Source organism: Neoarius graeffei, chromosome 28 (genome assembly GCF_027579695.1).
Source record: "Neoarius graeffei isolate fNeoGra1 chromosome 28, fNeoGra1.pri, whole genome shotgun sequence".
Lineage (NCBI taxonomy): Eukaryota > Metazoa > Chordata > Actinopteri > Siluriformes > Ariidae > Neoarius > Neoarius graeffei.
The window spans coordinates 45,921,258-46,198,262 of NC_083596.1; the positions used below are offsets into that span (position 1 = coordinate 45,921,258).

Below are 277,005 nucleotides of genomic sequence, written 5' to 3' on the forward strand. Positions count from 1 at the left end.
CAGCCTGGTTAGTGCCCTGAATTTAATCCCACGTTCAAACTGCTTATGTAACGCTGTAATTGACTCCCACTTAAAGGAGTATCCATCAGCTCTCAACCTGATGTCCGTCCACCGCAGGATCCGTATGCGATTTACCACGGAGAAGAATTTCGAAACGTTTCCCTGAATTGAGAAAAGAGCACCAAAACTCAATAAGAATGGGGCACTCGTTGAATTATGTTCATGAATATGACAAAATGTGCAACTAATGTATTTGATGTATTTAAAAAAAAAAAAGCTGCCATTACACTGGTACAGTGAAGATGAGGTGAACAAGATGCAGGAAAGAGCAAACCAGAGCCAAAACTCTTTAATCTGATTTGCAAACAATATAGAAACTAGAGGGGTAATTGATAAGGTGTATACTGCCGACAAGCCCCATATCCGGATTTGCATCAAAATCCAATCAGTTGTTCCTCAGCCCATGGCTCACCTTTCCACCAAATTTCATCGAAATCCGTTCACTACTTTTTGAGTTACATTGGAAACGGGCAAAAAAGAAAAATCCTGGATCCGCATACATATCTGGATTCTGGATCCACTACATAACCGGATTTGCATCAAAATCCAATCAATTGTTCCTCAGCCCATGGCTCACCTTTCCACCAAATTTCATCGAAATCCATTCACTACTTTTTTTTTTCTTAAGATTTTTTTGGGGCTTTTTTCACCTTTATTATTGGATAGGACAGTGTAGAGACAGGAAATGAGCGGGAGAGAGAGACGGGGAGGGATCGGGAAATGACCTCGGGCCGGAATCGAACCCGGGTCCCCGGATTTATGGTATAGCGCCTTATCCACCTGAGCCACGACGCCCCGTTCACTACTTTTTGAGTTACATTGGAAACGGGCAAAAAAGAAAAATCCTGGATCCGCATACATGTCTGGATTCTGGATCCACTACATAACCGGATTTACATCAAAATCCAATCAATTGTTCCTCAGCCCATGGCTCACCTGTCCACCAAATTTCATCGAAATCCATTCACTACTTTTTGAGTTACATTGGAAACGGGCAAAAAAGAAAAATCCTGGATCCGCATACATATCTGGATTCTGGATCCACTACATAACCGGATTTGCATCAAAATCCAATCAATTGTTCCTCAGTCCATGGCTCACCTGTCCACCAAATTTCATCGAAATCCATTCACTACTTTTTGAGTTACATTGGGAACAACCAAAAAAAAAAAATCCTGGATTCTGGATCAAAAACCTAATCCCATCTCTGAAAGAATGTATTGTAAAAAAAAAAATACCTTGAATCCATTTTATTCTAGAACAGTGAAGCATCTTGAAATTCGTTGTGTTGGTACTGAGACACACTACAGATCTACAGCTAGAAGTACAGTATATCCAGATTAGATTAACACTGGACTATCCCTTTAAATGTTTGAATTTTCCTTTGGTTGCTACGTCTGAAACTATACTAAACAGTATGTCAGAAGCCGACCACACATTGGAACAAAGCATACTTTTGGACTCTCAACTCAAGAAACCACATCCTGCTGTGATAGTGTATCGTATAGATACCGGACAACCCATGCAAAGCAAACACCGTGACACTAAGCAACGTTGTTTATTTTGTCAACCTTAAAGCTCCAGACACTACATTAGATCTATGAGCCGTCATCGTGGATGGACTCTTTCAACAATTCCTGATCCTATCAGCAGTCGTTCAAAGCTTAGTCAGGGTCGCGGTGGTTTCAATTATTTTGGGAAACCAACTAAAATTCGTTAGCAAATGTCGCAGGCAGGTACAACGATAAGATGCACACACTGTACATCTCTGCTTGGGGCCAATTATGAACTCGAGTGATGTAGCTGAGGTTGAGGAAGCGTCAGTGCCACAATTGCAGGAATTGGTCACGTGTCAATTTTCCCCATAGCAATAAGCCCGTAGTGGGCAAGTTAACGTGACGTTCTTTGACAACCATAAGAGTTTGACTGGCGATTTGAAGCAATCCATTTCTATAATAGCTGTTTTTAGCTTTTCTACTGTTTTTTTTTTTTTTTTTTTTTTAAACCCGAATTTTCATGTGTACTTGGAAAAAGTTTGTGGTTTTAACTTCTGTCGTAAGTTAAAGCGAATCATTGGCCGTAAAAGAGAGGGGTTTTTTTGGACTCAAATTGGTCGCCGCCGAAAGTGCAGGATCTCATGGTCAAAAAAACCTGGACAGGGTGCAAACTACAGTAAGGTAGAAAAAGAGAAGTTATAAGTTATACCTGAGAAATCCGCCATTTCGCAAGTGAATTTCTTTCAGCGGCGACCAACTTGAGTTGGTCACGGGCTTGTTGCTATGGGGAAAATTGACACGTGACCAATTCCTGCAAATGGCCTATTCAAACACCATACTGATCCTGCTGATGTTTCTACATCTGCAGGGGTGTTCCCCCCGTTCCCCCCCCCCCCCCCCCCCTTCAAGGGCACAGATGTCTCATTTGGTTCACGTCCACTCCAGACATAAATCTTTGTTTTCCTCTGGAGCGCTAACTAGATCCAGATAAAGGTCCAGATTGTATCGTTGTTGCATTCCTTCTGAACAGTTAATACGTCAGGTTGTCGACCAACTATGAACTTCATACTGCTAATACTTGTAGGTGGTGAAGTATTTGACAGAAAACAGTATGGGTGCTGTTATACTGTTATACTAACAGTATGTTCATTCATAGACCATGTACAGAAACCCTATGCTAACATGTTAGAGTAATATTACTGTTTTGATATAGTATTTAGTACAGTAGGACACCCACGGAAACCTAGCGATACTACATCGTATGCAACTATTTCTGACATTCCATTCCTTCATTCCATTTATAAAAGTAGTTTTGGTTGAAGACTTTCTCTGCTACATTACACAATGGTTTATTTTGCATTACTGACCTTTTTTTTCCTACCTTCAATTATGCTTCGTGATTATCAGTTCATCAGTGTAGGAGTTTTGTCGGTGACTTTTAAACATATAGTTAGTGCAATACCTGTATAATCTACCTGAAAAATCACTTTTTTTTTTTAACACACTTTTATGGTGGTCTATTTTTGTATACCATGTTCTTCCTTTTTCTCCTAAATGGTAGATATTTTATCCGAACCCTATGCAGATTCTAATGTAGGGTCCTCACTCATACTTTGCACCTCACCGATACAGAATACAGATACTGACGTGATATTTCTATGTGATTTATTTTTTTGTGGCTAGCTATCTAACTATTTAACTAACTACCTGACTGACCAGCTACTACTAGCCCAGTGAAATGTTCAAAATAAAGTATCAACCTTTCCTAAAGTCTTTCTTCTGTGGTTTCTCAAACTAAGGTTTGTTTTAAAGAAGGGGTTTGTTGTTTTTAGATCCCTTTACTGATTGTAACATGAATTACTGTTCTGAAGAAGACATTGACTGATTAAACCCCTCTCTGTTGATGAACTTGTACACTTCCTGAGTGGCCTTTTCAAGAGGAAATGGTAGAGCTCAATTCTGGGCCAGAAAAATGTCAACTGAAGCCTGAAATTAAGAAACTAGTGATGATGATTACATGGTAATGCGATGAATCATACCTTTTTGAAAATATCTTCAACATTATATGATGATTATGGGTCTTGATGTTTCTGAAAAATTTCAAACTGCACCTTTAAACTTTCTGCAACTTTTTTTTTTTTTTTTTAATTTCTAATACATTCACTAATGAAATATGTTGGGAGCGTGTTATTTCTTCCCTGAATTTATCCCTGATACAACAATTGTTGGGTTTAAATTAAAAAATAGTCCTACTAGACAGGACATGGACATTAAGTGCACAAATCATATAAGTAAACAAATCATTTACAAAGTTGACCAAGCTGTAATTATGGCAGAAGTCCAAATGACTCCCTGGAGGATAAGAAGTGCACTGCAAAGTCTATTGAGTTGTTTAGGATTCGGCTCTGATCCAACAAACTGCTCAGACAGTTAATCTACATGATTACATGGGGAAAACAAACTGAGTCGACTCAGAGTTCAGTAGTTCAGCATCAAGTGAAATAGATTCGAAGAATCGATTCCTTGAAATAATGATCTAGATTCTAGGAATCGAGCCCTTTTTTTCCGATTCAAAGAGTCGGTTCCTGATTCTCAGTTCGAATCACTAAATCCCAATGCAGGGAAGTGGTTGTAGCAAAACAAACATTCTTTGATTCATCTTTAGGAAGTGATTTTATTCTGATTGATTAGGGTTGCAGGGGATATGAAGCATATCATGGGAACAATGGGCTCAAGTCAAGAATAGAACCATGAACCATGAGTACATCTATTACAGGGCATCTCACAGGTCTCACCTTGGGTCAAATGCACCGACGGTTTTATTTGAAAGACCCTTGAACCCAGTTAAGACCTGTGCGGACATGGGGATAACATGCACTGATGGAGTCTTGGGTTCAGGATCAAACTCAAGCCACTGTGCTGTGCGTAAAAAAAAAATAAGCGTTTAATTAAATGCACTTCATTATGATTAATAGTATACATGATGGTAGCTCTTAACTTGCTGCCATATGAGCATTCATAATGAACAACCACCATGACCAACTACAACATGCACTACTTCTTACATCTTTTTCCCACCTCTATGTGGGGTCAATATAGTGAGGTTGAGCTCATAGGGTCAGCTTGGTGGTGCCGAGGCTTGAACGCTCTCCTTCGCCAGTCAGTAACCCAGACTCTTAACCCGTTGAACCACCAACAATATACACTATAAGACCGAAAATGTGTGGACACCTGACCATCTGGTGTGCAAGTCAGCATTCCAGTTCATCCCAAAGATGTCCAGTGGGGTTGAGGTCAGTCAGGGCTCTATCCACTTGAGTTCTTCCACTCCAACCTTACCAAACTATGTCCGAACCTTTAGTTCCAGCAAAGACATCCATCCATTATCTGTAGCCGCTTATCCTGTACAGGGTCGCAGGCAAGCTGGAACGTATCCCAGCTGACTATGGGCGAGAGGCAGGGTACACCCTGGACAAGTCGCCAGGTCGTTGCAGGGCTGACATATGGAGACAACCAACCATTCACACCTACGGTCAATTTAGAGCCACCAATTAGCCTAACTACGTCTTTGGTCTGTGGGGGAAACCGGAGCACCCGGAGGAAACCCATGCAGACACGGGGAGAACATGCAAACTCCACACAGAAAGGCCCTCGTTGGCTGCTGGGCTAGAACCCAGGACCTTCTTGCTGTGAGGTGACAGTGCTAACCACTACACCACCATCCCACCCACAAAGACATCCTATATACGTAATTGTTATACATACCGGTACAGGACACTTTTTCGATGGAATAAAAACGTGTTCTATTCCCTTCTAGCGGGTTCCATTCATTTGGTTTGATAGCATGCAGTATTGTTAGCATATCGCGTATCCTACGTGTATTACGTCACTCTACCCAATGCTCGTTGAATATGGTTTACGATATTGCACGGTTGTCAAGACAACATGACGTCACACGTCAGAGATGTAAAACTTCCATGCTAGCGAGCAACTGTGACAATTTGTAAACAAATATGGCTGCCAGGTTTGCTTCATTAAATACAGAAGATTTTGAGAGCATTTTGAAAGAGAAAGACACGTTGAACACCCGAAAGGAATGTATTATAATGATAATAATAATAATAATAATGGCTTTTTCTCGTTATCAGCTATATTCCATTCAGCTAGCATGATATTGAACGAGTCAAAGACGAGTAGCTGAATGGAATGTATCTGATAGACCATGAAAAAAAAAGCCAGCCAGTATTATCTGTGTGCAATTATATATATATATATATATATATAAACAGTTTGAGGAACGCCTACATCTGGGTGTGATGGTCAGGTGTCCACAAACTGGAGAACGATGGCATTATTTTTGTTGTCAGTTTGACACATTACTTGGTAAAGCTTCGGAGTTGTGATTTTGATATTATTATGGGAAAAGATGTAATATTTGGGGTTTTTTTAGTTTTTTTTTTTTAAACCAAAGGAAAAAAGACATTTTCTTAAAGGTAGACTGCCTTTCAGATTTTTTAAGTTTAGGTCACAAAAAGAATTTTCCCCGACACCTAGTTATTTTGTTTAGTGGACTGAAAGCTACTGAATTCGAATCACAGACTTCCAATTTTATTAGATTTTTAAAATAGAACAATTAATTAATTTAGATCCACGTGGCCCTGAATTCTCCATTTTTTTTCCTGCTTCACCATGACCCAATTCAAGATACTGCGTCATGCATCACGTGGTGGGCTTTCCCCGTTCGCGCAAGGCATTATGGGATGCAAATTTGAAACAGGAGAGAAAAATGGAGGACGAGAATGAAATGTGAAAGAGCGACTACAGTAACAGAAAGCGAGAAGGAAAGGAAACGCAGGACCAAACTAATAAATATTGGCGGTCAGCGAGCATCTCGGTGTGATCAGCTGTTCGTTTAGCGACAGAATGATGGAACTGTCAGTGCCCGCTCAAAGCTAAGCACACGCACGGACTTCCTCTCTCTGCCTGACTGCGTGAAGCGAGTGATTTCATGCACATTATTTGCTAGGGAATCCCCTCAAATTAAAGAACTTCCCAGTCACAGAATGGCCTGGTTTTTTTTAGATATTGTAGGAATAAACATGTATCACAATGACTAAATTTAACCGATTTTATGAAATCGAAAGGCCATACAGCTTTAACAATACATTTGATCGTTATATTGGTCATTCATAAATGTAAATTTGGGGTGGTGTAGTGGTTAGTGCTGTCGCCTCACAGCAAGAAGGTTCTGGGTTTGAGCCCAGCAGCCAGCGAGGTCCTTTCTGTGTGGAATTTGCATGTTCTCCCCGTGTCTGTGTGGGTTTCCTCTGGCTAATGTGGAAATCCCGCTCTGGTCATTGGTACGCGAGTCTCGCTCCTCCACGAAATCATGGTGTGCCAATCGCTGTTGATGGAGAATGTGTGCTCTGTGTGAGGCTTACGGTGAGTTCGACGAACCTGGAACCACATGGGAATGGTGTGGATTTCATGCCAATTACGAGAAATACATGCTAATTTCGGCATTTTTAAAGAAGAAAGTCAAGACATTAGGTTTCATGCAGCAGAGTTTATTTAATCAACATTTCGGGGTTTTTTTTGTTTTTTTAACTTTTGGTAGCGGGCGGCACGGTGGTGTAGTGGTTAGCGCTGTCGCCTCACAGCAAGAAGGTCGGGGTTCGAGCCCCGTGGCCGGCGATGGCCTTTCTGTGCGGAGTTTGCGTGTTCTCCCCGTGTCCGCGTGGGTTTCCTCCGGGTGCTCCGGTTTCCCCCACAGTCCAAAGACATGCAGGTTAGGTTAACTGGTGACTCTAAATTGAGCGTAGGTGTGAATGTGAGTGTGAATGGTTGTCTGTGTCTATGTGTCAGCCCTGTGATGACCTGGCGACTTGTCCAGGGTGTACCCCACCTTTCGCCCGTAGTCAGCTGGGCAAGGCAAGTTTATTTATATAGCACATTTCATACACAATGGCAGTTCAATGTGCTTTACAGAAGTAAAAACAAAAACAGTAAACAACAGAGAAATAAAATTACATAAAATAATTTTATTTTTATTCTAAAACAATTAATTAAAAGAATTAAAAGAAAATAATAAGAATTAAACAATAGTAGAAATAAAAAATAATAAAATGAAGTAGAAATAAGAGGAGAAAAAAAAGAAACCAGCAGAATAGAATAAAGAATAAAATAGAATAAAGTTAAAATTAAAGTAAATTAAAACATGCAGAGAAAGTAAAGATTATAAAAAAAGAAGACAATATTAATTATTTAACAGAAAGCATCTGAAAACAGCTTGGTCTTTAACCTAGATTTAAAACTGCCAACAGCAGGAGCATATTTAATGTCCTCTGGCAGTTGGTTCCATAGCTGTACTGCATAGTAGCTAAAAGCTGCTTCACCACACTTTGTTTTAACAACTGGTTTTAATAGTAAATTTTGCTGCTGCGATCTGGTAGATCTGATTGGGTTAGGCCGCTGCAACATATCAGAGAGGTAATTGGGCCCTGTACCATTTAGAGATTTATACACCAGCAGCAATGCTTTAAAGTCAATTCTGTAGCTTACTGGAAGCCAGTGAAGGGACCTTAGAATTGGAGTAATGTGCTCTGTTCTTTTTGTTCGTGTGAGAACCCTCGCCGCTGCATTTTGAACCAGCTGAAGTCGTTTGATGGTCTTTTTTGGCAGGCCTGTGAAAAGGCCATTGCAGTAATCAACCCTACTAGAGATGAAGGCATGTATTAGTTTTTCCAGATCATGTTTTGACACAAGTCCTCTTAGTCAGCTGGGAGAGGCTCCAGCTTGCCTGCGACCCTGTAGAACAGGATAAAGCGGCTACAGATGATGAGATGTATTTCACCTGACGTCACAGGGTCACGTGACGCCCCGGTGTCCGCCATTTTGGACGGCAAGCTAGCTAATGTCAACAACAGTAGCTGGTATGTTACTGTAGCAATGTTTACGTTCAGTCATTTGGATGACTGTTAAAACCTTTCAGTCTCAAGTTTTTCCTTTACTGGATTTACTAGTTTACTGAGCCAGCCAGCCCTGGAGTGCTAGCTAGCCGGCCAGCGAGCCCCGGAGCGCGCTCAGTAAACTAGTAAATACAGTAAAGGAAAAACTTATAACGGGCCATGTCTCAACAGACTAAGAAGTTATTTCAATGACATTTAATAACATTTTGTTTATCCTGAGGACCGAAAGTAAATGAAAATGTGAACAAATCTTAGCTGTCGGTGAACAATCCTGGTGGAAGCAGGTAAACGTCGTTCTCTAAGCCTGCTAACCTCAATTTTTGCAAATCCCTCTCCCTCTGCTCGCCCTGTAAATGCCCTACGTCGCTGGATAGTGAAGGTGTTTTCTGCATCTCGCTCCTTTTTCTTTTATGTTTTTCGTTTGTCGCCTTCCTCACATTCAAACTGATTCGAGCTGTGACGTCCAAAATGGCAGCATCACATGACTTGGTCACGTGAGTGAAATACCTCAATACACACTGAATCTGTTATGGTGTGTGTTCGGAGTCGACTCTGAATTGTTCCAAAGCCTGGAATCAGTGAATCGACTCATTCTGAGATTGACTCCCAATCCTGGCGCGCGCCCCCCCTCCTCTCTCTCTCTCTCTCTCTGACGGAAGGAGAGAAAGTTTGTGAGTGCGGCGGCGGATTATTCCTCACACACACACCGCTGCTGCTGCTTTTCCGCGACGGTTCTGATTCGATATGTGTGTTTTTTTGGTAGTTAATCCACTTGTACGAGCTGCGGGACGACGGGAATGACCGCGACGAGCCTGTAATGAGATTAGAAAGACTGTGTTTTGCTTTTTTTCCGGTGTGTGGGAAGCTGTGGCGTGATTAGACGACGCTGATGCGGAGAGAGAGAGAGAGAGAGAGAGAGACACTGACAGACACTGACTGACTGACCTGATGTTTATTAGCTTAGCTTAGTTTAGCTTAGCTAGCCTGCGACTTAACTTCTCTCGTGGACGTTCAGTCGGCACGGCGAAAAACAAACAACAACAAGTTTTTTTTGTTTTTTTTTCCGTAACCCACCCGTGAGCAGTATGGTGAGCCGACGGGAGCCCGGTTTGGGGAATGCGCTCGGTAGTATCGGTCACCCCGGAGCTGTGAGTCGGCACGAGCGGCGTCTCGAGCTCCAGGCGCGCTGCGACGCAGTCTGAGGGATTAGCCACAGTGCTAACGGCTTCACACGGTCTGCAGCAGGCCTGTGGAGAAACAGCGCTTCATTATTATTATTATTATTATTTTCTTTCAACAATTAATTTTCTCTCTCTCTCTCTCTCTCACACACACCCCTCTGCCCTTTTCACTAGCCTCCCAGGTTAATCCCGCTCAGCTCGCCCACTCGAGTCTCTCACATTTATTAGCAGCCGCGGACTCTAATGGGACCTGCTGGGAAGTTTTTCTGAGGCGCAGGATTTTTTATTTTTTTTTCCTCACGGTTTGGACATAAACACGGTTTCTCTGGCGCGGCCTCTGACTCAACTTGGGCGAAAATGTCGGAAAACGCGCCGACACGGAGTCTGGATGAGATCGACCTGGCGGCGCTGAGGGTGAGGGACACTTGTGTGTAATCCATGTTGTTGTTGTTGTGATGAATGTCCACATTCCAGTGTAATCACGGCCCTGATCGGAGAGACGCTGCTGAGGTACTGATCCAGCTTTGCTGCCTCCATAATGAAACCTGTTTGCTGTGGTTTGTTGATCTGTATCTTTGTGCTGCTGGTGAGGTTTGTCTTGTTTTTGTTATGATCAGGCCTGTGTCCTTGTTTCGGTAGGCCTGGGCATTTGTGCACTGGTGCTTCCTGATGAGTAGCTCTGTGCTTTATGAGCTTCCATGTGCACTTGATTGGTTATGAACAGATATGAGTACTCCATGATGATCTTGTTTGGTTACAAACAGATATGGTGCTCTTCCATGAGCATTTGTTTGGTTATGAACAGATATGAGTAGTCCATGATGTTCTTGTTTTTGGTTATGAACAGATATGGTGCTCTTCCATGATGCTCTTCCATGAGCACGTTTGGTTACGAACAGATATGAGTACTCCATGATGTTCTTGTTTGGTTACGAACAGATATGATGCTCTGACATGAGCACGTTTGGTTATGAACAGATATGAGTACTCCATGATGTTCTTGTTTGGTTATGAACAGATATGAGTACTCCATGATGTTCTTGTTTGGTTACGAACAGATATGATGCTCTGACATGAGCACTTGTTTGGCTATGAACAGATACGAGTACTCCATGATGTTCTTGTTTGGTTATGAACAGATATGATGCTCTTCCATGAGCATTTGTTTGGTTATGAACAGACATGAATACTCATGATGCTCTTCCATGAGCACTTGTTTGGTTATGAACAGATATGATGCTCTTCCATGAGCACTTGTTTGGTTATGAACAGATATGATGCTCTTTCATGAGCACTTGTTTGGTTACGAACAGATATGAGTACTCCATGATGTTCTTGTTTGGTTACGAACAGATATGATGCTCTTTCATGAGCACTTGTTTGGTTACGAACAGATATGAGTACTCCATGATGTTCTTGTTTGGTTACGAACAGATATGATGCTCTTCCATGAGCATGTTTGGTTACGAACAGATATGATGCTCTTCCATGAGCACTTGTTTGGTTATGAACAGATATGAACACTCATGGTGGTCTTCCATGAGCACGTTTGGTTACGAACAGATATGAGTACTCCATGATGCTCTTCCATGATGCTCTTGTTTGGTTACGAACAGATATGATGCTCTTCCATGAGCACTTGTTTGGTTATGAACAGATGTGAACACTCATGGTGCTCTTCCATGAGCATGTTTGGTTACGAACAGATATGAGTACTCTATGATGCTCTTCCATGATGCTCTTGTTTGGTTACAAATAGATATGATGCTCTGCCATGAGCACTTGTTTGGTTACGAACAGATATGATGCTCTTTCATGAGCACTTGTTTGGTTATGAACAGATATGAACACTCATGGTGCTCTTCCATGAGCACGTTTGGTTACAGACAGATATGAGTACTCCATGATGCTCTTCCATGATGCTCTTGTTTGGTTACGAACAGACATGAACACTCGTGATGCTCTTCCCTGAGCACTTGAGCTTCAGCCATGGACAGGCGCGTGGACAGCGCTTGGGTTTTGCCATGTTCTTCCCTGTGTTATGATCATGATCATCCCAACACGCTTGTCAGTAGTGCTAGAGGCTTTGTGTGACCATGTTAAGAACCTAGGTGTTGGTCCATTGGATCAGTGTTCGGACCGTTCAGTTTAGCAGAATGGTCCACAGCAGGTCTGTTTTCACATTGTTTAAATCCTGCTGCTATTGCAGCATCAAGTGTTTCAGCTTCCAAAATGCTCCACCCGTCAGTCGAGTGTGATCTGTAAGAGCACAAACCGAAGGGCTTTTCTCCCTTGTGTTTACTGTGAGCATGCTGCGTAATGCCACACACTCGTTTTGATTTTGTGTGTGTGGGGACAAGTCATGAGTGTTCATGGAGCCTGACTGGTTGTAATTTTTTCCTGATGAGTGCACCATGGCTATAACTGAAACGCCTGACCTATTTAACTGACTGGCTGGTCGTCCATCTGCTTGTGTTTAGTGTGTGTGTGTGTGTGTGTGTGTGGTTATTGTCTATTAGAGATGCACCAGTCTGACACTGGAAATTTGTTACAGGTTCTCGACTGGTTTACTGTGAGGATGTCGGCATCAGATATTGAAAGCCTCAATATCGCTATCATATCAAAAATGGAATGCGAGCAATGCATCCCTGTAACCCTTAATTCTGTATAGTCTGTCTGTCTGTCTGTCAATTTGTATTTTCTCCCTTTCTTTTCGTTGTGTTTCTCCCAGGATAGAATGATACACACACACACGCACAGCTGTTGTCTGAACGAGGGATAGGCTTACAGCAGAAGGAGTGGTGCCACTGAATGTGTGTTTAGTGTAATCATATCACGTTAAGCTCTGTTGTTAAACACAGGGAATTCCCTTGGAAATCCGACTCGTCCACAGCAGGCCTCTTATTGTCATAACGTGGCCCAAATCCTAAAATGATGGTTTTCCAGTGGCCCAAAAGCCTCACAAGTTTAACATTTTTTTGTTGTTGTTGTTTGTTTTGTGTTGCTTTAACAGTTTTCACACCCAATATATTGACCGGACAATTTCAGGAAGTGTAATGCTTTCTGTGGACACGGGATCCAGGGATAAATAATTAATTGATTTAAGCACACTAATGTGAAGCTGGAGAAACGATTCAGACTTGTCTTGGACTTTAGTCTGCCCTGATTTGATCTTTGGTCATGACTGAAAAAACAATTTTTGAAGAGCCACCAAAATATCTAGCTTATTGGGAAAACTGGCAATTATAATTCAAGCCAAAAATCTGCCTGGTTTCAGATAACTTTCTCTGGATTTGCAAGTTTGTCATTTCCATTTTGAACATGGATGTGTTATTGACTAATTCTGTTATAAACCACAGTTTCACACAAATTTGTGGCGTAAGTGTTGGGTTATAGGTCTCATCATATCATGTGATGCTTAAAATAATTTTTACAGTTTCTAAAGCTGCTACTGCTCTGGATTGGATCATGAACCAGTCATTGACACTTTATCAACCAGAAATGCATTTCAATTTAAAGTCCATGCATCTATTGGCCTGCTTAAAACACATTTTGTGCGTTTTATTCCATGTTGTTCAAAGGGAAGTGTGATGCAGTATGCACTCAATGAATGCAAAGTAGTAAGGAAAAGTTTGTACACCTGTATGTTCTCGTTGAATTCTCTTTCCTGTTGTTATAACCTCCTGTTTTCTGGGAATGCTTTCCACTAAATTTTAGGGCGTGGCTGTATGGATTTGTGCTCATTCAGCTGCAAGAGCATTAGCGAGTTTGGGCTAGAAGGCTTGGGGTGCAGTGGCATTCTGGTTCATCCCAAAGTGGTTGAAATAGGGGCTCTGTGCAGAACACTTGAGTCTTTTCACTTTAACATTGGCAAACCGTGTCTTCATGGAGCTTGCTTTGTGCACAGGGGCATTGTCATATGGAACCAGTTTGGGCTGCTTAGTTTCAGTGAAGGGGAGTTATAACACTGTAGCGTGCAAAGGCATTCTGTACAATTGTGCTTCCACCTTTGTGGCAACAGTTTGGGGAAGAACCACATATTGGTGTGGTGGTCAGGGATGCACAAACTTGGCACTTCAGTGTAATTACAAGTTAATTTGCTATTTCAAGTTTGCAGTTTGTGCATCTTGAGAAACCGTTTAATCAGGAATAGTTCATTCTTCACTTTGAATAGACCCAGGAAAACATTTAGTTCTCCTAGTATTATGCTATGGATGATGATGCAATAATATTTTGCATCCTCATGCTTGCATGAATTAAAATATCTATCCGTCGATAGATGTTTAAGGAAAATAGTTTGAGCTAAGAGCACAAATGCAATTAATTCAAGAATTAGGACGAACAGTGTAGTAACCGCACATGGACATGTATTGATTCTAACTTATGGACATTTGAAGAAAGGACAAATCCAGGATCAGGTCAAGAACTGATAACAATCCAGTAATAACTCAGTAATCCACCGAAGTGAAGAAAGAAGTGAACCCTGATGTTTGCTCAGTTATCAGAAAAACAGTCTTACCTACAGTGACCGAAACCTCAGTGTGAGTTAGCTGTAGGTCCAGTTGATATAAAGGAACAAAAGGCCAAAACTCATACCACGCAAATTTTCAGTCTTTATTTCTCTTTTAACACTGGAGTTGGAGAAGAAGTGGTCAAGGATCTTAGCTGATTCATGAATCATCTTCAACTTCATACAAACACCTTGTTTTACTCGTATGATCACACAAAGAAGACTGAGATCATCTGAACCTTCATGAACACATGACCTGAAAACACAGTGCTACTGAGACTGACATAAAGAGCCTTCAGCAGTTTGTTTTGTTCGTCAACAATGGAAACTTTTGTTTTTCTGGGTCATGGTAGGGATTTATATAAAAACTGAAAGGACTGAAACTCTTTGGAAAACCACCTACATGTTTTGACCCAGACTCCATGGTTACTATCAGTGAGAACTGAAGTGAAACAGCAGGAATTTGGCTGTTCAACTTTGACTGGAAGGTTGTGTGTTCAAATCTCAGGATTAACTGAAAGTCACTCTTGGACCGTTGAGCTGTTTTGGACGAAAGCACCTTGAGACAAAACTAAACCTGGACGATATGACACACGGATTATGATTTTCAAAGACCTTTCTCTGATACATGATATGCATCACAAACTTCCTGCAAAATTTTGAAGTGTGATTTTTAAATCGGACCTGCTGCTTCTAGTCAATTTGTAATTTAAAACATTACAAATTAATAATAAAGATTTCAGAAAAGTATGTTGTGACAACATGTCACAATTTTTCGGTATTATATATTATCGTCATATCTCCCAGCCCTACCTGGGGAAAATAATCAATAAAATAATTATCGATAAATATTACTATTTTATTGGTTCTGAAGACTGAGAGTTTGTGCTCTGAACGTTCAGCTAAAATGAACACTCCGTATGAAATGCATATCTTGTCCTGTTCACCCAAATTCATTAATTAGTTGGTTGGTTGGTAAGCACTCACCAGTATGCCAAAGCAGCAGTCTTCTCTTTTCTCCGGCAAAAAAAAAAAGTCACGTGCTAATCGACATGTCAGTCTGGAACGTGTGATGACTGCGTACGTATTTTAAACACTGATATTTAACTGGCAACCCTAAGGCCAAGTTTACATTAGACCGTATCTGTCTCGTTTTCTTCGCGGATGCACTGTCCGTTTACGTTAAAACACCGGGAAACGGGAATCCGCCAGGGTTCACGTATTCAATCCAGATCGTGTCTGGTCCGGTGCTGTGTAAACATTGAGAATACGCGGATACGCTGTGCTGAGCTCTAGCCGGCGTCGTCATTGGACAACGTCACTGTGACATCCACCTTCCTGATTCGCTGGCGTTGGTCATGTGACGCGACTGCTGAAAAACGGCGCGGACTTCCGCCTTGTATCACCTTTCATTAAAGAGTATAAAAGTATGAAAATACTGCAAATACTGATGCAAATACTGCCCATTGTGTAGTTATGATTGTCTTTAGGCTTGCCATCCTTCCACTTGCAAGTGGTAAGTGACGCGCATGCCCGATATGCACTGGGACATATCACACACACAGCGGCTCAGTCCCGAATCACTGCTCGTGCGCTTCACTCGCGCGCTCTGTGAGCTGCGCAGGGCCAGAGTGCGCACCCTCCAGAGGGCACTCGCTGTTCAGGGCGGAGTGATTTGGAGCGCAGGATGCCTGCGGAACCGAGCGTATCCGTGTATTGGCGTTGCTGTGTGCACGCGAATCGTGTATTGGCGTTGCTATGTGCACGCTAATCGTTTTAAAAACGTTAATCTGATGATCCGCTGATACGGTCTAATGTAAACCCCACCTAAAAGTCCCACTCCTTCCTTCATCTGGCACGTTGTCCCACTTGAAAAATACACAAGGCTTGTGAGAGAGCACACCGTCATGCCCCCTAACGATCACCGATCGCTGGTATCGTCTATCGTCGGCTACAGGGACACTGAGGAAGGAAAAGAAAGGGGCGTGGCCAGACATCCAACTTGATAGCCATCACTATCTCCCATGAGTAGATAGCAGGAATCTTGACGCTGCCATCAGTCATCCAAAGCCGAAAATGCACTAATATGGCGTCCTAGCTGACAATGTTTGTTTTGAACCCATTAATGAGAAATAAAATCGATCAGTTTAGGAGCAGCGGACAAGTACGCAGTGAATGTCAGCTAACTATTTATTAGGCCACCAAACATTTTGGGCTGGAAATGGTCACAAATGTCAGATAGACGTGTTCAAGGAATTCAAAGGAGAACTGAAGTCATTTTAAAACTTGCTTTATTTCTTAATTAACGTGTTTATTCAATTATGTTTTCGGTTTTATTAACCTTGTATCGTGACTCGTATTGGCATATTATATTACACTTATCAGCCTTTTCGGTTTTTAGCTGTGTTGAATGTAGTTCGTATGGTCCACGGCAGGTGTCGCTTATCCACGCGATCTTCACGAGACTTGTGCGAGACTTCAAACATGAAGTGTCAGCGCCGCCATTTTGAAAACTGTTTACACAGCGGCCAGATTGCCATATCATTCCAATTTAGATTAATTTTGAGATTTGCCAGCTTCATCAATGATGGCGTGTTAGTCCTGCGCTCTGTGGCGCGTGCACCTGAAGTCGCACCTCGGGCTGCGCGTGAGCCGAGTGGACAAGGCGCACCTGAGCTCAATTAAGGAACTATGTTTGCGTGTTTTAAGGACCGTGCTGATGCATTTGCATCTTGGAAGTATTACGATACGCGTTACCGAGCCTTTCTACCCGTTGTCTTGATTTCCTGTTTCACGATCCTTGTGCCTGTTTCTTGTCCTTACTTAGCCTTTGATGTACTGTTTGCGCCTTGACTGACTCTTCTGCCTGTATTCTCGTTTTTGATCTAGCCTGCTGTTTTGGATTGCTTGCCTGTGTATGTGTGTGTGTATGTGTGTGTGTGTATATATATATATATATATATATATATATATATAAAAATATATATAAATATATAAATATAAAATTATTCTGCACATACATCCTCCTCCCTCACGTACGTGACCTGGAGATTATTCCATACGACTTCGAACCAACTGAGAAGAGTTGGAAAGATGACAGGATAAGGACTCGTCCGTCATGCTGGTATTTACATCATTACTGTCGCACAATTAAAACGTGCCAGATCAGGCGGCTGGTGGGTTTTCAAAATGATAAATACATGCATGCATTTTTGTGATAAATACAAATTATACTGAGCGCATTCCCCACATAATCCTCACTAAGGTTTCGGACAGCACTACAAAATGGCGTCCCCACTATGTAGTGCCCTATATAGTGAGTAGGGAGCGATTTTGGACGCGGAAAACTTCCGACTTGATTACGTCAGCATTCGAAGGAGGGCACACGTGTCTTTTGACAACGTTGGCAGATGTTGGTCACTTTGATTTCCGCTTTACGTTTTACTTCCATCCTACAAAGTCTCGCACAGGTCTCAGCGAATCTCGTTTACAGCCATTGCTTTGACATATGGACTGATGTATTACAGAGCATATTTCAAACACTTATAACTTGCTATAGCAGTGACAAAATAGCTATCAAAAATGCATTCCTGTATTTCAGGCTTTCGTCTAAACCGGGGAACAGGGGTGCTGCGCCCTCTTAAGGCCTCTGCATGCTCTTGCGACAAGGCTTTCGCAGATAGCTTTTCGCAGACAGTTGTAATTTATCGTTGAGCGGGGAGTAATAGGCGTGCGCGATGTTATTCACCGCCACAACGCAAGGGGGCGCGAAGTTGCGAAATCGCTAGGAGTAGTTGGTGGGTGTGGTTAATGGAGTGTTTATCCTCCGGTTACTTATAATGACTAGAACTGGAGTCGTATAGATGTACGTACTTCCTCACTTCCTCGATCAACCGCTCTTCGTGCTGCTCCATCTTCGCTCGTGTTTTTAAAAATGGCGGTCGTGAAAACAAACCAAACCGGGAAAGTAGGGAAGCAGAAGTGCGTGTACAGCGGATGTAGAGTGGACCAATCAGAGCCCTCTTGTCTGCGAGGCTATCTGTGGTGGTCACAATTTTTGGGAGGTGCGCGCAGAGTGTCTGCAAGGGGGGGGGCTTCGCAGACGCCATCTGCGAGGACTGGGTTGTCAGCATAAATTGGCCTTTACTCTCGGCATGCGCCCCCTTACCGAAATGCCAATTGAACCCCAAGTCACACTTAGGCCATGCACTTGTATGCTACTGCACAACATGCAATCTTTCTCAAAACGATCTTTTTTCCGTGAAAACATCCCAGCAACACCACGTGACAATGTGTCTGATCATCAAATACGTTATAATTATTCAGACTATTCCAATCATAGTAGATACACCGCCAGACGGTGCAAAAACAATCCGAATTGGCGTTTTCCAGACTGAGGCGCCATGTTGTTTAATTGTTTACTTGTCGCGGCTGCTCTCGCGAGATTTGACATGGGTTACATACAAGGTCAGCTGACTTGTAGAGCGAGATTTCTCGAGACTGAATGACCTTTCACCCACCGGCGCGGGAGCTTTTGACAGAAGTAGTTCGCGAGTTGTTTTTGTTGACACTTGGGCATTTAAAGCTGTCATCCCGCGGCACGAAACGGAAGAAAGCCAAAGACTGTCCGGGGCAGAAGAAGATTACTTCTTTCTTTTTCAATGTTGGCAAACAATTTGTTACAATTTCCCTCTCAGATAGCCTCAGAATGTCCCATTATAGCCTCAATTTTTCAAAGGCTTCGCACAGCAGAGGGGGGGACGGACCCCCCCCCCCCCCCCCCCCCCCCCCCCCCCCCGCACGCCCCCGGTCGCTTCGCTCTCTCACCATGGTGAGCGCCCTCATAGTAAATTTTTCTAGAAAAACCCCTGTATTTAATAAAATAAGAAATAGAATTTTGATGATAAATTTGCCTTCAGTTCTCCTTTAAGCAGCAGATCAACAGTGACGATGCCGGCTGTGTAGAACCATTTATTAAATTTGAACAAATGTTTAGCTAAAACAACACGGATGCAGGCCTCAGTGTTAACGTTTGACACCTTAAATGGCCTCAGATTTTTTGCCCCATTTGAATTTCCTTTTGTCCTAAAATTTTGTGGTATTTCGGCAAGTTTTCAAGTACACGGTTCAAGGCAATACTGTTATGTTTTCTGGGGTATAATTGAGTTATTTAAACAAAAGTACTTTTTTTTTTTTTTTTTTTTAAACATTTATGCAACAGAAGAACAAGACAAGCCCTGAAAACATGAAACATAAATCAATATGTATATAAGAGTTACGTATGGTACAAGTACGCAGTACGTCTTTTTATATAGAGTTTAGGACACAAAACACTTTGTTTTGCCTAACAATGACTAGCAATATTGCAAAGATGAATTATAAAACTAAAAACATTATAAAACAGGGGTCTGTACTGCAGTACTGTCTTATTCAGTTTGCCATTGCATTTAGGAGGAAATTAAACAACCTGTCCTCATCTTCACGTGCATGATGGGCTAATATCAAATGGTAAATGGGGTAAGATGGATTTATCTATGGGATAATTCACTATGTAAATGATATATATTTACTGTAGAGGGCGTGTTTACTATTTGAGACACAAAAGCATGTCTTTCCGTTCAGTGAATGTACTTGCCACTAGCTTTTATTATTACAAGAATGATTATAGTTACTGTGTGACTACAGCTACATCTGGAATGTGCTGATTTTTAGCGTTTGTAATTATTGTACCAGCAGCTATTAGATAAAATTAAATCTTACAACATGAAAGTCTAGGGCAGGGGTCTTCAATCCTATCCACAAAGGGCCAGTGTGGCTGCAGGCTTTCATTCCAACCAAGCAGGAGCTACACCTGATTTCACTTGTTTAATCATTTCACCCTCGTCTCCAGTCAACAATCAAGTGAGCCTCCAATTTGGCTGTAATGAAAGCCTGCAGCTACACCGGCCCTTTGCGGATAGGATTGAAGACCCCTGGTCTAGAGAAAGATATTCAGGGCTGTGAAAAATCCACGGAATTTGGCCGGCAAAAATATATAATTTTAGTAAATCATCTAATTTTGCAATAAAAAATTGGGGGTGGGGTGGGGTTGTTGTCTACCGACCGCTAGTAGTCTCGTACAGCAAGTGTCACTGAGCCGGCGAGTCTGGGAAAGAGCCTAGACCCCGAAGCCGTTTGTTTTCAGGATAATGGCTGTCTGATGAAATTATTGGCTGGCTAGCTGACTCAGCCAAAACCTTAATGGCTGCTGCAGCCACCAAAATGTTTATGGCTACAAATGGCTGATACTGGACGTCACTGTGTGGCATATATCCGGGCGAACGGATCAAACAAATGGGGGGAATAAATAGCAAATTACCACAGGTCCCCTGGTCTCTTACTTCATTGTAAATATAAATCTAGCAAGATTGTAGTTCAATGCTAATAATAAGCTAATCTGGATTGTTCGAGGAAGGCATCTAGCTATCTACTCTCACTAGCAATGACCAGTGAAGGACTGGCAGCTATCTTACTATGATGAAAGTAGAGTGGTGGAGTACTTTTTTCTTATCAATCTCGAAGTATGTGAAACAAACAAACAAAAAATACCTTTACACTTTCCCTCAGCAGCGGCAAAAAATGCAGCCATCTCGTCGATATCGGAGTCGATTGATGCTCTGGGTGGGTTCCCGGGTTCCCCAGTGTATCGTGGTAACGGTGTGAGGGGCGGGAAGCCAGACAGGTAGTCACAACGGCAAGCTTGTGGTGGCTCTCTGTGCTGTGATATCAGTTCTAAATCTCTACAGTGTATGCCTATACGTCTCTATTGTGTTACTACTAGTGTGTACAGTTGATCATGTTTGTGTCACTTTTCTTGTAGCTCATGATGTGGATAAACCCATTATTTGATGTACACAATTCTTAGTGGCTCAGCCAAATTTTATTAGATAGCGGCTCAAATTGGCTTACAAAATTATTGGCTGGCGGCGGCTCAAATTCTAAATGGCGGTTTTAGCGGCGCCTGGCGGCGGCTTCGGGGTCTAAAAGAGCCTACCGCAAATTGTTTTATCTGTAACGACATCGTAATTTTTTTGGTATATTTTTTCTTTTGCGACAATGACAGACCAGTTTACGGCATTTGTGCCATACTTACAAACCACAGCGCGAATCTTGTGTCCTTTTCGTTTTACCATTGTGCTCTTTCAGGGTATTCTCTAGAAAAATTTAGTATGAGGGCGCTCACCATGGCGAGGGAGCGAAGCGGGGGGGGGGATGGTGCCGGTTGTCCCCCCCCACCGTGCAAAGCCTTTTGAAAAATGCTTCAATGGGACATTCTGAGGCTATCTGAGAGGGAAATTGTAACAAATTGTCTGTCAACATTGAAAAAGAAAAGTAATCTTCTTCTGCCCCGGACAGTCTTTGGCTTTCTTCCGCTTCGTGCCGCGGGATGACATCTTTAAATGCCCAAGTGTCAACAAAAACAACTCGCGAACTACTTCTGTCAAAAGCTCCCGCGCCAGTGGGTGAAAGGTCATTCAGTCTCGAGAAATCTCACTCTACAAGTCAGCTGACCTTGTATGTAACCCATGTCAAATCTCGCGAGAGCAGCCGCGACAAGTAAACAACTAAACAACATGGCGCCTCAGTCTGGAAACCGCCAATTCGGATTGTTTTTGCACCGTCTGGCGGTGTATCTACTATGATTGGAATATTTTTGGAGCAATTATAACATATTTGATGATCAGACACATTGTCACGTAGTGTTGCTGGGATGTTTTCACGGAGTCGGTAAAGGGGCGCACGCCGAGAGTAAGAGGGCGCAGCGCCCCTGTTCCCCCGTTTAGACGAAAGCCTGTCTTTAAACACGCTTTCGATATCAACGGTTTTGAAAAGGAGAATTTCGCGGTATGTCCGCATCACGGAGGGACATCGTTCGGAGGGAGGACGGTGAGACCGACGATGTCAAAAACATTGACAAGGAAAACGGCATCAAAAATCCATGGAATTGGCGATGGCTGGAGTTTAAAGCCGGTAGTGAATATCTCCATGAGCACATACGGAAGATAATAGAACCGGGGAAAGCTTACTGCATCTCGTGCCATCAGGATGTGAAGTACGGTTCTGGTGGAAGAACACGTTTGGTTGACCGTGTTAAAGGAAAAAAACATGCGGAATTGGTGAAATTGAAGCTGTCGAACTATAGATTACCAGGTAGACCATCTTGTTCACATTTATTATTTATGTAGTTTTAACTTATGTTATTGTTCGTAATGTTCATTATCATGAATACGTAATGAAAGAGAGACCAAAAGAGCAAGGAAAAGCCGTATAGAAAGTCAGAAAGAGAAGAGTAGGCTTTCTAAGCTGAAGAAACTGCTAACAAAGAAAAGGAAATAAATATTGACTTGTAAATAGTTGTATATAGTTTTTGACTAGAATCTGTCTAACATGAACAAGACAGACATTTTGGTATTGAATCAGTTCAAAAACAAGAACATTAGTGACTATTATTTAAGCGTCAGTCTAGAATTTCCCCCCTGGTAAAGACATTATGGTACCCAATGAATTGATACGAATCGACACAAGAATATAAGTGAATTTACAATATGAGGTACGTTATTGATATATTTTCATTCTTCAAGCGAACCCTTATCAGTGAAAAAGTAAATCAGTTCATATTATATTATTTCAACATAATAACAGTTCAAATTAAATGGCATGGTTGAGAAAATATTTGCTTTCAGGAGATGCTTCAAATCTATCAATATACACAAAATCTGTTCAGCTTCTGGGGGGATGCGCCCCCCCCCCCCAGACCCCCTGCTAAAATTGTTTCCTCGGATTTTGTCATTTCTATTTCACAGTCCTGGATATTTTATTGTACAGATAACACTTCAGATATTGTTTTAACAATAATAAGCATCACTGTATAAATGATAGACTGCAGATAGCTGTGTAACTAGATGTCCTTGGGGTTGCTGAGACATGGAGGGGCAGGGATACTATCTTAACCCACCGTTTAGGTCAGAGCCCTTTGAGAGTAAATGCTTTGGCTTTCGCAACATTCTGTTCCCAAAAGCTGATATCGGGGAAAAAATATTTACACAAGGTGGTTTTCTAGCTTTTGTAGTGTTGTTGTTTTTTTAAACTGTTCTGTGTCAGGACTCTTCGGGGGAAAAAGAAGGTGGATTCCAACATGTCGCTAATACTAACGCTAGGCCACTAATCTGCACCATCACTCCAGTTGTTTTGAGGAATTTTGTGTGAATCATAACAGCTAATAAACTCTAATTTCCGTGTGTGTGTATATAGCCTGCACTTCTTTCTGACTGATTTATCCAAGTAATCTGGTAGTAGAGCTTTTTTAGCTGTAGTTTTCTTCAGACAACAGCAACAGACGCCGGACATCTTCACTTGGCTTCAGACCACTCGTAGTGATGAAAAGCACAAATGCGTACGCGTGCCTGAAGCGAGCCAATCAGAATCGCCATTACAAATCGGGAAGAAAAAAACAAAACGGCGATCACGGGAGGCAAGGATGCTTGTTAGTACGTCTTGTTTTTTGTAACGTACTTGCTCGAAAATCATTTTTGTGCTTAAAGAAGCCGACCATAGGTGTGCCTGGACGGGCCTAACTCGCTAAAATACTTCTGCCCGAACGTCTTGGTCGGGCACATTGGACATTCGGGCAATGCCTGATGTTGAGGCTTGGGATGATGTGGAGTCTCAAATTGTGGCTTTGAGGAATTTATATTACGTGCACGGATGAAATTGGATCTCACCATTTGGAGCAATTTTTTTTTTTGTTTTTTTGTTTAACCAAGCTGACAGAGCATTCAGTTTTTTCATCCGTTTCATTTTTTTTCTCCTCTCCCTCTCTGTGTGTGAGAGTAGTGAGCTGGTACAGCAAGTTACGTGCCACGACTCTGCAGGCTGCTATGTGGAATTCATCCCGAGAGAGAGAGAGAGAGAGAGAGAGAGCGCGCGCAAGAGAGACGGACGGAGTGAGAGCACTGTTAAGAGCAATGATTCACTTCAGCTCTTTGTTTAATGGGTTGTCCTGTGAGACGCCCACTCACTGAAACATGCAGAAATATTATGAGATGCATCAACACACTGTCCAAACTTTTTCAGCCTGTATTCTAACCTCTATTCCGTCCCTCTGGGGTCTTTTGCAAGTTGCGTGTTGCCTGCAGGCAGTCGGCACCTGAACCTGGTGAGCCCTGGGTCATCAGCATAATGAAAACAATCAAGGAGCTCATTACGGATGACGAGAATTCCCAAAGTGTGTAGCCTAAATGTGGAAATTTCCAGTGTCACTTAGGCCTGTTGGATGTAATCGATTCTGAATGCTGAGATGATTAAGTAACGTGTGTGTTACAGTTCTGTGGGGGTGTGAACGGTTTTTAAAATGGCATCTCTGCTGTTGTCTGTATTTAAAAAAAGAAAAAATTGAGGAAATGGCAAGCGCTTGTAGCATTATCACTCTGAACTAAGATAGAGAGAGAGTGAGTCCTAGTGCTGTGTATCAAAGGTTAGCAGGCGCTGATAATACTGATTTCAGAAAGAGGCGCGTGCACACAGCGAGAGAAAGAGATGGATAAAGATATATACAGATAGAATGCAAAAAACAGACATGCATACAAAGGAATGGAGACAAAAATAGACAAAGAGATGAGAAACATAAAAAGAGACAGATACAGAGAGACGTGGACAAAAAGAGGGAGACAGACATGGAGAGGAAGAGAGACATGGACAGATGGAGGCAAACAGATCGAGACTGACTTGGATAGATGGAGACACAGACAGACATGGACAGAAAAAGGAAGGGAGACATGGAGAGGAAGAGGGAGACAGACAGACATGGAGAGGAAGAGAGACATGGACAGATGGAGGCAACGATTGAGACACAATGGAGAGGAAGAGACATGGACAGATGGAGACAGATAGACGTGGACAGAAAGAGGGAGACAGACATGGAGAGGAAGAGATGTGGACAGAAAGAGGGAGGGAGACATGGAGAGGAAGAGATGTGGACAGAAAGAGGGAGGGAGACATGGAGAGGAAGAGATGTGGACAGAAAGAGGGAGGGAGACATGGAGAGGAAGAGATGTGGACAGAAAGAGGGAGGGAGACATGGAGAGGAAGAGATGTGGACAGAAAGAGGGAGGGAGACATGGAGAGGAAGAGATGTGGACAGAAAGAGGGAGGGAGACATGGAGAGGAAGAGATGTGGACAGAAAGAGGGAGGGAGACATGGAGAGGAAGAGATGTGGACAGAAAGAGGGAGGGAGACATGGAGAGGAAGAGATGTGGACAGAAAGAGGGAGGGAGACATGGAGAGGAAGAGATGTGGACAGAAAGAGGGAGGGAGACATGGAGAGGAAGAGATGTGGACAGAAAGAGGGAGGGAGACATGGACAGATGGAGACAGATAGATGTGGACAAAGAGGGAGACAGACATGTAGAGGAAGAGACATGCACAGATGGAGACAGATGGATGTGGACAAAGAGGGAGGGAGACATGGACAGATGGAGGCAACGATCGAGACAGACATGGAGAGGAAGAGACATGGACAGATGGAGACAGATAGACGTGGACAGAAAGAGGGAGACAGACATGGAGAGGAAGAGATGTGGACAGAAAGAGGGAGGGAGACATGGAGAGGAAGAGATGTGGACAGAAAGAGGGAGGGAGACATGGAGAGGAAGAGATGTGGACAGAAAGAGGGAGGGAGACATGGAGAGGAAGAGATGTGGACAGAAAGAGGGAGGGAGACATGGACAGATGGAGACAGATGGATGTGGACAAAGAGGGAGACAGACATGTAGAGGAAGAGACATGCACAGATGGAGACAGATGGATGTGGACAAAGAGGGAGGGAGACATGGACAGATGGAGACAAACAGATAGAAGAAGGCCCAGACAGACAGATGTGGACAAAAAAAGGCTGACATGGGGAGAGAGAGATGAACAGAGAGAGAGAAACATGCAGACACAGTTGTAGTAAAGCAGCTTTTATGTAATTTGTACAAATCTCAGCGCCATGCTTTTCCACTTGAGCTTTGATTTTCACATCTCTGAGCTGAAACCACTGAGCTGGTGAGGTTCACGTGACCGTCTGCAGGACACACAGTGGAGCAGGAGCAGTGTATGTTTGCTACTTTTTCCACTGTCATGTTGTTGATTCAGCAAAACCTCCACATCTTGGACTTTCCTAAAAAGCACATGAAGGAAGAGCAGTGACGCAGAAGCACCACACAACATTGTTCTACTCAGCAGCTGTCTCTTCTTCTGCTGGTTTAAAGGAACTTGTGGGGGATGGGATGGGTAAATGTTGCAGAACTCGTACAGCTGAACATTTGCTTTACGTTTCCAGTTTGTTCTGATCATGAGCGTGTCTGACGGTAACATGATATCTGGTGGCGTTTTGGGAAACGAAATACGCATGCTGTATATTTCTTTCGGGAAGAACGGCAGGGCCAGATTTATTTTACTGTTTTGAGTGTGACTCTTCACCGCTGTCCTCCTCTGCAGCCTGTGATTGAGGAGTTGCTTAAAGAGCTTGAGGCTTTTGATGGCACATTTTCCCCGGCCGTGCGCTCTCTCTCTCTCTCTCTCTCTCTCTCTCTCTCTCTCTCTCTCTCTGGCTCATCTTCCTATCTTCCCACTCATCGAGTCAGAAGCTGGCAAGCAATCCTCACATTCAACTAATCTCTTTCAGTCTTTTTTTTTTTTTTTACCCCCTCTGCTCCCCCCCCCCCATCCTTTTACATCGTTTGTTTGTTAGTTGCCGAATTCCATACATTCCAAACATCATCGATCAATTACAGAATCCTATTGTTGGTCCATACGACTCCAAGTCATGAACTTCTTGCTAGCTAGTTAGCTAAATTATGCTTAAAGCTAGCCGCACACTACGCCGATTTTCAGCGTACCGATCCAACTGAAGTCGCGAGTCAGGCGTAAAGACTAGTTTTCGATGGTACCGACTCATCTCACAGCCGATTCGAAAAACTAATCGGGAGCCAGACTGATCGGCGAGAGTCGCTAGCAATAGCCAATCATATCTTTCGCATATAACACGTGACATCATTAAACACAATTTCTAGCGCGAGAAATACGTGTTGGTAGCACCTAATGCAGGTGTATATATATTGTAATTCCATAGACTGAAGCTTTATCCATAGACACAGTGGGCTGGAAAGCCACTCTGCTCAAGTTGTGTGGCTGAATTCCAAATCGCTTTAACTCCCCTATATAAGTGCACTATTTAAGGTTGGGAATAATAGCTCATGCAGCCTAGATAGTGCGCTACATATTCCATGTTGTGTCATTTGTAATTCAGCCTGTAGCATCTTCAAGTGTTGGATTTAACAGTAATTATATCCAATAGCCAATCACAAAGCTATTAAGTTGTCACGTGATATTTAGCGGAATGTTTATGATGCTTAGTTCGCATAATCTCGTTTGGTGTCGCTTCAATCGCGACTGCACTCGTCAACAGTCGTGAGTTAGTCGGGGATATGTGCGTGCCCTGTCGGGAGTCGGCTCTGAAATGGGTCTGTTCGGTACCGCGTGGATCGGCGTAGTGTGCGGCTAGCTTAAAGGATACCAGTACAGCATTTAAACATGATCGATATCCATAGTACAAGCCCTAATTATTATAATGCACACAAGTGTAGCCGCCTGATTAGCTATCATAAGTAGCTTTAAGGACCTAAAAGTCCAAAAGCACGTCAAGCTTTATTTTATTGCACATGGGCAACCAATATGGCGCCCAGGATGTGACGTCGAGTCTTTGATAGCCAGGAAGTTAAGTGTAGCCAATGTGAACATGCTTGTTAGCCTGGATTTAGTTAGATGAAAGCAGTGTTGTAGTCAAGTCATTAAACCTCGAGTCTGAGTCCAGTCTCAAGTCCCCAGTGTTCAAGTCCAAGTCATTAAAAAAAAATGTTAAGTCGAGTCCGAGAACAAGACTCCAACCACACCGTTTGACGGTGGCTGTTTCAGCGCCATGATGTATGAACAGGTGAATGTGCTTCTCTTTGTCAGGGAGTGAAGTGTTCTGTCAGAGATGGTTGGGAGACGGATGCAAGTGCAGAAGATGTGTTTATTAATAGAAGTGAAGACAGGTAAACGATACAGAACGGCAGGCAAAATCGCAAGGCACAAACGGGCTATCGTAGACTCGGTAGAATCAAAGACAAGAAACAGGAACTCCGGGATCAGGAAACCAAACAAGGAAATAAGGCTCGGTAATGTGTCAGCAACGCAACTCAATACTTCGCAAAGTAAGTGTGTTTTCATAGTTTTTATACAGGCGCACAGTTTTCCTTATCACGTTTATTATTTTTGCAACCATAAGGTTTGCACTCTGCTATTTTTCCAACGATGTTTTGTACATCTGGCTACATCGCGGTGTCAGGAGCCGTGAGTCCGCATCATGCTGACCTTTGACACTGCACACAAAATGGCAATATGACTGTGCCCTGAAAGGGCATATCACAGGTAAATTCAGGAGCAAGATCAATGTAATTCTCCTATTTTATATTAAACTTGGGTCAAATATCTGTAACATTTTGCATTTTGTGCAATTTATTTACCTTGCGCAATACCAGAAAAATTCAGTTGAAATTAAGCCATTTGAGGCGAATTGGTCCGCCTCTGAAAAAACTTGGCATTTGGATTTCCCAGCAAACATTGATTTTCGTGACGTCGCGTGCGGGACACCTCCCTCTGAATCCTACGTCAGCGCTGGTTTGTTTATGAGAAAACGACCTGGTGGTTTTCTGCAAATTTCTTCAACGTTATCACGTAATTATTAAAATGGTTAACAGATGTATCGTAGGAGGGTGTAGCAACACCAATCATGATGGGATTAGTACTCAGTTTCCCAAAAGGCCGGACAATGAGAGAGAAATGGGAGCGCTTGGGCTACACAGGCTGTGCACTGAAACCGTGCAAAGCTCTCGCAGCCTGCTGGCGCTTCCGCAGGTAACGTCACGAATCTGGCTCCAGACTCCCTTGGGATTTTTCCAGACGCGTTTTATTTTATTTTTTTCTGCTGTAGACAGATGGCCTTGTGCAAAATTACCCTTCTGGACATACTTTCTTATTAAAAAAAACCCCTGAAATTGGTCCAGAATATGCACTTTAAGTGGATCTTCAGTGAGCGGGAATATACAAGAGTTTTACATACAGAAGCACTGCTTTTTGCAACACAGTGGAGTCAAAGTGTGTAATATTTCTAGCCTAGGTTTGTTTTTTGCTGCGGGTTCCCTTTTAATGAATCACTGACGCACCCTCGGCGTAACGCTAGCTGCCTTGGTTGGCAATGATCACTGTATTGAAATCATTGATATGGAATTGATCGTTCACGGAAGGAGTCTCCAGTGTCGGTGTTTCTCCTAACAGAACTGGAAAGCGCAAGCTCCTCTAAGACAGTCTCCTTTTACCACCGGTTAACAATAACTGCTTCATCACACCACCCTGTTGCTGACTTTTGCCCTGTATCAGCAATCCCCAAGTATCTTGCTTCCTTTTACTTCTCTCGCATCACTTCCTGTCGGTGAAGTGTTTGTGACTTGAGCAGCAGATTCATCAGCGACTACTGGGGCAAATTATTTTGGTATTTCAGTACTTTAGAGGGCCCCCCCCCCTTTTTTTTTGGTGGCTGTGTCTTGTAGAAACTTCAAATAACTGATCATGTACTGTATATTGCATCATTGTGTGTGATTATTTGTGTGTGTGTGTGTGTGTGTGTGTGTGTGTGTGTGTGTGTGTGTATGCACACGCACCACTCTCATATCCATTTATTGCAACAGCTAGAAATGTTTTTGTGCTGCTTGGTAGGGCTGCTCGATTATGGGAAAAAATAATAATCACGATTATTTCAGTCAATATTGAAATCACGATTATTCAAACGATTTTTTGAAACAGTGCATTTATTCAGCATTTCTCTTTAAAACAAAAAAACTCTCTTTGTTATTGATCATTTACGTTCACCTTTCTTTCAAACTGAAAATAAATATAGTCTAGAAAAACTGAAGTTTGCGATGTACAAAATAAAAATATTCTTTTGACATAAGACAGAGCAAAACAAATGTACATAGGCTGCATGTCTTTGGCTAAATAATATCCGATGGATGCTGTGAGTGCGTTGTGCCTCTCTGAACTCGTGGCATTGTAGAGAGTGGCTGAAATGGATGGCTGCATCGTCTTGCTGGTTGTGGCGGCATCGGCTTTATCTTTTTGTTTGTTTTTTTTGTTTCGTCGTGAATAACTTTTTATGGCTCAGTTTCAGGTGGTTGAAGAGGTTTGTAGTGTTGCCAAGAGGCGCAGATACTACCTTATTGCAAATCTTGCACACGATGCGCTTCTGTTCCACGTCGGATTCTTCGAATCCAAAGTGATCCCATATTACAGACGTTTTTCGTCGACCAACCGATTCTGCCCTCCTTCTGTCATCTTGCGAGTCTACCTCGCCCCAAACAATTCACAATCTCTCCTCCTTTCAGCTGCATGAGTGGAGAGCCATAGGTGGTGTTTACATTAGACCGTATCCGTATCGTTTTCGTCGCGGACGCACTGTCCGTGCACATTAAAACGCCGGGAAACGACTCCACAGGCGGAACAGTTTGAATCCGCCAGGGCCCACGTATTCAACCCAGTACGCATCTGATCCAGTGCTGTGTAAACATTGAGGAACGAGGATACGCAGTGCTGAGCTCTAGCTGACGTCGTCATTGGACAACGTCACTGTGACATCCACCTTCCTGATTCGCTGGCGTTGGTCATGTGACGCGACTGCTGAAAAACGGCGCGGACTTTCACTTCCTGCTATTTGTCCCGAATCACTGCTCGTGCGCTTCACTCGCGCGCTCTGTGAGCTGCGCAGGGCCGGAGTGCACACCCTCCAGAGGGCACTCGCTGTTCAGGGCGGAGTGATTTGGAGCGCAGGATGCCTGCGGAGCCGAGCGTATCCGTGTATTGGCGTTGCTGTGTGCACGCGAATCGTTTTAAAAACGTTAATCTGATGATCCGCTGATACGGTCTAATGTAAACACCACCATAGAGACACGCGCACTGCTTCCGCCGCGTGAGTGTTGTCGGCAAGTCTGCGCATGGGCCTGCGGGAAGGAAATATATTGCGTGTGCGCGTCCCCGAGAAATAGCAAAATAATCGTTTCAACTCGATTATATGAATTTTGAGATCGTGATCAAAATTCGATTAATTGCACAGCCCTACTGCTTGGCTTTCTTACTGACCTCAATGTTTTGTTTCTCGCTCAGAAAGAGAATACTCTGATGCATTTGTGTTTTAGTAAGATGGAGAAAAAGGAAGAGCATGAGAGGGAGAGAGTGAGTGCTTTAATTGGGGAGAAAGGTGTGTGTGTGTATGTGATGAACGGCAGCCCTGTCCGCCCACTGAGCAGCGCAGAAGCCATATTGTGTGTGTGTGTGTGTGTGTGCACGCAGTGACTCTCCCAGTGTTTGGCCAGGTTTCACATAGCCACATTACCTTTTGAGTATGTAACGACTCCTGACAGGTGACCGTGCCAGACTTGTACTGTAACGCTCGCTCTGTCTTTGAGAACTTTGGCAAGGTGAAACCCCACCCAGCTTGTTCTCGCACACTTTTCTGCTGATTGGTTTCCTGACCTTGAGCTGTCAGTCAACATAGCATTCCAAGATAAAATGTATTTTTAAACTGTGTGTGTTAACACTCCTCTCTCTCTCTCTCTCTCTCTCTCTCTCTCTCTCTCTCTCTCTCTCTCTCTCTCTCTGTGTGTGTGCCAGGATCCAGCAGGAATCTTTGAGCTGGTGGAGGTCGTGGGCAACGGTACCTACGGGCAAGTGTACAAGGTGAGAGGAGGCGAGGGGAGGGGGAGAGAGAAAGCGAGAAGGATGGATTCATGATGTTTGATGGCTGCAGTTGTGTTATTTAACATATGCGTGGGTGAGTCAGTGAAGGAGGGAGGGAGGGAGCGACAGAGTGCCAGGTCCCCAAATGCAGCACTGTATTTGTGAAGCTGTATCTATAATAAATCTCGATGAACTCGCATCTCGTCTACAGCACGATTTGGAGCACAAGTATTTAAAATCGTCTTCCCGAAACATCCCACAGTTCAGCGAGACTCTACTTTTTAAAAACGTTAACCGACTCGGTTTCTGTAACACATCTTGGTAGCCGATCACGCACGTTTATTTAATGCAAATTATTTATTTAGCTCAAGGCAGCTTGTCAGTCCAAAGACTAGCTAAAGACCTAGAGACTTTCTGAAAGGGGAGTTTTTTTGTTGTTGTTTAAAGGGAAAAAAATGTAGCCATGAAAACAATGTTTGAAGACAAAACGGATGAAGTGTGTGTGTGTTTATTTTTTCCGTTTCCAATACAAAACCGAGGTCTCATCTGTTTCGAGTCAAAATCACACCACGACGAACCAAAACCTGTTCAGCATTAAAAGGTAACTTCTGTCGGCATTTTAGCCGACTAGCAAGACCCTATGAAGAAAGAATGTTTACGTAGCTCTACCCTCGCAAACTGTACATGAATACCCTGTGAATCTCCTCATAGCTCCAGTGCAGCATTAAAGAATGAAAATCTGGACACCAAACATTTTCTTGGTGTGAAAGGAGATCAGGGACTGAGCGACTGACTGACTGACTGACAGAGAGAAGAGAGACAGACACTGGAAGAGACAGGGTGGGGGAGAGACTGACTGACTGACAGACAGAGAGACAGACACTGGAAGAGACAGAGAGAATGGGGGAGAGACTGACTGACTGACAGAGAGAGAAGAGTGACTGACAGAGAGAGTGGGGGAGAGACTGACTGACACAGAGGCAGAGACTGACACTGGGGAGAGACCGAGAGAAGAGAGACTGACACAGGGACAGAGAGAGATGGGGGGAGACTGACTGCCAGTCTCTCTCTTCTCTGCCAGAGACAGGGACAGAAACTGACATGGGGAGAGAGAGAGACTGACTGACTGATGGAGAGAGGGACTGACCGAGTGAAACGGAGAGAGAGAGCGCAAATGAGAGACAGGCACACACAGAGAGGGAGAGAGAGACCGAGACACAGAGAGCGAGAGAGAGAGGGAGAGACAGAGACCCCGAGATGGAGAAAAAGAGAGACACAGAGAGGGACAGGGACCCCGAGACACAGAGAGGGAGAGAGAGACAGACAGACACACAGCGACTGAGACATGCACACCCAGAGAGAGAGAGAGAGAGACCGATGCACACCCAGAGAGAGACCGAGACACACACACACACACACGCGCACACAGACCGAGAGAGAGACACACAGACCGAGAGACACACATACAGAGAGACCGAGACACACACATACACAGAGAGAGAGAGACACAGAGAGACTGAGATACACACACACACACACACACACACACACACAGAGACCGAGACACACAGAGAGAGACCGAGACACACACACACAGAGAGAGAGAGACACACATACACAGAGAGACTGAGATACACACAGAGACACACATACACAGAGAGACCGAGACACACACACACACACAGAGAGAGAGACACACATACACAGAGAGACTGAGATACACACACACACACACACACACACACACACACACAGAGAGAGACCGAGACACACAGAGAGAGACCGAGAGAGAGAGAGACTGAGATACACACACACACACACACACACAGAGACCAAGACACACACACAGAGACCGAGAGAGAGAGACTGAGACACACATACACACACAGAGAGAGAGAGAGAGAGAGAGAGACTGAGACATGCTGAGAGAGAGGGAATTTCATTAATGGACTTTTTTTTTTTTAACGTATGTTTTCCAGCGTTAAGTATCATCTTTTGCCCTGAGACAGAAAGCAGAGATGAAATGCGAGCTGCTGTCAGGTTTTATTATGATGGATGTGTTTATATCTCTGCTATCAGATTACTGCAATTGTGAGGATCTGCTGGAGGCATGGAGGCGCAGGATGGACAGATGCAGAAGATAAGAAGGGACGAGAAAGGCTGAAAGTTTACTCCAGTACGAGTTATGCCGGTTTTGTTTTTTATGGGGGGAGGGCGTAATTTTATTGCAGGGATTAAATGAAGTGCGTTTTGTGAATTCAGATCAGTTCCGTCATCGTTCCTGTCAAACCCCTGTCTGTGCCGTGGCTGTTGAATTTGTGTGTGAGCAGCCCAGCTGTCCTCCCGCTCTCAGATTTAACTGTGGGTTTAGTGCCGAGTGCGCAGAACGACAGGGTGAGTTAGGTGTCACAGGTGGAGTGTAAAGTGAGGTGTTCATTATTGGAGCGTGTGAGTGCAGGGTACCAAGGTGAGAAAGAGGTCGCCGTCGGCGCGCTCGAATAACAGATATGGGACTTTCTTCAGCTATTAATAGATTACACATCTGCTCTGTGTTATTTTTATTCTCTCCGTCTCTCCCAGGGGCGCCATGTGAAGACAGGACAGCTGGCTGCTATAAAGGTGATGGACGTCACCGAGGAGGAAGAGGAGGAGATTAAGGCCGAGATCAACATGCTGAAGAAGTACAGTCACCACCGTAACATCGCCACATACTACGGCGCCTTCGTCAAGAAGAGTCCGCCCGGCCACGACGACCAGCTCTGGGTGGGCATTACGACAATACTCATATACGGCAAATTCTTTATTTAGTTCCACAACTCAAACGCGTAACTCTGAATTATTCAATTACCAAATCAGACATCTCTTTTAAGTCCGACTCGGTAAAGCCAGGAAGGTCTCAACACCTGGAGTTCCGCAAGTGAGGGCAAATCAGGATTAGGGATGGCGAAAACTAAAAAAAAAAATCTTGACCGACCACCGAGCTTCATTAGTCGGTTAACCTATGAGTTTAAAATTCTAGAATTGGAATTATTAGCATCTATTCTAAATCTAACCGCGAGTATCCGCACATTCAGTCCCAGTCGCTGCCGTCCACTCGCATTACCTTTTCTACAGCGCGAAACATTTAGTCAAACGCGGCACTGACGTCGAGGGGTTTGTATCGGAGCGGAGGACAAATGGCTCCAGCTTAGAGACGGTTTCAGTTGGCCATGATGGCGCTGAAAATAAAGTCAAGTGCGAGAAGTAGTACATAACATTCAGTGATGGGAATAACGGCGTTAAAATAAAGGCTGTTATAACGCTGGGTAATCTAATTAATTAGCTACAATCGTTATAACGCCGTTACCAATATCAACACGCCATTACTGCATGGTACTGAAGTTGCTCTGAAGCCGTCACCGACTTGGCTCACAGACATAAAAGCTGCGTTTGTCACTCCCCCTCCACACACCGCTGTCATTTCATTCTCTCCCCTTCCCTCCATCTGCGCCTTTAGTTTGTGTGGAGAGATCTGATCTGCAGTAACATGCATTGTTGGCTACAGACCGAAACATACTTTCAGAATGCACTGGCCAAGGCAGGACTAAACTCCATGTGCCTTCTAATAATAATTAAAAAACAAAAAAAATAGTAATTTGTAAGCTAAAAAGCCTGTGTCTACACTTTCCTTTCGCCGAGTGGCAGCTGTGTTCAACTGGGGCGGGAGGGCGGGACATGACTGAATGGGTGTTTCTGATTTGTCAGCTGTTGTCCTTACACCGCATGGCATGCTCCAAGCGTTTACAACACAGAATTCCAGGTTCTCCGCTCCAAAATCGGCAGCTTCAAAATGATAACCAAAAAAAAATTAACATGGTAGCCGCGGGGTCTTAAAAGTCTTAAATTTAATATTCCAAAATGAAGGCCTTAAAAAGTCTTAAATTGCTTTGCCCAAGTCTTAATTTTTTAAACAAAGGTCTTAAATTTACTCGTACTATTCTACAGTGCGAAAACGTGGGTTTTGCGTAACATCAGTGAATTTCTTGGAGTATGCGCAAAGAAAGAAACAATATTGATAGATTTTCGTGCCGGCGCAATCGTCGGAGTCTGTGGTGGAGAGGAGACTCCGCGAATCGCAGCATGGGGAAGTGTCGTTTTAATCAGCAGTGGCTTTCAGATGAAAGATATCGTGATTGGGTGAGGGAGGTTCCTGGAAGCGACGTTGAAGCAAGAGGCTGTGTTTGTCGAAAGACCTTCAAGTTGTCCACTATAGGTCATTTCGCTTTAGAGTCTCACATGAAGAGCTCAAAGCACATTGCATCTGCCCTCCACCACCACCAGACCATCGTACGGTTCAATCTCCGAATGCACCTGGAGTTGGCACTCGCACCGCTGTCAAACGTCAGCGGCATCAGCCAAGCCAGACATCATCGGCAAGGCTAGCAACAACACAAGGGCCGAGCAGTGGCATGATGGGTGTCGGTGGAACCCCGGCACTTCGGGCAGAGGTGCTCTGGATTTTAAAAACAATTACGGAACACCACTCGTACGGCTCGAATGAGGGCATAAGCAAATTTCTTTAAGGCTGTGTTCCCAGACTCGGAAGTCGCTACAACATTCTCCTGTGGAAAAAACAAAATGTCTTACAGAACAAAATTCAGTCTTGCTTGTCTCGAATGTGAAGATTTGACAAGCAATGCACACAATGACTTTTAAGTATATAAAAGTATTTTTACTTGAAACTAGGGCTGGGCGATTTTACGATTACGATGTTATTCACGATATAAAATCTCTACGATTAGAAATTAGACACGTACGATATGCCTACGATAAGCCTACGCCTTCAATAAAATTACTTCATCCGAAGTTTTGACAGACACGCGAATAGCCAATCATAACTAAACAGTACCGCACGTAGCCAATCAGTTGGAAGAGAGCCACGTCAAGTTAGGTTGCGTGCACACACAAACACACACGTGTAGCAGCAATGCACAGCTTGGCTGTGGTGAAGTTTGCAGGAGCGCGGCATTTCTCCAACAAAGCGTGAAACAAAGCGATTATAAAAATGAGCGAGAAGCCGACTGACCGGAGTTCTGAACAGGAAAGTCAGAGCACTGCCCTGGAGGACATCGTTGAAAAGAAGGGCCAGAGATCTTCGGTTGTGTGGAGGTATTTTGGATATTTAAAATCGGACATACAACAAAGTGTTACACAAAACCTTAAACACACTGACGTACAGGATTGCACTTTTTTTCTCCTTGCAGCATAAGGTTTACACGTCAATATGTCTTTTATGTTTATTTGAAAGCTGCTAGAGTTTGCACAAATGATTAACAATGGTATATAGCTTTTATTTTTCAGTTTATTCATTTGAACAAAAGAATGTGCATCCAGTTTGTTTTGGTTCTGTGAAACTTGAAGGCTTATTAAGCTATTTTTGTTAATTAGGAAGGAACTACTAATTTGTAATGTTCATATTTTGAGCAGAAAATTCAAGAAAATACAAAAATGGTGATTTGATTTATATTGAGATATATATCGTTATCGTTATATCGTTTGATGGAGAAGTTCTGCCTCAAGTGGAGGAGTTTAAGTATCTCGGGATCTTGTTCACGAGTGAGGGAAGGATGGAGCGTGAGATCGACAGGCGGATCGGTGCAGCCTCCGCAGTGATGCGGTCGCTTTACCGGTCCGTCGTGGTGAAGGAGCTGAGCCAAAAGGCGAAGCTCTCAATTTACCGGTCGATCTACGTTCCGACTCTCACCTATGGTCATGAGCTTTGGGTAATGACCGAAAGAACAAGATCGCGGATACAAGCGGCTGAAATGAGTTTCCTTCGCAGGGTGGCTGGGCGCTCCCTTAGAGATAGGGTGAGAAGCACAGTCACTCGGGAGGAGCTCGGAGTAGAGCCGCTGCTCCTCCACATCGAGAGGAACCAGCTGAGGTGGCTCGGGCATCTTTTTCAGATGCCTCCTGGATGCCTCCCTGGGGAGGTGTTCCAGGCATGTCCCCCCGGGAAGAGGCCCCGGGGCAGACCCAGGACACGCTGGAGGGACTATGTCTCTCGGCTGGCCTGGGAACGCCTCGGTGTTCTTCCTGAGGAGCTGGCCGAGGTGTCTGGGGAAAGGGAAGTTTGGGCTTCCATGCTTAGACTGCTGCCTCCACGACCCGGTCCCGGATAAGCGGAAGAAGACGAGACGAGATGTATCGTTATCGAAAATTTCGAAAAAATATATCGTGATATAATTTTTTCTCATATCGCCCAGCCCTACTTGAAACATTTGTCATTATTAGAAATTTGATCTGGTGTTCTACGACCGCATAATGGGTGAGATGTAGGTCTTAATTCTCATTTAAGTGGTCTTAAAAAGGTCTTAAGTCTTAAATTTATGGTGGTCAAACCTGGGAAACCCTGATTAACCGGTTGACGTTGATTCGGTCAACCACCGGTCAAACGGTCATCGGTTAACATCCCTAATCAGAATGGCTGCTCATAGAATCAACAGTAAACCAAGTCCTACTTCGTTACTGTATATACTTGTGACTGAGTGTACGATGCAGTTTTTGTGGGTGTAAATAACAATCATTCCACGAAATTGAGTCATACGTGAGCTGATGGCGGCTATAAGCCATGTACGACGAGATTGAGCGGAATAAATTTTTTTTTTCTTTTCTGTCCACATTCACTGGATTTTGAGAAAGGGAGCATTTTTATTTTTTGCAAATTCAATAAAGAAAAACTTTATACAAAATGTCCGACAAAATCGTTTCCGCTCAGGCAGACGACTTAAAAACCTATCGACAGCCGCACGAAAATTTTTTTTTATTATTATTATTATTATTTTTTTTTTTGGGTGTCGAAAGTGCCGTCTTGCTGCCGTGCCGAGGTATAGAATACCTTTAGACATTTATTTAATTCTTTCTTGAACATTTCGGGTCTGTAATTTTCAAACTTCTTTTGAGCTTTTGAACCAGTCTAAAAATATTCAACTAATTTTAATGCTTAGAGATGAAGAATGCAAACAAACGGGTGAAATGACTGGAGCAATTTGTAAAAAATGCGATGATTGAAAAATAATGAAAAAAAAGTTCTTACTATTTATTAAATACTTTCATTCCTTTTTTTTTGCGGGGGGGGATTTTGTTTTCGAGTAGAGCTTTTATTTCGCCATTTTTTTTTTTGTTCTCTACTCACTGTATATGAGCTGATATCCTAGTAGCAGAGTAGCCAATCAGAGCGTGCGATTGCTCATATCCAGTGAATGTGGACAGAATAAATATAGTCATCTTGCAAACAGATCATGTCGTTTCCTTACGTTGTAGCTTAAAACTGTAGTACCATCCCGCTTCTGAGTTACGCGGAATTAGTTCCGACCCCTGCACCTGTTCCTACCGCGACTTTTTGATTCGTTTAATCTGCTGTTGTGTTCTCTGAAGCCTCGCAGCAGTGACGAGTCTCACATCGGATTTGCGATTTCTTATCTGGACAGCGTGACGACGTATGACGCATCGAGGTGGCTAATGCTCAGCGGTTTACAGCGACAGGATGCAGTGCGTGTTGTCTGTGCTGTGGAGCAGAGTGTAACTTGATGCAAGTGAGAAGCAAAGCGGTGGGGTGGCTACTAATGGGGGTCTTCGATGAGGTCAGATCGATCAAGCGTCACCTGGATTTTTAACAATCGGAAGTAAAAGCAGTTTATTAGACAGCGTGTGATTATTTCGCGTGTCTTTTTTTTTTTTTTTCCCCTCTGTATTCCTCTTCATATACGTTAAAGACTAGTGTTTGTACCGTATGTTTTGTTAAGATAAGTGTTTATTGTCGGTCACTTTTCAAAGGTACAACGAAATTGAAGGTGCTGTTAACCGTGTGTGTGTGTGTGTGTGTGTGTGTGTGTGTGTGTGTGTGTGTGTGTGTGTGTGTAGCTGGTGATGGAGTTCTGTGGTGCTGGGTCAGTAACGGACCTTGTGAAGAACACTAAAGGAAACTCCCTGAAGGAGGACTGGATCGCTTATATCTGCCGAGAGATTCTCCGGGTGAGACACGTGCACCTGCGCGTGCACACACACACACACACACACACAGGCCTGTTTTAGTGCTCACAAGACAAGCTAATAAAATTCTGTTTCTCCACACCACTGAGAAATCACCTTGTGTGTCTCATTCTCGCTGTTGCTGTCTGTCTCTCTCTCTCAGGGCCTGTCTCACCTCCACGCGCATAAGGTCATCCACAGAGACATCAAAGGCCAGAATGTTCTTCTGACTGAGAACGCAGAGGTCAAGCTCGGTAAGGGGGCTGTCTCTTGCCGTGTGTCCGTTCTGGTGATCGGATCGTCGTTGCGTGTCTGTCTGTCTGTCTGTCCAGGGGTGCAGATACGTTTTTTGAACTGGGGGGGGGACAAAGCTGCCAGCAAACCAACCCCAACATGTGTTGTGCGAGGAACACTAGTTCCTCGCACAACTAGTTCCTAGGAAAACTAGTTTTAAAACCGCTAAGTTCCGACTGTTAAACATAGCGAGAGGCTGGGCTACGTGTGTGTGTGTAAAGTGTAAACCAGTGCATCCTGACTTTCTAACTATGCCTGTGTGTTGCGTGAGCGGCAGTCAGTCAACAACTCTTCGCAAAGTTTCCTTATGAAACAATATGCTCGCTGAAATTATGGCGGGGAACGCCAGATTAAACATTAAAACTGCCTTCTGAGCACTGTATCTACAGGCTGCCACCGAAAGAAGGAGGCTACCAGAAAGGCATCTCTACTCCGTACGATTTTACTTTCACTACGACATTACTTTGAACAGACTATCAGAAAATTGCAAGGTGATATGATAAAGTAAGGCACAGTTTACTTACAGTCGTTGTTTTTTGAAAAAAACGATGCAATCGTTTTCTGCCTTTTCGGTTTGGCACCCTTCATCGTGCCGTGTTGGGGTCCTGAACTAGGAGGAGCTGTCCCCGATATGCCTGTCAAACTTGTTGTGGGTAACCATAGCAACCAAGCTCGAGCTCGCAACCTGTGCAGTCTGCGCAGTTGCAACTATGTATGTACTGCTGTGCACCTCAATAAACCGAATGGTAATTATTAGTCTTTTGATTTTTCCGTGAGGTTTGCCTTATGCAAAGAAAGACAGCATAGACTTTTTTCCTCCCTATAAGTGGAGGGGACCGAACAAGGTGAATTTAAATCTGGGTGGGACGAATCCCTCCCGTCCCCCCCTCTATCTGCGCCCGTGTGTCTGTCTGTGTTTGCTGTCGGTCTCAGACAGCTGTGTGACCTCTTTTATTAATGAGCGCACTGATTTAACAGTAAATCTAACAGTTGGAGCAAAAAGTATAACGGACTCCTGCAGGCATTCCGACTTTATATAGACGCACTGACACACATATCAACACGGCAGCGTGTCTGTTCTTGCTGCGGAGCGATGGCGAAGTGGCGCACGGACCATTTAGGCAAAAAGTTTCGAAAGCTGACTTAGAATGTTGTCTCTGAAAAGACACTTCACACACACGCATCGACCTCGAGGTGCAGGAGGTGTAGGCAGTCCACAGAATCTGACTCGTTTACTGTTGGGGCACTTTCAGGTTTAAGAAGTGCATAACTGTTCATTTTAGTGTATAATCTTGGGTAGTGAATATTATTAAAACTTTCTCTCTCTCTAGTGGATTTTGGCGTGAGTGCTCAGTTGGACCGGACCGTAGGCAGGAGGAACACCTTCATCGGCACTCCCTACTGGATGGCACCGGAGGTCATCGCCTGTGACGAGAACCCCGACTCCACCTACGACTACAGGGTAGGTGTGTGTGTGTGGTGCTCCAGCTCCTCCATCACTGGAAAGATGAGTGGTGTAATGCTTTCGTCTCTTCTCAACTGACTGAACTTTTCTCACCTCCGTTGTGTCCGTTTCGTTAAATAAAATCATGCTGTTTCTTCATCTTATTATTGCTTTCTATGGACAGATGCATGGGGTTTCTGATATTTTTTTTTTCTTCTTTTTCCTTTACTGCCCAAGATTACATTTTTAAAGCATGTCACAGCTATTAATTTCTATATTTATAACAGGGTGTTTTGTTTTTTTTTTTCCCCCCATTTATTTATAATACAGTGGTGCATGTTTTTCCTTTAATAGCTTTTCTCATGCTTCTTTTAGAATGGCACAGTTATTTTCTCGATACTTTCTCATCACTGCTCCAAAGCATTGACTGCCCAGGCTGCTTTCTGTCTAAACAGAGCTGCGCTTTGTCCTCGATGATTGATTGATTGATTGATTTCATGATGATTTATCGTGAAGCTGAGCATCATGCTCACGTCTAGAACACACTTCTGTAAAGGGCCTGACCGATAATGGATTTAAAAAAGTCTGTGATTTACGACAATCAATAATATTTAAGTTATTCCACGAAATCAAGTCCTACGTGAGCTGATAGCCGACGAGGTCCGTGGAGTTTGAGAAATGGAGCTTTTTTTTTTTTTTTTTGGCAAAAGATACGTTCTTACCATCAGATACTTTCTTTAGTATTTTTTGGGAGTTTTCTTCGTCTTTTAGAATTTTTTCATGGTTGGAAAAGGCGCATTACCGCTACCGACTGGGCTGGAGTCTGGAACGGGTGCCATGTATTCTTTTAGCTATTTCTGTTTCTTTTAAATACTTGATAATTTCTGGGGTTTTGTTTTCGAGTAGAGGTTTTATTTCTTCCTCAGTTGGTTCGGCAACACGCTCCGCCGTTTTGTTTTTCTCTCCTCATGGTATATAAGCTGATAGCCTAGTAGTAGAGTAGCCGATCAGAGCGCGCGATCGTTCATACCCAGTGAACGTGGGTAGAGTAATGGCCGATACCCACCCCTGAAAACACAAACCACAAAGAGAAATGTATTAAAACATTGTGAATAGCAGGGAAATACTCAACGCGGATGAAAAATCCATTTTAAACTTTGTACGACAGAATTTCTCACGTACTACAATGCTCTAACAAAGACACAACTTTATCAAGCAATGAAATAATAATAATAATAATAATAATAATTTAATAAAAAATACTGTGTGCACTTCATGAACAAACTCCGCCAGCATGACGGTGTGCTCAATAAAAGAACAACTTCTGTTTTTTTTTGTTTTTTTTTGTGTGTATTGAACAAATTCTCCCTCGTAAGCCAGTATCGCTGGGCTGCGACAAATTGCGAACGTCATTCGCGAGAGAGTTTCAAAAGAGTCTTGAAACATTCGCGGGGCTTCTCAATTTCCTCGCACGAGTCGTAAAGTGTCGCTCCTTCGTCGCTGAAATTTTGAACATGCTCAAAAAATTAGTGCAACGAAATTTCTCTCAAAACAGCCGCTGGTGTCGCAAAGCCGTCGCGAACCCTTCTCGAGTCAGTTTCCGTGAGGCTTCCTCTATGGTACTTCCCTGCCTGCTGAGGGAAAGCCGGGCTGTGACAGCCTGCGACTAGTCGGAGACACAATTGCGGTAAAATATGCGAATATCAGTTCAGTGTGATTGCAAGTGAAAATTGTCGCTAATTCGCATAGTTTATCGCAATTGTTGCGTCTCCAACTAGTCGCGGGCTGTCGCAGCCCAGTGAGATACTACTCTTACACTGGAAAGGGAAATTATGCCTCCGCCACCGTAAGGTGCAGGAGGCATTATGTTTTCGGGTTGTCTGTCTGTCCGTGCGTCCGTCCATCCCGAAACCTTGTGAACGCAATATCTCAAAGGCTAATGAAAGGAATTTCACCAAACTTTCACCATTTGTGCGCTTTGGGACAAACATGAACTGATTAGATTTTGAGATCAAAAGGTCTGTCAAGGTCACTGTCGCTACGTTCACACTGCAAGACTTAATGCTCAATTCCGATTTTTTTGTGAGGTCGTTCACATTAACAAAAATATGTGACTTGTATGTGATCCTCAGTATGAACGAAAAGCGACCTAAAAGTGTTCCGCATGCGCATTGCAGGATACGACGACGTCACACGCAGTGAGCATGGCCAGTGTTTACGGAAGTAAAACCGCCGGTTGCGGTATGACCCATCCAATCTAGCTTGAATAGCTGCATCCCCCCAAATGGAAATCAGCTCCCTAACCTCTGCGTCCTTCCATTGAGAAGATTCAGAACCTTCACAGCCCGAAGCGTCCCTCGCATTGATGTCATGCGCAGGGGCGCAGATACATTTTTTGAACTGGGGGGGACAAAAAACTGGGGGGGACAAAGCTGCCAGCAAACCAACCCCAACCCCGATATGCCTGTCAAACATGTTGTGGGTTACCATAGCAACCAAGCTCGAGCTCGCAACCTGTGCAGTCTGCGCAGCTCAACCAACCGAATATCAGTCTTTGTTTTGTTTTATGTGAGTTGTTGCAACTATGTATACACTGCTGTGCACCTCAATAAACCGAATGGTAATTAGTCTTTTGATTTTTCCGTGAGGTTTGCCTTATGCAAAGAAAGACAGCATAGATGTTTTTTCCTCCCTATAAGTGGGGGGGACCGAGCGAGGTGAATTTAAATCTGGGTGGGACGAGTCCCACCCTCTATCTGCGCCCGTGGTCATGCGCCATGTTGTTGTAACTTTTTTTGAGAGACCCGCCGCCTACTTCAGCGCAGAATAGTGACGTTTGTGGCTTGTTGATGACGTGTAAGTCGGATGAATGCGACCTGGCGGTTCAGACTGAAGTCGCATATGAAAAGAGCGGATAGGAATCGGAATTAGCACCACATATCCAAACGGCCTGGGTCGGATTTGAAAAAATCGGATCTGTGTCGTTCATATTGTCAATAAAAGATCGGATACAGGTCACATATGGGCGAAAAGATCGGATTTGAGTCACTTCAGCCTGCAATGTGAACGTAGCCTGTGAGGTCGAATGTCTGTCCGAAAACCTTGTGAACACAGTATCTCCAAGGCAAATGAAAGGAATTTCACCAAACTTTTACCATTTGTGGATTTGGGGACAAAGATAAACGGATTAGATTTTGAGATCAAAAGATCTAAGGTCAAGGTCATTGTGAGGTCAGATATCTGTCCGAAAACCTTGTGAACACAATATCTCCAAGGCTGATGCAAGTAATTTCACCAGGTCAGGGTTACTGTGAGGTCAAATGTCCATCCCCAAATCACAACTTAAGGCGTGTAGTCTACCGGGCGGAGGCATCCCCATCAACGCCGTTGGCGTCGAGTTCTATCTAGTTTTTATTGTATTTTTTTTTTTTTTTGGTAAGGTGCTGTCTTTAAATGGGAGAAGCAGAGTATTGTCTGCAGGTGATTTTATCGGTGAATGTACACTACCGTTCAGAAGTTTGGGGTCACCCAGACAATTTTGTGTTTTCCATGAAAAGTCACACTTTTATTTCCCACCATAAGTTGTAAAATGAATAGAAAATATAGTCGAGACATTTTTCTGGCCGTTTTGAGCATTTAATCGACCCCACAAATTAATGTGATGCTCCAGAAACTCAATCTGCTCAAAGGAAGGTCAGTTTTATAGCTTCTCTAAAGAGCTCAACTGTTTTCAGCTGTGCTAACATGATTGTACAAGGGTTTTCTAATCATCCATTAGCCTTCTGAGGCAATGAGCAAACACATTGTACCATTAGAACACTGGAGTGAGAGTTGCTGGAAATGGGCCTCTATACACCTATGGAGATATTGCACCAAAAACCAGACATTTGCAGCTAGAATAGTCATTTAGCACATTAGCAATGTATAGAGTGGATTTCTGATTAGTTTAAAGTGATCTGCATTGAAAAGAACAGTGCTTTTCTTTCAAAAATAAGGGCATTTCAAAGTGACCCCAAACTTTTGAACGGTAGTGTACAGCTGAACATTCGCTCAGTAACGCAGTAGCGTTGACAAACCAGATTCTTTTGAGTTTTTCAAAGTGCACTGACGAGCACAGATTGAATAAACACGACTCCAGAGCTCAGCCAAAATTCCTCCCGTCTCCCGAGTCTGCCTCCACACCCTCTCACACACTGGAGTCTGTCTACATGTATAAACACTGGAGGTGTGACCATTCGGTTTCTTCACGATTCGATTCAAATCACGATTCACTTTTTTTTTTTTGTCCTCAGTTTTATAACTGATGCAACTTGTCAATATTCTCTTAACCATGAGCCTAGAAATGTAGAGCAATTAAAAAAAAGATTGTCATGTTGCCTTTGTAGTCTTTATTCAGACTCCAGTCACTCTACTGACTTTGAATGTAACACAGTTCAGTCACTTTTGGCACATTTTAATTTTCAAAACACTACGAAACAAAAAAAAGCAATGAAAAGTTTATGACTTTTGTCTCAATCTTTTAAAAACACAAAAATGCAGTTACTTGTGTTTAAAGTGAACACCAGCTCTTGAGACACACCATTCATTGTCCAGAGAGAACATAAGGCACTGAGATTGTAAGAAATACCGGTGGCTTCAGGAATTCCGAGTCGTCCGCCGTGTTGTTCGCAAAGCAGCGCGTGATCTCGCGAGGTTGCTATAGCAACCACGAACGTGGCTGCGCCCACGTACAGCTCCGGATACCGAATCGAATTTTTAGTATCAGAATTATGCCATTTGTTGAAATTTGTCCTGCATCCGAATGAAATTAGGTACTGTTAGTGAAATCATGATTCCTTAAATTTGAATCGGGGATCAATTAATCGTCACACCTCCTAATAGATTAGCTTACGTCTTCGTTTGATTGCAGCTAGCTTAGCGTGCTACTTCAAGCGATGCTTAGCGTGCACTCTCAGTTGTTGAATTTGTGCACCAGGAGTAATATAAAATTTAATTTTTTTTTCATGAGCGTGTTTTACCGCACGCTCATGCACGCACGCATGTTTTACCTGTTTAAACTCATAGGTTAACCGACTTTAACTGGCTAATGAGGCTCGGTGGTCGGTCAAGATTTTTTTTAGTTTTCGCCATCCGTAATTTGTAAAAAAACACGCTATATGATACAAATTAGGGATGGCGAAAACTAAAAAAAATCTTGACCGACCACCGAGCCTCATTAGCCGGTTAAAGTCGGTTAACCTATGAGTTTAAACAGGGATGCAAACGGCGCACCTTTTGGCGGATGTGACTTTTTCATGGCTGAATTGTGCAGATCCGATTTTTTTTTTTTTTTTTTTTTTAGGGGGGGCGTTGGAGTGTCTGAATAATTTCATCAGAGTAAATTCTGTATTAAAATTACTAAATAAGCAAATGCCGTTACAGACCATGAAACACAGGAAGTATAAGTATGAGAGGAAAACAGTAAATCAGAAAGCTGTGCACATTTTCGCGGAAGCTGTGCAAATGCGCCCAGCTTTCTAATGCCGCTTTTCCACTACAAACGCGGCTGAGTCGGGCTGAGCCGTGCGGTGCTGAGTCGAGCTGAGTGGGGCTGTTGGAGTTGCATTTCGACTACAACCGCGCTGAACCGTGCTGGCTGGAAGTGGGTGGACACATTGGGTGGAGTTAGCGAAAGTGGGTGGACGTCACATGATGTCGTTAGGCGGCGCAAACAGTGACATCAGTGAGCTTTTAAGCGGTAGTCTCACAACCCGGATAGTAAACAATAAACATGGAGGACATGGAGTCGTTGGTGTTGCTGGTCTTGGTGCTGTGGCTTGTTGTCACCGACAACGCCAACAGATACTGGCAAGAGCGTATAGATGAGGCGAGGCGCATAAGGCTTCAGAAATTCTCGTAATTCTTCTTCTTCCGGGTTTGCGGTGTTTACAGATCCCAGCGTGCTCGCGGGGCGTGTGTGGGCGTGTGAGGACACTCCTCCTCACCAGTCAGTGCACAGGGGAGTGTCTCCTCACGCCCCTAGCCTCACTCGGCTTGGTTTGGCTCGCTTCAGCCCCACTCCAAAACCGTGCGAGTTTTAGGTGCTGAGTAGGGCTGAAGCGAGCTGAGTCGTGCTGCTCTGAGATAGTCAAAACGCGAGCCGTGTCGGGCTGAAGTGAACTGAAGCGAGCTGAAAAAGGGTAGTGGAAAAGGGCCATAATTTACTGTTTTCTTCTCATACTTCCTATGTTTCATGGACTGTAACGGCATTTGCTTATTTAGCAATTTTAATACAGAATTTACTCTGATGAAATTATTCAGACACTCCAACGCCTCCCCTAAAAAAAAAAATTGGATCTGCACGATTCAGCCGTGAAAAAGTCGGCATCTGCGCCTTTAGTTTGTGTGGAGAGATCTGATCTGCAATAACATGCATTGTTGGCTACAGACCGAAACATACTTTCAGAATGCACTGGCCAAGGCAGGACTAAACTCCATGTGCCTTCTAATAATAATTAAAAAACAAAAAACAATAGTAATTTGTAAGCTAAAAAGCCTGTGTCTACACTTTTTTCTTTCGCCGAGTGGCAGCGGTTTTCAACTGGGGCGGGAGGGCGGGACATGACTGAATGGGTGTTTCTGATTTGTCAGCTGTCGTCCTTACACCGCATGGCATGCCCCAAGCGTTTACAACACAGAATTCCAGGTTCTCCGCTCCAAAATCGGCAGCTTCAAAACGATTGATTTTTTTTTTTTAACCGACAATCAAAAAAAAATTAACCGGTTGACGTTGATTCGGTCAACCACCGGTCAAACGGTCATCAGTTAACATCCCTAATACAAATCTGACGCCATAGGCTGCGGAAAGTTTGCTGTTCAAGTAATTTATCTCATCCTATCTAATATAATCTGTGTCACCTTTATAACTAGAACAGCGCTTACCGTCACTTGAGGTTTACAGATTGAAGGCGATTTGTCAGCTCTTGATCAGGCGACACCGATAAGGTTACGAAGCACCATTATCAGCTGATCTTATCATCGTCTTGAGATACTGGTCAGGCCCTGTGTGTGGTGTTAAGGTTGGTTTTACAGAGCTGACGATGTATTCTTTCTCTTTACAGAGTGACATCTGGTCTCTGGGAATCACAGCGATAGAGATGGCAGAGGGGGCGCCTCGTAAGCAACACGCACAACACTGAGAAACTGGACATGCAGATCATCATGTAACACAATTAGCCATTTCTATTAGGTCTGGTGTGTGTCTGTCTGAAAACAGAGCCAGAGAGAGAACTGGCATTTCTGTCGTTATTATGTCCTGCATCTTTACTCCAGGCCGGTGCTCAGCGCTCGTGTTTAGGCTGTATATAAGAGCAGCATCAGGTGTGTTCGAGGAGGCAAAACACGCACGTGTTCGAGAGCCACACCTCATCTAATGTGTCACAAAATCTGTACGATTGGTTTGTAGGCTTGAACACATTTCTCGCCTTTTAAAGGTGTTACCCGTAGCTGAATGAGTCTGGGTTGGGAGTGGACGGCGTAACTTTTCTAGTTGCGATTTGATAGGAAGCCAAGTTTTACAGAGGGGTGTTGAAATGCACACCAAAAATTAGAGTAAAAGGAGAGAGAGAGAAAGGGAGAGGGGGTGTTGAAATAGAGCTGTGTTTCGGAGCAGCCTTAGGAGTGTGTGTGTGTGTGTGTGTGGGAGCGGGACGTGCTGGTCAGTGTGCCACGCTTATGCAACTCCACGATTAGTCACATTCACTCTAGCCATCACACGCTCCTTTTTCTTTCTCACGCTCTCGGGCGTACACTGCAAGCCAGAAGGTTTTGCACACCTTATAGGAAGCTCAACTTAAACCGTTGAAGACCTGTAAAGGAGCTCAATTTTTCTATTCTGTTGTTTTAACACCTTTAATCTCGGCTCTGAAATTAAAATCTGATATTTACAGGAAACGATTCACCTGTATGCGCTGTTAGACCTTGGTCATGACATTGTCAAAGTTTAAAAAAATAAAATAAAAATTCTACAGAGGTTTTTGGTGCCAGTGCTATTGATGATCTGTCTGTCTGTGTGGATATTTGCTCACAAGTGTGTGTGTGTGTGTGTGTCTGTGTCTTTCTCGCAGCATTGTGCGATATGCATCCAATGAGAGCTCTGTTCCTCATCCCGCGGAATCCTCCTCCAAAACTGAAGTCCAAGAAATGGTCAGGATGCCTGTTTTTGCCCCTGTGATGCACTTTTTCTTCATGTTGACATGAAAGACTGTTGTTCCTCTTTTCTTTTATATTAAAAAGCTCCCCACCAGACTAATACTCCTTCTTATCGATGCACTTGAATCACTTTTGTGCACTTATCTGCTTCTGTTATTCTGAAAATGGCCTTACATAATACAAGAGGAACTTCCTGCCAGTGTTCTCTTCTCTCTGTTTATTTTCTGTTCCCTTTTTCTCATTCGGTCCTTTTTTTTTTTTTTTATTTATTTAATTTGTTTGCGTCCCATGGTTTGCCCGCTTTGGTGCTTCTGCAGTAAGCTATTCTGGGGAAAGTAAAAGCCTTGAGCTGGTCAGTTAAAGTATTTCTGAACAGACAGCAGGCCTATATTAGGCCAAGCTCAACCACAGGTAACCCAGGCTGACGATTTGTATAAGATGATGTATGTACTGTGTACAAATTAATAGGAAAAAAAAAAAAGATAGTCCAAATTTTTACAAATAAAGCTTAGATTGCAGGCGGCACGGTGGTGTAGTGGTTAGCGCTGTCGCCTCACAGCAAGAAGGTCCGGGTTCGAGCCCCGTGGCTGGCGAGGGCCTTTCTGTGCGGAGTTTGCATGTTCTCCCCGTGTCCGCGTGGGTTTCCTCCGGGTGCTCCGGTTTCCCCCACAGTCCAAAGACATGCAGGTTAGGTTAACTGGTGACTCTAAATTGACCGTAGGTGTGAATGTGAGTGTGAATGGTTGTCTGTGTCTATGTGTCAGCCCTGTGATGACCTGGCGACTTGTCCAGGGTGTACCCCGCCTTTCGCCCGTAGTCAGCTGGGATAGGCTCCAGCTTGCCTGCGGCCCTGTAGAACAGGATAAAGCGGCTAGAGATGATATGAGTATAAATTTCACCGTTTAATTACGGAAACCAACAGGCCAAACTCGCGAGTACATTACGCCACAGGAAACCCAAAACCAAACGTCATCTTGAAGCTCATTGGACCAATCAATAGATGATTTAAACAGGGCAAAAGTAGTCCGACAAATCAAAGCTAAGCGGGGGAGGGTACAATATTACGGCAGCCAATCAGAAACGCACCTGACGAAGCAGGGAAAAGTGTTGGCAATTTTAAATCCCGAACCGGCTCTGTAACAACTGTAAACTAGAGTTGACAATTCCCCGGGGGAAATTGTGAGAGTGATGCAGTGCGCATAGCCACGCCTCTAGGTGAAAGCATGCCAGAGCAGCGGATGTCTGAAAATGTGTGTAGTTTTTCCAAAAAATCCCATTTTTCCTAGGTATAGCGCCCCCTAGCGGCGAATTTGCTCCAATTTTTTTTGTGGGCCTTTCTGGTGGGTTGCGGCATACTGCCACCAAGTTTCATTAAGATACGCCAAAGGGCGGCCGAGATATGAGCACACCTCCTGTTGCGCGTCCGTGAAGGCAATTTTGATTGGCTGCCATGGCCAAACGCCTATGAAATTCTAAACACCGGTTGAGGCTCTTGTGCAGCCTAGTCCAAAGTTGGCATGTACCAAGTTTGGGAGAAATTGATCAAAAATTGAGGGACGAGAAGCATTTTAATTGTTTTTCACAAAATTTAAAAATGGCGCAAAAACTTTCCGAGGTTGAAAATTTTGTTCGAGGGTGTGCTGGATTCGTCTTGGCCCAAGGATTCCAGCGATACTAAGTTTTTGAAAATCGGACCAATGGTTCAGAAGTTACAAGCAGAAATGTACCTGCGACTTTGAGCTGCTGGTGGCGCTAGAGAGTTTAAGGTGGTGACTTGAAACTTGCTGAGAAGAACCTTGAGGCAGCCAAGAATCAGTGTGCAAAATTTCACAACTTTTCACCAGACGGTTCTGGGGCCGGCAAAGTTTTTCAAATAATTCCATAGAAATGAATGGGAAATTTTGGACTATTTTTTCGCGACTACGTCGTGAAAAAATCGTATTCTGATGAACAAAGTAATAGCATAGCGAGTCCGATCGAGCCGCACATTTTGATATATTGTTTGTCTGTGTGCGATGTACGGTTATTGAGTTATTACAAATCGAAATTGTGTAGGAATAAGTTTAAGAAGAAGAAGAAACACATAGAAGAACAATAGTGATGCCGTGCTTTACACTGCATCACTAATAAACCAAAATGATAAACGAAAAGCAAGCTACGATTGTTCAAGCAGTCAACAGTGGCCACAATCTTGTTGGCGGCCCCGCTGGGACTGGAAAGTCATTCCTCATAAAAGATATAGTTCGGTCACTATGATCTCGGGGGGAAAAGTGGTCATCTTGTGCTCCACTGGTTTTGCCTGCACTGTCTATGGTGAGGAATTTCGCCATTTTGTCTGGACACTGCACAGTTTCTTTGGCATTGGAACAAGGATATTGTGGCCACTGTTGACTGCTTGAAGAATCGTAGCTTGCTTTTCGTTTAACATTTTGGTTTATTTACAGTTGTTACAGAGCCGGTTCGGGATTTAAAATTGCCAACACTTTTCCCTGCTTCGTCAGGTGTGTTTCTGATTGGCTGCCGTAATATTGTACCCTCCCCCGCTTAGCTTTGATTTGTCGGACTACTTTTGCCTTAGTAAGAGTGTTTGAATTATCTATTGTTCGTAACGGTCTCATCAGCTTCGAGATAACGTTTGGTTTCGGGTTTCCTGTGGCGTAACGTACTCGCGAGTTTGGCCTGTTGCTTTCCGTAATTAAACGGTGAAATTTATGCTATTAGTTAAAAGATATATATATATATATATATATATATATATATATATATATATATATATAAAATTTGTATTGAAATACCTCCTGGATATCCTTAGATGTTCTTTTGCCTGGTGGGTTTAAATCTGGAAGAATCCTTGTTTTTAGTAAAAAAAAAATCAGGTGGAAGCAGAGTGACTTGGCACGGTGGTTCGCTGGAGTCTCCAACCTTCTGTCTTTTTTAGGTAACAAGAGTATGGGAACCCAAAAATGGCTAAAATACGCTTAAAATGACCAAATACATAGCCTGGCAAGCCAGACTAAATGTGAATATTTAGTCTGGCCTCGCTCGTAGACATTTCCGACGGGTGGGGGTGGAACAACCCGCTGTCTTTCAAACTGTCTCTGTGTGTATAGGCCAACGCTCTGACCAATCAGTGCAACAGTGACTGTGACGTAGTCAGAGCGACAGAAAGCAGTGGGGGAGGCCTTGAAATAAATAATTTTTCAAAATGCGTATTAATTAATAAACAGGTTCTAGATATTAAGAAGTTTGGAGATAATGACCACAAGTTTGGAGTCTGTACCACATACTTAACTCTTTTTTTTTTTTTCCCAAGGGTTTGCTTAAACTGTTTTTGAGTTTTTTTTTTTTTTTTTTATTTAGTGGTGTTTGGTGAAATAATTTCCCTTAAATTTAAAATAACGGGAAAATAAGAAACAATCAAAAAGTAATGTTTCAAAGCTGTTTATTAATTCTTCGTACTGCACAAACTAGCCCCATCCTTTTGGCTACGAGCGGAGCCAGCTGGTAGATCAGACTTTTGCCATAGCCGGTCGGCAAAACAGCGAAAACGTCCTTCTTGAAAAGGAATGAGCGGAGAGCCTCTTCCTGCTCACGTTTCAACGAAAACTCCAAGTCTAATTCTTCTAAAACTGATTCCAAAGCAGAGTCAAACGCGCGCTGTTCACTAGCCGTAGCCATCTTCCCTGCTGCGCTTTCTCCAGCGTCGCGCAGCTTTGTCGTCACTCCTGCAAAAGCCCGCCCAAAGAATCCAAACAAAAACCTTGCGTTGTGATTGGCGGGCACGATTTGATGCCCAGGGTGTTTTGTTTATATGGTGCGAGGCTAGACCCACTCGTAGGCAAAAATATTTTTGGCCGCTAGGTGGGTGGGTCTAGTTTACTAGGCTACCAAATACGTGCAAAAAACGGTAAGTACGCTTGTTTTCTTGCAGTCTGAGCTTTATTTGTGAAATTTGGACAATCATTTATTTATTTATTTTATATTAATTTGTATGCAGTACATACATCATCTTATACAAATCGTCAGCCTGGGTTACCTGTGGCTCAACTCAAGAAGAGCTATAAAGATGTTTAAATATTAGACTGGGGTTCTGGTTTTCCGTGTGGCAGCCTTTTTTGAATTTGTGACTTTAATGCACAGTCAGTATAAAACCTTGGAAACTGAACTTGACTGCATTTTTGGCTTACATTCGCAACATATTTGATCAAAACTTTATCCAATAATGCATCAAGTGATAGCTATGTAGATTATCTGAGACCAGAAAACAAAAGAATGACAAGCTCTGTGCAGGAAATGAGATCATTTAAGTAAAATGATCATCATGACCAGTACCATTTAATCGTCAGGAACTCCATTTTCCTTCTTATTTCCAATCAAAAGTTCATCTCGCTCCTCTTTCAGGTCCAAAAAGTTCATCGACTTTATCGAGGGCTGTCTGGTGAAGACGTACCCGAGCCGTCCGTCCACCGAGCAGCTGCTCAAGCACTCGTTTATCCGAGACCAGCCGACCGAGCGCCAGGTCCGCATCCAGCTCAAAGACCACATCGACCGCACCCGCAAGAAGCGTGGAGAAAAAGGTGAAGCATGCGTGTGTGTTTCTGCGTGTTCGTCTGTGACTGTGTCTCATTTCCTGCCAATCTGAGGGCGTGAGGACTGCATGTGTGTGAAGATGGTCGTTCCTGTTAAGATCAGAGATTTTAATAATGTCGGTAGATGTTATGCTAATGGTGTTTGTGTTGCTATATTAGCGCCTATCAGGCATGTGGTGTACTGTAAGCAGGATTAGTGCCTCTTGGAGGATGTAATATTTTTCTGGAGATGAAAATCAGGAGATATGTTGACACATTAATGCACTAGTCTGTCTAATGACTACTTACTAAAGCACTTAACAGACCTCTGTTGGTTAAGTCTAGTTTAGTTTTTGTCCCTGAAGGTGATGATGCACGGAGCAACTTTTTGAGGAATGTTGCTGGACCCGTTGAGATTAGGCAAGATAATTATCTGAACGCTAACAGTTGTACACATTCGCTACGTTCACACTGCAAGGCTTAATGCTCAATTCCGATTTTTTTGTGAAATCCGATTTTTTTGTGAGGTCGTTCACATTAACAAATATATGCGACTTGTATGTGATCCTCAGTATGAACGAAAAGCGACCTAAAAGTGTTCCGCATGCGCACTGCAGGATACGACGACGTCACACGCAGTGAGCATGGCCAGTGTTTACGGAAGTAAAACCGCCCGGTTGCGGTATGACTCATCCAATCTAGCTTGAATAGCTGCATCCCCCCAAATGGAAATCAGCTCCCTAACCTCTGCGTCCTTCCATTGAGAAGATTCAGAACCTTCACAGCCCAAAGCGTCCCTCGCATTGATGTCATGCGCAGGGGCGCAGATACATTTTTGAACTGGGGGGGACAAAAAACTGGGGGGGGGACAAAGCTGCCAGCAAACCAACCCCAACCCCGATATGCCTGTCAAACTTGTTGTTAGTAACCATAGCAACCAAGCTCGAGCTCGCAACCTGTGCAGTCTGCGCAGCTCAACCAACCGAATATCAGTCTTTGTTTTGTTTTATGTGAGTTGTTGCAACTATGTATACACTGCTGTGCACCTCAATAAACCGAATGGTAATTAGTCTTTTGATTTTTCCGTGAGGTTTGCCTTATGCAAAGAAAGACAGCATAGACGTTTTTTCCTCCCTATAAGTGGGGGGGACCGAACGAGGTGAATTTAAATATGACTCGTCCCACCCTCTATCTGCGCCCGTGATTATGCGCCATGTTGTTGTAACTTTTTTGAGAGACCCGCCGCCTACTTCAGCGCAGAATAGTGACGTTTGTGGCTTGTTGATGACGTGTAAGTCGGATGAATGCGACCTGGCGGTTCAGACTGAAGTCACATATGAAAAGAGCGGATAGGAATCGGAATTAGCACCACATATCCAAACGGCCTGGGTCGGATTTGAAAAAAATCGGATCTGTGTTGTTCATATTGTCAATAAAAGATCGGATACAGGTCACATATGGGCGAAAAGATCGGATTTGAGTCACTTCAGCCTGCAGTGTGAACGTAGCCATTATGTCCAAAGGGGTTAAAGTGCATATCACGGGTAAATTCAGGAGCAAGATCAATGTAATTCTCCTATTTGTAGGTGCAATTGGTAATTGAGTGATCAATCTCATTAAATCTGAAGATTAATAATTAAAATGGAATCAGTCTCATTTGAATCATACCATTGAATCATTCTCATTGGATCAGTCTCATATCATTAAATCACTCATGGAATCAGTCTCATTAATTAATACCATTTTAATTTTGGTGCTTAATAATAAATTACCAAACAGCTAAATTATGGTATATTCCAAATTATTATGATCACTTACCATATTACATAACTCATATGCACCTTTTGAATTCTTTGAGATTGGGTACTTCAAAGATATTGGAACACAAATAAACACACAGTTTCAATAATAAATGAATTTATTATAACAAAGATAAAATGAATAATGGCAGTTGAAATATATACAAATATGATATATACTTGATGAGTGTGTGTGTGTGAGAGAGGCCTTGTGTGTGTGGCCTACACAAAAGAATTAGCTCTGGTAGCTAACTCCACGTGTGTTTGTGGGGGGAGGATGACGACCTCGTGGTCCCTTGAGATAATACAATTAGCCCTGGATGCTAATGAAACAAAAGAATTAGCCATGTTTTTAGCTAAGGTGTGTTTGTGAGGCCTGTGGCCATGTGTGGAGACACAGATTAGCCTTGTGTCGCTAGCTAAGACAAAGGGATGCTAGCTAAGGTGTGTTTGTGTGTGTGAGGCCTGGTGAGCTAGCTTTGGTTGCTAATTAGACAAAAGAATTAGCTGTATGTGGCTAGCTAAGGCCCAAGGATCCTACCTCGTGGAGTTAAGACAAGGTGTGTATGTGAGTGTGGGCCGCCACGTGTTCCCTTGAGACAATACACTTAGCTTTGGATGCTAATGGGACAAAAGAATTAGCCGTAGGCTAATTTCACGAGCTTATAATAGTACTAAATCCACTGAAATCTTGATGGGGTCAAGATGTGTGATAAGGAAACTGAAGATGTTAGTAAGGAATAAAGAGAAGCATGCACAGCCTATCTATTAAACAACTGAGAGATTAAAACAAAATGATACAATCATCAATTCAACACGCTGCGTGTCTACAGTGTAAACAATTAAACCGTTCCTGAGTTTAAATTCACACTACTTCAATAAAAGCTAATTCCTAAGACTAGGTTTTTGCCCAAAATGCCAGTCTCTTACTTCAGTATCTCGCCCTTTTGTAGAAAGCAGAGAATTCTTGGAGAAGCTGAGTTTCACAGGAGCTCGTGGAGCACGTCTGTGGAAAGCAGAGAATTCTTGGTTCGATGCTTCGTAGCTCGTGGGAAGAAAAACTCTGATCAAACAGTGTGCACAGTTTCTTTAGTTAGAAGGGATCCAGCCGCTTCTTAACTTTAAATTAACTGCTTGGGCTGCAGTTTGTATGTACTTGATAATAGAAATAAAAAACCGGTTGTAACTCATCTGAGTTAGATCGCGCGATTTTGGATTTTTACCGTGGCCGGGGTAAACAAAGAAATCGCGCTGAATCGTGGATCTTGCAAGAAAGACATCTGTTCTTGGGTTTCCTCGGCGGAGCGAGCGATTCCTCCTTGTGTCCAGGCGGCTGCTCCAGACGGAAAGAGAAAGTATGGCGGATTTCCGGGTTTCTTATGCCTTCATGGAGGATGTGACGTTGGTGATCCCGCCCCCGCGTGACGCAGGTCAATGCGGAAGCTGGTGATGGGAAATGTAGTTTCTTAAAGAGACGGGCTGTTGTAGTTCTTAGACGGACGGTACCTACATATTTTATATTAAACTTTGGTCAAATATCTGTAACATTCTGCATTCTCTGCAATTTTTTTACCTTGCGCAATACCAGAAAAATTAAGTTGAAATCGAGCCATTTGAGGCGAATTGGTCCGCCTCTGAAAAAAATTTGGCATTTGGATTTCCCGGCAAACATTGATTTTTGTGACGTTGCGTGCGGGACGCCTCCCTCTGAATCCTACATCAGCGCTGGTTTGTTTATGAGAAAACGACCTGGTGGTTTTCTGCAAATGTCTTCAACGTTATCGCGTAATTATTAAAATGGTTAACAGATGTATTGTAGGAGGGTGTCGCAACACCAATCATGATGGGATTAGTACTCATCGTTTCCCAAAAGACCGGACAATGAGAGAGAAATGGGAGCGCTTGGTCTACACAGGCTGTGCACTGAAACCATGCAAGCTCGCGCAGCCTGCTGGCGCTTCCGCAGGTAACGTCACGAACCTGGCTCCAGACTCCCTTGGGATTTTTCCAGACGCGTTTTATTTTATTTTTTTCTGCTGTAGACAGATGGCCTTGTGCAAAATTACCCTTCTGGATGAGTGTGTAAAGGGACAGACTTTCATATTAAAAAAAAAAAAAAACATGAAATTGGTCCAGAATATGCACTTTAAGATCATCCGATCAGGGTGCTAGCAGCGAATCACACGGCCACCTGAGAACTTCTGAAATTTTCAACAAAAATGGCAGCGTCTCAATAGCAGCGGAGTGAAGAAAAACAGGCAACTTATCTTTTTATGCCAGTCAGTTAGGTGTGACCCCAAAGTGGTGACTTTACCTCTTCGAATGCTTAGAGCACCAACAGACATCTATTTTTATACGCTCAGGTTATCGATCTGCCTGTCTGCCCGCTCTTTCCTTTCCTTTCCTTCCAGCTCAGTGTAAACTGATGTTAGCTAATCACTATTCAATAGAGACTGAATGGGATTTAGCAAACTAGCGGTGTTTTTGCTCATGTAACTAGCAATAACTTTCAGCTAACTATGTATTCAGTTTAGTTCCAGAAGTGATACTTGAGCAAAATAAAAGCTGAAGCCAAGACAAAAGTGACAGCTGTAAATGTTTGTGTCCATCTTTACAGTGTCCGTCTCCCTGGCAATAGATTTGCTCGTATCTGATTGGTTGCTGCCAATTGTCTGTTGCCCTGTCTCACCCGGTTGCCCGTTGTCAGCAACATTGCCCAAAAAGTTGCCCCGTGTATCATCACCCTTAGTTTTCCTCTGTAAAGGGTTTGTTTTTCCCCTGCAGTCTTTCATATATCAGAGCCTCCAGGATTTCGCGATGTTGCGATTTGCAACTTCAACGCAAATTCAACCAATCTCTGCGAATTCAGGGCGGTGTTGCAATTATATCCAATCACCGCAACTTTCCCGCAAATTTGACCAATCGTTGGCGTCGTCTTGAGGTGACGTCGACAAACTACCTTCCGCCTTACTTCCAGTGTATACGTTCAAGAGAAGCAGCATGTGCGCAGTGTTGCCAGATTCAGCGGTCTCAAAAGTAGCCAGTCACCGGCGGCAAATCGCCGGCTGTGGCTTGTTATGCCGCCGGCTATTGTCAGTCGAGTCACAAAATTTAATATTAAATATTTCTGACGGCAAAAAAAAGTTGTGAATGTAAATTACATCCACTATGTCATGTATGTCCATTGCCGCGTCAGCTTTGTTTACAACCTCGACATGAGTGCAGCCATTACTGCCCTGTGTTGCCAGATTGGGTGGTTTTAAGTGCATTTTGGCGGGTTTTGAACATTATTATGGGCTGTAAAACGTCAGCAGTATCTGGCAACATATTTTTTTTTTACTTAATACAAGAAGTTAATGGATGCCAACATTTTTGCCAAAATGGTATTTTATTTTCCATTGTTTAGGCAGCTTCAGCATCATACTGTGAGATTCTGTTCAAATTGTTTTTTTTTTTTTCTTCTATGAAGTCTGAGCCATTTATTTTATTAGTTTATAATTATTGTTTAATTTAGTCTTCAGGAGAGACTGCCTGCACACAGTACTAGTATTAATAGTTTTTTTTTTTCTTACATGAAAGCTGAGGCATTTATATTATATTTTAAGGTAACTTCATGTTGTGCTGTGAGGTTCTCTGCACTTTAACTTTTGAACCAACAGGTGCATTTGGATAAGTAAAGCCTATTTTTCTGCATTTTTGTAGTCCTGGTCATTTTTTATATTGGTAAAGTTGTTTATAGGACCATTTCTCAGTGTCTGTCTTTTTTAATCAATAGTTTTTCAGTAATAACTTAATATTTAACATATCACTCAATTTTAATCACAAAAAGAGAAAATCGCAACAATTTCTCGCAACTTTCACTTCCTCCCGCAATGTAATCGCAACAAAAACCTAAAAAAACACTGCAACTTTCATCGCAATTTTTTTGAAAAACCCTGCAACATCAGACATTTTAGCCCGCAACAATCACAAAAAAGGCCCGCGGAATCCTGGGGGGACTGATGTATCCCCTTTTTATATAGTATATAATTTATTCTCCGGCGCTACTGAATGCTCAGTTCTGATTGGTCAGAAGATTGATTCGTTTTCAGTAACAGTGCTCTGACATTTATTGGATTTATAATACATCATCAGCTGTAAAGTAACACCTTGCATGGGGACTTGTATGGCAGACGTGCCAGATTTACCAAAAAAAAAAAAGTCTGTAGTCGTTGATACGGTATCTTTTTCTGTAAGTAGTTTTTTCTTAAACGTTTATGGAAGGAGTCTCTGTAACTTTAAGTTTAGGATGGGGGGGGTTATGAAAACAGGAGCAAAATTCTTTCATGCGTGTTCCACACCATTAAATGTAGCTATAAAGAGATTTAAAAGGAAGAAAATGGATCTATATTTTTAGCTTCTGTGCTATTCTCGTCTTCGTCAGTTCCCAGTGCGTTATGCTTTGGCTGCGTCTGTAGTACCACCGCGCTGTGTGGGTGAAGGCTGCACATTTTCCCCCCTGAGTTTTTCTTCCACCACATGCTTTCAAGACACACACAGAGAGCCTCGGCACGTCTGCAGATGGTTGGTGCTATGGTTTACGGAAAGCAGGGTGGTTCATGGACCAAGAACGTGAATAAATGTTTGAAATTTGCATATTTTAAGAAGGTCCATTTATGTTGTGCTGGAGGTGAATTTCAGGATTCCTGATAAAACAGGAATTTGGTGTCCGAACTGCTGTGAGACGAGATGTTTGGTTGTTCACAGAGCTGAAAGTTGCCCGTACAATCTCCTGCTTTTATATTTGTTCTGTCTCTCTCTCTCTCTCGCAGAGGAGACGGAGTATGAGTACAGCGGCAGTGATGAAGAAGATGAGAACAGAGGTGATGAGAGAGAGTCCAGGTATAATACTACAGCTGATGCAGCAAAAGCAAAATTATACACAACTGTACAACTAAAACCCCTACACTCATTTTCATAATGCACTGCAGTGTGCACATTTCTCCCGGATTCTTCACTTGTTTATGCCGAGCCTTTCCCGTACCTCTAGGGCTTTGAGTCTCTCCTTCCAAGACGCCTCTTGGTGCCTGATAAATGGTTTTTATGAAATATTTGGAAGAACCCAGTAATACATGATTTGATTTGACTTGCGGCTGGTTTGATGGAAAACAGAACTTTTGCGAAATTTTGATAGTGTTGGACTGCGAGGAAAACGGGCCACGCCCTCTTCACCTGAGCTGACAGGGATATGACGCCTCTTTTACGCGGAATGAACACAAACCGGTCCTCCTTCACGGAGACGAATAAACCATGCCTCCTTTACAAAACGGATGAAGACTGAGGCTACGCTTCTTTTACTGAGAGTGACAGAGGCCCTACCAGTCTAACACGGATGACGCGCCTCCTTTGCTGGGACTGACTAGCGCAGACGCCACACCCCGTTTTTCTAGGACTGGCAAAAACAGGTTATTCCTACGAGAGATTTAAAAAAAATAATAATAATCAGAATAATAAACACCAGTAATAAAATAACCTGAGGCTTGTGGTATCGAACTTTACCGATTGAGACTTGAAAATGTATTTTTTGACAGTGTAGCCAGATCATAAATATTGAGTCCGTCGAATCGATCGTTCTTGTACACGGTCTTTCCATGCCATCTTTTTTTTTTTTCCCCCCTTTGTTCTTAGTCTCATCGCTCGCTGCTGCTTTCTGCATCACTCTCGAGTTGGATCTACTTCTCTATATATATTTTGAGTCTATCACCTGTCTCTTTCTCTCTCTCTCTCTCTCTCTCTCTCTCTCTCTCCCTCCCTGCAGCTCCATCTTGAACGTGCCGGGCGAGTCGACTCTGAGGCGGGACTTCCTGCGGCTGCAGCAGGAGAATAAGGAGCGCTCGGAGGCGCTGAAGAGGCAGCAGGCCCAGCTGGCAGCACAGCGCCGTGACCCCGAGGAGCACAAGCGCCAGCTCCTCCACGACCGCCAGAAACGCATTGAGGAGCAGAAGGAGCAGCGGCGAAGGCTCGAGGAGGTAACCGTCACACAAACGTCCGCCTGGATGTGACCGCAATGAAGGAAAGCACCATTTGTACTTTTGAGAAGGGGAGGAGAAACACGACTGCTACGTAAAATCGTCCCCTCAGGGATTCAGGCGCTCGCTTATTTTCCATCGCTTGCATTAATGCACGTCATTAGGTCGGCAGTTGATCGGATTGCCGGTTTTTAGCCGTGTTAATTGGAATTCCAGGCAAGAACAAACAAAGGATGAACGTATGATTTGTCCCCCCTTCAAAACATCAGATTTTCACACAAGTCCTAAAAGTAGATAAAGAGAACCCAGTTAAACAAATGAGACAAAAATATTATACTTGGTCATTTATTTATTGAGGAAAATGATCCAATATTACATATCTGTGAGTGGCAAAAGTATGTGAACCTTTGCTTTCAGTATCTGGTGTGACCCCCTTGTGCAGCAATAACTGCAACTAAACGTTTGCGGTAACTGTTGATCAGTCCTGCACACCGGCTTGGAGGAATTTTAGCCCATTCCTCCGTACAGAACAGCTTCAACTCTGGGATGTTGGTGGGTTTCCTCACATGAACTGCTCGCTTCAGGTCCTTCCACAACATTTCCATTGGATTAAGGTCAGGACTTTGACTTGGCCATTCCAAAACATTAACTTTATTCTTCTTTAATCATTCTTTGGTAGAATGACTTGTGTGCTTAGGGTCGTTGTCTTGCTGCATGACCCACCTTCTCTTGAGATTCAGTTCATGGACAGATGTCCTGACATTTTCCTTTAGAATTCGCTGGTATAATTCAGAATTCATTGTTCCATCAATGATGGCAAGCCGTCCTGGCCCAGATGCATCAAAAAAAGGCCCAAACGAAGATACTACCACCACCATGTTTCACAGATGGGATAAGGTTCTTATGCTGGAATGCAGTGTTTTCCTTTCTCCAAGCATAACGCTTCTCATTTAAACCAAAAAGTTCTACTTTGATCTCATCCATCCACAAAACATTTTTCCAATAGCCTTCTGGCTTGTCCACATGCAAACTGCAGACGAGCAGCAATGTTGTTTTTGGAGAGCAGTGGCTTTCTCCTTGCAACCCTGCCATGCACACCATTGTTGTTGTGTTCTCCTGATGGTGGACTCATGAACATTAGCCAATGTGAGAGAGGCCTTCAGTTGCTTAGAAGTTACCCTGGGGTCCTTTGTGACCTCGCCGACTATTACACGCCTTGCTCATGGAGTGATCTTTGTTGGTCGACCACTCCTGGGGAGGGTAATGATGGTCTTGAATTTCCTCCATTTGTACACAATCTGTCTGACTGTGGATTGGTGGAGTCCAAACTCTTTAGAGATGGTTTTGTAATGTTTTCCAGCCTGATGAGCATCAACGGCACTTTTTCTGAGGTCCTCAGAAATCTCCTTTGTTCGTGCCATGATGCACTTCCACAAACGTGCTGTGAAGCTCAGACTTTGATAGATCCCTGTTCTTTAAATAAAACAGGGTGCCCACTCACACCTGATTGTCATCCCATTGATTGAAAACACCTGACTCTAATTTCACCTTCAAATTAACTGCTAATCCTCGAGCAGCGTTTCTCAACCTTTTTTCAGTCACGGCACCCTTCAGAAGTATGCAAATTCTCAAGGCACCCCCATATAAAATATACGCAGTCACGCTGACCCCGGCAGTAACGTTGTGACATGGGAAAGGGGGGCCGTGAGACAAATTTTGATGACGCATGAGGCGGCGATGATCTGCATTAGTGTAACTATCGTTTTTTTGGAATTTTAATTCATTTTATTTATTTCAATGTTAGAACGTATAATTTTTTGACGGCACCCCAGTTGAGAAAGGCTGTCCTGTCCTAGAGGTTCACATACTTTTGCCACTCACAGATATGTAATATTGGATCATTTTCCTCAATAAATAAATGACCAAGTAGAATTTTTTTTTTTTTGTCTCATTTGTTTTTTGTCTCATTTGTTTAACTGGGTTCTCTTTATCTACTTTTAGGACTTGTGTGAAAATCCGATGATGTTTTAGGTCACATTTATGCAGAGAAATAGAACATTCTAAAGGGTTCACAAACTTTCAAGCACCACTGTAAGCCCGTTCCTCGCCAGCTTAAAATGTTCACGGCTCAACGATCTACTTAAATACATTATCTGTACGTTTTCATGTGATCCTGACTCGGGACCAGCAGTACAGCGTGAGAGATTTTTTTTTTTTTTTTTTTGGGTGGGGGAGTGTGGGAGAGACTCGCGCTTTGTGACTCAACCGTGACTAAAGAGGGCAAATCGGCGTGCAGTAGTATTCATGCATGCATGCGTGTGTATTTCCCTTCCCTCCGAGTGTGTGTTACAGAACGCGTCCACACGACAGGTAGTGTTTGTCTGGATCGCACTCGGGTTCAGAATGTTAAGTGAACACGTCTAGCGTAGCAGGCGTCTGTTTAATAGAGAAGTCAGAAACAGCAGTTCGGTGTGTAAACGTGAGCAGGGAGTTATGAGCAGAACTCGGTGTGTTCAGCAGGGGTCTGGGAAGAGCTTTTTTTAATCTTTAACCCAGTACAGAATGGCATTTGAAGAATGTCCAAATTGCAAGGCTGTTTGTGAAGTGTGTGTGTGTGTGTGTGTCTGGCCTTTGTTTTGCTGGATGGATGTCAAAGGAGATGGTCTGATGGAGCTGTGAATGTGTGGTATTTTGATGAGCTTTGTTCTCCTGAGCTGTAGATGCAAGATTCAACCTAGTCTGGCCAGGCAAGCTATCTACAGCTCTTCCAAGCTCCCGAAAAATCGGGAACCAATCAACTTTGAGCATCTCCAACGGCCCTGGGTAGAGGCGTGTTCAAGGCAGTGACGTAGTCGAACTGCGACCGGAAGCCATAGATTGTTTACAGAGTCTATGCCGGAAGCGCTTCATTCACTAGAAAACATTACGAACATGGAGCAAGTTCTCATTGGAAACGGAGCAAAGAGCAGCCCTGGAGGGATTTATTGAAAGGAAGGACGTTTTCGCCTTGCTCCCCGACCGGCTTCGGTAAGAGTTTAATCTACCAGTTAGCCCCGTCGCGTCGCATACGTCAGAATAAAGAGTGATGTGATTGGTTTAAGCTTCGTCACAGCCTTTTCTGGCTTCGACCAGTAGCAAACTGGGGCATTTCAGGGAGGCGGGTCAACCACGGGCTCTGGGAAACGGTTGGGCTTAATATCTTGGCCAGACCAAATGCTCGGAGAGCTTTGAAGTCGCGTTAGCCAGGCTAGATTCAACCGGGCAAGCTCGACAGGGGCTGCTTGGTTGGTCGGGCTTTCTTTCTTTTTTTCTTTCTTTTCTTTCTTTCTTTCTTCTTTTTCTTTCTTTCTTTCTTTCTTTCTCTTTCTTTCTTTTCTCTTTCTTTCTTTCTTTTTTCTTTCTTTCTTTTTCTTTTTCTCTTTCTTTCTTTCTTTCTTTCTTTCTTTCTTTCTTCTTTTCTTTCTTTCTTTCTTTCTTTCTTTCTTCTTTCTTCTTTTCTTTCTTTCTTTCTTTCTTTCTTTTCTTTTTCTCTTTCCTTTTCTTTCTTTTCTTTCTTTCTTTCTTCTTCTTTCTTTCTTCTTTCTTTCTTTCTTTCCTTCTTTTCTCCTTCTTTCTTTCTTTCTTTCTTTCTTCTTTCTTTCCTTTTCTTTCTTTCTTTCTCTTTCTTTCTTTCTTTCTTTCTATTGCAGCTAGAGATTGTTGAATAACACACAAAGTGGGGCTTGCTGGTAAAGAGTACTTCTTAGATCATTAGTAGAGAGAGAGATGTGAACTTTTTATAGTGCCAGAGAGGATGTTCTCGGGTGTTGAGACGGGAACAATCAGAGCAACGCTCGCGGCGAAAGGCACTCAGTGTTCTTTGCGGACACAGGAAATTGACAGGAGTCTGATAAAGCTCTGAAGAAAGCATCAGTGCAACTTATTACAGCATGGTTTAAATCCCTTTTTTTTTTAATGCACTGTTAAAACGGGGGGAAAAACCCCATAATGCATTGCTGAGGCTCCAAGTTACCCCAGGAGCGGCAAATCAGTAACCTGGAACGAAGCATTCATTAGTAAACCAGTCACTGGACTTTGAACCTGTATGGCAGGTTTACCTGGTGAGTGGTTGGTTATACGAGCTTAATTATAAAGTAACACTCTGTACCAAAATGGCTTGGATTGAGAGTGGCCTTTTTTTATAAGCAGAATTTATTCAAATTAATTTTTTGCTGCAGAAGAATAAAGGACGGGACGGAGCTGACCTCAGAGGGCTGCTCAGTAATCGACCACAACAAAAGGGAGAGCCACGGGTCTGTAATGCAATAAGCGTCATTAGTCGATATATTTATCTCCCTCTTTGTCCAGGCGAGAATGAGAGGGAGGGAGGGAGGGGATTTGAGAGAAGAAGAAAAGGGGATGATGGAAGCACATTTTTAATGGCGCGTGTGTGTACACGGCACTGGGGGATACATTCGTGTCTTTTTCCAGTTAAAAGGAACATTTTCCAACCCCATACTTTCATTGCATTTATTCCTATAATATTCGTATGGATTTTTTTGCACTCGGGAATAAAATTAACTTCTTGTGTGTAAGTTCTTGTAGTCTGTATTTTTCAGCAGACTCCGACCTGCATGTTCGTGCGTGGTCTATTTGCAGCTCTTGGTGGCCGCAAATAAATCGCCGCATATAGAGGAGGCGTGTATAAGAAGGCTGTAAGGTTCAGGCCGCGGTGTGTGGGATGCGGTCTGCGGCTCTTGCTCGTGTATAATTATAGTGATTAGGATATAGCAGGTAGAAACTGAAGCCAGATATGGAGGAGTTTATTCACACTGTTGAGCAGCTGGGAGAGATCCACCACTGCAGCAAGGTGACTCATCGGTCCCCTTTGTCACATGCCCTTCTCACATCTCTCTCTGTCTGTCTCTCTGTGTGTCAGATTCTTTAAACGTGCTATTTAAAATCATGTGATATATATATTTTTTAACACCAGGAGGCATTTATTATTTGAGAGAGATGTTTAAAAGTAATACACTCTGTATTTCTTTTCTCTCTCTCTCTCTCTCAGCAACAGAGGAAGGAGCGCGAGATGGTGAGGCAGCAGGAGAAGGCTCCTCACCGGAGACTCGACGATATGAGGCGGGAGGAGGGACCGCAGGATGGCAGAGAGAGAGCAGGTAGCCAATCACAGCTTGAGCAAGCGCCACACCTCCACCAATAGCGGCAAAGCGTAGGCACCCACTCCGATCCTGGAATGCCTGTGAATCGGTTGCCATGGGAGCAGGCTCTCAGCGCAGTTTTGAGTGTTTGTGTGTGGGCGAGCCATGTTCCATGTGCGGCCCCACATTCAGTCCGAATTCAAAGCAACAGAGACGTAAAAGACCAATCAGCAAGAATTGGTGCTTTTTTTTTTTTTTTTTTAAGTTTCTCTTCAGAGATGTACTAGATCTATTCAGTGTCTAGCGTCTTGCATGCACTCTCACACACGCAAGCATAAACAGTCCTCAAAGCAGTCTCTCTCTCTCTCCCTCTCTCACAATCTATCAGCACAGCGTTCTACACCCACTCTGGTCCACTCCTGCTACTGAACCTACAACAAAATCGCACAGCGTCTCACACTGATCCTGCTAAACACGCTACAGGGAGCTGTCCGGGCTGCCACGTCCTTTTAATAATTACATTAACAGTTACTTTACGGTTAGCATTTAAATGCATCTGAATGTTTCACGAGATTCAAATGTTATGCTACGACAACGCAGGATCACTTCGTGCATGATGAAGGAAGGGAGGCATCCTGCCAGCTGTCTTTTCACTCGGACTTGCCAGAATCCATTTAAAAGTTTCCACACACCAAAAGTAATACATGTATATTATGCTGTCCACATTCACTGGGTATGAGCAATCGCCCGCTCTAATTAGCTACTACCAGGCTATCGGCTCATATACCGTGAGTAGAGGAAAAACAAAATGGCGGAGGATGAAATAAAAACCCTACTCGAAAACAAAGCCTCCAAATTTATCAAGTATTTAAAAGGATCAGAAATGACTAAAATATTATAGCCTCCCCCAATATCTCCTGTTTCACACTCCAGCCCAGTCAGTGGCAGTAACGCACCTGTAAGTTGGTTTGCCAGCCACGAAAAAATCCTAAAGAAGAAAATCCCCCCCCCCCCCCCCCAAAAAAAAAGGATTTGATGGTAGTAACAGGTTTTTTTTATTTTTTGTTTTTCAAGAATTATTGTAGCATTTTTCACAAATCCCATAACCACCAGTATCGCCTGTTCCACACTCCAGCCCAGTCAGTGGCAGTAACGCACCTGTAAGTTGGTTTGCCAGCCACGAAAAAATCCTAAAGAAGAAAATCCCCCCCCCCCCCCCCCCCAAAAAAAAAGGATTTGATGGTAGTAACAGGTTTTTTTTTATTTTTTGTTTTTCAAGAATTATTGTAGCATTTTTCACAAATCCCATAACCACCAGTATCGCCTGTTCCACACACTAGCCCAGTCAGTGGCAGTAATGCACCATTAAGTCGGTTTGCCAACAGCCAAAAAAACCCCCTGAAGAACCCCCCCCCCAAAAAAAAGCAACAAAATATGGAATAAAAGTATTTGATGGTAAGAAAGCATCTTTTAAAGGTCCCATGGCATGGTGGTTTGTTGATGCTTTAAACGGGCTCGTGGAGGTTTCCGGATGTTATATCCGCAGCCTTTCTCGAAATGAACCCTCGGCACGTAGATATAGCCTCCTGGGAGAAAGCCCCATTTCAGCGCTTTTCCCAGTGCATCGTTTTGCTAATGAGAAGCAGGAGGCGGGGAAGGGTAGAGGGTGGGGGCGGGTCTTATCATTAATATTCATGACATGTAAACGTGTTACCTCTGATTGGCTAACAGCACTGTGCCGCTACCTCCAGTGGGTCAGAACAAGCGGATGTGGGTGTCTTACTATGGCGAGAGAGAAGGAACAAACCGCGAAGGGAAAAATACCGCGCGCTGATGTCATTAAGGTGCGACGCGAGGAAATAAAATAAATTCAACAAATGTTTGGGTTTTTACTGAACAAACAAACAAATAAAATGAACTAGTGACTTAAAAAAAAGAATGTGGGTGTCTTTGTAAAAACTGTTTTGATTGGCTATTATAACAGAGCATGCTGCATGCTTTTTGGTTTTGTAGCGCAGAGTACCTGGCTAACTGCAGGAAGCGGTTAGCTGCACAGCTAATGTAGCCAACACGGCAAAACAACTTAACAGTTATACACTTACTTGTTCGGTGTTTGTGGCTGATGCGGCAGGGATGCTTGGTACGGACCCAGGCTTCAGTGACAGTTGATGTGCAAAACCTGCCCTGTACTGTCCCAAGTTGTGGAAACATTCCTCAGGAAAATGCTTCCGACAAACATACACCGTCTTAGGTAGACTCGACGGCGTATTATTGGAGTAAATAAAATTAAGCCACTGCGTCTTCAGGGGCTCTCCCGTCGGCAGTAAAAACAGACTTCTTTCTGTGTTGTCACATCCATGTACAGCGCAGTTTCCATGTTTGGTGGCAACTTTTGAGCTGGGCGGGGCAATCCATACAGTGGGTGGGAATCCAGAGGGGGGGCGTGGGGATCATCTCCCTTGCTGACGTAGTAAAGGGAAGAGCTTCTCAACGCGCCGTTTTGACGCGCCATTCTCAAATATTGGGCATAGTTTGGTTTACACATTATGAAATTTCTAGCCACTGGGGTGACTTAAGGTGGTCAGAGGAACTCATTTTAACGTTAAAAAACCTCAAAGTGAAAATTTCATGCCATGGGACCTTTAAATTTTTTTTTCAAGAATTATTATTATAGCTTTTTTTTTTTTTCCCCATTGCTACTGTCATTTCACCGAAGGAAGAATTAAATAAACGTCTAAAGCTGTTCTATACCTCGGCACGACAGCAAGATGGCACTTTCTAAAAAAAAAACACAAAGTATGCATGCCGACGATAGGTTTTTAAGAAATCCGCCTTAGCGGATGTGATTTTTATCGGACGGTTTGTAAGGTTTTTATTTATTGAATTTTTGCAAAAAATAAAAATACTCTGTTTCTCAAAATCCAATGAATGTAGATAGAATAAAAGTTATTCCACTCAGTCGAGTCGTACGTGGCTGAAAGCTGACTCGGTGCTACGTGCCTCGTCGGCGATCAGCTCATGTACGACTCCGTTTCGTGGAATAACTGTTAAATAGACTATATTCCCTATTAGAATCCCATTTGGGATTCAGCCACAGAAAAAGAGCGAGTCCCGTGTACACATGCCAGTCGGATAGTAACGGTTTAAGTCATGTGCAAATAAGGCATGCCACAAACAACACCATTCACATCTGTATTCAAACGTTGTGTGCGCACTTTCCAGAAAGGATGCATTGCAATACATTCGCGCACGCATGCACACGTGTTCCAGTGGAAGCAGAAGGCATAAGACGAGCCTTTTTTTTCCCCCCCAAGAGAAGGTTTTTTTTCTCCATGTATTCCTATTCTTCCTCCTTTTCAGCTTGTTCTCGTCTCCGTTTCTTTTTTTCCCTTCTTTCTCTGGCTCTCTTGTTTTGCTCTATAGGAGTTTATAAGGCATAAACTGGAGGAAGAGCAGAGACAGTTAGAAATCCTTCAGCAGCAGCTTCTCCAGGAGCAGGCCTTGCTCATGGTAACGCTACCCTTTTCAAATCTTTAACTCTCTCTAACACTTCTGCTGCTGCTTCTCTCCTCTTCTGCAGCCAGGGTTGATGCGTCTCATGTCAGTTTTGCTAAGGGATTGCGCTTTAATCCTGACCACGAGGGGGTAAACTGGGTCTCATTCCTGTAGATTGCAGGAAACGTGTCTCGATTCACGTACCAAGTTGAAAATTTGGCTTTATTACGTTACGAGTTTTAAAAATAAAACAGTGATTGGTCATGAATCCACTTTGGATCAGGAAATCAGTCATAAAAGTTGTCACATGTAGATATTCCAGAAGATGATCGAGCACCTGATCTGCGTCAGCGTGATCACGAACAGTAGTCGTCTCTTACGTTGCCGAAAAGGTTTAATAGTTTAAAAGTTGCTGACGCATGAGAAACCGGAGACTCCAGCTGTGGAGGTTTCTAGAACAAGTCTTGAGGGAGTAAAGAATTTACCCCAGTTGGAAGAAAACGTGCAGCGTGTGGGTTTGGAAATGAGACGCATCAGCAGTTTTGGAAGAGGAAAGTGTGTGCCTTCCTCCGGTCCGTGTGTGTGCGTGCAGTGTAATATTATTTCTATGTGCACTGTGTAGCGTATGGTCTGTTTGCTTTGCTAGTAATTGTTTTTCAGAGCTGTACGATATGCTCTAACCCAGAACACATCAAATCTGCCCAAGCATGTGCACTCAACATTAAAGCTCATAGGCAACGGTTTTAATTTTATGCACGTTTGAAACTTTTATATGCTAAAAAACCCTCTGCAATTTTCTTCTGGTCCCAAGAAGTATTGTTAATAAGTAATAATTAAAATAAGTTAGCGCGGATCACGGCGAATTTCTGTTCGGCTATTTTCGTGACCACTCGGCGCATGACGTCATTTAAGACAAGCAAAACGCTTGAGTTGAGTCCATTTCTGTTTACTTACATTGCCGTTCGGCTTGAGTGCAGACGTGCGTTCAGGAATTTCCAAAGAAAAACCATGCCTTATTGTTGTGCAGTGAACTGCAACAACGGGACCGGTTCAGGAAGAAGTTTTTACCTTTTTCCGAGAGAGGAGAAGAGGCGGAGCAAGAGGGTTGGCTTTTTCCGAAAGAGGAGAAGAGGCGGAGAGAGTGGGTTGGCTTTTTCCGAAAGAGGAGACGAGGCGGAGCGAGACGGTTGGCTTTTTCCGAAAGAGGAGAAGAGGCGGAGCGAGAGGGTTGGCTTTTTCCGAGAGAGGAGAAGAGGCGGAGCGAGAGGGTTGGCTTTTTCCGAAAGAGGAGAAGAGGCGGAGCGAGAGGGTTGGCTTTTTCCGAGAGAGGAGAAGAGGCGGAGCGAGAGGGTTGGCTTTTTCCGAGAGAGGAGAAGAGGCGGAGCGAGAGGGTTGGCTTTTTCCGAGAGAGGAGAAGAGGCGGAGCGAGAGGGTTGGCTTTTTCCGAGAGAGGAGAAGAGGCGGAGCGAGAGGGTTGGCTTTTTCCGAGAGAGGAGAAGAGGCGGAGCGAGAGGGTTGGCTTTTTCCGAGAGAGGAGAAGAGGCGGAGCGAGAAGGTTGGCTTTTTCCGAGAGAGGAGAAGAGGCGGAGCGAGAGGGTTGGCTTTTTCCGAGAGAGGAGAAGAGGCGGAGCGAGAGGGTTGGCTTTTTCCGAGAGAGGAGAAGAGGCGGAGCGAGAGGGTTGGCTTTTTCCGAGAGAGGAGAAGAGGCGGAGCGAGAGGGTTGGCTTTTTCCGAGAGAGGAGAAGAGGCGGAGCGAGAGGGTTGGCTTTTTCCGAGAGAGGAGAAGAGGCGGAGCGAGAGGGTTGGCTTTTTCCGAGAGAGGAGAAGAGGCGGAGCGAGAGGGTTGGCTTTTTCCGAGAGAGGAGAAGACGCGGAGCGAGAGGGTTGGCTTTTTCCGAGAGAGGAGAAGAGGCGGAGCGAGTGGGTTGTCTTTTTCACGAAAGAGGAGAAGAGGCGGAGCGAGAGGGTTGTCTTTTTCCGAAAGAGGAGAAGAGGCGGAGCGAGAGGGTTGTCTTTTTCCGAGAGAGGAGAAGAGGCGGAGCGAGAGGGTTGTCTTTTTCCGAGAGAGGAGAAGAGGCGGAGCGAGAGGGTTGGCTTTTTCCGAGAGAGGAGAAGAGGCGGAGCGAGAGGGTTGGCTTTTTCCGACAGAGGAGAAGAGGCGGAGCGAGAGGGTTGGCTTTTTCCGAGAGAGGAGAAGAGGCGGAGCGAGTGGGTTGGCTTTTTCCGAGAGAGGAGAAGAGGCGGAGCGAGTGGGTTGGCTTTTTCCGAGAGAGGAGAAGAGGCGGAGCGAGTGGGTTGGCTTTTTCCGAGAGAGAAGAGGCGGAGCGAGTGGGTTGGCTTTTTTCCGAAAGAGGAGAAGAGGCGGAGCGAGAGGGTTGGCTTTTTCCGAGAGAGAAGAGGCGGAGCGAGTGGGTTGGCTTTTTTCCGAAAGAGGAGAAGAGGCGGAGCGAGTGGGTTGTCTTTTTCCGAGAGAGAAGAGGTGGAGCGAGTGGGTTGGCTTTTTTCCGAAAGAGGAGAAGAGGCGGAGCGAGAGGGTTGGCTTTTTCCGAAAGAGGAGAAGAGGCGGAGCGAGAGGGTTGGCTTTTTCCGAAAGAGGAGAAGAGGCGGAGCGAGAGGGTTGGCTTTTTCCGAAAGAGGAGAAGAGGCGGAGCGAGAGGGTTGGCTTTTTCCGAAAGAGGAGAAGAGGCGGAGCGAGAGGGTTGGCTTTTTCCGAAAGAGGAGAAGAGGCGGAGCGAGAGGGTTGGCTTTTTCCGAGAGAGGAGAAGAGGCGGAGCGAGAGGGTTGGCTTTTTCCGAGAGAGGAGAAGAGGCGGAGCGAGAGGGTTGGCTTTTTCCGAGAGAGGAGAAGAGGCGGAGCGAGAGGGTTGGCTTTTTCCGAGAGAGGAGAAGAGGCGGAGCGAGAGGGTTGGCTTTTTCCGAGAGAGGAGAAGAGGCGGAGCGAGAGGGTTGGCTTTTTCCGAGAGAGGAGAAGAGGCGGAGCGAGAGGGTTGGCTTTTTCCGAGAGAGGAGAAGAGGCGGAGCGAGAGGGTTGGCTTTTTCCGAGAGAGGAGAAGAGGCGGAGCGAGAGGGTTGGCTTTTTCCGAGAGAGGAGAAGAGGCGGAGCGAGAGGGTTGGCTTTTTCCGAGAGAGGAGAAGACGCGGAGCGAGAGGGTTGGCTTTTTCCGAGAGAGGAGAAGAGGCGGAGCGAGTGGGTTGTCTTTTTCACGAAAGAGGAGAAGAGGCGGAGCGAGAGGGTTGTCTTTTTCCGAAAGAGGAGAAGAGGCGGAGCGAGAGGGTTGTCTTTTTCCGAGAGAGGAGAAGAGGCGGAGCGAGAGGGTTGGCTTTTTCCGAGAGAGGAGAAGAGGCGGAGCGAGAGGGTTGGCTTTTTCCGACAGAGGAGAAGAGGCGGAGCGAGAGGGTTGGCTTTTTCCGAGAGAGGAGAAGAGGCGGAGCGAGTGGGTTGGCTTTTTCCGAGAGAGGAGAAGAGGCGGAGCGAGTGGGTTGGCTTTTTCCGAGAGAGGAGAAGAGGCGGAGCGAGTGGGTTGGCTTTTTCCGAGAGAGAAGAGGCGGAGCGAGTGGGTTGGCTTTTTTCCGAAAGAGGAGAAGAGGCGGAGCGAGAGGGTTGGCTTTTTCCGAGAGAGAAGAGGCGGAGCGAGTGGGTTGGCTTTTTTCCGAAAGAGGAGAAGAGGCGGAGCGAGTGGGTTGTCTTTTTCCGAGAGAGAAGAGGTGGAGCGAGTGGGTTGGCTTTTTTCCGAAAGAGGAGAAGAGGCGGAGCGAGTGGATTGTGCGCGTGAAACAAAATCAAGCAGTCAAAGAAGAAATGGAGCAGCAATGCTCAAGCAAAAAGGAGAAGATTGGAGGGAAACATTTTTACTTTTGCTTGCAATTGACAAGTGAAGAATCCTGAGGGATCCTGTACAATCATTGTGGAAGTGAGACAAAGGGATATTTCCTCTCTTAGAGTCGGCTATAAATAGTATAATGCCGCGGATGGCAGGCTAATGTGGCCTACCGGCGCACTGTCCAGTAATCGTTCCCTATATCCACTAGGGAGGGCGCTTTAATTATTCTTCAAAAGGGCTCTTATTTAGTATTACGGCAAAAGTAAGAATTTATCATAACTACCAGGATAAATCGTTTGGGCGCGAGTCTTGTTGAGGTCCGGGGTCATTGCGGTCAGAGTCAGTAGAGTCGCTGTCCGATTCCGAGGCCGCACGGTCAAACCAGTGAGCCACATTCACCGATTGCTTCGCAATAGCCAGAGGTTCATACATATACGGTTTCACCTCTCGATATTCAATTTGGAGAGTTCCTACTTCAAAATCACTATCGCTTTCAGACATTTTACACAACCTCTCACGACCAAAGTCTGTACACGTGTGCTCGGTTCGCAAGTAAACACAGAGCTGCTCCCAGTCTGTTTGGCTTCAATGACGCCATGACGACGCCCCCTGGCGGTGAAAGTGCGCATAAGTGAGATGTAAACAAACCTTTGGAAATTGGGCAAAATGGTATATTTTAACCGTTTTATTCAATTTTAGGGTGCAAATTAGACACCAGGAAGATTGAATTCGCTTTTTGGGTCGTTCTTCTAGACAAAGTTGATATTCTACGTTTCATCTCCGACCCTTGCCTGTGACCTTTAAACACATTCAAGGTTTATCATCAGTAAGTTGTAAGAATTAGTGTTTTTAAAAAAAAAAAAAAAGTTGTGACCCCTGATTTTTTTTTTTTCTTAATTTTATTATTTTTATTCATCTTTGAAATGGTGTATGTGGGTGTTTTGTAGGAGTACAAGAGGAAGCAGCTGGAGGAGCAGAGGCAGTCAGAGAGGCTACAGAGGCAGCTGCAGCAAGAGCACGCTTACCTCGTCTCCCTGCAACAGCAGCAGCAGCAGCAGGAGAAGAAACCACTTTATCATTACAGCAAGAACTTGGATAACAACAAGCCCGCCTGGGCCAGAGAGGTACACACACACACACACACACACACACACACACACTGTCTGCATATATACAGCAACGCTGTGGGATGTTGATAAGGCATTAAAATTGCAGTTTGTCAAATTACCAAGACAGCACGTAATGCAAAATTTGAAAGAAAGGGGGGAAAAAAAAGTTGCAGTTTTACCTCTGACTGGTACAAAGCGCTGAAACTGGAGACTCCTTCCAAGTATGTTTTATATAAAGTCCCCTCCCCCCCTTTTTTAATCCTTTTTTATGGAGCATCTGCAGTGCAAGGCCCTGTGTAAGGCGCTACTGTAGAAACAAACCATCACATTAGAACCAGTACATTTAATATAGATCTATGATCTGCAGTTTCACTGCTCAGAAGGTGTTGGTTGATTTGATTTTCTATAACAGCAGCACTGTGTATGAAAATGGTGCGCATTTATAAACCATGCTTTAGCCAACCCAACCCACAGACACTCTTAAGGGCTTAAAATGCACTATAGATAGTTTTCACTGACGTCATGGCATTCCGGGGAACGCCCTCCAGCCGCCATCTTGTGGGGCAAACAAAACGGACCATCGCTATTACTGGCTACGTTATCTCGGACGAATTTATGAAGTTATATAGTCAGTTTTCTAAAATAAATATCAATGTCGGCAAAATCAAGCAAACGGAAGTATATGGATACATTAGACAACATCTCACGACAACGGTATGCAGCCAAACTGGCCTTGATTGGGGGAATTGACCCCTACGAAGTGGACAAAGATGCACTTTCAAGTGACTATGCAGGGCTGCCAAAGCCTGAAACTGACTTCATCAAACTTTAAAGGCTGTCTGATATATACAACTTTATATATTCACAGCGCGCCTTTTGTCGGATGCTGCCTTTTTCACGGCTGAATCGCGCAGATCCGATTTTTTTTTTTTGGGGGGGGACGGGGCGTTGGAGTGTCTGATTATAATTTCAAAGTAAATTCTGTTTTAAAATTACTAAATAAGCAAATCCGTTACAGTCCATGAAACAGGAAGTATAAGGATGAGAAAAAAACAGTTTAAATCGGGAAGCTGCGCACATTTGTGCAGTCCTGCAGACCGCTCGGGCTGCGCAAATGTGCGCAGCTTTGCGATTTAAACTGTTTTTTTTTTTTTTTCTCATCCTTATACTTCCTGTTTCATGGACTGTAACGGATTTGCTTATTTAGTAATTTTAAAACAGAATTTACTTTGAAATTATAATCAGACACTCCAACGCCCCCCCCCCCAAAAAAAATCGGATCTGCGCGATTCAGGCGGCATCCGCCAAAAGGCACACTGTTTGCATCCCAAACACAAATCAAATCATACAGAATAGACCTAAAATGTTTTTCAAAAATGACCCTTGCGTGAGTGAAGTGACAAGTTTCAAATAGAAACGTGACAAACAAGCAATATTAAGTGTACATTACAATGTAAACGTCCACTCAGCGGTTCCAGTTAGGCATTCTCCACAGATTGTTTTGGTTTCCAAAAATAAACTTAAACACAATTGATTGTTTATTTAAACAACTTACCACTTATAAAATGATCGGAGCAGACTTTGCTGTGTTTGGAAGGCTGATAATCCTTGCGGTTGATTCTCGCAAGCCATAGATTTCTCCTTTGTATGCGGAGTTTCTTTGTTTGCTCGCCTTCGTGCTCCCATACAGTGGGAATTCCATAAAAGCTCCGCTTGACGTCATCGTCTGACCTATTACGACAGCCGTGAATACAACAGGTGTGCACCATTGCTAGCTTTAAATAGCCTGCTTGGGTTCTTTTGAAGACTTTGTACTCGCGCGTTACAATGTGTGCTCAGTGACCCGTACGGTAAGCTTGACCCGCAAGATGGCCTCCACTAGGGAATCCCCGACTCTGTGACGTCATGTGAAAACTATCTATAATCTTCTCATCATAATAAGCACATACACTATATATTTACACATCTGTGTATATTTCTCTGTCAGGTGGAGGAGCGGAGTAAACTAAACCGGCAGGGCTCCCCTAAAATCTGCACCACTGTCTCCGATACCAACATCCAGTCCCGCTCTGACTCCATCAGCCAATCAGGAGGCGTGCAGGCTGCACAGACTCCGCCCATGCAGAGACCTGTCGAACCCCAAGGTGGCCAGGGCAAGGTGTGTGGAAATGGAGCACACGTACACAGCTGTCTTCTTTTACTGATTTAATAAGGCGACTATTAATGGATTTTTGTGCATTCAGTATTAACGTCGACTTAACTTTAAAATAAGTTACTTTGCTTTTGTAATAGTGTTGACTGTTTGGAATGAATAGCATGGAAAGTGTGGTGTGTCGAGCGAGCGTAGGTGGCCGTTAGCTCTCCTGTCAAATTTTCTGCTTTCAATTCTGCTCTCTGTTTCCCTTCAGTGACTGTACCCTTCTTTCTTTCCTTTCTGTTTTTCCCTCCCATGTCTGGGCCTCCCTCGTTCCTTTCCCTCCTCCGCTCACCATGGGGAACTCTTCCTCCCTCGGTTTGGGATTGCGGGACCTTCCTGTCCTTTTCCTGACCTCCTTTCCCAAATAATAACTAACCTTGCACGCCTCTCACTTTAACCTCAAACTCCTGCTCTGCCTTTTCCGGACCTCCACGGTCCTGTGAACTTTGCACCGCTTCCTACTTTCTGGTTTCTCTCTCGCTCCCCCTGATGCCTCTGATGCTTGTGCGTAGTTCCAGATGGCACACTTGGTGCCTCTGAAGCCGTACGCCGCACCCGTGCCGCGCTCCCAGTCCCTCTGCGATCAGCCCACTAAGACCATGTCCGCCTTCCCCACCCAGGACCCCTCCCCCACCCCGACGCCCCGTCCATTGCACTCCCGCGAACTCGTACGTCAGAACTCGGACCCCACATCTGAGAGCCCTGCCCCTCAGCAACGCCCAGTGAGGGATGACCACGGCCCGTGGATCCGCCTCCCGGAGATTGAACAGCCACCAAAAGTGAGCTGAACATTGCAAGCATACTTTGACACACAAATGAAATGTCAGTTATTTATAAATATTATGTTTCGTAGATTCCTCAGCGAACTGCGTCTATAGCTGCTGCTCTTAACACTAACCTGACCTCTGGCATCAGACACCCAGTACGAGCCAGGTAACACCCCTCTCTCTCTCTCTCTCTCTCTCTCTCTCTCTCTCCGCACGCATGCATGTAATGTCCATTCACGCACTGCATATTTATGGAATCAATTTTGTGCCAAAATGTTCATACAATACTTTTGAAATATCAAACAAAAACGATAAATCAAAATTTAAAAAAAAAAGTCAATTTTTTTAGACTGGCAAACAAATTATTCGTGTAATCGTGCAAAATATCAGTCTCTTACTCTTCAGAAACCTTTTATTTTTGTTCCGCGTCTTTCTCAGTTTTGTTTGACGTAATTTATTTTGGTTGCGATTCCAGCTTTCTCGTTTGCGCTCCCTGACTTTTTGCTTGCGGTTTTGGCACAAACTTCACGTGTGGGTGGGCTGTCCAGGAATGCATTCCCATTGGCTAACTTGTGTTTGACTGACAGCTACGCTCAGCCATTCCCTACTCGGATTCTGGCGGACTGTTTGACGAGTGACCGATCCATTGACGGTACACAAGGATCGAGTGGACTTAAAGGGATAGTTTGGGATTTTTGACATGAATCTGTATGGCATCCCCATCAATAGTGTCGTGCAAACACACTGACTTACCCCTGACAGCATCCTGGGAGTCCAGTTCTTGTCCAGTTTTGGTCCAGACGAAAGTAGTCCGGCAAGTTTGTTGGGGTCACGAAAGTAAAACGTTTTTCGTCTCAAAACAGTATGTGTTCAAAAGAGTGATATATTTGCCTCACAAAACCGCTGCCAAATAAAAAGTCAGACCTCGAAATCGCTTGGCACTATTTTCTCTCCCTTCTTATCACTGCGCGCTGCCGCCAGGTGACAGCGAAACGCAGACCCACTAAGCTGGTGGGAGACCAAGGCTGCACTCTATCCATGGCTTACACACGTGATGGCACGGAGGATGTGTATAGTGGCAGCATCTGTCCCCCCAGAGAGGATCTTTTCAAAAGCAGGACAGATTATAACTGAGAGGAGAAATAGAATCAGAATTAACTAGTTAATTGCAGCAATTAAAGGAATAGGTAGGAAAAGGAAGGCGCAAAGACACCGCGCAGCGCCTGAAAACGGGTTTTCAGGCGCTGCGCACCTGTTGTCAGGCGCTGCGCGGTGTCTTTGTGCCTGCAGCGGTGCTTTGCCTGTGCTGTGGCTGAAAATAGTTCCAGATATAAATTGGTCTAGTAAATCCCTTCGTGTTGATTTGCATTGATGTGTACTCGATGTGAATGTACAGGTCATGAGAAATAATTATAAAAAATCTTCAGTTATTTAATTCACTTTTGCAACGACAATGCTAGCTGAACACGCCGGATTACAGCGACTACGCTAAGCTAACCTGGGCGTTTCTAGATCAGGACAATGGCTGGGTCGGCTACAAAACGCTTTGGCTCACTCATCCAACTCTAGGGACTGCAGGGACTGACTCAATTTCATCTGGGGGTGGCGTACTCCTTTAAATCAAAAATAAAATCTCAGGAGCCGAAAGAGCCAGCTCCTTATAGTAAGAAGAGCCAAAAGAGCCGGCTCCCGAAAAAGAGCCGAAATTCCCATCACTAGTAAACAATGAATGAAACAGCCGTGGCTGTCACCTGGCGGCAGCGCGCAGTGATAAGAAGGGAGAGAAAATAGTGCCAAGCGATTTCGAGGTCTGACTTTTTATTTGGCAACGGTTTTGTGATGCAAATATATCACTCTTTTGAACACATACTGTTTTGAGACAAAAAACGTTTTACTTTCGTGACCCCAACAAACTTGCCGGACTACTTTCGTCTGGACAAGAACTGGACTCTCAGGATGCTGTCAGGGGTAAGTCAGTGTGTTTGCACGACACTATTGATGGGGATGCCATACAGATTCATGTCAAAAATCCCCAACTATCCCTTTAAGTGGCGACTATGATATTGAATTAATTCAACAAAGTGTAAGTACAGGACAAATGTGTTGTATGTGTTGCAGTAGTCCACATTATGCAGGTGTTTCGTGGCAAGTCAGATGTTAGACTTGGCTCCAGTACCCAATATAATAGTTTTCACTGACGTCACGGCATTCCGGGGAACGCCCTCCAGCCGCCATCTTGTGGGGCTAACAAAACGGACCATCGCTATTACCGGCTACATTATCTCGGACGAATTTATGAAGTTATATAGTCAGTTTTCTAAAATAAAGATCAATGTCGGCAAAATCAAGCAAACAGAACTATATGGATACATTAGACGACATCTCACGACAACGGTATGCAGCCAAACTGGCCTTGATTGGGGGAATTGACCCCTACGAAGTGGACAAAGATGCATTTTCAAGTGACTATGCAGGGCTGCCATCCGTATCGTACCCTGATATTGTGAACTATTTCGTGAATACTAAAAGCGCCTACACACTTGACGACCTCAAAGCATACAAGTCGCTGGAGTCATACAATTATTTTGTCTGTGGCTGGGTCCGCGAAGTCCACCATATAAAAACAAGTGACGGTCATGTCCTAATTACAGCCAAGGGGTATGTAAACATTGGAATTTTAGAGCTCTCAACACTGTGTGTGTATAATATCGAGTTGATTTAAGACAAATTTTACATCCATTAGTGGTATTACAGTACTATGTCAGTTCCAGTTAGGCATCCTCCAGAGATTGTTTACACGATGTTTTGATTTCCAAAAACAAACTTAAACACAATTGATTGTTTATTTAAACAACTTACCACTTATAAAATGATCGGCGCAGACTTTGCTGTGTTTGGAAGGCTGATAATCCTTGCGGTTGATTCTCGCAAGCCATAGATTTCTCCTTTGTATGCTGAGTTTCTTTGTTTGCTCGCCTTCGTGCTCCCGTACAGTGGGAATTCCATAAAAGCTCCGCTTGACGTCATCGTCTGACCTATTACAACAGCCGTGAATACAACAGGTGTGCACCATTGCTGGCTTTAAATAGCCTGCTTGGGTTCTTTTGAAGACTTTGTACTCGCGCGTTACAATGTGTGCTCGGTGACCCGTACGGTAAGCTTGACCCGCAAGATGGCCTCCACTAGGGAATCCCCGACTCTGTGACGTCATGTGAAAACTATCTATAGCTGTTTTGCTAACGTTAAACACGCCTGCATAATGTGCACTACTGCAACACATACAACACATTTGTCCCGCACTTACACCTTGTTGAATTAATTCAATATCATAGTCGCCACTGAAGTCCACTCCATCCTTGTTTACCGTCAATGGATCGGTCACTCGTCAAACAGTCCGCCAGAATCCGAGTAGGGAATGGCTGAGCGTAGCTGTCGGTCAAACACAAGTTACCCAATGGGAATGCATTCCTGGACAGCCCACCCACACGTGAAGTTTGTGCCAAAACTGCAAGCAAAAAGTCAGGGAGCGCAAACGAGAAAGCTGGAATCGCAACCAAAATAAATTGCGTCAAACAAAACTGAGAAAGACGCGGAACAAAAATAAAAGGTTTCTGAAGAGTAACAGACTGATATTTTGCACGATTACACGAATAATAGAGTGCTCCGAGATGATGCTAAAAATAGTAACACTGCGGTCCGCTCGGCCATCTTGGAAGTCATTCGCTCCAGAGCGCGCATAGAGTACACATCATAGAGTACACATTCACCGGTTCGTTTCCGCGTTAGAGGCTTAGAAGCTTGGGTTTTTTAAGAATTTAGACATCTGAAGTGATGGAGCACTACTGTGATAGTTTAGATAAGCAGGCACGGGAGCGTTATGCTGAGAAGGTACGTTTCATTGGGAATGTAGATCCATACACTGTTAGTGAGAAGGAATGGAAAGCTGACCCCAGCTTGTTGCCGCATGTGACGTACATCGATCTTGTGAACTATCTAGTGTTTCACCCAAGTCCATTTTGTGAACTAAAGCATGTGTACTGGGCCTAGATCTTAAACGCCATTTGATGCAACAATGCACTGCAGTAGAGGTAAGCTACCTAATGTGACAAATATATCCATTAATCAGTGCTGAAAGTACATAGAAAAGATAGTTTGTATCACATTTATTTTAGTAACTATGAAATTCAAGACAATTGCACTACATTCACACTGCAATGCTCAATTCCGATTTTTTTGTGAGGTCGTTCACATTAACAAATAAATGCGACTTGTATGTGATCCTCAGTATGAACGAAAAGCGACCTAAAAGTGTTCCGCATGCGCATTGCAGGATACGACGACGTCACACGCAGTGAACATGGCCAGTGTTTACGGAAGTAACCTAAAGTTTCCTGTGTATGACAGTAGCCAGCATGGAGTACCTGGCGATGATGCAGTTGTTGTTGCGACGGAGCCAGAACATGCACAATAGCCTGATGTTAAGGAGGAGGTTGAGAAGGAAGAGGGCAAGGGTTCTGGCTCAGGCGTTCTGCGGGGTAGTGACTGCAACCTCCGTTCAAAGGAACGTGTGGGTGCGGAGTCGCATTGATGTCATGCGCCATGTTGTTGTAACTTTTTTTTGAGAGACCCGCCGCCTACTTCAGCGCAGAATAGTGACGTTTGTGGCTTGTTGATGACGTGTAAGTCGGATGAATGCGACCTGGCGGTTCAGACTGAAGTCGCATATGAAAAGATCGGATAGGAATCAGAGTTAGGACCACATATCCAAACGGCCTGGGTCGGATTTGAAAAAATCTGATCTGTGTCGTTCATATTGTCAATAAAAGATCGGATCCAGGTCACATATGGGCGAAAAGATCGGATTTGAGTCACTTCAGCCTGCAGTGTGAACGTAGTGTTTGATCTACCTGTCACAAAGTGATCAGAACAAATCCGGATACAGTCAAGTTGTCCTAAATTTGATCGGTTAATGGCAGCCAGCCACTGTCGTCTCCTCCGCTCGCTTTTCTCCTGTGCTGCAATTCCCTGGTTAGTCACGACTTTAGGGAGTCTGTGGAAGCTTTTGCCACCCTTTTCCCCCCGGCTACTACAGCCAACAATGACGCACGTATTCGGCATTGTCACCCCTTTTTGCTTCGCTGAACAACAACAATGCACTGACACTGACCTTTGACTTCCAATATGGCCGCCGCTGATTTCGCGCTGACCTCGAAGCACTGTTTGTTTTGCCAGTCTAAAAAAAAAATTGACTTTTTTTTTATTTTGAGTTATCGTTTTTGTTTGATATTTCAAAAGTATTGTCTGAACATTTTGGCACAAAATTGATTGATTCCATACATATTTAGCTGTAAAGCTTCTAGCACATTCCACAACATGTTGATAAAAATCCTGTAGATGTCACAACTGTTACATTAAAGTACACCCATGTTCAAGTTTAAAAAAAAAAAGCCTTGAAATGTTTAACTCCTATTGCATGATCAGTTCTCATTAGGTTAATTTAGATTCAGGAATGTTCCCTGTGAGCTCAATATATCAATTCGCTCAGTGTAATATCACACGTTTACGATTCGGAGCAGCTCCGTTACACTTCCTTCCTTTCTTACAGTGGTCTTAACAGTAAGACATGTTTTGGGGGAAAACTCTTCCCTGATGTGTTCCTGGTGAATAAAATTTGGTTGTTCTCGTAAGCCGAGGTTGTTGATTTTAGCTCTGTGCGTGTCAGCAATCCAGATCTGAGTCGCAATGACCGCTGGGAAAGAGGAGACAGCGTGGGCCTCATGTCCAACCTGCCTCAGACTGGCTCCCTCGAGAGACACCGAATCCTCAGTGAGTTGTGGATGTGTGTGTGCGCCTTTCACTATGGTGTAGTAGTGCATAATTTAATATATTCTGTAGTGATAACAGTGATGTCAATATACTTGATGTTTTAAATAAGGAATAAAACACGATGTGGTGTGATGCAGCCTGATGCAAAGCATTGTTACTGTTATCAACCAGGCACTGGTTATTTTCCTATAACAGTACATCCCAGAGTTGTTGTTTTTCTTATTTTTCTTGTACAGTAGCAATTTTCCACTGCTACCAGTTATTTATCAATGTTGCAGAATGTCTATGAAACAAGTTACTTCCTGGTATTTCTTGTATTATAGCAGCTATAAACAGTCTTTCCCTCACCAGCTTCTTTTTTCTCTGTGTTGAAGTTAATAAGACACACTGAAAACTCTATAAATGTTGCGAAAGACACTTGAGAATTCAATAAGTAACATTTTACAGAAAACTTTGCTATATCAACGATTACATGTGTTTTTTGGAATGTGCTTAATCGGCTTATTATTAAAGCTTAGGTTATATAGTGTTTCCCACACAGGATGCTCTGAATTTCAGCTGGAATGACTGTCGGAGCTATTGGCAGTATTATAGAAAATTAATCAACGCCACCTGACCAATCAGAATTGAGAATTTTAATAGCACCGTGGTATAAGTTTACACACATGGACATGAATCTTATGGCAATACTGGGCTTTCGGTGGTTTTCTTTTTCTGGTGCAGAATGATTGTACAAGGTACATCTTTAATAGGGGGAAAAAAACCCCAATAATTTATTGCACAAGTTTTGGGTTTTCTGAAATCAACACCGGATCATAATTATACATACCCCCACTATGATGATTAATTCGGTGATGGTGAAAGTTCCAAAATGTCTTTTAACTTGCCAGCGCTGCTTAACTTCCTGTGAGTGATTGACTGCAGCTGGTAGCTTCGCTGTGCCAAAATAAAAAGGGTTAGTTTGACACTCATTGGCTTGACCAACACACACAGTACAATGGGAAAGTCCAAGGAGCTCAGTGCAGATCTGAGAAAGAACGTAATAGATTTACACGGTCTGGAATGTCTCTTGAAGCCGTTTCTAAACAACTGCAGATTCCAAGATCATCAGTTCATGCAATCGTATGCAAGTACAAGTTATTGAGGTGGTGTTTACATTAGACCGTATCAGCGGATCATCAGATTAACGTTTTTAAAACGATTCGCGTGCACACAGCAACGCCAATACACGATTTGCGTGCACACAGCAACGCCAATACACGGATACGCTCGGCTCCGCAGGCATCCTGCGCTCCAAATCACTCCGCCCTGAACAGCGAGTGCCCTCTGGAGGGTGCGCACTCCGGCCCTGCGCAGCTCAGAGTGCGCGAGTGTAGCGCACGAGCAGTGATTCGGGACAAATAGCAGGAAGTGAAAGTCCGCGCCGTTTTTCAGCAGTTGCGTCACATGACCAACGTGGCATGACCAACGCCAGTGAATCAGGAAGGTGGATGTCACAGTGACGTTGTCCAATGACGACGTCAGCTAGAGCTCAGCACAGCGTATCCTCGTTTCTCAATGTTTACACAGCACCAGATCAGATACGTAATGGATTGAATACGTGGGCCCTGGCGGATTCAAGTTTTTCCGCCTGTGGAGTCGTTTCCCGGCGTTTTAATGTGAACGGACAGTGCATCCGCGACGAAAACGAGACGGATACGGTCTAATGTAAACACCACCTGAGTGGTGTGGCTACTTTGCTGGAAGAAGACCTCAGCTGAGAAGAAATTACTTTGGACGGTCAGGAACCACCAAAGCACAGGCCTGCCATGAACTGGAAGCTGCTGGAACACCAGTGTCCCTGTCTACAATCAGCTGAGTTTTACATCACCGTGGACTGAGAGGCTGCCATCCAAGAACGAAGCCACTGCTCCAAAATCGTCCCCTTTATGCTCGACTAAAATTTGCACCTGACCACATGGACAAAGAAAAAAGCCTTCTGGACGGAAGTGTTATGGTCAAATGAGACAAGGATTGAGTTGCTTGGCCACAATGACCAGACACACATGCCCCTTTTCCACCAAAGCAGTTCCAGGGCTGGTTCGGGGCCAGTGCTTAGTTTGGACCCGGGTTTTCTGTTTCCACTGACAAAGAACTGGCTCTGGGCCAGAAAAACCGGTTCCAGGCTAGCACCAACTCTCTGCTGGGCCAGAGGAAATAACCGCTTACATCAGCGGGGGGGGCGGAGTTGTTAAGACCAACAATAACAAGACCGTGAAAGATCGCCATTTTTAAGCGATGAGAAGCAGCAGCTGTACAAACGCGAAGTCGTCCATTATTATTGTTGTTGCCGCTGCTGCTGCTTCTTCCGTGTTGTTTTTTTGCTTTGATATTCGTGCCAAGGTTTATGCAAACGTAGCGCCGTAACTGACGTATACAGCGACGTAATGACATGGCTCCGCTTAGCACCGCGAGCTATGGAAAAGCAAACTGGTTCTCAGCTGGCTCGCAAGTTGAACGAGTTGTGAACCAGCACCAGCACTGGCTCCGAACCAGCCCTGGAACTGATTTGGTGGAAAAGGGGTAACAGAGGAGCACTATACCAAATGTTAAGCATGGTGGTGGTAGCATTATGCTCTGGGGCTGTTTTGCTGCCACTGGGAATGGTGCATTGTGCAAAGTGGATTGAATAATGAAGAACCTCAGGATTCTTCAGCATAATCTCAAACCATCATCTAGAAGGTTGAACCTTGGGCACAATGGGGCGTTTCAACAGGATGTTGACCCCAAACACACATCAAAGCTGGTTGTGGAATGGAGAAAACAGGCTTAAAAGGGAGTGGGGGGCTTAAAATAAGTCCTGACCTCAGCCGTGTTGAAAATATGTGGACTGTGCTTAAAAGTCTGGTCTGTGCCTGGAAACGCACAAATTTAACTCAACTTTTACCAATTCTGCCAAGAAGAGTGGTCAAACATCCAGCTGCCGCAAGTTTGTCGATTGTGGGGGGGGCATCTGGTTAAGGTGAAACTTGCTAAGGGACCTGAAACCAAATATGAGGTGCGCTGTATGTACATATTTGACCCTGCGTTCTGCCACAGAGAGAGAGCAGCTTGAATAAATCATCGAAAGGCCGGTGTTACTATGACAATCATGTCGGTGTATGTAAACTTCTGACCGCAACTGTATATGGCTATCAGGGGAAATGTGGTTATAGGGTGTGGTTGGTTTGTTTGTTTTCCTTCACATTAGCATTGTTTCTTGTGATTTTCAGGTTCATCTAAAATGGACTCGTCTCCCATCCTCTCTCACGATGGACGGCACAAACCTGGCGAGTCTCGCACCTCTTCCAGACCCAGCAGACCAGCGGTAATGTGCGCGCACACATGCACAAAGTGCAGCTCAACACAGGCATGCAGGCTGTAAAAACATTCCCACACAACTGCAGACTTTGCTAAAACCTTTCCGCTGCTGTGTAAACTATTAATAAACTAGCAAAAGACGTTTCTCCCTGTTTTAATACTAACCCTTAATCCCATCTGTTTCTGCCACTTTTTCTTCACTTTGTGCTTCCCATCCTCCTCGATCCTCAGAGCTATAAGAGAGCAATAGGAGAGGTCAGTACCTGTGTGTGTGTGTTGTGAAGTGTTTGTTCACATGCCAGCATCTCATTTTGCAGTTTGAGAGCCTAATGAGCCAGTGGACGCAGACGGAATAGTTCTCTGATCAGATTTAATGACTACTAACGATCCCGCGCAGTGAGCAAGACGGGATAATTCTCTCGTTGCATTACGCTCTTGTGGGATCCATTATTTTACTGGAATGAAGTCAGGAATGATGTTGAGAGTGAAAATGTTTATCCAGGTTCGGGTAACGCTTCTCTGATGAGCACTACTAGGGCTGTAACGATACACCCAACTCACGATTCGATTCGTATCGCGATTTTTGACCCACGATTCGATACGCCCATGATTTTTTTTAAAATGTTTTTTTTAAAGTAGTAAATTTGACTTATTAACATTTACTTACTTACATTAACTATTTAATAACAAATAATTCAGACCACTGCAGAGAATGAGTAATATGTATGCAAAAATGAACAAATGTATATCCAAAGATTGTTTTATTTCTCAAAATAATACTGTTGAGCCGGAAGCTCTGTTTTTTTCGGTTCTGAAAAAGTCATTTTTCCAAATCGTGTAAATCCGTTAAGATTTTTGGGGGTGGGGTGGGGGGCTCTCTCACTGTCTCACTCTCATAGGGCCAATGATTTTCTGTGATCGCGGAAAACAGATGGAAATTACGGAATTTTTATGGTGAAACGTTGCTCGCGTGTCAAAATGTAACTGCCGCAGAAGGCTTCCGCCCAAACAGACATGCCTTCAGTGTTGCCAGATATTGCTAACGTTTTCCACCCCAAAATATGTTCAAAACCAGCCAAAAAGCACCTAAACCCGCCCAATCTGGCAACACTGCATGCCTTTCCGGTCAAGTGATTGTGATTGGCTTGTGGCACACCTAGCCAGCCAATGAGCTGCTTGTTTACAGGTTCGCTCCCCGCGTCGCAACCAGAATGGCGACCGCTTAAAAGAAATGAATGCTCTGCCAGTGGCGAGTGTGGACGTTGCGTGACTCACAGAAGATTGTCGCAGGTCGGCGAAAAAACGACTTACTAATAGATATAAAAAAAAAAAGTAATTTAAGTAAGTTTAAAATGTAATTTAAATAAAAAGTAAAGTATTCATAAATTGAAGTTTGGAAGCGCCTCTGTTTTTGGGCTGAGGAGAAGTTTGAAAGGGTGTACCGCGATTCTGCCTTCTTGTATCGCGACACGGATCGTGGCTCTGCGTATCGCGATTTCGATTTCGATACGCATATTGTTACAGCCCTAAGCACTACTACTCAGAAAGCTTTGGCCCTTTGATGTTCAGGACATCCTGTATTGACGGGACAGATTTACTGCAGAGCAGTCCAGGCAGAGAGAGGACGGCATTAAAGGAATGGTGCAAAAGAAAAAAAAAAATCCATTTGCACAATTTTCCACAAATGTAGTCCAAGAATTAAGGCATGCTTGGTGTCTCGTACTTCTGGTGGAAAAAAAAAAGTCTGTCTTGCCCAACATTTCCATTACTTGTTATCCTTCATAATCCAGAAAAAGCCAGAGGCTCTTTCTGTTTTCTTATTCTGACATCCACGGTCTCGACACTGAAGTCTGCTTTGAGTGTGCCTCACTGTTTTTAGTGAATGATGTTGTTCTGTGCATGTGTCAGGACCACGGGCTGTACTCGAAGGAACGTACGGAGGAGCAGCCTCGTCCTCCAGTGAAGGCCAACGACTATTCGTCTTCCTCAGAGAGCAGTGAGAGCAGCGAGGAGAGCGAGAGTGGAGAGGGACAGGAAGAGGAGAGTCCCACTGACCGGTACGGCCGGAAGGGTGGCTATTTTAAAAAAAAAAAAATTATTTTCAGGGTTTTTTCTAGAAAAATTTAGTATGAGGGCGCTCACCATGGCGAGGGAGCGAAGCGGGGGGGGGGATGGTGCCGGTTGTCCCCCCCCCCCCCGCCATGCAAAGCCTTTGAAAAATGCTCCAATGGGACATTCTGAGGCTATCTGAGAGGGAAATTGTAACAAATTGTCTGTCAACATTGAAAAAGAAAGAAGTAATCTTCTTCTGCCCCGGACAGTCTTTGGCTTTCTTCCGTTTCGTGCCGCAGGATGACAGCTTTAAATGCCCAAGTGTCAACAAAAACAACTCGCGCACTACTTCTGTCAAAAACTCCCGCGCCGGTGGGTGAAAGGTCATTCAGTCTCGAGAAATCTCGCTCTACAAGTCAGCTGACTTCGTATGTAACCCATGTCAAATCTCGCGAGAGCAGCCGCGACAAGTAAACAACTAAACAACATGGTGCCTCAGTCTGGAAAACGCCAATTCGGATTGTTTTTGCACTGTCTGGCGGTGTATCTGCTATGATTGGAATATTTTTGGAGCAATTATAACGTATTTGATGATCAGACACATTGTCACGTAGTGTTGCTGGGATGTTTTCACGGAGTCGGTAAGGGGGCGCACACCGAGAGTAAGAGGGCGCAGCGCCCCTGTTCCCCCGTTTAGACGAAAGCCTGATTTTTAAATAGCAATTTGTGTGCGCGAACTTGGTTGTCCTTTGACCTTATTGAGGGCTGACAATGAGTGATTATGTTAACAGAGATGCCTACTAGTACGGATTGGCCGTATTTTGTACGGAAAAGTTACGTAAATACGATGTTATGGCAAACAGTGTTATTCTGTACGGAATTATTATAAAGTCTTAAATTCCAGTGAGTTGTTTTTAAATGTCCAAGTGACTTTTTCAGTCCATGCGCGATTCACGGCTATTTATTTTTACGACAACCACACATGCTGTGTGTGACATGCGCAGATTCCGCACATTTGTTCGCGTTATTTTCGATACGGTAGAATGGCCGTGCATTACACCCAGTCAAAAGGGCAATCGATACGCGCACTGCAAACTGTGTAGAACTGACATTAACATCACTCATGGTGGTCGCGATGACTGCACGCGGCATGTCAACTACAAAAAAACGTATGGAGTATGCTGAAATGGCGAGTCAGGCGGAAAGTAAATCTGGGGGTATCCAGCATTTTTTTACGAAATCTGTGCATGAAAAGACACGGAACGTGACACGTGCTGAAGCGGTGATGGTTGACCTGTGCTTGGAGTTGAACTTGCCGATTAGTGCCATGAAATGTGAGTTAAACTTATTCAGTTTCTTTTTACATGTCTGATTTTTATTCACTGAAATATCAAACACTGGCTGGACTTCTTTAATTCAAAGTCTTTTCAGTGTTGCAAGTGCAAATGTACATGTCGTATGATCAAAAACAGAATTTTATGATTAGTGTTGTTGGGATTGTGGCAAAAAATTGATCTTTCCACTGTTTTAAATACAATTATAAATGCCATTTTATTCAATGTCTCTTCTGAAGCATTATGCTGAAGTATTTATATATTGGGACATTAAGATAACAACGTCGGACTCTCCGAGAAATTTTTTTTTTTAATTTTATTCGAATCCGTTAACAGGTAGAACATTTTGCCAGGCAATATAATATAATGCTTTTGAGGAGTTACATTCAATACCAATGATTGTTATGGCCCTTTTCCACTACCCTTTTTCAGCTCGCTTCAGCCCGACACGGCTCGCGTTTCGACTACCAAAAAACAGCATGACTCGGCTCGCTTCAGCCCTGCTTAGCCCCTAAAACTCGCACCGTTTTGGAGTGGGGCTGAAGCAAGCCAAAGCGAGCCGAGTGAGGCTGGGGGCGTGAGCAGACACTCCCCTGTGCACTGATTGGTGAGGAGGCGTGTCCTCACATGCCCACACACGCCCCGCGAGCACGCTGGGATCTGTAAACACCACAAACCCGGAAGGAGAAGAATTTCGAATTACGAGAATTTCTGAAGCCTTATGCGCCTCGCCTCATCTATACGCTCTTGCCAGTATCTGTTGGCGTTGTCGGTGACAACAAGCCACAGCACCAAGACCAGCAACACTAACGACTCCATGTCCTCCATGTTTATTGTTTACTATTTGGGTCGTGAGACTACCGCTTAAAAGATCACTGATGTCACTGTTTGCGCTGCTTAACAACATCACGTGACGTCCACCCACTTTCGCTAACTCCACCCAATGTGTCCACCCACTTCCAGCCAGCACGGTTCAGCGCGGTTGTAGTCGAAATGCAACTCCAACAGCCCCACTCAGCTCGACTCAGCCCAACTCAGCACGGCACGGCTCAGCCGCGTTTGTAGTGGAAAAGCGGCATTTGTCAACCGTAATGTCTGCAAACAGGGAACACTATTGTATTTATAAAAATGTGCTATATTGTATGCTCTAGAAATTTGTTGAGTGGAAATTCAGTTGAGACGGCTGCTCGCGTTTGGTTTATTCAATTCACACAAAACAGTACTTTTTAATAATTTAAATGTTAAACATATTGGTATATACACCTCTTTATAATGGAAATGCGCATAAATTAATGTTACTGAAAGTCATTCCAAAATACTGAAAAATGTTTTCAAGAATACTGAAATTCAAAATTTGGGGTAGGCATCTCTGTGTTAAAAATCACATAATTGTCATTGTTATCCTGAGAACCTTCAGGTTCAGAAGGGTCTTCATTTGTCTTTCTTTGCTGTTAGCCCACGAGACCCAGACTCGGACTCGGTCAACACTATGGTGGTCCATGAGGAAGAGGAAGGTGATGGAGGAGATGAAGAGCGGGCTGGAGGTTACGGTGATCAGACCATGCTCGTTCAGAGGGTGAGAGGGATATTCATGTGTGTGTGTGTGTGTGTGTGTGTGTGTGTTGGAATTGATTTTATTTGACCCAATAGGAGAATTGCTCTGTCTTTTGTGTGTGTTTAGACTCCAGAGAAGCGTAATCATAATGGATACACCAACCTGCCTGACGTGGTTCAGCCGTCGCACTCCCCCACTGACTCCGCCTCCCACTCCTCTCCTGGCAAAGACTCCACGTATGACGTGAGGCCCTTTTTCTTTTCCCCCTCTTCAATTTTAATTCTATAATCCAGTGATGACTCCAGTGCAAAACTGAAGAACTTCCAACACGTGCTTTAGCTCATATCACACAATTGTATTGATTCCAGTATCAGTCCAGAGGTTTGGTTAAGGCTTCTGGGAAATCCTCCTTCACTACTTTTGTGGATCTTGGAATGTACCAGCCGTCAGGGGGAACGGGGGAGCCCATCTCAGTGGGAGGTTAGTTCCAGTGATATGAAAAATTCCTGAAAGATATATGTGTGCGTGCGCAAGCATGGTACCATTTCTCTGTCTTACAGTAGGCTGATAAAAGTAGAGAAACAACACAAAGGACGAACTCTTTTCTTTCACTCATTGTTCCCACTTCAAAATAATCTAACCTCAAAGCAGATAATTAAATAATATAGAGATCTTGCAGTCACGTGACCGGAAAGTACACAGCCGCCTTCTTGTCGGTCAAAAACACCGCTGAATACTGCTGCACTCGTGTACAGAATGGATCAATTTCAACCGACGGACTACACGTCTCATTTTTCTAATGAACAGATAACTAGATATATGTCTAAAATAAACGATCTACAGATTAGTGACCCTTATGGCTTACCGGACGGAGTTTTCACGACCGTGTCAGTGGATATTGAACTGCCAGCGGAACACCCAGACGTGTATAATTACCTCATTAACTTTCCCTCGCTGTTCAGTGGTGAAGCACTGCGTGCTTATAAATCTCTGGACAGTTATCTTTACAGAAATTCAGGATTTGTCAGCGACTCAGATGTGGCATCTTGTAAACAAGAAAATAATCCTCACTGGATGGGTAAGTCACTTAAGTATTGAGTATAGCACTGACCAGCCGATTATAGAATAGAATAAGGTAATTCCAGCTGTAATTCCAAATCGTCCGTCTTGTTTACCATGGATCTGGCGTTGGAGAGATGGAGGCTTGGCAGTGGAGGTTTGAGTGGCTGTTTTCTGAGCTTAGTCAACAGGCCGGCTCTGCCTGCAGCCTCGCTTTTGCTTCCGCTCCCGACGCCGCCTCCTTCGCTTTGCTTCCGATAACAATCCACGGAGACCCCGCTGGTCTCGCTATCTCGTCCGGAATGTTGTGCATGCGATGGAAAATCGCTACAAACCGTCATTTTCTGCTGGAAACCAATGTCCAGTAAGTCCATACGGTTGTAGTGGATATTGAAGTCCGGTACAGACGAACAACACGCAAAAATACACACAAAAAACATAAAAAACATGCACAGGTAGGGAGAGCTTGTAGCCGCAGCCGTTGTAGTAGAATTGTATATAGTAGGGTTTTCCAGAAGAAAAGGTAGAAGTAGAAGGCGGAAATATGGCGTTTGACCGACAAGATGGCGTCTGTCACAATCTGGATCGGCTGTGACGTCACATGCAAGCGCTCCATTGGCTGGCTTTGAATGGTTTATCAGATATATTCTTTTCAGCGAGCATGATACTGAATGAGTTGAAGGTGAGTAGCTGAATGGAATATATCTGATAGACCATGAAAAAAAACCCAGGTATTATTATTATTATTATTATTATACGTACACATTTGATGGAACAATTATTGATTTTACAAAAAGTTAAGAACCGGGGCGGTAACTTATCAATATTGAATACTGATTCTGAGCAAATTTCACTGTTCTGTCAATCCAGTGGACTTTACAAAGTCAAAATTCTAAATAAAAATGGTACAAGTTCAAAAAGCCTGAACAACAACCCAACTTTTATACAGGTACACAGTCCAAGATCAAAGTTAACTGTGGGTGGTAAAAGAGAGCAACTGGACTTGCTTGAAGATTCTTGAAGACGTTTCACCTCTCATCTGAAAGGCTAGATGCCTTTCGGATGAGAGGTGAAACGTCTTCAAGAATCTTCAAGCAAGTCCAGTTGCTCTCTTTTACCACCCACAGTTTACCATGACCTGGATGACTGAGAACCTTCACAGACAAGTTCCAAGTTACTTTTGGTCATAGTTAATTGTTCCATTGCAGTTGTTCAAAACAAAAGGGCTTTGCTGAGTGAAGTCCACGAGTGAAGTCCTCTTGTAAAAGTCTCCGTCACTTTTCCTCACCTCCAAGTAGAACTTTTATATTTCCACTATTGCTCTCTTTTTTTTTTTTTTTCCAGTTTTTCGATGTCTGTTGGTATGTTTTTCTCTTGTAAGTGTGCGTGAAGAATATCCAGGGACGTTTTTGGTAGCCTTTCGGGTGTTCAGCATGTCTTTCTCTTTAAATCTTTGGCTTTTAATGAAGCAAACCTGGCGGCCATTTTTGTGAATAAACTGTCAGTCAATCACCAGCGTCTCCAACGTGTCTCTTTTTTCCAGTTTTTCGATGTCCGTTGGTCTGTTTTTCTCTTGCAAATATGCGTGATGAATACCTAATGAAGTTTTGGTAGCCTTTCGCGCTGTCTTTTAGTTTCAGTTTATTTATTTAGTGCTTAATCCGAGCACTGAGTTAACCCCGTCGTCTTCTCTCTCTCTCTCCCGGCCGACAAATGATGTGCGCATGCGCAGCAGAAGTTTTGCCATTGGATCTTTGCGTGAGCTCCGAAATGTGACGTTGTGTTGTCTTGACAACGTGCAATATTATAACAATATTGCACGCTCATTCTCCATCGGGGAGAGCGGCGTAATACATGGAGGATAAGCGATACGATCTTGCATGTCATCAATAAACCCACTAGAAGGAGATAGAATCCGTTTTTATTCTGTTGAAAAGGTGTCCTGTATGTATAATAATTCTCAATATGCTACTGATTATTTTAACTTGATTGTCCTTTACTACAACCGGTTAATGAGCCCAGATGTGAAAGCAAAATGTTTAAGTTGCAAAGGTTTGCATCTTTTATTAGTACAAAGGAGTTGCTTTCAATGAAAGATAAAGGTGAAGATCTAACTGAATTGTGTGTGTGTGTAGGTCTGAGTTCTCGGTTTGACCAGCTGAAGTTGGAGGTGCGAAAAGGCTCCATGGTCAACGTGAACCCCACGAACACTCGCCCTGTCAGTGACACCCCCGAAATCCGCAAATACAAGAAGAGGTTTAACTCCGAGATCCTCTGTGCTGCACTCTGGGGTATGATTTCTGTGTGTCTGTGAGAGGGATAGAAATAACACGTGTATACACTACTGTTCAAAAGTTTGGGGTCACTTTGAAATGTCGTTATTTTTGAAAGAAAAGCACTGTTCTTTTCAATGCAGATCACTTTAAACTAATCAGAAATCCACTCTATACATTGCTAATGTGGTAAATGACTATTCTAGCTGCAAATGTGTGGTTTTTGGTGCAATATCTCCATAGGTGTATAGAGGCCCATTTCCAGCAACTCTCACTCCAGTGTTCTAATGGTACAATGTGTTTGTTCATTGCCTCAGAAGGCTAATGGATGATTAGAAAACCCTTGTACAATCATGTTAGCACAGCTGAAAACAGTTGAGCTCTTTAGAGAAGCTATAAAACTGACCTTCCTTTGAGCAGATTGAGTTTCTGGAGCATCACATTTGTGGGGTCGATTAAATGCTCAAAATGGCCAGAAAAATGTCTCGACTATATTTTCTATTCATTTTACAACTTACGGTGGTAAATAAAAGGGTGACTTTTCATGGAAAACACAAAATTGTCTGGCGACCCCAAACTTTTGAACGGTAGTGTATATGTATTTTAAGATGTCAACTTGCTAGTGGACTCTCAAAGGGGTCTGATTTGTGCCTGTATGACTTTATGTGCAGGTGTAAACTTGCTGGTTGGAACGGAGAACGGTCTAAAGCTGTTGGACCGCAGTGGGCAGGGCAAAGTGTATCCACTCATCAATTCCCGCAGGTTCCAGCAGATGGACGTACTCGAAGGACTTAACCTGCTCATCACCATATCAGGTTTTAAATCGCACAGATGAAAAATTCACAAGCTAACTAAATTAAGCTGGATGCGTTGCCTTAACACACTCACACTCTCTCTCTCTCTCAGGAAAAAAGAATAAGGTGAGGGTGTATTATCTGGCCTGGCTGAGGAATAAGATCCTCCATAATGACCCCGAGGTGGAGAAGAAGCAGGGCTGGACCACTGTAGGGGAAATGGAGGGCTGCGTGCACTACAAAGTGGGTAAGTGCACACTATGGAGCACTTGCATGTGACGTCACAGCCGATCCAGATTGTGATAGACGCCATCTTGTTGGTCAAACGCCATATTTCCGCCTTCTACTTCTGCTTTTACTTCTACCTTTTTTTCTGGAAAACCCTACTATATACAATTCTACTACAACGGCTGCGGCTACAAGCTCTCCCTACCTGTGCACGGTTTTTGTGTGTATTTTTGCGTGTTGTTCGTCTGTACCGGACTTCAATATCCACTATAACCGTATGGACTTACTGGACATTGGTTTCCAGCAGAAAATGACGGTTTGTAGCGATTTCCATCGCATGCACAACATTCCGGACGAGATAGCGAGACCAGCGGGGTCTCCGTGGATTGTTATCGGAAGCAAAGCGAAGGAGGCGGCGTCGGGAGCAGAAGCGAGGCTGCAGGCAGAGCCGGCCTGTTGACTAAGCTCAGAAAACAGCCACTCAAACCTCCACTGCCAAGCCTCTCTCTCTCCAACGCCAGATCCATGGTAAACAAGACGGACGTTTTGGAATTACAGCTGGAATTACCTTATTCTATTCTATAATCGGCTGGTCAGTGCTATACTCAATACTTAAGTGACTTACCCGTTCAATGAGGATTATTTTCTTGTTTACAAGATGCCACATCTGAGTCGCTGACAAATCCTGAATTTCTGTAAAGATAACTGTGCAGAGATTTATAAGCACGCAGTGCTTCACCACTGAACAGCGAGGGAAAGTTAATGAGGTAATTATACACGTCTGGGTGTTCCGCTGGCAGTTCAAAATCCACTGACACGGTCGTGAAAACTACGTCCGGTAAGCCATAAGGGTCACTAATCTGTAGATCGTTTATTTTAGACATATATCTAGTTATCTGTTCATTAGAAAAATGAGCCGTGTAGTCCGTCGGTTGAAATTGATCCATTCTGTACACGAGTGCAGCAGTATTCAGCGGTGTTTTTGACCGACAAGATGGCGGCTGTGTACTTTCCGGTCACGTGACTGCAAGATCTCTAGAGGGTCAGCAAGGAAGTGCTTTAAACTCGGTAGGTTTGGCCTGATGTCTGTCTTAAATGTGCAAAACTTAACTTAATTCATGCAGTGATTGTTTTTAATAAACTTGATCGTCTTGATGGCTGCTATGAATTCTTAACACCCTCCTGGTTTTTTATTATTATTTTTTTGCATCGTGTACGATTCACTCAGTGAAGTACGAGCGGATTAAATTCTTGGTAATCGCTCTGAAGAATGCGGTAGAGGTGTACGCCTGGGCACCCAAACCCTACCACAAATTCATGGCCTTCAAGGTGAGCGGCGACACGTTTCACTATCACTTACTCCAGGTTTTATTTTCGTTGGGGGTGGGGTGGGGTGTTTCGACGAGGCCGCAGTATTCCACAACTAATCTGCACCTTTTTCTCTCACGCTCTCTCTAGTCATTTACTGACCTGCCTCACAGACCTCAGCTGGTTGACCTGACTGTGGAAGAAGGTCAGAGGTTAAAGGTTATCTACGGTTCGAGCGCCGGCTTCCACGCCATTGACGTCGATTCCGGAAACAACTACGACATCTACGTTCCTGTCCACGTGAGTCACACGAGATGTGCAGGAGTCTGTTTTCAGATGGACCAGCGTTAACCTCGCTCAAGCACAGAATGAGTTGTATATTCTGGTGCCACCTGGTGGTTGAGGTTGAACAATCCGGTAGTAGTGCAGATTTGTTTTTGTTTTTTTTGCACCCCCCCCCCCCCCCCCCCCAAAAAAAAAAAAAAAAATTAAATGTAACTATAAACGGATACAAAGCACACTGTGTTGTTGATTAGTAAATAAAATTGCAATTGTTAAAAAAAATATATTAGTTAGAGGAGGAATTAGACTTTTTCAGGGTGTCCTGTTATAGGAGAATTGTTAGCATTGTGGTTGCATCGCACCATCCCATCATTGATTATTTTCCTCCAGCAGCACACACCCAAGAGTTCTGTTCCTTTTTTTTATCCTTACACATATTGTGCTTAAAATGCTGCCACTTCCCATTCAGAAGGCAGCATAAGGGCAGTTTTTCCAAATTAGATGATGATCGTGTGTGTGTGTGTGTGTGTGTGTGTGTGTAGATCCAGTCTCAGGTGACTCCACATGCGATTGTCTTCCTGCCCAGCTCTGATGGAATGGAGATGCTGCTGTGTTATGAGGATGAGGGAGTGTACGTCAACACCTACGGCCGCATCATTAAAGACGTGGTGCTGCAGTGGGGAGAGATGCCCACCTCTGTTGGTATGACGCACACACACCCGCGCGTACACACACACCTGCATGCTATATTTAGGAGGAAAGTGACGACAACTATGTGGCATTTTAATCAACTATACAGCCAACCCTAATTTTAGCACTATTTATCTGATGAATGTCAAATTAAATGGTGAGATTATAGTGCAGATAGAACACGTTTGTATGTAAACATTATTGCATTTTTCTCTCTGTGTGTGTGTGTGTGTGTGTGTGTAGCTCATATCTGTTCTAATCAGATCATGGGCTGGGGCGAGAAGGCTATTGAGATTCGCTCAGTGGAGACGGGTCACCTGGATGGGGTGTTCATGCACAAGAGAGCTCAGAGACTCAAGTTTCTGTGCGAGAGAAACGACAAGGTCTGAGCTCCATCACAACCTTTCACATGGAGTTATAGAGAGAGACTCATTTAATAGAGTCCCTGAAAGGAAAATACTCATTTTCTTTCTCTCTGTCTCGGTCTGCATGTCTCTCTCTCTCTCTCTCTCTCTCTCTCTCTCTCTCTCTGTCTCTTTGTCTGTGTGTGTCTCTCTCTCTCTGTTCCTCTCTTCTCTCTGTACTTCTTCCCTCTCTTTGTCTGCATGTCTGCTTTTGTCTGTCTGCATGTCTCTCTATCCCCCTCTTCTCTCTTTCTCTCTCTGTACCTCTCCCTCTCTTTCTGTCTGCGTGTTTGTCTGTCTTTGTCTGCATGTCTCTCTCTGTCTCTCTCTCTTTCTCTCTCTCTCTCTCTCTCTGTTCCTCTCTTCTCTCTGTACTCCCCTCTCTTTGTCTGCATGTCTGCTTTTGTCTGTCTGCATGTCTCCCTGTCCCCCTCTTCTCTCTTTCTCTCTCTGTACCTCTCCCTCTCTTTCTGTCTGCGTGTTTGTCCCTCTCTCTTTCCATCTGCGTGTCTGTCTCTCTGTCTGCGTGTCTGTCTTTGTCTGCATGTCTCTCTCTCTCTGTCCCCCTCTTCTCTCTGTCTCTGTGTGCATGTCTCTGTCCCCCTCTTCTCTCTCTCTCTCTCTCTCTCTCTCTCTCTCTCTCTCTCTCGTGCAGGTGTTCTTTGCATCGGTGAGGTCTGGTGGAAGCAGTCAAGTTTACTTCATGACTCTGAACAGAAACTGCATTATGAACTGGTGATGGAGCAGTCATGTGATCACTGTTCCCTCTACTCATTCTCACACTCTCTCTCTCTCTCTCTCTCTCTCTCTCTCTCTCTCACATACACACACTGTAAATAGATACAGTGCCCACACGCTTTTGCTCACATACGCACATCTCCCAGAAACGCGTGCTTGCGCGCGCACACACTCATGCTCCAGACTGTCATTCGCAGAAATGGTTGTTCTCTTAACAATGAGCCTGTTGTACAAACATCTTGGGGATGGTGTGTGTTATGATGCGTGTGGATGCCAAATCGCTTTACTTCCTTTCATCACCAGAACAAAATATTAATTCTCTTGATCAGCTTTGATTAGATCTCCAGATTTCAGTGAGTTCGCTTTTTGCTCAGAGCCTTATTTCATTTCATTTCCTATATTTCATTTCTACATTCCAACTTGACCACCACTGAAGAGCCGAGATGAAGAAACAGCAGCAGTGTGTAAAGCCAATCAGCCTTGGACATTTTCACGGTGGTCGTCACCGCCCCCTGCTGCCCGCGGGTGGCACTACAGCATCTGTAATTTTCCATTCTCACACTGTACTGTAATTCAGTAGCCTAGTCGTTGAATCTAAAGGGTTTAAAAACATCAGTGATTTTATTATTTATGTTGAAACTAGCAGAACATTAGTGTAACGTTTTGAGGAGCTCTCACAATATCAAGTTATCATATTTTGAGCTCGTCTGCCTCTTAGGTTTTCCCTTCGGCTCTGTAGAACGGAATCGGGCAGAATTCTTCAATCATTTATAGTCGGCGCTGTGAAGAATCTGGGTTATGCTTTTCGCACAGAAGTGCAACTGTTATTACAAGCGCACTCTAATTTAGCCTCGGAGAATGCTTTTTTTTTTCCTTTTTTTTTTTCCCTGCTTTTTTTTTTTTTTTTGTCTGAAGTTCCAGTATATCTCGGGCTGTTTGATATTCTCTGTATGTAGGTATTTGGTATTATTCCTACTTTAATAATCTCTTGCTGTTCTATTGCAATACGTGCTGTAATTGTGCTGTTCTCGTTCAAAGTTTTCACAAGAGGAGTTCTTCTTTAACCAGTCAGATTACGAGGTCAGGAAGAAGTAGTTTTTTGATTATTTATTTATTTTTGGTGGGATATTTTTTTTTTTTTGGAAGCAAAAATGTGTACTTCATTTGTGAGCGAAGTAAATAGATGGAGCTTTAAGCTTATGTTATCATGCTAATGTCAAAGATGGCAACATTTTTAAAATGCTCCAGTTCCATCTAAAAGCAACAAATGCACATATTTAAAAAAAAACAAAAAACAAACCAAAGGCAGTTCACTGAAGGGGAATGGATGTGAGACCATAGGTGAAAGACTTCGCACCAGCTTTATCTGAACTTCGACTTGTGAATTTGGAGCCGATAAAATACAGGTGAAGGTCTGTGTTTGGTAAACGACCTTCAGACGTATTTTGTTGCGCGTGTTTCCCCAACACGATCTCGATTTCTGTTTTTCAGATGCAGTCAAACCCCAGTATCGCCGTCTTTGTTTTTCAGTGTGAACAGGCTTATTATTTGATGTGCTCACAAATATAAGATACGTTTTTTGCTGCCAAAAATGGCTTTCTGATATGGCGTACAGCCTTGTATGGAAAATAAATGAATAAAAATTGTCGGTTTTGGCGTGCATGGGATGAGCAGGGATGATCAGGTTCTTTGGTGAAAAAAAAATTTGGACTTTTTTTTTTTAAACCATGGCTTTGGCTTGGATTTGCCTTTTGTCTGTGTGGGACTATACTATAGTAGACACAGTATAGTCCAAAGCAATAGCAGTGTGACTGGCGAGCTTGAGCGGGCTCTTCTCTGCATGCCGCCAGTGTGCGGTGTTACCTGCAGCTCTGCAATACTAGCAAATCACCACCACCACCACGACAGCAGCTTCTTTCCCCTTTCCGTTTTTGCTAGCATAGCCTACTGTGGATCCAAAACCTTTGTTTACAAATCTTTACGGTATATATTTGATTCGATTTTATTCGTATAGCGCTTTTAACAATAGACATCGTCATAATGTAAAGTGTCGATTCAGATTTGGATTGTTAACGAGCAAACCAGTGGCGAAAAACTCCCTGAGACGGCATGAGGGAAGGAAGTTGGAGTGAAACCGGGTAGTGGGATTAGAAGACGAGTCTTTATGGTTGCAGCAGCAGGAGATCCTGAAGCAAGCTTTGGTTTCTGTCACACAAAGTTTATCTATATTAAACATTACTACCAAAAAGATGTCTATATTAAAAGTATAATAGCTGAATAATAAGGAATCATGATTGTAACTTCGTGTGTGTGTGTGTGTGCACTTTTATCTCAGTTTTTTTTCTAACAGCTGAGAGACACCATTAGTTTAATATGTGCTCTAAAATATTAAATGATTGAAAAGAATGTTGGCGAATGAGAGTCGAATTACAGTAGAAAATAGATTTCCAAACCTCTTGGCGTGTCTTTCGGAAACCGTTCAGGGTGTAAAGCGAGTTGTCGAGAAATGTAGTTGATCAGTCAACTTGGGTTCAGCCTCTGAACAAAATTCCACGTAGCTGAACACTGGAACGCGATCAGCCATCTTGGATGAATTCGGATACAAATTTGAACGTAGATTTGGATTTTATTCCTATCAAAATGAAATGCGTGAAGGTTTTTTTTTTTTTTTTTTTCATAGGTACAGCATTTCTGGAAAGTACAGTGCTGGGCAAAAGTCTGAGGCACATGTAAAGAAATGCCGGAGACCAAAAACGGCTTAAAAATAACGAAACGAAATGTTTCAGTAAGCCATAATAAATGGAAGTCAATATTTGGTGTGAGGCAATGCTTTGCTTTTAAAAAAAAAAAAAAAGGTAGTCTCCGGTACAGTGAGTGCAGTTTTATGCGGAAATGAGCTGTAGGTTTTACTGATCATCTTCCAGAACCAGCCCCAGTTCTTCTGGACACTTTGTCGCACTCGCTTCTTCATTTTGCACCAAAAGTTTTCCAGTAGCCTTCATTGTTTTTGGTTTTTAGGGCCTGTTTACACGAGGACGCTGTCGGGTAAAAACGACTAAATATTTTATCGGAAGTGCCTTTCGTCTACACGGGGACGGCGTTTCCGAGGCTGAAAAACGGAAAAAAATTGAAAACGCCTTCCAGAGTGGATAAGTTAAAAACAGCCCCCGTTGCATATCCGTCTAAACTACCCAATACGCGAAACTCTGCTCGGATCTGCTCACGTCGGGTACGCGTTTACGTCATACATATGTCATATACTGTACATGCCAGCCCGGGAAGTAAGAAAGTAAGTAAAAAAGTAAGAGCATGTCTGATTACATCGATCCAACGGACCTTCAAGCTGCTCTGGCAGCTTTAATAAACGTCCAGGAGTCCTTCGAACATCTATCCCGAATCTGCACATATACCGTTAATGAACAGAGGCGGGTATAGCATGCTCTTACTTTTTTACTTACTTTCTTACTTACCATAGCCAGAGTAGTCAAAGTTTTCGCGGCGCAGATGTGCAGATCAGACAAGACGGAAGACGTTGCACATGCGTGCAGACATAGTGGAGGTCTTTCACAGCACCACCTAGCCGCCTGGCATGCACATCCAATTGAATTCCACACATTTATGCGTCACCGTATAGACGCAGATTTCCTCCTTGAAAACGGTCGTGTAGACGCGGAAAAAAGTGAGGACGAAACCGGACTTTTGCGTTTTTGTTTCAGACCGTCCCCGTGTAAAGTGGGCCTCAGTCTGAAAAGTGCTGTCTTATGGAATATGTTGCTCAGATACAAACTTTTTTTTTTTTTCTTTCTTTCCCTGTAACATTTAATTTTGTGCTGGAAAATGAACAAATGTTTGGAACTCTAAAATGTTTTTGTAATGTTGTGACTTGATAATGTAGACACCATTAAAATAGAAATCTATAACAAAGTTTGTATGGGGGGAAAAAAATGGGGGAGGGGGGTGGCTAAGACTTTTGCACAGGACTGTATATCCATTATTTATTGGCTATATTAGTCTCAACCGCCAAACTAAAGCAACAAAGTTTGGAAACCAAACGTGACGTGGCTGATCGATTTATATTTTGTGGGACGTTGTGCAAGTTTGAGATGTGTATATAGTTTTCTTCCATCTCTCAATCCCACTCTTTTATTTTAATTTGGAGCTTCTCACACAAACCCTTGCACATTCCTCTATATATATATATCTTACTCTTAAACTCTTCTGTTCTTCATGCGCTCATCCCCCCCCCCCCCCCCCCCCCACGCGTTCTTATTGTCTCTGTAGTAGTAAGCTTTGTTTATTAATGTTCCCCCATTTGTACTGCCATGTTTACCGTTATAGCAGTGCCTTGGAGCTGGGTTGTGTGTGTGTGTGTGTGTGTGTGTCTTTACAAAGGATGCTATAGTATTTCTTTCTGAGTAATATGCCCCCCTTTCCTTACTCCCCATCCCCCTGGTGCATAAATAAATAGTTCAGGGAAGAAAAAAAAAAAGGGAAGCCAGTGCAATCAGAAATGTATCTCATGTCAAGAAAGTGCACTTAAACTGAAAATTAGTTCAGACCTGAAAGCCATTGTATTTGGAAAGCACCTTTCCCTAGAATTAAAGTATCACACACCAGGTTGTGACGTCACTCGTGCATAAAGGAGGGCGGTGGGAACCTTCAGCTGGCAAAGACGGATTAAAGTGCCATTCCACCATTGGATGTATTCTTTGGCATAAAATACAATATATTTTATGACATGACTAGACCGAGAAATCTTTTAGCTTCAAAATGATATATCAAACAATTTTTTGACAACGACAAGTATATTAATTTTACGACCAAAGTCACCTACCCTTTTAATTTCCGCGCGGTAGTGAAATGTGATGTCATTGGCAGGTTCTCCTTCTTGTGTACCACGTGTCGGTCTATTTTTAGACCAGGAAACCCCCAAAGTGAGAGAGTCATTTCTCCTCGTGTATGGGGGCCAAAAAATTTGCGAAAAATTTTGAGTTAATCTTTCAGTTAGCTAGATTTATTGGTATTAGCTCGATTTATTGGTATTATTTTTATCGTGTTCTATCCGCCATTGCTGATAATATGTGGCACGTCACACGTCACGTGGTACACAAGAAGGGGAACCTGCCGATGACATCACGCGCGGAAATTAAAAGGGTAGGTGACTTTGGTCGCAAAATTAATATACTTGTCGTCAAAAAATGATGTTTGATATATCATTTTGAAGCTAAAAGATTTCTCTGTCTAGTCATGTTATCATAAAATGTATTGTATTTTATGCCAAAGAATACATCCAATGGTGGAATGGCACTTTAAGCAATCAGTTGAGATTCAGAGAGAGAATGAAATTTAAAAGGTGCGTTTCACAAATGCAAACCTCTTAATCCGTTCACACAGGAAACAGCGTTCCTTGTCTCCCCCCCCCCCCCCCATTCCACTTTCAGTTCATTAACTTATTCATTTCCAATAAAAACTCAGTTGTGTCCCAGAAACACAGCGTGATTGCAAACAGTGAACGCTGCTGTTGAATCTCTCTGTCTCTCTCGTTTGTGAGCTTTAAGTTCCCGACCCCTGGCTGTAGAGGTTTGGGTTGCCATGGTGAGGACTCGCTTCCATGCGTCGTGATGCAGCGAATCCCCCGTCGTCCCACACACGAGATCCACTCCAGAGTCTCGTCCCAATCGCTTTTCTTACCGAACGTTCTCAGATGTAGTCCTGTTTTTCCCGCTGTCTTAAAAGATGCTAATGAAATTTCTATAATATCCAAATTCTTTTAACGAGAAGTTATTACAAATGGTTTAAGATGCTACGAGAGTTTCTATAGAAGGGTGCCTGGGTGCCTATTTGCAACGGAATCGAAATTTAATATATCGTTCTAGCATTATTTTACTACGTAGATATATCGCCGTGTATATTCTGGTAATTTAATGAATGTAACCTCCACATGATCAGATTTCGATGTAATACCTTTACTGGCCTAATAACATTTTAAGCACAATGTATATTTCTGCTTTTGCTGTACATTCAGCTGTAATTCAGTTAAAGGATTATCTCTCTGTCGCTCTCGCTTGCTCACTCGCTGTGTGCGCGATGAGTTTTATAAAAGAGAGAGCGAGCGAGCGTGGGTGTGTGTATATGTGTGAATAGGAGAGCTATTTTTAAACCAAGTATGTACTGTTCATGATGCTCTAAGAGAAAATGAAGAGGAGGATTAGAGTCAGGATTTTTTTTTTTCTGCCAATATGCATCAAATTTGGTTAGAAAGTAACAGAATATACTGGACTTTAAAAACAAGCGTGTGAGACTCTCCAGCTTTGTGTTGACGCTTTCGGCCAGCAGCAGCAGTTGTATGGTGTTAAGACGTGTGTTATGTTGTATTGTATCGTATCGTGTACGCGTTTGATGTTTGCGGATCTAATGCAGGCAAAACGAAGTGCTACAGCATCGACATCTTTGCTGTAATTGAACGACACTATCAGCGTGGAAAGGCTACCAGATTTTTATGACGTCGACAATGTAGAGAAATGCGCCGTGTAATTTTTTTTTTTATTTTTTCCCCTCAACAGCGCGCACACGGCTTATAACCTGTACGGAAGGCTGTGCGCGTTTTTTTTTTTTTTTTTTGTACAACGTTGACGAATTACAGTCGGCTATGATACGGATGTCAAAAAGCAAAGCTGCGTGTCGTTTTACGACGTCAAGAACGTACACGGACTACGTGTAACCGTTCCATGCTGACAAGCTTGACGCAAATGTGTTTTAAAAATGCCAACAACGTATGAAGGTTTTACGATGCTGACAGCAGACTTTACGATTCCAGCTACCTGTACAAGGTCGCTCGCGGTTTCAAGATTGACACGACACGGAGAGCTTTTCAGCGACAGGCTGCTTAATTTTGCACACGGAGGTGCTTTATGGAAGTTGTAGTGTCGGTGATGTTCTTCAAGGTCTTACAGGCTGCGTGTAGTTTCCCAACATCACGCCGATGGCGGCCGTGTGCAGGTCCAGTGTTTTCCAGTGATGTCGCCGTACACGCGTGGCGGACAACTTGTAGTTTTCTAAAGCTTTCATCCGATGGTTAGGTGTAGTTTTTCTAAGTTGATTTACAAACCTTTTTCGTAAACAAACTCGAGCTGTAGAATTAATTCTCAGGCTCATTTCCAAGTTTGTACTTCAGTGTCGTCAGGTCTGGCGTTCATCTGAATAAATACTACAGTAAGGTTCACTGCATTCATTTCATTTCCTTAAGATCCCGTCTGGATAAAGACCAAATCAAGACTTTCCACCCTTCCTTCCACCCGTTCACTACTGACTCGCCTGTTCATTTCCACATTTGATGAATTGATCAGGAATCTTTAGCCGTTGGTGTGGATCATGTGATGCACACGAAGCCGGTCCTGTTTCAGGTTGTGTGTGTGTGTGTTTGTTTTATGGCTGTGTATCTCGTTTAAGGCCTTTAACTGCTGTTTTTCAGGCACATCGGGCTTCTTTACATGCTATTAGCACTACGCTAATTAGACATTTCTCTTCTCTTCTCTTCTGATTCTCTAGTAATAGTAACATATACCCTTGGTTGAGTTTTTCTTTTTGGCACGTCTTTCCTTGATTCTGATTGCATAACCAGGAGAGGTCAAAGGTCAATAGAAAGTCTTTAAAGTTAATATCCTCTGTGATGGGTTAATAATTATTCCTATCTTTACTGTTTTTACCCCCTGTTGTTACCAGCCTATCCTAAAAGTTTAAATTAAAAATATAAAGTAGATATTTGACAAACTGATTTTTTTTTTTTTTTTTGGGTGTGTGTTTACGTTTGAGAGCAGATTCGAGATTTTAATGACCTGATGGTTTTCAGTTTTACAGTGTTTGGGATGAAATCATACATCTGTAATGTCTTAAAATACAGGATTGTTTGAAAATAAAATCTTTATCAGTTTAAAAACTTGTGTGGTTTCTTTTTCTGTCTTGCGCGTTTGTGTAATGTTGCACATTTTTAAAACCAATCTTTTTTTTTTTTTTTTAATTACACTTCAACTTTTATTTATTGTCCTTACAGTGTTATCTGAGGCACGCAGGGAAAACATGAATAAACTAAGCATAGAAAATCAGAATATAAACAAAACATTCAATCAAACAACAAAAAAAACCCATCGTATTTATTTGTACTGTATATGCCACAGGTGTCTTAAAATTAAGTGCGAAATTTCAGTCGTCTAAAACAGTTTGGCGTGATGGAAAATCGTTTCGTTCTTACCGCATGCTTCTGTTCCCGCCGTTTAATACAGTGTCACAATACCTGCGTTACACCAGGCATGTGCCGATACTGAAGTCATCTCGTCACTGCTGAACCTTTTAAAATGGATTACAATAATATTGCAAATTTTGTTTAAAAAAATCTGTACCTTTTTTCCCACTGGGCAACATTTTGACAACCAGGTGGCGTTAGGGGTCCAAGCACCACGTACTTGTTAATCACATACGCACAGCACTAAAATATCAAACAGGTTCTCAGCAAGTTGGAATGATGTACGTTTTGATATAACTAAGAAGAAAACTTCCATCTACACACCATTTTATCTCAAGGTGGAAAACCATGCACTACCTTTTACCTAGTAGGTGTTCTACGTTTTCCCGCCAGTAACCTCATTCTGCTTGGACCCCTTTGATCGCCACGTGCAGATAGAGGTGGGCATGTATAAATAAAAGAATATAAACAGTTACGCCGATATAACCGCTAATGGCTAAGACGCCTGGCTGTCGGGTACCATTTGATTAGCTAGATACTGCGTACTTAATATCGTGGTGTATCGCATTACCAATTAATTGGCACACGTCTATTTCGGACACATCTAAACTGAAAACGCGCTCAAAAATGAAATGCGAAAGATTGTCCCAAGACTAGCAGTGAGCGTGTTTACAGTGGTGGGCAAAAGTTTACATACCCCAACAGAATGTTTCGTTATTTGCCTATTTCTAAGAGAAATTGAATGATAATACACAAAAAAAACCTTTATTTCACTTGTGGTTAATGGTTGGCTGAAGCTATTTATTGCATTCATTACTGCGTTTACTCTTTGAAAACCATGAAAACAACAAAAACTACCTAAATGACCCTGATCAAAAAAGTTTACATACCCCTGTGAATTGGCCTGAAAACCTGTACACAATTTGACAAACAGGACTGAATGGCAATTAAAGGCAACTACCTTCACCTGTGATCCGTTTTCTTCTAATTAGTGGGTGAAAATAAAAAAGTCAGTAAATTGCTGGACTTTCGAGAGAACCTTTTATCCCTCATCCAGTGCTGCGTGTCATCTTTGAGATTGAGCCATGGGAAAATCAAAGGAATTGTCAAAGGACCTGCGTGAAAAGGTAGTTGAACTTTATAAATCAGGGAAGGGATATAAGAAAATATCAAAGCAATTAAAAATGTCAGTCAGCACTGTTCAAACAATAATCAAGAAGTGGAAAGTCAGGGGCTCTGTAGACACCAAAGCCCGTTCAGGTAGAGCAAGAAAAATTTCACCCACCACTGCTAGAAGAATTGTGCGTGATGTAAAGAAGAAGCCCCAAATAACATCTGGTGAACTTCGAGATTCTCTGAAACAAGTTGATGTGGATGTTTCAAAGAGTACAATTAGGAGACTTGAGAAGAAATGGGCTGCATGGGAGAGTTGCCAGAAGAAAGCCCCTTCTATGCAAATGCCACAAAGAAGCCCGTCTACGATATGCCAGACTGCACAGAGACACACCCCAAACCTTCTGGCAAAAAGTTGTGTGGAGTGATGAGACCAAAATTGAACTTTTGGGGCACAACACTAAACGCTACATCTGGCGAGGAATCAACAAGGCCTATGATGAAAAGTACACCATTCGCACAATGAAACATGGTGGTGGATCTCTGATGTTTTGGGGATGTGTGAACTACAAAGGCACTGGAAATTTGGTAAGAGTTGATGGCAGGATGAATGCAGTCACTTATCAAAAAATACTGGAGGAAAATCTACACGCCTCAGCCCAGAAGCTGCGCATAGGACGAACTTGGACATTCCAGCACGACAATGATCCAAAACACAAGGCCAAATCAACTTGTCAGTGGCTACAACAGCATAAAGTGAAAGTTTTAGAGTGGCCATCTCAGTCTCCTGACCTCAACATTATTGAGCCACTCTGGGGAAACCTCAAACGTGCAGTCCATGCAAGACAGCCCCAGACTTTACAGGAACTGGAGGCTTTTTGCCAAGAAGAATGGGCAGCTTTACCATCTGAAAAGATAAAGAGACTCATTGACAACTGTCACAAAAGACTTCAAGCTGTTATTGATGTTAAAGGGGGAAATACACAGTGTTAAGTTTTGGGGTATGTAAACTTTTGATCAGGGTCATTTGTGTAGTTTTTTTGTCGTCATAATGGTTTAAAAAGAGTTAACATTTTCTTGACAATAAATAGCTTCAGCCAACCATTAACCACAAGTGAAATAAAGGTTTGTGTGTATTATCATTCAATTTCTCTTAGAAATAGGCAAGAAACAAAACATTCTGTTGGGGTATGTAAACTTTTGCCCACCACTGTATATATAAACACAAACCCAAACGATTGGACTCGCACTACAACAAATCTCTTTCCTCTTTTCTCTCGGTGTGTGTTTTTGAGTCACTTAAAGCTAGACGGCCTTTCGATTTCATAAAATCGCTGAAATTTGGTCATTGTGAGATATTTTTCTGCAATATCTCAAAAAAAAAAACAGGCCATTCTGTGGCTGGAAAGTTCTTTAATTTGAGGGGAGCAAATAATGTGCATGAAATCGCTCGCTTCGCGCAGACAGAGGAAGTCTGTGTTCACCGACGGTTCCAATATCGCTGTCCACCGATATTTATTAGTTTGGTCCTGCGTTTCCTTTCCTTCATGTATAACAATGTCTTTTCTTCTTCTCGCTTTGTTACTGTAGTTGGTCTTTCACGTTTCATTCGCGTCCTTCATTTTTCTTTCCTGTTTCAAATTTGTATCCCACAATGCCTTGCACGAACAGGGAAAGCCCACTACGTGATACGTGACGTATCTTGAATTGCGTCATGGTGAAGCAGGAAAAAATAGCGGAGAACTTAGGGCCATGTGGCCCTAAATTCATTAATTGTTCTACAGTCCCTGACAAGAGTCTCGTCACTTATCCATTTTGTAGAAACAGCAGCTTATAACCTGACTTTTAATTAATCCATTGGTTTTAGAAATGGCTCATATGAAAGCTAAAACCCTCCCAAATTGTGTTTAATATACTAAAATTTGCTTCACTGAAGAAAGATTGATCATTTAATGAACACAGAAAGGTCAGATTTTGGCAAGACAAAAGTTTTGTCGCCTACAGAAAGTAATGTGAAAATTGAACAAATTTACTTCAAATACAAAAATGTGTTGCATAACATCCGTGAATTAAGTAGTGGTGCTGCGAGATCCAGATTTAATATCTTGTATGACTTCCATGAGCTTGAAGGACTGCATCCATGCGGTTCGACAATGATTCATACAATTTATTGATGAAGTCATCAGGAATAGCAAAGAAAGCAGTCTTACATGCCTCCCAGAGTTCAAAAAGATTCTTTGGTTTCGTCTTCCATGCTTCCTCTTTCATTCTACCCCAGACATGCTCAATGATGTTCATGTCTGGTGACTGGGCTGGCCAGTCCTGGAGCACCTTGATCTTCTTTGCCTTGAGGAACTTTGATGTAGAGATGGAAGTATGCGATGGAGCACCATCCTGCTGCAAAATTTGACTCCTTTTATGGTTGGGAATGTAAGAGGTAGCGAATACTTCTGGATATTTTAGGCTATTGATATTGCCTTCCACCCTGCAAATCTCTCGCACACCCCCATACTGGATGTAACCCCAGACCATGATTTTTCCGCCACCAAACTTAACTGTTTTCTGGGTGAATCTCGGATCCATGCAGGCTCCAGGAGGTCTCCTGCAATATTTGATGTAATTAAACCGAAGACTCATCTGAGAAATCTACCTTCTGCCACTTTTCCAGCGTCCATCCTTTTAGCAGGCTGTGGGTCTTGGTAAATGCCACACATTTTCTTAATTGCCTTTTGTTTAGTGCTGGTTTCTGGGCACTGATTCGACCATGGAGGCCATTTCGAGACAGATTTCTACAAACCGTTCTGGTTGACACAGGGTGGAGCTCTGCTGCAGTGGAAAAGGGGCTGGCCTTGGATTTTCAAGCCAACAAACGGTCCTCCCGAGCAGTTGTCTTGCAGGGTCCGCAGGACCTGGGCTTGTCAAAAACATCTCCAGTCTCTTCAAATCTTTTTCTTATTCTTTGTACTTGATGCTGAGACACATTGAAGGTGTCAGCCACCTCAGCAGTGGATCTGGTCTTCAGCCTCTTGATAATCAACGCTTTGGTCTCCGGGTGAATCTTAGGCATGTTGTCAGAGGTCAAGTTGCAGTTGATGTGAAGGTCTGGTGTGCTGGGGTCCTTTTTATATACACCCACTAATTGATTGATCAATTATTGATCACAGGTGAGGCTGTAATCTAGGATTGGGTGCATCATATGACAAGGCGACAAGACTTTTGTCTTTGCAAAAACTGACTCAGTGGGCTTTACCAAGCTGTGACTCTTGGAATGCTTTTCAGCAGTTTCGTTTGGCACCAAAACATTATTTCAAAAGCTGTTGGGATTGAAATTAGCCATTTCTCATCTCATTATCTGTAGCCGCTTTATCCTGTTCTACAGAGTCGCAGGCAAGCTGGAGCCTATCCCAGCTGACTACGGGCGAAAGGCGGGGTACACCCTGGACAAGTCGCCAGGTCATCACAGGGCCGACACATAGACACAGACAACCATTCACACTCACATTCACACCTACGGTCAATTTAGAGTCACCAGTTAACCTAACCTGCATGTCTTTGGACTGTGGGGGAAACCGGAGCACCCGGAGGAAACCCACGCGGACACGGGGAGAACATGCAAACTCCACACAGAAAGGCCCTCGCCGGCCCCGGGGCTCGAACCCGGACCTTCTTGCTGTGAGGCGACAGCGCTAACCACTACACCACCGTGCCGCCCCCTGGCCATTTCTTGTAAAAAAAAAAATTTGATTACATATATTTGAGGGGCACTTAAGGTCAACTTGTACCCAAGCGACAAGACTTTTGTCAGGGACTGTATTCAAAAAAAAAAAACTAAAAATTGGAAGTCTGTGATTTGAATTCGGTAGCTTTCAGTCCACTAAACAAAAATAATTGGGTGTCAAGGACATTTTTAATGACCTAAACTTGGAAAATCTGAACGGCAGTCTACCTTTAAGCGTTTGTATATTCTACGTTGTGTAAGTTCTCTGCAAGCATATACAGAGAGAGAGAGAGAGAAAAAGAAGGAACATTCGTGTTTAGTTTCAGTGGGTCAAACCTGTGACCTGCATCCACAGTTACTGGTGTACAGATTCAGGTGTGGTTATGTATACAAAGCAATTACCATAGTAAACTCAAGATACCTAGTTGGCATAATATATTATATACAATATGCGTCAAAGTTTGTGCATGTGTGTGTGTGTGTGTGTGTGTGTGTGTATGTATATATACAGTAAAACAGGCATACAGTGTGTGTGTGTGGTAGTGTGCATGTATGTGTGTGTGAGAGAGAGATGTCAGTTCCAGATCTTGAGGAAGCTGTCCCAGGAGCCAGTACACACAGCCATGCCGTCATCGGTCACGCCAAGACAGCTCACGCGATTATCATGCCCGGCCAGGACTCCTGTTAGGAAACAAACCATCATATACTGTACAGCCAAAAATGTATGTTTATAAAGCAACTGTACCATTTTAACAATGATTCTACATACAGGACACTTTTTCGATGGAATAAAAACATGCCTTCTATTCCCTTCTAGCGGGTTTCATTCATTTGGTTCGACAGCATGCAATATTGTTAGCATATCGCTTATCCTACGTGTATTACACCACGCTACCGAATGGAGAATGAGCATGCAATATTGCTACGATATTGCACGTTGTCAAGACATGACGGAGACGTAAAACTTCTGCGCTACCGAGCGACTGTGACAATTTGTAAACGAACATGGCCTCCAGGTTTGCTTTGTTAAATACGGAAGATTTTGAAAGAGAAAGGTGCATTGAACACCTGAAAGGAATGTGTATGTAGAATAATAATGGCTTTTTTTTGGTCTATGAGATGTATTCCATTCAGCTACTCGTCTTCGACTCGTTCAATATCATGCTAGCTAATGGAATATAGCTGATATACCACTCAACGCCAGCCAATATTTATCTAACTATAAAAGCGTCATAAATGTTTAAAATGGTATCGCCATTTGTGTGCCTCCAAAAGCAGAGAATTTAAAAGCAGGAGAGTATGATAATCCCTTTAAGATTACACTGGCTTCTTTAAATTGTGCTCACTATTACCGGTCAGGCCATGAAGTAAAAGTACTGGATCGAGTGCTATTTTGTGAGCTGCTGAATAACAAGGATGGAAGCCGTGTTGTTAAATTAAACCACACTACTAGACTCCTATTAGGTTTTTCAATCCTTGTCAAGTTCTCATTCATACAGTATATTTAAGTTATTCCATGAAATCAAGTCGTACATGAGCTGATAGCTATAATCCATGTACGACAAGATTGAGTGGAATAACTTTTTTTTCCTATTCACATTCACTGGATTTTGAGAAACGTATGGAATCAATTTTGTGCCAAAATGTTCATACAATACTTTTGAAATATCAAACAAAAACAACAAATCAAAATACAAAAAAAGAGTCAATTTTTTTAGACTGGCAAACAAATTATTCGTGTAATCGTGCAAAATATCAGTCTATTATTCTTCAGAAACCTTTTATTTTTGTTCCGCGTCTTTCTCAGTTTTGTTTGACGTAATTTATTTTGGTTGCGATTCCAGCTCTCGTTTGCGCTCCCTGACTTTTTGCTTGCAGTTTTGGCACAAACTTCCCGTGTGGGTGGGCTGTCCAGGAATGCATTCCCATTGGCTAACTTGTGTTTGACTGACAGCTACGCTCAGCCATTCCCTACTCGGATTTTGGCAGACTGTTTGCCGAGTGACCGATCCATTGACGGTAAACAAGGATCGAGTGGACTTCAGTGGCGACTATGATATTAAATTAATTCAACAAAGTGTAAATTCAATATCATAGTCGCCACTGAAGTCCACTCGATCCTTGTGTACCGTCAATGGATCGGTCACTCGTCAAACAGTCCGCCAGAATCCGAGTAGGGAATGGCTGAACGTAGCTGTCAGTCAAACACAAGTTAGCCAATGGGAATGCATTCCTGGACAGCCCACCCACACGTCAAGTTTGTGCCAAAACTGCAAGCAAAAAGTCAGGGAGCGCAAACGAGAAAGCTGGAATCGCAACCAAAATAAATTACGTCAAACAAAACTGAGAAAGACGCGGAACAAAAATAAAAGGTTTCGGAAGAATAATAGACTGATATTTTGCACGATTACACGAATAATTTGTTTGCCAGTCTAAAAAAATTGACTTTCTTTTTTTGTATTTTGATTTGTCGTTTTTGTTTGATATTTCAAAAGTATTGTATGAACATTTTGGCACAAAATTGATTCCATAGAAACGGAGCATTTATATTTATTTTTTGCAAATTTGATAAACAAACTTTATACAAAACATCCGACAAAATCATTTCTGCTTAGGCGGACTGCTTAAAAACCTATCGATGGCTGTACGAATTGACTTTAGTGTTGTGGTGTTTTTGTTTTTTTTTTGTAGAAAGTGCTGTCTTGCCGAGGTATAGAATAGTTTGCGACATTTATTTAATTCTTCCTTGGACATTTCAGTTATGTAATTTTCAAACTACTTCTTTGAGCTTTTGAACCAGTCCCCAAAAAAAAAAAGTTTTAATGCTTAAAGATGAAGAATGTCAACAAACCGGCGAAATAACAGGAGCAATTTGTGAAAAATGCTATAATAATTTCTTGGGGCGGGGGGAACCCCCCCCCAAAAAAAAAACAACAACAAAAAAACCAATTCTTACCATCAAATACAACCCCGATTCCAAAAAAGTTGGGACAAAGTACAAATTGTAAATAAAAACGGAATGCAATAATTTACAAATCTCAAAAACTGATACTGTATTCACAATAGAACATAGACAACATATCAAATGTCGAAAGTGAGACATTTTGAAATTTCATGCCAAATATTGGCTCATTTGAAATTTCATGACAGCAACACATCTCAAAAAAGTTGGGACAGGGGCAATAAGAGGCTGGAAAAGTTAAAGGTACAAAAAAGGAACAGCTGGAGGACCAAATTGCAACTCATTAGGTCAATTGGCAATAGGTCATTAACATGACTGGGTATAAAAAGAGCATCTTGGAGTGGCAGCGGCTCTCAGAAGTAAAGATGGGAAGAGGATCACCAATCCCCCTAATTCTGCACCAACAAATAGTGGAGCAATATCAGAAAGGAGTTCGACAGTGTAAAATTGCAAAGAGTTTGAACATATCATCATCATCATCATCATCATCTACAGTGCATAATATCATCAAAAGATTCAGAGAATCTGGAAGAATCTCTGTGCGTAAGGGTCAAGGCCGGAAAACCATACTGGGTGCCCGTGATCTTCGGGCCCTTAGACGGCACTGCATCACATACAGGCATGCTTCTGTATTGGAAATCACAAAATGGGCTCAGGAATATTTCCAGAGAACATTATCTGTGAGCACAATTCACCGTGCCATCCGCCGTTGCCAGCTAAAACTCTATAGTTCAAAGAAGAAGCCGCATCTAAACATGATCCAGAAGCGCAGACGTCTTCTCTGGGCCAAGGCTCATTTAAAATGGACTGTGGCAAAGTGGAAAACTGTTCTGTGGTCAGACGAATCAAAATTTGAAGTTCTTTATGGAAATCAGGGACGCCGTGTCATTTGGACTAAAGAGGAGAATGACGACCCAAGTTGTTATCAGCACTCAGTTCAGAAGCCTGCATCTCTGATGGTATGGGGTTGCATTAGTGCGTGTGGCATGGGCAGCTTACACATCTGGAAAGACACCATCAATGCTGAAAGGTATATCCAGGTTCTAGAGCAACATATGCTCCCATCCAGACGACGTCTCTTTCAGGGAAGACCTTGCATTTTCCAACATGACAATGCCAAACCACATACTGCATCAATTACAGCATCATGGCTGCGTAGAAGAAGGGTCCGGGTACTGAACTGGCCAGCCTGCAGTCCAGATCTTTCACCCATAGAAAACATTTGGCGCATCATAAAACGGAAGATACGACAAAAAAGACCTAAGACAGTTGAGCAACTAGAATCCTACATTAGACAAGAATGGGTTAACATTCCTATCCCTAAACTTGAGCAACTTGTCTCCTCAGTCCCCAGACGTTTACAGACTGTTGTAAAGAGAAAAGGGGATGTCTCACAGTGGGAAACATGGCCTTGTCCCAACTTTTTTGAGATGTGTTGTTGTCATGAAATTTAAAATCACCTAATTTTTCTCTTTAAATGATACATTTTCTCAGTTTAAACATTTGATATGTCATCTATGTTCTATTCTGAATAAAATATGGAATTTTGAAACTTCCACATCATTGCATTCCGTTTTTATTTACAATTTGTACTTTGTCCCAACTTTTTTGGAATCGGGGTTGTACTTTCATTCCATATTTTGTTGCTTTTGTTTTTTGTATTTTTTGGGGTTTTGTTTTTGAGTAGTTTTAATTTCATCCTCAGTTGGTTCAGTAACATGCTCCACCATTTCGTTTGTCTCTACTCACGGTATATGAGCTGACAGCCTAGTAGTAGGGTAGCCAATATGATTGCTCATATGTAGTGAACGTGGATAGAATAAAATCGTAATAGTCTCATTATAAAACCCTGTCTCTGGTGCTTCGGTCCAAGAAATATTTGGCAACCTCTGAGGCATGCAGATGATCATTACAAGGCCCCCCAGAAGCTCCACTCCATACTCCAATTCTGAACACGCAACCTCCTTGGCAGTAATCTTGTTGGTGAGGATTCTACCTGCACGGTCCCCTTTCATGGCATCCCAGATGTTGCAGTTGAAGTCATCGTAGCCGGCGAGCAGCAAGCGGCCCGAGCGCGAGAACGCCACAGACGTGATGCCGCAGATGATGTTGTCGTGCGAGTAAAGACCGAGCTCTTGATCCGCACGCAGGTCAAACAGGCGGCACGTGGCGTCGTCTGAGCCTGTGGCAAATGCACTGCCGCTGGGGAAGAACTGAAGACGACACAAAAGCACGTGAAAAAGCTAATTCTTTTGTCCGCTACGCATGTATTATTTCAGATTTTGCTTTTTACGGCCACTTGGGCAAGAGGATGGTGTACTCACACACACAGCGTTGATGTCGGACTCGTGGCCCGTAAACGTCTGTCTACACATGCTGTCTCTGACGTCCCACAGCTTGATCGAGGCGTCGCACGCGCCTGAAATGAACGTGCGCGAATCCGGAGACAAAGACAAACTCATCACGTCTCCGCTGTGACCTGAGAACAGCGTGGTCTGCTGGCCTGTCTCGATGTCCCACAGAGCACTGACACACACACAAGAATAATTCACCTATTATTAGTGCTCACTACAAATTACCCTAATGAAGACCTGCAGCGCTTATCTAATTATCTTCTGTGAAGTCACAAACTGACCATTCCTCAAATGTGATTTATTCTGCGGTGATCACCATGCCCTACTGCCCTACTCCCTCAAAAGGGTGCTACATCCCCCATTTTCGAGGTTGGGCCAATTCCTGCAAACACATGAAGCCAACCTGGACATCATCTTAAACTGCTGCTGTACCATATTACAGAGCAGTGCAACACACTCGGAGGAAAGCGCTATCTGCCCTCTTCCACATACATGAGCTCACAAGACAGGGAAGAGCACATTTAGACAGCATGACCAGTTTTTTTTTTTTTTTTTTTTTGCTCTCAGTTTTGACTTGGATTGCTTCGGCATAGTCATTGGGATTCTACCTTGCAGTATCCTGACAACACGTCCCCACACGGTCACCAATTTTCGGAGTCTGACTTTGGAAAATTGGTCCCAAACAAACGCAAATGCGTGAGCAAGCTGTTACCTGAGGTGGTGGTGGTAGTAATAATAATAATAACAACCCTATTCAAAGCTTATTTCCTGCAGCACTTTCAATCCGTTAAGTTCCAATGTCATACATGTCAACCTATACGGATTGTCCGGAAATTATACGGATTTTAGCTCATTTCAAGGGCGTACGGGCATATAAACAAAGTCTTACGGATTTTCAGTATTTTCTGATCTAAATTTATTTTGTGCATCTTACTTGAACATCGTCAGCTGATCGTCGCAAAAACATACAAAAGCTCGATTTATAGACAAAGAACAGCGTGTATGCAGGGGCTGATAACCCAGACTATGTGAAACCGGATGTTTATTCCTCAAGCCTCGTGCAGTATCGCGACTGCGAGACTTCGCTCGTTCCGGTCATGCGCACGATCTGCATTTAAACGCGCCAAACGGTCATTGTTCGAACGATTTTCTCATTGTGCAGAGCGACATTGTTTACACCTGAGAGATTTTGAATAGCGTCTGCTGAGTGAAAGAACGGGAACACCGAGAAAGAAAACGGGATATGGCGGGCGGTATCTTCCTGAATGGAAGGAGACATTTAATGGTGTCATTGTTCAGGCGAAAAATGAGAAGTACGCGCACTGCACAGTTTGTGTGCGAGATATAAAAGTTGCGGCGTCTGGAGTTTACGACATGAGGTCCAAACTACATCAGCGAAATTTGCACCAGAAACAGAATCGGACGCAAATGACGATGTTTGCAAAGCCTAAGACCGATGATCAACCAACAAGTGTAATAAGAGCAGAAGTTACGATCTGTAATTTTATTGCTCAGCACAATTTGCTGCTAGCCGTTGCGGACCACCTGACAGAACTGTTGCCGCGAATTTGCACGGACAGTACGATTGCGAGCTGTAGGCGCACCAAAACAACACAAATAATCAAAAAGAGCTTGGCCCCTGAAGCTACACTACCGATCATCCAGCACTGCCGGACGTCGCCATTTTCCTTGATGATCGACAAATCCAATGACAAAAAGACGGACAAGCGACTGGCCGTTTTGGTGCGGCTCTTCGACATAAACAGAGGGGCGAAGTCAAGAATCATAGACATGCCCGTGTGCAATATCGGCACGGGCGAGGCGATTTTCGACATGCTGGACGAAGTTCTCAGGCAAGTTATATTTACTTATTTATTTATTAAGTTTGGTGCGATTCGAAGGCTATAAGGATTTTATGTTGATTTTATGGATTTCTTCCTCTGATACTACAGGTGGACGCCCAAAGGGGTTGACATGTATGTAATGTAATAATGCTTAATGGACCATTTTTGTACTTGTTGAGATCTCGCCTCCAGGAAAGGATTAATTAAACATACCAGGTGGTATCTCCAGAACTCGTGATGATCTGATTGTCATCGATGAAGCGACAGCAGGAAAGGTAACCTGAAGAAGAGCACAAGCAGGAAGTGTACACCGTGACGCACTGAGACTCAAATAGGTGACTGAGTAACTTCGCAAGCTCTGTTTACGTCGCTCATTTTCTAAACTGTGAATATAAAAACGCTAACAGCCAGTTGATGGCATTTAATATCCAGCTGTGCGCGCGCACACCTGTGTGTCCAGGGAGTTCTCGGCTGACTCGCACGTTGCCCTCGCGGGTCTTCAGGCTGTAAATGGAGCAGATGTTGTCCAGACCACCGCAGGCTACGAAGTTTCCAGACGGAGCATAAGCACATGTCATCACCCATGATGAACGTAGCGGGATGGCGTGGATCTGTCCAATCAGAGCACTTTTAGCTGATAAGCTGATTGTAAATATAACACTACACAAACATCCAGCATGATGTTCAAAGGTACCGTACTTCCAAAAGGTATGTACTGTATAAAGACTTTTTTTTTTTATACACAGTTAGGGTGTGGCAGCACGTGTTAACGATATGATTACTTCCGAACATTTCCACTCGCATCATTGCAATGTACCTTGTTAGTGGTGTAACTGTCCCAGATGATGAGTTTGCCATCTTGTGAAGCACTGACCAGAAGCCTGAAGGGGGGGGAGGAAAAGCAACAACTGGCTGAGGAGGTTCATCATAATACAGTGATGATTATTAATAGCATCCTCTAGTGGATGAAGGCAAAATTACAAGCCAGGCCGACTAAATGAAGATTTCAGTGATGTTCAGAAGTCTTTTTGAAACCAAGCAAGCTTAGGGAAAAAAAAAGGGTGTAATTTCTAAAGTAAGCCATTCATCATTTCAAAAGGATTTTTTTTTTGTGACTCAAGACTCAACTAAATCCACGTTAACGTTTTCAGGTTTTAAAGGTTCATTTACATGTACACAGTGGGGCAAAACATCAGCGCTGAAGGATCATGGTGCAACGTATCCAAAATACACTTTCAGTCGAATGACTAGTACAGTGGAATTTAAAAAAAAAAAAAAAAAAATTTACCTGGAGTCGGAGCCCCAGTGCATGGCGTAGATTTTAGCTAAATGACCTCTGAGAGTACGTCTTGTCCGCATCTGAATCCTACCCACTGGGTCCAGTCCCGCTGTTATCTACACACACAGATTATAAAAAGTTTAAATTTATAATTAAAGCCGTTTAATCAAGTATGTTACCGTTTCTATAGTAACAACATATGTGGGAACTTGTATACTGGATGCCACAAGTCGATTAAAAAAAAAAAAAACCTTAATATAATGACGTCTTCTGTTTGAAGATGCTTATTCGTTGTCGTCTGCAGCTGTCCATCGTTAGCGATAATGACTGCTTCATTAGGATGCACAGAAACGCAGATGGGCTGCGAAGCCCACAGCGGCGGCACGAATGGCCCGGCCGAGCCGCCATGGAAATGTTTTGCCTCGCGAGCTCTCGCATACTATTCTCTTCTCCTAATGAAGCGCCTTGCACAGTAAGGTAAGACAAACAATGTCATGCCCCCAGCATGTCTCTCTGGACCTCCAGACCTGATGCCAAGTGGTGCACAAAAGTGCCACAGACCTGACGGGTATAGAGGTTGCCCTGCAGTGACAACTGACTTGCCGAGTGATATCATCCATTGGCCATTTGAGTGGCTCTTCTGCAGGCCATCTGGTGGTGTGCCATTGACCCTGTTGGGTTCATCTGCCACATTGCACCAAAAAGCCCCGTTGCCAGCACCTTATTGGCCATGTACTATTTAACCCATAGCCGGAACCCAGGCAGATGCTACCACTCCGGGTCAGAGCAGACCTGGGAGCAATGGTGATTAAGGAGTAACTCCGCTTTCCCTAATACTCAAGTCATCCTGGTCCTGAGACTCACAACCGGTTGCAGTTTAAAGTCACGCCCAGGATGAATAGAATATGATAAGATAGTGTACACTAAGATAGAACATAGAGAATAGAATTGTCACAGAAGAGAACATGACAAAATAATATAGGATAGACAATTAGGACAATATAATAGAATGCATTACAAGAGAAAAGGATGGAATGATAGAATAGAAAGCATTTTGAAGACGTAGAAAAGAGTGACAAAATACTATACATATTCTGTTTAGTTTGTAGAATAGATTACACGGTCATGACAATACATCATAAAAGAAAAAAGATGGGAATATCATACACACACGGCTAATGTGATGCGAAGATGCTTATTAAATATTTATGGAAGGAAGGTCCAGAGTGTCCGCTGTTTTCCACCCCTTGAAAGTCTTCAGGACATTCAACTTTTACCTATTGTGCTTTCTCAGTAACATGACCAGCTGTGTATTTTGGTCTTGGAACCAAACAACGGAGGCTGATGAGGGAACGAATGTTTATAGCTGCTATAATGAAAGTGATAACAGGAACTAAACTAACTTGTCATGAATAATCCACAACGTTAAACTATAATTGTTAGAATTGGCAATTTGCTGTGATAAATGAGAAAGAAAACACGTCAGGACACGCTGTTCGAGGAAAATAATCAACGCCAGGGTGGAAACCTGTGTGTATGCATGTATGAGAGTGTTACCTGAGTAAGTGTAGAGTCTCCACATGCTTTCCTTGCATCCTGTAAAAACGGATTTAATGATTATTCTATTCAATGGCGAGGGGGAGGAAAAAAAACACTATTGTAAACTACTGACACCACCCATGACGTAACTAACCAAAATATCAACATTGTGTTAATAGTAGTCATGAGGGTTTTCTTACTCGAATCTGGTTCTTCAGCTGCTCAGCCTCCTGTCGAAGCTGCTCCAGCTCACTCATCTTGAAATGACCTTTGATCTTTAACCTCAGTCACTTCTGCAACCACCTGTGACGTCAAACCACACAGTGGAAAAAGTCAAACTAAAATCAGATTAAAGCCACCACTCGATTGTAAAAAATCCCAACAAGACCTCTGGATTTTATCCCAATAACCAGGTTGTTCAGTGCACATATACTGCACACGGAGGGGAACTTATAAGAGATGCATTCCAAATGCACGGAATCGGTAGTACTCTGGATCAAGACCGACCTCAAGCCAATTTTGCTTACAGCCAACTTTAAGAAATGTGTTGGCCTTTGTCAACGTTACATAGGCATGAGTGCAGATTTGAGCACATGGGACGAGGATACCAAATCTGTGTCCGAGTCATGAAACTGTCATAAGAAAGCAAAATTAGCTGTGATTCCGACGCAACTGATGAATCAGCTTCAGCTGCATGGAAGCAAGTTCCTGCCCACCAGTGCCTTATTTACATGTCGCATCCATGTCAGGGTTCTCCACGAGGGGTTTTAGAGGTGCGGGCCACCCCCCTTTCTGTGATTCCCGCCCCCGTTTAATTTCTGCCGCCCCTTTACAAAAGGAAGAGACGTCCCTTTGTTTTCTTTGTGACAGATAGCCTTTCTCTGTTGGAGTACCGACAACACCCGAGTGTGAAACTCATTTACCAGCAATTAGTTTAGTCAGTCTGATGATTATAGTCTAAGGCTACATCCACACGACAACGGCAATGAGATGTTATTAAAAAATATATATATATATCGCGTCCACATGGGCAACGGATCAGTAAAATATCAGGTACATATGGCAACGCAACGCTTGTTGAAAACGATGCAATACACATGCCACACCTCTAGGGGCGCTGTAAGACGGTCCCTTCGGAGACACCAGAACAATAGAAGTAGTAAGGACGCATGCGCATAAACTATTATGCGCGAGACTTCATATTAGCCACAAAGTCAGAAAAATCTGTTTGTAAAATTACGTTATAATGACCAAATACAATGAAAAGTATTTTTCCGGTCTCACCTGTGAAAGGTAATCCCATGTGATCTCGTTTGGACGGCAAACCTGTTGGTACAGTTAAACGCAGCACATGAATGAGGCATCTTTATTCTCTGCTTTGACCCATCCAATATGGCGGCGAGGATGACGTATGATTCTACGCGGAAGGCAGCATCTTTAATGGTCCGGAATAAATTGAATGCTACACGTTGATGGATTAATTTGTTCTTCTACGCCCTTTTTGAGGAATGTATTGTAGGACTTAAAACAACATCTGAAGAGGTGAGATCGCTCCTTTTTTTCCCCATTTTTGCTGGCGGGATTGACTCTGCCCTAAGGGCTATTCTCTCTCTCTCTCTCACTTTGCACCATTACACAATAAATATTCACAGTGAAAATATTTTGTAAGCGCGTTTCATGAACCAAGTTATAGGATTTGTTGACAACTCGCATCGAGTTCGTTACACTTCTACCCGGCGTGAAGCACTGACAGTCATGTGGTTGTGACGTCATCGTAAACAAATCCGTTCTACTCATCCAGACGACTTCGCAATGGCGCCGTTGCCAGATCTTTCCACTCTGGAACCCGTTCTCAAAAGATTTCGTTTTGGGCACCCAAAACGCCGGTGCCGTGTGGACGCCAGGCTGAAACGATAAACAATTTTATCGGATTCACCTGAATCCGTTGCCGTGTGGACAGGGCCCAAGAAAAGCGTTTCACACTTTGGCGTTTTTTGACACATTGTTCTTGCGCCAGGAGATAACACGCCTTTATAATAACGTGTGTGAATCGACACCAAGTTCGAGATAACTGATTGTTATTGTCGGCAGAGAAATAAAGGATAAAAACAAAAAGTTCAAAGTTGGTGCGGCAAGCGTGATATTGCCTATAAAACCGTGAGGATATAACCTGGCTGTCAGTGTTACTGTAGCTCCTGAAGTGCGTACACCCTGTCAAAATGTCTCTCGAGCGATTCGGTTTTACGCGTAAGTGTCCACTGTCGACATCGAAAACATCGATCCAAAACAGCGTAAGATCTCTGGTCAGACTTTTAAAAAAAAATTTTTTTTCCAGTGGTGCCTGCAATTACATTTCCGTTTCAAACAATGTCAGCTTTTGTGGAGCAGTGTGAATATAGTTAATACAAAAACTTTTCTGTTCTTTTTTTGTAGTTTGCTAAATAAAAAAAATATTTTTTTCCAGTTCCATTTCAAACAATGTGTCTGAATATGATGTCTAAGTGTGTAATGTTTGATGTATGATGTGTTTTGTACCAGTCCAAATGATTCCTCTATTCTAAATGATTACTATTTGAGATTATTTTATGCAAATGACATGTAAATTTATGCAAATTTGTTTCATGGTCATCGGATTGACCCCCACTCCCCTATATTTTCAATCCGTGGAGAACCCTGCATGTGACGCACCCAACTTACACTCGTACAACTTCAAACACGGCCTGTCCTGCGTAAATTAGGTGTTTTGATAGTGAACTATTAAAGAAATTGTTCACTAGGCTAAGTAGTAAGTGGAATAGGAGAAAACTTCAATTAAAAGTTGTGCTTTTTATTAGCACTAACGCGATCACACGTCGTCTGTCCGTCGTCCACAACTTACAAAAATCACTCCTCCTCCTGCAGGATTGATCGGATTTCGATCAAACTCTCATCCAATGTTCCCCAGGTGGCTGTGCATAAAAGTTGTCAAAACAGTGGTGCCACCTGTCACATTTACGATTTTATGGGCGTCTGAAATTTTTGGGTGACTCGTCACATTAAACGCTACTGTTCGTAAACTGCTGGGACGTTTTTATTGAAACTCACCCAGAAGTCTCTAAAGACATACTAACAAGAGTTGGTCACCAGGTGGCGCCACCTGCCACAGATGAGGCTACAGAGGGGTCACGTGCAATTTCATGAAAATCGCTACTCCTCCTAGAGGAGTGATCAGATTTTGATCAAACTCGTATGGAATGTTCCGTAGGTTATGTATAAAAGTTGTCAAGATGGTGGTGCTACATGTCGGGCATTTGAAAATTTTGGGTGACTCGTCAGACCAAACACGACTGTTTGTAAACTGCTCAGATGTTTTCACTGAAACTCGCCCAGAAGACTCTAAAGACATAAGAATTGTTCACCAGGTGGTGTCACCTGCCATGGGTGAGGCCACAGAGGGGTCACGTGCAATTTCACAAAAATCACTACTCCTCCTACAGGATTGATCGGATTTCAAACTCGCACACAACCACAGTGGCCAGTATGAGCTACAGCCTCACCAGTGGCGGCTGGTAGTCTTTCAAACAGGGGAGGCTGGTCAGTTATGATATTTCCAGATTTTAAAAGAAAAAAGAAAAAAAACATCAATTTTGCCCATACTCTTGCCTCTGATCTGGCTGATTGTTGGCAGGGTCACAAACTGTGAAATAACAGGTTCTTTTGGCCCATTAGCCTACTGTCCAATATACATGATGGTGGTGTTGGGGGGGTATATTAACATTTTATATTTTAAAATTGTGGCATGTTGTTTAAAAAGTGATCATTATTGAAAGCAGCTCTTTGTCAGGAACCTCAGCAGTAACAGCAGAGTGTTCTGGAATCGGCACAAGCACTGACCTTGGGGAGCCAAACATAGAACTGGGTGCCACACATTTCATTCAATGACACTTTCCCTATATTTTACTTATTTTGACTGAGAAATGTTTTATTGACAATTTTGATAACCCTTCACTTTTAATCCAGGTCTGTAGTGTGAAATGTTCTCGGCTGTGTTTTTGTTTAAAAATGTTTTCCAAATTGTAGCTGTGTTTAATTCATATCCAGAAAAATATATATTCCAATATAATATACTCAGCATAAACATTTTAAATAGATTCTATATTTTTGGTCCATCCATGACATATTACTAAAGTAGCCTATTTACTGTTGTTGATGTGGGTCACTTGCTGTTAGCCAATTCACTTTCTCGTACCAGGAGAGCTGAAAGGAACGAGTATTATTCCCTACCTTTTTCACCAAGTCAGTTTGAGGTGTTGGTCTACCCTGCTCTTTAGTTTTAATTTTTTCCTCGAAAGGAAGACTGGCAAATGGCTTCACCAAAATTAAATCAGCAATGCTTGGCATCCGTGCGCAGCTTTCTTGCTAGCTGACTAGCCCCCTCAAGTTCAAGTTCAGTCACTCAAATAAACGACATTTCTGGAACTAAGATAGCAAACTTGACAACACTATATTTACACTTTATTTACAATGAAAATATATACAAACTAAAAAAGCTGGTAGAAACCGTATGTAATGAATGAAATCGAAATGTAAGCCGATCTCCTACAATACACCACCCAGTGTTGCCAGATACTGCTGACGTTTTCCAGCCCAAAATATGTTCAAAACCCGCCAAAATGCACTTAAATCTTCCCAAACTGGCAACACTGCACAGCACTCGCGATTCCGCATGGGACTGAACTGAAATTCACTGCTGCCTGTCTACAGTTGAAACGAGCTGTCAATCAAAGAAAATATCCGGCCGCTTTCACCAATCACCAGTCTCTTCGCGGAAAGCTTTGCCATGTCCCTCCCATGTGAGGCTTGGAGTCCGTGGGCAGGCGTTTTCGCAGTATTTGTCCAATAATCGTCTTGCCTTTTGATATTGAAAGCGCAGAGCTCCCAAATGCCATTGAAGTGCACGGAGGCTGGGCTGCATCGCGCTGTCACGAGGGAGAAAAACTCACGCACACATTAGGCGAACTGGGGAAAGTTATAACGGAATGATTTTGCACTGTAGTTGGGTTGAGCACATATATTTCTATGATTCGATGTTCGTCATTTTTAGAGGAGGCTGAGCCTCCCTCGTTGTCTTAGAGCAATCGCCCGTGAGCCTCACTGAGGCCATTTTGTCTAAGGTTATTGGACGCGTCTTAAAACACAAACGCAGTATAAATAATAAAATTATATAACAGACTCAAAAAAAAGTGCAATGAGCATGTGCTTGGAGCTTCTTCAATTAGCCTGGTTTGTCTGTCCAAGACCCCACATCCAACTCGGTGCATATTGAGCCGATTAAGACTTTTGCACCATGTTAGTTCTGTAGAACAGCATGGCTCAGAAAGTAGTTCCAGCCGTAACATATTAACAGTTAGCATATTTTATGCTCAGGGCGGCACGGTGGTGTAGTGGTTAGCGCTGTCGCCTCACAGTAAGAAGGTTCTGGGTTCGAGCCCCGTGGCCGGCGAGGGCCTTTCTGTGCGGAGTTTGCATGTTCTCCCCGTGTCCGCGTGGGTTTCCTCCGGGTGCTCCGGTTTCCCCCACAGTCCAAAGACATGCAGGTTAGGCTAACTGGTGACTCTAAATTGAGCGTAGGTGTGAATGTGAGTGTGAATGGTTGTCTGTGTCTGTGTGTCAGCCCTGTGATGACCTGGCGACTTGTCCAGGGTGTACCCTGCCTTTCGCCCGTAGTCAGCTGGGATAGGCTCCAGCTTGCCTGCAACCCTGTAGAACAGGATAAAGCGGCTAGAGATAATGGATGGATGTTCTACGTTCAGATCAAACTATAAATCATGAAAATGCACAATGTGTTGTTCATTAATAAGTTAAACATTTTTGGCAACAAATAAGTGGAATAAGACACTGCAGACTGTATTGTTGTACAAAAATATAACAGCATGTGCGCCATCACATGATTATCTCATCTCATCTCTAGCCGCTTTATCCTGTCCTACAGGGTCGCAGGCAAGCTGGAGCCTATCCCAGCTGACTACGGGCGAAAGGCGGGGTACACCCTGGACAAGTCGCCAGGTCATCACAGGGCTGACACATAGACACAGACAACCATTCACACTCATTCACACCTACGCTCAATTTAGAGTCACCAGTTAACCTAACCTGCATGTCTTTGGACTGTGGGGGAAACCGGAGCACCCGGAGGAAACCCACGCGGACACGGGGAGAACATGCAAACTCCACACAGAAAGGCCCTCGCCGGCCACGGGGCTCGAACCCAGACCTCCTTGCTGTGAGGCGACAGCGCTAACCACTACACCACCGTGCCGCCCATCACGATTATAATTATGATTTGCCAACGTTGTTATAGCACTATACTTACTATGCATCCAAAGTTTATTAAAACTGAACCTGTCCTGGTGATTGTGTACGTTCTTCAATGATAGATTGATTTAAAAAAAAAAAAAAAAGTGTTACCATTTATGACACTACAACGATATACCATTATTAGCTCATCCAACCGAAAGGTGATGAGTTTATGCCATCACGTGTTGGGCATCGCCCACATTTCACTAAAATCGCTTCTTCTCTTTTGCAATTCTTCACCGATTTTTATTCTTTTTGGCAGGAAGGTGGTAGGTCTGCCTGGGCTGCATATAGCTTCTACCCAAATTTGCATAATTGCTATTAATAATGAAGATATGGGGTAATTAATCAATCCCTAACGAGCAGTTTCGACACACATTGTTTCTTCTCCCTCAATTCTTCACCGACTTTGATTCTGGCATGAAGGTAGGGGTCCTTAGGGTGCATAGAACTTCTACCCAGATTTGCTTAATTACAATTATTAATGAAGTTATGGACTAATTAATCCTTAATGAGCAGTTAAACAAAAATCGCTTCTTCTCTGTCAATTCCTCGTTGTTTTGGATTCTTTCTGGCAAATAGGTCGGTATTCCTTATAGGGTGGATATCGCTTCTATATATACAGTGGTGCTTGAAAGTTTGTGAACCCTTTAGAATTTTCTATATTTCTGCATAAATATGACCTAAAACATCATCGGATTTTCACACAAGTCCTAAAAGTAGATAAAGAGAACCCAGTTAAACAAATGAGACAAAAATATTATACTTGCTCATTTATTTATTGAGGAAAATGATCCAATATTACATATCTTTGAGTGGCAAAAGTATGTGAACCTCTAGGATTAGCAGTTAATTTGAAGGTGAAATTAGAGTCAGGTGTTTTCAATCGATGGGATGAGAATCAGGTGTGAGTGGGCACCCTGTTTTATTTAAAGAACAGGGATCTATCAAAGTCTGATCTTCACAACACACGTTTGTGGAAGTGTATCATGGCATGAACAAAGGAGATTTCTGAAGACCTCAGAAAAAGCATTGCTGATGCTCATCAGGCTGGAAAAGGTTACAAAACCATCTCTAAAGAGTTTGGACTCCACCAATCCACATTCAGATAGATTGTGTACAAATGGAGGAAATTCAAGACCATTGTTACCCTCCCCAGGAGTGGTCGACCACCAAAGATCACTCCAAGAGCAAGGCGTGGAATAGTCGGCGAGGTCACAAAGGACCCCAGGGTAACTTCTGAGCAACTGGAGGCTTCTCTCAAAATTGGCTAATGCTAATGTTCATGAGTCCACCATCAGGAGAACACTGAACAACAAGTGTGCATGGCAGGGTTGCAAGGAGAAAGCCACTGCTCTCCAAAAAGAACATTGCTGCTCATCTGCAGTTTCCTAAAGATCACGTGGACAAGCCAGAAGGCTATTGGAAAAATGTTTCGTGGACGGATGAGACCAAAATAGAACTTTTTGGTTTAAATGAGAAGCGTTATGTTTGGAGAAAGGAAAACACTGCATTCCAGCATAAGAACCTTATCCCTTCTGTGAAACATGGTGGTGGTAGTATCATGGTTTGAGCCTGTTTTGCTGCATCTGGGCCAGGACGGCTTGCCATCATTGATGAAACAATGAATTCTGAATTACACCAGCAAATTCTAAAGGAAAATGTCAGGACATCTGTCCATGAACTGAATCTCAAGAGAAGGTGGGTCATGCAGCAAGACAACGACCCTAAGCACACAAGTCGTTCTACCAAAGAATGGTTAAAAAAGAATAAATGTTTTAGAATGACCAAGTCAAAGTCCTGACCTTAATCCAATGGAAATGTTGTGGAAGGACCTGAAGTGAGCAGTTCATGTGAGGAAACCCACCAACATCCCAGAGTTGAAGCTGTTCTGTATGGAGGAACGGGCTAAAATTCCTCCAAGCCGGTGTGCAGGACTGATCAACAGTTACCGCAAACGTTTAGTTGCAGTTATTGCTGCACAAGAGGGTCACACCAGATACTGACAGCAAAGGTTCACATACTTTTGCCACTCACAGATATGTAATATTGGAACATTTTCCTCAATAAATAAATGACCAAATATAATATTTGTGTCTCGTTTGTTTAACTGGGTTCTCTTTATCTACTTTTAGGACTTGTGTGAAAATCTGATGATGTTTTAGGCCATATTTATGCAGAAATATAGAAAATTCTAAAGGGTTCACAAACTTTCAAGCACCACTGTAGATTGTATATAGCTTGCAACATTTATTGCGCAAGGAAGGTGGCCCACTTTAGATTGTTCCTTTTGGACTAGACGGGGCCGCAGTGAGCTACGCCGCCATTGACGGTCTCGTTATAGAATAGAGAAGAAGGTTCGGTTACTAATTACAGCCTGTAAAATGTCATTTTGTTGCTCAAAATGATTCCACTGACCAAAAAAAACCCTACAACAGTACTGTACAGAAAAGTGTACAAACTACATGGTTTTGTTTCTAAACCTTGTATTAACTTGTGTCAGTGACTTACAATTCTATTTTTTTTAACAAGTATTCATTTTATTTATTTTTGGTAGTGCTTTCTAAGTTTAAAACATTAACATTTTAATCATTTATTTTTAATAATATCAAAGGATAGTTGCAACTACAATACATCAGAAGGGATTTATTAATGCATCATAAATGCATATTATCACATTATTCTTGTTAATATTTAATACGTTATGCATAGACCCTGGCGCTATTGGCTTTAAAGTGCAATTTGTGTGTCTGGAGCAAGATGATGCCGCAGTGGCCACTTTAATCTTTCCTAATGGATAAAAGTGTAATCCAGCAGCTCCAGAGGCCACTTAGAAGAGCCCAAAGAGATTAACATCACTGCAAAATGGCACACAAGATTTAAAAAAAAAAAAAGCAAAAAAAAAAAAGCATGATAGGTCAATTTTGTTAATGCCAATCCAATCATTTTGCAGTGACTTACAAAAAAAAAAAACTCAGTATGAAAAAATAAAAACAAACTGGACAACAATATTACAGAAAACGTGAAAGCAATACGGCCTTTCGATTTCATAAAATCGGTGAAGTTTAGGCTACGTTTACATTAGACCGTATCTGTCTCGTTTTCTTCGCGGATGCACTGTCCGTTTACATTAAACCACCTGGAAACGCCGGGAAACGGGAATCCGCCAGCGTCCACGTATTCAATCTAGATCGTATCTGGTCCGGTGCTGTGTAAACATTGAGATACGCGAATACGCTGCGCTGAGCTCTAGCTGGCGTCCCCATTGGACAACGTCACTGTGACATCCACCTTCCTGATTCGCTGGCGCTGGTCATGTGACGCGACTGCTGAAAAACGGCGCGGACTTCCGCCTTGTATCACCTTTCATTAAAGAGTATAAAAGTATGAAAATACTGCAAATACTGATGCAAATACTGCCCATTGTGTAGTTATGATGGTCTTTAGGCTTGCCATCCTTCCACGTGCAAGCAGTAAGTGATATGCGCTGGGATCTCACACACAGCGGCTCAGTCCCGAATCGTGGCTTGTGCACTTCACTCGCGCGCTGTGTGAGCTGCACAGGGCCGGAGTGCGCACCCTCCAGAGGGCACTCGCTGTTCAGGGCGGAGTGATTTGGAGCGCAGGATGCCTGCGGAGCCGAGCGTATCCGTGTATTGGTGTTGCTGTGTGCACGGCTAACGGTTTTAGTGTAAACGCGAATCGTTTTAAGAACGTTAATCTGATGATCCGCTGATTTGACGTAATGTAAACGTAGCCTTAGTTCCCTCTGAAATTTGGCCATTGTGATGTGTTTCCTTTTGTAATATCTTAAAAACAGGCCATTCTGTGGCTGGGAAGTTCTTTAATTTGAGGGGATTCCCGAGCAAATAATGTGCATGAAATCGCTCGCTTCGCACAGTCAAGCAGACAGAGGAAGTCCGTGCGTGCGTGCGCACTCTGACCTGAGCCGCCGCCGTCGTCGTCTTCACCTTTTGGGTTTTACGGCAGCTGGCATCCAGTGTTGCATCACTGCCATCTACAGGTTTACCTTGACCGTGCACTGACTTCCATCATTCTGTCACTAAACAAACAGCTGATCACACCGAGGTGCTCGCTGAGCGCCCATATTTATTAGTTTGGTCCTGCGTTTCCTTTCCTTCGTGATACAGCGTCTTTTCTTCTCGCTTTCTTTCCGTTACTTCAGTCGGTCTTTCGCGTTTCATTCGCACACCCACGTCCTCCATTGTTCTCTCCTGTTTCAAATTTGTATCCCACAATGCATTGCGCAAATGGGGAAACCCGACCATGTCATGTACGATGTCGTATCTTGACGTGAGGCAAAGGAAAATATGGTGGAGAATTTAGGGCCAAGGGGGCTCTAAATTAATGAATTGTTCTTTTAGGGGGAAAAAAAAAAAGTAATTAAATCGGAAGTCTATGATTCGAATTCAGTCGTTTTCGGTCCGCTAAAAAAAAAATAATAATAATAATAATAATAATAATAATAATAATAATTGGGTGTCAGGGAAAATTCTTTTTATGGCCTAAATTTGAGAAATCTGAAAGGCAGTCTACCTTTTAATAAATGTTGTCTGGTTAGCATTACTGTTAAATGATGAGAAACAACGCAAAATATTTGGTGAGGAGAAACACCTTGTTCGGTTCTTATGATTTAGTACAACCCCGATTCCAAAAAAGTTGGGACAAAGTCCAAATTGGAAATAAAAACAGAATGCAGTAATTTACAAATCTCAAAAACTGATATTGTATTCACAATAGAACATAGACAACATATCAAATGTCGAAAGTGAGACATTTTGAAATTTCATGCCAAATATTGGCTCATTTTGAAATTTCATGACAGCAACACATCTCAAAAAAGTTGGGACAGGGGCAATATGAGGCTGGAAAAGTTAAAGGTACAAAAAAGGAACAGCTGGAGGACCAAATTGCAACTCATTAGGTCAATTGGCAATAGGTCATTAACATGACTGGGTATAAAAAGAGCATCTTGGAGTGGCAGCGGCTCTCAGAAGTAAAGATGGGAAGAGGATCACCAATCCCCCTAATTCTGCGCCGACAAATAGTGGCGCAATATCAGAAAGGAGTTCGACAGTGTAAAATTGCAAAGAGTTTGAACATATCATCATCTACAGTGCATAATATCATCAAAAGATTCAGAGAATCTGGAAGAATCTCTGTGCACAAGGGTCAAGGCCGGAAAACCATACTGGGTGCCCGTGATCTTCGGGCCCTTAGACGGCACTGCATCACATACAGGCATGCTTCTGTATTGGAAATCACAAAATGGGCTCAGGAATATTTCCAGAGAACATTATCTGTGAGCACAATTCACCGTGCCATCCGCCATTGCCAGCTAAAACTCTGTAGTTCAAAGAAGAAGCCGGATCTAAACATGATCCAGAAGCGCAGACGTCTTCTCTGGGCCAAGGCTCATTTAAAATGGACTGTGGCAAAGTGGAAAACTGTTCTGTGGTCAGATGAATCAAAATTTGAAGTTCTTTATGGAAATCAGGGACGCCGTGTCATTCGGACTAAAGAGGAGAAGGACGACCCGAGTTATCAGCGCTCAGTTCAGAAGCCTGCATCTCTGATGGTATGGGGTTGCATTAGTGCGTGTGGCATGGGCAGCTTACACATCTGGAAAGACACCATCAATGCTGAAAGGTATATCCAGGTTCTAGAGCAACATATGCTCCCATCCAGATGACGTCTCTTTCAGGGAAGACCTTGCATTTTCCAACATGACAATGCCAAACCACATACTGCATCAATTACAGCATCATGGCTGCGTAGAAGAAGGGTCCGGGTACTGAACTGGCCAGCCTGCAGTCCAGATCTTTCACCCATAGAAAACATTTGGTGCGTCATAAAATGGAAGATACGACAAAAAAGACCTAAGACAGTTGATCAACTAGAATCCTACATTAGACAAGAATGGGTTAACATTCCTATCCCTAAACTTGAGCAACTTGTCTCCTCAGTCCCCAGACGTTTACAGACTGTTGTAAAGAGAAAAGGGGATGTCTCACAGTGGTAAACATGGCCTTGTCCCAACTTTTTTGAGATGTGTTGTCTTCATTAAATTTAAAATCACCTAATTTTTCTCTTTAAATGATACATTTTCTCAGTTTAAACATTTGATATGTCATCTATGTTCTATTCTGAATAAAATATGGAATTTTGAAACTTCCACATCATTGCATTCCGTTTTTATTTACAATTTGTACTTTGTCCCAACTTTTTTGGAATGGGGGTTGTAGTTTATGAAAATAAATCAAGTTGAAGTACCGCCGTCTTTCATCCCACTTTAAATCATCCTGCAGCCCATGTACCCGTTTTGTAACAACCTTATTTACAGCTGTTATTCACAGCACAGTGTTAATATATAACGATGTCAGTCATGCCATTATAACACCGCACTCCTCTCTCCAGGCAATGTAAAGCCTGAGTTTTAAAAGCTTTGGAGGTTAAGTTGCTCATGTTATCCAAAAGGAAAAATCGCACATCTTTTGGAACTGGTAACTGCATTCTTCTTGCATACAAATATTAAAAGGGATCAGCTGGAGTTGGGTGTTTTTTTGCACATTAGTTCGTAGGTCCATTCAAATTCACCAAAACCATAAACCAATCAGCGGCCTCTGCATGGAGCCTGGATTTGCATATTTCCCGTTAAGAGAGTTGCACAGTCTGAGAGTTTTGCATGCGGAACAAGTGAAGGCTTGAACACTGAACTAAAAGATTAGGGACTTGACTTTTACATAAACAAAATAGTCACGCACTAGTTTATAGCATGACACCAACACTACACAACCTCCAGTCCTGGACGGCCTACAGACATGTGTGGCTTTTTTTTTTTTTGTAAAACCTTAAATTGAGCTCCTGAAGGTTTTCAGTCAGGTGTGTTAAATAATCTACAATGCTCAAGTTCAGTGCTTCTGTATCACACACACGCAGACAAGGAAGGACAACAGAGAGAGCGTCATTATTCTTGATTTCCAAAGCCATTAAAAGCACCTAACAATTACTAAACAAAGAAAGTACATCATCATTGGAGATGTTTGTTTGAAGCTAGACTGCCTTTCAGATTTTTCACCTGTAGGTCATAATTTTCCCCGACACCCAATTATTTTTGTTTAGTGGACCGACAGCTACTGAATTTGAACCAGACTTCCATTTTTTTTTTTTTAATAGAACAATTAATGAATTTAGGACAGACAACGTGGCCCTAAATTCTCCACTATTTTTTCCTCCTTCACCATGACCCAATTCAAGATACCACGTCATGCATCATATGGCAGGCTTTCCCTGTTCACACAAGGCATTGTGGGATACAAATTTGAAACAGGAGAGAAAAACAGAGGACGCGAGTGTGCGAATGAAGCGTGAAAGACCGACTACAGTACCACAAAGTGAGAAGAAAAGATGTTATATATGAAGGAAAGGAAAGAAAACGCAGGACCAAACTAATAAATATCGGCGCTCAGCGAGCACCTCGGTGTGATCAGCTGTTCGTTTAGCGACAGAATGATGGAACTGTCAGTGCACGCTCAAAGGGAAACCTGTAGATGGCAGTAATGCAACACTGTGGATGCCAGCTGCCGTAAAACCCAAAAGAAGAAGAAAGTAAACCTGCGCATGCGCACACGGACTTCCTCTGTCTGCTTGACTGCGCAAAGCGAGCGATTTCATGCACGTTATTTGCTTTAATCCCCTCAAATTAAATAACTTCCCAGCCACAGAATGGCCTGCTTTTGTTGTGTGGTTTGGGTTTTTTTTTTGAGATATTGCAGAAATAAACATATCACGATGACCAAATTTCAGAGGGAACTAAATTTCGCTGATTTTATGTCCAACTTTAACTTTCTTGGAAACATGACAAGATGCATTTTTTTGGGGGGGAGGTCCCTAACTGACTTCAAGAGGGATTAGAAAAAGAGAGGCTGGTGAAGGAATGACTATTTATAGCTGTTATACTGTCATTGATAATAGGAACTTGTTTAATGGATATTCTACAATATTAAACGTAACTATAAATGGATAAAAATCAATTACATTGTCATTCTTTCATTAATTAATTACTGGTATGTTAAACCCTGTTATTCTGAGATTAGTTTCTCATGATCTGGAGATAAGAGTCACGACAAAGCATAGTTTAAGACGAATGAAATGGGTGACAGAAAAAAAAAAAAATACCTGGCTGTTATTTTACTCCTCTGTTCTTGCGAGTTTATTATTAGATTTGCTCTTTTGGCCAATGTTGGAGCAAATCTCTCAATAAGCCCACAAAAATAAGGAGTGCTCTTGATATAATGGGTCATAAAAATAACAGTACTAGCTGTACGTCGAACAACGGCAACAAGCAATGTCTCAGAATAAGCATACACTACGTGTTTGCGCCATAGATCAGATTGATAGGAGACCCAACTAATGGTGCCCCCGTCGGTTATTAAGTAAGGACCAAGTTATTAAATCCCTCCAAAAAGCTGAGTGGAGTTATCTTCCAACCAAAAGGGAACCCTCTTTGGTAGGAACCCTATCTGTGGGATTTCAAAGTGACGTTCTGCTGGATTAAAAGAACAGTACGGCATAATTGTGGACCAAATGGACGTCGTTTGGGTGTTGTCGTGTCATGTCAAGCACATGGCATTTGGGCAAAACGTAACCTTTCATCATTGTTAGCCCATTTCCAGTTAAGAGTACGCCGTGCATGTTTTGGCTGCTGCCTCTCACCAGAGCTTTTCATTTTCTTCATTTTGTTATTCTTTTTTGTGTTTGTGTAAATTGATGATTTTTTTTTTTTTTTTTTTGATTGAATGCTTTGTCTGCCGGTTGTGGTGTAGCTCCGGACCCAGTTTTGGCGTCCTTCAGGCCTTGGTGCACTGTGCGTGATGCCTGTACTCCTCACTATGGACTGCAGTGAGCTTGCTGTTCTTTTTAACATCAGGGTTGTCCAGCGCTTTGTGCGTCGGTGCTCCAAGCGATGTTGCCCAGTGGCGTCGCGTTGGCTGTGCAGGTGGTTTGGGACATACCAGTGCTCTGTGAAACAATGCTTGCTTTGTGGATCCATGGCACGGTGTTCCGAGCGATGTTACCCGGTGGCGTTGGGGTGACTGTACGGGATTCATCTTCGTGTGCCTGGTGGGACTGTGGTAGCTACACCATTGGAATTACATCCTGACCCTCTCTTGGTGGAACCCCCCCCCCCCAAAAAAAAAACTGTAAAGTGACCTTGGGTGTGAGAAAGGTGCTATATAAATTTAACTAATTATTATTATGCAAAAGCTAATCCTTTCCAAGATGGATGACTGAGACGCGACAAACTTCAGTCATTTCCTGTAGGTGTGGCAAATTTTTAGTAGCGCCACCTGTAGTATTGGAGCACTTGTAATCCAAAACCATAGTATGCAAGCTTGAAAGTTATTGTCTTTCCAAAGACATCATGGTTTCAGTATGAGGTGTGCCGAGGCTTTATGATTTTTTTCCCTCAGTGCGTTCCAGTTACCTCATGTTTAATTAAACAAATTTTATTACTGCGTTATGGAGAATTCCATACAGCAGTAAGGCATTGATTGATTGATTAATTCTGCAAAACCTTTAAAGACTTGCCTACACAGGTCAATAATGTAACGCCCTGAGCATTATTATTATTATTAACAACAACAATATTTGATGATGAGGTGGAGGCAGTGTCCAGGCCTGTCGCATAAGGATGGAAGAGAACAACCTGTTATTGGAATGACAAAGCTGTATCCAAACCTAACTCGTGTACCATTTCACTCCACTGGATTGAGGATAGAGAAACAGAACATCTGGACTGCATCATTTGGCACATCTGTCTACTCTACATCCAGTCATGCTGATAACAAGGCCCATGTCATGACAGCCTGCATTAAAGGATACAATACCTGTTCGTGAAGCTTGTCGGCCTCAGTACAGGAACACTCCAGAGCTGAGCGTGAGGAAGGAAGGAAGGAAGGAAGTGCTTCAGTCCGGGCTCTTCGTCCTTGATAAATAGCTGTTCAGAGCCGCACGCACATGATGGCCGTGAATCAGGCCTCCAAAAAAATTATTATTATTTTTTTAAATTGGGCAGAAAATCTAAATCACTGCATTTCTCCAAATGGGACCTGAAGATCACAAACCCACACCAGGACTGTGTGCGTGTCCGCTTGTTTTGGTGTCTCTTTAATCAATAAAGCTTGGAGATGGGCTTTTGCGCAAAAATGTTCTTTTCTCAGGAGACAAGAAATCCAAAATGAAGATGAGGTTTGAAATAAAACCCTCGTCCGTCCGTCCGTCCTTTCTCTGCTGTTTGGGCTGTGCTTCTCCCTCTCTCCCTCTCCCTCTCTCTCTCGTGTTTCGTTGCGCGGAATGAATTATTCAAATCAAACCGCAAAGCACGGATGCTGCGTGCGCGCCAAGGTAAATAATATCAATAACAACAATGTTGCTTTTTTTTGTTTGTTTGTTTGGTTTTGTTGTTTTTTTAATCTTGGCTATCTCCCCGGTGGTGCGCACAAACCACCCATAAGTTCTCCAGTGTCAAACCGCAACCAACCAACCCACCAACCCCCCAGCCGGACAGATTTCAGGGAAACGATCAATGCCCTTCTGACACCCCGAATTAGCGCGCGCGCGCCTATAAATCCTCTAACTTGCACAATTTCAAACAAACAAACTCACGATTCGGTGTGTAAAATATCCTCCAACGTCTCATATGGTGAGATTCGACCACACCCATTTTATACAGACCGTACCATTACACCGCCCCCTCTTTTTAAAAGGAAGAACGAGCTCGTAGAAACACTAAAAGTCCCATGTGCATGTCCACAGATCTGAACTGCAACCAAAAAAAAAATCATGTATTTAACAGTCCATAAAGCAGGATTTACCCCGCTGTCAAAAAAGAGCGCAGCTTGCTTTAAAGCAGCTATTTGTGACTTTTCAGTTGGTCCAAACCACTTCTCGGATCCATCCATTATCTCTAGCCGCTTTATCCTGTCCTACAGGGTCGCAGGCGAGCTGGATCCTATCCCAGCTGACTATGGGTGAAAGGCGGGGTACACCCTGGACAAGTCGCCAGGTCATCACAGGGCTGACACATAGACACAGACAACCATTCACACTCACATTCACACCTACGCTCAATTTAGAGCCACTGATTAGCCTAACCAGGGCGGCACGGTGGTGTAGTGGTTAGCGCTGTTGCCTCACAGCAAGAAGTTCCAGGTTCGAGCCCCGTAGCCGGCGAGGGCCTTTCTGTGTGGAGTTTGCATGTTCTCCCCGTGTCCGCGTGGGTTTCCTCCGGGTGCTCCGGTTTCCCCCACAGTCCAAAGACATGCAGGTTAGGTTAACTGGTGACTCTAAATTGACCGTAGGTGTGAATGTGAGTGTGAATGGTTGTCTGTGTCTATGTGTCAGCCCTGTGATGACCTGGCGACTTGTCCAGGGTGTACCCCGCCTTTCGCCCGTAGTCAGCTGGGATAGGCTCCAGCTCGACTGCGACCCTGTAGAACAGGATAAAGCGGCTAGAGATGATGAGATGAGGCGCCTGTTGATGATCAGTGATCAATTGCGCTCCCACAATGCAGTGTAACAGGTTAGTGTCCACATGATGCGAGAGAGAGCTCCCTTTCAAAACCTGAAGAGTACTTTGGTTTGTTCCGCAAGGGAAACACTAGAGGGATTCAAGGTTCTATGTAACACTGTCCACCGCAGTGTTTACCTCGCACACAAGAATCCATGTAGAACCTCTTTAGAAAACCGAAAGCCATCCCTGATGAGAACTCCATCCATCCATCCATCCTGTGCAGGGTTGCGGGCAAGCTGGAGCCTATCCCATTTGACTATGGGTGAGAGACGGGGTAGACCCTGGACAAGTCGCCAAATCATCGCAGGGCTCTGATGAGAACTCATCTTATTATAGGCATAACGAATACCTACAATGCACTTTGGTTGTAGGAAGGTGCAGGGGGGTTGTATTGTTGCCTCATTGCTCCAGAGTCTCCGGTTAGATCCTGAACTTGGCTTTACTGTGTATGGATTTGTGCATGCTTTCTTTATGTCCACCTTGGTTTCCTTTCAGGTTCTCCAGTTTCCTCCCATGTCCCACAAACATGCATGCCAAGTGGTGGAATGGCTATGCTAAATTGCCCCAAGTGTGTGTGTGTGCGCGCACGCGCAAGGTCCCCTATGATAGACTGAATTGGGGTAATAAAGTAATCCATGTTATTATCTAGATATTAAATAAGGAGCAGATTTAATATGTACTTTTTCTTTTTGCAAATGCAGAGTTTATTTGAAAATAATTAGGTAGCCCCGCCCTTTAGGTAGTCTTTCCCCCTTTTGCCACCCCATGTCTACAAAAATTTGATCTGAATAATTTCACACTAGCGTTAATTAAAATTCTTTTCTGGGTGAGTGAGTGCCATTGAACTGTGTTCTCCTTCTCTCAGGAGACCTGAGGCACCACCCAAAGGACACTCGCTCCTAATTACACCTGGTCTAATTACCCTCACTCTCTCTCTCTCTTTCACTCACTCACTCACTCACTCACTCACTCACTCACACACACACACACACACACACAGAAATATAATTAGAACATTAAACAATAAATATAAAAATACAGTACATAATCTACAACTAATGTAAATTTAAAGGGTTTGATCACTACCCCACGCCCCTTCACTGACACGATGGTACGTTCCACCTGCCCTGCTCTTCTTAAAGCTCCATTAGGGACTGTAGTAGCTGAGGATGGGTTGCCTAGCAACACCATTTGCAGTGGGCCCAAGCAAGTGGCCACACACACACACACACACACACACACACACACACACACACACACTCCTCTATTACAGTATGTAAAATAATGGAATGGCACAAATTCAACTTTACACAATTCGATTTTGCCACTTACCTCAAATGTAGTCAGTCAGCCAAAGCATCTTTCATGTCAGACATTTGCTTTATAGATTTTGCATGGGAGCTACGGTGCTAACGTACAGTCTTTTTGTGTAAGAGTCTACCAACTTAGCACGTATTGATTCGGCACTTTTATTCCACTCCCTTGCAAAAAAAAAAAAAAGCTCCAGATCTATCAAATTGTGAGTGTGCACAGCCATCTTCATGTCATTCCAGCTTTTTGATAGGACTCAGATCTGGGTTCTGACTGGGCCATTCCAGAATGGTGATCTTTTTCTTCTGAAGCTATTTCTTTGTCAAGCTGGCTTTGTGCTTTGAGTCATGAACATGCTTTAAAGTGGCATTTTTGAGATATTTTTTTTTTTGTCAGCTGTCTAACGGAACCCTGCGGGTTTTGTGTGAAAATAGATTGAAGAAGAAGAAGCCTTTATTTGTCACATGCACACTCAAGCACAGTGAAATTCATCCTCTGCATTTAACCCCTCTGAAGCAGTGAACACACGCATGCACACACAAGTGCGCACACACATACCCAGAGAAGTGGGTAGCCATACTACAGTGCCCGGGGAGCAGTTAGGGGTCAGGTACCTTGCTCAAGGGCACTTCAGCCCAAGGCCACCCCCATGTTAACCTAACTGCATGTCTTTGATCTGTGGGGGAAACTGGAGCACCCGGAGGAAACCCATGCAGACACGGGGAGAACATGCAAACTCCACACAGAAAGGCCGCCTGTCGGCCACTGGGTTCGAACCTCGCATTTCACTTCTTGCTGTGAGGCGACAGTGCTAACCACTACACCACCGTGCTGCCCCTGGCATTTGGACTCATCCTTAAGTCCCTCTATCCTGAATAGAATTCCCAGGTGAAGAGAAACAGCCCCAGAGCATGATGCTTCCACCACCATGCTTCACTGTGTGTATGGGATTCTTTCTAGAATTATGCCCCCAAAAAAGTGTACCTTGGTTTCATCAGATCATCGTACATTTTGTCACATAGTTTGTGGTGGTTGATGTGGGACTGGTTTTATTTATTTATTTAAAGAAAAGAGGCATGTCCTATTCTTGATAATGTCACTGTGGTACATCTAATCTCATCTCATTATCTCTAGCCGCTTTATCCTGTTCTACAGGGTCGCAGGCAAGCTGGATCCTATCCCAGCTGACTACGGGCGAAAGGCGGGGTACACCCTGGACAAGTCGCCAGGTCATCACAGGGCTGACACATAGACACAGACAACCATTCACACTCACATTCACACCTACGGTCAATTTAGAGTCACCAGTTAACCTAACCTGCATGTCTTTGGACTGTGGGGGAAACTGGAGCACCCGGAGGAAACCCACGTGGACACGGGGAGAACATGCAAACTCCGCACAGAAAAGCCCTCGCCGGCCACGGGGCTCGAACCCGGCCCTTCTTGCTCTGAGGCGACAGTGCTAACCACTACACCACCGTGCCGCCCTGGTACATCTAATATTTTGGAAATTCATTTGTACTCCTTTCCTGATTGAGACCTTTAGATAATGAGATCCTGTGTGTGCTCTCTGTGGACCATGGCCTCAGCAGTCGGATGAAAACCAAGATGATGTCAAGAAAATCCTACAGAAACAACTGATCTTTATTTGAAGAGAAAGTTTGGGATTTTTTTGAAACATGGTTCTTATTTTCCTGTCTTTTTGGGTGCAAATTTTTTACTAGGAACAAAAACAATTGAAATCGGTCCAGTATGCTGGAAGTTAGAACGCTATAACCGGCAACCGCAAAACAGCTCTACAATGCAATCCTATGGGGATATCATCTGTGTCAAAGTAAACTGCTTGTTTTCATCACTGGCAGGCTCATAATAAACAGCCCCCATGCAATAATCCACTACAGACACTGAATGGGGTGCTGCGTAAGAAACCAGAAGAAGAGAAAAGTCAAACAATGAGTGTAGAAACAGTCTTTAGAGTTTTTGAGGTAAATATATATAGGTGTATCTCCATAGGAATCCTTTCTGTGTTGCCAGACAAGTGGTTTACTTTGATGCTGATGTTTGCTCCATAGGATTACATTGTATAGCTATTTTGTGGTTGCCAGTTATAGTGTTCTACCTCAGTACTGGATTGATTTTGATCAATTTGTCCCTAGTAAATATTTGGACCTAAAACGATGGGAAAATAGGGCCCAGGTTTAAAAAAAAAACCCAAACATTTCCCTTTAATCGTATCACTAAGGACAGGCAGGCAATAATTACTTTTGGACATGAATTTGAATGGGTCGCAGGTAAGCTGGAGCCTATCCCAGCTGACTACGGGTGAAAGGCGAGGTACACCCTGGACAAGTCGCCAGGTCATCACAGGGCTGACACATAGACACAGACAACCATTCACACTCACATTCACACCTACGCTCAATTTAGAGTCACCAGTTAACCTAACCTGCATGTCTTTGGACTGTGTGGGAAACCGGAGCACCCGGAGGAAACCCCCGCGGACACGGGGAGAACATGCAAACTCCGCACAGAAAGGCCCTCGCCGGCCACGGGGCTCGAACCCGGACCTTCTTGCTGTGAGGCGACAGCGCTAACCACTACACCACCGTGCCGCCCCCGGAAATACAATGCATATGTGAATATTTTATATAAGATATAAAATGTGCAAACAATCACAATAACCACAAACGTCCCATTCGACTCCAAATCCTCAGTGAAGAGGATGATGATGGTGATGATACTGAAAGTGATCATAAACAACTGAGGCCTGAGAAAATGGTCTGAATTGATAGCCAACAGACCTGCATTTACACTTAATGACCGCTAGAGGGAAACGTTACTACAACCTACAGTCGTATATCATTATTACTTCACAAAATTGTCTCATCTCATCTTATTATCTGTAGCCGCTTTATCCTGTTCTACAGGGTCGCAGGCAAGCTGGAGCCTATCCCAGCTGACTACGGGCGAAAGGCGGGGTACACCCTGGACAAGTCGCCAGGTCATCACAGGGCTGACACATAGACACAGACAACCATTCACACTCACATTCACACCTATGCTCAATTTAGAGTCACCAGTTAACCTAACCTGCATGTCTTTGGACTGTGGGGGAAACCGGAGCACCCGGAGGAAACCCACGCGGACACGGGGAGAACATGCAAACTCCGCACAGAAAGGCCCTCGCCGGCCACGGGGCTCGAACCCAGGACCTTCTTGCTGTGAGGCGACAGCGCTAACCACTACACCACCGTGCCGCCCTCACAAAATTGTAAACTTTGGATTTACTGAATACTAAAATATCAGACTAAAGCAAATATCATGATCACATGATATTAATATGGACGTGTTTGAATAAAAAGGTGGGGGAACATTGACATAATGAACATTTATTTGGAGAATGGTGTCCAAATGCAAACATTTTTTTTTACTACAATGTTTCATAGCAACAATACTTTAAAACATAACTCTCATGCAGCACCCAGAGTTGAAATTTTATTTTATTTTTTTAAACACATACACAGACTCAGAATTCAACTGACTTGTTTTAAAGTACACGTGATCACTAATGTTTAACTCCTCAAATGTTTATTCAGCAAACAATGTCAAAGTGTAAAGGTCAAAAACACTCAGATCTTTTTCAGAATTAAAGCTGAATAACTTTAAACTGAAGACTTTCCATTAAGCATTCCTATTTTATATTATTTACTGTGTATCGGAGTATACGAGAGGATCAGGATGTGTTGCTGATTCTCTCTAAGAGCAAACAGCAATTCTTTATTTACACATAACTTAATGAAGAGTGGATGGATGGAGCTTTGCCTTTCCAGTAGTACTCCAACTTACCCATCATCAAATGTCAGTTTTTCCTGTTACTGCTTTTATTGCACTTTCAACTGTCCATGAATACCTTAATGTCCATAAATAACCTCGAATCAGATTTTGTGCCAATGCATTTCTAATATATTTTGGTCCATGTATACACAGACTAAATTTGTATTTATCATTTTTTAAATTATTATTTTAAGAAGGGGCGGCACGATGGTGTAGTGGTTAGCGCTGTCGCCTCACAGCAAGAAGGTCCTGGGTTCGAGCCCCGTGGCCGGTGAGGGCCTTTCTGTGTGGAGTTTGCATGTTCTCCCCGTGTCCGCGTGGGTTTCCTCCGGGTGCTCCGGTTTCCCCCACAGTCCAAAGACATGCAGGTTAGGTTAACTGGTGACTCTAAATTGAGCGTAGGTGTGAATGTGAGTGTGAATGGTTGTCTGTGTCTATGTGTCAGCCCTGTGATGACCTGGCGACTTGTCCAGGGTGTACCCCGCCTTTCACCCGTAGTCAGCTGGGATAGGCTCCAGCTTGCCTGCGACCCTGTAGAACAGGATAAAGCGGCTAGAGATAATGAGATGAGATGAGATTATTTTAAGAAACCATGTCTTCATGGATGTCGCTTTGTTGCAAGGGGTATTGTCATGCTGGAATAGTTCTCAGTTTCTTAGTTTCAGTGAAAGGAAGTTCAGGCATCCCAACCTGACAAAATTCATTTCAGGGAGGTCCCCCCCCCCGGACCCCTTTGGGGAAATTTATTTTCTTTTTAGGACAAATACACTGCGGGCGGATATGGGGGTATTGACCCAGGAAATTTTGGATTTGGTTAATGTGGTTTCCTGCATTCTGGTGGATTTCGGGGTGGCCTTTTGGAGATGAACAATACCTGAATTCACTCAGTTCACTCAGATTCATAGCTGACACCCTGACTTGGGGATTTAGCTGCCCCCAACCCATAAACTATGATAACTACAATGTGCCATATATTAAGCTCCTTACTGATTGACTCTGGACACCGAGAGTATTCCTTACTCTTATCAGACAAGGGTACACTTTTGTGTAGTCTGATGTCAAATGTGTCTTATATTTTCGTTTCTTGGGGCACTCTGCCTCTGCAATGACGCTCCTGCTCCTATGCACTGACTGACTGAATCATCATTAGAGGGAGAAGCGCGCGGAAGATGGCGGCCGGTTCATCTCTTCTCCTCTCCACTGCTTTGGCCAAACAGCGCACGCAGAGGCGGGAGAAAACATGCCTCACACGCCGTCGCCGCCACATTGCAAGCACATGCACACACACATTCATGAACCACCAGAGGGCACGTGTGTACACTTGTTTTTTTTTTTCTTAAACTGGAAATATGTGTTATGAAATTGGCTGCATCCCAAACCACACTCTATCCTGCTCAGTAGTGTGCCGCCACCACACCACAGGCTGCGTGGGCCTCTTATTGTGACGTACACAAGTTTGCATCTGGTCGGTTCGGGATGAAGCTTGCTCACTTGCTCTAGGTTCTGTGAGATTGTATGTAATTTGCGGGCATCAAGGAGCCGCTATCAATATGCGGGAGACTCCTGGAACTTCCGGGAGACTTGGGATGTCTGGAAGTTGTAAAGCTACAGCATACAAACACATTCAAGATAATTGTGTACTTCTAATTTTGTGGCAACAGTTTAGGGAAGGCCTGCATAAGGGTGCCCTTTCAGAAAACAAAGTACATCATTTTGTACCTTTAATAGGACAACGGCTTGTCACCGGCGTGGTACCTTAGCCTATAAGGTATTTATTTGTATTGATTGGGAACATATGTGTATCTTTTTTGATCATAAAAAGGTACCTTGAAGCCCAGTAATGAGCCCTAGGGGGTATGTTGGTGTAGATAGGACCATGGGGGACAGAAATGGATTCCTACTGTACCCCTATTTCTGACAGTGTGTCCACAAACTTTTGGCCCTACAGTGTGTGTTTTGACAGTCACAGTAAACCTTTTTTTTTTTTTTGACAGTGGTGTAAATGGTTAGCACGGTCACCTCACAGCAAGAAGGTTCTGGGTTCGAGCCAAGCGGCCGGTGGAGGCCTTTCTGTGCGGAGTTTGGATGTTCTCTCCGTGTCTGCGTGGGTTTCCTCTGGGTGCTCCGGTTTCCCCAAGACATGCAGGTTAGGTTAATATGAGACGGCCTTGGGCTGAGGTGCCCTTGAGCAAGGCACCAAACTCCCAACTGCTCCCCGGGCGCTGTTAGCATGGCTGCCCACTGCTCTGTGTGTGTGTGTGTGTGTGTGTTCACTGTTTCAGATGGTTTAAATGCAGAGAGGAAATTTCACAAGTGTGTGATGAATAAAGCTGTGCTTTCTTTTCTTTCTTTCCTATTTCTGACAGTGTGTCCACAAACTTTTGGCCCTACAGTGTGTGTTATGACAGTCATCATTCATTCATTATCTCTAGCCGCTTTATCCTTCTACAGGGTCGCAGGCAAGCTGGAGCCTATCCCAGCTGACTACGGGCGAAAGGCGGGGTACACCCTGGACAAGTCGCCAGGTCATCACAGGGCTGACACATAGACACAGACAACCATTCACACTCACATTCACACGTACGCTCAATTTAGAGTCACCAGTTAACCTAACCTGCATGTCTTTGGACTGTGGGAGAAACCGGAGCACCCGGAGGAAACCCACGCGGACACGGGGAGAACATGCAAACTCCGCACAGAAAGGCCCTCGCCGGCCCCGGGGCTTGAACCCGGACCTTCTTGCTGTGAGGCGACAGCGCTAACCACTACACCACCGTGCCGCCTATCACAAGTGTGTAATGAATAAAGTTGTGCTTTCTTTTCTTTCTTTCCTATTTCTGACAGTGTGTCCACAAACTTTTGGCCCTACAGTGTGTGTTATGACAGTCACAGTAAAAAAAAAAATAAAATAAAATAAATTTAAAAAAAAAAATCAGGAATTATTTCAACAACAGAACTTGCGAGCTGTTTAAAATGGTGGATTGTAGGCACGTGATGAAACGACCCCTTTGCTGCTGTGGACTTCCTTTCCCATAATGCTCGCGTGTGAAATTGCGTCATCAGTGTGCGACGCATGAATCCGGGCCGATAAGCGGAAGCTTGTACGGTTTGTTTACGCTGAATAAACATTTTAAAACTCCGCGTTTTTGGGGTGTGTTTTTATTTAAACTTATTTCCTGTATCGACGAAGATTAAAAATGAAGCTTTTAAACTGATTTCCCGCCGAGTCAGGAAGGGAATATTTGAGAAACGAAGATCTAGTCAGCCGCTGGCGTTTATCTGGCTCGTCCTCTGAGGTTCCGGTTCCGGTTCCACTGAAATCTCGGCAGGAATCATGGCTTTAGATGGGATCAGCGTGTCGTTCCTGAAGTACGAGCTCGCCTCGACGATCGACCAGGCGGTGAGGTGCGCGGTGGACTCGGTGCTCAAGGAAACGGCGCGGATTGTGGGCGCGAGGCTGACCGAGGCGCGCGACGCCGCCGCAGAGTCCCAGCGCGAGAACCGGACGCTGCGCGAGAGGCTCGAGGTGTCCGAGAGCGAGCTGAAGGCGGTGCGGTATTACATGACCGCCGCTGAGAAGAACATCAAGCAGTGCTTGCTGTTAAACCGGAACCGACCACCGTGCAGCAACACCGGCGCCGAGGAGCTCCAGTTCTCCTCAGAAGGGGCTCCAGATACCAGAGAACCAGCTCATCTCAAAGGCTTCAGGAGCTCGTCTGGAAGGAGTCACGGCGCTAAAACAGTGCCGAGTGTGGGCCTGTGCTTACCCACGGTGCAGTCCGACTGGCCCCGGGGCGTCGTCAACCGAAAGAGGATGCGTGCCACCAACAGCGCGTGCTTCATCACCGACACTCCGAACCGATCCCCGTTGGAACCTGATTCGGTCCAGACCAGAACCGAAGATCCAACAGAAGATCAGTTTTACATCTCCGAAGAAGGAGTGATGGATAAGGGTGCGTAGTCGGGGCGAGTCAGTTCGCAACCACGTCATCGCGAGACAGACTGTCTGTCTGTCTGTCTGTTTTGTTTGTTTCTCCCAAGGGTGTGACCCATGGCGTGACTCATGACGGGGTGTGAAAGTACACAATGTATCCCAAATGCAGCAGATCAGCCTCAACAAGTTTTACTGGCTGAAGTTTGGCGCTGCTGCTGCGCTTTCTTTCAAAGGTTCATGAAAGAAGGCACAACTTTATTCATCACACACTTGTGAAATCCCTCTCTGCGTTTTACTCATCTGAAGCAGTGAACACACACATGCCCAGAGCGGTGGGCAGCCATGCTAACAGCGCCTGGGGAGCAGTTGGGAGTTCGGTGCCTCGCTCAAGAGCACCTCAGCCCAAGGCCGTCCCATATTAACCTAACCTGCATGTCTTTGGGGGAAACCCACGCAGACATGGGGAGAACATGCAAACTCCACACAGAAAGGCCCCTGCTGGCTGCTGGGCTCGAGCCCAGAACCTTCTTGCTGTGAGGCGACCGTGCTAACCACTACACCACCGCTCTGCTCCGCCCAATTTAGCACTGTGCACACTAAAGGACATGCTTGAAATTCTTGAAGAAGTTTCACCTCCCATCCGGAAGGCTTCTTCAGTTCTGTCTGACTAGTGAGGCGTTCCAGGTGTTTATCCTCTAGTGGATCGAAAACAACCCTAAGGAGAGTTGTCGAGGTCACATGGGTCGTTGATCCTCTCCAAGACTCAACTGATTTCAATGACTCACATGGTGGCAGAGAGAGCCAACGACCCACAGATCACCTTAACGATACTCTAGGTTGCCAACACCGTTCACACCCAGCCTCCAGTGACCCTAACATCTACAGGATGACTGAGAGGGTCAACGACTCCTTAAGGCCAATTTATGCTGACAACGCAGTCCTCGCAGATAGCGTCGCAGACAGTGTCTGCGTAGCCCCCCCACCTTCGCAGACGCTCTGCGCGCACCTCCCAAAAATTGTGACCACCGCAGAAGCCTCGCGGACAGCGTCGCAGACAAGAGGGCTCTGATTGGTCCACTCTACATCCGCTGTACACGCACTTCCGCTTCCCTACTTTCCCGGTTTGGTTTGTTTTCACGACCGGCATTTTTAAAAACATGAGCGAAGATGGAGCAGCATGAAGAGCGGTTGATTGAGGAAGTACGTACATCTATACGACTCCAGTTCTAGTCATTATAAGTAACCGGAGGATAAACACTCCACTAACCACACCCACCAACTACTCCTAGCGACTTTGCGCCCCCTTGTGTTGTGCCGGTGAATAACATCGCGCACGCCTTTACTCCCCGCTCAACGATAAATTACAACTGTCTGCGAAAAGCTATCTGCGAAAGCCTTGTCGCAAGAGCATGCAGAGGCCTTTAGGGTTGCTTTTGGTCCACTAGAGGATAAACACCTGGAACTCCTCGTTAGTCAGACAGAACTGAAGAAGCCTTTCGGATGAGAGGTGAAACATCTTCAAGAATTTCAAGCAAGTCCAGTTGTCTTCTTTAGCACCAATGGTTTACGATGACCTGGACAATTGAGAACCTTTTACAGACACACTCGCCTTAAACGTCATCCGACTCCTCCAGAGTCCAGAATTTGTTTTTGTTTAAAATCAGTTTGTAGACTGTTGGCCACATCTACATGAGTCTGATAATGGGGGGGGCAGTAATTCATGTGACTCTGTCCACAGTGAGAAACCACATGAACATGTCTGTGATGGTTGCACAATGTTTATCTGGTCGCAGTAAGCAGCAGCAGCAGCATTGCAGCTCCAGTGCAAAACATAAAAGCAACTTCAGACACCATAACCGGATTGACCAATCCATTAGATAAGATTATCCTGAAAGACGCTTGTCTTGGACATCAAAGTACCCACATGATAAACTTACAGAATTACGAACCTGAAACGCTGTAAGGCGCACAAGTTCTGTTTGTAGAAAAAGTGGGCCGTGGTGTTTATCTAACTCACACCTTTGGATTAATGTACAGAGCAGTTTGGGGGAAAATCTCATCTCATTATCTCTAGCCGCTTCATCCTGTTCTACAGGGTCGCAGGCGAGCTGGAGCCTATCCCAGCTGACTACGGGCGAAAGGCGGGGTACACCCTGGACAAGTCGCCAGGTCATCACAGGGCTGACACATAGGTGGGGTTTACATTAGACCGTATCAGCGGATGATCAGATTAGCGTTTTTAAAAACGATTAGCGTGCACACAGCAACGCCAATACACGGATACGCTAATCGCATGACTAATTCGGCACGTAAGTTGAAATGTGTCAGTGCGGCTCATCGCTTCCTCCTCAGCGGCTGCGCTCCAAATCACTCCGCCCTGAACAGCGAGTGCCCTCTGGAGGGTGCGCACTCCGGCCCTGCGCAGCTCACAGAGCGCGCGAGTGAAGCGCACGAGCAGTGATTCGGGACTGAGCCGCTGTGTGTGTGATCCCAGCGCACATCACTTACCACTTGCAAGTGGAAGGATGGCAAGCCTAAAGACAATCATAACTACACAATGGGCAGTATTTGCATCAGTATTTGCAGTATTTTCATACTTTTATACTCTTTAATGAAAGGTGATACAAGGCGGAAGTCCGCGCCGTTTTTCAGCAGTCGCGTCACATGACCAACGCCAGCGAATCAGGAAGGTGGATGTCACAGTGACGTTGTCCAATGACGACGCCAGCTAGAGCTCAGCACAGCGTATCCGCGTATTCTCAATGTTTACACAGCACCGGACCAGACACGATCTGGATTGAATACGTGGACCCTGGCGGATTCCCGTTTCCTGGCGTTTCCAGGCGTTTTAATGTAAACGGACAGTGCATCCGCGAAGAAAACGAGACAGATACGGTCTAATGTAAACTTGGCCATCGACACAAACAACCATTCACACTCACATTCACACCTACGGTCAATTTAGAGTCACCAGTTAACCTAACCTGCATGTCTTTGGACTGTGGGGGAAACCGGAGCACCCGGAGGAAACCCACGCGGACACGGGGAGAACATGCAAACTCCACACAGAAAGGCCCTCGCCGGCCACGGGGCTCGAACCCAGGACCTTCTTGCTGTGAGGCGACAGCGCTAACCACTACACCACTGTGCCGCCCCCTGGGGGAAAATCATGGGAATCTAATAAGAACTTTATAAAATGGCTGTTTGCAGATTTGTGTATGATTTTTATTTCCCTCTCTGTCTGTTGTAGATTATAAGTCCTCTGCAGGTGCAGTGCAGGATTTTGGGAGAGTACATCAGGAGGAGCAAGACGCTGCAGGTTCGTCCACGAAGGCCCCTGATGAACCCTGCGACGTTGGGAGGTTCGAGTTTGAGATGGGCGCTCCAGCAGGTAACGTCAACGAGCTGAGCCTCATTCAGGTGATGGATGCAAGCGAGGAGCTCAAGCAGAACTCAGTGAAAATCGAAGACGAATCTGAAGTCCAGCCTTTAGACCCTCCGCCTGTCGTTGCGGCCTCCGCTTCCTGTTTGAACGCTCAACCCCAGATCATCTCGCCTCCCGTGTCTGCTGGGGACGTGGAGGCACCGCCGGGGTTGATGCCACCCGTTGAGGCGACTGATAAAGTGCACCGCTGTAACATCTGCGGCCGAGGCTTCCGCCGCTTCTACTGCCTGAAGACGCACCAGCGCATCCACACGGGCGAGCGGCCGTACCCCTGCCGCTACTGCGAGAAGCGTTTCCGCCACTTGGACAGTCTGCACAAGCACCAGCGAATCCACACAGGAGAGCGGCCGTACCGCTGTGCTCAGTGTGGCTGCTGTTTCCGCGAGCTGGGTCAGCTCAAAAAGCACCGGCTCAAACACTCGCCCACCTCTGCCGCTCCGCCCGCCCACCCTGCCCTCTCCATCCTCCCGGCTGCAGCCTCCTACACCTGGCCACACATCAACTCCCAGTCTCTGGATCTGGTCTGAGTGCTCAAGCCTCCTGAACTACTATGTCCCTGAGGTCAAAAAGTTAAAATCTGCTGCAAACGAGTCATAGTAGTAGCAATGAATGTTCAGGCTCATTTAAAGCTGTCGTACATGCTGTATCGTAATGCAAAGCCGCAGAGGGAGAGAGAGACTGGAATGTTAACAAATGTTACCGAAAACGGTCCGAATTAAAATTTGCTTACCGCAGCTTTAAGCGGTGAAACTGCACAAATAATGTATATAAACAACTAAAACAAGTCTACTGTGAAGAAAGACAGAGATTAAAATGAGCTGTATGTACGGTCTATAGGAGCATTTTAGTCCCAGTGTGGAGTGAAACGGCAAATGAAAATAGTAATGCCTTCGTTTTATTGTGTCTATGGCAACCAGTGATTCATCAAATATACTGATTGTAGCTTTAATGTGCTTTGTGGCATGATATTGCTTGAAATGCTGATGATATTAAAATCTCACTTGACTGAATTTTGGTCGCATTACACCTGTTTTAAAAAGCAATCGAGAGAGAGAGTTATTTTTAACTGGCAATTTCATCATGCTTGAGAACCACGGATCCTGCAATACACTAAAGTGGAAGGAAGGAGAAAAAAATTAACGTTTTACCCCTCAGCAGGCTTACCTTACTTGCATCATATTGTATGGTGTGAGGCAAATTGTCCAGATGTAGTTTTAAAAATCCACCACGAATGAGATTTATTTCATAATGAAATTCTGAGTTGACTTGGTCTGTTGGACTATTTTGGGTAGCGGTGGCCCTAAAGGGTCTTAAGCCTCTGCTCCAGGGGCACTGTATCATGGCTGACCCTGTGCCCTGACCCTAACTTCCTAACAAGCTGTGATGTGCAGAAATGAAAAGAATTTCACTCTGCTGTCATGTATACATGACAAATAAAGGCCTCTTCTTCTACCTGCTGATACTGGTACAGTGGGAGTTAGCCTTCAGTTCATCTCTATGTAAAGAGAGCGATGCAGTCCTTTAGATCTCTTCGTCTGTGTACGCTCTGCTCAAACAGATCCGCTTCCAAAGCATCACGCTCGTCATATCCGAGATCGCTAACTTAACTCATCTCATTATCTCTAGCCGCTTTATCCTGTTCTACAGGGTCGCAGGCAAGCTGGAGCCTATCCCAGCTGACTACGGGCGAAAGGCGGGGTACACCCTGGACAAGTCGCCAGGTCATCACAGGGCTGACACATAGACACAGACAACCATTCACACTCACACTCACACCTACGGTCAATTTAGAGTCACCAGTTAACCTAACCTGCATGTCTTTGGACTGTGGGGGAAACCGGAGCACCCGGAGGAAACCCACGCGGACACGGGGAGAACATGCAAACTCCGCACAGAAAGGCCCTCACCGGCCCCGGGGCTTAACACAACTGCTTCATATATTTTTAGCAGGTGCTCTTCTCCGGAGTGACGTACAACAAGACCCTGATATACCCACAGGGAGCAGTTAGGGGTTAGGTGCTTTGTTCAAGGGCACTTCAGCCATTCCTGCTGGTCCAGGGAATCAAACCGGCGACCTTTTAGTTCCGAAGCTGTTTCTTGAACCATTAGGCCATGGCTTCCTTCATATAGCTGCTTTAAAGGCAACAGTTTTCAATTTATGCACATTTGAAACTTTATATGTCAAAAAAACTCTCTGTAATTTTCTTCTGGTCCCAAGAAGTATTGTTAATAAGTAATAATTAAAATAAGTTAGCGCAGATCGCGGCGAATTTCTGTTTGGCGATTTTCGTGACCACTCGGCGCGTGACGTCATTCAAGACCAACAAACCGCTTGAATTGAGTCCACTTCCGTGTATTTGCATTGCCGTTTGGCTTGAGTGCAGACGTGCGTTCGGGAATTTCCAAAGACAAACCCCCCATGCCTTATTGTTGTGCAGTGAACTGTAACAACGGGACCGGTTCAGGAAGAAGTTTTTACCTTTTTCCGAGAGAGGCGGAGAGAGTGGATTGTGCGCATGAAGCGAGAGGGTTGGCAGCCGGGTAAATATGCCACTCTGTGCTCCGATCACTTCGACAACGATTCATTTCTGAAGAATCCCCATCTGTTGGAGAGTTTAGGTATTGGTGTCGGACAGAGAAGGCTCAAACCTGACGTTGGTCCGACAAAATTCGAACACAAAATCAAGCAGTCAAAGAAGAAACGGAGCAGCGACGCTCAGGCAAAAAGGAGAAGATTGGAGGTAAACATTTTTACTTTTGCTTGCAATTGACAAGTCAAGAATCCTGAGGGATCCTGTACAGTCATTGTGGAAATGAGACAAACACTACGGTCAGACTGCAACCTGAAACGACCCATATCCGATTTGTTGTGAAATCCGATTTTTTTGTTAGGCCGTTCACATTACCAATTATATGAGACTCGTATGCGATCTCCAATATGAACGGAAAACGACCCAAAAGTGTCCCGCATGTGCAAATTGACACGTAATAAGCACATCTACGTAATATGTAAACAAAAAAAATGCGCACTCTTCAAGTTTGCAAGTGAAGCATGGAGATGAGACGAGACCTGGCGATGTGGTTTTTGTGGCGGCGGCGGAACTCACACAATAATCTGATTAATGTGGGCAGCAGACTAATGAGACCGAAGGTGTCAAATTACTGGCAATTTCCAGAACAATCTTATAATCTTGTAATACAGGATGGTTTAAGTTATAAATCAGTTATAGAAACTGTTTTATTTAATCAGGCTAACAGATCAACATCCAGGTCCCTACCAAATCCACCATTAGCTTGATCAATTCTATAAAAGTCTATTTAAATTCTGAAAACTGTCCAAATGTTGTTGTTTTCCACCAAAGAGGCGGGATTAGCCAACGCAGAATAGTGACGTTTGTCTCTTGTTGATGACGTGTAGGTCACATGAATGCGACCTGTCCGGTCAGACTGCAGTCGCATGTGAAAATAACGGATATGCATCGGAATTAGGACCACATATCCAAGCGGCCTGGGTCGCATGTGGAAAAAAATCGGATCTGTGTCGTTCAGATTGTCAATAACAAATCGGATACAGGTCGCATATGGGCAAAAAAATCGGATATGGGTCGTTTCAGGGTGCAGTCTGAACGTAGTCAAAGGGATATTTCCTCGCTTAGAGTCGGCTATAAATAATAAAATGCTTGTATTACTGTTAGCAATAAATTATATTAGCAATATAAACGAATCCACGTTCTATTATAAGGATTATGTGTGTGCATCAGTGGGTGGCCCCATTAAATGTCCTGGTATATGTTATTATTGAATTGTTGAAAATTAGCCCTGTACGTTTCTCTCCAGCAAAAAAAAAAAATATATATATATATCTCATCTCATCTCATCATCTCTAGCCGCTTTATCCTTCTACAGGGTCGCAGGCAAGCTGGAGCCTATCCCAGCTGACTACGGGCGAAAGGCGGGGTACACCCTGGACAAGTCGCTAGGTCATCACAGGGCTGACACATAGACACAGACAACCATTCACACTCACATTCACACCTACGGTCAATTTAGAGTCACCAGTTAACCTAACCTGCATGTCTTTGGACTGTGGGGGAAACCGGAGCACCCGGAGGAAACCCACGCGGACACGGGGAGAACATGCAAACTCCGCACAGAAAGGCCCTCGCCGGCCCCGGGGCTCGAACCCAGGACCTTCTTGCTGTGAGGCGACAGCGCTAACCACTACACCACCGTGCCGCCCCAAATATATATATATATATATATATATATATATATATATAAGTGGTTAAATAAATGAAATGAACCTCCTAATTGTAAAAATATTTGTCATTACTAAGTAAAATTTGCAAATTTTGTCAGGTTCTGGAAGAAATTACGCAACTGAGACAGCCATATCCTAGCTACACACGAGCCAAGGACCTGGTTGATCAGCCACCTGTGTCAGTTTGTGACCAGTACGAGCGGAAGGACAAAACCACAACTGTTCTCCACCATCAAAGCCGATTTCACAAGAACTGAATTATTTTCACTGACTGGTGTTCTTTATTCAAATCTTCACGTTTTACAGTAACAGTTCTCCAACATCAGGGCACATTCAACAACTCGTGAAATTTATTCACTAGAACAATGCACAATAATATAAAGCCATGTTTAAAACCTTCATGTAATAAAACCTTCATGTTTTACCTTAACCGAACTGGAAATTTTTCACTTACACAATGACACTGATCTACTTCTACTAAATGTTCATAACTTCATAAGGTATTTCACTTCAGTTGAGCCCCAACACAAACTTGTTATAAGTCGGGGTATTTGAATCCAGTGTACTCGGCACTTTGGAACCTCTCTCTTATTGCCATGACAGCACAGGCTGGTAGTGGTCGTCGAACCTTCTTGCCCAGGATTCGCCAGATCCATCGTGCGAATCTCCGGTATGCCAGATACCGATACACACTGAAATTGGAGAGTGAAAAGTTTCTTTGTAAACGATATCAAATATATGAGTGATTATGGGTGCAGTTTAGATTCAGTTCTTACCATAAACATACATGTCAACCTTTGGTCAATCAAACCTGTATAACCAACGTCCAAAATCCGTATTTCCCTTATAAAATCCGTATAAGATGCAAATTAAAATAATTTACCTAAAATTTGAATGATAATTAACAATGATATATCCCAGTTACTTTTTATTCAATATTAAGAACAATAAACCTTCAGAATGAATACAAAGCTCCAATGTTTGACAAAAACACAAAGTGTTATCAGCGTAGTTACGAAGGAAATACTTCGTTGTTTGGAGACAGGTTTCACCGAGCGGCTATTATGCGCGAGACTTCATATTAGCTACAAAGTCAGGAAAATCTGTTCGTAAAATTACGTTATAATGACCAAATACAATGAAAAGTATTTTTCCAGTCTCACCTGTGAAAGGTAATCCCATGTGATCCCGTTTGGACGGTAAACCTGTTGGTACAGTTAAACGCAGCACATGAATGAGGCATCTTTATTCTCGGCTACTGTCTAGGCGCTATACCAGAGACGGTTGAAGAATCTCCACTTTGCCACATCCAATATGGCGGCGAGGATGACGTATGATTCTACGCAGAAGGCGGTGTCTATGTTTATATGTCTATGACTTCACGGTTGGCGGGATTCTTGCAATGCGGTGTGCGCATGATCAAAAGTGGAACAAAGTCTCGCTACCACAAGATAACGCGCGATTTCATAAGACTCTTTACTGGCTGTCTGTGGTGTACAGTACGTTTGTAAATGTTATGTGCACTTTTATCATCATGGGAATTGATTATAGCTCTAAATAAATATTGAAGTTTTTTTTAAAGAATCCATATAACTTTATTTATACGCCCGTATACTACATTTATTGAATCAAATCCGTATAAAATACGGACATTCCGTATAGGTTGACATGTATGCATAAATCCCAAACTTCTGCCAAACCCATGTAAATAGTTTTTATCAGTGGTGGCTGCTGGTTTTTAAAACAGGGGAAGCCCATTTTACGCATTCATCGTAAAACCTGTAGGCTGGACATCAAAGCATAGAAAAGTGTGCCCCATTAGCACAGTGAACTAGACAACCCTACCTAGTGGCAGAAAGTATTTTTGCTTGTACATTTCATGTTATAGTCTGGCTTGCCAGGCTAGTGCCTCATATCCTTAATCAAAAATATCAAACATCCAAAAATCACTGGCTATTCAACGAAGAGCCTTGAACATCATACCCTGATATGCAACACAGAGTCTTTAACACAACACCCAGCTGTGCAACACATCCTTGAACATCTTCTGCAACACAGTCTGGAAATTCATAACCAGGTAGGCTATGCAACACACAGAACCTTGAATATTATACCCAGGTATAACCTATAACACAGAGCCCACCATTCTCTTAACATTACTGAACAATATACACACTTCAGATTCATGAACATGAACACTATTTATACACAAATTCTGCCCTCTGCTCCTTTTCCAGAAAATGGTCTGTGACCCTGTCATACCAGCTGGTTGTGCTTTCCAGAGACTTCACCAATTTCTGTTAGCAGCTAGCACTGCAGATCCCAATAAGGCTCAAGCTAGCCTACAACCAGATTGAACTACAAATGAAATAAACGAGTGAATTCATGAATGATCAAACTGATAGAATGGATGAAAGTTAACAGAGCACAACGAGTAATATTTACATTTATTTACAGTGGTGCTTGAAAGTTTGTGAACCCTTTAGAATTTTCTATATTTCTGCATAAATATGACCGAAAACATCATCAGATTTTCACACAAGTCCTAAAATTAGATAAAGAGAACCCAGTTAAACAAATGAGACAAAAATATTATACTTGGTCATTTACTTATTGAGCAAAATGATCCAATATTACATATCTGTGAGTGGCAAAAGTATGTGAACCCCTAGGATTAGCAGTTAATTTGAAGGTGAAATTAGAGTCAGGTGTTTTCAATCAGTGGGATGACAATCAGGTGTGAGTAGGCACCCTGTTTTATTTAAAAAACAGGGATCTATCAACATCTGATCTTCACAACACATGTTTGTGGAAGTGTATCATGGCACAAACAAAGGAGATTTCTGAGGACCTCAGAAAAAGCGTTGTTGATGCTCATCAGGCTGGAAAAGGTTACAAAACCATCTCTAAAGAGTTTGGACTCCACCCATCCACAGTCAGACACATTGTGAACAAATGGAGGAAATTCAAGACCATTGTTACCCTCCCCAGGAGTGGTCGACCAACAAAGATCACTCCAAGAGCAAGGTGTGTAATAGTCGGCGAGGTCACAAAGGACCTCAGGGTAACTTCTAAGCAACTGAAGGCCTCTCTCACATTGGCCTATGTTAATGTTCATGAGTCCACCATCAGGAGAACACTGAACAACAATGGTGTGCATGGCAGGGTTGCAAGGAGAAAGTCACTGCTCTCCAAAAAGAACATTGCTGCTCATCTGTAGTTTGCTAAAGATCACGTGGACAAGCCAGAAGGCTATTGAAAATGTTTTGTGGACAGATGAGACCAAAATAGAACTTTTTGGTTTAAATGAGAAGCGTTATGTTTGGAGAAAGGAAAACACTGCATTCCAGCATAAGAACCTTATCCCATCTGTGAAACATGGTGGTGGTAGTATCATGGTTTGGGCCTGTTTTGCTGCATCTGGGCCAGGACAGCTTGCCATCATTGCTGGAACAATGAATTCTGAATTATACCAGCGAATTCTAAAGGAAAATGTCAGGACATCTGTCCATCTCAAGAGAAGGTGGGTCATGCAGCAAGACAACGACCCTAGGCACACAAGTTGTTCTACCAAAGAATGGTTAAAGAAGAATAAAGTTAATGTTTTGGAATGGCCAAGTCAAAGTCCTGACCTTAATCCAATCAAAATATTGTGGAAGGACCTGAAGCGAGCAGTTCATGTGAGGAAACCCACCAACATCCCAGAGTTGAAGCTGTTCTGTACAGAGGAATGGGCTAAAATTCCTCCAAGCCGGTGTGCGGGACTGATCAACAGTTACCGCAAACGTTTAGTTGCAGTTATTGCTGCACAAGGGGGTCACACCAGATACTGAAAGCAAAGGTTCACATACTTTTGCCACTCACAGATATGTAATATTGGATCATTTTCCTCAATAAATAAATCTCATCTCATTATCTCTAGCCGCTTTATCCTTCTACAGGGTCGCAGGCAAGCTGGAGCCTATCCCAGCTGACTACGGGCGAAAGGCGGGGTACACCCTGGACAAGTCGCCAGGTCATCACAGGGCTGACACATAGACACAGACAACCATTCACACTCACATTCACACCTACGCTCAATTTAGAGTCACCAGTTAACCTAACCTGCATGTCTTTGGACTGTGGGGGAAACCGGAGCACCCGGAGGAAACCCACGCGGACACGGGGAGAACATGCAAACTCCACACAGAAAGGCCCTCGCCGGCCCCGGGGCTCGAACCCAGGACCTTCTTGCTGTGAGGCGACAGCGCTAACCACTACACCACCGTGCCGCCCTCAATAAATAAATGACCAAGTATAATATTTTTGCCTCATTTGTTTGACTGGGTTCTCTTTATCTACTTTTAGGACTTGTGTGAAAATCTGATGATGTTTTCGGTCATATTTATGCAGAAATATAGAAAATTCTAAAGGGTTCACAAACTTTCAAGCACCACTGTACATAGTAATGTACAGAGACATCAATGAGAAGAAACGTTTATATGAAAAGAAATTCGGACAGCACTTTGGCACACAACTACACTTTCTCGACATCCGCTAGGGACTGACTGATCATACTTCCGTGTTCCTCGCCGAAGTACCACCCTCCTCATGTCTTTCAAACACTACCTCCAATAATCCTTTATCAGCCCGGCTTCTTGTCCCTCCCACTGTCTCGTTTAGTCCCAGAGAAGCCCGGCTTCCCTGGAAGTGACGATTTTGTTGATTTTAACCAATAACAACTAGCCGAAATTGGCTGTTCAGAGCCGTCTCGTAGACTGCAACGGATACCCGGCTGCCAGTCAGTGTTGCCAGATACTGCTGACGTTTTCCATCCCAAAATATATTCAAAACCCGCCAAAATGCACTTAAAACCGCCCAATCTGGCAACACTGCTGCCAGTCCATAGAGCCCATTGAAATAAGAAAGGTTACAGCCTGGCAGCAAAGATGATTCTCGTAGCGAACTGCAAGTTTGTCAGACATCACTCAAATAAGTTACAGGATAGTTATGAACATAAATACAATCTTGGGCATATATTATGTTATGCAAGTTATTGTTTTAATGAGAATTCAACGTCGTAGACGCCGCAGTTTGGGGAGAGAATTTTAGGGGAGGCTTGGCTTCCCTTGTTGTCTCTGAGAAATCGCCCCTGGTTTTTATGTATTGTTTTGATGAATGTTATGTAGCTTGAATCTCTCTGAACAGCAGGTGGTGTATTGTCAAAACATTGTGATAAGCCTATTGTAACAGTGGGCGGCCAATTGTGCCTTATACAATGTGGGCTTGAAGTGCTTGAACGACTTTATATTTCCTGAAGTGAATATACCAGCTGTCGACAGGCGCTTGTCAAAATAGGCTTACCCTTTTATAGTATCTGCTGGTGTCATGTTAAGTTGATGGATTACATATTGCTAGGTCACCTATAGTTTATAGGGGTCGCCAAATTATGTTTTTTGCAGGGCATAAAAAGGGCACAAAAAACTTTATTGGGTAAAAGTTTGTTTTCACTCATGATAGAGTAGGACAGACCCTTTCTAGTGACTGATGGCATTCATGCAACAACAAAAAAGGGATTGTAATAAAATCTTATTGAATCGAAATAAATCTCGTGCTTTATTTTTTTAAATATCGTTGACATGTACCTGAATGCTTTGAAAATAGAATCAAGTGACACGGATTCTGTCACTTAATGACTTAAAATATACCTCATCTGAAACAACCCACTGATTGCGATACTCACTCGTGTCTTGGCTCATTGTCGCCAACTGGACCTTCAACCTTGTTGTACTCCAGGAAGGTCACCTCCAAAACATCAATATCGAGGCAGTTTGATTGGAATCCTTGGGCCTCCACCACACACTTACAGTATGACCTTCAGGGATTCTAAATTCAACTGATGGATAAAAATGATAACATCTGCACTCTGCTGCAGTAGGCATTACCCTACAATTTCCACAGCTACACCTGTGAAGATCAGGAAACCTTTTGAAACATTCCACGTATATATGGAAGAGAATTTCCTTCCGACAAGTGTCACGAACAACGAAAACTCATCCCTCAATGGCATAAAAGAGACTGCATATTCACACTAAAAATACCTCCTATGCACAAATCCCTAGAACAGGAAATTGCAGCAATAATAGAAAAGTATATACCGTACATTTCCAACCCTGTTTGGCAGGTTTCATACAAACTGCGACCACAAATTATTGGCTTTATGCTAGACCAAAAACATATGAACACAGGATGTTCATGACGAGTAGTTTGACACTTGATCATTCGGCACTTTGACTTCACTTTGTCCTTTGCTGTAACTGAAAAATAAACCTCATTTACGTGCAGTTTTTGATTGCAGAGTTTTTCAGTATTGGGTATAGTTTTTCCACTTTTCATTTAAATACTCGGTAGTTGAAAAAAAATCATTGATAGATGAGATGAGATGTCAGGCCAGATATACTGACACCGGGAAATGCCGCGGATGGTAGGCTAATGTGGCCTACCGGCGTGCTGTCAAGTAAACATTACCTATATCCACTAGGGTGGGCGGTTTAATTATTCTTCAAAAGGGCTCTTATTTACAGTGGTGCTTGAAAGTTTGTGAACCCTTTAGAATTTTCTATAATTCTGCATAAATATGACCTAAAACATCATCAGATTTTCACACAAGTCCTAAAAGTAGACAAAGAGAACCCAGTTAAACAAATGAGACAAAAATATTATACTTGGTCATTTATTTATTGAGGAAAATGATCCAATATTACATATCTGTGAGTGGCAAAAGTATGTGAACCTTTGCTTTCAGTATCTGGTGTGACCCCCTTGTGCAGCAATAACTGCAACTAAACATTTCCAGTAACTGTTGATCAGTCCTGCACACCGGCTTGGAGGAATTTTAGCCCGTTCCTCCGTACAGAACAGCTTCAACTCTGGGATGTTGGTGGGTTTCCTCACATGAACTGCTCACTTCAGGTCCTTCCACAACATTTTGATTGGATTAAGGTCAGGACTTTGACTTGGCCATTCCAAAACATTAACTTTATTCTTCTTTAACCATTATTTGGTAGAACGACTTGTGTGCTTAGGGTTGTTGTCTTGCTTCATGACCCACCTTCTCTTGAGATTCAGTTCATGGACAGATGTCCTGACATTTTCCTTTAGAATTCGCTGGTATAATTCAGAATTCATTGTTCCATCAATGATGGCAAGCCGTCCTGGCCCAGATGCAGCAAAACAGGCCCAAACCATGATACTACCACCACCATGCTTCACAGATGGGATAAGGTTCTTATGCTGGAATGCAGTGTTTTCCTTTCTCCAAACATAACACTTCTCATTTAAACTAAAAAGTTCTATTTTGGTCTCATCCATCCACAAAACATTTTCCAATAGCCTTCTGGCTTGTCCACATGATCTTTAGCAAACTACAAATGAGCAGCAATGTTCTTTTTGGAGAGCAGTGGCTTTCTCCTTGCAACCCTGCCATGCACACCATTGTTGTTCAGTGTTCTCCTGATGGTGGACTCATGAACATTAACATTAGCCAATGTGAGAGAGACCTTCAGTTGCTCTTGGAGCGATCTTTGTTGGTCGACCACTCCTGGGGAGGGTAACAATGGTCTTGAATTTCCTCCATTTGTACACAATCTGTCTGACTGTGGATTGGTGGAGTCTAAACTCTTTAGAAATGGTTTTGTAACAGTTTCCAGCCTGATGAGCATCAACAACACTTTTTCTGAGGTCCTCAGAAATCTCCTTTGTTCGTGCGATGATACACTTCCACAAACATGTGTTGTGAAGATCAGACTTTGATAGATCCCTGTTCCTTAAATAAAACAGGGTGCCCACTCACACCTGATTGTCATCCCACTGATTGAAAACACCTGACTCAAATTTCACCTTCAAATTAACTGCTAATCCTAGAGGTTCACATACTTTTGCCACTCACAGATATGTAATATTGGATCATTTTCCTCAATAAATAAATGACCAAGGATAATATTTTGTCTCATTTGTTTAACTGGGTTCTCTTTGTCTACTTTTAGGACTTGTGTGAAAATCTGATGTTGTTTAGGTCGTATTTATGCAGAAATATAGAAAATTCTAAAGGGTTCACAAACTTTCAAGCACCACTGTAGTATTATGACGAAAGTAAGAATTTGTCATAACTACCAGGATAAATCGTTTGGGCGCGAGTCTTGCTGAGGTCCGGGGTCACTGCGGTCAGAGTCGGCCGAGTCGCTGTCCGATTCCGAGGCCGCACGGTCAAACCAGTGAGCCACATTCACCGATTGCTTCGCAACGGCCATAGGTTCATGCATATACGGTTTCACCTCTCGATATTCAATTTGGAGAGTTCCTGCTTCAAAATCGCTCTCGCTTTCAGACATTTTACACAACCTCTCACGACCAAAGTCCGTACACGTGTGCTCGGTTCGCAGGTAAACACAGAGCTGCTCCCAGTCTGTTTGGCTTAAATGACGTCATGACGACGGTCCCCTGGCGGTGAAAGTGCGCATAAGTGAGATGTAAACAAACCTTCGGAACTTGCGCAAAACAGTATATTTTAACCGTTTTATTCAATTTTAGGGTGCAAATTAGACACCAGGAAGATTGAATTCGCTTTTTGGGTCGTTCTTCTCGACAATAAAGTTGATATTCTACGTTTCACCTCCGACCATTGCCTATGACCTTTAAATGCAACATTTGCACTACTTCTATTATTATTATTATTATTATTATTATTATTGTTATTATTATTCACGAATGACATTTCCCATTGTAACTGCGCTCGCCCCAGTGTTCCCCTGTGACATCAGCTCGACACACAACCATCAACTTCTCACAGGATATAACAAAACCATTTAGCACTTTAGCACCAGAATCACTAAACACATGATAAATTTCAGTATGTATAAACATATTTATTTAATGTGTTTTAGTGTGGAGTTTTTACTTTAATCCATAGCCATAGTGTACCAGGCTTGTAGTACTCGAGTCCAGGATTCAGACTCGAGTCCGGCTCATGTCCTAATTTTAAGGACTTGTGACTTAACTTGGACTTGTACATGAACTGCATTTGGACTCGTAAACTGGAGACGAGGACTTGGATTTTTTCTTTATCTTTTGTAACACACCATAATAATTTGGCATAAGATATTTATATCTACATTAATTTTTATACTAATTTCGTGTAAGAGAATGCACATTCACCTGTTCATACGTCATGTTCAGGAACAAACTAACATTAATGGCGCTAAAATGCCTGGAGAGAACACTCCTAGGATTGTCCACTTTGCTTAGACAGACTTCTCGTGCAGTGGGGAAAAAATGCACTGCTACAGTATGTGTTCCATATGTAGAAGAACTATCGAGGAGACGACGGGGACAACCTCGAACTTCAATTGTCATTTGGTCAGACTCCACCCAGAGAAGGAAGTGACACGCTATGTTCAGTGCTCCATTGATAGCAGGGCTTGCTTGCTGAGCGATGAACTAGCTAGTGTTAACCCTCTCTCATGTTATTTGCCCTGTTGATAGTGGGCGGGGCTTGCTGAGTGATGAACAAGCTTTTTATCTGTAGCCTGTTCACTAAAATGGCGCAGTCAAGCCGTAACGTTAGTCCAACACAGTAACAGAGACGCTTTCACATAAAGGCAGCAACAACCACCTTCAAATGGTGCGGTTGGAGTCTTGTTCTCAGACTTGACTCGGATCAATAGTGGACTCGAAATTTTCTTTAATGACTTGACTTGGGGTGGCACGGTGGTGTAGTGGTTAGCGCTGTCGCCTCACAGCAAGAAGGTCTGGGTTCGAGCCCCGTGGCTGGCGAGGGCCTTTCTGTGTGGAGTTTGCATGTTCTCCCCGTGTCCGCGTGGGTTTCCTCCGGGTGCTCCGGTTTCCCCCACAGTCCAAAGACATGCAGGTTAGGCTAATTGGTGACTCTAAATTGACCGTAGGTGTGAATGGTTGTTTGTCTCAGTGTGTCAGCCCTGCGATAACCTGGTGACTTGTCCAGGGTGTACCCCGCCTCTCACCCATAGTCAGCTGGGATAGGCTCCAGCTTGCCTGCGACCCTGTAGAGCAGGATAAGCGGCTACAGATGATGGATGGATGGACGGTGGCACGGTGGTGTATTGGTTACCACTGTTGTCTCACAGCAAGAAGGTCTGGGTTCGAGCCCCGTGGCCGGCAAGGGCCTTTCTGTGTGGAGTTTGCATGTTCTCCCCATGTCCGCGTGGGTTTCCTCCAGGTGCTCCGGTTTCCCCCACAGTCCAAAGACATGCAGGTTAGGTTAACTGGTGACTCTAAATTGACCGTAGGTGTGAATGTGAGTGTGAATGGTTGTCTGTGTCTATGTGTCAGCCCTGTGATGACCTGGCGACTTGTCCAGGGTGTACCCTGCCTTTCGCCTGTAGTCAGCTGGGATAGGCTCTAGCTTGCCTGTAGAACAGGATAAGCGGCTACAGATGATGGATGGATGGATGGATGGATGGATGGATGGCAGCACGGTGGTGTAGTGGTTAGCGCTGTCGCCTCACAGCAAGAAGGTCCTGGGTTTGAGCCCTCCCTTTCTGTGTGGGTTTCCTTCTCAGTCCAAAGACATGCAGGTTAGGCTAACTGGTGGCTCTAAATTCTAGAACAGTCCAGTTGTGTATGTTTATATAACACCCTGAACCAGAGCATTTTTTAAGGATTTTCCACTAGGAGACCAACTGGTCTGGGCAATACAATCACAGGCCCCAGAGTCCATGCGGCTGCACCGCTGCGGCATATTCTGTGATGCAAAATGGTTCACCAATCACCATACAGACAAACACCCTACAGTGACTACACAGCTATCAAGAGCAATTACCAAGCACAAATGTTGTGTCAAAGACACTCAAAGTTACACAGTAATGACATCGGATTCTGACATCAGCCGTCTGATACCCCTTTTCCACCAAATCAGTTCCAGGGCTGGTTCGGAGCCAGTGCTGGTGCTGGTTCACAACTCGTTCAACTTGCGAGCCAGCTGAGAACCAGTTTACTTTTCCATCGCTCGCGGTGCTAAGCAGAGCCACGTCATTAAGTCGCTGTATACGTCATTACGTCGCTGTATACGGAAGTTATGGCGCTACGTTTACATAAACCTTGGCGCAAATATCGAAGCAAAAACAACACGGAAGAAGCAGCAGCAGCAACAATAATAATGGATGACTTCGCGTTTGTGCAGCTGCTGCTTCTCGTCGCTTAAAAATGGCAATCTTTCGCGGTCTTGTTATTGTTGTTGGTCTCAGTGGCGGTTCTAGACCAAAATTACTGGGGGGCCGAGGTGGGGCCAGTGTTTTTTCAGGGGGGCACATATAAGGACAAAACATGGCAATATTTAAGTGTTCAAAATGTTTTGTTTAGTTTATTTAAAACCAAAGCAACATACATTGAGCATAAATACAGTGAGATAAACATTCTGTCTCAATAGCCTAAACATAAAATAAATTGTGCTCAATAAATCTTAAAACCATGTTTCTCTTTTTTGTAAAATAAGATTTCTATTTTTGCATACAATGAACCTTTTTCTTCAGATGTGGCTGCACTGGAGTGTCGTCCAAGCACTTGCTGATATCTGGAGAAAGATGAATACAGTAAATATGAGAGTGCGACTGAGAACAACATTTATTTATCATTATTCATTTATTTATCATTATTCATTTATTCATTTATTATTATATCTATTATTTTTATTTTATATTTATTAATTATTATTCAGACTTCACACTTTCAGGCTAGGCTATATGAATTGTAGGCCAACACTGCTCACACACACACATTTATTCAACATCACAAACCTGATGGTGCTGTACTTGATATGCATGGTGAATCTGGTTGTCCCAATGACTCGTTGGGTTGTCCCTCATTCTGTCCCTCAATCTGATCCTGAATGTCTTCATCCTCACTCTCAGATTGCCTTTCAGATGCCTCACTTTCCACCTCTCCAACCACCTCTGGCTCTCTCTCCTCTTTCATAATCTTCATCTTCCTTACTCTCTCTATGTTGCTTTTTGCCAACAGGGGCAAAAAAGGACATAATGTCCTTCTTGCTCCTTTTCATGATGATAGCCTACAGTAGGCCTATACTAAAAGTAAACAGAGAGGAATGTAGCCTCTACATATCACAAGGCCATTCAAGTTTTACAAGCAGGTTAAACACTGTCGGTTATTTTACCCATTTCCCAAAAATATTAAGTTAGGCTACTTATTGCTGTGCAACGCACTTTTAAGAAAGAACAATAAAACGGATTTATTATTGTAGTGAACAACAACAGTAACACACGGATATGTGCAAACACTGACGTTACAAAATTGAATAATTTTCCTTACCTTCGCCTCTTTGCAGTAGCCTAGTCCTTGAAGGGCTGCAGCTGTTATCTCTCACATCCGAAGTTTACAATTCGTGCTGCTGCTGGTCTTTCTGCTGCAGGTAACAGTGTGCGTGTAGTGCTTTAAGGAGTCCGTGTAGAACACTCCATCATGTCAGTTCCGATCTTTGAGCCAGCGCATGTCAAAATTAATAAATCTTATTATCTGTTCAGCACAGGGGCCACAACAGGGGCCAGGAGCAATTTTACAGGGGCACTGGCCCCCCCTGGCCCCCATTTAAAACCGCTTATGGTTGGTCTTAACAACTCCGCCCCCCCCGCTGACGTAAGCGGTTCTTTCCTCTGGCCCAGCAGAGAGTTGGTGCTAGCCTGGAACCGGTTTTTCTGGACCCAGAGCCAGTTCTTTGTCAGTGGAAACAGAAAACCCTGTTCCAAACTAAGCACTGGCCCCGAACCAGCCCTGGAACTGCTTTGGTGGAAAAGGGGCATCTGTAACCAAATTTTAGTTTTGCTTTTCTTAACCAACATGATCTTGTGTGTACAGTGGTGCTTGAAAGTTTGTGAACCCTTTAGAATTTTCTATATTTCTGCATAAATATGACCTAAAACATCATCAGATTTTCACACAAGTCCTAAAAGTAGATAAAGAGAACCCAGTTAAACAAATGAGACAAAAATATTATACTTGGTCATTTATTTATTGAGGAAAATGAGCCAATATTACATATCTGTGAGCGGCAAAAGTATGTGAACCTCTAGGATTAGCAGTTCATTTGAAGGTGAAATTCGAGTCAGGTGTTTTCAATCAATGGGATGACAATCAGGTGTGAGTGGGCACCCTGTTTTATTTAAAGAACAGGGATCTATCAAAGTCTGATCTTCACAACACATGTTTGTGGAAGTGTATCATGGCACGAACAAAGGAGATTTCTGAGGACCTCAGAAAAAGCGTTGTTGATGCTCATCAGGCTGGAAAAGGTTACAAAACCATCTCTAAAGAGTTTGGACTCCACCAATCCACAGTCAGGCAGATTGTGTACAAATGGAGGAGATTCAAGACCATTGTTATCCTCCCCAGGAGTGGTCAACCAACAAAGATCACTCCAAGAGCAAGGCGTGTAATAGTCGGCAAGGTCACAAAGGACCCCAGGGTAACTTCTAAGCAACTGAAGGCCTCTCTCACATTGGCTAATGTTAATGTTCATTAGTCCACCATCAGGAGAACACTGAACAACAATGGTTTGCATGGCAGGGTTGCAAGGAGAAAGCCACTGCTCTTCAAAAGAACATTGCTGCTCATCTGCAGTTTGCTAAAGATCACGTGGACAAGCCAGAAGGCTATTGGAAAAATGTCTTGTGGACGGATGAGACCAAAATAGAACTTTTTGGTTTAAATGAGAAGTGTTATGTTTGGAGAAAGGAAGACACTGCATTCCAGCATAAGAACCCCATCCCATCTGTGAAACATGGTGGTGGTAGTATCATGGTTTGGGCCTGTTTTGCTGCATCTGGGCCAGGACGGCTTGCCATCATTGATGGAACAATGAATTCTGAATTATACCAGCAAATTCTAAAGGAAAATGTCAGGACATCTGTCCATGAACTGAATCTCAAGAGAAGGTGGGTCATGCAGCAAGACAACGACCCGAAGCACACAAGTTGTTCTACCAAAGAATGGTTAAAGAAGAATAAAGTTAATGTTTTGGAATGGCCAAGTCAAAGTCCTGACCTTAATCCAATGGAAATGTTGTGGAAGGACCTGAAGCGAGCAGTTCATGTGAGGAAACCCACCAACATCCCAGAGTTGAAGCTGTTCTGTACGGAGGAACGGGCTAAAATTCCTCCAAGCCGGTGTGCAGGACTGATCAACAGTTACCGGAAACATTTAGTTGCAGTTATTGCTGCACAAGGGGGTCACACCAGATACTGAAAGCAAAGGTTCACATACTTTTGCCACTCACAGATATGTAATATTGGATCATTTTCCTCAATAAATAAATGACCAAGTATAATATTTTTGTCTCATTTGTTTAACTGGGTTCTCTTTATCGACTTTTAGGACTTGTGTGAAAATCTGATGTTGTTTTAGGTCATATTTATGCAGAAATATAGAAAATTCTAAAGGGTTCACAAACTTTCAAGCACCACTGTATATCTTATCACATAGATCTTCGTTTTCCTTGTTAAATGTATACTTGCATGGTACTTGGTTAATTAATTGCAACTGATTGAACCAAATGATAAGACATAACTTGGTTTAAAATTTGGTCTCCCAGTGAAGCTGGTTTGGCATTGACTAGGAGACCAAATCTGGCCAGTGGGAGACAATTTGGTCTCCCAGTAACTATGTTAAAAAATGCTCTGCGCCAGGGCTTTTCAAAGTGTGGGGCGCGCCCCCCCTGGGGAGCGCCAGAGTTCTTCAGGGGGGGCGCAACGTGAGGAGCCTTTACCAGAGACAAAATGGATCGCTTTTTAGTACCTAAAGCTACAGTGAGTGAGGAGACAAAGTTTGGGCCAAGCAAAAAAACCCAGAGCCTCCAGGATGTTGCGATTTGCAACTTCAGCGCAAATTCAACCAATCCCCGCGAATTCAGGGCGGTGTTACAATTATATCCAATCACCGCAACTTTCCCGCAAATTTGACCAATCGTTGGCGTCGTCTTGAGGTGACGTCGACAAACTACCTTCCACCTTACTTCCGTGTTTAAGTTCAAGAGAAGCAGCATGCGCGCAGTGTTGCCAGATTGGTTTTAAGTGCATTTTGGCGGGTTTTGAACATATTTTGGACTGGAAAACGTCAGCAGTATCTGGCAGCACTGCATGATGTGCGAGTGTGTTATGTTTACAATGAAGCATTGTGTGCACTTTATTTATTTTTTTACTTAATACAAGAAAGTAATGGATGCCAAAATTTTTGCCAAAATGGTATTTTATTTTCCATTGTTTAGGCAGCTTCAGCATCATACTGAGAGATTCTGTTCAAATTGTTTTTTTTCTTCTATGAAGCCTGAGCCATTTATTTTATTAGTTTATAATTATTGTTTAATTTAGTCTTCAGGAGAGACTGCCTGCACACAGTACTAGTATTAATGTTTTTTTTCTTGCATGAAAGCTGAGGCATTTATATTATATTTTAAGGTAACTTCATGTTGTGCTGTGAGGTTCTCTGCACTTTAACTTTTGAACCAACAGGTGCATTTGGATAAGTAAAGCCTATTTTTCTGCATTTTTGTAGTCCTGGTAATCTTTTATATTGGTAAAGTTGTTTATAGGACCATTTCTCAGTGTCTGTTTTTTAATCAATAGTTTTTCAGTAATAACTTAATATTTAACATATCACTCAATTTTAATCACAGAAAGAGAAAATCGCAACAATTTCTCGCAACTTTCACTTCCTCCCGCAATGTAATCGCAACAAAAACCTAAAAAACACCGCAACTTTCATCGCAATTTTTTTTGGAAAACCCCCGCAACATCAGACATTTTAGCCCGCAACAATCACAAAAAAGGCCCGCGGAATCCTTTTTTTTTTTTTTTTCTGAGGACTTTTTTTTTTTATTGGAAGTTTCAAAGGTTTACAGAGCATTAAGGCAAATGTATGTCTTTTTTACAGAACCTTGTAGGAACATAGCACACATAGTACACATATCAAGAAATTATAAAACATAAGAGGAAAAAAATAAATAAAATGATAAAAAGAAAGAAAGAAAGGAAAAAAAGACACTCGAAAGAAAGTAATGGGGGGTACATTATAACAAATTAAAGCTGTCTATTATTGATATAAGTTCGTTACTCCTCTTAGTTTTTAAATATCTGACGGATTTACTGTACAAACATAACTCGTTTTTAAAGGAAGGGAAAATGGGGATTGTCTTTATGCATTTGCATTTGTGAATATAATATTTTCCTAAACACGTCACCACATTTATTAAAAGCTCTATGTTTTTGTCTTTGTGTATACACCCATATTTGAGTAGATTCAAGTTTAAAAAAGGAACAGTAGGAATGTTTTCACAGAGCCAGTCACATACATCGTCCCAAAAGGTGTTACTGTATAAACATAAGAAAAATAAATGATCTATAGTTTCAACATTTTCACAACAAAATATGCAATTCTCATCTCATCTCATTATCTCTAGCCACTTTATCCTGTTCTACAGGGTCGCAGGCAAGCTGGAGCCTATCCCAGCTGACTACGGGCGAAAGGCAGGGTACACCCTCGACAAGTTGCCAGGTCATCACAGGGCTGACACATAGACACAGACAACCATTCACACTCACATTCACACCTACGGTCAATTTAGAGTCACCAGTTAACCTAACCTGCATGTCTTTGGACTGTGGGGGAAACCGGAGCACCCGGAGGAAACCCACGCGGACACGGGGAGAACATGCAAACTCCACACAGAAAGGCCCTCGCCGGCCACGGGGCTCGAACCCAGACCTTCTTGCTGTGAGACAACAGTGGTAACCAATACACCACCGTGCCACCGTCCATCCATCCATCATCTGTAGCCGCTTATCCTGCTCTACAGGGTCGCAGGCAAGCTAGAGCCTATCCCAGCTGACTATGGGTGAGAGGCGGGGTACACCCTGGACAAGTCGCCAGGTCATCACAGGGCTGACACACAGACAACCATTCACACTCACATTCACACCTACGCTCAATTTAGAGTCACCAGTTAACCTAACCTGCATGTCTTTGGACTGTGGGGGAAACCGGAGCACCCGGAGGAAACCCACGCGGACACGGGGAGAACATGCAAACTCCACACAGAAAGGCCCTCGCCGGCCACGGGGCTCGAACCCAGGACCTTCTTGCTGTGAGGCGACAGCGCTAACCACTACACCACCGTGCCGCCCAATATGCAATTCTTCAGCTCTATATTAAATCTGTAGTTAATAAGCTCCCCTGAGGGATATATGTCATTAAATATTTTAAAGTGGAGTTAGGCCCGCGGAATCCTGGGGGACTGGAAAAAGAAGGAAGTATGACCACGATTATTTAAAGTTTGGATTTTCATGGACTGGATCTGAAGATGCTCCACTGCCACAGTGTGTTGTCTGCCAAGAGGTGCTAGCTAACGATGCTATGAGATGTTTAAAAAGTGTAAAACAAGATGTTTTAAAAAGCACAATGTTTAAAATGTGAAAAAGAAAAAAAAATGTGTACAACAACCATTTTTTAAAAATACGAATAGCAACAACAAAAATTGTAAGGGGGGGGGCGCTGTTGTTTATTTGCTCTCCGAGGGGGGCTGACTCTCCCACACTTTGAAAACCCCTGCTCTGCCCTGAACTCGGGCCTTGGATGTTTAAAAAAGAAAAAAAAAGAACCTTTTTAACCCCTTTTGTTTTTCGCAGTATCACATGATGGTCACGTGATCATTCCACATCTCGGCGACGCCCCAAACTGCATGCAGCCTCACTAAATAGAGCACTAGGTGCTTCATCCTTCTGCTGCCTGTACCAGGACTGCATCACTCCGGTGCGCGGTGGAGAAGCATTTCACGTGGTCATTAATAATCGGTATAATGAGGCTGTATTGAGGACGTCCGGTAGGACGTAGCCATGGTTACGGTCAAGGCAGTCACGTGCCGAAGGTGGCGCACTCTGTCTCGCCCCCTTATTTAGCCGAGTCGCTGGCGGATTGGGACGGAGCCGAGCTGCAGGTCGGAGCAGTGGAGTGCAGACCGGGATGCTGCTGAGAAACACGGAATAAACTCGGAAATAAATAAACTCAGACTGGGTTTCCAGTGAGTGGGATGTTAGTGAAGATCTCCTCATAGTGGTTTTCTGTCCTCGGCGCTGCAGTTTCTTCCTGCTCCGTGTTTTGAAGAGGAGTTCTCCAGGTAACAGTGCCCGTGGGTCAGTACTGTACTGCACTGTGCTGTGTGTCTGTACTGTAATGCTCGCTGCCATGCTGGGTTCAAGATGCCCGGACGCTGCCCAGTGTTCCTCAGGACCTCTCTGCTTGCTTGTTTCGCTTCCTCGTGGTTTTATGCGGAAGTGACATGTCTCTTATTTGTGTAGCTTGTTCAAATTCATGACGTCTGAATCCTCCTTTTGTGTTCCGAGTTCGGTTTTATAGAGAGCAAAGATGGCTTCGAGAAGAATGATAGATATACACTAGTGCATCTCAAAAAATTAGAATACCAGTTCCTTTTTTCATAATTTAATTCAAAAAGGTAAACTTTCACATATTCTACACTACCGTTCAAAAGTTTGGGGTCACCCAGACAATTTTGTGTTTTTTTTTCCATGAAAAGTCACACTTTTATTTACCACCATAAGTTGTAAAATGAATAGAAAATATAGTCGAGACATTTTTCTGGCCGTTTTGAGCATTTAATCGACCCCACAAATTAATGTGATGCTCCAGAAACTCAATCTGCTCAAAGGAAGGTCAGTTTTATAGCTTCTCTAAAGAGCTCAACTGTTTTCAGCTGTGCTAACATGATTGTACAAGGGTTTTCTAATCATCCATTAGCCTTCTGAGGCAATGAGCAAACACATTGTACCATTAGAACACTGGAGTGATGGTTGCTGGAAATGGGCCTCTATACACCTATGGAGATATTGCACCAAAAACCAGACATTTGCAGCTAGAATAGTCATTTACCACATTAGCAATGTATAGAGTGGATTTCTGATTAGTTTAAAGTGATCTGCGTTGAAAAGAACAGTGCTTTTCTTTCAAAAATAACGACATTTCGAAGTGACCCCAAACTTTTGAACGGTAGTGTAAATTCATTAGGGTGCATCAGTTGCCCTCACTTTCATAAAATCTGATGCGTTTTTGTTTGGGTGTTCCTTTTCACCAATAAAGACATTCTGTAAAATTCTTTGACCATATTCAAAAGTCTAATGGTGGCACCATGAGGTTCAGTTTTTTTTTTGCCAAAAAACTCTTAGGCCAAGTTTACATTAGACCGTATCTGTCTCGTTTTCTTCGCGGATGCACTGTCCATTTACATTAAAACGCCTGGAAACGCCGGGAAATGGGAATCCGCCAGGGTCCACGTATTCAATCCAGATCGTGTCTGGTCCGGTGCTGTGTAAACATTGAGAATACGCGGATACGCTGTGCTGAGCTCTCGCTGGCATCGTCATTGGACAACGTCACTGTGACATCCACCTTCCTGATTCGCTGGCGTTGGTCATGTGACGCGACTGCTGAAAAACGGCGCGGACTTCCGCCTTGTATCACCTTTCATTAAAGAGTATAAAATAGGGCTGTAACGATACACCCAACTCACGATTCAATTCGTATCGCGATTTTTGACCCACGATTCGATACGTCCACGATTTTTAAAAAAATGTTTCTTAAAGTAGTAAATTTGACTTATTAACATTTACTTACTTACATTAACTATTTAATAACAGATAATTCAGACCACTGCAGAGAATGAGTAATATGTATGCAAAAATGAACAAATGTATATCCAAAGATTGTTTTATTTCTCAAAATAATACTGTTGAGCCGGAAGCTCTGTTTTTTTGGGTTCTGAAAGTCATTTTTCCAAATCGTGTAAATCCGTTAAGATTTTTTTGGGGGGGGGGGCTCTCTCACTGTCTCACTCTCATAGGGCCAATGATTTTCTGTGATCGCGGAAAACAGATGGAAATTACGGAATTTTTATGGTGAAACATTGCTCACGTGTCAAAATGTAACTGCCGCAGAAGGCTTCCGCCCAAGCAGACATGCCTTCAGTGTTGCCAGATATTGCTAACGTTTTCCACCCCAAAATGTTCAAAACCAGCCAAAAAGCACCTAAACCCACCCAATCTGGCAACACTGCATGCCTTTCCAGTGAAGTGATTGTGATTGGCTTGTGGCACACCTAGCCAGCCAATGAGCTGCTTGTTTACAGATTCGCTCCCCGCGTCGCAACCAGAATGGCGACCGCTTAAAAGAAATGAATGCTCTGCCAGTGGCGAGTGTGGACGTTACGTGACTCGCAGAAGATTGTTGCAGGTCAGTGAAAAAACGACTTACTAATAGATATAAAAAAATAAAAGTAATTTAAGTAAGTTTAAAATGTAATTTTAAATAAAAAGTAAAGTATTCATAAATTGAAGTTTGGAAGCGCCTCTGTTTTTGGGCTGAGGAGAAGTTTGAAAGGGTGTACCGCGATTCTGCCTTCTTGTATCGCGATACGGATCGTGGCTCTGCGTATCGCGATTTCGATACGCATATCGTTACAGCCCTAGTATAAAAGTATGAAAATACTGCAAATACTGATGCAAATACTGCCCATTGTGTAGTTATGATTGTCTTTAGGCTTGCCATCCTTCCACTTGCAAGTGGTAAGTGATATGCGCTGGGATCTCACACACAGCGGCTCAGTCCCAAATCACTGCTTGTGCACTTCACTCGCGCGCTCTGTGAGCTGCGCAGGGCCGGAGTGCGCACCCTCCAGAGGGCACTCGCTGTTCAGGGCGGAGTGATTTGGAGCGCAGGATGCCTGCGGAGCCGAGCGTATCCGTGTATTGGTGTTGCTGTGTGCACGCGAATCGTTTTAAAAACGTTAATCTGATGATCTGCCGATACGGTCTAATGTAAACCCCACCTTATTTTGTTTTCGCGTAAGGTTTGAATCACAATGTTGGACTCCATTTATTGATTTCTTGTGAGCCAGAGATCATGTTAAGAACCTTTGCAAGGGATTGAGAAGCATTAATGTGATTCATAATACATTTGTATTGTTTAAAAGTAGTTGAACAATGATTCAATGAACAGCTAAAACTCAAACTGTGCTTGATAATATATGTGGCAGATCACAGAATCCAGGGACACATGTCTGCCCGGGGGCATTTTGAGTTATTGACAGATTCAGAAAGTACAGTTTCTAAGCTTCCCAATGATGCCTTCCATGTGGAGATCTGACAATATTTGAAGAATGTGTGGCCTTTTGAAAGTGTATACCTCTTAAAACAGAAAAGGGAGAAAATCGCCCTCAAAGTTTTCCATCTCAGCTACTCTGGGTGTAGGGCGGGCACATAATGGTGCTCATTTGCATGACATTAAGGAAAGCCCCACCCCCTACGAGCTAGCACGATACTACTTTCATGTAAACAAAGATCACCACGTCAATTTTCCTTCCATGCAAAGTATGCCCAACACAATTATGAAGTACCAAAATAAGTCCTAAAGTATACTTTAATGTTTTGTGGTTGAAAAATTACTCACACCGTAAGAAAGAAAGATAGCACGATGATGACACAACTAACACAACACTAGTTTCATGTAACCAAACCACAACACTCTGTTGCATGCAAAAATAACCACACAGCCTTAGATTAATAAACTTACCCCATCAGAAAGAGAAACGTCGCCTTGCACACACCAATGCCTCCGATGGAATGTAGTCCTAGAACACTTCCTTTTGGTTGCATTTTTTTTTGCTAGAAATGGTGATCTCCGATGTAAATACCGTCTGTCTGTTTGCTTTGCGGTGTTTCAGCTCCTCTGCGCTCTGTTTAGCTTGCTCATTCCATAGTGAAATCACACGCCTGTATGCAGCTTAAGTAGCCACGAGCTCAGCTCGTATCACACAGCTGATTCGCGAAAAAAAACAAAACAAAAGACTTAAATCGTCACGTGAATGGCCCATATGGTAATTTACCCACACCCCCCAGCAGGCTACAGTCCTGACAAAAACGAGACAATTTGCAACAAAAAATGTATGCTTTTCCAACAAAACAATCTATTATCTGAAATACTGATTGCATTCTTCAAGATCTCAACTTGCACATGATGGAAAAAAACGAAAATCACAAATTTCGAAAAAAAAATACTTCTTTTGCGATTATCTCGGATTCGTTTCGGCCGACATGCGTCCCTGGATTCGGTGAGGGGTCACATATTTAGAATATGTACTAAAAACATGTATCTAAGATATTTGGTCTACTCTATAAGGTGCCATAATGTTTCATGAAAAGTGATCGAAATTTTGTCATAAAATGGCAGCTTTTTCCATAACTTTGAGCTCGTGGTGCCACCATTAAACTTTTGAATTTTGTCAAAAATATTTCACCCAGTGTGTTTTCTTACCAAAAGGAACGTAAAAACAAAAATGCATCATGATCGGAGGAACTTTTCATTTTTAGGGGGCAACTGATGCACCCTACTATACATGTAGGATAAATGATATGCTAACAATATCACATGCTATCAAACCAAATTAATGAAACCCACTAGAAGGGAATACAATAAATTGTTTTTATTGCATTGAAAAAGTGTCCTGTATGTATAATAACGTGCAAACTTTTTGTTATAGATTTCTATTTTATGACTTCTACATTCTGGAATCAGTACAAAAACACTTTAGACTTCCAAGCATTAGTTTTTCAGCACAAAATTAAACGTTCCAGAAAAATGTTTGTATGTCAGTTAACAAAGCAGCACATTTCATAAGAGATTAAAAAAGAAAACAATGAACGCTGCTGGGTTTTGGTGCAAAATGAAGAAGCGAGTGTGACAGTGTTCAGAAACTGTGGCTGGTTCTGGAAGATCTCATCTCATTATCTGTAGCCGCTTTATCCTGTTCTACAGGGTCGCAGGCAAGCTGGAGCCTATCCCAGCTGACTACGGGCGAAAGGCGGGGTACACCCTGGACAAGTCGCCAGGTCATCACAGGGCTGACACATAGACACAGACAACCATTCACACTCACACCTACGGTCAATTTAGGCTACATCCACACGACAATGGCAACGAGATGTTATTAAAAAAAATATCGCGTCCACATGGGCAACGGATCAGTAAAATATCAGGTACATATGGCAACGCTTGCTGAAAACGATGCAATATACATGCCACACCTCTAGGGGCGCTGTAAGACGGTCCCTTCGGAGACACCAGAACAATAGAAGTAGTAAGGACGCATGCGCATAAACTATTATGCGCGAGACTTCATATTAGCCACAAAGTCAGAAAAATCTGTTTGTAAAATTACATTATAATGACCAAATACAATGAAAAGTATTTTTCCAGTCTCACCTGTGAAAGGTAATCCCATGTGATCTCGTTTGGATGGCAAACCTGTTGGTACAGTTAAACGCAGCACATGAATGAGGCATCTTTATTCTCCGCTTTGACCCATCCAATATGGCGGCGAGGATGACGTATGATTCTACGCGGAAGGCGGCGTCTTTAATGGTCCGGAATAAATTGAATGCTACACGTTGATGGATTAATTTGCTCCTCTACGCCCTTTTTGAGGAATGTATTGTAGGACTTAAACCAACATCTGAAGAGGTGAGATCGCTCCTTTTTTTCCCTATTTTTGCTGGCGGGATTGACTCTGCCCTAAGAACTATTCTCTCTCTCTCTCTCTCTCTCTCTCTCTCTCTCTCACTTTGCACCATTACACAATAAATATTCACAGTGAAAATATTTTGTAAGCGCGTTTCATGAACCAAGTTATAGGATTTGTTGACAACTCGCATCGAGTTTGTTACACTTCTACCCGGCGTGAAGCACAAATGGTTGTGACGTCATCGTAAACAAATCTGTTCTACTCATCCAGACGACTTCGCAACGGCGCCATTGTCAGATCTTTCCACTCTGGAACCCGTTCTCAAAAGATTTCGTTTTGGGGCACCCAAAACGCCGGTGCCGTGTGGACGCCAGGCCGAAACGATAAGCAATTTTATCAGATTCACCTGAATCCGTAGCCGTGTGGACAGGGCCTTAGAGTCACCAGTTAACCTAACCTGCATGTCTTTGGACTGTGGGGGAAACCGGAGCACCCGGAGGAAACCCACGCGGACACGGGGAGAACATGCAAACTCCGCACAGAAAGGCCCTCGCCGGCCACGGGGCTCGAACCCGGACCTTCTTGCTGTGAGGCGACAGCGCTAACCACTACACCACTGTGCCGCCCCTTACTGCTGATTGTTTATAGTAATTTTTTTTTAAATGTAGACACCTTTCATTTCATTATTTTTGAAGGCGTCCTTGCTCTACAGCATTTCTTTACATGTGCCTAAGACTTTTTTGCACCGGACTGTATGTAGAGAATGTGTAATAACTAATATTGAACTTCTTGATTTTTAATCAAAAGTTAAATTTGTACCAGGTTTAATGGGGTAAAAGTAGTTTTGTTGCTCATAAGTAGTTCACGTTAATTTTGGAATACAGACCATCTATACTGTATGACTAACATCAGGTATGTTTGATATTTTAATATGTATTTTGAGTCGCATCATTAAATTAAACGTAATTTAGACGTCGGAAAACTAAACCGTTGAGCACCGTGCGCATTTCTGTACATGATAAAATGTATAAAATATCTATTTAATCACTCAAGTGTTATGATGTTCTAATGAACACAAGGTTCATTAAGGTTCACAAGGGTTTTTTTTTAAAGAAAAAGGGAAGATTATTCCCTCAATTGTTTTCTTATAAGCAGAAAGCATACATCGTTAAAGCTAGTCACAAGGGTGTGGGGTTTGTTTGTTGGTTTTTTTTTTTAAATGCTGGTTTTGTCTTCCATGTGACTGCTTTCTTATTCGCATGTGATCATGACGTTTTTCTCTTCTCTCAGCTGATAACTTTTTGTACTCAAAAGCAGTCTGCTGAATGTTTAAAGGAAATGGCAAAAACAAAAGAAGAAAGCTGATAGAATTTCTGAACGACTTCATGGCTTTTTAACTGTACATCTTATAATTTTCAATTGCAAAAACAATCAGTAATGTTACAAGTTCATGTTAAATGCGCATCATATAAATGGAGCTTATTTACTATAGCTACAGTGGTGGGCAAAAGTTTACATACCCCAACAGAATGTTTTGTTTCTTGCCTATTTCTAAGAGAAATTGAATGATAATACACAAAAACCTTTATTTCACTTGTGGTTAATGGTTGGCTGAAGCTATTTATTGCATTCATTACTGCGTTTTACTCTTTGAAAACCATGAAAACAACAAAAACTACCTAAATGACCCTGATCAAAAGTTTACATACCCCTGTGAATTGGCCTGAAAACCTGTACACAATTTGACATAAACAGGACTGAATGGCAATTAAAGGCCACTACCTTCACCTGTGATCCGTTTTCTTCTAATTAGTGGGTGAAAATAAGTCAGTAAATTGCTGGACTTTTGAGAGAACCTTTTATCCCTCATCCAGTGCTGCGTGTCATCTTTGAGATTGAGCCATGGGAAAATCAAAGGACCTGCGTGAAAAAGTAGTTGAACTTTATAAATCAGGGAAGGGATATAAGAAAATATCAAAGCAATTAAAAATGTCAGTCAGCACTGTTCAAACAGTAATCAAGAAGTGGAAAGTCAGGGGCTCTGTAGACACCAAAGCCCGTTCAGGTAGAGCAAGAAAAACTTCACCCACCACTGCTAGAAGAATTGTGCGTGATGTAAAGAAGAAGCCCCAAATAACATCTGGTGAACTTCGAGATTCTCTGAAATAAGTTGATGTGGATGTTTCAAAGAGTACAATTAGGAGACTCTTGAGAAGAAATGGGCCGCATGGGAGAGTTGCCAGAAGAAAGCCCCTTCTACACAAATGCCACAAAGAAGCCCGTCTACGATATGCCAGACTGCACAGAGACACGCCCCAAACCTTCTGGCAAAAAGTTGTGTGGAGTGATGAGACCAAAATTGAACTTTTGGGGCACAACACTAAACGCTACATCTGGCGAGGAATCAACAAGGCCTATGATGAAAAGTACACCATTCTCACAGTGAAACATGGTGGTGGATCTCTGATGTTTTGGGGATGTGTGAACTACAAAGGCACTGGAAATTTGGTAAGAGTTGATGGCAGGATGAATGCAGTCACTTATCAAAAAATACTGGAGGAAAATCTACACGCCTCAGCCCGGAAGCTGCGCATAGGACGAACTTGGACATTCCAGCACGACAATGATCCAAAACACAAGGCCAAATCAACTTGTCAGTGGCTACAACAGCATAAAGTGAAGGTCTTAAGGCCAATTTATGCTGACAACCCAGCCCTCGCAGATGGTGTCGCAGACAGCGTCTGCGTAACCCCCCCCCCCCCACCTTCGCAGACGCTCTGCGCGCACCTCCCAAAAATTGTTACCGCCGCAGAAGCCTCGCAGACAGCGTTGCAGACAAGAGGGCTCTGATTGGTCCACTCTCCATCTGCTGTACACGCACTTCCGCTTCCCTACTTTCCCGGTTTGGTTTGTTTTCATGACCGCCATTTTTAAAAACACGAGCGAAGATGGAGCAGCACGAAGAGCGGTTGATCAAGGAAGTACGTACATCTATACGACTCCAGTTCTAGTCATTATAAGTAACCGGAGGATAAACACTCCACTAACCACACCCACCAACTACTCCTAGCGACTTCGCGCCCCCTTGTGTTGTGGCGGTGAATAACATCGCGCACGCTGTTACTCCCCGCTCAACGATAAATTACAACTGTCTGCGAAAAGCTATCTGCAAAAGCCTTGTCGCAAGAGCATGCAGAGGCCCTTAGAGTGGCCATCTCAGTCTCCTGACCTCAACATTATTGAGCCACTCTGGGGAGACCTCAAACGTGCAGTCCACGCAAGACAGCCCCAGACTTTACAGGAACTGGAGGCTTTTTGCCAAGAAGAATGGGCAGCTTTACCATCTGAAAAGATAAAGAGACTCATTGACAACTATCACAAAAGACTTCAAGCCGTTATTGGTGTTAAAGGGGGAAATACACAGTATTAAGAATTGAGGTATGTAAACTTTTGATCAGGGTCATTTGTGTAGTTTTTTTTGTTGTCATAATGGTTTAAAAAGAGTTAACATTGTCTTGACAATAAATGGCTTCAGCCAACCATTAACCACAAGTGAAATAAAGGTTTTTGTGTATTATCATTCAATTTCTCTTAGAAATAGGCAAGAAACGAAACATTCTGTTGGGGTATGTAAACTTTTGCCCACCACTGTATAACAGTTTGACATGACATAATGTTATCTGTACTTCCTGGATAATGAGTAAAAGGGAAAAAAATTCGTCCTTTAAAACTAAAACATTTTAATGTTTGTTTATTTATTTATTTATTTATTTATTGTTATGACTCACTTTTTTTCCCTTCTGACTGAGAAGCTGCTGTGAGGAAGTGAATTTTTGTTTGTTTTCATGTTCCATTGGTCGGCTTTCATATCCATTTTATATCTGAGTCGATGCGGTTTTCTTTTCATGTTAATATTGCTTTTATACTTTATGACTGACTGACTGAAAACGGAATTAGGAAAAGATCAAACTTTTTCGAATGCGCCCTCATGTACGATATTGAATGACGCGATGCAGGCCGTGCATGTGAACGTTCGATATTTGCGAAAGCAGAATACGGAGTAAGAGTACTAGCTTTATTGTGTACTTAACTATACAAACACGGGTCATTCATCCTGTTCATCATAATCTACACTACCCTGCACTTTTTCAAAACAGGAAGTCAGAAGTTCCTGTTTTTCGGTCATGGCTGGGGAGCAGAGTCGTCTCCTGCCCCATGGAGCGTACAGCGTGTTGGGGGACAGTGCAGACTCCAGGAAGTCGTCCACAGCCGGGGACGATGCTTCCAAATCCGGTCCCCGCAAACTCAACACCTTCTTTGGCGTGATGGTACCCACCATCCTGTCGATGTTCAGCATCATCCTCTTCCTGCGCACAGGTCCGTGAATGGGAGGTGGAGGGACGTGAGGGGGCGGCATGGTAGTAATTTGGGTGTTCTCTACTCTGTTGCAGGTTTTGTCATTGGTCATGCTGGCCTTCTCCAAGGACTGCTCATGTTGGTTGTGGCATATTTCATCATCTCCTTGACCATCCTGTCGATCTGCGCTATCTCTACTAACGGGGCTGTGCAGGGGGGTGGAGCTTACTGTATCCTTAGCGAATTGTACTTTTTGCAGCATGAGCTGCTATCAAAGCTGCTGACCAATCAGAATGAAGACTTCAACAACAGTATGACACAAAGACCGATTACAAACTACTTTTAATCAAATAATTGTGTTGATTTGCAATATAGCTATCGACTAGAACTGACTAGTTTGTTTCTTTTAAGGCTTTTTTTTTTTTTTTTTGCATTTTTCTGGGCTGGAAATGGTCTCCATGCCCAGGGAGGGGTGGGGGAGAAACAGTGCTGATTCTTAACCATGGACTCCAGTTATGATCAGTCGATCCCTGGGGCCGGAGTTTGGAGGCAGCATTGGTCTCATGTTCTACCTGGCGAAGGTGTGTGCGTGCGGGGTGTACGTGCTCGGGCTGGTGGAGGCCATACTGAACGTTTTTGGACAGGATCCAGGTGAGCGCGACGAGGACAGCTCTCTGAAAGCACACGAATCGATTCTCTGGATATGTGCAGCATGTGACTTGCTTTTGGAAGCCAAAAGGAACGTTTTAATTGGTTTTGTCAGCAGGATTTTGAAACTGTCATGAAATTGTGGTACATTTTAATACTAGGCCATCCTTAAAAAAAAAAAAAAATCCGTTTCCTGTCCACCGGGTGAGCAAAAAAATTTTCAGTCAGGAGGGAGGGATTTTTTTTTTCTTTTTTATATCGCAATGCTGTGTTTGCTTTTTCTTTCAGTACTTTTTTTTATTACAAAAGCAGACACATTTAATAATATGACCGTTAAATCAACTGAAACTTGTACAAAAACTTAGTTAGCATTTTAAATGCTGACTGCAACATTTGCAAAACTTTTACAAAGGTACTTAAAATGTCCGACACGCGGACTTTTTGTAGTTCTAAATCGAGCGTTAGGCCTAGTTCGGATGAAATTACACTATTAAAATGATCACTGAATGATTTGTTTTTCTGAATCTTTACTATTTTGTTGTTCGCTAGAATACCATTTTGCGATTTCACACTTAAGCAAATGTTTGAAAACTCCGGATCTCCTTCCTTCATGGTGGCTGCCATTTTTTTTTTTTTTTTTTTTTTTGTGCCGCACGGCGCATGCGCAGAGCTGATTCAGTTCTATATTCTGCGCGGAATCGAATGCGTAAATGTCAAGTTCGATTTTAGATTTACGAACCTGAAAGAAATGTTGAAAAACCAGCGTTAAAGGTCCCATGGCATGGTGGTTTGTTGATACTTTAAACGGGCTCGTGGAGGTTTCCGGATGTTATATCCGCAGCCTTTCTCGAAATGAACCCTCGGCACGTAGATATAGCCTCCTGGGAGAAAGCCCCATTTCAGCGCTTTTCCCAGTGTGTCATTTTGCTAATGAGAAGCAGGAGGCGAGGAAGGGTAGAGGGTGGGGGCGGGCCATGGGGGGAGGGGCTTGACCAAGCTGCGCGCACACATACTCGCTGCTATCGGCGCCTGTAGCCACGCTGCTAAGACAAAACCCCGTTCTCCCTTGGACTCCTTTCGTAAACTCAACGTGACGCAGAGAACAGAGAGTGAGAGTGTTCGGAGTGGTAGTTTACGAATGTATAATACCCTAGGCTTGAACACGCACTCCATAACCAAAGAGGATAGAAGCAGCAACTACAGCAACATATCGCTTATCCAACAGAAGACATACATTGCGGAGCAATAGTCAAACATAAGCTCATAAGTTACAGTCAATTTCCAGACTAAACTCAGTTTAACAGAGCATGCTGCATGCTCTTTAGTTTTGTAGCGCAGAGTACCTGGCTAACTGCAGGAAGCGGTTAGCTGCACAGCTAATGTAGCCATTGCTAGGCTAACGCACTGATTTTAAAACACGGCAAAACGACTTAAGTTATACACTTACTTGTTCGGTGTTTGTGGCTGATGCGGCAGGGATGCTTGGTACGGACCCAGGCTTCAGTGACAGTTGATGTGCAAAACCTGCCCTGTACTGTCCCAAGTTGTGGAAACATTCCTCAGGAAAATGCTTCCGACAAACATACACCGTCTTAAGTAGACTCGACGGCGTATTATTGGAGTAAATAAAATTAAGCCACTGCGTCTTCAGGGGCTCTCCCGTCGGCAGTAAAAACAGACTCCTTTCTGTGTTGTCACATCCATGTACAGCGCAACTTCCATGTTTCGCTCGCTTAGGTGGTGCCATGTTGTTGTGTCCTCTATGGTCTCCTCACTACAACTGGGCGGGGCAATCCATACAGTGGGTGGGAATCCAGAGGGGGGGCGTGGGGATCATCTCCCTTGCTGGCGTAGTAAAGGGAAGAGCTTCTCAACGCGCCGTTTTGACGCGCCATTCTCAAATGTTGGGCATAGTTTGGTTTACACATTATGAAATTTCTAGCCACTGGGGTGACTTAAGAAGGTCAGAGGAACTCATTTTAACGTTACAAAACCTCAAAGTGAAAATTTCATGCCATGGGACCTTTAAAAAAAAAAAAAATTTCAACCGCACAAACGGCACTCACCTGGCCGGTGGACCGGAAACAGAACATTTTTTAATAATGGCCCTATGCTTACATTTCACAATTTGGATCATCACATCAGACCGATCGACAATTAAAAATGTTATTGTAGCAGGGGAAAATATCTTCAGTTTCTTAGATTTTCAGCTTAAATATGATCGCGGCTGCAATTCTGTAGGAAAATCAGAGTTCGTGTCGGATGTGATAAACATGCTTCTGTTTTTTTTTATCTGCTGACTAATGGTCGTTTGATTGCCAGGAGTACTGAATATTCATGTTGATGATGTTAAAGACATGACCGGTTGCACTTCCGTTGCTGTAGCTGTAACGTTTCTGTTTTGCAGTGACCGGAGCATCTGAGGGAATCCACGTCCTGCCTCAGGGCTACTGGTTCTCGGTGCTTTACTCGTCTTTGCTGTTATTGCTCTGTTTGGTTATTTGTCTGGTCGGCGCTCACATCTACGCCAAAGCCTCCTTCCTCATCCTGCTGGTGGTGACTGTGGCCTTGGTTTCCATCCTCATCAGCCCGCTAGCTGTCCGGCCGATCACCTTCAACTTCACACACCCACTCGGCCCGAACAACACGGTCACGCGCAACGCAAGTTACACGGGCTTCAGCGGCAGCACACTCTCCAACAACTTGTGGTGTGAGTAGCTCGGGAGACGGGAAACTGATTTTATTTAATAATTATTCCACGAAAGCGAGCCGTACGTGAGCTGATGGCGCTGTAAGCCATGTATGATGAGAGTGAGTGAGTGGAATAACTGTTTCATTCTATCCACATTCACTGGATTTTGGAAAATGGAGCATTTTTATTTATTTTGCAAATTTGATGACTTTTTTTTTTTATACAAAACGTCTGACAAAATAATTTCCGATTAGAATGTAAGCAAACGGGCGAAATGACAGTAGCAAGTGGTGAAAAATGCTGTAATTCTTGAATTTTAAAAAAAGATGTGTTCTTACCATCAAATACTACTTTTTTTTTTTTTTTTTTTTAATTCCATAGTTTTTGTTTGAGTATAGTTTTTATTTCATCCTCTGTTGGTTCAGCACTACGCCCCGCCATTTTATTTTTATCTACTCACAGTATATGAGCTGATATCCTAGTAGTAAAGTAGCCAATCAGAGCGCACGATTGCTCATATCCAGTGGATGTGGATAGAATAGAGCAGGGCTTTTCAAAGTGTGGGAGAGTCCGCCCCCCCTCAGAGAGCAAATAAATAACAGCACCCCCCCTCTTACAATTTTTTTTATTGTTTCTATACTTAATGTTCCATTCGTATTAAAAAAAAAAAAAAAAAGGTTGTACACTTTTTTTTTCTTTTACACATTTTAAACATCTGTGCTTTTTGAAAACATCTTTTTTTTTTTCCACATTTAACACATATGAGCTTTATTAAAACCTTTTTTACGCATTTTAAACATCTGTGCTTTTTTTTTTTTTTTTTTTTTTTTTTTTTTTAAAACCATCTTGTTTTACACATTTTAAACATCTCATAGCATCGTTAGCTAGCACCTCTTGGCAAATAACACACTGTGGCAGTGGAGCATCTTCAGATCCAGTCCATGAAAATCCAAACTTTAAATAATCGTGGTCATACTTCCTTCTTTTTTTGCTTGGCCCAGACTCTGTCTCCTCACTCACTGTAGCTTTAGGTACTAAAAATCCATCCATTTTGTCTTTGGCAAAGGCTAGCTGAAGTTCGCTAAATGTCCGCAATAGTAACTTTTATTCTGGTTTATTTTTCCTCACGTTGCTGCCCCCCCCCCCCCCCCCCCCCCCCGAAGAACTCTGGCGCCCCCTAGGGGAGGCGCGCCCCACACTTTGAAAAGCCCTGGAATGGAGCACTTGCATGTAACGTCACAGCCAATCCAGATCGTGACAGACGCCTTCTTGTCAGTCAAACGCCGTATTTCCGCCTTCTAGTTCTACTTCCACCTTTTCTTCTGGAAAACCCTACTATATACAATTCTACTACAACGGCTGCAAGCTCTCCCTACCTGTGCACGTTTTTTGTTTTTTGTGTGTATTTTTGCGTGTTGTTCGTCTGTACCGGACTTCAATATCCACTACAACCGTATGGACTTACTGGACGTTGGTTTCCAGCAGAAAATGACGGTTTGTAGCGATTTCCATCGCATGCACAACATTCCGGACGAGATAGCGAGACCAGCGGGGTCTCTGTGGATTGTTATCGGAAGCAAAGCGAAGGAGGCGGCGTCGGGAGAGGAAGCAAAAGCGAGGCTGCAGAGCCGGCCTGTTGACTAAGCTCAGAAAACCCACTGCTAAGCCTCTATCTCTCCAACGCCAGATCCATGGTAAACGAGACGGACGATTTGGAATTACAGCTGGAATTACCTTATTCTATTCTATAATCGGCTGGTCAGTGCTATACTCAATACTTAAGTGACTTACCCATCCAATGAGGATTCTTGTTTACAAGATGCCACATCTGAGTCGCTGACAAATCCTGAATTTCTGTAAAGATAACTGTGCAGAGATTTATAAGCATGCAGTGCTTCACCACTGAACAGCGAGGGAAAGTTAATGAGGTAATTATACACGTCTGGGTGTTCCGCTGGCAGTTCCATATCCACTGACACGGTCGTGAAAACTACGTCCGGTAATCGATAAGGGTCACTAATCTGTAGGTCGTTTATTTTAGACATATATCTAGTTATCTGTTCATTAGAAAAATGAGCCGTGTAGTCCGTCGGTTGAAATTGATCCATTCTGTACACGAGTGCAGCAGTATTCAGCGGTGTTTTTGACCGACAAGATGGCGGCTGTGTACTTTCCGGTCACGTGACTGCAAGATCTCTATAGAGGATTATTGCGCTGGTTACTGAAGAAGAAGGAGGAAACTTTTCTGTGTACAAGAAGAGTTGGTGGGTTTTTTTTTTTTTGGTCACAGTGCTTCATCAGCTCCCAGGGTTTATCTGCTGCAAGGCACATTTCTCTCTCTCTCTCTCTCTCTCTCTCTCTCTCTCTCTCTCTCTCTCTCTCTGTATATAGCGGGCTACTCTTTGGACTACAGTACAAACAGGATGATGTCTTTTTCCACTGTCTTTGCTGTGATGTTCACCAGCTGCACTGGCATCATGGCAGGAGCCAATATGTCAGGTAAACAGACACACACACTTCCTCTTTTCACTTCCTGTTTATTGCTCTGAGACACTGAGCATAATCCTGATTCATGCTGCAATGTACTGAAAGGGCTTTTTTTTTTTAAATATATAAAGTGAGCTCTGTTCCGGTACTAGTTTGATTCTCGCATTACTCTACTCTGGACTAGTGCAACTCATCACCGCTGTTTTTTCCAGGTGAGCTCAAGAACCCCAGCGTGGCCATTCCAAAAGGCACCATCATGGCTGTGGTGTACACCTTCAGCGTCTACACCATCCTCTTCTTCCTTGTCAGCTCCACCTGCGACAGGTGATGGAAGTGTTTTTTTATAACGGTCCAGAATCTGTCCTGAATGACCCCCGTGTGCCTTTTGCTGTTTCTTTGACTGTCTCCAGAGTCATCGGTTTTACTGCCATTAGTCACTTTACACCATTAGCTTTTGCTATCTACAGTGGTATGCAAAAGTTTGGGCACCCCTGGTCAAAATTGCTGTTACTGTGAACAGTTAAGCAAGTTGAAGATGAAATGATCTCCAAAAGGCGTAAAGTTAAAGATGACTCATTCCCTTTATATTTTAAGCAAAAACCATTTTTTATTTTCATCTTTTTTAAATTTTCAAAATGACAAAGGAAAAGGGCCCGAAGCAAAAGTTTGGGCACCCTGCATGGTTAGTACCTAGTAACACCCCCTTTGGCAAGTATCACAGCTTGTAAACACTTTTTGTAGCCAGCTAATAATCTTTCAGTTCTTACCTGGGGGATTTTCACACATTCGTGCTTGCTAAAGGCTTCCAGTTCTACAAGTTTCTTGGGCTGTCTTGCACGCACTGCTCTTTTGAGATCTATCCACAGATTTTCAATGATGTTTAGGTCAGGGGACTGTGAGGGCCCGGGCAAAACCTTCAGCGTGTGCCTCTTGAGGTATTCCACTGTAGATTTTGAGGTGTGTTTTAGATCATCGTCTTATTGTAGGACCCGTCCTCTTTTAACTTCAGCTTTTTTACAGATGGTGTGATGTTTGCTTCCAGAATTTGCTGGTATTTATTCGAATCCATGCTTCCCTCGACCAATGAAATGTGCCCTGTGCCACTGGCTGCAACACAACCCCAAAGCATGATCGATCCACACCCATGCTTTAGAGTTGGAGAGGTGTTCTTTTCCTGGAATTTGGCCCCCTTTTTTCTCCAAACATACCTTTGCACATTGTGGCCAAAAAGTTCTATTTTGATTTCATCAGTCCACAGGACTTGTTTCCAAAATGCATCAGGCTTATTGAGATGTTCATTTGCAAACTTCAGACGCTGAATTTTGTGGCTCGGACGCAGGAACGGTTTTCTTCTGATGACTCTCCCATGAAGGTCATATTTGTTCAGGTGTCGCTGCATAGTAGAACAGTGCACCACCACTCCAGGGTCTGCCAAATCTTTCTGAAGGTCTTTTGCAGTCAAACGGGTTTTTATTTGCCTTTCTAGCAATCCAACGAGCAGTTCTTTCAGAAAGATGAAGAAAACTTCCAGACCTCACCTTGATCTCCACTGTTTCTGTTAACTGCCATTTCTTAACATTACAATCTGAGGAAACGGCTACCTGAAAACACTTTGCTACGTTCTTGTAGCCTTCTCCTGCTTTGTGAGCACCAATTATTTTATTATTCAGAATGCGAGGGAGTTGCTTAGAGGAGCCCATGGCTGTTGATTTTAGGGACAAGTTTGAGGAGTCGGAGAATTTATACAGCTTTGAAATCTGCATCATCTGACCTTTCCTAACGAAGAATTTGAACAAGCCACAGCTCAATAAGCTAATTAAGGTCTGGAACCTTGGTAAAAGTTGCCTGAGAACTCAAATGTATTGGGGTGCCCAAACTTTCGCATGGTGTTCCTTTTCTTTTTTCACTCTCCAATTGTACAAAACAAAAATAATACACAAACCTTGCAGAAAACGCTGAAAAGAAATGTGTCGTCTTTACCTTTATGCCTTTTGGTGATCAGTTCATCTTCTGCTCACTTAACTATTCACAGTAACAGACATTTTCAGTAAGGGTGCCCAAACTTTTGCATGCCACTGTATCTATCAGATAAATCGATCGATTGATGGATGGATAGATGATCGATCTATCTTCTGTTCAGTACCACTACCTTTTGCTTTGCATAGTTTGTAACACAAGTCTTGTTTTTAGCACGATTCGCTATTAAAGGTAGAGTTTTTTTTTTTGTGCTAAAACAGAATAGCAGTTAAATTTGGTGAGGTTTATTGAGTCCCTGGACAAAGGCAACTATTCTCTAAACCAGGGGTTTTCAAAGTGTGGGTGAGTCAGCCCCCCCCCCAGAGGGCAAATAAAATTAAATTGTATTTAAAAAAAAAAATGGTTGTACACTTTTATTTTTTTTATTTTTTTATTTTAGACATTTTAAACATCTCATAGCATCGTTAGCTAGCACCTCTTGGCAGACAACACACTGTGGCAGTGGAGCATCTTCAGATCCAGTCCATGAAAATCCAAACTTTAAATAATCGTGGTCATACTTCTTTTTTTTGCTTGGCCCAGACTCTGTCTCCTCACTCACTGTAGCTTTAGGTACTAAAAATCCATCCATTTTGTCTCTGGCAAAGGTATATCTGTGAAGATACTCACTCATCCAGGTACATAGTAATCTGTGGTTGGTAGAAGAGAGCAACTGGACTTGCTTGAAAAGTCTTGAAAATGTTTCTCCTCTCATCCGAAAGGCTTCCTCAGTTCTGTGTGACTAATAGGGAGTATCCAGTATTTATCCTCTCATGGATCATCATAGAATCAGAATGCTGATGGCTGCATTGTAGGTGGCTGATAAAAGATGTCATAGACGCCCACCTCTGTTCAGTGATGGTAGTTCCAGGTTGACAAAAATGAACGATCCTCTCTGGCTAAGATGTCTGCCAGTTTTCTGGAAGTCCTCTCATACTCCCGCACCAGTCGAAGGGAACTCATCCCAAAGTGCGTAGAAACGTATCTGTAAAGATACTCCGTCATCCAGGTACATAGTAATCTGTGGTTGGTAGAAGAGAGCAACTGGACTTGCTTGAAAAGTCTTGAAGACTTTTTCACAGATATGTTTTTACGCACTTTGGGATGAGATCCTTTCGACTGGTGCGGGAGTATGAGGGCACTTCCAGAAAACTGGCAGACATCTTGGCCAGAGTGGATCGTTCATTTTTGTCAACCTGGAACAGCCATCATTGAACAGAGGTGGGCGTCTAAGACATCTTTTATCAGCCACCTACAATGCAGCCATCAGCATTCTGATTCGGATTCTATGATGATCCATGAGAGGATAAATACTGGATACTCCCTATTAGTCAGACAGAACTGAGGAAGCCTTTCGGATGAGAGGAGAAACGTCTTCAAGACTTTTCAAGCAAGTCCAGTTGCTCTCTTCTACCAACCACAGATCTCTGGCAAAGGCTCGCTGAAGTTCGCTAGATGTCTGCAGTAGTAACTTATTCTGGTTTATTTTTCCTGATGTTGCGCCCCCCCCCCGAAGAACTCTGGTGCCCCCTAGGGGAGGCGCGCCCCACACTTTGAAAAGCCCTGCTCTAAACCACACGGTAACGGATATATTTGCAGACAAAAGCCGAGTAAATTTAGCCCTTTTAGAACCGCCTGCCAAGCAACCGGAAGTAGCAGATGGGAACCGTGTGACGTCAAGAGTGTATGTCTGCTATGAAGAACAACAACATGAGTGGCCAAGCGAGCAAGAATTTAGTCAGGGAGGAAATTCAAGTTTTAGTAGTTTTTCGTCAGTTCAAGTTGATGACGACGTACTGACAGAAGAAGTGGCCAGCGATAGGGAAGGAGAGAGAGGTATCGAACTGTACTGATTCGAGCCAGAATTGTCCGATGAGGGTGGGGTCGGAGTCAGTGATGGTGACAATGATGAACCTTAAGTTTTGATTTGATCCACAGCTTCAGCCAGCCTTTAAATGCTCATAATTCGGCCACCAGAGATCCCAGCAAAGCCAAATTTTGCAGGCACTTCCCTCTACACGATCCCCTACGAACGAGTACGGGCACGGCCCCTGCGCAAACTCGACTCCGCACCTTGAGCTTCTACGGTATATGATTCATGGCTATGGCCGGACTTTAAAAATTCGTAACTCGGCAAGGGAAGCATGCAGTGAGGCAAAATTTCGCAGGCACGTACCTCTCCCCATGCCCTCCTGAACTGGCATGGGCATGGCCTGCATGACCATGCCTCGGGACATTATTCGCCCCGGCGTGAGCTCCAGTCCTCGCTGTGCGCTTTAATATGAGCCATGGCTCCGGGCGGACTTTAAAAATTCATAACTCAGCCAAGGAAGCTTGCAGTTAGGCGAAATTTCACAGGTGCATTCCTCTTCCTGTGCCCTTGCAAACCGGCACGGGCACGGCCCACTAGGACCGTGCCTCGGGACCTTATTCGCCCCGGCGCGAGCTCACCTCCGTGCCTTCAGGGGTTTGGATGACCTGGAAGTTGAAGATGCATTCCTCAAGTTAGTAGTATTACAGTATGTTGGAAACCAAATGCTTTGCAGTTCATTGTAGCAATGTCTTGACTAATTAGTGATTGTCTTTCGGGAAAAGGAACAGGGCCACTCCCTCCACGGCATTTGCGTTGCTGCACCCAGCAGCGATACTTGCTTGCTGGGCTCCTTCCTCCCTCCATAATAGTCGTAGGTTGTAGTTTAACAACTTGTCTCTCTTTCTACGTCGTGTTCTGCTGGAAGTTTCTATCAAAATGAATGTAATCTTGCAGAGTGTTGGACAGAAGCTACACTGTGTGGACGTCAGTGGAAAAAACTGCTGGTAAAACCACTCTCACTCGTGATGTCATATGAAAGCCAGCTAATAATGGCGACGTTGGTACTGGGATTCCCTTGGCAGGAAACTTGAACTTGACAAATTCTGAATGTTCCTGACATTTACGACGTGGGTTTTAGCGATAAGTTTTCATTGTCGGGACTTGTACTGTTGTTATCCAAGGGGGAAAGGGGCACATTTCTCTTGGCCTTTAATACACATGTACAGTACAAGGCACGTTTATAGATGTGGGGTGTTTGTGGTGGGGTGTTTTTTTTTTTTTTTTTTTTTTTTTTTTAAATCATTACATTTTTGTGTATGTTGTATAGTCAGCTTGTTCTTGGGATTCCCCCCCCCAAAAAAAAAAAAATTCTCTTTTAGAATAGAATACCTTTATTGTCACTATACACGTGTACAATGAGATTAAAGCATCTCCAATAACAGTGCAAACAGCGTGTAGAGAGAGAGAGGAAGTGGGGGGAGAAAAGGAAAAAAAAAGGGGGGGTGTAAGGGTGGTAAGGTGCACAGTCTGGGGTGTATGTGTTGTGTTACACATTATGGAGTGAGGTATTGCACAGAGACAGTCACATTATAAATTATTGCATGAGAGAGTCACATTATAAGATAAAATATTACACATTATGAAGTATTGCAAGGTAAGGTGCACAGTCCTGAGGTGTGTGTGCTGTGCTGTGTGTAAGGTGCACAGTCCTGAGGTGTGTGTGCTGTGCTGCGTGTAAGGTGCACAGTCCTGAGCAGGCATGAAAACAGGTCGGGGTGAAAAAGGTGAGAAGGGTGCGCGAGTGGTGACGTGGCCTCTGGTGTTTTATTTTGTTTGGGGGGTCCTCCCTCAGAATAAATATTATAGCCTCCTTACTAAGTATACTGTATTGACATTTGCACAAGGACATACCGTACAAATACAAATTTAAATCCAGGGATGTGATTTTTCCGCGAATTCGCGGAATTCCGCTTTTTTCACCTCAAAACTTGAAAAAAATTTTTTCCGATTTTTCCCTCATCCACATTCGTATCCTATTCGTTCCGACTTTGTTTGAAAGATGGCAGCCTCGGATTTGCATCTTTACGCCTCGATCACGGAAGCTGCCATCTTTCAACTCTTTGTTTGAAGCGAGCTTACGTACAGCTATCTAACAAGCGCGTTCATTGGTTGTTACAGAGCGATGAGCCAATCACGTACCTCGTTTCATCTCAATGACGTAATTGCGTAAATGACGTAATTACGTCAATGAGATGAAATGAGGTACGTGATTGGCTCATCGCTCTGTAACAACCAATGAACGCGCTTGTTAGATAGCTGTACGTAAGCTCGCTTCAAACAAAGAGTTGAAAGATGGCAGCTTCCGTGATCGAGGCGTAAAGATGCAAATCGAGTTAAAGAAATCGACAGAATAGTGAAAAAAAAGTTCCGCTGGGAATGGTTGGAGAAAAACCGCGGCTCGCCTCGGGGCGAATTACATCACAAGGCGCGGGGCTAGCGGGCCCTGCTCATGCTGGTTCTTTGGTGTGTGTGTGTGTGTGAGAGAGAGAGAGTGTGTGTGTGTCAGAGTTGCATGTTGACCATTAAATTGGCTTGAATTTGTTAATCATGACGGGTTTTTTTTTTTGTGTGTGTGTGTTTGCTTGCCATTTTAGTACAATTTAAGTCAGAAAACCCCAGAACCCAGGAGCTTCGGGGGGGCTTCCCCCCCCTTGTCCCCCGACCAGGCCGCTGCCCTGGACCAGCTGGGGGCCTGCGGCCCCCAGACCCCTGGCTAAAATTTTCAGATAATTTCACCAGCCCCAAATCACATCCCTGAAATACATGTAGTTATAGTGAAATTATGCCCTGGAAAAAAATGTGAATAATAGAACGAAGAAAGTGGAGAACACACAAGGAATAGTGATCATTTTTTTCCTTTTATTTGCCTGGACCACCAGTGTCTCCATGGCCTGCTTTCGCTGAGTTGCCACATGTTTCAGCCTTGCCTGCTTCTCTCCTTCAGCAGTCTGTTTCTTGGCCTGCTGAGCACTGCAAGTTGCTTGAGAGCCATACTTGGCTACCACAGCCAACAACGAGGAACGACGGCGAAGCATCAAAAGGAATGTAGCCAAAGAAGATGGATGGTCTCTAAAATACTGGCAAAATGATGTTTATTGACATAGCAATCGTGTGTAACGGGAAGCATTTGCATATCCGAAGTGTTGTGTTTACATCAAAGATAAAATAAACCGATATGACAACGACTGCTGCTGCCAGGTTGGGGACACAAACTAGTAGAAAGGAAGTGTGCCAACAGTGCCAACACACTTCCTTTGTGGTCGATTCTGCTTTAAGGCAAGATGCATTTAATTATTCGTCTGCTGTGGGTTTGGAATCGGTAGCCTGACCGATTCGTTCATGTTTGTGGTGCCATTTGTTTGTTGACGCGTGTTGAAATGGAAGATATTGGTTGCTGACATGATTTCCAGTGATGCCTTGGTGCTGCTGTGGATCAGATGTGTTGAGTAGCCTGACTTTTTTTTTTTTTTTCTTGCGTGTGGTATCATTGTTGACGCGAGGTTGTTTTTTGAACATGCCAATGCGGACACGATTTCCCCTGATGAGTTATGACTTCAGACGTGATGCGTGTGTGGAGTCCGCGTGATATGTGAGTAAGATAGGCTTCTCATGTGTTTGGAGATCCGCGCTCTGAGACAAGCGCAAGCACACACACCCCCAAGGGAAAAAAAGGGACCCCCCCGAAAATATCGGCAAAGTTCAAACACTGGGTTGGAGAAAGCAATGGCAAATAGTGAGTGCACAAACCATAGAAGGTAAACTGTACACAGCGCCAGGGCAGTGTGATGGTATGTCTACTTTTAGATTGTGTTAGCTTATCAATGAACACACTCGTCACTCGACGAGTTTCACGTCTTTACGACGGATACTTAAATGTGTGTTAGGTATTATTGTTGCAGTCTAAGCAGTCATTGTAGCAGCTAGATGAGCGAGAACCGAAAGGGTCTGTGCCATAAACCGTTATTTCTTCATGTCCAAAATGGCGGTCGCGTTTACGAAGGTCACGTGAGTGAAAAGGGTCTATTGCATTAAAGGTTTCCACATTCATGTTGCCACTCCTTTGATCAATTACATCATTCATCAGACTAAATGAGGACTTGACTCTAGGTCCATGAAAGATGGAGAGGCAACGCTTAACCAGTGCACCCAGGGAGGGGTACTTGTCTGGTTTGTCGAAGACATGACCCCACCACTCCATGATGCTGTCTCCCTCCTTGAAGCTGGGGATGGTCAGGTCAACACTGAACCGCACAAGTTCCCTCTGGATATCCTGGTCTGCTGGCAAGAGGTGCCCCAGCATACCACTCAGCCTGCCAAGATATGGAAGTACCTGCAGCTTTCAGTTCTTTTCAAATCAAGGCTGAATACTTTCTTCTTTGCTGCTCTTTTATTAAATCAAATTTGAGACTTTTAATTTGATTTCTTTCAGCACGGACAGCACTACAAAATGGCGTCTCCGCTATACAGTGCCCTATATAGTGAGTAGCGAGCAATTTCAGACACAGGAATTGTCAAAAGACACGCGCGCGCCCTCTTTCGAATGCTGATGTAATCAAGCCGGAAGATTTGTTTGTTTTGATAGCAATCAAGAAAGTTTGAAAAAAGTAGGAAATTCAGTCCGACGACTCCATCCAGCTTCTGGTGGTCTGGTCTGCACTCTGACTGCTGTGTGCACGCTCTGGCCAGCAGGAGAAGAGGCGCGAAATGATGCCGCTTGCCCTTCGCAACGAGATGTACTCGTCGCTATGGCATCAATATCAAAGCAGGAGGAGGAGGTGCAAACCGGCACAAACTGTCTATGGGTGTGAAGTGACCTCCTTGCCCTTTGGGTCAATATCAACACCCCCCACCCCCCCAATTTTTATTTTTTCTCATCGGATCTACACGATTCACGTAGGTCACCCATTTTGGTTTCAAAACGGCGAATTTCGCCAAAAGGTGAGGGATTTTCATGTATGCTGAGGGGTGTGTGCGCAGTCCTGAGGTGTATGTGCTGCGTTTCACATTATGGAGTGTGGTATTGCACATTATAAGATGACTCTCTATGCAATACTTTTATAAAGTACTGCACATTTATAAATTAGTAAAATAAATGGACTATAAAGTCAGAGCATATCTGAGTTCAGGGCGGTTATGGCTTCTGGAAAGAAGCTGTTTTTTAATCGATTTGTCTTTGTCCTGATGCACCTGTAGCGCCTCCCTGAGGGCAACAAGTCGAACAGATCAAAGCCAGGGTGGGAGCTGTCCTTGATAATGTTCTTAGCTCTGCTAAGGCAGCGGGAGGTGTAAATGTCCATCAGGGAGGGGAGAGGGCAGCCAATAATCTTCTGTGCTGCCTTAACTACCCTCTGGAGCCTCTCCCTGTCTACAGCAGTGCAGCTGCCATACCATACTGTAATACAGTACGTCAGCAGGCTCTCGATGGGTGAGCGGTAGAAGGTCAGCAGCAGGTTGGAGCTTAAGTTGTACTTCCTGAGGACTCTCAGGAAGTGTAGCTGCTGCTGAGCCTTTTGTGTTGTACAGTGTGTCTTTTTGCATGTCTGATAACTTGCTGCTGCAACAAAACAATTTCCCAGCTTGTGATCAATAAAGTAAATCCATCCATGAGAGCTCGGCAGTGCATAAACAAGTAGAAATCTATTAACCTGCAGTCATTTTCAAGCACTGTGATAAATAGCTGTTTAATGCAGGATACTTTGCCTTAAAGCATTCATTGTTGTAAGTTCTGGTTTCTGCCACCTAAAACCCACAACCACCACAATCTATTATTATTATTATTATTAAAATTTCCTGAATGCTGTGTATAACGCAGTAAATTGAAGGCTGTTACAGTATTTAAATTTATTTATTTATTTTAAAATCACACTAACTTTGGAATTATAAAAATATTTGTTGTATGGCCTGCCCTTAACCTCCTAAGACCAAAGCTGTTTTTTTTTTTAACATGCATTTTTTTTTTATCTCTTTTTGCTATTTGGGCTTATTAGAACCTGATTAGAATAAAAACTAAGCATCATCTTTGATAAGATGTACTTTTTGAGAAAAAGTGTGTCCACATACCGTATGTGGATTCTTGTTCTGAATTTCTAAAAAGTGCTGTCCACGTATGTGACCGCTAGGCCCTAGGAGGTTAAAGGTGTGTCTTTGAATAAATAATTAAATAAACATTTCTTTGTCTTTCTCCCAGGGTGCTGCTGATTAACAACTTTGCTGTATTTCAGCAAATAAACGTCTGGCCTCCGCTTGTAATCGTTGGCGTGTACTGCGCCTCGCTATCCGCCGCCATGTGCTCCCTGATCGGAGCGTCGCGAATCATACATGCCCTTGCAGTTGACCAGCTCTTCGGTATGTGTGTACACATTCTTGCATCTGTTTTCCAATGAGATACAAAGTGCTGGTTAACGAGCATGTGCGTTTGCTGTCTGTCAGGTTTGCCTCTGGCTCCTGCTGCCGTCACATCCCGCTCAGGAAACCCCTGGGTCTCTGTACTCTACACATGGGCACTGGTGCAGGTGAGGTGGTGTATTTGTGGATTTTATTGTGCGTGTTTGCACGCATGCAGTGTTGTAGTTGAGTCACGAAACCTCGAGTCAGAGTCCAGTCTCTAGTCCCCAGTGTTCAAGTTCAAGTCATTAAAAAAAATTTCGAGTCCGAGTCGAGGCTTTGATCAATAGTGGACGAGTTTGAGAACAAGACTCCAACTGCACCGTTTGACGGTGGCTGTTTCAGCGCCATTAACATTAGTTTGTTCCTGAACATGATGTACGAACAGGTAAATGTGCTTCTCTTTGTCAGGGAGTGTGAAGTATTCTGTCAGAGATGGTTGGGAGACGGATGTAAGTGCCGAATGTGCGTTTATTAATACAAGTGAAGACGGTCTAACAATCCAGAACAGCAGGCAAAATCATAAAACAGTGAAACGGGCAATCGGTCAAGTGAGGTACAAACAGGTAGTCTGGCTAACGCAACTTCAAAGCTCTGTGAGCATTGGTCTGGCAAAGATATTAAGCCCAACCGTTTCCCAAAGCGCGTGGTTGACCCGCCTCCCTGAAATGCCTCAGTTTGCTACTGGTCGAAGCCAGAAAAGGCTGTGACGAAGCTTAAACCAATCGCATCACTCTTTCCTCTGACGTATGTGACGTGACGGAAGCTGCTTGAGTAACAGGAAGAAGATAAATACCTCCAGGGCTGCTCTTTGCTCCGTTTTCAATGAGAACTTCCCGCTGAATGCTTTCAATACAGCATCTACCGCTGTGTCAAAGGCTTGCCGCTGCTCCATGTTCGTAATGTTTCTAGTGAATGAAGCGCTTCCCGCATAGATTCTGTAAACAATCTATGGCTTCCGGTCGCAGTTCTACTATGTCAGTGCCTTGAACACGCCTCTACCCAGGGCCGTTGGAGATGCTCAAAGTTGATTGGCTCCTGATTTTTCGGGAGCTTGGAAGAGCTGGAGAGAGCTTGCCTTGCCAGACTAGGTTCGCAACAGGCCCCCGTGTTGCGTCACACTTAGGATGGGCGGGCCCAGGCTAACAAACAGGCTATCGTAGACTCGGCAGAATCAAAGACAAGAAACAGGAAATCGGGGATCAGGAAACCAAACAAGGAAATGAGGCTCAGTAATGTGTCAGGAGCAGTGTTGTATAAAGTACTGGGAAATCACACTCAAGTAAAAGTATTGGTACCCTTCCAAAAAATGACTTTGGTCAAAGTCACTGACTGAAATGTTACTTGAGTTAAAGTCTTAAAGTATCTGACATTTCTTGCACTTAAGTATGACAAGTAATGCAAAAATAAATGTACCCAAGTAATGTAATTAAAAGTAAACAAGCAAAGGCAATCTGAATTTTTAATATTTTGGTAAACTGAAGGTAATTTGTCACCAATGGTTCATGACAAGCAATTACACTGCTGAAAATAGAGGTGCACACACAACCATTATAAACAAGAAAAAAATAAATTGGGAGAAAAATGAAGCTGCCTATCTGGCATCTGAAGATGGAGACCACAGTTTTGACACTTTTTTTTTTTTTTCCTTTGTTTTTTTAAACTAAGAGTACTGAAAATTAGGCATACATCACACCATTAAAAAAAAAAAATTAAAAAAAAAAAGCTGCTACTGTTATTGCACTTTATAAACTATGGAGGTGCATACACGACCAATGGCTGTCATAATAATCAAAAGAAAAAAGTAATTTGGAGAAAACTGAAGCTTATCTGGCATCTGAAGAGGGTGACCACCGTTTGAAACCTTTTTTTGAAAAATAAAATAGTACGGCCAGGGGTGCTCATCATCAGGTTCCTCTTCATTTGTAGCCGAAGTAGCTGCTGTCTCCGTCTCCTCTTCCATCAGGGCTGTTGATTGCGAAGCTAGTTTTCTGCTTACTGTGTGAAGCCAACAGGTGTAGCCTACTGGTTGTCATGCGCAAGTGGTGAACAAGCCCAGGCACGTCCTGACTTTGTTGCAGTCAGTGGGGTTAAAACACGTGGTGTTTTTTTTTTTTTTTTTTTAATTTATTTATTTTTTTCCTTTTTTTTGTAATGAGTAACTAAACGGCTCTTTGAAAATGTATCGGAGTAAAAGTATGCAATTAAGTTAAAAAAAAATATAGTGAAGTGAAAGTTCTCAAATTTGAAAACTCAAGTAAAGTACAAAATCTCCCAAAATGTACTTAAGTACAGTAGTTAAGTATTTTTACTTCATTACTATACAACACTGGTCAGGAGCACAACTCAATACTTCGCAAAGTAAATGCATTTTCACAGTTTTTATATAAGACTACGTTCAGACTGCAGTGTTTCCCACAGACCAGGTAGCAGTTTGTGGCGCTCTACTGTGCCGATGAGGGAATTGTGCGCGGTGGTGTCGTGGCGGTCGGTGGAGTTGGTCATTGGGGTGTATGCAAAGTGTTTACAGCGGGCAGTGTTCAAACACAATATTTTTCTTCAGAGTCACCTGCTGGGACTATTTTAAAGCTACAAGAAGCATTTGAGATTATTCAGTTCAATCTAAATTCTTTTAAGTTCTTTAAGAGAAGACAGCTAAAACAATTTTTACCAGAACCCTGCCTGGTTTCATTCCTCGACCCAACTTTACATTACAGGGCAGGCCATTAGTTTGCTGGGCTTGATGTTGGTGGAAAACCTGTCTTTTAAATTTATGAAAATTACTCACCAAAATTGAAGTTAAAGTTTAGTTTTTTGCCTTTTTGGTGGCGATCTTTCAATCATTCTTTAGTTGACATTCAAGGAATAAATTGCAAAAAACAAGCTGAAGGTTTTTATTTTAAATATTGAACTCAACACTTACCTCAACCAATACTAAAAGTGAAATAAATAGTATAATGTAACAACAAAATAATAAAATATCATAATTGGATGTAAGAAACCACTTAAGGTAACACCAAGGCAACTAACAATAATGAAAAAGCATTACTCTAATTGGTGCAAAGCCTGCATGCCCTATCAGAACATTTAATTCAGCTGCCAGTGTGTGTGCGTATCAGTGATGCAGTGATGGTTTATCTACTTCGCTAATAAAGATGTTTCTTAAAATATTCAGAGTAGAGATGCACTGATTGCAATTTTTTGGGCCGATTCCGATTTTCCATGGAGTGTGACCTGCCGATACCGATTTTGGCCGATTCCGATTTCATTTTTTCAAACCACTTCACAGCACACAAAGACTATTTTCTTTTTATCTTTTCTTTAATAGAACATTCTGCCAGATTTTCAGTAATGAATTTAACACCTCAAAGGTTGAAAACAAAGACATTGTTCTTTGTAAAATCTTTCTTCATGTTTAGTATTAACATATTAATTCCTGAAATAGGAAATTCACACTTTTTTTTTTTTTTTTTTCTCTTTTCCCATCCAATATCTGGCACAAAAACAACTTCCCCCTCATATATTATTTGCCTACTGCTGTGGAACACACTTTCATAAGCCTATTTAGATCTGAAAACTTATGCCTTATAGAACAACCCATTTCTTCATTCAGTATCAAAATACAATTTCCAGTCATACTTATAGCATAGCCATTCTATCATCTTTGTCAAATGTGTATTTGTAGAGTAATTTCCAATGGAATCAAGTGCAACCAAGGTCGTAAAACAAACAAAAAGACTTTTTTTTTTTTTTTCTCTCTTTGTACAAATCTAACTAGATGTTTGGTAATAGGCTAACGTATTAATTCCATAATGGGAAATTCACACAACCACAAACATTCTTCTTTTCACATCCAATATCTGGCACAAAAAAAATCACTATATTTGGATATATAATGTATCCAAATAGTGATTATTTTAATTTTTTTGTTAACGGCACGCACGCCGGAGCTCGTTAGGCGCACAGGACTGACACTGTTCTGCGCAAGCGCAACACAATTGCACTAGAAAGCATGTTCAAGCTGCCAGTGTAGCTGCAGTCTTTTTAATTGCAAATTACGAGTATTTCCACTTTCATCTCTATGTGATACACAAGTTTTGATCAGCAGAAAATCGGCATATTTTAATTTTGACCAGCCGGTCGCCGATCATGGCCGATCACGTGAAAATCGACTGATTCCGATCAGCAGCTGGTCAATCGGTGCATCTCTGGTTCAGATTTTGTGCTTCAGACAGCATCAACTAGGCATCCCCGCGAGTATAACATTTTATTTAGACTAGTGGGAAATCCTTATTTATTGTGAATGTCAAGCCATTATTAATAACTTGCATGAATGCTGAAGCGGGATAAACGGGATAATGCAATAAGGCCGGTTCCTCGCATCAATTTGCTACTGTATGCATCAAAATTGGTTTATAGCCTGACTCAGGGATGTCCGTTTCCTGTAAGCCAAGAAGGCTATGATAAAGCTCATCACGAGCACGACGTAGGCTACCTTTTTAAAATAAGGGGTCGGAAGGCGAATCGGGAAGGCTGCGTTATTTTTAATTAGCCTAACAGGCCTACTTGCAGTCCGGGTATATGCGCACCGGCAGGCCTGTGGACACGCCTCTCTCTCTGTGTGCGCGCATGTGAACGAGAAGAAAGAGCACTATGAATGAACAGAACAATACGCAACGGAATTTTTTTTTTTTTTCAAAATCGCGAGTCTGATTGTGTGGCGCTAGGAATCCATTGTGTGGCGCTGCGCCACACAATGGTCTATGTATGGGAAACCCTGGACTGCACCCTGAAACGACCCATATCCGATTTTTTTTTTTTTTTTTTTTGCCCATATGTGACCTGTATCCGATTTGTTATTGACAATCTGAACGACACAGATCTGATTTTTTTCACATGCGACCCAGGCCGCTTGGATATGTGGTCCTAAATCCGATGCATATCCGTTATTTTCACATGCGACTGCAGTCTGACCGGACAGGTCGCATTCATGCGACCTACACGTCATCAACAAGAGACAAACGTCACTATTCTGCGTTGGCTAATCCCGCCTCTTTGGTGGAAAACAACATTTGTACAGTTTTCAGAATTTAAATAGACTTTTATAGAATTGATTAAGCTAATGGTGGATTTGGTAGGGACCTGGATGTTAAATCATCCTGTATTATAAGATTGTTCTGGAAATTTCCAGTAATTTGACACCTTCGGTCTCATTAGTCTGCTGCCCACATTAATCAGATTGTGTGAGTTCCGCCGCCGCCACAAAAACCACATCGCCAGGTCTCGCCTCATCCCCATGCTTTACTTGCAAACTTGAAGTGTGTGCTTTTTTTTTTTGTTTGTTTGTTTACGTATTACGTAGATGTGCTTATTACGTGTCCATTTGCGCATGTGGGACACTTTTGGGTCGTTTTCCGTTCATATTGGAGATCGCATACAAGTCTCATATAATTGGTAATGTGAACGGCCTAACAAAAAAATCGGATTTCACAACAAATCGGATATGGGTCGTTTCAGGTTGCAGTCTGAACGTAGTGTAAGTGCGCTGATTGCACTTTAATCCTATGCAGGTGCGAGTCTCCGCTTGGCACACACGCTATCCAGAGCGCACCCGAGAGTCTATCTGATGCACACGCCAAGGTGTGCAGGTGTGACACTCTTGCATGAAATTAGTACAAAAATGAATGTAGCTATAAATATCTTCTGCCAATTATTATGGCATGTTACAAAAAATAATAAAGAAAAAAAAAAAAAAGAGTCCTCGTTTCCAATTTACGAGTCCAAATGTAGTTCATGCACGAGTCCGAGTCATCAGTGCTCGAGTCCAAGTCGAGTCACGAGCGTTTAAAATTAGGGCATGAGTCAGGCTCAAGTCAGAGTCCTGGACTCAAGTACTCCAAGCCTGTGCGCATGGGACTTGTCTGACTCTTAAGTGTAACGTAGTGATGTCAAGCTCTTCGTGGGGAAGATGGAGAAGTGTGATTGATTTATTTTTTTGCTGTTTGAATGCAGCTGTGATAAAGCATGCATGGACACTGAAATATAGTGGCAGTTTTTTTGTGACGTGTTTTTAAAAAAAAAAAGTCAATAAATCTGAAATGCAAGAATGATCTTGATGCATAGAGAGTATATTTTATTGTGGTTAAAGAAATGGTGTTTAAAGTAGTCCAATTTTAAATACTTTATGATTTAGTTAAACTTTTTTTTTTTTTCAAAAAAAAAAAAAGGTTTGAAAGGAAAATGAGTGACATTTTGAAGTAATGGAACTTTTATCAAATGCCAAAAATGTCCCTTTATGAAATTGGGAACAGATTATAACGCCTCATTTAGACCTAACAGTTTACCATGATCAGATTACTTAATGCATGTAAACCTTTCCACTTTAATCAGATATTTGTTTTACTTCACTTCTTGGATTTTGTTTGTGTAAACCCAATAAAGGGTGTGTGTGTGTGTGTGTGTGTGTGTGTTAGTGCACGGTGTTTGCAGGTCAGCTGAATGTGATCGCCGGTTTGGTGACTGTCTTCTATCTGCTGTCCTATGCTGCAGTAGATCTGGCTTGTCTGGCTTTGGAGTGGGCGTCTGCTCCCAATTTCAGGTACAGAGAATAAAACCGAGCAGATCTCTTTAGTAGCTGGCATTAAATTCGTGGATGATGTGCAGAGTCGGAATAAAAACCACCAGATACTGCAAACGTGTTAAACACAGCGAGTAAGCAGTGAGTCTCTCTTTACATTCAGGCCTACGTTTCAGTACTTCTCGTGGCACACGTGCCTGCTGGGGATGCTTAGCTGTCTGGTGATGATGTTCGTGATAAATCCAGTTTACTCGTCAGCCAGCATTGTGGTGTTACTTCTCTTGCTGCTCTTCCTGCACTATCGATCGCCCACAAGCAGCTGGGGGTACATCAGCCAGGCGCTCATCTTCCATCAGGTATACATACATACGTATGTAGCAACATGCACACAAAAAAATGCCTACAGCCAGCTTTTATCCCCTGCTGGCCGAAAGGCCCGAAGGGGGATTATGTCGTAGCGATGTCCGTCCCAGGAAGGGTGCTCACATTTTTGAAATCAACTCTAGGGTGCATCAGTTGCCCTCACTTTCATAAAATCTGATGCGTTTTTGTTTGGGTGTTCCTTTTCACCAATAAAGACATCCTGTGAAATTTTTTTGACCATATTCAAAAGTCTAATGGTGGCACCATGTGGTTCATTTTTTTTTTTTTTGCCAAAAAAAAACCGCTTTTGTTTTCGTGTAAGGTTTGAATCGCAATGTTGGACTCCATTTATTGATTTCTTGTGACCCAGAGATCATGTTAAGAACCTTTGCAAGGGATTGAGAAGCATTAATGTGATTTCATAATACATTTGGATTGTTTAAAAGTAGCTGAACAATGATTCAATGAACAGCTAAAACTCAAACTGTGCTTGATAATCACATTCACATCTCATTATCTCTAGCCGCTTTATCCTTCTACAGGGTCGCAGGCAAGCTGGAGCCTATCCCAGCTGACTACGGGCGAAAGGCGGGGTACACCCTGGACAAGTCGCCAGGTCATCACAGGGCTGACACATAGACACAGACAACCATTCACACTCACATTCACACCTACGGTCAATTTAGAGTCACCAGTTAACCTAACCTGCATGTCTTTGGACTGTGGGGGAAACCGGAGCACCCGGAGGAAACCCACGCGGACACGGGGAGAACATGCAAACTCCACACAGAAAGGCCCTCGCCGGACCCGGGGTTCGAACCCAGGACCTTCTTGCTGTGAGGCGACAGCGCTAACCACTACACCACCGTGCCGCCGTGCTTGATAATATATTTAGAATATGGACTAAAAACGTGGGCGGCATGGTGGTGTAGTGGTTAGCGCTGTCGCCTCACAGCAAGAAGGGCCGGGTTCGAGCCCCGGGGCCGGCGAGGGCCTCTCTGTGTGGAGTTTGCATGTTCTCCCCGTGTCCGCGTGGGTTTCCTCCGGGTGCTCCGGTTTCCCCCACAGTCCAAAGACATGCAGGTTAGGTTAACTGGTGACTCTAAATTGACCGTAGGTGTGAATGGTTGTCTGTGTCAGCCCTGTGATGACCTGGTGACTTGTCCAGGGTGTAGCCCGCCTTTCGCCCGTAGTCAGCTGGGATAGGCTCCAGCTTGCCTGCGACCCTGTAGAACAGGATAAAGCGGCTACAGATAATGAGATGAATTGAGTGCCATGCCATTTTGTGTGCATGTGTAACTGACTCCTCCCCCAGGTACGGAAGTATCTGCTGATGCTGGACTCGAGGAAGGACCATGTGAAGTTCTGGAGGCCACAGGTGCTGCTGATGGTGGCCAACCCCCGCTCTTCCTGCCAGCTCATCTGCTTCGTCAACCAGCTAAAGAAAGGAGGCCTCTTTGTGCTGGGTCATGTTCAGATCGGAGACCTGGGTAAGAGTGCACACCCACATCCAACCGAGGGCAAAGTTCAAGAGCGAGCTGCTTGTGCTGGGATGATGCTGTTGAATGTTGCACAGTTGATGCTAATGAACACTTGATTTAAGTAGCGGTGAAGTGTGACAACTTGCACATGTATGACGATTCAACTTGTTGGATATATTTAATCACTCAAGATTTATAGAAGCCCAGTGTGAAACATCTAGTGAGTGAAATCTCACAAGTGCTTCTGTAAATGAATGCTCCACTGTAGTGTTTAAAAATGATGACTGGTTGGTTCTATTTATATTGATCTAGCATGGCTTCCCCAAAAAACCACCATGGCCAAAGGGTTGGAGAAACTGCTTTGGGACCAAAAAGTCGCTGGTTCGATTCCCTGTACCAGCAGAACTGGCTCAAGTGCCCTTGAGCAAGGCACCTAACCCCAAACTGCACTGGCAAGAGTGGTGGTGTACCTTGTGTCTCTTTAGCCAGAGAAAAACTGACGTGATTATCAGTTTGGGCAAGAACCTGGCCAGAACATGTGTGGTGGTCCTGTTGTTTTTTCTCGTCTCGTCTTCTTCCGCTTATCCAGGACCGGGTCGCGGAGGCAGCAGTCTAAGCATGGAAGCCCAAACTTCCCTTTCCCCAGACACCTCGGCCAGCTCCTCGGGAAGAACACCGAGGCGTTCCCAGGCCAGCCGAGAGACATAGTCCCTCCAGCGTGTCCTGGGTCTTCCCCGGGGCCTCCTCCCGGGGGGACATGCCTGGAACACCTCCCCAGGGAGGCGTCCAGGAGGCATCCGAAAAAGATGCCCGAGCCACCTCAGCTGGTTCCTCTCGATGTGGAGGAGCAGCGGCTCTACTCCGAGCTCCTCCCGAGTGACTGTGGGTTAATTAAAAAAACTTGTATATAATTAAAACTTAACCTTCTTTGGTTGTAATCCTACAAAATAGGCTTTGTCACCTTGAGCTGATCATGATTTCGTCCAGTATGTAAATATTCTGTTAGCCACAAACCTGTTATGGCAGGCTTGCTAGCACGCACGCTCATCACGTCATGGCTCTGACTTCCAGAAAGAGTTTTTAGGAAATGTTACAATAGTGGTTTCCTGTTTCCTTATACTGGATCATTATGAGCGTGTTTTCTCCTCTCAACCCTTCAACGTTCACACCTACAGTGGTATGCAAAAGTTTGGGCACCCCTGGTCAAAATCACTGTTACTGTGAACAGTTAAGCAAGTTGAAGATGAAATGATCTCCAAGAGGCATGAAGTTAAAGATCACTCATTCCCTTTATATTTTAAGCAAAAACAATTTTTTTTCATCTTTTACATTTTCAAAATGACGAAAAAAGGAAAAGGGCCTGAAGCAAAAGTTTGAGCACCCTGCATGGTTATTACCTAGTAACACCCGCTTTGGCAAGTATCACAGCTTGTAAACACGTTTTGTAGCCGGCTAATAATCTTTCAGTTCTTACCTGGGGGATTTTCACACATTCGTGCTTGCTAAAGGCTTCCAGTTCTACAAGTTTCTTGGGCTGTCTTGCATGCACTGCTCTTTTGAGATCGAGCCACAGATTTTCAATGATGTTTAGGTCAGGGGACTGTGAGGGCCCGGGCAAAACCTTCAGCTTGGGCCTCTTGAGGTATTCCATTGTAGATTTTGAGGTGTGTTTTGGATCATCGTCTTATTGTAGGACCCGTCCTCTTTTTAACTCCAACTTTTTTACAGACGGTGTGATGTTTGCTTCCAGAATTTGCTGGTATTTATTCGAATCCATGCTTCCCTCGACCAATGAAATGTGCCCTGTGCCACTGGCTGCAACACGACCCCAAAGCATGATCGATCCACACCCATGCTTCAGAGTTGGAGAGGTGTTCTTTTCCTGGAATTTGCCACCCTTTTTTCACATTGTGTCCAAAAAGTTCTAATTTGATTTCATCAGTCCACAGGACTTGTTTCCAAAATGCGTCAGGCTTATTTAGATGTTCATTTGCAAACTTCAGATGCTGAATTTTGTGGCTCGGATGCAGGAACAGTTTTCTTCGGATGATTCTCCCATGAAGGTCATATTTCTTCAGGTGTCGCTGCATAGTAGAACAGTGCACCACCACTCCAGGGTCTGCTAAATCTTACTGAAGGTCTTTTGCAGTCAAACAGGGGTTTTTAATTTGGCTTTCTAGCAATCCAAAAGATGAAGAAAACTTCCAGACCTCACCTTGATCTCCACTGTTTCTGTTAACTGCCGTTTCTTAACATTACAATCTGAGGAAACGGCCACCTGAAAACACTTTGCTGTGTTCTTGTAGCCTTCTCCTGCTTTGTGAGCACCAATTATTTTATTATTCAGAATGCGAGCGAGTTGCTTAGAGGAGCCCATGGCTGTTGATTTTAGGGACAAATTTGAGGAGTCAGAGAATTTATACAGCTTTTGAAATCTGCATCATCTGACCTTTCCTAACGAAGAATTTGAACAAGCCACAGCTCAATAAGCTAATTAAGGTCTGGAACCTTGATGAACGTTACCTGAGAACTCAAATGTATTGGGGTGCCCAAACGTTCTCATGGTGTTCCTTTTCTTTTTTTCACTCTCCAATTGTACAAAACAAAAATAATACACAAATCTTGCAGAAAACGCTGAAAATAAATGTATCGTCTTTACCTTTATGCCTTTTGGTGATCAGTTCATCTTCTGCTCACTTAACTATTCACAGTAAGAGACATTTTCAGTAAGGGTGCCCAAACTTTTGCATGCCACCGTATGGGCAATTTAGAGTGGGCTGTTTTTGGATTGGAGGTAGAGGTCTGCGCGGGTCGGATTTTTCAGTCCCGCTCCCACCCGCGCCCGCAGAGAATTATGATTTTCAGTCCCGCTCCCGCCCGCGCCTGCCATATTTTGTCCCGCTCCCGCCCGCAAATCCCGCATGATGCAGACGTTCGCGTTATTTCTCAGGAAAGTTCTTGTCTTGACACAGCGTGATGGTGCCCCGCCCCCTACTTTGAGTGGATTTGAGCATAAATATCTACAGCTCACATTCACGTTTGTTATTATTTACCTTGTTTCTGAATTTGGAATGTTGAAATGGCAACATGTAGACATAATAATAATAATAATAATAATAATAATTTAAGTAGGCTAATCATTTAAGTATGCGCTCTCCCGTGGTGCGTCTCCTATGAATAATTAGTGTGAAAGGAGAGATGGATCGCACTCTTGAACTTATTCTTTTAGTTACATTTCTTTTCAGTTGTTTTTAGCAGCAGAAGGAGACAAACGTTTCGGCTGTTGCCTTCGTCAGTGTCTCTAATAATAATAAACAATAAAAAAAAAAAAGACAGGCGAGCACGTAATTCCAAGTGGAAATTTGGTATATTTATTGTTCAGCCATACAAAACATTAGGCTAACCCAGTTTACATTTGTAAAGCATTTCTAACTAGAATATCCTAGTATGTCAGAACCTTTTGGCACTTATCACAGCAAGCAAAGGGCAGCTGATTTCCCTCCGCGTCGTACACGAGTGAGAATGATTTCCAAACGTCCAATTTCAGGACTCTTGACTTTTTAACGGTAAATGTACCTCTTTTTAAAACAGCACTTACTTTTGAAGCACTGTGAGCTTCAGTAGAGGAGCTCTGCTCTTCTGCCATGATCGGAGATCTCAAACACGGAAGAGGAAAAGAATCGAGAAACGAACGAGAGATATTTATCCTCTCCTGGATCAGAATCAGAATTCTGATGACCAGCTCATCTAAGGTGTCATTGAGGCATCATGTTAGTGTGGGTCACTGGAGGCTGGGTGTGAACGGCGAGTCATTAGAGTGATCAAAGGATTGCCCGTTAGGGTGATCAATGGCAATCTGACTCTCTCTGCAAATTTGGGCATCTTAAAATGTTTTTATTAATGCCAAATAAAATATCCAGCACAAATTATATATGATAGACATAAATTAATAATTTATAAATTTTATTTTAAACACATTTTTAGTTAGCGGGACTGCAGCTTATCACCGCCCGCATTGTGCACTCCCGGTCCCACCCATGCCCGCAATGAGCTTTCAAAATTTGTCCCACGCCGCATTGCTTTGCGGCGGGTCCCGCGGGACTCCCGCGGGAGTGCAGGGCTCTAATTGGAGGGAATTGGAGCAACCGGAGGACTAACGCGGAGAAAACATGCAAACTCCATACAGAAAGGGCCCCTGTTAGCCACTGGGTTCAAACCCAGAACGTTCTTGCTGTGAGGTGACCGTGCTAACCACTGTGCCTTCCACTTGCTAGCTAACTTGGCTAAATGTTTCTTGTGCCTACCTGTGACAGTTGCTAGCAGAATAGCTTGCGTTTTTAACTACCTACTGTTTTCAAATGGTGTCTGTAAATCCTGTCCTTTTAAAGGTGTAGATCTGTAGGGCATTGTTTTATTGTGTATCATGTAGAAGACAGTATATAGGCTAGTTAGATAGTGAGACGATGCATTCTTATAGCAGAATAAGAAGTGTTTACTAATATCTCTCTCTCTCTGCCCTTAATAGATGTCGTGCCAACAGACCCTGTTCAGCAGCAGTATAATTTCTGGTTGAGTCTGGTGGATAAGCTGGGTGTGAAAGCATTCGTTGATCTCACCCTCTCTCCGTCAGTCAGGCAGGGCACTCAGCACCTACTGCGCATCACTGGACTGGGTGAGACTGCCAGTGCCTACATTAACACCAGCACATATATATATTTTGGATGTTCCATCTCCCATAGAATCATGTTCAAGAAATGCACTCAGTCCTCCCCTTATTATCAAACTGCTAAAACGGCTTAGTCTGACTAACGCGACTTCAAAGCTCTGCGAGCATTTGGTCTGGCAAAGCTATTAAACCCAACCGTTTCCCAAAGCGTGTGGTTGACCCGCCTCCCTGAAATGCCTCCGTTTGCTACTGGTCAAAGCCAGAAAAGGCTGTGACGACGCTTAAACCAATCGCATCACTCTTTCTTCTGACGTATGTGACGCGAAGGGGCTAACTGGTAGATTAAACCATAGACATCCTATTATTAAACTCTTACCGAAGCCGGTCGGGAGCAAGGCGAAAACGTCCTTCCTTTCAATAAATACCTCCAGGGCTGCTTTTTGCTCTGTTTTCGATGAGGACTTCCTGTTGAATGCTTTCAATACAGCATTCGTGAATGAAGCGCTTCTGGCATTGTTTACAGAATCTATCTATGGCTTCCGGTCGCAGTTCTACTACGTCAGTGCCTTGAACACGCCTCTACCCAGGGCTGTTGGAGATGCTCAAAGTTGATTGGCTCCCGATTTTTTGGGAGCTTGGAAAAGCTGTAGATAGCTTGCCTTGCCAGACTAAGTTCGCAACAGGTCCTCGTGTTGCGTCACACTTAGGATGGGCGGGCCCAGGCTAAAAACGGCTATATCTAATCTGTACAACGGGATTTTCCTTTTAGGAGCCTTTAAGTAGCAATGACGGGCCATTTTTAAATCTAGTTGTGATCAGCGAGTGTGGCATATCAGAAGAAAGAGTATGAAGTTCTGAATTCAAAACTGGTTTTATTTTCCCGCCAAGTTAAATAGAACAGAAGTTACAACTGTTTTTTGAAATCTTCTAATTTTTTTTTTTTAATTTAAACCCCCCCCATCAGCTTTATTTGGCCGCTTTCAGCAATACATGTCCATCTTGAGAAAGTAAAGCAAAGCAACTTCAGGAGCAATTCTCGCGCCCAAAATATCTATCAATTGCTCAGAGTTTAAAAATAACCTTTTGCGCCAGTATTTATTTATCTGTGACGAATCTGAGTCATCCAGGTACATAGTAATCTGTGGTTGGTAGAAGAGAGCAACTGGACTTGCTTGAAGATTCTTGAAAACGTTTCTCCTCTCATCCGAAAGGCTTCCTCAGTTCTGCCTGTCTAATAGGGAGTATCCAGTATTTATCCTCTCATGGATCATCATAGAATCCGAATCAGAATGCTGATGGCTGCATTGTAGGTGGCCGATAGATGTCATAGACACCCGCCTCTGTTCAGTGATGGTCGTTCCAGGTTGACAAAAATGAACGATCCTCTCTGGCTAAGATGTCTGCCAGTTTTCTGGAAGTCCTCTCATACTCCCGCACCAGTCGAAGGGATCTCATCCCAAAGTGCGTAGAAACATATCTGTGAAGAATCTCTGTCATCCAGGTACATAGTAATCTGTGGTTGGTAGAAGAGAGCAACTGGACTTGCTTGAAGATTCTTGAAAACGTTTCGCCTCTCATTCAGTCAGACAGAACTGAGGAAGCCTTTCGGATGAGAGGCGAAACGTTTTCAAGAATCTTCAAGCAAGTCCAGTTGCTCTCTTCTACCAACCACAGATCAGTATTTATTTATTTTGAAATTTAATTGCATTATATGCATAGTGAGACGGCGTAAACTACTCGTCAGTTTCAACAGCTTAGCAATGGCAGGACCAGAACCGTTGATTGTAGGTACTTTTGCTGGCCATCGTACCGAATCATTCAAACCCAACTGAAGATCGTTTAAGGATAATAACAAATCTACGTTGTTACGGCATGGCTCGTAAACTCGCCGCAGCATAAAAAGGGAGACCACACAAAAGGTTACAGATTGAATTGTAAACTTTTATATTTAGTTTTCCAAACGTCTAGGGTAAACACATGTGGTGCAAAGTATGGCGTGGACTGTGTGGATGAGTGAAGGTGTATGTCAGTTATGTAGTCAATGTAGAGGCAAAAAGGGAAAAGAGGCAGAAAGTAAGAGAATGTGCAGATAAAATGACTGTGCGTCCACACACACAGCCAGTAGGTGCCTCCTGAGGGAGAGCAAAGCTCCACCTTATGTTCCAGGTACGCCCCTCAGGTGTAACGAATGATGTTAATTATCCCAGCTGATGCCAGGAGGGGGGTCAGGACGTATGGTAACAACGTAGATTCCTTTTAAAGGTCCCATGGCATGGTGGTTTGTTGATGCTTTAAACGGGCTCGTGGAGGTTTCCGGATGTTCTATCCGCAGCCTTTCTCGAAATGAACCCTCGGCACGTAGATATAGCCTCCTGGGAGAAAGCCCCATTTCAGCGCTTTTCCCAGTGCGTCGTTTTGCTAATGAGAAGCAGGAGGCGGGGAAGGGTAGAGGGTAGGGGCGGGTCTTATCATTAATATTCATGACATGTAAACGTGTTACCTCTGATTGGCTAACAACACTGTGCCGCTACCTCCAGTGGGTCAGAACAAGAGGATGTGGGTGTCTTACTATGGCGAGAGAGAAGGAACAAACCGCGAAGGGAAAAATACCGCGCGCTGACGTCATTAAGGTGCGACGCGAGGAAATAAAATAAATTCAACAAATGTTTGGGTTTTTACTGAACAAACAAACAAATAAAATGAACGAGTGACTTAAAAAAAAAAAGAATGTGGGTGTCTTTGTAAAAACTGTTTTGATTGGCTATTATAACAGAGCATGCTGCATGCTTTTTGGTTTTGTAGCGCAGAGTAGCTGGCTAACTGCAGGAAGCGGTTAGCTGCACAGCTAATGTAGCCATTGCAAGGCTAACGTGGCACCGATTTTAAAACACGGCAAAATGACTTAAGTTATACACTTACTTGTTCGGTGTTTGTTGCTGATGCGGCAGGGACGCTTGGTACGGACCCAGGCTTCAGTGACAGTTGATGTGCAAAACCTGCCCTGTACTGTCCCAAGTTGTGGAAACATTCCTCAGGAAAATGCTTCCGACAAACATACACCGTCTTAGGTAGCCTCGACGGCGTATTATTGGAGTAAATAAAATCAAGCCACTGCGTCTTCAGGGGCTCTCCCGTCGGCAGTAAAAACAGACTCCTTTCTGTGTTGTCACATCCATGTACAGCGCAATTTCCATGTTTGGTGGCAACTTTTGAGCTGGGCGGGCAATCCATACAGTGGGTGGGAATCCAGAGGGGGGGGCGTGGGGATCATCTCCCTTGCTGGCGTAGTAAAGGGAAGAGTTTATCAACGCGCCGTTTTGACGCGCCATTCTCAAATATTGGGCATAGTTTGGTTTACACATTATGAAATTTCTAGCCACTGGGGTGACTTAAGAAGGTCAGAGGAACTCATTTTAACGTTAAAAAACCTCAGAAAATGAAAATTTCATGCCATGGGACCTTTTAAAGTATTAAATCTGTCCTCTGGGACTGTATTCTCTTCTCTACAACTCTCCTAACTGGCATACAAACGCCCCTTATTGCATGTGATGGCACAAGACGGCAAAAAGTGGCAGCACAGTTCCACATGTTACTTTTCAGAGGGCGGCACTCAAAAGTGCTGTGTACTACATGTTTCTAATCAAATGTGACTTCTTCAAAACAATATGATTAACATCCCTGAACCCTCTTTTTTTTTTTTTTTTTTTTTTTTTTTTTTTTTCTTTCTTTCCCCCCCTATCCTCCAGAATCCAATATTTTTATTGTTTTCCAAAGAAGGATACACATCTGTTGACTGTGGCTAGAACTTCCGCTGTCCCTGGCCGGCTTCCGGTTTGACCGAAATTACCGCAAAAAGGCCCAGCAGGGGTCATATGTTCCCGAATGCTGGTATCAAATTTGACCAGTGTCGACCAATAGAAAACGAGCTAGAGTCTAACGTCACAGGGTAGCACGTCATCGGCTTTTGACCAAAATCCAACATGGCCGCCCCCAGCGGTTTCACAGTCAACATTCAGAAAAAAGGTCGCCGTGTAAAAAGTAAGCAGTATTGTGCAAATCTGCGTGCATATTCTGAAAATTCAGGGTTTTTTTTTTTTTTTTTTTCTATCAAGCACCAAACTCTTGTGAAGCCGAAGGTATTTATGTTGGTACACGGCGATCGAAAATTTTCAATTTACTATGTAAACGGCTCGGCACTTCCCGCATGGCAAGCGCTGCTGGCATTACTGCTTTAAGACGTGCACATTCCATCACTGACACCAAGCTTGTATGATGAGACATTTTGGAAGTCAATACAAGCTCAAGTGATGCATCAGTAACTGAAATTGTCCATTATAACACAAGGTCTGTTGTGTAGATTTGGAAGGGTATTCATAATCAGTCTTGCATTTGCTCTTCCATAACAGGAGGAATGAAGCCGAACACGCTAGTTCTTGGCTTCTATGACGATTGTTACCCAGAGGACTACTTCCTTCAGGATCCTATGTTCTGTAGGGGTGCAATGGATGGTGCCAGTTCTATCGGAGACGAGGGGGACAACTTTGGCGTAGACCTCCCATCCCTACAAGCCCACTTCCCTCCTGTGCGTCATGCAGAGAGCCCCCGCTGGCTTCAGCCGGTTGAGTACGTGGGCATCATCTCTGATGCCATCAAAATGGGCAAGAACGTGTGCCTGGGCCGCTACTTCTTCCAGATGCCACCCGAAAGCAAAGGAAAAGGCTCGATGTCCACTAAAGGCGGCGGCGACGCTGCTGCTGCTGAGACGATCGATGTGTGGCCATCCAACCTGCTCAGTGCTGGTGGAAACCAAAGCTATGCCGATGTATGTAGCCTCTTCTTGCTGCAGATGGCATGCGTCTTGAACATGGCTGCCGGGTGGCGTCGTGCTCGTCTGCGCATCTTCCTCTGCGTGGAGTCGGAGTCTGGGGACCAGGGTTGGCTGGTCAAAGAGGAGCGCTTCAGGGAGCTGCTGGGGAAGCTGAGGATCCGTGCCACTATTAAGATCGTGCCGTGGGATCCTGCGGTGCGGCTGCTCCAAGGAAGCGACAGAACCGTGCCCCCTGTGGTGACGGAAGAATTTCTGCATGCAGTCAACAGACTTCTGAAAGAACACAGTACTTCCGCTGCAGTGCGCTTCCTCTATTTGCCCTGCCCACCTGCTAATTCCAGCCAATCACAGCAGTACCTGGCACAGTTGGATACCCTCACTCAAGGACTTGGTCCCACTCTTCTAATTCATGGTTTGACCCCCGTTACCTGTACTGAGCTTTGATGGAATTAAACGCACTTGTATATGCAAAGGGAATTTACTTTAAGCCTAATATTGGGCCAAATTTCCTCAAAGGCATGTTTGATGTGTGACGTTTAGTTTTGCAATGGAACTAGATTAGGCAAATAGAAGTCTCTCAGCTAGTTAAGAGCTATTCCACGAAATCGAGTGGAATAATTGTTTTCTATCCACATTCACTGGATTTTGAGAAACCGAGCATCATCTCATTATCTGTAGCCGCTTTATCCTGTTCTACAGGGTCGCAGGTGAGCTGGAGCCTATCCCAGCTGACTACGGGCGAAAGGCGGGGTACACCCTGGACAAGTCGCCAGGTCATCACAGGGAAACCGAGCATTATTTTTTGCAAATTTGATAAATTAAAAACTTTTCTTGGGGCGGCACGGTGGTGTAGTGGTTAGCGCTGTCGCCTCACAGCAAGAAGGTCCGGGTTTGAGCCCCGTGGCCGGCGAGGGCCTTTCCGTGTGGAGTTTGCATGTTCTCCCCGTGGGTTTCCTCCGGGTGCTCCGGTTTCCTCCACAGTCCAAAGACATGCAGGTTAGGTTAACTGGTGACTCTAAATTGAGCGTAGGTGTGAATGTGAGTGTGAATGGTTGTCTGTGTCTATGTGTCAGCCCTGTGATGACCTGGCGACTTGTCCAGGGTGTACCCCGCCTTTCGCCCGTAGTCAGCTGGGATAGGCTCCAGCTTGCCTGCGACCCTGTAGAACAGGATAAAGCGTCTAGAGATAATGAGAATGAGAAACTTTTCTTCAAAACAGCCAACAAAATAATTTCTCCTTGGGTGGATGACTTTAACCTATTGATGGCTGCATGAATTAACTTTTTTTTTTTTTTTGTAGAAAGTATCGTCATGTCGAGGTATAGAATAGCTTTAGACATTTATTTAATTCTTCTTTGAACAATTCAGGTCTGTAATTTTCAAACTGCTTTTGAACCAGTCTAAAAAAAAAAAATTCAACAAGTTTAATGCTTAAAGAATGTAAACAAACCAGCAAAATGACAGGCGCAATTTGTGGAAAAAAGCTATAATAATTCTTAAATTCCATATTCTGGGGTTTTGTTTTCGAGTAGAGGAGAACCCCCCCCCCCCCCCCCCCCAATCCTCGTCTGGTTCTGCAGCATGCACCGCCATTTTGTTTTTCTCTCCTCACGGAATATGAACCGATATCCTAGTAGTAGCCAATCAGAGCGTGCAATTGCTCATATCCAGTGAATGCGGATAGAATAACGGCTATTACTCGCTTTAATGTACATCAGTAGCAATCATCTAATATATAAAACAGCAGGGACATCCATATTTACTAATTTAACTTCGAAGTGGGTGTGGGGTCCGGAAGCTGGAGTGGTTTTTGGGTACATTGGTTTCATAGCTGCACATCAAACATGCCTCAATCTGGTGTAAAGGGAAAATTTGTTAACTTGCAAAACAATTCCTTAAAAGGACTTAAGCCACTGCATGTGGGTTCTTTTTTTTAAACTTAAAGTGCCATTCCACCATTGGATGTATTCTTTGGCATAAAATACAATATATTTTGACAACATATATAAATGATATCACTAGATAGAGAAATCTTTTAGCTTCAAAATGATATATCAAACATAATTTTTTGACAACAAGTATATTAATTTTGCGACCAAAGTCACCTACCCTTTTAATTTCCGCACGTGATGTCATCGGCAGGTTCCCCTTCTTGTGTACCACGTGACGTGACGTGGCACATATTAGCAATGGCGGATAGAACACGATAAAAGTAATACCAATAAATCTAGCTAATACCAATAAATCTAGCTAACTGAAAGATTAACTCCAAATTTTTCGCAATTTTTTTGGCCCCCATATACGAGGAGAAATGACTCTCTCACTTTGGGGGTTTCCTGGTCTAAAAATAGACCGACACGTGGTACACAAGAAGGGGAACCTGCCGATGACATCACGTTTCACTACCGCGCGGAAATTAAAAGGGTAGGTGACTTTGGTCGCAAAATTAATATACTTGTCAAAGAATTGTTTGATATATCATTTTGAAGCTAAAAGATTTCTCGGTCTAGTCATGTTGTCATAAAATATATTGTATTTTATGCCAAAGAATACATCCAATGGTGGAATGGCACTTTAAGTGTCTTAGTACATGGGCTTAGTATTTTTATTTTTTGTTTATTTGAAGGGATAAACTGAACCAAAATGGGTGTATTAGGGTGTTTTTTGGTTGATCACTGTTGTGTAAAAGGGGAACATAACCTTTTATTCACCTCCCGTCCTTCCACAGCCAGCTTGCCTACCTGGACGACTACTACTTCTGTTACTGTGTAACGGACTAATTTTTCTCCCGTAGCCTTCCTGACTGGTTCAGGTTTGTGTTTTCTCTGCTTTCACACACTCCCAATCCTCACAGGCAGATCGACGGACGCCTGGTCCCTTGACATAATCATTCGTCTTTGTGTTCAACAACTCCTTCCTTGCACTTAAAGGAATACTCCAGAACTCGTCAATCTTCCCTGTCTGTCTATAATTGCCACAAACAAAACTGAGACGTGCTTCAGTGGGCCATGATGGAGATGGGAACGTGGACGCTTGTTTAGTTTCAGTAATCGTAAATCTTCTTGATTGAACCATAAAAGGTCTCAGGATGAGAGACATGAAAGTGTCGTCTCAGCTTTCGCACTGCTTTGAAATGTTCAGGCAAAAACTCTTAACTAATAATTAATTGATAAGGAATAACCCAGAATTCTTCCCTCTGATAAAGTATAATAACTTTTTTAAAAAGAGAGAAGGAAGGTGGTGAGGGAACAATGGTTTATAGCTGTGAGAACAGGAACTAACTTATTTTGCAGAAGAAATTCAACAATAAATGTAACAATTTATCTTCAGCCAATAAAAATGTCATTGGCTCATCATTCTGTAGTACAAGAGGAATTAAACTCTTTGGTACGTGCTGTTATAGGAAACGAATGAACTTTGGAGTAAGAGTTTTCCTATAACAGGACGCCCCATGCGATTTTACTACTTCTTAACATGTTGCACTTAAACGTTTGCGTTTTGAGCACAAGTTTTCCATTATTTCTAAAAGCAGGGAACATTGCTTTTAGGATTGCAGGTGTTTTGTAATAATCGCACAAACACTTATGTTGGCCATTAATTTGACTGTTGTTTTAAAGCCCTGAACTGGAACACATCAGAAATGAGGAGTCTGATGACACAATTGTGACAAATGTAGTATTTAATAAGGATGTACAGTGGTGTGTTTTTTTTTTTTTTTTTTTTTTTTTATTATCTCTATTGATGCTTAATGTCCTTAAGACAACATTCCTTAAGTCAGTCTTAAAAATGGTGGTTGATAAGGTACATTTGCTGCAGATCATAATCCGAGTTAGTTAAAAGATGCAAAAACTTTTGCGAATCTAGTCACACATGGAAAAGTGTGATTGCTTTATTCTGACTGCACTTACTGGCACTATATTTTTTTTAGTTTGTGGTGTTGATTGCACCCCGCTTCCTCATGTTGGGTTCTATAAGAGATGACCAAGAGATGGTTTGAAGACTTTCTGTATAACTTAAATAAATAAATAAATAACCCAGGCAGCATCCACTGACTGACGAACTAGTCAGAACATTAACGTTAGTCTTACCAGATTCCCAAGGCGTGTTTACAGAGATGTAAACTTTTACAAACTTTGCATATTAAAAAAATAAAATATGTAAAGTTTGTAAACGGGCGGCACGGTGGTGTAGTGGTTAGCGCTGTCGCCTCACAGCAAGAAGGTCCTGGGTTCGAGCCCCGGGGCCGGCGAGGGCCTTTCTGTGCGGAGTTTGCATGTTCTCCCCGTGTCCGCGTGGGTTTCCTCCGGGTGCTCCGGTTTCCCCCACAGTCCAAAGACATGCAGGTTAGGTTAACTGGTGACTCTAAATTGACCGTAGGTGTGAATGTGAGTGTGAATGGTTGTCTGTGTCTATGTGTCAGCCCTGTGATGACCTGGCGACTTGTCCAGGGTGTACCCCGCCTTTCGCCCGTAGTCAGCTGGGATAGGCTCCAGCTTGCCTGCGACCCTGTAGAACAGGATAAAGCGGCTACAGATAATGAGATTGTAAAAGTTTGCATCTCTGTAAACACACCTTGGGAATCTGGTAAGACTAACGTTAATGTTCTGACTAGTTCGTCAGTCAGTGGATGCTGCCTGGGTTGTCTTTTTTTTTTTCCCTCTTTCTTTCTTCCCCCCCCCCCCCAATGCAGTGGGGGTGGGGTGGGGGGGACCAAAGTGGATTGGCAAAGCATTGGAAAAGTACAGTGAATAGAAAGGCAGATGTTTGCACTTTTACTGAGAAACGTTACGTGTGTGTGTATATGTATATATTCTGGACAGGGTGAGGTTAGACTGAATGTACCAAAAGAATAAACCTGTGCTTTAATTTAATGTATATTTATAGATAATGATGAGGTCCTGTATTAGTGTTACATTTTAACAAACATATGGCAATATTATTATTATTATTATATCGATATGTACACAATAAACTGGTTCTATATTTGCTGTACAGTGAATCCCATCTTGCTGTTCTTTTTTTCTGATCCATATCCCTGGTCGGTGTTTTTTTATTGCATGAGCCATTTCTGATTTGAACAAGAGTTTGACCAGAAATAACACTTACACCTAAGAAAATACCCAGTCAGCTAAGACGTGGGGTGTGCGTGCGCACGTGGCCACAAAGTCGCAGGAGCGTGCAATCAGATATGAAGCCCGTTCAAGAACCTGAGAGTTTACCGCCATTAACCGCTTTCATTCAGTCGCTGTGGGTTTAAAAAAAAAAAAAAAAGAAATCCTGTTCAAATATTTGGGGAAGAAATAGACTAAAAAAAAAAGGCTCCTGTAATCTTAAGCCAATGCTAACAGCCTACATACGGTGAGGTTCAGATATTAGCATCCAATTTAGCATTATGCAAACTACATACCTAAATTATCAAACTTGCCTCAAACAGTGCTGAATTAGAGAATCTACTGAAATATACTTCTTTGTGATTTTTCTAGCTCTGTATAACACAGTTATGTGCAAAAAGACATCGAAACTAGCTAAAGATGCTCGGCGCTCCATCCTGAAGCTGACTCACTTTCTACTTCTGCTGGTTTTGTTGGAAGCGTGGCCCAAAGCTGTATGTTTAGAAGTGATTTAGTTGATGTAGTTCCATATTGTCTTGTATATTGTGGTACAAATGTATTTGGGTCAGTCCATGAAATGGGGTTACCAAAATGTGACATAGAGGGAGTCAGTTAAAACAATTTACAACTGAAAACAACTTTTATTTCCATGAAGCATTGACCATATAAGAAAATATAACATAGTTAAGATAACTCGTGCTCTACAATGTATGATAAAATCCATAAATATTTACCCGGTTGCTAATGTAACAAGGACACGAACAAGCTTTTAAAAATAAAGGAAAAATATTGATAATTTTTTTGCTTTTATTTGCTTACTTTAAACATTAACACTGAATAAGAATTTATTAGAAATATTAGTTCAACACCATAAACACTGAAAATATGAAATACCAGTATTTCACAAACTTCATAAAATCTCTTTAAGATTTGAACAATAACAGTCATTAACAGGAAACAGTTTCATCCTCGTGTTATACAAGTCACAATAACATAGTAGACTTCCTTATCACTTAATATGGGACATCCTAAAACGCTTAACGTAGCTTAATGTTCCAAAACAACGATCAATCACCACCAAACTTCTCATGAACATCTCGTCATACACACCACGACCACACTAAATATCAAAACAGAAATCCAAATATTATGGACGTAGTCTGCGTTAAGCTTTTTCGTTTACATAGGCGTCTATGGGAGGAAAACGCTTAACGTAGGTTAATGTCAGATAACGGCGACCAATCAGTATCAAACTTCTCCTGCACATCTCTACTCGTACCGTCTCCCATCTCTATGAAAATCAAAGCCAAAATCCCATTTTTGTGGACGCAGTCAACATGAAACTTTTTTTCTCTACATAGGCGCCCACTATAGAGAAAAAGCTTAACGTACTTTAATGTCAGAAAACCTCATCAATCATCGCCAAATTTCGCTCAGAAACCCCTTTTTACCTACACTGACAGCTGCCAAAAAATCAAAGCCGAAGTCCTAATAGGATCCAAGATGTCAGCATTAAGCTATTTATCCATTGACGTCTATTGAGGTATTTCACCTGACGTCACAGGGTCACGTGATGCCCCGGTGTCCGCCATTTTGGATGGCAAGCTAGCTAATGTCAACAAGAGTAGCTAGTATGTTACTGTAGCAATGTTTACGTTCAGTCATTTGGATGACTGTTAAAACCTTTCAGTCTCAAGTTTTTCCTTTACTGGATTTACTAGTTTACTGAGCCAGCCAGCCCCGGAGCGCTCGCTAGCCGGCCAGCGAGCCCCGGAGCGCGCTCAGTAAACTAGTAAATACAGTAAAGGAAAAACTTATAACGGGCCATGTCTCAACAGACTAAGAAGTTATTTCAATGACATTTAATAACATATTTTGTTTATCCTGAGGACCGAAAGTAAATGAAAATGTGAACAAATCTTAGCTGTCAGTGAACAATCCTGGTGGAAGCAGGTAAACGTCGTTCTCTAAGCCTGCTAACCTCAATTTTTGCAAATACCTCTCCCTCTGCTCGCCCTGTAAATGCCCTACGTCGCTGGATAGTGAAGGTGTTTTCTGCATCTCGCTCCTTTTTCTTTTATGTTTTTCGTTTGTCGCCTTCCTCGCATTCAAACTGATTCGAGCCGTGACGTCCAAAATGGCAGCATCACATGACTTGGTCACGTGAGTGAAATACCTCAATAGGCCAAGAAAGGAAAAGGCTTAACATAGCGTTATGTCCGAACACAGCGATCAATCATCACCAAACTTCTCGTGGACATTTCTAGTCATACACACTCTCATCACTCAAAAAATCAAAAAACCAAATATTATGGACACAGTATACGTTAAGCATTTTCCTTTCCATTTGCGCCTACGAAAAGGAAAAAGCTTAACGTAGCCTACTTTAATGTCAGAAAACATCATCTGTAATCCTACGAAATTACACCCTAACCTACGTCTACTTCATTTATTTATTGTAGGTGTTTAATGCATTGTCACGGTATAACTTTTACTGCGACACAAAGGAAAAGCTTGTGAAAGCAATCAACAGAAATTGTGAAAGCAATCAACAGGTTGGATATGCGCTTGAAGAACTTCATGAACGTTTTTTGATGTAGACAACCAATTGGATTTTTTTTTTTTGCAAGTTTCTGTGGCTTAGTAACAGTTTCCCATTGGCTGTCACGCCAGTGGGGTGATGCGGGGTCTTTTAACGCGCCTCATTCGGACAATTTACCTCAGATGGTCAGATCGCTGTTCACATCGTCAGAGGAGAAGTTCAGAAGTCGTCAAGTGTTTGGATAAAGGACTGGCACTGAGGTAAACATTTTTCTTTACATTTTTATAAACAAAGGTTTAAGTCGCAATCACCCATAATGTTGGTTTAGATTAATCACAAAGCCAATTAGCCGTAGGCCTACAGCTAAATGAATTGGTTGTTTCTGATAGTTAAACTTAAAATTCTAATCTAGACATTTTTTACGGAATCATGGTATATATTTTATTGTAGTGACGGACTCTTGTTTTTGATAAAGGGATGAACTAAACTAAAATGTAAACGCTAATATCACCAGTTTATTCATACCCGCTCAAATTCATTACCGGTGGACCTTTTGGGTGCCCACGTGAACAGGTTGCTGCTCTTTTTTTTTTTTTTAAACTACTCAGCAGTAACAATCAGACACAGCTGGGGGGGTGTTTGTACTGGGACCAGATGGTGTTACAGACTACTGTACAGATTGACACCTGACTACTGTAGATTTCTTTTGTCCTGTCATTATCGCTACGTTCACACTGCAAGGCTTAATGCTCAATTCCGATTTTTTTTTTGTGAAATCCAATTTTTTTGTGAGGTCGTTCACATTAACAAATATATGCGACTTGTATGTGATCCTCAGTATGAACGAAAAGCGACCTAAAAGTGTTCCGCATGCGCATTGCAGGATACGACGACGTCACACGCAGTGAGCATGGCCAATGTTTACGGAAGTAAAACCGCCCGGTTGCGGTATGACCCATCCAATCTAGCTTGAATAGCTGTATCCCCCCAAATGGAAATCAGCTCCCTAACCTCTGCATCCTTCCATTGAGAAGATTCAGAACCTTCACAGCCCGAAGCGTCCCTCGCATTGATGTCATGCGCAGGGGCGCAGATACATTTTTTGAACTGGGGGGGACAAAAAACTGGGGGGGACAAAGCTGCCAGCAAACCAACCCCAACCCCGATATGCCTGTCAAACTTGTTGTGGGTTACCATAGCAACCAAGCTCGAGCTCGCAACCTGTGCAGTCTGCGCAGCTCAACCAACCGAATATCAGTCTGTTTTGTTTTATGTGAGTTGTTGCAACTATGTATGCACTGCTGTGCACCTCAATAAACCGAATGGTAATTAGTCTTTTGATTTTTCCGTGAGGTTTGCCTTATGCAAAGAAAGACAGCATAGACGTTTTTTCCTCCCTATAAGTGGGGGGGACCGAACGAGGTGAATTTAAATCTGGGTGGGACGAGTCCCACCCTCTATCTGCGCCCGTGATTATGCGCCATGTTGTTGTAACTTTTTTTGAGAGACCCGCCACCTACTTCAGCGCAGAATAGTGACGTTTGTGGCTTGTTGATGACGTGCAAGTCGGATGAATGCGACCTGGCGGTTCAGACTGATGTCGCATATGAAAAGATCGGATAGGAATCGGAATTAGGACCACATATCCAAACGGCCTGGGTCGGATTTGAAAAAATCGGATCTGTGTCGTTCATATTGTCAATAAAAGATCGGATACAGGTCACATATGGGCGAAAAGATCGGATTTGAGTCACTTCAGCCTGCAGTGTGAACGTAGCCTGTGTGTGTAGCCTAACTGTAACCGCAAACAAGTGGATTATTTCATTCAGTAACTATTTACATAAACATTTTTTTTTTCTCTTTGTCTTTACAGCTTTGTCAGATCTTTGTGAGGATAACCACAAGAAAAAGTATGTACATGTTGTGAACAGTTTACGCACCAGCTTGTTCAGCTTGAACACATCAGACACTTGTAGTAGTCAGTGGAGGCAATTGCTAAACAATCCGCTGGCTTTGCACAGTTGAGGTGAAACCACCGTCTACAAAGTACACACAGTGTATTCATCGTTGTATGCAGCGTCACCCTTACATGTGGAGGAATAGCATACGGTCTCACTGTCAGTTGAGTTGATGGAGTTATACCCTCTCACTCTAACACACATGGCACTTGTTTCTGCGTCATATGTTTGCATTTTTCTTCTGTAGCACAACAACTTTTTTTGTGACAGGCCTGACCTTCCGTGTTGCACTTCCTTATACTTTTCAACAAGCGAGTGAACCCACAGTCTTGCCTAATGGCTGTCAACTGGCCCTAAGCGTGAGTTGCTAATTGCTGCACAGGCATATACAATGGCAAAAACACCGCAGTCATACCCATTGCTTTGTTGTGGGGCATTTATGACATCAGTAACTGTCCAGTCAGTCGCCTGAAAGTCTTCTCCAGCTGCTGTATACATACATGCCACAACCTTTAGTAGTATTGTACTGGCATTTTCTGTTGTTCTGAAGCTGTGGATTGAGTTGAAGACACGGACATCTTTTTCTCTGAACTCTGCTGCAGCAAGGAGCCAGTGTGAACCAGGCCCATTCACATCGGTGTTGAAGGGAATGAAGATGGTGTCAAAATTCAAAGCCTTTTGTGCTGCACACAGCTGTAAAACTGGGCCAAAGCTGGAAACTGCGGCCATTTGGTACACAAAGGTGGGCATGCAAAGAACAGAGTCTGACACCTTACAGTCACTAATGTACATTAGCTTGCAATGGCCTGCTCAATAGTTTCTCCCTCAAGCCAGGTCTTTGGAGCTAGACACTGGCTTCTGGGAGCTACTGTTGACCAATTTGGCTCATTGAGGTCTGTATGCATCCAAGGTCCAAAAGTGGCTATCTCCTGTAATGCTGCTGTTGCTTCTGGACCTGCTATATTGTCCTGCTGTAAGGAAGCGTGTGTTTTGTCCTCTGTTTTAACGCTAGAGGGAATTTTGGACTGCAGATTTGAAATGATAGAGTCTGGGGCCGGATTAACTGTATAATCAAAATCTTTTGTCCTGGGTTTTTTTCTTCCAGATTTTCTCTTTCCCTCTACCCCTTTTGCGCATCATTGAAAGGCTGTATGTCCGTTTGCTGTCTAAATGAAGCCCAGTAGCCATTTCCACCGCCAGTACATGAAAACACTTCCCTGAGCTAGGACAGGAACATTTTGTGCCATTTGAGGTGTTGTGAACCGATTCATTTGATGGACTTTTGACAACAAATACTCCCGCAGATGAATCCAGGCTCACAAGGCCCATCTCTACCACCGTCTTTGCCAGAGAGTTCTGTGTTAATCGGCTGGCTGACGGTATGTCCATTCTGGATGGTTCCTGTTTGGTTTCAGACCTAACCCTTTCTATTATGCTCTCCAAAGGTATAAACGAGGGCATCTTCACATCTTTGGGAGCAAGAGGCACCCCATGCTTCACTGTGTAATTGCCCAACCCCAATCTGGCTCTTTGAAATTCAAAAAGAAAGTAAGACTGCATGTAGTACAAAGACAGGACCATACAGTCAACAGGAAGTTCCCTCCAGTCATTTTGCGTTTTGATCATTTTGTTCATTGCCTCGCTTATGTTATTAGTGGGACTCTTGTTTTTGAAAGCTGCAAACTGTCGGGTGTAGAATGAAGCCACATTCTCACTCAAGTCCAAATTTAAATGCTGATCAAAGTCATTTAAAAAACCCTCTGACCACCCAAGCCTAAATTTGGCAATTTGAGCCTCAAATTTTTCTTTGCTGGCCGAATCTATCAGCATGTCTATTTGGTCTTTGAGTACCTTTACATCGTCCCTTGTTCCCCCATGCTTTTTAACCCAATATTCGATGTCCCGCAACACATGATTCCTGCAGTAGACCAAACTGACATTGGGGAATGTCTTTTTTTCAAAGCTCCAACAATGCCCTTTTCCCTGTCTACTACCAGAGGCACTTTGCTTAGCTTCTTTGAGCCCATCCCAAGTTTTCCTAGGATGTCCTGTAGAAACATTTCATGGTGCTGCATGAATTTCCGTTCATGCAGCATAAATCCAACGGGAAACACTGGGTCATTGGTTAAGGCAGTGTTTCTCATTGCCACAACTGAAACGTAAAAGTCACCCATCTGAAAAGTAGCGTCATAACTTATCAGTTGTGGGTAGCTGTGAGAAACTGCCTCCTCCAAGTTGGCCCGTGCCAAATCTAGCATCTCGGGCATACCACCAAAAACCAGCAGGTCTGGAAAACTGGAAATGTGCCACACAAAGCCTGGAAGTTGGTATGCCAATTCGTGGAGACCAAAAAGTTCATCACGACAGATGCGCTGACTATTTCGGTTGGCATACACAGTGTTTTGCACCTGTTTAAGGTTTCGTGGACAATTTACAGGCATGTGTTGCACATTTTCATTGGAAGCTTCAGCTAAGGTTGATTGATAGGTTTTCGATGGGAATTGCCCATGATCTCTCTGAAGGATATTGGTGAATACCTGCTTTTTAGATGGAACGAAAACCCTCTCCGTTTTTGCATTCCCATGCTTCATTGGCACATACACTGTTTCATCCCCCAGGTAGTGCACTAAATACAAATTTGCTGCCAAATTATCGGGATCCATCAAAGTGTACACATGCTTTTTAAACATTGCTGACCCGCTGTTGTGCTTAAGTGTTCTGATGTGATAGTAGCGCTTCAGTACTTTCCCCCCGTATTTTTTTATATTGTGAAAATTTGACCCCTTTTGCTTCCAAATCATTTGGTCAAACCGAAAATCCATGCTAGAGCGTCCTTCTTTTAAACTTTTGTAAAGGTACACATCACCCCCCTTTGGCTCCAACGGTGGTTCGTGTAAAATGCTGTCTTTAAACTTTTCAGCATCGCTCAGAATGGTCTCTGCCTCTGCCAGGGTAAACTCTGTGTCTTTCTGCATGAAAGACATTTTACACCTTACCACTGTGACAAGGTAAATGATGAATCAAAATAAAAAATCTACTGTAATTGTAGACTCAGTGTTTTGTATTTTATGATGTGATGTGAAATAATAAAAGAAATATGAATTGAATATAAAGATATGTAATGTTTTTATTGTCCAATATGCAAATGTAATGATGTAAAAGGATGCAATAGACAATGTATGTATACACTGCCTACTACTCAAAATAGCCTTTAAAAAGACTGTTGATGAATTAAAAAAAATGTTCGATACAAGTACACGGGGGGCGGCACGGTGGTGTAGTGGTTAGCGCTGTCGCCTCACAGCAAGAAGGTCCTGGGTTCGAGCCCCGGGGCCGGCGAGGGCCTTTCTGTGTGGAGTTTGCATGTTCTCCCCGTGTCCGCGTGGGTTTCCTCCGGGTGCTCCGGTTTCCCCCACAGTCCAAAGACATGCAGGTTAGGTTAACTGGTGACTCTAAATTGAGCGTAGGTGTGAATGTGAGTGTGAATGGTTGTCTGTGTCTATGTGTCAGCCCTGTGATGACCTGGCGACTTGTCCAGGGTGTACCCCGCCTTTCGCCCGTAGTCAGCTGGGATAGGCTCCAGCTTGCCTGCGACCCTGTAGAAGGATAAAGCGGCTAGAGATAATGAGATGAGATGAGAAGTACACGGTCACTTCACGCACGATGAAGACAAGCTCCTGCAGTTTGTGAAAGGGACGAATGGGGTAAGTCTGTGCTGCCAGGCTGTCTTAAGTTCTCGCCAATTTCAAATGACAACATTTAATGTCATTGGACCATCAACATGTTTCTAATGTCTGTGGTTGGCCAAAGAACTGACCAATCGCTAAGCAGCGGCCTTTACCGTTGGTCTCTACGCTTTAATCCTTTAACCAGTAAAAGTGATTAGTGGTTAGTAGCCTAGGCTAGCTTCATAACGCTATGTTAAGCCTTTTCCTATCTTGGCCTATAATGGATAAATAGCTTAATGCTGACATCTTGGATTCTATTAGGACTTCGGCTTTGATTTTTTGGCAGCTGTCAGTGTAGGTAAAAAGGGGTTTCTGAGCGAAATTTGGCGATGATTGATGGATGTTTTCTGACATTAAAGTACGTTAAGCTTTTTCTCTATAGTGGGCGCCTATGTAGAGAAAAAAGTTTCATGTTGACTGCGTCCACAAAAATGGGATTTTGGCTTTGATTTTCATAGAGGTGTGCAGAAGTTTGATACTGATTGGTCGCCGTTATCTGACATTAACCTACGTTAAGCGTTTTCCTCCCCATAGACACCTATGTAAACGAAAAAGCTTAACGCAGACTACATCCATAATATTTGGATTTCCGTTTTGATATTTAGTGTGGCCGTAGTGTGTATGACGAGATGTTCATGAGAAGTTTGGTGATGATTGATCGTTGTTTTGGAACATTAAGCTACGTTAAGCTTTTTCATGTTAAGCGTTTTAGGATGTCCTCATAAGATCACCAACTGTCGGTGGAACGCAACATGGTTTTAAGCGGAACTTTGCTGGACACGCTGATATCACCTACCTGCTCTTGCTGGCCGCCATTTTGATGCCATTGATAGTGACGAGAGCACGTGTTGTGGTGTGTGAGATCCCGTGAGAAGTTATCTCGCGTCAGTTCAGCTGACCTAGATTGAGTAAATAGGTCTCGCAGGTTGTGAACGAACCAGGAAGTGAGTGGACGCTAAGTTAGGACGTGAGAAAAAAAAACATCGATAATTTCTTTTATTGCAGTTTGTTTAAATTTCTTTCTACCTACATCGTTTTATAGTATATTCTTTATATTAAAAACAATCATGATTTCAACTCGTTTTATAATTTTTTATAAGCCTGGTTTCTAACGTAACACGGTAGGACGTCACAATGTTACGTTCACAACCTATTTTTAGTGGATGAATTCGAAGCTAAATAGTTTATAGAACCTTCTTAACTTTATTATGTGAGTGTAAAACTAAATTGCAAGTACCATGAAACTAATTTTATTGAAATTCTCAAAGTAATGAAGGTTTATTTAAGCTCAAAGTCAGCAAATATTCCATGTCACAAAAAACGTGTCATCTGTGTCCAGTCACAGGGGAAGAAAATGTTTCACATTTCTTTATTTCAAAAAAATTTTTTATTTCTTCAAACAATATTTATGGATAATCTGCTAAATATTTCTTTAAATCATGGAAATTAAAGATGAAATGATTATGTAAACCCAGACCAATGAAAAGTAACATTTCATGGACTGACCCATTTGCTAGTTTATGTAAATTGTGTTTTGAGGTAAGTGCGACGAATTTGACTTCTGTCTATAAACTTGTCTTTACTTGTTAACTCCGCAGGCCTGCTCGTGTTCTGTTCATAATTGATCTTACTGCTTGGAACTTAGTGAGGCATGAGAACGAGAATTAAACGAAGCTGATTATATATTGTGTGTGTGAGAGGGGGAGAGATTACACAGTTGCACAAGGATATGAAGTTTATCACGAGTGAAATATTTTACAACATGAGAAGCTTCATGTCTTCACACCACTGTGTAATGTTCTTTATATTATATGAATACAGTCACAAGTTAATCAAAAGAATTGAACTGGTTCGCCATTTTGAGATCTAGTCAGCAAGAAAACTCGGAGTGATGTCAGAGTGAAATATCGGTGATTATTATACATGCAGGCCACTTTTTCCATGGAATAAAAGTGTTCTATTGCCTTATCCTACATGTATTACACCACTCTCTACCCAATGCAGAATGAGCATTGAATATGGTTTACAGTATTGCATGGTTGGCAAGACATGCCACACATCAGCACTGATGCAAATATGCACCGAGAGTGTTTTCTGCTGCGCACCAGCATTTCTTTGCTTGCTGGGAAAGAGAAAGATGCGTTGAGTACCTGAAAGGCTACCAAAACTTCATTAGATATCCCATCTCATTATCTGTAGCTGCTTTATCCTGTTCTACAGGGTCGCAGGCAAGCTGGAGCCTATCCCAGCTGACTACGGGGTACACCCTGGACAAGTCGCCAGGTCATCACAGGGCTGACACAGACAACCATTCACACTCACACCTACGGTCAATTTAGAGTCACCAGTTAACCTAACCTGCATGTTTTTGGACTGTGGGGGAAAACGGAGCACCTGGAGGAAACCCACGCGGACATGGGGAGAACATGCAAACTCCACACAGAAAGGCCCTTGCCGGCCACGGGGCTCGAACCCAGACCTTCTTGCTGTGAGACAACAGTGGTAACCAATACACCACCGTGCCACCATCCATCCATCATCTGTAGCCGCTTATCCTGCTCTACAGGGTCGCAGGCAAGCTGGAGCCTATCCCAGCTGACTATGGGTGAGAGGCGGGGTTCACCCTGGACAAGTCACCAGGTTATCGCAGGGCTGACACACTGAGACAACCAACCATTCACACCTACGGTCAATTTAGAGTCACCGATTAGCCTAACCTGCATGTCTTTGGACTGTGGAGGAAACCCACGCGGACACGGGGAGAACATGCAACCTCCGCACAGAAAGGCCCTCGCCGGCCACGGGGCTCGAACCCGGACCTTCTTGCTGTGAGGCGACAGCGCTAACCACTACACCACCGTGCTGCCCCATTCGATACCCTTCACACATATTTACAAGAGAAAAACTGGAAGAGAGACACGGAGATGTAAGACTTCCACGCTAGCAAGCGCCTATGACAATTTGTAAACAAACATGGCTGCCAGGTTTGCTTCATTAAATATGGAAAATTGCGGGAATTTTGGCTGCCAGATTGCGCGTAGTTGTTGATTTTAAAAAGTAACCAAGTAAATTACACAGGGAAATGAATAACTATGGGTGAAAAATACCAGAGAGAGCATGCAGCGTGGAAGAAGAGTCTGGAAACAGAAATCTTAGTTTCAGTCGTTAGCCTGTGCTACTTGCTCTCGAGAGCATTGGCTTGACCGTTTTATTAGCCTTCATTAACACTACTGATGAATGCTACACCAGCTAGAAGGTGACATCACTGCTGCACTGACAGTGTCAATTTGCGGGTAAGCTAGCATTGGCCTTTGCTGCTAAGAAGAGTATGTATAATAAGCTTTTTTTTCATGGTATTAAATATTACATTCAGCTAGGTCATCCAGTATTATGCTAGCTGAATGGAATACATCTGATATGCCACAAAAATAAGCCAGCCAATATTATTTGTCACTCAGATCCGTGATCTTCATATTTAAAAAAAAAAAAAAAGTTTTTCAACACAAGATGATAAACTTCATATCCTCAAGCCAACATGTGAGATTCTTTATTATTATATAGACATTCACAAAGTCCCCAAATTTACCAAAAAAAATTAATCGGTTTCCTCACAAGTGACAGATTTGTCATGGTTTCAATTCTCCAGGTCCCAGGTGGAGCTCGTATGAAAAACACAAGTCCGTAGGATATATATTCTTTTACCACCCACTAGAGAGTTTGTTTACAGAAGAGCATAAATCATTGATGAAGGCAAACCTCCATTTTGTTTGCACAACAGTCATTCAACCATGACCATGCTTGGTTATCTCAGTCCCTGACATTACAAAGTTGTAGCCACACATTAGAATCCGGTTCCCACTTTTTAAGAACAGCTGTCACCTGCATGGTCACCTGTACATACGCAATTAAAAAAAAAAAGTCCTGAAAAACTTTGATACCAAAAACATCTTGGCTGATCAACTACATTTCATCTTTAGTGGAGATCTGTAAGTGTTTGAACATTTAATCGAACCTGATTAAAGCACAGTTTGGTTTGGTGTGTAGATACATATCCAGAAGTGCAATTAGTCACATCAGTCTTTGTGTGGTCATGTGTGACTCTCCTGGTGTGGGCCTCGGTTTTATTTGGGGGTTTTCTTCATTCCTGTTTCTTCTGCAACTGTGCCATTTTGTTTCTCATTCTTCGTGCAAACTTCTCCTCAACACAGCACACCCAAAATGGAGACAGTCGGAGCCAACCCGGTAAGATCATCGTCAGAGCGACATGCTGGACCGAGGGATCAGAAGACAAAAAGGGTACGTAAGGGAATGGTTATAGGAACAGTTTGGCCAAAAATGAAATTTAAATTTTATTTAACCCCAAATGTGGTTCAAGTACCAAGCCCAGTTTAGTGTCCGTTTTTTAAATATAAAATACTGCAGCAACAAGATTAATTCATTACTGTGCCTTCATCTTCAGTCAGCACTTTATCTAGGTCAGGGTTGGTGGAACTGCAGCCTGGCCCAGGAACACTGGGCATGAGTCAGGCGTACACCCTGGATTGAAAGCCAGTACATTGCAGGGTACCGTGCGCACACACGCACCCTTTCATACCAAAGGGCAATTTAGGATAGCAGTCCACCTACTGGCATGTTTTTGGGAATCAGAAACCCATGCAGGGGCAGCACGGTGGTGTAGTGGTTAGCGCTGTCACCTCACAGCAAGAAGGTCCTGGGTTCGAGCCCCGGGGCCGGCGAGGGCCTTTCTGTGTGGAGTTTGCATGTTCTCCCCGTGTCTGCGTGGGTTTCCTCCGGGTGCTCCGGTTTCCCCCACAGTCCAAAGACATGCAGGTTAGGTTAACTGGTGACTCTAAATTGACCGTAGGTGTGAATGTGAGCGTGAATGGTTGTCTGTGTCTATGTGTCAGCCCTGTGATGACCTGGCGACTTGTCCAGGGTGTACCCCGCCTTTCGCCCGTAGTCAGCTGGGATAGGCTCCAGCTTGCCTGCGACCCTGTAGAAGGATAAAGCGGCTTGAGATGAGATGAGAAACCCATGCAGACATGGAAAAAAAAAAAAAAAAAAAAAAATACAAAACTCTGCAGTCACCCAAAATCAGGATCAAATGGGGGATCCTGGAGCCTTGAGGTAGTAATTCTAGCTGTCGAAATATATCTATAAAATAAGGGAGGCTTATAGCTACAAATTTAACATAGCAGAAACTGCTCACAAATGAAATTGGAGCTTTTTAGGGCCTGAGCACTGGAGGTGTGTGGCCTTCGGTGTCCACCAGAGGGTACTGCAAGGCCCAATTGTTTTCCTAAGGATTCTTATTATTTAATTTATTCTTATCCATCCATCATCTGTAGCCGCTTATCCTGTGTAGGGTCGCAGGCAAGCTGGAGCCTATCCCATCTGACTGAGTGAGAGGCGGGGTTCACCCTGGACAAGTCGCCAGATCATCGCAGGGCTAACACAGAGAAACAACCATTTACACCTACGGTCAATTTAGAGCCACCAATTATCCTAACTGCATGTCTTTGGACTGTGGGGGAAACCGGAGCACCTGGAGGAAACCCACGCGGACACGGAGAGAACATGTAAACTCCACACAGAAAGGCCCTCGTCAGCCACTGGGCTCAAACCCAGAACCTTCTTGCTGTGAAGCAGCAGTGCTAACCACTACACCACTGTGCCCTTATTATTATTATTCAAGACGGCCATTTTTGAGGCGGTTCCCTTGATGAAAATTGGTACACACATCAGTCCTGGCCACTGCTAGTCAGCAATACAGGCTCGGCCCCAGGTGTGTCCTAGTCTGGTTAACACCAGACCATATCACAAGTGAAATATGGTCTGGAATCCGCCTATTGAATTTCTCGTAGGGGAGGTGTGGTTTACGATTGTCAACAGCCGTTTATTGGATGTTGCGAATGTCTATCATTTGGCGTATACGTAGCCCATGGCCAATCATGACAGTTGTACCCGGTGACGTAGTTAGAGCGACGAAGAGGAGAAGGAAAGAGAAGGCAAAACAAAAATAGGAAAACAATGGCACCGAACGATTACTGCCGTTTGTGCAAGACAAAGCTTGATCGAAAGTTTGGTTCGTATCGCTCGCCGCCATGTTAAATGTAATCCGTAAACAGTCCCAAATAAACTACAAGCTTCCGTTTGTCGAGTAGTATGCGTCACCGTCTTTCCACCTCTCCCCACTCTCTGATTGGCTCCCTAACTCAGGCGAGCCTTTAGACCATAGTTTCCATGCTGTCTTTTCAGATCGGAACGATTGTGCAAAGCAGCATGGGATTTCCCAGGCTAGGTGTGTCCGGGGACGCCATAGCACCCCCACACGTCATTTGAGACTTTTGCCCCGTATATAGCTTCACCCATTTGTGTCAAATTCGGTAGGTGTGTGGGGTGCCCAAGGACAAAAACTAATGCACATTGTATTAACCATACCAAACATGAAGTGGTTATTTTTGTTTGTGCATTTTGACATTCTCCTCCGAGGCAGTTTGTTGGATTCATGCCAGATTTGGTATACTGGAAGTGCTTGGACCCTTCATCGCCACTTGTGGCTATATTTCATAACTTATCCAAATCACTTCAAAATGTGGGGCGGCACGGTAGTGTAGTGGTTAGCGCTGTCACCTCACAGCAAGAAGGTCCGGGTTCGAGCCCCGTGGCCGGCGAGGGCCTTTCTGTGCGGAGTTTGCATGTTCTCCGCGTGTCCACGTGGGTTTACTCCGGGTGCTCCGGTTTCCCCCACAGTCCAAAGACATGCAGGTTAGGTTAACTGGTGACTCTAAATTGACCGTAGGTGTGAATGTGAGTGTGAATGGTTGTCTGTGTCTATGTGTCAGCCCTGTGATGACCTGGCGACTTGTCCAGGGTGCCTTTCGCCCGTAGTCAGCTGGGATAGGCTCCAGCTCGCCTGCGACCCTGTAGAACAGGATAAAGTGGCTACAGATAATGAGATGAGACTTCAAAATGTATAGTTTTGGCTTCAAACAGTTTGCCAAACCTTTGACACAAGTCTGAAGCTGCAGTGACCCCAAACTAAGTGCTGAGGAAGAAAGTGATTTAATCTGTTTGCTCTGAAGTGTCCTTTTGTTAAAAGATGGGACAATGCGAAACTAGAGGCTGTAAGCTAATAGGTCCCGTGCAACATTAAAAACCCAAACATCCAGGGCCAAACAGGTTTAGCTGTGTTTTAAATGTGGCATATAATACTGTGCGTGCGTGTGTTATATTAATTATGGGTGTCTGTTGCATTGTATGTTGAGATTTGTATTCAGAAGAAAAAGGCTGGCTGTATGTGTTCGGTCACTGTAGACTTCACGTACTGTACAGTGTGTGTACCTGCAGGGCGTGCGTAATACAGCCACTAGTGAAGGAGCTGTAACCCACAGTGTCGAGAGCATCTCTTGCAAATGACGCTGCGCTTTTCACCAGAAGATTCACCTCAATGTTGTACGTCATATTCGTGGACACGATGAGCGGAGTCAAGCACTAACAGGAAAGAGAGACACTAGTTAGAGTGAAGCCTTTATTTGTCACAAGCATAGTGAAATTCATCCTCTGTATTTAACCCATCTGAAGCAGTGAACACATGCATGCGCTCCAAATGTTCTGGATTTGGAGAATGATTTTAAAAAAGCCATCAGGATTGCAGGTGACCCCACCCATCCATCTCACAGCCTCTTCAGCCTGCTGCCGTCGGGGAGGAGACTGCGGAGTCTCCGGGCCAAAACCAGCAGGCTCAAGAACAGGTTTCTTTCACCAGGCGGTCAGGAGGCTCAACTCCCTCCCTGTTCTGCCCCTCCTCTGCCCCCTGCCACAGATTCTGCTCGCACACACCCCTGCCATTCTCACAGCCCCCCCCAACACACCTCATCGTTCATTAATACACTGGACTCAGGGACTGCACATCTCACTTTACCTTGCTCATTTGCACTATTCCGCACTACCTCATCTTAACAGCTGCTAGTTTGTTTATACTGCTTGTTTCATGTTTACCTGCTATACCTCAAGTGCCCTTGACTGTTTGGTTATTTTTTATATATATATATATATATATAAATAAAAATGTGCTGTCAAAATATTTAATCGCGATTAATGTCGTGACTGTCATAGTTAACTCGCGATTAATCGCACATTTTTGTCACATGAAAAACCATTGTAATTCTCTTAGCATAAAGTGAATGGGCTTGCTCACCGTTCGAACTATGGGGGGTACACGGGGGATCCAAGATCCCCTGAAACAGACACGAGATCCCTTGAAAACATGATTTGGGAAATGTTGGGGGGGGGGGGGGGGGGGGGGGTCTCTAAAATATTGGCAAAATGATGTTTATTGACATAGCAATCGTGTGTAACGGGAAGCATTTGCATATCCGAAGTGAGCGCGTGATGGAGAGCCGCGCTCTGAGACAAGCGCAAGCACCCCCTCCCCCCCCAAGGGAAAATAAGGGACCCCCCCCGAAAATATCGGCATAGTTCGAACACTGGTTGTACCAATTTTTTTTTTTATTGCAGAGCATAACACGTCTTGTCACAGCCACTGCAAAGTGGGGCTGGAGCCGCCGATGGGAAAACGAAACTTAAGCCGAGCACCGTGGCTCTTCGGGGGAGGGCAGAGGACTCTGGCTGTGCGGGGCGTGGCATCATGTCACAGAGCGTTAATCTCGCGATAAAAAAAAATTATCGCCGTTAAAATTGAGTCAAGTTAACGCGTTAATAACGTGACATTTTGACAGCATATATGCATGCATATATCAATAAATAAGTGCTGTCAAAAATGTCGCATTATTAACGTGTTAACTTGACTCAATTTTAACGGCGATAATTTTTTATCGCGAGATTAATGCTCTGACATGATGCCACGCCCCGCACAGCCAGAGTCCTCTGCCCTCCCCCGAAGAGCCACGGTGCTCCGATCGTTTTCCCATCGGCGGCTCCAGCCCCACTTTGCAGTGGCTGTGACAAGACGTGTTATGCTCTGCAATAAAAAAACAAACAAACAAACAAAAAAAAACCACGTCTCAGAGCGCGGCTCTCCATCGCGCGCTCACTTCGGATATGTAAATGCTTCCCGTTACACACGATTTCTATGTCAATAAACATCATTTTGCCAATATTTTAGAGACCCCCCCCAACATTTCCCAAATCATGTTTTCAAGGGATCTCACGTCTGTTTCAGGGGATCTCGGATCCCCCGAGTACCCCCGTAGTTCGAACGGTGAGCAAGCCCATTCACTTTTATGCTGATAAGAGAATTACATGGTTTTTCATGTGACAAAAATGTGCGATTAAATTGCGATTAATCGCGAGTTAACTATGACAGTCGCGACATTATTCATTCATCCTCATTCATTCATTATCTCTAGCCGCTTTATCCTTCTACAGGGTCGCAGGCAAGCTGGAGCCTATCCCAGCTGACTACGGGCGAAAGGCGGGGTACACCCTGGACAAGTCGCCAGGTCATCACAGGGCTGACACATAGACACAGACAACCATTCACACCTACGGTCAATTTAGAGTCACCAGTTAACCTAACCTGCATGTCTTTGGACTGTGGGGGAAACCGGAGCACCCGGAGGAAACCCACGCGGACACGGGGAGAACATGCAAACTCCACACAGAAAGGCCCTCGCCGGCCCCGGGGCTCGAACCCAGGACCTTCTTGCTGTGAGGCGACAGCGCTAACCACTACACCACCGTGCCAGTCGCGACATTAATCGCGATTAAATATTTTAATCGCTTGACAGCACTAATATGAGAGAGTGTTTAGTCTACGTCTAGTTCATATCTAGTGTTTATACTGTATATTGTCTGAGTGTTTAGTCTGTCTTGTTCTTATCTAGTGTTTATATTGTTTTTTTTCAATTATTCTATTTTTATTTATTGCATTGCCTGTTTGCACCGTGGGTCAGAGAGGACTGAAATTTCATCTGTGCTGTATGTCGAGCATGTATAGCATATTTGACAATAAAGTTGACTTGACTTTGTAAATGCAATTCTAGCTCTGCTGCTTTTGCAATTTTTTTTTTTTTTTTAATTCCATAAATCCTTAATCTTGCTCCCCCCCTCATCACACCCATGTTCAAACACCACCTGCATCACCAGCTGCTGGGAAACGTGCTGTAAAAGCTCAACTCAAAGTCCACTTTAATAGGAAAACCTGTACACCAGTACATTCGTGCAGTTATCCATCACAATCATGTACAAGCACGGCAATGCAGCAAGTTCTGATGCTTGATGTGAATGCCATTAACTGACGTAAGCTACGTATATTTGCCTGATTTTACACACTGAGCTGCTGCCATGTGATTGGTTGATTGGATACTGTATAACTGAGCAGGTGTCTAGGTGTTCCTATTAAAGCAGATGGTAAATGTATATTAGGTTTGTACTAGTCATTTCCACAGCTCCGTCGTTGTTCTGGAACACAGCCTGTGTTGTGTCTATTTATTTTCGCTCTGCACGTGTTGAAATTTGAGTTGATAGAGTGCTGAAAAGTAGATCAAAGGATCATTCAAGCATTAGAACCAGTATCGCATTAATAAGTGCTCATTTTAAACCCCACATGCACAGAAAGTGACTTCACATCCCTAAACTATTTAAAATGGGCTATTTTTAAAATAATATTGGCTTGCTTTTTTTCGTGGTATATCAGATATATTCCATTCAGCTAGCATGATATTGAATGAGTTGAAGACAAGTAGCTGAATGGAATACATTTGATAGACCATGAAAAAAAAAAAGCCAATAATAATTATTATAATAATACATGTTCCTTTCAGGTGTTCAATGAGTCTCTCAAAATTCTTTCAAAATCTTCTGTATTTAAGGAAGCAAACCTGGCGGCCATGTTTGTTTACACATTGTCCCAGTCGCTCGCTAGGGCAGAAGTTTTACGTCTCCGATGTCTTGACGTCCATGCAATATCGTAAACCACATTCAACGCTCATTTTCCATTGGGTAGTGCAACGTAATACACGTAGGATAAGCGATATGCTAACAATATTGCATGCTATCAAACCAAATGAATAAAACCCGCTAGAAGGGAATAGAACATGCTTTTATTCCATCGAAAAGGTGTCCTGTATGTATAATAAATCAACACGATTGGATTGTATATAGAGTTTAGAATAATCTGACAGATTATTACTTTTGTTTCAAATCAGAAATGATCAAAATAAGACAATAAATTGACATATTTAATCTTTAATAAGTATACGCCCAAGTCAGAATATACTAGTTCAAATTAAAAAAAAAAAAAAAATTTAATCTACATATTATAAATTTTGTAGTTGCTCTTTAAAGGGGTACCAAATATAATATACAGTTGCTGATGTGACAAAGTAACATATTCTTAAGTATTCTATCAAATTTATATACTAGAAAACAACGAAATATCTCGGTAATTGTAAATATAATAGTCGGTATGCTAAAAATGGCACAAAAGTTGCCATTTTTAAAAGACCGTGACGTCAGCCCTACCCACTGCACTAGGAGAGAAGTGTGTAATCATGGCGTCGGGCGCATCAAGTGAAAGCGACCGCTCTGTCGAATCATACGAAGAGATCCCGCAAAAGACACGTCTGGAGGATCGTTATGCTTTCCATCGGTCCTGTTATTACACCCGAAAGCAACATACTGTGGCATCGTGTAGCCGATCACTTACAATTCATCCTACTTTCCGATTCACACGTGCTATTCCCAACCTCAATGAGCCAACACAACTGGGCACATACATATGTCATGAGTGTTACGCAGAGAAAATGAATGTGCATTCTGATTGGATAAAATTAATATCATGGCGGGCTGTTCAAACTGCGGAAATGGTTTGCTTGAGCTACTTTCAAAACACTAACTTTCCAACCTTAGAACAAAAAAAAAAAAAAAAAAAAAAAAAAAAAAAAACTTTTGTAAGTCTTGAATAAGGTTCGTTAATGTGTGTTTTGTTATATTTACTCTATATATTGCCCTCTGTTCCCCTTTAAGGCATTTATGGGAAAGGTTTTAGGCGAGATAGATTTCAGCCATTACACCGAATGCCTTTCTATGATCAATGACATGCGAGATGGAGATATTCGCTCATTTTGCTGAAAAGATACATGTTCCTCTAAAGCAGCAATCCTTTGCCGTGTGTAAAGATACCTGAACTGTGATTCCTTGTGGCTCGTATTCTGCATGAAGACTGCGAGAGAAATACGTCACAAATGCCTGGCAGAGAGAGAAACATCACGTTATTTAGTGCACGTGTTTTTGTTTTTTTTTTTCCCTGTATTTGCCGAATGCCTGCGTTCATGTTACCTTCGTAGCCGAGTACAGGGCAAGCATGGGCTGAGGCTGACTACCAGCTTCTGATGAAATGTTGATGACAAGCCCTTTACTCCTACAGAGATACATGCATTAGTACCAGGAGATCTGCATTCACACAGATCGAGATCATCAAGACAAAAAGGTCTGTATGTACCTTTCGACCATCTGTGGTAAAATCAGTCTGCTCATCTAAAATTACAACACAACCGTCAGGATCATCACCATCTACATGATGAGCTCATTGTATTCTTGGCACGACATGTGCTACATTCAGAGAGCAATGAACAGGTGGTTGTGGATGTACACAGACCGGTGCGTACCTGTGTGACGGACAGGACGTTACAGTTGATCACGTCAGTGATTTTCTGGAAAGGAGTTTAAACAGGATTCAATATCATGATGAACATATCCACCAATATGTTTGTTTCACTGCCAATGTCGCACTACCTTTTCAGAGTCAGGAACATCTAAGAACTTCACCAAGGTTCCAGAAAAAGTCATTCCCACATTATTCACTACAGAGAGAAAGAGAGAATGGATGCATGCAAAAAGGTGCACAAGTCAACTTATTTCAATGTATTCCTGATCTTTGCTGAGCTCTTATTCTTTTACACCCCCCCCCAAGGTGGTGTGTAATAGGATCGTTGCATAACTATACAGGAAGAACATGTTCCTACAGGTTCTTTTCCTATTAACCTGGATGATTTTTAGAAATGCTGAGCACGTTTTTTTTTTTTTTTTTACTTGTGCAACTTAGAACACCATCGTGTAACTTTTTCTATGTGGAAAAAGGAGGGAAAAAAAAAAAAGCTTTACACCCCTCATTATTTTATCCACATTTGCTGGATATGACCAATCGCATGCTCTGATTGGCTACTCTGCTACTAGGATATCAGCTTATATACCGTGAGTAGAGAAAACAAAATGGTGGCGCACGTTGCTGAACCAATCAAGGACGAAATAAAAACTCTACTTGAACCCCCCCCCGAAAAAAAAGCAACAAAATATGGAATAAAAGTATTTGATGGTAGGGCTGCACGATATCAAAAATGCGATATTCGATAACATGACTGAATATCTCGATATCGATATGCATCACGATAATTAAATATATAATGTTTTTCTTACCTCTACTCGACGTTCTGCCCTGTATCTAGCATTTAAAAAACAAAAAAACAAACAAACAAAAAAAAAAAACACCACAATGCATCGCTTCCATCTCATCTCATTATCTGTAGCCGCTTTATCCTGTTCTACAGGGTTGCAGGCAAGCTGGAGCCTATCCCAGCTGACTACGGGCGAAAGGCGGGGTACACCCTGGACAAGTCGCCAGGTCATCACAGGGCTGACACATAGACACAGACAACCATTCACACTCACATTCACACCTACGCTCAATTTAGAGTCACCAGTTAACCTAACCTGCATGTCTTTGGACTGTGGGGGAAACCGGAGCACCCGGAGGAAACCCACGCGGACACGGGGAGAACATGCAAACTCCGCACAGAAAGGCCCTCGCCGGCCACGGGGCTCGAACCCGGACCTTCTTGCTGTGAGGCGACAGCGCTAACCACTACACCACCGTGCCGCCCGCATCGCTTCCATTCCAACATTATTTTTTATTGGAAAAACATGGCTACACCTGCAATGGTGTCCATCAATCATCTTTAAATCTTAATTTTTGTGAGCGCAGCAGAAAATATCTTAAGTTGAAGTAAACAAAAAACTGAAAACTACATTACATTAACATAAAGCATTCAAAATGGCAATTTCAGCGGCTCCCGGGAGATGAAGGTGAGCAACACAGATTCACCATAAACTCACACAATCTGTTAATAACACATGCGGGTGAGAGAGCAGTGGTGTGTGTGTGAGTGAGAGAGCGGTAGTGCGTGCGTGTGTGTGAGAGAGAGAGAGAGAGAGGTAGTGCGCGTGTGTGTGTGTGTGTGTGTGTGTGAGTGAGAGAGAGAGAGAGAGCAGTTTTATGTTTTTATGCTGCTGTACAGCAGTGTTTGTCCCAGTGAGCCGCCCCACCACTGTTTTACAGGTACATGTCTTGCAAAGTACCTGAGTTTGCAGTACATCACCCCTCCTGAATCCAAAGTACTTCCAAATAGCAGACGTGCATTTTTTTTTTTGGAAACCAGTTCCTCCTCGGCGGCACGGTGGTGTAGTGGTTAGCACTGTCGCCTCACAGCAAGGTGGTCCTGGGTTCGAGCCCCGTGGCCGGCGAGGGCCTTTCTGTGCGGAGTTTGCATGTTCTCCCCGTGTCCGCGTGGGTTTCCTCCGGGTGCTCCGGTTTCCCCCACAGTCCAAAGACATGCAGGTTAGGTTAACTGGTGACTCTAAATTGACCGTAGGTGTGAATGTGAGTGTGAATGGTTGTCTGTGTCTATGTGTCAGCCCTGTGATGACCTGCTGACTTGTCCAGGGTGTACCCCGCCTTTCGCCCGTAGTCAGCTGGGATAGGCTCCAGCTTGCCTGCGACCCTGTAGAACAGGATAAAGCGGCTAGAGATAATGAGATGAGATCCTCCTCACACAAGTTTGTCTCACCACACTTGCTCCTGCCTTCCGCCATCACCACAAGGCTTTTACTTGTTTTGCAATAGGGGGGCGGAGTTATCCTGTGGCACTTGTTGACATTCAAATGTGATTGGACGGCACAGAAAAATGTGCCTTTTATCGAAATTTAAGTAATTTTTGCGGTATGTGTATCGCAAACTATGATATCGCGATATCGATACTTTTTCGATATATTGTGCAGCCCTATTTGATGGTAATATTTTTCTTCAAGAATTATTACAGCATTTTTCACAAATTGCTTCTGTCATTTTGCTGGTTTGTTTACATTATAAGCAGAAATGATTGTCAGATGTTTTGTATAAAGTTTTTATTTATAAAGTTTGCGCAAAAAAAAAAAGCTCTGCTGTTCAAAATCCAGTGAATGTGGATAGAATAAAGCAGTTACTCCATTCAATCTCGTCATACGTGGCTTATAGCCGACTCGGTGCCACAAGCCTCATCGGCTATCAGCTCATGTACAACTCTTTCGTGGAATAACTTAAATATATTACTAGTAATCAAAATCCTTCACGAAATGGGCCTTGATACAAAGCCAGTATAGAAAAACGATATGGCCAATACAAACTACTTTTAGAGACTGTTCCAAAGCATCCATCATTCTGGAGATTTACGCAAAAGTAACGACACATGACGTGACTATTTTCAGAGTTTTCAAAATCTGCTAGTATAATAGAGAGCAATCGTTAAAATGGAAAGAAACAGAAAAAACACTTTTTTTAGTCACTGAGAACAGAACTTAAAACTTCTACACACCTAGATGGAGTAACATGTAGGTGCAGCTTCACAAATTATCAGCTGTATGTCAGCAGTGTTGGGCACGCTACTTTCAAAAAGTAATTAGTTATAGTTACTAGTTACTTTTCCCAAAAAGTAACCGAGTTAGTAACGGAGTTACTTTGTCTTAAAAGTAACTAATTACTAGGGAAAGTAATTATTCCGTTACATTTTGTTCCCCCTCAAAAAAAAAAAAATCAAATTCAATTAGTGTAATCATAATAAAAGTGAATGTTAAATGTGTTTAATGACTGAAATGGACACTTAACAGAACCAATTAGTAATGTTATCTACACTATATTTTTGTGGGACAATGTGAGATAAGACATCTATCAAATTTAATATATTTTTGTAGTTATTAAAATTATGTTACTAATTACTGGCCACTGACGAGGACAAACGCTTTATTCCTCAACAATGTGCATTGCACGTAGACATTTTTGCCTTTTATTTCAAGTAATGGCTGTATTTCCAATGTGAAAGCGCAGTGCTGGGCTGACTGCTCGCCATCGCTGTGTCTTCCGATTGTAATGGCCCTTTTCCACTACCCTTTTTCAGCTCGCTTCAGCCCGACATGGCTCGCGTTTCGACTACCAAAGAACAGCACGACTCGGCTCGCTTCAGCCCTGCTTAGCCCCTAAAACTCGCACCGTTTTGGAGTGGGGCTGAAGCGAGCCAAAGCGAGCCGAGTGAGGCTGGGGGCGTGAGCAGACACTCCCCTGTGCACTGATTGGTGAGGAGGAGTGTCCTCACATCCCCACACACGCCCCGCGAGCATGCTGGGATCTGTAAACACCGTAAACCCGGAAGAATAATTACGAATTACGAGAATTTTTGAAGCCTTATGCACCTCGCCTCATCTATACGCTCTTGCCAGTATCTGTTGGTGTTGTCGGTGACAAGCCACAGCACCAAGACCAGCAACACTAACGACTCCATGTCCTCCATGTTTATTGTTTACTCTCCGGGTCGTGAGACTACCGCTTAAAAGCTCACTGATGTCACTGTTGGCGCCGCTTAACGACATCACGTGACGTCCACCCACTTTCGCTAACTCCACCCAATGTGTCCACCCACTTCCAGCCAGCACGGTTCAGCGCGGTTGTAGTCGAAATGCAACTCCAACAGCCCTGCTCAGCTCGACTCAGCACGGCACAGCCGCGTTTGTAGTGGAAAAGCGGCAAAAGTGTGCGCAGTAGTGCAGTAGGCGGAGCCTACCTACGTATGCTGTCTAAATCTACTCTGATTGGCTTACTATGCCGTTGTCTCGCATCTCCCCGCCCCACATTAAAGCAGAGTAAAGAAAGGCTGAACGAGCCGTGTGCCAGATGAGAACAGCTTTAATAAAGTAACGCATAGTATTTTATTGTAAGTAATGGGAACGGCGTTATAACGATGTAAAAAGTAATTAGATTACTCGTTACTAAGAAAAAGTAACGCCGTTAATTTCTAACGCCGTTATTCCCATCACTGTATGTCAGTTTGTTATGGCATGATGGCTTGCGTTATATATTACATTAACGGCACTCAGCAGACGCTCTTATCCAGAGCGATGGACAACATACCAGAGCAGCCTGGGGAGCAGTTGGGGGTTCGGTGCCTTGCTCAAGGGTACTTCAGCTGCTGGTCCAGGGAATCAAACCAGCAACGTTTTAGTCCCAAAACAGCTTCTCTAACCTTTAGGCCACAGCAATCTATCCTGAATACTTCCTTTCCCTTTTTTTTTTTTTTCTAACTTCAAGAGAGGAGAAAAAAAAAAGGCTGTTGAGGGAACAACTGTTTCTAGCTGCTATAATGCAAGTGATAAACAGGAACTACCTTGTTTGGCAGACATTTCACACTAAATATAAATGGGTAGACATTTCTCAATACAACATGGTTCTTTTAATAAAAAAAAAAAAAAATTGTTTAAACGCAATAAGACACTTTGGGATGCGTTACATAAATATAAGCAACTTAAGGGTGGCCTTTGTGTAACATCCAGTTGCATAACACCTGCAAGAGGAGGGCATAAATCTCCAGATCATTGTGAAAAAAAAAAAATCAATTTTAAGTGAAAACTGCCTGGAATGATTTGGGTTTGAGCCCTGCAATCGAACACGCACTCCTATCACCAATTCTTTCCAGTGTTCCTGTCACATTGTTAGTGCTACCTGGTGGTTCAATTATGAGAACTGGGTTCAAGCCTCTACTTGAGATGTTTTTTTTTTTTTTAATTAAAGTGTAACACTAATACCACCTCCAGTTTGACTCGTAATGTCCTGTGAATCTTTCTTGCATTTTTTTTTGTTTCTCTTGGCTCATACTCCGTATAATCTTTCATGTTACCCAGAATGCCAATCTCCAGGCCTTTGAGTTTTTCTGCTATAGCTGGATAAATACAGAGGCCCTCAGTGAAGTCCGCTTGAATGATTCGAGTCTGCCGTTGATAACGTGATTCTGAAACAAACACATTCAGAAAAGAAAAAAAAAAAAAAGTTACTTATTTGTCTTTATGGAGGTAATTAGGATGCATTTCAACTGTAGGATTTAATAAGACCCTTTCTACATTGTATAAAAATAAAAAGGTTCCTTAATTGTTCTTTGGATACACAGGAGTTCTACACTACTGTTCAAAAGTTTGGGGTCACCCAGACAATTTTGTGTTTTCCATGAAAAGTCACACTTATTTACCACCATAAGCTGTAAAATGAATAGAAAATATATAGGCAAGACATTTTTCTGGCCATTTTGAGCATTTAATCGACCCCACAAATGTGATGCTCCAGAAACTCAATCTGCTCAAAGGAAGGTCAGTTTTATAGCTTCTCTAAAGAGCTCAACTGTTTTCAGCTGTGCTAACATGATTGTACAAGGGTTTTCTAATCATCCATTAGCCTTCTGAGGCAATGAGCAAACACATTGTACCATTAGAACACTGGAGTGAGAGTTGCTGGAAATGGGCCTCTATACACCTATGGAGATATTGCACCAAAAACCAGACATTTGCAGCTAGAATAGTCATTTACCACATTAGCAATGTATAGAGTGGATTTCTGATTAGTTTAAAATGATCTGCATTGAAAAGAACAGTGCTTTTCTTTCAAAAATAACGACATTTCAAAGTGACCCCAAACTTTTGAACGGTAGTGTACATGCAACACCCTTTTGTGAAGGACCTTCAGGGGTTCCTCCAAACTACAGATACAACCGAAACTGAATACTTTATTTAGAATGAACAGATCATGTGTTATAAATGGAGGTGTGCATGGACTGGGTTTTTGCTTTCATGTGGGCAGATAGATGGTGAGATATGAAGCTTGCAAGACGAAGAAAGACCATGCCCTTTAACATGAACAATGTATTTACAGCAATAGATTTACTTCATTCATTCATAGCAATTGCCTAGCTAGAGTCATGGTGGAATTAGTCTCCTAGTTTGTTTATATTTTGGGGAAATGGGATCAAATAAAATCCTTAGAAAATACCGTTAACAGGTAGAGAGAGAAAAAAAATAAAAACTTGCCGTGTGGGATTAAAAGTGCAAAAAAGATAAAGAAAAAACCCTATCCAATTTAGGCCATGCACACGGAGCACTAAACAGAACAGATATATTCAAGTTATTCCACGACATCGAGTCGTACATGAGCTGATGGTTGACGAGGCGCATAGCTCCAAGTCAGCTATAATCCACGTACGACGAGATTGAGTGGAAAAACTTTTATTCCATCCACATTCACTGGATTTTGAGAAACAGAACATTTATTTGTTAATTCGATAAATAAAAACTTTATTCAAGATGTCCAACAAAATCATTTTCGCTTAGAATGTAAGCAAACTGGCGAAATGACCGGAGCAATTTGTGGAAAAGGCTATAATAATTCTTGAAAAATAAAGATGCATTTGTACCATCAAATATTTTCATTCCATATTTCAGGGTTTTGTTTCTGAGTAGTTTTTATTTAGTCCTTGGTTGGTTCAGCAACACGCGTCGCCATTTTGTTTTTCTCTACTCACAGTATATGAGCTGATAGCCTAGTAGTAAAGTAGCCAGTCAGAGCACGTGATTGCTCATATCCAGTGAATGTGGATAGAATAAAAGTTGCATTATACCCTTACTTGAGACAAAAAAACGAAACAATGGTGTTAGATGACTCCCCCCCAATGAGTGTAAGGGAAAAAAAAACCAAGAATTGGCTAATCAGTTTTTCCATTTTTTTTTTTTTTTAAATGTTGCTGCCAAAATGAGGCTGATTCCCAAATAACAGGCTTGATCCCTGCATCTAACCTGCGAGCACTCACCAATCTCTTCAGCAACTCTGTGAAGCTTCTCTTGTGTTCGACTGATCAGAACAATGTCCAGTCCTCGTCTGGCGAGCTAACACACAAACCAAAAAAAGAAAAGAAACCCGTAAGACTCATCTACAGCATCAGGACTTCCCTGTGTGGTTCTGAAAGGATAAGTACAGTTCCAAATCAAAAGTTTGCACACACTTTTTGCTAATCTTTGCTTAGATGACGTTATTTCCAAGCTCAGAAGCAGTAAAAGTCCATCTTTCCCTAGATATCAATTTTTACTTCATTCCTTTGGGACCATCTCAATCTTACTTTTGTTTTCTTTTATTGAGGTTTGCCACAATACATACATAAATGGAAAGAGTGGCAGGAGAAGAATACAGGGCAAAGCCCCAATTAACATTCAACCCCTTAACATACAAAACATATTTAGATGATTAAAAACAAGAAAAAAAAAAAAAAAAAAAAAAAAGTCAAAGTAACAAAAATATCCAAGTTAAATAAATATAGGTCATGGTGCCTGGTATGAGTACAATCTTGAATTATAATCGCTACGAAGTAGTTTTTTTTAAACTCAGGAACTGACGTAGACTGCTTTATATAACTAGGGAGACTGTTCCATAATTTTATAGTTCGAGGAAAATACGAGTTAGTGAAAATCTTGCTTATGCGACGTAAGAGGACAAAAGTTGTTAGAATCATAGTTACGAGTTCTATAATGGCTGGTTGCAGGTGACAAAAAAAAAAAAAAATTGACAATTTGCTATTATCCCAACCTTGAATTTGAATAGGAGGACTAAGTCATGTATCCCCCTACAAAATTCTAGAGGGAGTAAATTTAGCTTACACAGCCCGTCATTGTATGTTAACTCTATGGCCGGATAGTTTAGAATAAACTTTGTGGCACGACGCTGGATGTTTTCCAACAGCTTTCGATGTTTAACTGTATAAGGGGACCACAAAGGTGATGCATATTCTAATATAGGCCTAACTAAAGTCATATACAGTAACTGCCTAGTTGATACATCGTAAATATCACGCCCACAAATGCGTTTCACAAGACCTAACACTTTGTTTCCCTTAGCACAAAAGTTCCTCAATATGGGTAGCCCACGCGAGCTTATTAGAAACAACCACCCAGAGATCGAAAGGCTGTTTCCAATACCTTCCCAGCTAGTTGATAATTATCTGGAGTCCCTTTACGTGATCTCAGCTTTGACATGTGCAAAACCTTGCATTTAGAGATGTTAAACTGCATGCCATAATCCATACCCCAGTCATGGAAACAGTTCAAGTCGCTCTGCAAAGAGACGCCGGAACTTGCAGATTCAATAGGGCAATAAAGCTTGCCATCATCTGCAAAGAGGGCGAGGCTCAACCCGTACTCAAGATACCTTGGCATATCGTTAACATGCATCAAAAACAGTAATGGACCCAAGATGGATCCCTGAGGGACTCCAGAAGTGACGGGCAACCACTCCGAAAATGTGCCGTCAAGAACAACCTGTTGATGCCTGTCCGTCAAGTAGCTTTCAAACCACTTTAAAAGCAACCCAGAGACACCATAACAACTAAGCTTGGACAACAGGAGGTAATGAGGGACTTTATCAAATGCCTTGGATAAGTCTAGATGTAAAACATCAACCTCCTGTCCCCCAGCTAGTAAGTCCAAGATGTGATGATTGACTTCAAGAAGCTGAGTTACAGTAGATCTACCTTGCAAGAAACCATGCTGCAGGTGATAAAGAAATGGTATAAAATATGGAGAACAATGTCCAAAGACACAGCGTTCAAAGACTTTTGAAATAATACAGAGTAGAGATATTGGTCTATAATTCTCTGCCAAGGTGGGGTCTCCCTTTTTAAAAACAGGTGAGAGATTCGCATGCTTCCATGCCGAGGGAACAGAACCCAAAGACAAGGACATGAATAATTTACACAGTGACGGTGCTCTCACTAGCAATGTTCTTAAGCAGAGATCCAGGGATACCATCAGGTCCACATGCTTTATTTGGATCCAAGCTCATTAGGACATCGTTCACCTCAGACACTGCAAGTTGTATAGAGTCAAGCCGATCAACGGCGTGCGAAGTCTGGGAACTAGAAAATGATGAAGACGATACTTTGCTAAACACAGAATGGAAAAACTTGTTTAGCAGGTTCGCTTTGCCCTGACTGTCAGTTATAAATGCACAACTGTCCCTGAGAAAATCAGGAGATGGTTTATCTGATGTGCAGGACTTTACATAAGACCAGAAACGCTTTGGATTTTGAGAAATTGAGGCTTTTAGCTTCTCTGAATATTCTTTTCTCAGCCAGCATGGATTTAGCAGACCACCTGAGCTCGTTGTACTTTAATTCAGCCAACACAGATGGATTCTTATGTAATTTTTTCCCCTTTGTAAGCCTCTTAATAGAAAACGAAATTCTTTATCAATCCATGGCGGATCATTAACATTACGAGCTTTGCACTTTGGAATATGCTCGTTAACAGTAGTTAAGGGAAAAAAAAAAAAACCTCACACCAATTTGAAGAGGCATTGATGTCATTTGGAACGAAGCACATATCCCACAAGGTATTTAATAATGTTTGTTTTAGGCCCGTCCAATCAGCTTGCTTAAAGTTGTAAACAAATCGCGTAACTTTAGGCTTTTTTGGTATTTTAAAATCCAGCTCAAAGCTAACCAACTTATGGTCAGTAAAAAGAATATCATTGAAGCCATGAATATACCGGAATTTCTCAGGAATGTAGTTAGAATTAAATCAAGTAGATTATCTCCTCTGGTTGGAAAGTCAATCAACTGCCACAAATAATTGTCTAACCATTTTAGTAAAATAATTATGCAAACAGTCTCCGGTAGTCGCTGTTCCCGTAGACCACGGGTGTCCAAACTGATCCATAAAGGGCCGTGTGGCTGCAGGTTTTCATTCCAGCCATGTAGCAGCACGCCTGATTTGGCTTATTCAATCAACTGACACACCCACCCTTTAATCAAGGGTGGGTGTGGCTGCAAGTATTTGACTGTGTGAAGACAGTTCAGTTGATTGAGCCAAGTCAGGTGCGCTGCTGCATGGCTGGAATGAAAACCTGCAGCCACATGGCCCTTTATGGATCAGTTTGGACACCCCTGCCGTAGACCAAATCAATCTCTGAAAGGTTAAAGTCACCAATCACAATAATCTGGTCAAAACCAGCTTTAGAAGCCAGACAAATTGCTTTTTTTTTAGTTCCTTTAGGCCAGGGGTTTTCAAAGCGTGGGAGAGTCAGCCCCCCCCAGAGAGCAAATAAACAGCACCCCCCCCTTACAATTTTTGTTGCTGCTATACTTAATGTTCCATTCATATTTAAAAAAAAAAAAAAAAAAAGTTGTACACATTTTTCTTCTTTTACACATTTTAAACATCTGTGCTTTTTTTTTTTAAGACATCTTGTTTTACACATTTTAAACATCTCACAGCATCGTTAGCTAGCACCTCTTGGCAGACAACACACTGTGGCAGTGGAGCATCTTCAGATCCAGTCCATGAAAATCCAAACTTTAAATAATCGTGGTCATACTTCCTTCTTTTTTTGCTTGGCCCAGACTCTGTCTCCTCACTCACTGTAGCTTTAGGTACTAAAAATCCATCCATTTTGTCTCTGGCAAAGGCTAGCTGAAGTTTGCTAAATGTCCGCAATAGTAACTTATGGCCCTTTTCCACTACCCTTTTTCAGCTCACTTCAGCCCGACACAGCTCGCGTTTCGACTATCCAAAAACAGCACGACTCCGCTCGCTTCAGCCCTGCTTAGCCCCCAAAACTCGCACGGTTTTGGAGTGGGGCTGAAGCAAGCCAAACCGAGCTGAGTGAGGCTGGGGGCGTGAGGAGACACACCCTGTGCACTGATTGGTGAGGAGGAGTGTCCTCACATGCCCACACACGCCCCGCGAGCACGCTGGGATCTGTAAACACCGCAAACCCGGAAGAAGGAGAGTTACGAATTACGAGAATTATGAAGCCTTATGCGCCTCGCCTCATCTATATGCTCTTGCCAGTATCTGTTGGTGTTGTCGGTGACAACAAGCCACAGCACCAAGACCAGCAACACTAACGACTCCATGTCCTCCATGTTTATTGTTTACTCTCCGGGTCGTGAGACTACCGCTTAAAAGCTCACTGATGTCACTGTTTGCGCCGCCAAACGACATCACCTGACGTCCACCCACTTTCGCTAACTCCACCCAATGTGTCCACCCACTTCCAGCCAGCACGGTTCAGCGCGGTTATAGTCGAAATGCAACTCCAACAGCCCCGCTCAGCTCGACTCAGCACGGCACGGCTCAGCCGTGTTGGTAGTGGAAAAGCGGCATTATTCTGGTTTATTTTTCCTCACGTTGCGCCCCCCCTGAAGAACTCTGGCGCCCTCTAGGGGAGGGCTTTGAAAAGCCCTGCTTTAGGTAGTTTAAATCCGAATCTGGAGGCCTAAAATACACAATAGCCAATAAATTACACCGTTCACTTGGGCGAAGTTCACATGCCAAAGTTTCTGCATCGGTTTCAAGGTTGTTGCGTCAGAGACTCAGTATGTTATTTCTGACTGCCCAAAAAAAAAAAAAAAAAAAAGCCACCTTTTCTTTCACCCCTGTCCCGTCTATGGATGGTGAAATCAGAAGCAGGGAGTAATTCGCAGTCCAGAATGTAGTCTTTCAACCATGACTCCACACAGAAGACAAGGTCCTGTCCAATCGACAAGGCTTGCAGTTCACTACACTTCTTAACCACACTTCTAGAGTTCATATACAAACACCTGATGTTAGAGCAATACGAAGATGGTCTAATGTCTTCATACTGGGGGCCAGGCTTTCTGCTTTCCTGCCTTTCAAGATAAACCCTGCATTTCAACAATTTAACTTGTAAACTAGTTCAGTTTTTTCAGCTTCAAGCATATTATTCAGTAACTGCTTTCTTCTTTTAGTGACTGTAATAAATCTCATCTCATTATCTCTAGCCGCTTTATCCTTCTACAGGGTCGCAGGCAAGCTGGGGCCTATCCCAGCTGACTACGGGCGAAAGGCGGGGTACACCCTGGACAAGTCGCCAGGTCATCACAGGGCTGACACAGACAACCATTCACATTCACACCTACGGTCAATTTAGAGTCACCAGTTAACCTAACCTGCATGTCTTTGGACTGTGGGGGAAACCGGAGCACCCGGAGGAAACCCACGCGGACACGGGGAGAACATGCAAACTCCACACAGAAAGGCCCTCGCCAGCCCCGGGGCTTGAACCCAGGACCTTCTTGCTGTGAGGCGACAGCGCTAACCACTGCACCACCGTGCCGCCCCACTGTAATAAATGTTTTAATCCAAATTATTTGACTTGCAAAAAAGTCATTCAACTTCTGGACTCTCTAGGGCTCAGTATTATCCCACGCTGACCACCCATACTAATGAGCTGGTGGAAAATTCACAGAAATCAGACTGAAACTTCTCGTGTTGTTCACGAGGCTGATGCAACTTAACACACCTTTGCATTCACCTTTAGTCTGAAATCGAGAATAGTATAGGTATTCCTCAGGGTTGCCAGGTCTGTCTGCCTTCCTGGTAAATCATCATCTTGTTTAATGTCAAGTTAGCTGTGTCTATTTTATATACCGATATATGAATAACAAAAAGGGTTGAAATGTGCTACGTTAAGGAAATTTCTGCACTTTTTGTTAAAATATCAATCAATACACATTTCCTGGATTTTGTTTACATCAAGCAAATCTTGTAGCAGTATAATTTATGATGAGACAATGCATTTACAATAACCAAAGTGTAAAACCGTACACTACACTTTTATGGATTTATTATATGGTATAGCTATTCATTAACCTGTAAAGTGACAGCATTTTGCACTTTTACTTCATTGTTTAGTGAAATCTCAGTTGTAATTTATACTTTTTAGTTTCTCATTTGCAGCTTAACTGCCAGTAACTTCATGTTTGTAGCTACAGGACACATCATGAAGATTCTATTTATTCTGGTCCAAGGAAACTGAAAACTAAAAAAAAAAAAAAAAAAAATTAGAGACAAAGGTGATATGAACTTCTGAAAAGTGGGAAACTGTTTCTGTTGAAGAATAAATGTAGATTTAAAGAACAAAAACCCATCACTAACTTCAATAGCGTAGGCTCGTCCAATCCCTGCTGTTGACCCTGTGACCACTGTGGAATTAAAAAAAAAAAAAGTTTTAATAGACAATTTCCTAAAATCCTTTGGGGGTGGGGAGTTTGTTATTTTCATGTTGTACATCTGTATCAGGGTTGGGTAATAATATGATCAATACTATCATAAGAACATCATGATACCTACTGATAATGACCATACTTAGAACAGTGCATCAATGTTATTATAATTCCTTTGATACTCCCTGTAAAAACTGGCTGGAAATTTAGAAGAATTATTGATCCCATTTATTTTTCTCAGTGAAATGCTTCATCAATGTTGGACCAAAACGACTGTATTCCTATAGCGGTCCTTGTTGATGTGTCTTGAGTACATCTGCAGCAGAATTATACATTGTGACACAAGAATTAAGATATTTTTGCCATACGTTGTGTATGCATGCATCTTGATTATGCTCACAAATTCCCCCACAGGCAGCAGGCACAACACTGTGTTCCTTCTAATCTCACCCTCAATAATCATCTTGATTGTCTCTGCCATTTGTGTGGACATTTAATCAGTAGGATGCTTTACATATTACTACAAAGGGTCGAACAGGAGGCTGAAATGGGTCAGAAAATATTTCAGACGCTTCACATTCTACAAACTGGTTGCATGTCGTTATTTATGCGCCATAGTCACCATGTGTCCGTGTTCATTCATCTCATTATCTGTAGCCGCTTTATCCGGTTCTACAGGGTCATAGGAAAGCTGGAGCCTATCCCAGCTGACGACCGGCGAAAGGCGGGGTACACCCTGGACAAGTCACCAGGTCATCACAGGGCTGACACAGACAACCATTCACACCTACGGTCAATTTAGTCACACCAGTTAACCTAACCTGCATGTCTTTGGACTGTGGGGGAAACCGGAGCACCCGGAGGAAACCCACGCGGACACGGGGAGAACATGCAAACTCCGCGCAGAAAGGCCCTCGCCGGCCACGGGGCTCGAACCCGGACCTTCTTGCTGTGAGGCGACAGCGTTAACCACTACACCACCGTGCCACGTTATTATTAAAAATATTTACTAGTCCTTTTTGGAAGATAATGAATGCGAAGGGTCGGGAGCAGGGTTTTGTCCCCCTATTCATTCAAATGTGTGCAAATTCCCCACAAGATTAAGTCCCCCCCTCTCCAGACAGCCTGGAGTACAGCAGCCTTACCAGTGTGTATGCCACAGAATTCCCTTATATAACCCCGATTCCAAAAAAGTTGGGACAAAGTACAAATTGTAAATAAAAACGGAATGCAATAAATTACAAGTCTCAAACTGATATTGTATTCACAATAGAACAGACACCATATCAAATGTTGAAAGTGAGACATTTTTAAAATCTCATGCCAAATATTGGCTCATTAGCAACACATCAAGAGTTGGGACAGGGGCAATAAGAGGCTGGAAAAGTTAAAGGTACAAAAAAAAAAAAAAGGAACAGCTGGAGGACCAAATTGCAACTCATTAGGTCCATTGGCAATAGGTCATTAACATGACTGGGTATAAAAAGAGCATCTTGGAGTGGCAGCGGCTCTCAGAAGTAAAGATGGGAAGAGGATCACCAATCCCCCTAATTCTGCGCCGACAAATAGTGGAGCAATATCAGAAAGGAGTTCAACAGTGTAAAATTGCAAAGAGTTTGAACATATCATCATCTACAGTGCATAATATCAAAAGATTCAGAGAATCTGGAAGAATCTCTGTGCGTAAGGGTCAAGGCCGGAAAACCATACTGGGTGCCCGTGATCTTCGGGCCCTTAGACGGCACTGCATCACATACAGGCATGCTTCTGTATTGGAAATCACACATCATAAAACGGAAGATACAAAAAAAAAAAAAAAAAAGACCCAAGACAGTTGAGCAACTAGAATCCTACATTAGACAAGAATGGGTTAATATTCCTATCCCTAAACTTGAGCAACTTGTCTCCTCAGTCCCCAGACGTTTACAGACTGTTGTAAAGAGAAAAGGGGATGTCTCACAGTGGGAAACATGACCTTGTCCCAACCTTTGAGATGTGGTGTTGTCTCATCTCATCTCATTATCTCTAGCCGCTTTATCCTTCTACAGGGTCGCAGGCAAGCTGGAGCCTATCCCAGCTGACTTCGGGTGAAAGGCGGGGCACACCCTGGACAAGTCGCCAGGTCATCACAGGGCTGACACATAGACACAGACAACCATTCACACTCACACCTACGCTCAATTTAGAGTCACCAGTTAACCTAACCTGCATGTCTTTGGACTGTGGGGGAAACCGGAGCACCCGGAGGAAACCCACGCGGACAACATGCAAACTCCGCACAGAAAGGCCCTCGCCGGCCATGGGGCTTGAACCCGGACCTTCTTGCTGTGAGGCGACAGCGCTAACCACTGTGGTGTTGTCATGAAATTAAAAAAAAACAAAACAAAAAACAAAAAAACCTAATTTCCCCTCTTTAAAATGATACATTTTCTCAGTTTAAACATTTGAAGTCATCTATGTTCTATTCTGAATAAAATATGGAATTTTGAAACTTCCACATCATCGCATCCCATTTTTATTTACAATTTGTACTTCGTCCCAACTTTTTTGGAATCAGGGTTGTATTACTGATAAACCACAGGTGTTTCACAATCACCATCAGAGGCCACGAATAGAAAACCATCAAACATGGCTGGAACAAGTCACAGGTCTCGTGTCAAACCAGTAGGATGCTTTACAGCGTCCGATCAACCCGCCTGGAAGACCCGGAAAGCATTACTAACCAACAGAACCAACAAAAGACTGCTTGGTCCATCATTTTCTTCCACAATGATCCCAACATGCCAGGTGAAGTTGAGTTTCTGCAGTGTTTGGAAGATACTGAAAGATGGATTACAGACATGAGACCTGATGTTTCTCATATTTAGTAGCACACCTTGCATCATTAATAACACAAACTGCTTATTAGACAGCCAGCAATGACGTCAGAGCAGCACCCTGCCAGGTGTAGTAGTACCCTTACCTGCCCACTGTCCGTACCCTCTCAGATCTTCTGGCCAGATTTTGGACAGCACGTACACCTTGAAGCCTTGCCAAGCCCTCCAAGACCACTTCACGAGGAAATACAGCGCCGTGACGCCACCTAGAAAACACAGGAAAGCTCCAAACCCACTGCACTCCACAGAGCCGGCCATGTCAGCACAAGCTCACTGCAGAGATCAGCTGTGCGCCTGCGTGCGTGCTCGCGCGCCTTTAAAACTGGCCACGAGCGCTGGCTTACACGCAATATATACAAGCTCCGCCCACAATTGATCCCAGTGCGCCTGCCATTGTTTAGCAGTCCATTATTTAGTAATACAGGACAAAATCATAATAATAATAATAATAATAATAATAATGAGTTTAATATCTTTTTATAGACAAAGTTGGAAGGTGAACCTTTTTGGAAACGCATGCAACACACACACACATTGCATAAAATAGGCCTACAATTACAGTATCGTGACTCAGACACCACGTGGAGCTGATAATTCAAAACACATCATGCACCGACGGATGCAAAACACTGATAAACGCAGCACATTACATCACAAAGTCCAAACAAAGCACATACAGGCTATCTGTGCATGACAGAAGAACATAAACATCTGCACATGATGTCCTGAGGGTAAAAGAGAAAGTGCGTCCGCTTTATCACCCCATGGTGACACGACCTGTCTTCAGCCTGCCACAGCTGCTCTCAGCCTTGCTGTAGATCTGACAACACTGGAGATTCACTCGTACCATGTAGACTACCGTTCAAAAGTTTGGGGTCACTTAGAAATGTCGTTATTTTTGAAAGAAAAGCACTGTTCTTTTCAACGAAGATCACTTTAAACTAATCAGAAATCCACTCTATACATTGCTAATGTGCTAAATGACTATTCTAGCTGCAAATGTCTGGTTTTTGGTGCAATATCTCCATAGGTGTATTGAGGTATTTCACTCACGTGACCAAGTCATGTGACGCTGCCATTTTGGACGGCACGGCTCGAATCAGTTTGAATGCGAGGAAGGCGACAAACGAAAAACATAAAAGAAAAAGGAGCGAGATGCAGAAAACACCTTCACTATCCAGCGACGTAGGGCATTTACAGGGCGAGCAGAGGGAGAGGTATTTGCAAAAATTGAGGTTAGCAGGCTTAGAGAACGACGTTTACCTGCTTCCACCAGGATTGTTCACTGACAGCTAAGATTTGTTCACGTTTTAATTTACTTTCGGTCCTCAGGATAAACAAAATGTTATTAAATGTCATTGAAATAACTTCTTAGTCTGTTGAGACATGGCCCGTTATAAGTTTTTCCTTTACTGTATTTACTAGTTTACTGAGCGCGCTCCGGGGCAGGCTGGCTGGCTGGCTAGCTAGCGCTCCGGGGCCGGCTGGCTAGCGCTCCGGGGCCGGCTGGCTGGCTAGCTAGCGCTCGGGAGCCGGCTGGCTGGCTAGCGCTCCGGGGCCGGCTGGCTGGCTAGCTAGCGCTCCGGGGCCGGCTGGCTGGCTAGCTAGCGCTCCGGGGCCGGCTGGCTCAGTAAACTAGTAAATCTAGTAAAGGAAAAACTTGAGACTGAAAGGTTTTAACAGTCATCCAAATGACTGAACGTAAACATTGCTACAGTAACATACCAGCTACTGTTGTTGACATTAGCTAGCTTGCCGTCCAAAATGGCGGACACCGGGGCGTCACGTAACCCTGTGACGTCAGGTGAAATACCTCAATAGAGGCCCATTTCCAGCAACTCTCACTCCAGTGTTCTAATGGTACAGTGTGTTTGCTCATTGCCTCAGAAGGCTAATGGATGATTAGAAAACCCTTGTACAATCATGTTAGCACAGCTGAAAACAGTTGAGCTCTTTAGAGAAGCTATAAAACTGACCTTCCTTTGAGCAGATTGAGTTTCTGGAGCATCACATTCATTTGTGGGGTCGATTAAATGCTCAAAATGGCCAGAAAAATGTCTCGACTATATTTTCTATTCATTTTACAACTTATGGTGGTAAATTAAAGTGTGACTTTTCATGGAAAACACAAAATTGTCTGGGTGACCCCAAACTTTTGAACAGTAGTGTATATCTCCAAGAGATGCACAATGCTTTACACACACAGATTCAAAACAACTTACTACTTTTTTTTTTTTGGTCCCTGCTCTCAAACCTAGATCTTCTGTCCTTTTTTCCCTTTCTTTCAGTCTGTAGCTATTGAATACCTGAAAAGGTGCATGTGTACATGTTACTCAAAAATTGGTCAAGAATGGTGCAAAAGATCAAAGGCATGGAATAACTTTAAAAGGTAGGTTTCATTCACATTACCATGTATTATAAGATAAAAGTTGTACCCTTGATGAGAAGAAGAAGCCTTTATTTGTCATATATACACTACTGTTCAAAAGTTTGGGGTCACCCAGACAATTTTGTGTTTTCCATGAAAAGTCACCCTTTTATTTACCACCATAAGTTGTAAAATGAATAGAAAATATAGTCAAGACATTTTTCTGGCCATTTTGAGCATTTAATTGACCCCACAAATGTGATGCTCCAGAAACTCAATCTGCTCAAAGGAAGGTCTTGTCTGTGAAGATTCTCAATCATCCAGGTCATAAACTGTGGGTGGTAGAAAAGGGCAACTGGACTTGCTTGAAGATTCTTGAAAACATTTCACCTCTCATCCAAAAGGCTTCCTCAGTTCTGTCTAAGACTACGTTCACACTGCAAGGCTTAATGCTCAATTCCGATTTTTTTTGTGAAATCCGATTTTTTTGTGAGGTCGTTCACATTAACAAATATATGCGACTTGTATGTGATCCTCAGTATGAACGAAAAGCGACCTAAAAGTGTTCCGCATGCGCATTGCAGGATACGACGACGTCACACGCAGTGAGCATGGCCAGTGTTTACGGAAGTAAAACCACCCGGTTGCGGTATAACCCATCCAATCTAGCTTGAATAGCTGCATCCCCCCAAATGGAAATCAACTCCCTAACCTCTGCATCCTTCCATTGAGAAGATTCAGAACCTTCACAGCCCGAAGCGTCCCTCGCATTGATGTCATGCGCAGGGGCGCAGATACGTTTTTTGAACTGGGGGGGACAAAGCTGCCAGCAAACCAACCCCAACCCCGATATGCCTGTCAAACTCGTTGTGGGTTACCATAGCAACCAAGCTCGAGCTCGCAACCTGTGCAGTCTGCGCAGCTCAACCAACCGAATATCAGTCTTTGTTTTGTTTTATGTGAGTTGTTGCAACTATGTATGTACTGCTGTGCACCTCAATAAACCGAATGGTAATTAGTCTTTTGATTTTTCCGTGAGGTTTGCCTTATGCAAAGAAAGACAGCATAGACGTTTTTTCCTCCCTATAAGTGGGGGGGACCGAGCGAGGTGAATTTAAATCTGGGTGGGATGAGTCCCACCGTCTATCTGCACCCGTGATTATGCGCCATGTTGTTGTAACTTTTTTTGAGAGACCCGCCGCCTACTTCAGCGCAGAATAGTGACGTTTGTGGCTTGTTGATGACGTGTAAGTCGGATGAATGCGACCTGGCGGTTCAGACTGAAGTCGCATATGAAAAGAGCGGATAGGAATTGGAATTAGGACCACATATCCAAACAGCCTGGGTCGGATTTGAAAAAATCGGATCTGTGTCGTTCATATTGTCAATAAAAGATCGGATACAGGTCACATATGGGCGAAAAGATCGGATTTGAGTCACTTCAGCCTGCAGTGTGAACGTAGCCTAATAGGGAGTATCCTGACTAATAGAGATACTCTCTATTAGTCAGACAGAACTGAGGAAGCCTTTTGGATGAGAGGTGAAATGTTTTCAAGAATCTTCAAGCAAGTCCAGTTGCCCTTTTCTTCACCTCTCGTCCAAAAGGCTTCCTCAGTTCTGTCTAATAGGGAGTATCCTGACTAATAGAGATACTCTCTATTAGTCAGACAGAACTGAGGAAGCCTTTTGGATGAGAGGTGAAACGTTTTCAAGAATCTTCAAGCAAGTCCAGTTGGCCTTTCCTTCACCTCTCGTCCAAAAGGCTTCCTCAGTTCTGTCTAATAGGGAGTATCCTGACTAATAGAGATACTCTCTATTAGTCAGACAGAACTGAGGAAGCCTTTTGGATGAGAGGTGAAACGTTTTCAAAAATCTTCAAGCAAGTCCAGTTGCCCTTTTCGACCACCCACAGTCAAAGTAAGGTCAGTTTTATAGCTTCTCTAAAGAGCTAAACTGTGTTCAGCTGTGTTAACATGATTGTACAAGGGTTTTCTAATCATCCATTAGCCTTCTGAGGCAATGAGCAAACACATTGTACCATTAGAACACTGGAGTGATAGTTGCTGGAAATGGGCCTCTATACACCTATGGAGATATTGCACCAAAAACCAGACATTTGCAGCTAGAATAGTCATTTACCACATTAGCAATGTATAGAGTGGATTTCTGATTAGTTTAAAGTGATCTTCATTGAAAAGAACAGTGCTTTTCTTTCAGAAATAAGGACATTTCAAAGTGACCCCAAACTTTTGAACGGTAGTGTACACTCAAGCACAGTGAAATTCCTCCTCTGCATTTAACCCATCTGAAGCAGTGAACACACACACTCACCCAGAGCGGTGAGCAGCGATGCTACAGTGTCCAGGGAGCAGTTGGGGGTTAGGTGCCTTGCTCAAGGACTTCATTCACTCAACTCCCCTCACATTTTTCCTACTGGCCCCTGGAATCAAAACGAACCAGCAACCCTTTGGGCCCATGGCTGCCCCCCAAAAAACAAATGGGAATTCAAATCATTGTTGTGTGTAATATTGCAATACTGACATTACCATGCATCATTTGAATTGAAGTGTAGGCTGTTTATGTAAGCAATAGTGTACTGATTTGTACAGTCTTAAAACATCTGTATGTTTCGTAACGCATCTAGGCAGAGGCCTCCATCGGAATCGTTTCTAGGTTGTATTTCAAGGTCGTAACTTTACTGAGAAAGTAAACATGGTTTGAAAATGTTCGTGACTACTGACACGAATTGATTATTATATGCTAGAACAGGGTATGATAATAAAACAAAAGTTGGTAAACAGCCCAAGATTTTTATATACTAGTGCATCTCAAAAAAATTAGAATACCATGAGAAAGTTCCTTTTTTTCATAATTTAATTCAAAAAGGTAAACTTTCATATATTCTATATTCAATACATGTAAAGTGAAATATTTAAAGCCTTTTTTGTTTTAATTTTGATGATTATGGCTTATAGCTCATGAAAATCAGAAATGCAGTATCTCAAATTATTAGGATATTCCCTAAGATCAATCAAAAAAAGGATTTACAATACAGAAATGTCCAACTTCTGAAAAGTATATGTAGCGTTCACTAGGTGTGGGTGGAGCACAGAGGACGGCAGGACAGAGATCGGGTTCAAAAATAGCGTTTATTGCTCTACTTTTCAGTCTAACAATCTTCATTGATATAGACGCGCACACACGACTGGCGTCTTGTTCGGGGATGAGCTCTCCTCTGCTCTCAGCTCTCCCTCTTTAAATAGGGCGTGGTCACTGGGAAGACACACACAAACACAGGTTAATTGACGTCAGGTGTAGTGATTCTGCCACTTACCTTCCCTGACTCTGCCCTCCTGTCACAGACCGGCGCTTGACCATGCCCCCACTGCCACATACCCCCACCGCCCGACTCAGGCCGGGCAGCCGTCCGGCCCGCAGCCGACTCCCCCCCCCCCCCCCCCCGGACGGGAGAGGAAGTCCGCCACGACCATCTGTGGCCCCGGCCTGTGGACCACCTTAAAGTTGAAGGGTTGTAGTGCTAGATACCAACGGGTGATCCGTGCGTTGGCATCCTTCATGTGATGGAGCCACTGGAGGGGCGCGTGGTCTGAACAGAGGGTGAAAGGGCACCCCAGCAGGTAGTAACGGAGGGCGAGGACCGCCCACTTGATCGCCAGACACTCCTTTTCAATGGTGCTGTAGCGCCCCTCACACACTGACAGCTTCTTACTGATGTAGAGGACGGGCCGGTCCTCCCCCTCCACCTCCTGGGACAAAACTGCCCCCAGCCCTCTGTCCGACGCATCGGTCTGCAACACAAAGGGGAGAGAAAAGTCAGGGGAGTGTAGAAGTGGCCCCCCACACAGTGCAGCCTTTACCTCTGAAAAAGCCCGCTGGCATTGCTCCGTCCACTGGACCGGATCTGGGGCCCCCTTTTTAGTGAGATCAGTCAGCGGGCTGGTGACGTCCGAATAATTAGGTATAAACCTACGGTACTAGCCAGCCAGCCCAAGGAACTGTCTCACCCCCTTTTTGGACTTGGGCCTCGGGCAGGCCGCAATCGCTGCCGTCTTATTAATTTGGGGACGCACCTGCCCGTTGCCCAAGTGGAAGCCCAGATACCGTACTTCCACCCGCCCAATCGCACACTTCTTTGGGTTGGCTGTGAGCCCTGCTCGCCTCAGCAACCTAAGGACGGCCCTCAGATGTTCAAGGTGCCTCGGCCAGTCATTACTATAGATGATAATATCATCTAGATACGTGGCTGCATACGTGGCGTGGGGGCGGAGGACTCTATCCATCAGCCGCTGAAACGTAGCGGGTGCCCCAAACAGCCCAAACGGAAGGGTGACGAATTGGTGTAAACCAAACGGTGTGGAAAAGGCCGTTTTTTCTCGGGATAGGGGAGTCAAGGGGATCTGCCAATATCCCTTCGTCAAATCCAGTGTCGAATAAAAGCGAGCCGTGCCGAGTCGATCGAGCAACTCATCAATACGAGGCATTGGGTATGCATCGAATTTAGACACTGTGTTGACTTTCCTGTAGTCCACACGGAACCGGACCAACCCATCAGCCTTGGGTACCAAGACCACCGGGCTGCTCCAGTCACTGTGGGACTCCTCGACGATGCCCATTTCGAGCATGGTCTCAAGTTCCTCCCGAACCACCTTTTTTTTGTGTTCGGGTAGTCTGTAAGGGCGGCTATGCACTACTACCCCCAGGGGCGTCTCTATGTGGTGCTCTATGAGGTTAGTGCGACCGGGCAGGGGCGAGAACACATCCGAAAACTCGGTCTGCAACTGGGCGACCTCCATGAGTTGGGTCGGGGAGAGGTGGTCTCCACAGGGGACCGGAGAGGTATGTGATGTCAATGCCCCTTTTTGAACCTCCGGCCCCAGCTCCGCCTTCTCCGGAACCACCGACACCAACGCCACGGGGACCTCCTCATTCCAGAGTTTAAGCAGATTGAGGTGGTAAATCTGTAGTGCCCCACCCCTGTCCGTTTGCCTTACCTCGTAGTCGACGTCCCCGACTCACTGTGTGACCTCAAAGGGTCCTTGCCACTTGGCGATCAATTTGGAGCTCAACGTGGGCAACAGTACGAGTACCTTATCTCCCTGTGTGAACTCCCTAAGGCGCGTACCCTTGTTGTACAGGTGGGCTTGCCGTTCCTGGGCCTGCCGCAAATTCTCCTGGGTTAGGTGGGTGAGCGTGTGGAGTTTTGCGCGCAGGTCCATAACGTATTGAATTTCGTTCTTGCTTTGCGAAGGTCCCTCCTCCCAATTTTCCCGCAGCACGTCTAGGATGCCGCGCGGCTTACGCCCATATAATAACTCGAACGGGGAGAACCCCATGGAGGCTTGGGGAACCTCTCGCACTGAGAACAACAAGGGCTCGAGCCACTTATCCCAATTACGTGCGTCCTCACTTACGAATTTTTTAATGATATTTTTGAGGGTGCGGTTGAACCGTTCAACTAAACCGTCCGTTTGTGGGTGATACACACTGGTGCGGATCGGCTTAATCCTCAATAACCCATACAGTTCGCACAGTGTTCGTGACATAAATGTAGTGCCTTGATCAGTCAGAATCTCTTTCGGGATTCCGACTCGGGAGATAACGCGGAAGAGTGCCTCAGCAATACTGCGTGCTGAGATATTGCGCAGAGGCACTGCTTCCGGGTATCGCGTTGCATAGTCCACCAGAACTAATATAAAGCGGTACCCTCGTGCTGACCGATCTAATGGCCCGACGAGATCCATCCCAATTCTCTCAAACGGGGTCTCGATTAATGGAAGAGGGCGCAAAGGCGCTTTTGGAATGGCCGCTGGATTTACTAACTGGCATTCGCGGCACGCCGTACACCACCTACAAACATCGCCGTGAATCCCCGGCCAATAGAATCGGGCCATTATTCGGGCTAGTGTCTTATCCTGCCCTAAGTGTCCAGCCACGGGATTAAAGTGAGCTGCCTGGAATACCAATTCCCGGCGGCTCTTTGGAATTAAAAGCTGCGTGACTCGCTCTTTAGTTTGAGTGTCCTGCGTCACTCGGTATAACCTATCCTTCATAATCACGAAGTAGGGGAAGGACGGGGTGGCGTTCGGCGGGAGCGTTTGACCATCGATTACTCTCACTTGGTCAAACGTATGTCGCAGAGTCTCGTCTCGCGATTGTTCTAATGGGAAATCCACGAGGGATTCCCCAATAGAGAGAGGAGGAGCCGGCGGCTCCTCACTCTGGCACGGAGATGACGTAGACGGCTCTGTGACAGCTGCTCCTGCCAAAGCGACACCGGGACCTCCCCCTGTCAAATGGCAGGACCCACTCTTTACTAAGCGTGTCATTAAATCCCGAAATCCCGGCCAATCAGTCCCCAAAATTATAGAGTGGGTAAGGCGAGGATTAACCGCCGCCTTCACTATAAATTTTTCCCCTCGGAAAAAAATGTGGACTGACACCAAAGGGTAGCTGTGAACATCCCCGTGCACACACAACACCTTCACCCCCTGTGCTCCCCCAATGCCTCATTTTGCACCAGGCTTTGGTGAATCGAGGTCTGGTTACAACCAGAATCCACCAACGCCTGATATGTATCCCCTTGGATACTCACCGGTATGCGATATGCTCCGGCCCGATTGAGGGCGGCCTCTGGCGCATCGGGGATCTGAACCACCGCGCCCACTTCCATCGCCATGCACTGCTGTTGAAGGTGGCCCGGCTCCCCGCAGCGCCAGCAAACCAGCCCGGGCTTTCCCTCTGCACCGGTGTTCTGGGGCTCACTCACCTGAGGTGGGGGAGAGACAGACACAGAAGGGAGAAACGGGAGGGCACCGCGGGTGCGGCGGGCCGGCTGGGGTGGTGCCGGCCCCTGCCTCCGCGGTGGGGGAATGGGGCGAGGACGGGACACAGGAGAAGGGGGAGAGAGACAGAGAGAGAAGAGGAGAGAAGAGAAGATGCCGTCTGCTGTCCTGCCGCCGGGACAGCCGCCAAATGGTCCTCTGCCAGCTTGACTGCCTGATCCAGCGACGCCGGGCGGTGGCACTGGACCCACTCCGCGGTTCCTGCTGGCAAGTGAGCGATGAACTGTTCCAGCACCACCTGGTCGATGATTCCCTCGGCGTCGCGGTTGTCGGCCCTCAACCACCGCCAGCAGGTGTCCCGGAGCTGCTGGCCAAACGCGAACGGCCGGCCGACTTCCTCGAAGCGCTGGCGCTGCTGTTCTGGGGTGCGCCCCACGCGCTGGAGGACGGCCCGGCGGAGGTCCGCGTAGGCCAGCCGGTGGTCGGCGGGGAGCTGTAGCGCGGCCAGCTGTGCCTCTCCCGTTAGCAGGGGGAGGAGGCGCGCCGCGCGCTGCTCCATCGGCTACCCTGAGGTTTCGGCGACTTGCTCAAAGAGCGTGATGAGCGCCTCGGGGTCGTCCTGCGGGCCCATCTTGGTGACGGTGAGGGGAGACGGGCCCGCGGTAGGAGCGCTGGTGGACCCCGCTGACGCGAGGAGGTGCCGGAACGCCTCGCGATCTTCTTGCTGGGCCAGCACCAGGGCCTCAAAGCGCCGCTCTTGCTCCTTCCGGAGGGTGACGAGCGCCTGGTGCTGGCTTTGCTGTGCCGTGGCGAGGGCATGGACCAGGTCGGCGAACGGAGAGGACTCCATGGGGCTGCTCGGCTGGTGCTCCACTTTCCCGGGTTTTGGCACCACTGTAGCGTTCACTAGGTGTGGGTGGAGCACAGAGGACGGCAGTTGGTTGGGGTGAGTGATGGAGTGTGAGTGAGTGAGTGAGTGAGTGAGTGAGTGAGTGTGGGTGAGTGAGTGAGTGAGTGTGGGTGAGTGAGTGAGTGAGTGAGTGAGTGAGTGTGGGTGAGTGAGTGATGGAGTGTGAGTGAGTGAGTGAGTGTGGGTGAGTGAGTGAGTGAGTGAGTGATGGAGTGTGAGTGAGTGAGTGAGTGAGTGAGTGAGTGTGGGTGAGTGAGTGATGGAGTGTGAGTGAGTGAGTGTGGGTGAGTGAGTGAGTGAGTGAGTGAGTGAGTGAGAGTTTGAGTGAGTGAGTGAGTGAGTGAGAGTGACAACGCAATCTAGCCGAGCCTGAATGGACTTCAATTGCTTTTTAAAAAATATATGCCCTTTTCAATAGCAAAATACTAGACGGTTATTGGACAAAACCGACTAAAACGCTACATTCGGAGACTGAGCCTCACTGGAGATGGGAGTCAATAAGAGGGGCGGGACAAGACTTCCCGAGAGGAGGCTCATCTCCAGCTGGTGATCGGAGGAGGAGCTGTGAACGCAGCTGGGCTGTTCATGATTGACAGAAAGCAGTCAGAAGTGGTACAACATGTTGTAAATAAAATGTGAACATAATAAGTTTGCTACCCGGTTTCATTTCCGTTCGAAAATACAACCAATGATCAAAACAATAGTGTCTTGTGTTCACGTTAGCCTATAGTTTGGTAAGTTAGCAAAATGGCTCAAGTCTCGTCAGTACCCAATAACTTCATAAACAACAGGTCACGACTGTCCAACCTTTTCTGATCTGAAACGCACCAAATCAAATCGAGAGAGAGAATAAAAGAGTTTGTGCCGCCTGGAAAACGAAAACCCTATCTAGCTAAGTGGCTTCGACTGTTGTTGCTTGAAATGCTAATTAAAATTGCACTGTTAATGATCATAAGCATTCCGGCACATAACTGTCAGTGACTGGCAAAATTAACTCACCTTCTTCCCTCTTTCTTTTTCTCTCACTTGTTGACTTTCCAGAGCTGAGTTTGGTTTGTTTTAGTGTAGTAGACTTCTTCATCTTATGTCAATTTTCAGATTCGACGACTAATTGACAAACTGACTGGCTGCGGAGTCGGACCTTGATGAGAACACTTCTCAACTCTTGTGTATCCCGTGGTGCTTAGCTGACTATCGCGAGGCTGCCTAATATGAAATGTTTCCAATGTCGGATATTTCAGCTTCGTTTAAAAATGATTATGTGGACGTTATTTTTAGACAAACAAATGAGAACAGGGGGATGCAAGCTGAATTTAGAATTTTCCACCGATCAAAGTCAGAACGATTTTCATCATATATTAATTTCACATTTCTGAGTGAAAAAAAAAATACCGTGGGAAAAAAATGCCGAGGGCATGACCTCGGTGTCCTCAATGGTAGTTACGGCCCTGATCTTGACTAATAGAGATACTCGTCAGACAGAACTGAGGAAGGCTTTTGGACGAGAGGTGAAACGTTTTCAAGAATCTTCAAGCAAGTCCAGTTACCCTTTTCTACCACCCACAGTCAAAGGAAGGTCAGTTTTATAGCTTCTCTAAAGAGCTCAACTGTTTTCAGCTGTGCTAACATGATTGTACAAGGGTTTTCTAATCATCCATTAGCCTTCTGAGGCAATGAGCAAACACATTGTACCATTAGAACACTGGAGTGAGAGTTGCTGGAAATGGGCCTCTATACACCTATGGAGATATTGCACCAAAAACCAGACATTTGCAGCTAGAATAGTCATTTACCACATTAGCAATGTATAGAGTGGATTTCTGATTAGTTTAAAGACCCACTGACACAACTTTTTACACCACGTAATATGTGTATTTATTGTTTTATTGCTGTATTGTGAAATAAAATATCCAAAACTCAACTTGAATAAAGGGTCGTCTTTGTAGAAAATCAAGAATTTCAGAGCCGATTTTGTGTTTTTTGCCCCGGCTTCTACAAGCGCCATGAGCCATTTGCCCGTTTTTGCCGCTAGGGCGAGTGACGTCACATCAGTGTATGTCGTTCTGGATTGCATGAAAACAAAACATGAAGCAGGGAAGCTATCGAGATTGTCTGCCCTCACGTCTATTAAAGATTCTGTTTAAACAGCATAATGTCTTAAACATATGGTCCTGGTCACGTCACACTATTGGTCCCACTCCAAAAAACATCATGTCTAAGCTCCTGTTAGATCATGTTAGATACAGTAGCTACCAGAAGTTTAGGTCATATTTATGCAGAAATATCAAAAACTCTAAAGGGTTCATAAACTTTCAAAACATGCCGGATGACATCTTATATCTATCACTCCACACATACATCATGTATATTATCCTAACTAAATATCAGGGATGCGCCTTTTTCACGGCTGAATCGCGCAGATCTGAAATTTTTTTTGGGGGGGGGCGTTGGAGTGTCTGATTATAATTTCAAAGTAAATTCTGTATTAAAATTACTAAATAAGCAAATCCGTTACAGTCCATGAAACAGGAAGTATAAGGATGAGGAAAAAAACAGTTTAAATCGGGAAGCTGCGCACATTTGTGCAGCCTGAGCAGCAGGACTGCGCAAATGTGCGCAGCTTCCCAATTTAAACTGTTTTTTCCTCATCCTTATACTTCCTGTTTCATGGACTGTAACGGATTTGCTTGAACCCTGCATATTGTCCATTTGGTGATGGATATGTTCTTCTTATTAGCTCCACCACACAGGAAGGAAGAACTCTCCTGTTGCCAGGACCAAGCTTCTCTCCTTTCAGGGCCCATTCTAATACAATGCGATAGGCAATCAGCCTGTACTGTCTGAAATAGAAAACAACATAACATAAATAAGCAACTTTTTGCCAGGAATGTATGCATCAACATATCTGGCTATGGCAGAATTTGGTTGCTGGTGGCATTTTATATACATATATATATTATAAGTACACTGCTGGGACATAGGGGCGTAACCTTTGGGCCCACCCTAAAATAATTTGCATTAGGTAATTGTTTGGGACAGAAGGCTTTATTGTGCAGACAAAAGAAGGTGCTAAATGCTGGGGGCAGGAGGAGACGGGGAGTCTGATAGCTTGATCCTGTGAGGGAGCACTTGCATGTGACGTCACAGCCGATCCAGATTGTGACAGACGCCATCTTGTCGGTCAAACGCCATATTCCGCTTTCTACTTCTACTTCTGGTTCTACTTCTGCTTTTACTTCTACCTTTTCTTCTGGAAAACCCTACTATATACAATTCTACTACAACGGCTGCGGCTACAAGCTCTCCCTACCTGTGAACGTTTTTTATGTTTTTTGTGTGTATTTTTGCGTGTTCTTCATCTGTACCGGACTTCAATATCCACTACAACCGTATGGACTTACTGGACATTGGTTTCCAGCAGAAAATGACGGTTTGTAGCGATTTCCATCGCATGCACAACATTTCAGACGAGATAGCGAGACCAGCGGGGTCTCCGTGGATTGTTATCGGAAGCAAAGCGAAGGAGGCGGCGTCGGGAGCGGAAGCAAAAGCGAGGCTGCAGAGCCGGCCTGTTGACTAAGCTCAGAAAACAGCCACTCAAACCTCCACTGCTAAGCCTCTATCTCTCCAACGCCAGATCCATGTAAACAAGACGGACAATTTGGAATTACAGCTGGAATTACCTTATTCTATTCTATAATCGGCTGGTCAGTGCTATACTCAATACTTAAGTGACTTACCCATCCAATGAGGATTCTTGTTTACAAGATGCCACATCTGAGTCGCTGACAAATCCTGAATTTCTGTAAAGATAACTGTCCAGAGATTTATAAGCATGCAGTGCTTCACCACTGAACAACGAGGGAAAGTTAATGAGGTAATTATACACGTCTGGGTATTCCGCTGGCAGTTCAAAATCCGGTCGTGAAAACTCTGTCTGGTAAGCCATAAGGGTCACTAATCTGTAGATCGTTTATTTTAGACATATATCTAGTTATCTGTTCATTAGAAAAATGAGCCGTGTAGTC

At 43.5% G+C, this 277,005-nt stretch overlaps 6 protein-coding genes across 11 annotated transcripts in view; 4 read left to right on the forward strand and 2 right to left on the reverse strand.

The window, feature by feature from the left end:
* The window catches only part of pld2 (phospholipase D2), a 111,168-nt gene extending 107,842 nt beyond the window's left edge, over nt 1–3,326 (forward strand). For all 3 annotated transcript variants that reach the window (XM_060912479.1, XM_060912480.1, XM_060912481.1), the window contains exon 25: nt 1–3,326. This exon is cut by the window's left edge and continues 1,097 nt beyond it. The gene's annotated coding sequence lies outside the window, so the exon portion shown is untranslated.
* A 5,879-nt stretch (nt 3,327–9,205) lies between these two features.
* mink1 (misshapen-like kinase 1) lies at nt 9,206–105,572 on the forward strand. Its single transcript, XM_060912441.1, is given in 32 exon segments — nt 9,206–10,119; nt 31,998–32,063; nt 34,644–34,826; nt 39,966–40,076; nt 40,237–40,327; nt 41,699–41,829; nt 48,912–48,966; nt 49,917–49,995; nt 54,403–54,578; nt 61,180–61,249; nt 62,166–62,376; nt 67,424–67,504; nt 67,506–67,532; nt 70,938–71,024; nt 75,777–75,953; nt 77,926–78,096; nt 78,756–78,914; nt 78,989–79,068; nt 84,625–84,728; nt 87,980–88,074; nt 89,976–90,124; nt 92,909–93,029; nt 93,135–93,251; nt 93,377–93,488; nt 96,203–96,358; nt 97,012–97,155; nt 97,247–97,381; nt 98,591–98,691; nt 98,821–98,970; nt 99,495–99,654; nt 99,886–100,025; nt 100,702–105,572. Coding segments are annotated over 32 exon segments (3,780 nt in total). The 5' UTR covers nt 9,206–10,062; the 3' UTR covers nt 100,786–105,572.
* An 8,135-nt stretch (nt 105,573–113,707) lies between these two features.
* gnb2 (guanine nucleotide binding protein (G protein), beta polypeptide 2) lies at nt 113,708–140,925 on the reverse strand. 2 transcript variants are annotated; one of them, XM_060912932.1, is made up of 10 exons: nt 140,080–140,925; nt 124,033–124,135; nt 123,851–123,889; nt 122,303–122,409; nt 121,832–121,895; nt 121,463–121,625; nt 121,228–121,294; nt 119,141–119,342; nt 118,813–119,029; nt 113,708–114,535 (listed from the first exon to the last, which is right to left on the reverse strand). In XM_060912932.1, exons 2-10 carry the CDS (start codon nt 124,087–124,089, stop codon nt 114,429–114,431), a joined length of 1,023 nt encoding a protein of 340 aa, XP_060768915.1. In that variant the 5' UTR covers nt 124,090–124,135; nt 140,080–140,925; the 3' UTR covers nt 113,708–114,428. The 2 variants fall into 2 exon arrangements, with proteins under 2 accessions (XP_060768915.1, XP_060768916.1); XM_060912933.1 differs by having other exon boundaries at nt 140,858–140,901.
* Nucleotides 140,926–150,016: 9,091 nt separating this feature from the next.
* Nucleotides 150,017–155,298, forward strand: LOC132875359 (zinc finger and SCAN domain-containing protein 10). The gene is made up of 2 exons (XM_060912128.1): nt 150,017–150,862; nt 154,094–155,298. The coding sequence occupies exons 1-2, from the start codon at nt 150,244–150,246 to the stop codon at nt 154,813–154,815; spliced, it is 1,341 nt and encodes a 446-aa protein (XP_060768111.1). The 5' UTR covers nt 150,017–150,243; the 3' UTR covers nt 154,816–155,298.
* A 21,028-nt stretch (nt 155,299–176,326) lies between these two features.
* Nucleotides 176,327–221,236, forward strand: slc12a9 (solute carrier family 12 member 9). Of its 3 annotated transcripts, none has more exons than XM_060913378.1 (14): nt 176,327–176,755; nt 186,309–186,528; nt 186,603–186,737; nt 187,021–187,158; nt 189,563–189,865; nt 192,239–192,346; nt 192,547–192,658; nt 202,411–202,568; nt 202,653–202,735; nt 209,081–209,205; nt 209,348–209,540; nt 210,863–211,037; nt 215,554–215,700; nt 220,101–221,236. In XM_060913378.1, the coding sequence occupies exons 2-14, from the start codon at nt 186,336–186,338 to the stop codon at nt 220,964–220,966; spliced, it is 2,736 nt and encodes a 911-aa protein (XP_060769361.1). In that variant the 5' UTR covers nt 176,327–176,755; nt 186,309–186,335; the 3' UTR covers nt 220,967–221,236. The 3 variants fall into 3 exon arrangements, with proteins under 3 accessions (XP_060769361.1, XP_060769360.1, XP_060769362.1); XM_060913377.1 differs by having other exon boundaries at nt 176,327–176,739; XM_060913379.1 differs by lacking the exon at nt 176,327–176,755 and adding an exon at nt 182,129–182,150.
* A 16,196-nt stretch (nt 221,237–237,432) lies between these two features.
* Nucleotides 237,433–263,154, reverse strand: hsd20b2 (hydroxysteroid (20-beta) dehydrogenase 2). Its single transcript, XM_060913433.1, has 11 exons — nt 262,983–263,154; nt 259,953–259,999; nt 253,814–253,889; nt 251,861–251,971; nt 246,621–246,688; nt 246,494–246,538; nt 246,328–246,362; nt 246,165–246,246; nt 246,009–246,074; nt 241,206–241,355; nt 237,433–238,128 (listed from the first exon to the last, which is right to left on the reverse strand). The coding sequence occupies exons 1-11, from the start codon at nt 263,152–263,154 to the stop codon at nt 238,000–238,002; spliced, it is 981 nt and encodes a 326-aa protein (XP_060769416.1). The 3' UTR covers nt 237,433–237,999.
* Between the last annotated feature and the right edge of the window lie 13,851 nt (nt 263,155–277,005).

What these genes read in the sequence shown, in the direction of transcription:
- hsd20b2 (XM_060913433.1), bottom strand. Translation starts at nt 263,154, where the DNA reads ATGGCCGGCTCTGTGGAGTGCAGTGGGTTTGGAGCTTTCCTGTGTTTT. An exon ending in CCTGGAGATTGGCATTCTGG is followed by an intron (nt 246,689 to 251,860) that starts GTAACATGAAAG and finishes TTCTCTCTGTAG; the next exon opens with TGAATAATGTGGGAATGACT. An exon ending in CCCTGTACTCGGCTACGAAG is followed by an intron (nt 246,075 to 246,164) that starts GTAACATGAACG and finishes TCTCTCTGCCAG; the next exon opens with GCATTTGTGACGTATTTCTC.
- slc12a9 (XM_060913378.1), top strand. Translation starts at nt 186,336, where the DNA reads ATGGCTGGGGAGCAGAGTCGTCTCCTGCCCCATGGAGCGTACAGCGTG. An exon ending in GCAGGGGGGTGGAGCTTACT is followed by an intron (nt 186,738 to 187,020) that starts GTATCCTTAGCG and finishes CATGGACTCCAG; the next exon opens with TTATGATCAGTCGATCCCTG. An exon ending in CGTTTTTGGACAGGATCCAG is followed by an intron (nt 187,159 to 189,562) that starts GTGAGCGCGACG and finishes TCTGTTTTGCAG; the next exon opens with TGACCGGAGCATCTGAGGGA.
- gnb2 (XM_060912932.1), bottom strand. Translation starts at nt 124,089, where the DNA reads ATGAGTGAGCTGGAGCAGCTTCGACAGGAGGCTGAGCAGCTGAAGAAC. An exon ending in AGAACTCCCTGGACACACAG is followed by an intron (nt 121,295 to 121,462) that starts GTGTGCGCGCGC and finishes GCTCTTCTTCAG; the next exon opens with GTTACCTTTCCTGCTGTCGC. An exon ending in CCGACATCAACGCTGTGTGT is followed by an intron (nt 119,030 to 119,140) that starts GTGAGTACACCA and finishes TGTCGTCTTCAG; the next exon opens with TTCTTCCCCAGCGGCAGTGC.
- LOC132875359 (XM_060912128.1), top strand. Translation starts at nt 150,244, where the DNA reads ATGGCTTTAGATGGGATCAGCGTGTCGTTCCTGAAGTACGAGCTCGCC. An exon ending in AGAAGGAGTGATGGATAAGG is followed by an intron (nt 150,863 to 154,093) that starts GTGCGTAGTCGG and finishes TGTCTGTTGTAG; the next exon opens with ATTATAAGTCCTCTGCAGGT.